The sequence below is a fragment of the Stegostoma tigrinum genome, chromosome 2 (assembly GCF_030684315.1).
Source record: "Stegostoma tigrinum isolate sSteTig4 chromosome 2, sSteTig4.hap1, whole genome shotgun sequence".
NCBI classification, from domain to species: Eukaryota; Metazoa; Chordata; class Chondrichthyes; order Orectolobiformes; family Stegostomatidae; genus Stegostoma; species Stegostoma tigrinum.
The window spans coordinates 140,063,318-140,331,689 of record NC_081355.1 but is presented as its reverse complement, the minus strand read 5'-3'; the positions used below and the strand labels follow the sequence as shown (position 1 = coordinate 140,331,689).

The window sequence follows — 268,372 nt, the reverse complement described above, 5'->3', positions numbered from 1 at the left end:
TTCTTATAATGCGGTGACCAGAACTGTACGCAATTCTCCAAGTGCGGCCACACCAGAGTTTTGTACAGCTGCAGCATAATCTCTTGATTCCGGAACTTGATCCCTCTATTAATAAAAGCTAAAACACTGTATGCCTTCTTAACAACCCTGTCAACCTGGGTGGCAACCTTCAAGGATCTGTGCACATGGACACCGAGATCTCTCTGCTCATCTACACTGCTAAGAATCTTGCCATTAGCCCAATACCTTGTATGCCGGTTACTCCTACCAAAGTGCATCACCTCACACTTGTCCGCATTAAACTCCATTTGCCACCTCTCAGCCCAGCTCTGCAGCTTATCTATGTCTCTCTGTAACCTACAACATCCTTCATCACTATCCACAACTCCACTGACCTTAGTGTCGTCTGCAAATTTACTAACCCATCCTTCTACGCCCTCATCCAGGTCGTTTATAAAAATGACAAACAACAGTGGACCCAACATCGACCCTTGCAGTACACCACTAGTAACTGGTCTCCCGGATGAACATTTCCCATCAACTACCACCCTCTGTCTTCTTTCAGCAAGCCAATTTCCGATCCAAACTGCTATATCTCCCACAATCCCATTCCTTCGCATTTTGTACAATAGCCTACTGTGGGGAATCTTATCGAACACTTTGCTGAAATCCATATACACTGTATCAACTGGTTTACTCTCATGTACCTGTTTGGTCACCTTCTCAAAGAACTCAGTAAGGTTTGAGAGGCACAACCTTCCCTTCACAAAACCGTGCTGACTATCCCTAATCAAATTATTCTTTTCTAAATGATTGTAAATCCTATCTCTTATAATCTTTTCCAACACTTTACCAACAACTGAAGTAAGGCTCACTGGTCTATAATTACCAGGGTTGTCTCTATTCCCCTTCTTGAACAGGGGAACCGCATTTGCTATCCTCCAGTCTACTGGTACTATTCCTGGAGACAATGACGAGTTAAAGATCAATGCCAAAGGCTTGGTAATCTCCTTCCTGGCTTCCCAGAGGATCCTACGATAAATCCCATCCAGCCCAGGGGACTTATCTATTTTCACACTGTGTAGGATTTCTAATACCTCTTCCTTGTGAACCTCAATCCCACCTAGTCTAGTAGCCTGTATCTCAGTATTCTCCTCGACAACATTGTCATTTTTTTAGAGTGAATACTGTCAAAAAATATTCATTTAGTGCTTCTCCTATCCCCTCTGACTCCACACACAGCTTCCTACTACTATCCTTGATTGGCCCTAATCTTACTCTCATCATTCTTTTATCCCTTAAATACCTACAGAAAGCCTTCTGAGCTCTCTCTTTAGGTCTTTCCTGGCTACCTTGTAGACCTCAAGCGCCCTAACTGAGCCTTCACATCTCATCCTATCATAAGCCGCCTTCTTCCTCTTGACCAGAGATTCCACTTCCTTTGTAAGCCACCGCTCCCACGCTCTACAGCTTTCTCCCTGCCTGACAGGTACATACTTATCTAGGAGACACAGCAGCTTTTCCTTGAATAAGCTCCACATTTCTAATGTTCCCATCCCCTGCAGTTTCCTTCCCCATCCTATGCTCCCTAAATCTTGCCTAATCTCAACGTAATTGCCTTTCCCCCAACTATAACTCTTGCCCAGTAGTATACACCTATCCCTTTCCATCACTAAAGTAAACATAACAGAATTGTGATCGCTATCACCAAAGTGCTCACCTACTTCCAAATCTAACACCTTGGCCAGGCTTATTACCCAGTACCAAATCTAATGTGGCTTCGCCCCTTGTTGGCCTGTCTACATACTGTGTCAGGAAGCCCTCCTGCACGCACTGGACAAAAGCTGACCCATCTATAGTACTCGAACTATAGTGTTCCCAGTCAATGTTTGGAAAGTTGAAGTCCCCCATGACAACTACCCTGTCTCTCTCACTCCTTTCAAGAATCATCTTTGCTATCTTTCCTCTACATATCTGAGACTATTCGGAGGCCTATAGAAAACTCCCAACAGCGTGAGCTCTCCTTTCCTGTTTCTAACCTCAGCCCATACTACCTCAGTTGACGAGTCGCCAAACATCCTTTCTGCAACTATAATACTGTCCTTGACCAACAATGCCACACCTCCACCCTTTTTGCCATCTTCTCTGTTCTTACTGAAACATCTAAATCCCGGAACCTGCAACAACCATTCCTGTCCCTGCTGTATCCATGTCTCCAAAATGGCCACAACATCGAAGTTCCAGGTACTAACCCATGCTGCAAGTTCACCCACCATATTCCGGACGCTCCTGGCGTTGAAGTAGACACACTTCAAACCAACTTCTTGCCTGCCGGTGCCATCTTGCGTCCCTGAAACTTTATTTCGGACCTCCCGACTCTCGACATTTTCTATCATCAAACTACAATTTTGGTTCCCATCCCCCTGCTGAATTAGCTTAAATCCACCCGAATAGCCTTAGCGAATTTCCTCCCCCCAGAATATTGGTACCCCTCTGGTTCAGGTGAAGACCATCCTGCTTGTAGAGGTCCCACCTACCCCAGAAAGAGCCCTTATTATCTAAGAATCCAAAACCCTCCCTCCTGCACCATTCCTGTAGCCACGTGTTCAACTCCTCTCTCTCCCTATTCCTCGCCTCACTACCATGTGGCACGGGCAACAAACCAGAGACAACAACTCTTCGTCCTAGCTCTTAGCTTTCATCCTAGCTCCCTGAATTTCTGCCTTAAATCCCCATCTCTCTTCGTTGGTGCCTATGTGGACCACGACTTGGGGCTGCTCCCCCTCCCCCTTAAGGATCCCAAAAACACGATCAGAGATATCACGAACACGGCACCTGGGAGGCAACACACCAACCGTGAGAGTCTCTCATCCCCACAGAACCTCCTATCTGTCCCCCTAACTATGGAGACCCTAAAGACTAATGCTCTGCTTCTCTTCCCCCTTCCCTTCTGAGCAGCAGGGACAGACTCTCTGCCAGAGACCTGTGCCCCACTGCTTTCCCCTGGTAAGTCATCCCCCACCAACAGTATCCAAAACAGTATACTTATTGTTGAGGGGAATGGCCACAGGGGATCCCTGCACTGCCTGCCGGTTCCCTTTCCCGCCCCTGACCGTAACCCACCTGCCTTTTTCTTGTACCTGAGGAGTGACTTGTATTTCCTCTTTGCTCCTCTCTGAGTTGTCAGATTGCTTGGGTCTTGGGTTTGTTGTAGTTGCCTCTATCTTATTAATGACACTGTCATTCCATGAATAAGTAACAGGATGTTAAGGAGACAGAAGCTGTAATCTAAACTCCAGCCAGAAAGTCCGTTGCTTTTGCATTGGTTCTGTCCCTGTTCCCAGTCATTACCTCAGATTGACTCCGAAGGTTTAAAACATCAGTGTCCTGTTCAGTTCCAAGCTGAGCTTTCAGTGCCCTAATCCCTCCAGTGCAAACACTGGTAATTTTGAAATGAGTAATATTGTCTACTTCAAGCATCATTTTGATCCATTTGCTGCTGAATCCTCATCTGTGCCATTGTCATTTAGGTTCCAGTATCCTCAGGATCATGGAAAAGCTCAGCTGGTCTGGCAGCATCTGTGATAAAAAGCCCTTCCTCAGAACCCAAAATGTTAATTTTAATTTTTTTTCCTCACGTATGCTGCCAGACCTGCTCTGCTTTTCCAGAAATTCCTGTTTTTGTTCCTGATTTACAGCAGCTGCAGTTCTTTCGGTTTTTATCAAAAATGTTGCTTTTCCACATTACCAATGACATCAAGAGAAATGGGAGAATTGTAAGATTGTGACTTCAAGAGCCAAATCAAGAACAAATACCTAATGAGCCAAATCTTTCTCAGTATTTTTAGGATAATTTAAGTTTACTAAGACACAACAGCCAGATATAAATGCCTCCCTGTTCACACATCACGTCAGCTCTGATGAAGAGTCATCCAGACTCAATGTTAGCTTGTTCTCTGTCCATGGTTGCTGCCTGAACCACTGTGACTTTCAGCACTTTTATTTTCAGTACCAATTTCAGCATCTGCAGTAATTTGCTTGTACAATAGTGAATCCATAATGCTTTAGTTGAGTAGACACAAATAGTATACAACTCACAACAGTTGAAGGTAGTCTACTGATATTAGATCGACTTAGGTTATCTGACTAAAGTGGGTGACCTCTTAACCATATTGTATTCCACCAACTTTGTTCTTAACAATCTGCTAAGGCTTGACCAAATTCCTTGGAAGCCTCTTTACATCATCTTGACAATTCATTGCTTCTTGCCTTTTTTTTTATAAACTAGCCTATATGTCCGTGTGCACGTCGGCAATTCTGAAAGATCTCACAATCAACAGCAAAAAGAAAAATTCAACAGTCATTTACAGTTCCTTCACTGGCATGCAAAGTATGACTCCAAATTCGTCGTAGTAGAGTTGACACTTGACTGTCTTTTGCAGGAAGCTCCGTATCAAAGGAATCGAACCAAATGGGCTGCTTGGCATCAAATTAAGCATTTCCATACTCACCCTTGATCATATGATCATATGCAACTTGGCTCTGAACTCGAGACTGAGTTACGTAGATTCTTAATTGAAATGGGACTTGCAAGCTTTACAGCATGAACACAAAAGAAGAGTTCCGATGTAATCAATTCGGCTATGATCGTACCAAATGGTAGAGCAGGCACAAGGGGCCAAATGGTGAAATTTGAGTTCAATAAAATCTGGAATTTGAAAACTAGCCTTTTTTAATCATTGATATTGTAAATAGTTGTTCACTGGTATCCATTATGAAAGGAAATCTGCCAGCCTTACCTGGTCTGCCGTCCACATGACTCCTTGGTCACAACAAAGTCATTGACTCTTAACTGCACTCTACAATAGGGTTATATCAAACGTGGGCAAGGAAACCTGGTGACACCATGTATCCACATATCCTCTCACCCTGACCCCTCCCTCTCCTCCCCTCCCCTCCTCCCAATGATCCTTTACTCAATACTGAATCTTACTGAATACAGAGAGGACATCAAGTGGTCTACTTTCACTCCGAATGCATAGTTGTATGTTTGTTTATCAGAGTCTAGGGAACATTTGAAAATAGTTAATAGTGAATCCACTACCTCTGTTACAACCACTTTTAGAACCACTTTTATGACCTTATAATGGAAACCATCAGGACTTAAATATTTCTCAGCTTTCTTTCTGATGCATAAATTCCTCCATTATGTTTTTATTTGCTGATATCAGTTTGATTCTTCAATTTAATTACCCCTTTTCTTTCTGGTATGTAACTTCTGTGTTCCAGAGTGGATAGTCATGCTAGTTATTGTCAAATAGAGAAACCACGTAGGAGAATATTAGATGGAGGAAGTAAGCATCATGGTCGCTCCAGCAAGGTGATGTGCAGTGGATCAAATGAATACCAGTAACAGGTACTCAGGCGAGGAGGAGATTAGAAAGTTACTCGTATTTATTCCATATTTTTTATTGCAAAGAAATTTACAGAAATAAGGGGGCATTTATCAGTTAGGACAGGGTTGGAAATCTGGTTCAACAATTTTCTTGCATTTTAAGTAATTTTGTAAGGGTCGTGGGAAGGCCTTTCCTGTCATCCTGGATAATTCCTGAGCCACAGAATCCCTTCAGTTAAGCAGTTTTGCAAGACTTGGTTTGAAAGGTACAGGAGAGGTTTTCTAAGAAGATACCGGAAATCAGAAGCTTTGGATAAGCAATCTTAGTCATTTGAGGATTTTTCCAACCGAATGAAACAAGAATTTATAGATCACGTGTATTCAAATTTGAGTGTTTTTATTTAAAACAATTTGGGAGAAGTAATCTTTCGAAGTATTGTTTGGACTGGCACCTACAGTTCAGATCAATGTTAAGGGAGCAAAGGAAGATGTACAAAGATGGTGTGGCAAGGGAAAAAGTTTATCAAGAGAATTTCGGTACAGATATGCTTTGATAGAAAACTGATGAAGGATAGTTCTAATCTCCAAATTGGAAAGAAGTAGTAGAGAAGACTGCACATAATATTCTTCGTTCCATGGCCAAAGTTGATAATATGAGAACAACACTACTTGTGAGATCGTCTCCAAGCTACACACAATTGTGACTTGGAAATATGTTACTGTTCCTGCAGTGTTGCTGGGTTAAATTCCTGGGACTGTCATAATGTGAGGGGTTTGGATAGAGAGGATTTTGTTATGTATGTACAAGAAAATATTCTGATTCAGTCGCTGGATGTACCTACTAGAGAAGGAGCAAGACTTGACCTACCCTTGGGAAATAAGGCAGGGGGTGCAAGTGACAGAGGTGTCAATGGGGGAGCACTTTGGGGCCAGTGACCATAATCCTATTAGTTTCAAAATAGTGATATAAAAGGATAGACTGGATCTAAAAACTAAAAGTTCTAAATTTGAGGAAGGCCAATTTTGACTGTATTAGGCAAGAACTTTCTGACACTGATTCGGGGCAGATATTTGCAGGTAAAGGGAAGGCTGGAAAATGTGAATTTTCAAAAATGTGGTAATGAGGGTTCAGAGACAATATGTACTTTTAGGGTGAAGGGCAAGGCTGGTAGGAAATATTGGATAACTAGTGAATTTCAGAGATAGTAAGAACTGCAGATGCTGGAGTTAGAGATAACACAGTAGAGCTGGAGGAACACAATAGATCAGGCAGCATCAGGAGCAGGAATGTTGACATTTTGGTTGGGACCCTTCTTCAGAAATGGGGAGGGGGAAGGGAGATCAGAAATAGATAGAGAGCATGGATGGGACTGGGGGAGGTAGGTAGGGAGTAGTGGGGATTGGTCAGTGAGGTGGAAGGGTGGATAGTTGGAAGAGAAGATGAACAGGTTGTGTCTGATTAAGGAGATGGGGGTGGGAGGGAAGATTGGTCATGGGATGAGTGAGAGGGAAGTTTGGTCATGGGACAAGCCACTGCCCGGGTGTAACACCTTCCAGATGCGAAATATTTCAACCCCTCTTCCCACTCCCTGGGTGTCATGTCCACCCTAGGCCTCCTCCAATGTCACAATCACACCACCTGGAAACTGGAGGAGCAGCACCTCATATCCCGCTACAGGAGCATACAGCCCAATGGGCTAAATGTAGATTTTACCAATTTCAAATCTCCCTGCCTCCGGCCTCATCCCATAGCCAATCTTCCTCCTCATCCTCACCTCCTTGACTTGACACAACCTGTCCATTTTCTCCCCCACCTATCCACCCCTCCCACTTCACTGACCAATCCCCACCACTCCATACCTGCACTCACCTATTACCATTCCACCTACCTTGCAAACACAAATTCACTTCACAGATTCACATATCTGTGTGTTGGGGGTGGGGAGGAGGGGAGTCTATGTCTGTGGGAGAGAGATTTTCCTGCAAATTATCCAGCCTTCAGGACAATATCGACCACAACACTATGCAACCCTGTCATGGCAATTTCTGACATGTCAGATCTTCGACATGGACACCACCCACCATATACGCAGCAGATACTCATGTGACTCAGCAAATGTTGTCTATCTCATATGCTGCAGCAAAGGAGGCCCTGAGGCTTGGTGTATTGGCGAGAACATGCTGGTGTTATGACCATGGATGAATGGGCACTATGCAACAATGGCCAGACAGGAGTGTTCTTGACATTCCCTCCCAGTCAGGAATGTTCCTTCTCAGTAGAAGAACACTTCAGTCAAGAGAATTCAGCCTCGGATCTTCAGGTAAATGTCCTCCAAGGCGGGTTTCAGGATACAAAATAATGCAGAGTCGCCGAGTAGAGGCTGATAGCCAAGTTCGGTACCCATGAGGATGGCTTGAACCAAGATCTTGGGTTCATGTCGCACTACAGGTGACCCCACCACATTATACACTTTCACATACACACACACACACACATAGATCCTCTTTCATACACACCATCTCTTATGCACACACACATTCATACACACACTCTCTTCTGCCCTCACACACAGACACTCACTCTCCCCCCTCTCTTTTTCTCGCTATCACACGCACATACATATGAATCTATAAGAGTGAATTTGTATTTGCAGTTACACACAATTTAAAGACAGTCTGCCAATGTGGCATTTAATAAATTCCTACTTTAGAAATAAAACCATTCTGACTCCAAACCAAAACGCAGACAGATTCTAAACAAGGCCTCACACCTAACATGAATTTTATGACCTAAAATGTCACCTCTTTAGAGTAATAAAACTTTTAGTTCTCACAGGCCAGTGAATTGAAAGGAATTCGGGGATTTAAATATACATATTAATCAATTACAACCTTCCAACTGATTAAAGATTTAACAACATCTTAGGTTTGTTTAGTACATCCTCATCAGTGGTATGGCCCTTTGATCTCTTACTTATAAATTCTGTGTCCGACACTACCTGTCTCAATAACACCTGAAGAAGGTGTTACCCTCGTGTTTTCAAATAAATCTGATGGACTTTACCCCAGGGTTGTGTGATTTCTGACCTTGTCCACCCCAGTCCAACACAGCATCTCCACATTATGGCTATACAGCAAATTGGTTAGGCTGCCTTTGGAATACTGCATGCACTTCTGGTCTTGCTGCTATGGGAAGGATGTTGTGAAACTTAAAAGAACTCAGAAAGGGTTTGCAAGGATATTGCCAGGGTTGGGGACTATGAGCTATGGGGAGATGCTTTATAGGCTGGGGCTATTTTCCTTGGACCGTCAGAGGCTGAGGGGCGACCTAATGGAGGTTTATAAAATCATGAGTGGTATGGATAGGGTAAATAGGCAAGGTCTTTTCCTTGGGGTGGGGGAGTCCAAAATTAGAGGGCACAAGTTCCAGTTGAGAGAGGAAAGATTTAAAAGGGACCTCAGGGGCAACTTTTCCATGCAGCGGGTGGTGCATGAATGGAATGAGCTGCAGAGGAAGTGTTGGAGGCTGGTACAATTACAACATTTAAAAGGAATCTGGATGGGTATATGAATAGGAAGGGTTTAGAAGGATATGAACACAAGCTGGCAAATGTGACTGGATTAATTTAGGATATCTGGCCAGCATAGACAAGTTGGATGGAAGGGTCTGTTTCCATGCTGTACATCTCTGTGACCCTATAACTCCCTCCCTAACTGTACTGTGCATTTACCTACAGCAAATGAACAGCAGTAGTTCAAGAAAGCCAATCACCACCACCTTCTCAAGTACAACTCATGCTGGGCAATAAATGCTGGCCCAGCCTAGAGCATCCTCATCCCATAAATGAATTATATGTATAGATACATAAGCTCTAGGGGTAGTGGAATGGAGGAGCTCGGTGATAAAAAGTGTGCAGAATAGGGTGCAGGCTGAGCTGAAATTAAGTAAGTTTGTGAGAAGACTGGTGGGGAGAGGATTGGAGAAGTTGAAAATGAAGTGACAAAACAGATATGAAAGTAAACAGTCTTGCTGAAAAACCAGATGTAGGGTTTTCTCTCAGCTTGGAGACAGCGGAGGGAACAGGAACATATTAATGGTGACAGTGGTTTGATGAGTAATCATAGAGGTTACCATTCAAGATGGATTCAAGTTGTTGACCTTTCAACTGTCCATCCTTCCATTTAAAAGAAGAGTCTGTCAACTTTCCTTTAAAAAGTTTGATTTTTTTTTTAGAAAAATGTGCTTTCCATATCCTAAAAACCCTCGGCATAAAACATCAAAACCTCTTCTTTTGCTCCTTTCATGATCATCTGAATTGTACCTGCTGGCATCTGTAAACGTTTGAACATTGTATGAAGTCAATACTGAGCTGGACTCCATTGGGCTGTCAGCCTCAGTGGTCAATGACTTTGTTAATATTCACTGTTTAAACTTAAACACAAAGAATCACTGGCAATTCACTAGAAGACTGCAAGTGAACCCCCAACGGGTATTATTGGGCAGGATGGAAAAGGAGAGAAAGAATAGAACACAACTTCTTCAGAGATAATGGGAACTACAGATGCTAGAGAATCTGAGAAAACAAGGTGTGGGGCTGGATGAACACAGCAGGCCAAGCAGTAGAGTACAAAAACTGATGTTTCAGGCCTAGACCCTTCATCAGAAAAGCCTTTTCTGTTGAAGCGTCCAGGCCCAAAACGTCAGCTTTGGTGCTCCTAAGACACTGCTTGGCCTGCTGTGTTCATCCAGCTCTATCTTTGTTATCTAGAACACAATGTCTTGTTGTCTGAAGTGGAGATCAGTGGTGAAGCTGGTTCAGTCTTAGTAAAGTAGTCATCATAGTCCCAGTGGACAATAGGCTGATTTCTCATTAGAGACAAACAACCAACGGTAGTTTAACCTGAGCATCAACACGCCTCAGACAAGGGTAGAAGTTGAGAAGGAGGGACCTTCAAGGTTATGGACCAAGTGTGGGGAAGTGGGACTAGTGTAGGTAGTAGTACATTTTTGACAGTACAAATTTAATGGGCTGAAGGTCCTCTTCTGTACTGTAAGCTTTTTTGATTCATGATAACCTTAGCCACTACAGATGGTTAGCTGGCCGGTCAGCTGGTTTGCAATGCAGAGTGATGCCAAAGTTCAGTCTTAATACATGCAACTGAATTCTGGATAGGATTCTTGAGGGACACTGTCTCTGAGACAGGAGGCCTGCATTCAAACCCCATCTGCTCCAAAGGTGTGTCATTACATCTCAACAGATTGTTTAAAAAGGTCCTGAAGATATATTGAATTTGCAAAGCATATTTAGGGACTGCTGGGGTATAGTGCTGGTGTCTTTACCTCGATGTCAGAAGGCATGGCCCAGAGGTATGTAATAACATCTCTGAACAGGATTGATTACAAGATATCGACAAGTAATGGAGATGGAGTCACTGGTAGACAGATAGTGAAGAAAGATTTGGTACACTTGCCTTTATTGGTCAGTACATTGAGTATAGGAGTTGGAAGGTCATGTTGTGACTGTACAGGTCATTGCTTAGGCCACTTTTGGAATATTATGTTCATCTCTCATCTCTTTGCTGGAGGAAAGAGGCTGTGAAACTTGAAAACATTCAGAAAAGATTTACAAGTATGTTGCCCAAGTTGGGGGGTTTGAGTTGTAGGGAGAGGCTGAATAGGCTGGGGCCAATTTCCCTGAAGCGTCGGAGGCTGAGGGGTGACCTTATCAAGGTTTATAAAATAATGAGGGGCATGGATGTGGTGAATAGACAAGGCCTTTTTCCTTGGGTAGGAGAGTCTGAAACTAGAGGGCATAGGTTTAAGGTGAGAGGGGAATGATTTAAAAGGGGCCTAAGAGGTAACTTTTTCACACAGAGATGGTGCACGCATGCAATGAGCTGCCAGAGGAGGTGGAGGAGGTGGGTACAGTTATAACATTTAAAAAGTATCTAGATGGGGACATGAATAGGAAAGGTTTGGAGGAATATGAGCCAAATGCTGGCAAATGGGACTAGATTAATCTAGGATATCTGGTTGGCTTGAATGAGGTGAACTGAAAGGTCTGTTTCTGTGCTGTACATTTCTATGACTCCATGCACTTAAACTAGCATGGTCAAATGTAATATTTGGTGGGTGATAATGTTTATCAGTGTTTCCATTAACTGATTTTAAAAGTTATAATATTGTGTGTGTGCGGGAGAGTGCTCACTTAAATTTTTAAATTAGCCTTATTTTAGATTGTAACCTGGAGCACATGCTCCCCCTTACCCCTCAAACATGTCTCACACGCTGACCTTTGCTGCAACCTCAGGTGAAAGGAAACTGCACAGATTCTCTGTGTCCTCTGCCCTTGTGTTGACTCTGCAGCACCTGCCACATCAATGCAGAGGCTGTTTCTTTCTCTCTTTCTCGCTGCTCATCTGGGAGAGGCTGAGAGATAACGCACACTGCCTTCCTTTTGTTGCGCACCAGCTGGGCAAACCTGGCCTGTAGTGGAATTAGGACCTAATCAATAACTGATAATGATAATCCCGGACCATTCTGTAATCACACAGATTGGTGTGAAACTTCCAAAGGACTTTATCTTTCGATGTATGCATCTTCCTCTCCAGGAGAACATCAGGACTATTGTCCTCTGAGCTCAGCAAATCAGTCCAGGATAGACCAGATGGCTGCTACGCTGTATCTTAAAACACTCCAGAAATTTGGGAGGGAGGTGGACTGACTTGTCAGGACGTGTGTAATAAATCATTCTGTCTTTTCATGAAGTTTCCCACTTCTCTCCCAATGAGATTTCCCTCTTGTATTCAGGGATGAGGGAGACCTTGTTACCTGCTCTCACATTTCACACCAGTCTGTGCGTGATTGTTAAAGAAAACTTCTTCGGAGCTTTCAGATAAGAGGAAGAGGTGGAGACAGGAACAAAACATGCTGGAAATACTCAGAATTAGGGGAGAGAGGGTTGTATGTTTAAAAACTGAAAGAACTGCAGATGCTGGAAACCCAAAACTAATGGGAAAAAACTCAGCAGGTCTGGAGAGAAATCAGAGTTAACATCTGAATAAAAAAACCAAAAGAATTGCGGATGCTGTAAATCAGGAGCTGAAACAGAAGTTGCTGGAAAAGCTCAGCAGGTCTGGCAGCATCTATGGTTAATAAAAGTATCCGAGTTAACATATCGGGTCAAGTGACCCTTCCTAATCCTGTTCATTGTCATCTTATTAGAAAATAAATGACCTGACCTATTTTCCTGATCAATTTGTTCAGAGAAGTTACTACACACCTCAGGAGTAGGTAGGATTTGAACCCAGGCTTCCCAATCCCAGGGAAGGGACACTACCTCTGTGCCACAATAAGATGTTAACTTTTTTAAAAACTTTTTTTATTTTTCAAAGCAGCCTGTTCAGAGATGTTATTACACACCTCTGGAGCAGGTGGGACTTGAACCTAAGCCTCCTGGACCAGGGGTAGGAACACTGGACTACAAGAGGGCGCCTATTGTTATACTTAGGTTTAGGGGATTAAATGCAGGTGTTGTGTGCACAGCAATTGTAGAAACACCTTGGTCTTCACCACTTTGATACCTCCAGGGGCCCTATCACTAACTCTCCTCCACAGCAACTCAATGTCTCTCCTGCATGAGGCAGAAGCAAGAGGACAGCATTGGGAATGTGGAGTCTTTCACCATGCAATAAGCTCATGGTTGAATTAGACTTCAACACCACTCCCCACAATCGTGATAAACTAAATCTAACTCAGCCTTAAACATTGTTAAGCATTCACAATCCACTGGGGTAGAAAACTTCACAAATTCACTGCCGTCTATGTAACTTCTCCTCAGCTTCAGTCCTGAATGACCAACCTCTTATTCTGAAACTGGCCCTTTGCGTTTTAATCTCCTTGAGCAGTAGAAACATTCTCCCAACGTATCCTAGCCATGGCTTTTCCTTCAATTAGACTTTTCAACACCTCACTTAGGAGGGAGATTCACACTTGTATCTTTTGTCTCTCATAAGACCTCTTACTTCCACCACCATGTCAGAAGTCACACAACATTTGGTTTTGTCCAACAGGTCTATTTGAAATCACAAGCTTTCGGAGCACTGCGCCTTCATCAGGTGAAGCAAAGAAAAGTACACAGTCACAGAATTTAAAGGCAGAGGGGTCAAAAGATCATACAGGTAGTGTGAGTGGAGTGGCAATGGACTGAATAACAAGTCTGTGAAGGTGATCAAAAGTATCAGACAGTGTGAGTAAATTGACAACAGCTGAATAACAAGGGATGACCCCTGGAGATAGTAGGAACAGCCAATGCTGGAGATTCTGAGATAACAAGGTGTAGAGCTGGATGAACACAGCTGGCCAAGCAGCATCAGAGGAGTTGATCAATTGAGGCAGAGAGATAATTACAAAAACTTAAAAAATAAAATTGTGCTGGAGACAAGCCAATTGGCTGGACTAACAGGGTAGGTGTAAGAGTCATGGACCAAGGGTCTAACCGAAGTAACAAGTAATCCAAAACTCTTAAGATTTTTGGCTTCTTTAACACTTTTAGGGTGGAAGCCAGAGAAGTGCAGCATCATGACGTTATCCTTGGGCTTGCAGTAGAGTGAGGCACTGAAGTATCTGTCCTTGATGGAAATGAGTGTGTCCAAAAATGAGATTGAATCTGAAGAGTAGTTCTAAGACCATAACATGGATTGATTCCATCCAAGATCTGCTGAAACACTCACAATGTCCTAACACCTTGAGTGCTATTTTGTTTGCTAGCCCAAAATTCCTTACCCTTCATAAGCTTCAGTCCTTCAAAAATCTGCTTTGTGTAGCTAATCCTGCAACCAACCATGGTCCTCTTGTCTGCTCACATTCCCTGCACACCATAAAATGTTAAATTTTCTTCCTCAGTTTAGCTATCACATTTTTCCTATTGTATTCTCTAAAGGTTGTATTCTATTAAGGTTGAAATGAAGGACAGGAAAGGAAATAGTTCATAAATAAAATAATTCATAGCCCAGAGAAGTGGGACTGTATGTGTAGTAATGGTTTGTTAGTGCCAGGCAGATTGATTGGCAATCAATGAGGAATCTGTATTTGCTAATGCAACCAGTCCCTGAACAAGTTTCCTCAACTTGTTATGGATCCAGGATAAGAAAGAATGAACTGACTCCCTCGCTTATTCACTCATCCCCTCAGTTGAACAAGTTTAACTAGAAAGGATATGCATCTCCTCATCAAATGAATTTATGCTTCAAAAGGACTGATTAACCCAGGTACACTCACACAAACACACACACACAGACACAACACACACACACACACACACACACACACACACACACGTATAGATTAGAAATGCAAGTGAGTCCAAAAATGATATAGATCAGTCTCTGGATTGCCTCTAAAGAGTAGATAGTGAAACATTGCTGCCATTATGTTCAGTGATTTTGGCAATGTTGGTGCTGGTATTTGGCAAGTTGATTTCATGGTACTTGGCCTTGAAAGTTAGTTGAGATTCTTTCTCTCAATGATGAGGAATGGCACCCTGACTGGGTGCTCTTCAGAGGATTGGTGCAGACTTGTTGGGCCGAAGGGCCTGTTTCCACACTCTAGGGATTCCATGATGATATGAAACCAACAGCCCTGGGCTCGATTCCTATTCCAGCTGAGGTAGATCTGGCTGGACCCTGACCCAGATTAAAGTTCATGATACTTTGTTGTGACTTGGTGAATTACCACCAAAACCTGTGTTCAGATGAAGAACTGAAGGAGAAGATTGACTACAAAGAAAGAGGAATAAAGCAGATCCAAACTTGGCAGAACGGGTTTGATGGATGAATGTTAATTTCTGATGAAGCTAATGGAGAAAAAGCTTTTTGAAAACTGCTGGGATTTATGACAGAGGTAGTAGGAACTGCAGATGCTGGAGAATCTGAGATAACAAGGTGTAGAGCTGGATGAACACAGCAGGCCAAGCAGCAGTAGAGGAGCAAGAAAGCTGACCTTTTTATAGAAAATCCCTCCTTTCTGAAAGAGGGATTTATGACAAGTAGTTTTAAACTGCTATCATAGTATAATGCCCCAGAGTAAGAAATGGATTTAGAGATAAGTGTGGTTTATTAATACTGTCTAACAGAATGCCACTCACACTCAGAAAACACATGACACATAGATGCTGATTTTTTTTTTCTCAACCAGTAAAATTTGAACATTTTGTTGGCTTAGGGCAAGAATATCCACACTGAGGAATGTGACGTGGCATGGAAATAAGTTTTAGCAAATACCTGGTCATACAACAGGAGCGACAGTGAAATTAATGATGGCTGACAAGAAAAAAGATTGGAACAGAAATCCTGTCAGAGAGGGGAGCAAAGCTTCTTCAAGGTGGACATTGCTAGAAGACAAGTGGCAATGAGTTAAATACTAAATAAAAACTGAAAGAACTGTGGATGCTGTAAATCAGAAACAAAAACAGAAATTGCTGGAAAAGCTCAGCCGGTCAGGCAGCACATGTGGCAAGAAATGAGAGTTAACATTTTGCGTGGAGTGACTCTTCCTCAGAACTGATGGGAACTAGGAAAATTTCTGTTACTATTACGTGTTATGTGGGGCAGGCAGGAAGGCGAGTTGACAGCACAAAGGATGAGTCATAAACTTATTGGGTGATGGCACAGGCTAGAAGGGGCCAAATGGCCTACTGCTGTTCCTGGTTCCTATTAGCCTGTGTTCTGGCCAGTATTTAGCCCTGAACCAAAAAGACTAAAACACCTCAAGTCATTAATTTGTGCAAAATTGTTATATTTACCATGTTTCATAACATGACAAGGACATTGCACTTCACTAGTATTTAATTGGGATGTGAAGTACTGTGAGGTATCCTTAGTCGGGCAAAGCATGATATAAATTCATGGTTGGTATTCATTCTTAACAAAGTATGTTCAGCATGGTTCGTGCAGGAAGTTTGTACACTGGGTGATGACAAGCTGAGGTTTCATCTTGTCCGGGCTGGTTTCGGTAGGAGGTAAAGAATATGCAAGTTGTCGCCACCTTCAGGAGATGACAGGCAACTGGCGGAGGGGAATGTTACCCGTCATTTAACACAACCCCAGAATTTGTTGACATCTTTTAACGCGATAGGAAGGACAGACCTTTAGAGATGTGCACACATCAACAGCAATACGCTGTAGGAGGTGAGTTCCCAGTCTAACCGGGGTTATTTTGGAGACATACTGCGAGCAATTCGACAATTTTGGACAGAAAATGAGAGAGACTTCGAAGTGTTATGACTCAAGCACAATGGTTCAAAATTGCTAACAGCGATACCAGTGTCGCTCCAGGCTTAGAGACTATATTATTTAAGCAGTTAATACGGTTCGTGGTACTGTTAGGCCTCGGGTTAGGGTTAAATTTAGATTTGGAGCCATGGTTAGGATTTTGGGGTAAAGTTAATGTTAGGGATAAGTACGAGAAAGTGTTGCCAATGCATTTGTGGCGGGAGAATTGCTTAAGAAATATTGGAAACTTTGTTGATCACGACAATATATGACTTACACATTCACGAAGCCAGAACATCTGAAGGACAAGTAACAATTTTGAACCTTCATTGAAACCGTAAGTATATTTATTTTAACGTAACTCCCTGAAACGTTAACCCTCCGCATAAACTACCAATCCAGCTGAGTATTTCTAGTATTACCTGTTTATATTTCAGATATCCAACATCCATACTATCTTGCCTCCCCACTAAATGCTCCGAGGCTCGCTTTCCTAATTGCACTCTGATATCATTTAAATAGGTGTAAACGCTCTGAGAGCCGGTGCAGACAGGACCGGCCGAATGGCTTCTTCCTGTACCTAGCAATTCGATGATTCTGTGACCCTCCCACAAACATTTCCAGAGCCACAGCTAATCTTTGACCCACATCAAATAACCACCTTGCTGTCGGCAGTTGTAAAATATTGCAGGCCAATATCACAGACTCGAAAACCGCTTTTGCAGTGGGGCGCTCAGAATTCGAGTATCTGTCTCTTTATCGGCTCATTCGGTAGATTAGAAATTGGATGAGCAAGGGGCTCCTAGAGTCAGACAGTTCTTTAGCACAAGACAAAAACAAAGCCTTTCGGCCGATCGCTTCCCGCACCGGTCAATTACAACTAGCTAACTATTCTCATCCTTTTTCTCAGCACTTGGCCCAGAGCCTTGCATGTACTGGCATAGCAAATGTACATTAAATATTACTTCTGCCTCCTGCTATCTTTACAGGCAAAGTTAGAAGTACATGAAACCAGATCCAACAGGTTTATCACAAGCTTTAAGAGTGCTGGAGACGTCACCTGACGAAGGAAAGGCTCTCCGAAAGCTTGTAATTTCGAATCAAACTGTTGGACTGTAACCTGATGCCATGTGACTTCTGACATTGTCCACCCCAGTCCAGCACAAGCATCCCCCCATCATCTTCACAGGCAGTGAGTTCATGATTCCCATCACCGTCTGCGACAAAACATTTTTCCTCACATCCCCTCTAAACCTTCTATCCTTAAATCTGCGCCCCCTGATCGTTCGCCCTCCCCCCCCCCCCCCCCCGCCATTCTGGAGGAAAATGTTCCTTTCTGTCTGTACTACCTATGGACCTCATAATCTTATGCATCTCCATCATGTCCCTCTCAATCTTCTCTGCCCCAAGAAGAATAACCCCAGTCGGAGCAATCTCTATTCACAACTGAAAGTCTCCAACCCAGGCAACATCCTGGTAAATCTCCCTTGCACCCTCTCCTGCGCATACCTTCTAAAATGTGGATTCCAGTGGTAGCGACTCTACCTCTGGATCAGGATAGGCTGGTTCATATCCCATCTGCTCCATACGGGTGTGAGACAGATCTCTGAACAGATTGATGAGGAAGTGTCTACTGGTCGATCGAGGACATTGTATTTAATTTGTTTCTTTCATTCCCAGCTCATAGCAGGGCCATTTCCAAAGGCCTAACGACCAGTGAACAATACATATTTGACTCGGAGCAAACATCAGACTCCGAGAAGTTGTAAGCCCTCACAAAGCTTCATGATCCTGGGAACTGTGAGGTTTGGGGTTTTAAAGGATTAGTTTTGTTGACAAACGCATAGCTGCAGTAGAATGTGAGTACAGAGTTCGGCATTGGGCTGCAAAGGTGTGAGTTTCTCCTAAATGGCAGCGTTGTATGGATCATTACCTGGAAGGGAATGAGCTCCCTTTTAGTACAATTACACATGGACTGGTATCAGTGCATTTACAAGGTTTATTGAGCGGGGCCTTTCATCTCTCTGAGAGTTGATTGCTGCCATAGAAAAATCATAGATCATTAACATAATCATTCCCAAATCACACCGTGGCTGACATCTGTTCAGGTGAGCTGTGGTTTTATTGCTGGAATGGTATCATCCTGTTGCTATAAAATATGATTGCCGAGCTAAATTTATAGGTGAACTAAAATAATAACTAGGTCACCTGAACAACAAAGCCTTTGGGCAGTGTTGACCGCTCAGTAATCCCACCAACTGTGAGCTCTTTCAATAGATCGGATCAACTAAATATGCCCACTCTCAAACCCTGGATATTCTTTGATATGGGAAGACTCTTAGAATCTCTACAGTGTGGAAGCAGGCCATTCGGCCCACCAAATCTACACCGACCCTCCGAAGAACTTTGGACCCAGACCCAGCAAGCCCCCCAACACCCTATCCCTGTAAGCCTGCATTTCACACCTGATCTGCACACTTTGAAGCTGTGGGAGGAAACCGGAGAACCCGGAGGAAAGCCACGCAGACACGGGGAAACGTGCAAAAACCACGCAGACAGTCACCCGAGGCTGGGATCGAACCCGTGTTCCTGGCGCTGTGAGGCAGCCCTGCCGGTCTCGGTGAAATTTCTGGGTCACCGGGTGGGGGCTTACGCTGAAGACTGTTGCTGGGTGTTGCGCAGCGCAGTTATCAGCACGCTTCCCCTCTGCGTTTGACGGTGAAGCCCGTCTCCAGCTGTTGAGCCCAAATATCAGCCCTTCACCTGCAGCAGACTACACTGAGACAGTGCTGCATTCAGGTTGAATGTTAAACTGAGGTTCTACTTAAAAGAGGGGAGAATTTGCCCTCCAGCTGTCCCTTGCTCAATATGACAAGGAAGTGGGTAATCTGGCCACGAACCCGCGTTGCTCTTTGTCGGGGTTTGATGTGTACGATTTTGTTGGTTCTTTCCCGAGGCTACAATATTAGTTACACTCCTCATTCTTTCGCCATCAGTATAAGAGTAGCCTGGAATCTTATTTTTAAAATTCACCTCTAGCATGTGGCTATCGCTGGCTGGCAACTTTTAATGCCCATCCCTATCTGCCCTAAAGAAGGTAGCAGTGAGCTGCTTTCTTGAACCACTGCAGGTCCATGGTCGCCAGTACATATATTGTGCCACTGGGGCGGTTCCAGGATTTTGGCCCGGCCACGCTAAGGGAATAGCTATATTGTTCCATATCAGGATGGTGAGCGGCCTGAAGGGGAACGTGGAGGCAGTTGTGTTCCTGTGTATCTGGTGCTCTTGTCCCTGCAGATGGCGGGGGGTTTGGAAAGTGCAATCCAAGAGCAAAGTTGGCTGAAAATTCGCCACACAAGATAGTAGCTCCCACTTGGCTCTTCAGTTCTCAATCACGTTCGCGCTAGTAAATTCGTGAATCATTTTAAAAATGTTTTTTTCTTGCTTCGGCTTATGTATTTCCTTCACTTCCATGAGCGTTGTAGGGGTTATCTGAAACACCGTTTCTTTCAAACGAAAGCATTGGCCGTGCACTTTTGACTGCCTCTGATTTGTTGGAAGTGTAATGAGACAACCTATTTTCATGAGCTTGTTTACTATCTATAATGTACCTACATGCATCCAGATGTAAGACTAGTGAAAATAAACAATAAAAATATTAATATATTTCTTAAAATAAAATGCCTTCCAAACAACTTTAGATCTAGTGGTGTCCTGTTTGCTCTCATGTATATCGCTGTCAGACCAGTTATAATTAGGCGCTGTAGCTAGGGAAAGCAGCACAAAATACCGATAAATTTACAAATAGTTGTAGTGGGAAAGCATTTTAAGCGACTTTACGACCAAAGCACGCTTGTTATTGAACACAATATCGAGGGGATATAACCCAATGCACGTACTCAGCCGTTAATACCGAAGGTGCATTATGAGTGGAGGTTTGACGTGAATAATTAAGTGTATCATTGCTGCTCCCCGTCAATACTCACGGCGTGCGGCGGTGACTGTGAGATGATAGGCAACAGGGCTTCAAGTTACTGAGTTTCATTTTTACCAACAATTGTCCGTGCATTCACCAATACCTACAACCGTGGAAGGAAGAAATGAAGGAAAAAACAAAAAAACTTCTCAATATATTATTTCAAATGAATTACTGATTGTCGAGTACTGCTAGTGATTATATTTAATGTTACTGTAATTGATTGCAGGATTAGTTGCAGTGACAATAATGAATTGGTCCTTAATTTATCGCTAAACTGTAACTGTCGAGTCCCCATTCATTACTCTTGTATGGATTCTGCTGATCTCGCTGTTTTCGTCAGGACAGAAAATGGACACACAAAGTGGGGTTGGTTAAAAATATTGTATATATAATACTTTTTACAAAAACTAAACGGGGCGATCAGAGATAGCAAGATCTGCAGATGCTATCAGGGCGTTCGATGCCGAATCTTCTTCAAAGGCGATAATTCTTCCATATGACACTAAGGATGTCAAACCAACTATCACCGTTCATATTAAACGCAAAAAGATATACAACGTGAGCATTTAATCCTGCAACACCGGTTAATTGCAATAGAAAGAGTTTGTTATTCCCGTGGCTGTGGCAGGAATTAATTTGGAGACGACCCTGTCTATTTAGAATTTTACCCAAATTGGTGCTTGCTGGGCATGTAGGTGCGGTGACTGGGCCTTACAGTATCAAATGTTTTGAGATGTGAATTTGTGAACTAAGTATTTTAGTTGAAGAAAAACAGGCGAAATGCTGGGAATACTCGAGAGTTCAGGCAGTAAATCTGTTTTTGTATTAACAAAGTATGAACTCCGTCTGGTTTATAGTTCTGACTACCATTACCCTGCAAGAGATGGAAGCCTCCTGTTGACTTTCTCGCCTCATATAAAATTGTTTCAACGTCTCCCAGGTTCTAGCTCCATGCCTTTAAAATTCGGGCATCGGGAGAAAGAAAGCAACGTATCCGAATGATTGGGGAATGTTTAGGGAGATATGCTTTGTGAGACAACAACAGCTTTCAGGTTTCAAGCTTAAAAATGTGTATGGCAATTTATGTTAATTACTTTGCAAAACTGTATATTCACCCCTTTCCTACTCACATAGCCACGTTAGAATGGAGTTGTCCATTCGTTTGTTATAAATCGTATTGCAACGCAGGCTGACAGAAATATTTAATGACACAGAGAAACATATATATATATATACACATATAATGTGTATCTGTGTGTGTGTGGGACACACACATATATATCCTGCATACAGGATGTTCGAACTGCAGATCTCGGTGTTTGTGTGTCCGGTAGTTGATGCTATTCAAGTTCTTTCAGGGGTATAAATTTACAGCGTGTGTTTGTGTTTTTTTTGTCTCTAACTGCTCTCACCGCAGCACCAGTACAATTATTGGTCAGGATATTCAATGAAGCGCTTCCTCCTGAGTTGCCCTTTTTCACCTCATTCTTTACCTCCTTCCTCTGGTACCCTTCGTGTTCCGGATTTACAGTGTGAAAACCGCAGGCACTGTCGTACAAGAACATCTAGCATAACACTATATATAGAACTAACAATGAGAAAGTTGCAATGTTCTGTTTGTATCGCACGGATTTTGTCTTTTTTTCGGGGGAGGAGGGAGCATGTTGATATTGGACAAAGGAACACGTAAATTGAACTTTCGGCTACTGACGTGCGTTCTCCAAATCCGTGTGTAGACTGGAAATGTCCCCCCGCTAAAATGCAGTAAATGGACTGAACAATATCCCTTTGACACCTCCCCCTCCCCTCGCCCCCGAACCATCACTGCTCATCTTCAGCCATTCTCCTCCTCCAAACGCGCATCGCAGAAACTGATGCGCTGCAATGTTACAGGAGAACGTTTTGTTCTCATCAGAGGAGAAACAATAAGGTGCGGCTACACAGATATTATTAAACATTTAAAAAAAACTTCTGTTCTTGTCCTCATGTTTACTGGCCGTGATGTGGAGGTTCGGGTGTTGGACTGGGGTGGACAAGGTCAGAAATCACACGACACCAGGTTATAGTCCAACTGGTTTATTTGGAAACACAAGCTTCTGGAGTGTAGCCCCTTCGTCTCGTGAAGTGAGCGCCACGCTACGCCCCTAAAGCTTATGTTTTCAAGTAAGCCTGGTGTCACTGAGAAGGTCACGGTAAACCGTATCAGATCCGAGACTGGAAGCTGAACTTTTGGCAAACAGTGAAATAAACGAAATCGTTATCAATTGTTGTTAAAATAAAAACTATCTGGTTCATTAATGCCCTTTAGGGAAGGAAACTGCGATCCTTACGTGGTCTGGCCTCCATGTGACTCCTGGCCCATAGCAATGTGGTTGACTCTTAACTCCTCTCTGGGCAATTAGAGGTGGGCTGTAAATGCTGCCTAGCCAGCGATGCCCTGATCCCGTAAATAAATATTTCTAAAAATCTTCAAATCTGGCGCTAAATTCACATTTACATTTCACAAGGCATGGAAATGAGTAAAGCGGCTGGATTAACATTCGGTGCCTTGGGTAGAGAGGGAGAAATAAGTTGAAATTTCAAACGCTAAATTCAACAGAGGTTTGAAATATAAATGGAATAAAGTTTCGTTGCTGAAATTAAAGAATAGCACAAAATAAAAATATTGTATCCACAACGGTGTCATTGATCAGGATTTGGAATAGGAATGCCAATATAAATGCGGTAATTGGTAACTGCGTGGTGTATAAAATACTCAACTCAAAGTGATGCTCGTTGCCTCATCATTTTTGTTGTAAATATTTGATAGTTAAAAGGAGGCATCTAAGAAGGGAGCGAGAATGAACAAACCGATGATGACTGTGGTTTGATGTGCCCAGTCACAAGGCAGGGCCAGGAGACCCTCTCTGTTCCTCTCACTGATTGATGGGGGCGACGTTTGCTGAAATAAAGCCATTTGCAGCCCTGCTGTGAAATGTTTCTGCAGTTTGCCTCGACCCCCTCATGTTTGCCGTTCGGCACATTTGCACAGATCCGACACACCATTAACAACAGCCAATATCTGAGCCCAGGGCGTGGGAGAAGCGCGGAGAGAGACCTCGCCGACAGAATGTACATTTTTAATGTACGTGAGGAATACAAGTGTGTGAGAATTTAGAGAGGTTGTGAAATAAAAAAGCTTTCGGTTTTAGTGGAGAGCTCCCTATTCCAAACCAGTACACGTCTGGGTACCGCTTTTGCTGTTTTATTCAGTGATGTCAATATACAAACTATAAATGTGATTTACCCTTAATGTTATCGGCAAATTATAAAACGCGTTGTATAATGCGGCCAGTGCATTCAACTCAGCCGCTTGTCGGGACAGTTTAGTGGTGACTCCAGCAATTGCCCGTTAAGAATGAATCAGCTCCTTGCTGTGTTTAATGTGGAACCTGACGGAGGAGCAGCGCTTCCAAAGCTTGTGTTTACAAACTGGACTACATCCTGGAGTTGTGTGACTCCTGACCCTAAAGTGGAATAAAACAATTCGCAACAGAGAGCTCCGTATAAAACATTTATTGTGTATTATATACAGTACGGTCTGGCACTATGTTGAGGGAGAAACCACACGTTGTAGCTAAACAATAACTTAGCATGCACAACTATAGGCGAATTCTTATAAATACAATATAAAAATAAAGACAATACAGTCTTGCAATTTCCCATTGTTGCGTTGAGAGATACACAAACAGTACTTTTTTTATATATGGCGACTGATCGGAGATCAGGGACATGGTCAACAGGGCAACCTGAGGTACAGGACACAAAGAGAATATCTGGCTTCAAAAGGAAAACATTCAAGCCGAACCACGGCTGTACAGGTCGTTTTGGGGCGACAAGTGGATTCCAGGATCTATTTGACGGTCACTGGCGGGCCCTGGTGTGTCTGTTTCAGCTCAGCTTCCTCGTCTGAGGAGCATTCCGACGAATGACACGTCAAACTGCCTCCGTCCTCGTCACTCTCTCTGAAGTCTCGCAACCGGGATTGTTTGCTCTGGTCGCTTTTAGTAAGGCCGGCCTTGCTCTGATAATCGTCCGATTTACTCTCTGTGCTCTTCGCTTTTTGTTTAACAGCCTCCTGCGCCGCCTGCTCCTTCGCTTTTTTACTCCGTTTCCACTTCATCCGTCTATTCTGAAACCAGATTTTAACCTTAAAAAAGCAGAGCCTGTTTTTAGATTGGTGTAAATTTAAAAAGGGCGGTGTGAGAAACATTGAACATGATTCAAATGCAAGTTACAAGGTAGACGTAGGATTTGGGGAGTGAAACAATAGAAATTGCTGCAAAAGCTCAGCAGGTCTGGCAGCATCTGTGGAGAGACAGCAGAGTTAACGTTTCGGCCCAGTGACCCTTCCTCAGATCTGATGGTAATTCAGCAACTTCTGTTTTTGTTTCTGATTTACAGTATCCGCAGTTCTTCGGGTTTTCATAGCATAAAGACCCCGCTTTCAAAAAACTCTTTATTAAGACTGGAAACTGAAATCAGCGTACGGTTTAAGAGCCCGAGGAGGCCACTCGGCCCATCGGACACTTACTCAGCTGATCCAGCTGTAAGCACAATCCCGCCGCTGACAAGTGGCCCGCTGCAGTTAGTAAAAGCGTGAAAATGTACGGCACTGGAAGGGCGGCTTCCTACCTGAGTCTCTGTCAGCATCAAAGATGTGGCCACTTCAAACCTTTTGGGACGGGAGAGGTATTTGTTCAGCTTGAACTGTTGTTCCAGCTCCAATAGCTGCTGACTGGTGAAAGCTGTTCGAGGCCGGCGGCATTTCCCCAACATGCTGCTCTGTGTTTGTACTGACGGGAGGTGTAAAACACAGCAGTGATAATACTACTCCTCAGCTGTTTACAGAGCACCGCGCAAATAAACGCTACGAATATTTTCATATCGTTCTTATCAACATATCCGTTTGCGGTCTTTATAGGCTGGACGGAGTGTTTACACGGTTTTGTTTCCCAAACTATCAAATTATGCTGCCGTCCCTTTCTTAAACAGTGATTGTTAAAGCCACGTTTTACAAACCTAGATAAGGAAGGAAGCAAATTGATCTACTAAATGCCAACGGCACACAATTTTAAACATCTGTTAATTACTGCATATAAATTAATCCAGTATTTCTATTTTAACGTGTTACTGTTCCGACTGTTACAGTATGTGCCACGTGGAATTGCAATGTAAATGCTGTTTGATTTTGTTTTTTGAAAGCTCATTTCCAATTTTCTAAATATGACGTTCGTCCAAATTCCCCTTTTGAAGGAGCAGCCACGGACTGTAAATAGACTGCCTAGTATTCCAGCGAACAGTGCCAAGTGAAAACATGGTTGTGTTGCAGGCTACGAAGCGTTTATTTAATTCAATTATCACTCAGTGCGCCACTTAAATTGACACAACTCTGCCCTGCTAGTGTATTAAAGGTATTCTAGTCACCAGTGATTTAAAATAATTCCTCTTCAAAGGACGAGTTGATTTCCCACAGGGCGAACATGTGCCAGACAATAAAATGTACAATGGGAGGGCGCCAAATTAGCTCAATCTCCCCAGGGAAAGTTAATTGTCTCTATTTAGTGAGAACGCCCACCGTTTACAGACCAAATAAACCAATCCTTTAATTAAAACATCAACACTGACTAAAACACAAGGATTGAGCATTCAAGCTGTACTGAATCTCGAAATTTGATAGCTGCAGTTTCACTGTAGAACTGGCAATGAGAATCCCATCAATAGTTTGTTGCCTATTTCACGTCAAAATTCGACTGCTCAATTAAAATCAAGGTACGCCGCTTAGCTGGTCGACTTATTCTTACTGAAAGAAATTCACCTGGACTGGTAAATCCTAATACGTCAAAGAATTGGTGTCTCTGCGTGTTATAATCAGAATAAAGGAGTCGTTTGCGAAGGCTAATAAATAAGGCACATGTTGGATTTGTCATCTCATTGTTGCTGGGTTTGCATAGAGCACCCCATTCACAGCGAAGGTTAGAAAGAAAAGGCACTATTTACTGCTCCATCTTGAACAAATCTGCGAAAAAGGCCCGAGACAAAAAGCCCAGTCACTCCTCTGCAAACAACAACAGTGCTGAAATTTTAGCACCACCGTGCCATTTTCCAATCGTCTATTATCCAGCCACTTCGCTTCCTTTCCCCTTATTTAATCGCCACCGAAACCTTGTTTGTAATTTACATTGTGAGGATTTTTCCCGGTTTCCTAATTAGTATTTTGTCTCTCTGGAATTTTCCACACACAAGACTGGACAACACTAGCAACTAAACAAAAAAGGGACGGTTCTTCTCACTGCAGATTTCAGCGTAGGCGTTTGAGATTCAGTTCATTGCAACATCTTACATCACTGCGACAGGATTTACATTTATTTAGAGACAGTACAGCTCATTGCATCTTACTCGGCATTTAGCTCCCGATAGACTAGAAAGTTAAGATTAACTGCCAACACAATCACAACCGAATTAAAACAAAATGAAACGGTCACTTTTTTGCACCCTATTTTTAAAATCATACCCCTGTCACAGAAAGACTCGGTGATAAAACCGAATTCTTGTGTTTCTTTTTATTTTTCCAGACGCATTGTGACTGCAAATGACAAGGTGTGGAGCTGGATGAACACAGCAGGCCAAGCAGCATCTCAGGAGCAGGGAGGCTGGCATATGCGGCACTTTGGGATAAATAGGAGTTATCTTCTCAGGGCAGTGTACAGTTGGCACGTTTTGTTGCTTGTTGCGTTTCCCTGATTTCTATCCAGAGTTCGATTCAGATCCGAAAAGCTGGAAGCTTGTTTACAAGCGGCCCAATGGCCGACATGCAACACAGGCCCACAAGTAACTGGACAATATCGAAAACATCGACAGAAATGGTCGGGAAAACTCATCTTTTGTGGAGCGATGCTGTCAGACCTACTGAGCTTTTCCAGCAATTTATGTTTTCGTTTCGGATTTACAGCATCCGCAGTTCTTTCGGTTTTTATTTCGAAAACATCATCTGTACTCGCCCAAATTGTCATTTTCTGGCAAAAATATTCCGTTAAACGAGAGCGAGTGGGAACAAATCGCCCAATTGTTACAACTGCCGCCGTTCAAAATTTCAAACGGGCACCTTTATGTGCTCCTGAGATGCTGCTTGGCCTGCTGTGTTCATCCAGCTCCACACTTTATCTCTGTCTTCTGACTCTAATCTCTATGTGCAGAATCTCTGCAATTCACTCAGGTTTTTTTTCTCTCTGTCTCTGTCAATGATTCAAGCGGACACTTACCGTTAAAATCAGGCATTTTGGGCAACATCATTCCCGCTGTCGACGCTCGGAGCCACTGGTCGATCTGGAAAGTGCCGGCTGTTACTTTGACGGGTTCCGAATGGTGACTGGCAGCAAGTTGCGGGTAGGAGTAGGGCAGGGCGTTTGACTGACCGGTCAGTGCCGAGTATGTGTAAACCGGGTGGCCGTAGAGAGCCGAGGCCGGGATGGCCCCGTGAGGGTGGAGGCCCGTCATCCCGGGATGCTGGTGCACACTCAGGAAGCCGGGCTTCGGCATCAGGTTGCCAAGGCTAAAGCGCGGAGGGCTCGGGCTGTCGGACCGCAGGCAGTCGGAGGTGACCGGATGCTGGTCGAGCTCTGGCGGGCTGGCTGTGGAAGAGGCAGGCGCGGTGACAAGAGGCGAGCAAGCCGGCAGTTTGGGAAGATCGACGGCCAGGAGTGCGTCGATTCGGAAGTTTTTGGATTTTTCCATCGGCTTTTTATTCCAAACGGGAGAGGGAGTGGAGTGGGGAAGGAAGGGGGAGAACTGGAGGAGGAAAGAAGGGAGAAGAGGAAAAAAAACGCAAGAAGGAAGATTTCTCCCTCCCTTTTTCTCCCCCCCTGAGCCTGGTGACCCGGGCTTGACTGTATTGACTGGACCAGATGCGAGCTAGCTCCACCTGGAGCCGAGAAATCCCACTTTGAGGAGTCCTAAGATCTCCCCATTGGTTCAGGGGCCTGTGTGTTGTTGTTTGGAGCGGGGTTGTCACTTGGTTGCGGCTCTGGTCTCTCTCTCTCAGTCGCTGGGACGTGGAAATCAGCAGCGCGCCACTTTCTTGGCCGGTTTCAGTGCCGCCCGCTGCCAATTGGTTACAATGGCAGGGGGAAACGCACAGTACGGCTCCTGATTGGCCGTTTTCTAGGCACCCTCCACGCCATTGGTTCCCTAACGAGCATCTCAATGCCAATTGGTCAAATCACCCCTTTGGATACATTGCACGCCCCCTCGCAGGCGCCACCCCGTTTCCCTGAGAGAAGCTTTCGTGTTTGTTATTGGAGAGGGATAATCTCCTCCATTAAAGCAATTAGAGGTGTGAATTCTTGTTTTCCTCCTTTTTGAGATTAAGGCGCAGTTTATTTTGCCGGTAATGAAATGCTTTGGAAATGTGCCTGCACAATAGAGTGCGGCAAGTTCTTGTTTTAATCTAAAAATCTGAAACAAACAAAAAACAAAAAAAAAATTCCAGGCGAAATTTAGCAGATCCGGCAGCATTTGTGAAGATAGAAACAACAGAAGCAGAGTTAACGTTTCGAGTCCTGTGACCCTTCGTCAGAAATTTTTACTTTAGTCTGTTAATCTAGGGAGTAATAACATAGTCTTTTTGAGGCTACATTTCTGGTTTGCTCGTGGTGTAATTTTTATCCTGAGCTTACATTCTGAAAGTTTAGGCTTTCAGTTCAGATGTAAGCAAATTAAGAGTCAACAAAATTTAAAATAATGGCAAAGCGAGTCCTTTCACTGAGGCTTGATTTCACTCGAACCTTTCAGATTTGATTCGCGGTCCCTTTATTTTCGTCAGCGGCCTGTCCACGGAGTAAGAGATTGTGCACCTGTGTTGACCGACGGTTCATCCAGCTCCACACTTTGTTATCTGGTATTGTTATGCTTACCTCTTTCCACACATACCCCAGACTACTACCCCTCTCCGCACCCCCACCCCCCACGACAATCACCACCACAACCGCCACCAATAAAAGGCTTGGAAAACGTGAGTAAACATCTACTGTGTTTCATTTACATGTAAAAATAAAGTCTTGTAGGCAGCTACAACGAAATCCTGCGGGTAACTAGGCTTTACTCACACTTTCGGGTCAAATGCAACGTGAAAAACTTCCTTTATATGTCTTGAATTTTCGGGGAGGAATTTAAAGATTGTTCGAGCTCGGGCGAAGAATAAAAGGAACATTTGACATGAAGTGTCATTTGACGTTAGAATAATCTGATTCAAATATATCCGCGCGATATAATGGTCATTAATCCTTTATTTGTGTTCCTACAATGTAGTCGCAATCGCAAACAATTGCAGCGCGCAAGGGTTGTCTTCAATCTTTTGAGGATGATACCATGTAAAAAGGGTCGTTTTAATGAGTATACATTGAGTATTCGCCGTGCTAAATTTTTGCTACAAAGTGAATGTCAGACTGAAGCTATCCGCCTCAAAATTGAACATTTTATTCTAAACTTTGGGGGAGAACAATATGGCGGTCAGTTTAACTGATTCAACATTGTACATATTCAAGAGGTCCGGAACTGAAGTGCATTTCCGAAGTGACTCCGAATTAAACACCGAATTAGTTTTCAAGAACAAGAACAGAAATAGCTGGGGGTTAAAAAAACGCATCAGATAGGCAGCGCCTGTGGAGAGATGCCAGAGTTAACATTTCGGGTCCGGTGATCACCCAGCCCCTGGCAAACTAACCCCAGGTTAACGTTCTGTGCGGAGAGCTCTCTATTTGAGACACTGATATTTTGGTGAGAGAGAATACCGAGCCAAAACTCCCAAAAGTAGTATCCTGGCAGCATCCTCATGTGCCAACAAATTTGCATTTCAAAAGCAATGTGCATCATTTGTATTAACGTGTTTATTAATTAATTGTCGTTGTTATTAATCACAGTATTATTTGCAATTGATTTCGGAGTTCGAGTGTGAGAAACAAAAGTTTATCGAAAATACAGACTCGGCCTGTCAGGATAAATAGACATTCACGTTTCACACCTTGCCTCGACGCCCATTTCACCCCTAATGCATAATCCAATTATTTTTGCATACACATTTGCAAATTCGGGAAATTGGGAACTGGTTTGTTATACGCAACAATTTTCCGTTTTAGCTCTGATTCATTGTGTAGAGACGGACGACCGATGTAGCCGTATCCCATGAGCTGACTTGTACCGTGGTAAATAAATGACATTTGTTAAAGGCGCTTTTGAGGAGCAGACGAACTCAAAGAGACTCAGCCAAACATATGATTCTTTATCTGTTGCGGGCAAGTGGGATTTGTGATGCAAACTGTGTCTAATACGCCGACACTAAAGTAACAAGATTGTGATATATGGAAACGGTGATAGATGACAATCCTTCTGTCTTACCCCGAGGAGCCAAGCTTACGTAGCCCAGTAATAATGGTAAGTTTATAGAAGCAATTTCTTTGCAGAGTGCACCGCAAGCCTCATCGGCCTAATCAGGCAGCTCCATTTAATGGATGAACGGGTCACGATCGGAATTATTGACACCCGGCTCTCCATAACCTGTTTCCCAATAACGCTGATTACATTTTGTCAATCCATCAGCTAACCACTCTCTCCCTGACTGCATCAAAGGCGTATTTGCTCAGGGGAAATCAACAAGGCACAGAACAAATGCATTTTCCTTGCCGAGGAATTCTAATGGTCAACTGTGGTCATTTCAGGTCCCTTCGTAGGGCTGACGATCGAATAGATTTCACCAACAGTTTTCCATCGGATCCAAAATCGGTCCTGTCTCTTAAAACTACTCTTCTTCCCCAAATTGCATCCTCCATTAACCGGTATTTTTTGTTATCGATTATGTCTAAGATTTTGTATTTAATACCTGACGCTCATGAGAAAAAGGGAACACAAGAAAGTAGGGTGGTATATACAATAAAAACAGAAAACGCAGCAAGTTTGACAGCATCTGTAGAGAGAGAAACGTTTCGACTCCAGGTGCTGGAGAATCCGACTCACTTCTTCGCTTTTACTTGAATGTTATTTGTGATCGCTTCCCGGCCCAGGTCTGGCCTTTTGAACAGTTGAGACTTAGCCACAGTGAAAGTTATGGAGCTAACGGGGGATTCTGTGGAGGACAGCCGTGAATGTGAACTCCTACGGAAAATCAGAGCATCGTCTCTTCGTGGATCAAATTTTAGCATAACACATAAAATAATCGGAAACAATATAGTCCCGAACGCATAATACACAAATCACGCGCCTATATTTGTCCGAAAGACATAGCAAATGTGCAATAAACAGTGTTCAGTCTTGTGAGAAACACCTGTGTTATAGAGATACTGGTTCTTGATTTAACAAAAAAAAACAAAAGAACTATATAATTCTCGACTTCCACAAACATTAGTGATTTTCACCGCCGGTCTCGCTCTCTCCCTCTCCCTGTTTGTACTACTTAATACAGTTTAATTAACAAGTTGAATCCGTCAGAACTCAAATATTAAAAGGAAACGAAAGAGAAAAATCTGTGTAGAGCTTCGCATCAATGCGGCTTTTGCAAGCAAGTATTCCCATTCTATTCAGCCACTGCGTATGTTTGCACCTACTTGAAGATATATCTTACAGGTTACAAGTCAATTCTGACGGCCCGCGAAGGGGTTGACAGCTGAAACCATCTGTGTCGTGTATCTCTGAATATTTCTTATGTAGGTTAGAATGTTCTGCTGCTAGAATTGATAGGAAAATTTTAAACTACGTTCGTTTTTTGTCCTCTGTGACCTCTGTGTCGCCGGTGGCTATAACAGTAACCAGAGGTCACTGCCAGTTATAATACGTGATCGATCACTTTATTTAGGGATTATCTATTTGCATAATTATAGGAGGTAGTTCATAAACTTTAATTCATTAACCCGCTGTATTAAAATTAAGAAAAAAGACATTATTTAATACAAATGTGTCATTGGTATGTGTAAATTGGTTGTACGTTTAAACTTCTAAATGTTTCGTCAAAAATAATGAAAGCCTGCGTTTTGTTTCTTCGCAGATGGGAGTGAACAGTAACCTTTCGAAGATCTGAATTTCTGACGTGCTGAGCATGACTGAATCCGAAAACATATCCCTGGGCCTTTAAGGAGACTGGTTACCAATGACCTCCCAATATCAGCCGCCACATTTTGATTTATACTCAACAGGATTTTCTTCAGGTGAGATTAGACACATCTTGACTCCCTCCACACTTCAATGAAACCGTTTTGGGACTCAAGTGAAAAGTTGGGAAATTCTTCCCTGCAGCGAAGCAGTTAAACTGTGAATTCTCGACAGGCTCCCTCCCTTAAACGCGGTATCTCCAGTGTGGACGGTTGGTTGAGTTTTGCCGCTCTGTGAATGCAGTCGTAATGACAGGGTATCGGAGGAGATGACCATTGCTGTGAACTGTTAATTGTACTCAAGCATCAGCCAATTCAATACAACCGGATATTTTAATAATGTGCATCCCATAGAACTTAGATGAACGAAGGCCTTGGATCTGTACCTAGTTTCTGCAAAGTGAGACATATTGCGTTTCTTTTACTTGCTTTCTTTCCCCGCTAATTTATATGTAATACACCCCCATGTAAACCTGTCTGGGCTATGCCCTTGTGCATGAGGCATATCACCGAGTTGGAGTTTTACTCTTCACTGCGGAATACAACCATTTTGGCTCAGGGTTATCGGCCCCAAACAGCAAGTTCAGGACAACGTTAAAATGTACAAAACCCAAAAGAACTACGAATGCCGTAAATCAGAAACACAAACAGAGCTGCTGAGCTTTTCCAGCAACTTCTGTTTTAGTTAAAATGTGACAGCCACTTAATTATTGGCACACAAGCCATGGTTAAAAACAAAATCAACACCCCCCCCCCCCCCCCCCACCTACGTGTACAATGGCATCAATTGCTATAAAGCATTCGGAGATCAGTGCATATTGAAAAGAGCGGCAGGGGCATGGAGTGAGGGCAGTGGACAGGTCAGTTCTGAGGAAGGGTCACCGGACCCGAAACGTTAACTGATTTTTTTTCTTCACAGATGCTGCCAGACATCCTGAGCTTTTCCAGCAACTTCTGTTTTTGTTCCGGATTTACATCATTCGCAGTTCTTTGGGTTTATATTTAGATCAGTTTTGCCATTTTATACCGCCCAGAATTCCAGTGCAGTTTTATCATTGTATACTGACCAGAATCCCAGCACAGTTTTGTCATTTTGTACTGTCCAGAATCCCAGTGCAGCTGTCTCGCCAGGTCAACTCCCAAAGTTAAAAACTCTTACCCGATTTCACATTACAAATGCAGTAAGCCTTTGGAAGAAGTGCATTTTTAAGATAACATTATCCGCTCGCAAAGTTACATGAACTGCCGCAGTATAGCTTTTTGTTACAAGTACATTCTGCAAAACAAATTAAATCAACCTGTTCAGACATGCTATGATGCACCTCCGGGCAGGTGGAACTTGAACGCCGATCTTCGGACTCTACCACAGCACCACAAGGTCCTTACACTTTGAGTACAATGACTAACGAATAGGGTAAAATATGATATGAACTGTATTCAGAAAAGAAACCCGCCATAAACTACTTATTAGTCGTTGAGTAGTAGAGTCTTAGTGTTGCTGAAACGGATACATTTTTATAATATTTTGTCCAGTAATTGTTGCTATTTGACAGATTTAAAATCACCTCTATTCTTCCTGGACGGAGGACAACAACTAAAAATGTTTATAAACTATAGACTGCAGATGTTGGCACGACCTGGAAAACACAACGGTGGACGCGTACAATGTGCTACAGAGATGTTACCCGGCTTTATTGTGGAATTAAAAACATGTAAATAATTAGGGGTCATTTGGACCTTTTCCGAGACTTTACTCCTTAGTTACATTTCATAATGTGTGCAACAGGTCCCCGACACCAAAGGTTTGGGCTTGAGGACCGGACTGAATAAAACAGAGAAAGCTTAACACCCAAACTGAGAGAGAGAGAGAGAGCACTGTCGGAATAGAGAATGCAAGGCGCAGCAGTTCTAAAAATATATGGCACATCTTTTGGGGGTTTTTTTTGCAGTTTTCCTTCAGCTTCTGCTGTCTCTTTCACATATAAAAAACCTCCCGCCCTTCAGGGGGCCTAACACCTTCTGTTCAGTTTAATTTCATTAACCAGCCTCTGATGATTCCTATTAAACCCAGTGATATATGAAGCCATTTAGCGCGGTCGCCGCCGCCACCCATCAGTCTGATTTATCGCTCGTGATTCTGCGGCTGGCCCAGATGAAAAGGCTGGCAGAAAATTAATTTCTGTGCAATTTGGCTTAAAGGAGAAGAGAGAGAGAACAGAGCGAGGAAAGGAAAAAGAAACAACCTGGACCCCTTCTCCGGATCTTGTATGCCTAATTACTTTCACAATTAACTGAAATACAAATCAAGCTGACAAATTGTCCAAGTTTATGCAATTGGCCACGATGAATTCCTACATTATAGAACGCGAGTGAGGGGGCGAAGACCTTATTCAGGCGCTCTCTTCGCCGCAATAAATTAGCCAGAGGAAACCAGAGCTCAAAACGCGCCTTTATTTTGTTATAAATCTCCGATATAATTATTTCTCAAAAATAAAGACATGATGAGGGAATCATAATATCATTACACGATTACTTTAAATGCATCCCAAAGACAAGGCTCAGCGCCGTGATTTAGTGGGACATCGATATCCCTTTTTCAATGATATCCGCTACTGATTCTCATCAAATGTTCGCCAGAATGGTCGCCGATACGCCTCCCTCCCGCCTTGTTTGGAGACCAACGCTACGTTAAATCGGGCATTTGAAAAATTGGACATTTTATTCCACACACCTCCTTTGGATTTTCACTCTGAACCGAATTGAAACAAGTCCCATAGCCTGAGTGAGGTATTACCGAGAAAGCCAGCAAGTTGTAGGTAATTGTAACACACATCCAGCTAAAAGAAAGTGTTTTCGTAAATGTATATAATTAGCGTAACAAGTAACGAATCTAACTGGTTCACAATTTTGCCCTGTTGAAATAAAAGGTGCGGGCTCCATATTTCAGGAATGGCTTGTCAGAGCTGATAAGGTAACTCAAATTTGTCCCAATTCACAAAAATCAGAATTCACAGAACGAGATCCAAGCGGTGCCTAAACACAAGGCAGCCGGATGGAAGTCAAAGCTACAGGATGATCCAAATTCGCCAGCTCAATGTAATTCCAAAGGTGAAATTCTATATTTGTATATACCTCACCCTTTCAACGATTGGGGTGTGATATTAAATCTCTTGATATGAATATGAAGCAAACCCACAAGACATTCAAATAATCACCTCTGCGCCTCGTTTCAATTAAGCTGAGCTTTGGTCTTCCCTTCATCCCTTCTGATACTGGTTCAGAATGCTTTTATACCCAGGTGGGGTTAGTGTAGAAAGGTGGACGCGAATTTTTGGGCCAGGGGACCTCCTCTGTGCAGTATAACTCTAACTCCTGCCTCGGCCCCGGTCTTACCGAGGTTTCAGTTTCTCGCCAGGCATCTTACTTATATTTAGTTCTTCAATTCTGGGAAGTTCACGCACACCCGCTACAAGACAAGGACATAGTTAATGTCTGCAAACATAAATCAACGGCACTTCGACAACGAAGATGTCAATTTGCCCCTACAAAAGGAATTCTTGTGGTTCTTACGTGTCGTCAATGCAGCAACAAGTTCTGTGCTGCCGTGAACTAGCCGCAAAAACACAAAAAACCAAATGTGTTCCAATTACCCGTGACCTCTCTCTTATATTTTCTCCCTAACCAAAATAAAATCACTTTATATCAACATTCTTAAACATAGCTTGAAAAGGAGGCATGTCGATTATACATTTGACACATACAAAGTTCGGAAAAAAGGGAACATTCGCTAAAATAAGGCTTTTAAAATACAGATTTTCCAAACACCTCGGTCGCTAGTTCTTCAAACAAAATGACCACAGTCACATCAGTCATATTCTATTGCGCCTGCGCCTTACGATATACATTAGACACCAGACTTCATGTGATGTTGTCGTAAATTCAATGACAAAAATAAAATGGATTTACCTTAAGTTAAGTGAATTCCACCGTGCAGCTGAATTGGCCAATATTTTCAGGAGTTTTCTCTCTTGAACCGACTGGTCTATTGATGTCCCAGCGTACAAAGTTCACAGGCGAAACGTCACATGTTCCTTCTTTGCATACTTGATATAGAATATTAAAATATATTCCAGACCAATAGCGCTTGCTTATTAGAGGGAGGTTCTGATTTGATTATTTCATTATTGACATGCATTTGATGTTTGCAGTGCAACATTCTGTTTTGAGTGTTAATTGTTTTCCACTGAAAGGAAAACAAGAATCAAGAACACAAGCTATACCAGAAGACAACAAATGAAAAGCAGGGGTAAAGGGAAGCAAGGCTTTGACGGTAATTTGTACCCAGTTTTAGGTAATAAATAAATTGAATCGAGAGCATGGGATTGAAATTCTTTTGGCTTGATTTTTCTCCAGAAGTTAGTGAACAATGGCTTTGGTATTGTATCTTGGAACACAGGAGCACATGGACATAGGACAGGAACATATAGACATCAGCCTTTCAGTCCTTCAAGTCGGTTGTACTATTCATTTAAGTCATGCTGATCTTTGCCCCATAGTTTCTAACACATTTGTATAACAAGGGGGATTTTTATGCCAATCAATGATTTACAGTAGCATTGCTGAAATGAGATTTTACATTCTAAATTTATTCAGTAACTCTGCAATGTAAAAGTTCATTTTAATAATGCTACTGTAAACCATTGATTGACATAAAATGCCGCTGGCTCACTAATGTCATTTGGGAATAAAACTGCTGTTCTTTGATGGTGTGGCCAGCATGTGACTCCAGACCCAGAGAAAAGTGCTTCATTGTTAACTGAAATGGCCCTGACAAGCCAGTGATAACTCAGTCAAATGGTAACTAAGGATAGGCAACAAATGTCAGACCTTTGAGTATAGGAGTTCGAATGTCATGTTGAAGTTGTGCATGTTGGTGAGGCCTCTTCTGAAGTACTGTATCCAGTTCTGGTTGCCCAGCTATAGGAAGGATAATATTAATCTGGAGGGCGTTCAGAAAAGCTCTTCAAGGATGTTGTCAGGAGTGGAGGGTTTGAGTTATAAGGAAAGGTTGGAGGGGCTGGGATGTTTTTGACTGGAGATTGAGATGCGACATTATAGAAGTTTATAAAATCATGAGGGGTACAGAAAAGGTGAATAGCAGGTGTCTTTTCCATAGGGTGGGAGATTTCAAGACTCAGCGGCATATTTTTAAGGTGAAGAAGAAAGATTTAAAAAAAGACATGGGGGAAATTTTTTACACACAGTGTGGTTCTGTGTGGAATGAACTCCCAGAGGAAATGGTGAATGGGGGTGCAGTTACAATGTTTCACAGACATTTGTATCAGTACATTTTAAGAAATGTTTGGATGGTTGTGGGCCAAGTGCAGGCAAGTGGGACTAGTTTAGTTTAGGATTATGGTCAACATGGACTGGGTAGGCCGAATTTCCCTGCTGTATGACTCTATGACTCTAAACAAAAATAATCAATCAAGTACAAAGATATGTTGATCAGATGGGCCAATGGGCCGTGAAGTGACAGATGAAGTTTAATTTAGATAAACGTGAGGTGTTGCATTTTGGTAACGCAAACCAGGGTAGAACTCACACAGTTAATGCTAGAGTCCTGGAGAGTGTTGGAGAACAGAAGGACATAGGAAAGGTGAGAGTGACATGGATCAGAAGCAGACAAACAGGACTAGTTAAATTTGGGATAACTGGTCAGCATGGATGAATTGAATGGAAGGATCTGTTTCAGTGCTATATAACTCCGTGAGATCCTATACAAATGTGACAAAGATAAACTTCCCTTTTCAATCCTTCTCAAACTGCCCGATACAGTTGACCACAAGTCATTCAGGTGGGTTAGTCTCTTCTCAGATGGTTCCATTCTTACTAATCTAATCATAGCCACGAAGTCACATGCAATGGATTCTCTTTTGTTTCTGCACTGTTACATCTTGCGGTCCTCATCCCAGGATCTATTTCTCCACCTTCATTTCTCACCAATATGCAGCTCCTTCAAGGCATCATCCAAAACCTCAGCATTAGTTTTCACAAGTCCATTGATAACACCATCACCTCTCTCTACTCATCTATAATCCCTTAAAATGGGCTTGCCAAACATATAGTACTGGATGAGAAAACATTTTATCCACTTAAATGTTGGGATGAGACTCCCTACAGACATGGCCTAAACTCCAGGGATATGCAATTCCTTTTCCTGGAACCAGTCACAACCTCAGTGTTGCATTTAATCTTGAGATGAATTTCCAACGTCATGTTTGCACAATTTCCAAATCCATTCCTTAACTTCACCTAAGGTCCCCCCTCCCCGTTTCAGCTGATCTGCCATTAAAATTCTTGTTTATGTCTTTGTTGTCTCTAGATTCATTGGCTCAAAAGGCAGTCCTATTTGATTTCCCACATTCATTCCTCTTCAAACTTGTAGTCATCCATGTTCTGATGTCTGTATCTTAACTTGAGGCAAATCCTGTTCCCCTTTCTCCACTGCGCTTGCTGACTTACTTTGGTGTAGAATCGAGCAACATATTGATTTTAATATTGTCTTATATTTTAGAATTCCTATATGGTGTCATGCCTTGTTATCTTCTTAATCTCCTCTAACTCCATGACCTACCAAAATATCTGGACTCTCGTGCATCCATGATTCTAATTGATTGTTGATGCTATGCCTTCAATAACCTAGGTCCCAAGCTTTGGAATACTTTTCCTATCACTCACTCTGCATCTCCAACTTACATTCCTGCTCTAACATATTGTTTAAAACCAACCTCTTTGCAAATGATTAGCATGCATTGTTTGTAATGTTCCTGTGAAACACTATGGATGTCCATTCAGTTATAATATAAATATAAATTATTGTTGTTGCTCTGATCTCTAGACATAGATCCCTCAATGAGTTGAAGTAGTTTGTTTTTTCTATCTAACTGATCCCTAAACTTCTATTAAATAACACCATATAAACCTTATAAATTGCATGATATACAAACCTAATTTGTGTAATCTTTCCTCATAATTCATTACTTGGCTTTTAGTAATTATTCTGGCAAACATTTACTGCACTGCCTCCAAGGCCAATATGTCCTACCTAAGAATAGCTTGTTGTATTCTCGGTGTGATCCAACTAGAGCTTTGTACAGCTGAAGCATGACCTCCACCCCCATTTATTCTATTCCTTTAGCTGTAAAAAAAGTCTCTTCAGACCATCACTGTTTCTAGCATATTTCCATTGAGGAAATAACCTTTTCTATCTTTTTAGAGCAAAGCTAAATGACTTCAAATTTGCATTGAAATCTATTTGCACAGATTTTCTCATTAAATATCTTTTGTAATATTATGCTTCTTTCTACACGGCTGACATTTTTGCTTATCTTTAGATGGTCATGAAATATGGGTATGCAACCTTCTACCCTGTCATCAATATGATTAACAAATAGATTAAATAATTGTGACCCAAATATAAATCCTCATGGGACAATCACTAGTCATGTCTTGCCAATTAGAGCTCATTATCCATGGGCTGTCTACTCCTTCTTAAGCAATTTCTCAGACAGGTCAAAAATTTGCCTTCAATTCCATGTGCTGCGACATTAGCAAGTAAACAATTTCTAATAAGTGACTTCATCAGATATTTTCTGAAAGTATGAATATCATCTACAGACATTCTCCTGTTGCCATTTCAGTTATTCCTTAAATGATTCTGTAATACTTATTTCAACCTCTTCCTGTTTCACATGTTCAATACTTTTTAGATAAAGATATTTCTTCGGAATTTCCTGCTAGATTTCTTCAGCTTATATTGATAGCATCTGGAAATGCTCTTGCCCACAAGAGGAAATATTCTTTCTGTGACCACATTATCAAAACCTTTCATAGGACAACAAGGATTTCAAAATCCTGAGGAAGCTCCTCTATTCACTTTAATTAAAAAAATAACCTCCCTGCAACCTGATCCCATTAAGCACACTTGGGAGAGGGACAACTTGGGGTTTAAATAAAAGTCTCTTTGGCTCTTGCAATGAAAGAAAAATAAAACAGCCCTTTGCCGATCTCTGTGAGGTCACCTGCAGCCTTTTTTCAAGAGAGTGAAAAAAGTCCCTTCTCAATCTTTTCAATCCAGCCTCTTAATCCTTTGCTGAAATACATACCCTCACATTTTTGGTCTGTTCCTTGTAAATTTTCTGTGTTCTTTTTCCAATGCTTCTATATTATATTAATGGTGACTGGAACTGGAGTTCTAGAGAACTGGAGGGTGGCTAATGTTGCTCCATTGTTTAAGAAAGGTAGCAAAGACAAGCTAAGGAACTACAGGCCACTGAGCCTGACATCAGTGGTAGGCAAGTTATTGGATAGGGACAGGATCAACCAATGTTTGGATATTTGAGGTCTGATTAGGGATAGTCAGCATGACTGTGTTTATGGGACACCATGTCTGACAAATCTTTAAGAGTTTTCAAAGAGGTAACCAAGAAGATAGATGACGGCAGGATAGTGGATACTGTCTATATGAACTTTTGACAAAGTCCTGCATGGCAGGCTAGTCATGGTTAGGTCACATGGTATCCAAGGAGAGCTAGCTAATTGGATTCAAAATTGGTTCAATGGTGGGAATCAGAGAGTGATGGTTGAAGATTGTTTCTCAGACTGGAGGCCTGTGACCACTGGTATGCCACAGGGGTCAGTGCTGGACCTCTGGTATTTGTCACTTACATAAATGAGCTGGATGTGAATGTACAAAGCATGATTAGTAAGTTTGTAGATGATACAAAATTAGGAGGTATTGTTGATGGCAAGGAACATTATCAAAAATTATAAAGGGATCTTGATCAGATGGGGAAGTGGGTGAGAAGTGGCAAATGCAATTCAGTACAGATAAGTGTGAGGTGTTGCATTTTGGAAAGTCAAACCAAGGTAGGATTTATACAGTAAATGATAAGGTCCTGAGGATTGTTGTGGAACAGAGGGACCTCGGAGTACAAGTGCACAACTAGTTGACGGCAGCATCAGGTGGACAGGGTGGTGAAGAAGACATTTAGTGTGCTGGCATTTGACAGGTGAGGCATTGAGTATAGGAGTTGGGATGTTCTGTTACAGTTGTATAAGTTGTTGGTGAGGCTGTACTTGGAGAATTGTGTACAGTTTTGGTTATCTGTTATAAGAAAGACATAGTTAAACTGGAAAGTATGCAAAGAAGATGTACAAAGATGTTGCCAGGACTAGTAGGCCTAAGTTATAGGGAGAGGTTGGCCAGGATAGGACTTTATTCCTTGGAATGTAGAAGAATGAGGCATGACCTTATTGAGGTGTATAAAATCATAAAGGGCATAGATAGGATGCATGAATACAGTCCTTTTCCCAGGGATGGGGAACTGAAAACTAGAGGTCATCGGTTTAAGATGAGAGGGGCAAGATTTAAGAAGGACCTGAGGGGCAAGTTCTTCATGTAGAGTGTGGTATATATATGGAATGGGGTGCCAGAGAAAGTAGTTGAGGCAGGTACAATAGCAACATTTAGAAAAATTTGGATAGGTACATGGATGGGAAGGGCTTAGAGGGATATGGACCAAATGCAGCCAATTAGAACTAACTGAGTTGGCACTTTAGTTAGCATGGACCAGTTTGGGCCGAAGGGCCTATTCCATGCTGTATTACTCTTATGACTCTATAACTGCATTTTGTAGTCTATGTGTGGTCTACCTAAGGCTTGATACAGATTTAGCGTAATGTCTTTCTTTTCAATTCTATCTTTTTAGAAATAACACAAAGTCCCTGGTTTGCTTTCATTCATGGCCTTATTCATTGTGGTATAACTTTTAGTGATTGTTGTATTTGTACTCCAAGATCCCTTTTCTCTTTTTCCATACCTAGATTAGCGATTTCAAGTGACAAATGGTTTCCCTGATCTTCCTCTCAAAATATATGCCTCACATTTGTGTGATGAACTTCATTTTCCAATTTATGTCCATTCCATTAGTTCAGTGATATTGTCCCATGATTTCTGGCAGTCCTCCTCAGTACCACCCTCACCTAATGCACAAATTTAGTGTAGTCCACAAATAACTGGCTTAATGGTCACTCCTATGATCTTTACATTTCAGACTTATTTAAATAATTAACTGAATTTAAATTCTTTGCTGTCCCTAGTTTTAACTCATGTCACTTGAAAATGAGGCCCCTAAATTTCTAGCCCAGTAATATTCCCACTATTCGATGGATTTTATGTAGAGAAATTACTGAACAATGGGTTTGGGATTGTTCAACTTTCTGCCACTGTTAATGAATTTGTGTGTGGGAGACAGATGAAGAGGCTGAACTGAAGAAGTAACAAGCTAAAGGATGAATGTGCATCATATAAAACCAATCTGAGGGGCTCTTGTGGCTCCTCTGAGTCAGGGTGCTCAGATTCAAGTCCTATCCTTTTCAAGAGATGTGTAATAGTATCGCTAATAGGTTGACAAGGAAAGTATCTATCAGCTGTCTAAATTTAAACTGCTGGAAAAAAAAAAGTACTTTTAAGAATGGTTCGAATGTCAAACGTGGAAGCACAGATTAAGAAGAAAATACAGTTTAATGTTGGGCCCAGCTGTAGGGCATCTCCCCTTGAAAAACCCTCATTGGTAAAATGACATCTTTATTTCATAGGTGACATTTTAAAGAAATATTCCACTCAAAAATCCTTTTCTGGCATTAAGTACCCAACTATTTAAAGTCGTGGATCTGAAATGATATAACTGAAATTTACAGTACTTGGGAAAAAACAGTCAGAATACTGAAGGGTCCCACACGAAATGTCAAGCTTTCCTGCTCCTCTGATGCTGCCTGGCCTGCTGTGTTCATCCAGCTTCACACTGTGTTATCTCAGAGACACTAAAATATTGGCAGGAGTTGCAAGGTTATCTTGATGATTCTCTATTTAAATTAAATCAATGGTCATGCCCACGTTTTCATAGAAGGCCCCTTTTGCTCATTGGACATATAGTCAATGTCTGTGTGCCTTATCGCACCAACCTCTTCATTTTGTTTATATAATTTCCATTACAGTGAAAAATAAGTCTCACTTTTAATAATGATGTCGCAACTCCCATTTGTGCAGTGACATTCATGACTTGTTAGTGTAGTTTTCCTCTTTTGGTTATTTTATACTGAAAGGAATTCTTTGCACATATTTTTGGTGCCAAATAAAAGTGTACCCTTGCATTCTATTGGAAGACCTCCTGCACCCTCAAGTGAATGTCAGACAGTCAGAGAAACTCAAGTTTCAGCCCTGGTGATGAATCTTAAAGTTGGAAATGCTACCCCCTACATCCAATTTTAAATGAGCTTTCTTGCCATTAACCAGGATATGTGCATACCAGAAATTATTTGTGATTCCATTTCTTCTCCCAAGAGGAATAAATCTTGCTTTTCAGAATTCTCTTGTTGGACAGTTGCAGACTTATGTGGTCTGTCTTTACCTTTTGGGTCCACTGATGGAAATCTCCTGCTATTACTGATGCAAAATATCATGCATTAAATTCAGCATTACTGGGGGAGATGGTGGAGGAATGGTAACATCACTGCACAAGCAATCCAGAGCCCCAGGCCAAAGGACTGGTGACATGGGTTTGAATCCCATGGCAGATCATAAAACTTACATTCAATGAAACTTGGAATTAAAATGCCATGGTTTTATGGCAACTGGGTAACCATTGTCATAAAAACGCATTTATTTCACAAATATTCTTTAGGGAAGGAAACCAGACCAGCAGTGACATGGTTGATTCTTAATGTTTTCTTTAGGGCAATTTAGGAATGGACAAATAAATGTGACACCCAAATCCTGTGACCAAATTTAAAAAGTTTCACACTGATGATATTTTCCTTCCATTACCTGAACGTAGAGCAGTGGCTTCAACTAAAACCTGTCTCTTTCTGGCTTGTTTTCCAGTGGGTATCCGAGAAGCCCCATGCTGTGTTATCCCCATATTGGATACTTCACAGGGTGGCATAGCCAAACCCACCTGTGTCGTACTCATATTATGTTGTAAATTAAAGTTGGAGTCAAATGCTTGAGTGAATTTTATTTTGCTTGCAGTCTATTTTTCAACTCCCTGGCGTGGTAACATATTATCAGTTCTGCTGCCAACTGTGTCCAGGACGAGAGTGACCTGCATTCAGTCTGATTTCTGGTGAGTCTGGTGGCAGTTTGGTGGTTGTTGATGCCAGTCTATCCAGTGTGAGGCTAGTTCAAGACTTCCCATGAAGTCTAGGGTGTTGTAAGAGGATAATGCTTTCTCTAAACATTGTGTATCTGTACTTGACAATTGTGAGACTCTTTGCAACTCATTGAGTGGCTTATTGCTACTGGCAAATCCTGAGATTTTTTTGAGTTCTTGCCATCTGCTTCTTTGCTTAACTATGTTTCCCATCATTCAGTGAAAGATTTTCAAAATAGTTTGCACATCACTGCCATTATCCCTCCACCACCAATGTTCAGTGTGTACTATCTACAGGATGCACTGCATAAATTCACCTAAGATCACTTGATAGCACCTTCCAGACCAACAACTACTTCCATCTGGAAGGACAATGTCAGTAAATACATGGGAACACCATCGCCTGCAAGTTCCATTCCACGCCACTCACCATCCTGACTTGAAAATATACTATCATTCCTTCACTGTTGCTGGGCAAAACCCTGGCATTCCAGCTCAAACAGCATTGTGGGTCAACCCACAGCATCTGGACTACAGCAATTCAAGAAAGCAGCTCACTACAACTTTCTCAAGAGCAACTAGGGATAGTTAATAAATACTGGCCAGCCAGCAACACCCACATCCCACTGGTGAATAACAAATAGTTGTAACATCAGAATTGTTGCTTGAAGGTTCTTGAGAGATGAGAGGCTGCACTGATGTTAGTAAAAACTAGCACCTTTGTTCACTATATACATTATGTACATGAAAGACTTAAGCAGGACATTGCCAGAGCGTTCCACACTCAGATTCCAGTTCCATGTAATTCGACATTATCTGTACCACTGATGATTCAGTCTAGCGATTAGCACATAGCTATTAATCCCACAAACTCAGCAACAAATGAGCCAAGACCAACTTACAAGTGGAAATAATTGAGGTGACAGCATGATATATTATACTTTAAATGTGAGCATAACAGAAAATAAAAGTAAAGGCTTGGATCTGCTGAAGAGGAGAGTGTTAAGAATTGAGGAAAGCATCCTGCACTTAAAGCAACATTGATATCCAAACTCTTAACTAAAAAATCTACCAGATGACATTATTCAGTAAATGACTCACTGCAGTTTCAGAAAAAAATGTCAGTCATTACTGATCAACTGGCCGATCCATTAAAGAAGATTTTAAAAAATGAAGAAATAAATGTAACAGATCAAATAGGTATTATGTCCAAAGGAGACAGTGAAGACCTGAGAGAATTGTGGAATTGATGCTGCAATACCTGAAGATGGAGAAAAGGCCTTTTTATTTCCGTTCAAGTAAGACTAAAGTACTGCTGATGCTGGATATCTGAAACAAAAGCAGAGTCTATTGGAGAAATTCAACAGATCTGGCAGCAACTGAGGAGAGAGAAAAATGGAGTTAATATTTCAAGTTCAGCATGACTCTTCTTACTGAAGGTCTTGCTGGACGACTCAAAACACTGATTTTGTTTCTCTCTCCACAGATGCTGCCAGATCTGCTGAGTTTCTCCAGCACTCTCTGCTTTTATTCCTTTTTATTCCTTAACATTTCTCTCATCTCTGTTGAAGATACTTCAAGATTTTGAAAGGTTAGAAGAGTGGACCTATACCTTTTGGAGTTCAGAAGACTAAGAGGAGGCTTTATTAAAATATTTAACTCCAGGATACTGCTTTGGGGATAAGAGTTTAAGACCCACACTGGCGTAAGGCGAAATTGAAATTCCACAAAGGGGTTTAAACGAATGCTGCCAGAAGATTAGCCTGGAGGTCTGAATTAATAGTCCAGTGACTTTATCACTATGCTACCAACTCCCTGTTGAATGACACATAGCAGTGTATGCCTCCTTTCCAAATCAAGGGAGCACCATGTCAATGGCGCTGCTGCTAATTAATTTAGTTTAAATCAACACAGATTGGAGTCTAAATCTGGGGAATCCAACCGGTGCAAAGTGTAAATGGCAGAACCGAGTGACAGAATTGCATCGTTACTTCAAAAAAACACATGGGGAACGGACAGACTTACATCTGTTAAATTCAGTTTCCCGAAACACAAAGTGAAAAAGACTTGTTGTAGTAGTAAGATTATATGTCAAGAAATTTAATTACTGAAATAATATTCTTAGTAAAAGTGCATTATTGCCTGGCAGGTGACTAAAGATGACTTTGGGATACAAGTTATCCCTCGCTGCAAAATTCAAGTGTGTTGACTAAATCTAACCAAACAATATTGGTCTCTGAATCCAGAGACTGCCATTGGATACCCTGAAACTAAGTTATGACTGAACTCAGAATATAAATCAGCAAATTTACTATAAAGACAAATAAAGACCAGTATATTAGTGCTGTCATGAAAACATTGGAAGTCCTACGGCACATTCAGCAACAAAACAACAATTTGTGGGGTTCCCCGCTTTTAATATGGTTTAATGTGTGATATCACACTTTACATCAACCTACCTGCTGCTTATAATTATATTCTAAAACTGTCTTAGCAAGAAAGAACAATTGCCGATCCCAAATGAACATCAAGGCGGTATAAAAGCAAGGTTAAAATTGTAAAATGAAAATGAAATATAGGATTTTTGATGCAGACTCAATGGACCAAAGAGTATCTTCTACACTGTATAACTCTATAACATTTTGGAAACTGAATTCTTGGAGAAGATTACTTTTCCATTATATAGTCTATCTGTATCTAAGTAAGCCCAAAGAAAATAAATAAACACAATAACAAGGGGTACAATCAAAATAATATGAGAAAGTAAACTATAAAATATATAGCAAAAGTAAACCGAAATTCTGTTGTTGTGTATGTGAATTAGCTTCATTTTGTATGTGTGTCTAGTTATCATGCAAATCTGTCAAATCCAAGGCCATCGTGTCATCTGTTTCTTTTCAAATTTAATTCATGTGGTTACTGTTGCACAAATGACTGTCATTTTTCATCAGTAACCTTCAATAATAAACCTCAACGAATACCTGATACTTGAAAGCCATCATAGATACTGATCCCATCACCAATTAATATCAAAATATAGATATCACTGGTCAACAATCATGAGTCTGGCTCTTGAAGATATCTCTCCTCTTGAAGAGTAAGTCACCAACAGTTTTCTTGCCATGGACACTTAAAGGAAACCACAGCTTTCTTATGATCAATAGTAGTAAACTGTTTGTCATCACTTACACAAAATAAATGAGAGAAAATTCATATGCATCTATCCAACAATTTCTGGAATTCAAATAGATTTAAAATTATTGTTATTGAGGTAACTCCATTTCCACCTTTCATTATTGAATCCTGGAGTACAATCCATTAAACTCTCCTCTAAGATGCTCCTTCAAACCTATGTCTTTGACTAAGTTTTTGGTTCCAATATTTTCTTATCTGACTTGGTGTCAAATTCTGTTTGATAAGGCTTTCAAAAGGCTTTGGAATATTCAATCAAATTGCAGTGTAAATGCATAGCTAATAGAATATGCAACAGCAAATCCCATTGCAATATTTTAAAATTTCTTTTGTAAGCAAAGCTGACAATATTTTTATTTCCCAACACTAGTTGCTCTGTGATGCAGTAGTAGTGTCCCTTCCCCTGGATTAGGAGGCCCAAATTCAAGTTCCACCTGCTACAGAGGTGTGTAATAACATCTCCGAACAGACTGATTGGAAAAATAGGTTGGCATGAACTAGTAATACCTAAAATAATTTCTTGTGATAGTGCTCTCCTTCTCTGATCAATCTTTAGTCACCTGTCTTAACATCACTATTTGTGGCTTGGATCAAATTTAGCTTGAGAATTGCTCTGGTGAGGCACACTGGGACATGCTGTATGAAGCTGAGGTTTATGCAGCCAGTGAACGTATAATTCCAGTCCTGATCTCTGTTTTGAAGTACCATGCTGGCAGTTTGGAGGTGCAGGCTCAGGTGTGTCGGATATTCTTGAAGTTTGCAATTAAAGGTAGGACAGTAAAACTCAGCAACTTATGCCTGATTGTGCGCTCTCTGATCAACATTTTATGTTTTTGTTCTAAGTTTAGTGCCTAATGGCTAAAAACACAGAAAATACGTGCAGGAGTAGACCATTCGGCCCTTCAGACCTACTGCACCTTTCATTAGGATCATGGCTGATCATGCAATTTCAGCATCCCATTCCCACTTTTTCTTCATACCCCTTGATCCCTTTAGCTGCAAGGGCTATGGCTAGCTCCCTCTTGAATATATCGAACGAACTGGCCCCACTGGCTTTCTGTAGTAGAGAATTCCACACACTCATAACTCTGTGAGTGAAGAACTTCTTTCTCATCTCACTCCTGAATGGCTTATCCATTATCCTTAGACCGTGTCCCTAGTTCTCGTCTTCCCGAGCATCAGGAACATTCTCCCTGTGTCTAGCCTGTCCAGTCTCATTAGGATTTTACTTGCTTCAATGAGATTCCCCTTCATTCTTCTAAATTCCAGGGAGTACAAGCCCAGTTGATCCAGTCTTTCTCCCTATGTCAGTCCTGCAATCCTGCGAATCAGTCTGGTGAACCTTCGCTGGACTTTGTCAACAGCAAGAATGTCTAGGACTAGGAGACCAAAACTGCATACAACACTCAAGGTGTGGCTTCACCAAGGCCCTGTACAACTGCACTAAAACATCCTTACTCTTCTACTCAGATCCTATCGCTATAAAGGCCAGCACATTATTAGCCTTCCTCACTGACTGCTGCACCTGCATGCCAACCTTCAGCAACTGTTCCACCATGACACCCAGGTTTCATTGCATCTCACCATTTCCTAAACCTCCAACATTCAGTTCATAATCTGCCTTCCTGCTTTTACCACAAAATTGGATACCACAATATCTCACATTTGTCCACGTTTGTACTGCATTTGCTAACTATTTGCCCACTCAACCAGCCTGTGCCATATCACCCTGTAGCCTCTTAACATCCTCCTCACAGCACACACTGCCACTCAGCTTAATGTCATCAGAAAATTTGGAGATCTTGCATTAAATTCCTTTGTCCGATTTGTTAATGTATATTGTGACCAGCTGGAATCCCAGCACTGAATCCTGTGGTACCCCAGTCGTCACTCCCTGTCAGTCTGAAAAGGACCCATTTATTCCAACTCTCCGCTTCCTGTCTGCCACTCAATTCTCTATTCACCTGAATATATCATCTCTGGCACCATGAGCTTTAATTTTGCTTACTAGTCTCTTGTGTGGGACCTTGTCAGAAGCCTTTTGAAAGTCAAGATACACAATATCCACTGATTCATCCTTGTCCACTCTACTGGACACATTCTCCAAAAAATTCCAGTAGATTTGTTAAGCATGATTTGCCTTTAGTGAATCCATGCTGACTAGGACCAATTCTGTCACCGCTTTCCAAAACGCTCAGTTATCATATCCTTCATTGTTAACTCCAGCTTTTTCCCGACCACTGAAGTGTTGCTAACCGGCCTGTAAATCATCATTTTCTCTCTCCCTCCATTTCTAAAAGGTGGGGTTACATTAGCTACCTCCAGTCCATTGAAACTCTTCTAGAGTTCGTAGGATGCCTGAAAATGATCACCAATGTGTCCACTATTTCTAGGGCACTTCCTTAAGTACTTTGGGATGCAGAGCATCAGGCCATGAGGACTTTTCAGGTTGTAATCTCATCAATTTCCCCAATACTGTTTCTTGACTAATAGAGATTTCCTTTAGTTCCTCCTACATGCATGACCCTCTGTCTCCTAGCATTTTCTGAAAGCTTTTTGTGTCTTTCTTAGTGAAGACAGATCCAAAGTATTTCTTCAACTGATCTGCCATTACTTTGTTGTCCTTTTATGAATTCATCTGCTTCTAACTGTAAAGGGACCCTCATTTGTGTTCAAGATAACATGGTGTGGAGCTGGATGAACATAGCAGGCCAAGCAGCATCTTAGGAGCACCTAAGCATCTGCAGCTCCAATTATCTCATTTGTGTCCACTAGCCTTTTTCTCTTTATATATTTATAGAAGCTTTTGCAGTCAGTTTTTATGTTGCCCCAATCTTACTCTCGTATTCTATTTTCCCCTTCTGAATTAAACCCTTTGCCCTCTTCTGCTGAATTTTAAATTTCTCCCAGTCATATTTATTCCTGACAAAACAGTGCACATATCTGGCCTTATATAATTAGTGAGTTCATGTGAATATTGTACCGTGTATTGTACAAAAGTATTGTAAGTTGTCCTGATTATTTCTTGATTCCTTACAGCCACAGAAGACAGTGTGGAAGAAGGTATCTTGTTCAGTGAAAGTGTGATCAATATTATCCTTTCAATAATGGCATCACGGCGCAAATGTGTGGAGCTCCAGCAAGTCATCTGCACCCTCCTCATGGTGCTGTCAGGAAGTGGTAGGTTTGCATACTGACAGATCAGGTTCATGTGTGGTGTAAGGAGTGGAACCATTGAGTCGAGAACATAGGAGACCATTTGTCCATCAAGTCCATGCCAGTTCTCTGCAGCTCAATCCAGTCTGACACGTTTCCGCCATCCCACCTTGTTAGCAGTACAAATTTATTACCTTCAAATGTCCATCCTTTCCCTTTTGAAATGATTCAACATTTCTACTTCCACCACCCTCAAAGGCAACAAGCTTGGAACCTAGAAGTACAAGTTGGCCATTCAGTCAGATCTTGGCTGGCCATTTAACTCAAACCCACTTAGTTGTGCTAGCTCCAAATTCCTTGATGTCATTAGTCTACCAGAAATCTATTGATTTCTGTCTTGAACCTGCTTAAAGAATGAGTGTCCACAGCCCTCTGTTGCAGAGAATTCAACAGATTTGCCACTCTGAGTGAAGAAATTCCTCATCTCCATCTTATTTTTTAACCATATTCCCATGGTTCCACACTCACTAGTCACGGGATATATCTTATCTACAAATACCCCGCCAATGAGTTCCAAGACATGACCATTAAAATCAGTTCTTCCGCACATCACCTATGCTTTTCTTGCCCACGACATAAGTCTGTGCCCCGATATCCAAATACCATCAAGTAACAGGAATAGTTTTTTTTGTCTACTTAACCTAAGTCTGTCATAATCTTGTAGATCTTGATCAAATCTTCTTTCAATCTCCTTTGCTGCAAGCCCGTAGCTTCTGCAACCTAACCTTTTAGGCTCCCTTTTATGTTAATTGGTACTGGGGCTGTGCTGGTTAGCTCACTTGGTTAATATGTGATAAAGAACAATACCAACTGCATGGAGTTGATTCACACTCTGATGTAGCATTGAGAGCCAGTTCTTTGCTCTAACCTTGAAGATGGAAGGCAATGGAAAACTCTGCCAAGAAAATGCATTGGAGGAAACATCATCAGAAAATGTGCTGAGCACAGAGGACATGACATTTATGATAACTGCCATTCTTTCTTATGTCATCTTTTTGTCAGTTTTACTGTCCTCTTCACCATGCTGTCAACATATTTCACTTAGTTCTCATTTAAAGAATTCACCTAACATATGTCATACGTTCTTTACACAGAATCGCAGAATTGTTACTGTACAGAAGGAGGTCATTCAGCTCGTTTTGCCTACAATGGCTTTTCAAATGACCATCATTATCTAGGGTCAATCTCCTGCTTCTTCCCTATATCTCTGCACACTATTTCTATCTAAATAATCAGACAATGCCCTCTTGAATATCTCATTTGAACCTGCCTCAACCACATTTCCAGGCATTGCATTCCAAATCTCAACTACTCATTGTGTGAAAGTTTTTTCTCACATCACCCATGTTTCTTTTGCACATCTCTTTGAATCTGTGCCTTCTCATTCTTGTTTCATTTAAAGTGGGAACAACTTCTGTGAACCTACTCTATCCAGCCCACTTATGATTTTGGAAACTTCAGTCAACTCTCCTATCAACCTTTTCTCTATGGAGAACAGTCAAATTTCTTAAGTTTGTCCTCTAAACTGAAATTTCTCATTCCTGGAACCATTCTTGTTCATCACTTCAAGACTGTCCCCAGTGCTTTTATGTCATTCATATAATGTGGCACCTACAACTACACACAGTTATTCAGCTGAGGTCTAACAAGTGTCTTATACAATTTCAAAATCACCTCCTTGCATTTGTGCTCTATGCACCTGTTAACAAAGTCAAGGACATTGTATGCTTTATTAACTGCTGTTTCCACCTGTTCTCCCACCTTCAATAATCTGTGTACATACACATCCAGGTCCCTCTGCTCCTGCACCTCCTTTAGAACCCTGTACTTTATATTGTCTTTCAATGCTGTTACGACCAAAGTGTGTGACCTCACATTTCTCTGCATTGAACCAAATCTGCCACCTACCTGCCCACTCTACCAATTTGTCAATGTCCTTTGAAAGTTCTACAACTGTTTTCCTCACAGTTTACAATTCTTCCAAGGTTTGTGTCATCGTTTAAGGAGCCCTTGAAGAAACCTTGATTCCGTGTGTGTGTGTGTGTGTGTGTGTGTGTGTGTGTGTGTGCGCGCGCGCTTCCCCAGAGAGCAGTGGAGTCAGGGTCATTCAATGTTTTTAACGAAGAGGTAGGTACATTCTCAATGGACCAGGGAGACAAGGGGTATCGGCAGGTGGCAGAAAGGTGGTTTTGAGGTCACGATCAGATCAACCAGTTTCTTGAAAAGACATAGGACATAGTAGTGGGGGTAGGCCATTCATCCCCCCAAGCTGTGATTAAAAATATTTTCAGAAGTAAGCAATCTTTCCCAATTTATCCCTCTTCTAGACCCAAGTTGACAGAAAGCGTGGACCAGGTTTCTGTACTTAACAAGGATATATATTTTTTATAAATTGATCCTAACTACCAATAAATAACAATGAATCCTCAACAAAAAAACTCTACTGGCTAAAACTCTGCACACAGACATAAACAAAAGAAATGGGTGTTATAGGTGGAGAGAAAGACTGGGAAGGCAGTCCAGTGGTCCCTGTTCACAGCATTTGTTGAGATGACCCTGTTGTTGATCCTTTTGCAACTTCTTGATCTTTATTCTCCAGGTACTTGTAGTTGTTTTCAGGAGGCACAGGGTGACTGGTTCCCAATTATAAAGACCTCTTTCTTCATTCATTCAGTAACAGTGAACAGCAGCTGATGAGGGGAAATAAACTAGTTATTTTCAGGCTTGAGATGCATTTTAACTGAAGAGCAAAAACACCTCCTCCTCTTCCACCTCCAAACTGTTCAGCTATGTAAAAGCAATTCACATAGTTGTTAGCAGGCAAGACGCCTACGTCATAATAACTGGTCACCAGTTCATATACCAATGAACTACTTGTTGCTGGTGAAATCTCCATCCTTACACATCACTTGCACCTGCTCATCTATAACTGATATAGTGGTAGTGTCCCTACCTCTGAATCAGGAGGCCCAGGTTCAAGATCCACTTGTGTATGTGTCTACTGACATCTCTGAATAAGTTGATTTCAAAACATCTGTAATACATCCTGTCCCTATAAAGATTGGCATATGGACAGGGTGGAGAGGCTTTATTGTGTATCTAACCCCACGTTGTATCTGTCCTGGCACTATTTGATGGGACACTGTAGAGGATCTTTACTCTGTATCTAACCCTGTGCTGTAAATTTTCTTCGTTAATTCTTAGGATGTTTGTGCTCCTAGCCATGCCAGTATTTATTGTCCACCCTTAATTGTTTCTGGGGAGATGATGGAGACTACTGTCTATCTGGTATATGTATGTCTACAGTGCTGCTAGGGCGAGAGTTGCAAGATCACTTTGGCAGCGCGCTGGAGTCATGATTTTAATGGCCTTGGGCTCAGTTCAGTTTATAATGTATGAAGGTTTTTATTCTCAGAAATTTTCAGACTTCTCTAATTTCCTTTCTAAAGAAGCAGCTAGGATTCTGATTGGGAAGGCCATGGGGATTCGGGAAATCATAACAACCCTGAGAATTTACATTGACAACAGTCACATCTGCATTCCCTGCTGCAGTGCTCTGTGGAGTCTCATAGTCACCGGTAAGTATCGGGCTATCCACCCAGTCACTAACTAATGCTTAAGATAGGAAGGAGAAGCTAGGTAAACTCTAGAAAGGAGTGCAAAACTATGCTGAAACTATGAAATGAAGTGGAGGAAAGCTAATATCAACCTGATGGATTAAACAGCCTGTTCCTTTGCTGAAAACTTTGTGGCATATGGTGCGTACAGCAGGCTTGGAAGCAACAAGTGACCATATTTCCAAAACTTTTTCAAGGAACAGGCCGTTCATACTGCCACTTAATTGGATCATGACTAATCTCTATCTCAGCTCCTGTCTATCTGCTGGAAGGAGATGATGTTGTTGTGGTAATGTCACTGGATTAATTACCCAGAGAGTCCGGCTAATCCTCTTAATAATAAATTAAAATCCCAATATGGGATCTGGAATTGAAATTAATTTCAGAAATAGCAACCAGGAAACTATCATTGATTGTCATATAAGGCAATCAAATTCACTAATACTTTTCAGGGAGTGAAATCTGCTGTCCATACCTGATGTAGTCCACATGTGACTCGAGACCTACAGTAATGTGGTTGACCTTAACTATCCACTGAAATGGCTGAGCAAGTCACTTAGTTCAAGGGCGATTAGAGATGGCATCAAGCCCGGATCCCAAAAAAGTAATTTTTAACTAACCTTTAAGACTCTTACAAAGATTGTTCAATCCCAGTTTTGAAATGTTCATTTCACTCTGATCCTCAGCAGCTTTATTTGTCTTATTTATCCTGACATTGTTCCTAAATTTTGTCTGCCTCTCATTTTAAGATTACATTCCATAGTTCCCCCCAACAATAAACAGAATAGTTTCCGTCCAATTTACTCAATCTTTGGATCATTTTGAAAATCTGTTAGAATATTAGGAACAGCAAGGGAGCAGTCACCTCGTTAGGGGTTTACTACAGGCCCCCCAATAGCAGCAGGGAGATTGAAGAAAGCATAGGTCGACAGATTTTGGAAAAGTGTGGTTGTAGTAGGGTTGTTGTAATGGGTGACTTTAACTTTCCTAATATTGATTGGAACCTCCTTCGAGCAGAAGATTTGAATGGAGCTGTATTTGTAAGGTGTGTTCAGGAGGGTTTCCTAACTCAGTACGTTGACAGGCCGACGAGGGGAGAGGCCATTCTAGACTTGGTGCTCGGAAACGAGCCGGGGCAGGTATCAGATCTTGTGGTGGGAGAGCATTTTGGTGATAGTGACCATAACTGCCTCACATTCTACACAGCTATGGAGAAGGAGAGGATTAGGCAAAATGGGAGGATATTTAATTGGGGAAGAGGAAACTATGACGCGATTAGACATGAGTTAGGAAGCATGGACTGGGAGCAATTGTTCCATGGTAAGGGAACTATAGACATGTGGAGACTGTTTAAGGAACAGTTGTTGCGAGTGATGAGTAAATATGTCCCTCTGAGACAGGCAAGAAGGGGTAAGATAAAGGAACCTTGGATGACGAGAGCAGTGGAGCTTCTTGTGAAAAGGAAGAAGGTAGCTTACATAAGGTGGAGGAAGCTAGGGTCAAGTTCAGCTAGAGAGGATTACTCGCAGGCAAGGAAGGAGCTCAAAAAAGGTCTGAGGAGAGCCAGGAGGGGGCATGAGAAAGGCTTGGCAGAACAGATTAGGGAAAACACCAAGGCATTTTACACTTATGTGAGGAATAAGAGAATGGTCAAAGAAAGAGTAGGGCCGATCAGGGATAGCATAGGGAACTTGTGTGTGGAGTCTGAGGAGGTAGGGGAAGCCCTTAATGAGTTTTTTGCTTCTGTCTTTATGAAAGAAATGAACTTTGTAGTGAATGAAACCTTTGAAGAGCAGGTGTGCATGCTGGAATGGATAGAGATAGAGGAAGCTGGTGTGCTGAAAATTTTGTCAAACATTAAGATTGACAAGTCGCCAGGCCCGGACCAGATTTGTCCTCGGCTGCTTTGGGAAGCGAGAAATGAAATTGCTTTGCCACTTGTGAAGATCTTTGCATCCTTGCTCTCCACTGGAGTCGTACCTGAGGACTGGAGAGAGGCAAATGTAATTCCTCTCTTCAAGAAAGGAAATAGGGAAATCCCCGCCAATTACAGACCAGTAAGTCTCACGTCTGTCGTCTGCAAGGTGTTAGAAAGGATTCTGAGGGATAGGATTTATGACCATCTGGAGGAGCATGGCTTGATCAAATACAGTCAACACGGCTTTGTGAGGGGTAGGTCATGCCTCACAAACCTTATCGAGTTTTTTGAGGATGTGACTAGAAAAGTTGATGAGGGTCGAGCTGTGGATGTGGTGTATATGGACTTCAGCAAGGCATTTGATAAGGTTCCCCATGGTAGGCTCATTCAGAAGGTCAGGAGGAATGGGATACAGGGGAACTTAGCTGCTTGGATACAGAATTGGCTGGCCAACAGAAGACAGCGAGTGGTAGTAGAAGGAAAATATTCTGCCTGGAAGTCAGTGGTGAGTGGGGTTCCACAGGGGTCTGTCCTTGGGCCTCTACTGTTTGTAATTTTTATTAATGACTTGGATGAGGGGATTGAAGGATGGGTCAGCAAGTTTGCAGACGACACCAAGGTTGGAGGTGTCGTTGACAGTATAGAGGGCTGTTGTAGGCTGCAGCGGGACATTGACAGGATGCAGAGATGGGCTGAGAGGTGGCAAATGGAGTTCAACCTGGATAAATGCGAGGTGATGCATTTTGGAAGGTCGAATTTGAAAGCTGAGTACAGGATTAAAGATAGGATTCTTGGCAGTGTGGAGGAACAGAGGGATCTTGGTGTGCAGATACATAGATCCCTTAAAATGGCCACCTAAGTGGACAGGGTTGTTAAGAAAGCATATGGTGTTTTGGCTTTCATTAACAGGGGGATTGAGTTTAAGAGTCGTGAGATCTTGTTGCAGCTCTATAAAGCTTTGGTTAGACCGCACTTGGAATACTGCGTCCAGTTCTGGTCGCCGTATTATAGGAAAGATGTGGATGCTTTGGAGAGGGTTCAGAGGACGTTTACCAGGATGCTGCCTGGACTGGAGGGCTTATCTTATGAAGAGAGGTTGACTGAGCTTGGTCCCTTTTCATTGGAGAAAAGGAGGAGAAGAGGGGACCTAATTGAGGTATACAAGATAATGAGAGGCATAGATAGAGTTGATAGCCAGAGACTATTTCCCAGGGCAGAAATGGCTAGCACGAGGGGTCATAGTTTTAAGCTGGTTGGTGGAAAGTATAGAGGGGATGTCAGAGGCAGGTTCTTTACACAGAGAGTTGTGAGAGCATGGAATGCGTTGCCAGCAGCAGTTGTGGAAGCAAGGTCATTGGGGTCATTTAAGAGACTGCTGGACATGCATATGGTCACAGAAATTTGAGGGTGCATACATGAGGATCAATGGTCGGCACAACATTGTGGGCTGAAGGGCCTGTTCTGTGCTGTACTGTTCTATGTTCTATGTATCAATGCTAAAGATGATGCTTTAAAAGCAGAGATAATGGGAACTGCAGATGCTGGAGAATTCAAGGTAACAAGCTGTGGAGCTGGATGAACACAGCAGGCCAAGCAGCATCTTAGGAGTACAAAAGCTGACGTTTCAGGCCTAGACCCTTCATCAGAAAAGGGGGATGGGGAGAGGAATCTGAAATAAATAGGGGAGAGGGGGAGGCAGACCGAAGATGGATAGAGGAGAAGATAGGTGGAGAGGAGAGAATGGGTGGGGAGGGGTTAGGTCAGTCTGGGGAGGATGGACAGGTCAAGGCGGCAGGATGAGGTTGGTAGGTAGGAAATGGAAGTGCAGCTTGAGGTGGGAGGAGGGGATAGGTGAGAGAAAAAACAGGTTAGGCAGGTGGGGATGAGCTGGGCTGGTTTTGGGATGCAGTGGAGGGAGGGGAGATTTTGAAGCTGGTGAAATCCACATTGATACCATTGGACTGCAGGGTTCCCAAGTGGAATATGAGTTGCTGTTCCTGCAACCTACGGGTGGCATCGTTATGGCACTGCAGGAGGCCCAGGATGGACATGTCTAAGGAATGGGTGGGGGAGTTGAAATGGTTCACGACTGGGAGGTGCAGTTGTAGTCTTTTTTAAAATTTATTCTTAGGATATGTATGCTGCTGCATTGGTCAACACTTACTGCTCACCCTGAGTTGCACTTGAGAAAGAGGTGGTAAGCTGCCATCTTGAAATGCTGCAGTCCATTTGCTTTAGGAAGAAACACGTGATGCTGTAAGGGGGAAGGGCGCAGGATTCTGAATCAACAACACTGAACGAACAACAATATATTTCCAAGTCAGAATGGTGAGTAGCTTGGAGAAAAATTTGCAGGTGATGGGCGTTCCCATGTATCTGGGACATAACAATCTTCGTTTGTGCCAGGCATGACTCCAAACTACAGACAGTTTTCCCTGATTCCCATTCACTCAAGTTTTGTTCGAGCTCCTTGATGCCAAACTCTGTCACAAATGGCCTTGAATTCAAGGGCAGCAACTCTAACCCCACCTTTGGAATTCAGCTGTTTTGTCTATGTTGGAACTAAGGCTGTATTGAGGTCAGGAGCTGAGTGGTCCTGGCAGAAACCAAATTGAGCATCAGTGAACAGGTTATTGCTAAGCAAGTGCTCCTTGTTAGCACCTTTGATGACAGCTTCCATTGACTGATTGAGCATGGACGATTGAGATTGAGAACAATGGGGCCAATATTGGCCAGGTTGGACTTGTCTTGCTTCTTGTGTACAGGACATTTGGACAATTTTCCAGATTGCAGGGTAGCTATGATTAATGTAGCTATACTGGAACTAGGAACATGGTTAGGGCCATGTCAAGTTCTGGATCACAGTCTTCTACGATTATGAAATACTGCATCAGGCCCATAACCTTTGCAATGTCTAATGTCTCCTACAGTTCCATGATATCATGTGGAATAAATTGAATTGGCTGAAGATATGCATCTGTATGTGGCCCAGATGGATCATCCACTTGACATTCCATTTGAAGATTATTGCAAATGCTTCATTTTGACTTTTGGACTAATGCTTAGTGCACCCTTTATAGCATCAGGACATGGTTAAATAATTAGCATGCCAGGCCATAATGTTCTAGATTATGTTGGAGAACAATTTTGCTGCTGGTCCACCATGCTTCATGGATGCCCAATATTAAGTTGCTGTATCTGTTTAAAGTTTATTCCATTTAGCATGACGATCGTGCCACAACACAATTGAGGGTATTCTCAACATGAAAATGGTTACATTTACTGATACTGTTGTGAACAGAGGCAAGTAGACTGGTGAAGATGAGGATAAGAATTTTTTTTTTCCCACATTAGTTCCCTCACCACCTGCTGCAAATCCAGTGTAGCAGCTATGTCCTTTGAACTTGACCAACCCAATCAGTAGTGATGATGCCAAGCCTCTGGAGGGCTATGAAGATCCCCACCCAGAGCAGATTCTGCAACCAGTGCCACCCTCAGTGATTCCTCAAAGTGGTGCTCAACATGGACAAATACTGGTTCATCAGCTGATGGGGTGGGGGTGGGGGTTGAATCTGTAGTCAGTATTGAAGATTCCTAGGGAAACTTCTTTCCAACTGCATCCACTATGTCACAACTTCAGTTTGATGTGTCTTGCAGTTGGTACAGGGCGTATTCAGAGATAGTAAACGTGTTGTCCGGGATATTGTGTGTAAGGTACGATTCTGTATGACTATGTCAGGCTGTTACTGGATTAATCTGTGAAATGGCTCTCCCAAGTTTGGCTCTAGCCCCCAGATATTAGTAAAGAAGACTTTGCAGGTTGGACATGGATGTATTTACTTGTACATTATTCAAATCTAGTCTACTGTATTCACAATATAGTCTCCTCTACACAAGGGAGTCAAAACACAGGCTGGGTAACTGCTTTGCAGAACACCTATGCTCTGTCTGCAAAATGATCACAAGCTTCCAGTTGCCTGCCACTTCAACATACTGTGTTCCATCGCCAAATTTTTTGTCACAGGTCTGTTGCAGTGTTCCAGTGAGCCTCAGAGTAAGCTCAAAGAACATCTCATTTTCTGCTTGGGTCCCTGCAGCCTTGACAATTCCTTATCAAGTTCAGTAACTTTAAAGTGATAATGGGAACTGCAAGTGCTGGAGAATCCAAGATAATAAAATGTGAGGCTGGATGAACACAGCAGGCCCAGCAGCATCTCAGGAGCACAAAAGCTGATGTTTCGGGCCTCGACCCTTCATCAGAGGGATAGGGTCTAGGCCCGAAACGTCAGCTTTTGTGCTCCTGAGATGCTGCTGGGCCTGCTGTGTTCGTCCTGCCTCACATTTTATTATCTCAGTAACTTTAAAGTCTCTTTGCATCCTTTCATGTATTTTACCCAGCCCACACCTGGTCCTATTATGACAAAGGTTGCTTTTAGCAGTCACCCATTCCCATATACTCTGAGGCCCATACCACATTATATCATAGTCATACAGCATGGAAACAGACCCTTTGAACCATCCAATCTATGTCGAACATAATCCTAAACTAATCTAGTCTCTGCTTATTGATTCAGAGATTGTGGGAACTGCTGATGCTGAAGAGTCTGAGATAACAAGATGAACATAGATGAACTGGATGAACATAGCAGGCCAAGCAGCAGAGGAGCAGGAAAGCTGACGTTTTGGGTCTGGACCCTTTTTCATTTCTGAAGAAGGTCCAGACCCGAAACGAAAGATTTCCTGTTCCTCGGATGCTGGTTGGCCTGCTGCGTTCATCCAGCTCTCCACCCTGTTACCTTCGTCTCTGTTTATTACCTGCTTTATGCCTATCCTGGAGCCTATTTCTGTGAAATATCAATAGATGCCGCTGATTGAATATACATGCAGAGTCCTGAGGTGGGTATGCATATGTAGAAAGATCCATTTACCTTGCAAGTAAACACTCTGCCCTGATTTTGAAAGTTTGGCTACAGAACTATCCCATGAAATAGAAGATGGGCTAGAAGATGCCCCAGCAATTTACCTCACTCTCCAAATCCAAAAACCAGAGACACTCAGCTGATAAATTTAACACCCTATTTGTTGTGACAAATGATTACTGTAACAATGTTTAGTTTGTTCTGTTAAACATTCTGTGATGCAGTAATGTAGTCATTGTTAAGAGGTCTGAGATGTTAGTATTTAAATATGCCACTAAAAGCCATGAGTTACAGAAAATATGCAAATAAAGCAGGCAATAAGGAAGGCAATGGAATTTTGGCATTTGTTGCTAACGGAAAAGAGTATAAAAAGAGAAGTGTTGCTGTAATTGCGTAAGGCATTAGTGAGACCTCATTATACTGTGTACAATTTTGATCCCATTATTTGAAGATGAATGTAATTGAATTGGTAGCAGTCAGATCAAACAATCACTAAATTGATTCCAGAGTTGAAGATTTGTCTTACAGAATCCCTACAGTGTGGAAACAGCCCTTCGGCCCAACAGGTCCACAATGACACACAGAGCATCCCACCCACATCCATCTCCCTATAAATCCACCTAATCTACACATCCCTGAATACCATGGGCAATTTAGCATCGCAAATTCACCTTTGGACGTGTGGGAGGAACACGGAGCACCCGGAGGAAACCCACGCAGACATAAGGAGAGTGCGCAAACTCCACACAGTGGCAGGAATTGAACCTGAGTCCCTGGCACTGTGAGGCTAACCACTGAGCTGCCCAGATTGAACAGATTAGGTCTGTACTCTAGCGTTTAGATATCCAATATATTCTATATAGAGAGGACATCTATTTGAGATATATAAGATGCTAAAGAGAATTTTCACAGTCGACATAAAAAGTGTCCTCATGCGGTGCAATCTAGAATGAAAGGTCATGGATTTAGGATAAGAGGCAGCAGATTTAAAAGAGTTGAGGAGAAATTACTCTAAAAGGGTTGTGAATCTGTGGAATTCATGACCTCAGAATGCAGCAGCTGTTGGGCCATGAAATATATTTATGGAGAAGATAAGACAGGTTTTGAATTAATAACGGGCTGAAGGGTTATGGAGAGCGGCCAGGTAAGTGGAGTTGAGATTGAAATGAGATTAGCCACGATTGTATTCAATGGCAGATCAGGCTCAAGAGCCCGAGTTCCCCACTACTACTCCTGGTTCTTGTATGAAATGGAAATAGAAGTATACCCTTTGGCACCATCAGCCTGCTCTACCATTCAATCTGATTATGACTGATCTGACAATCCTTATGCCCTGCCCTTTCTCTGTAACCCTGAACTTCCCTACTGATCAAAACCTATTTATTTCAGCCTTAAATACGTGCAAAGATTCTGTCCCCACAGCTCTCTGTGCAAGGAGTTCCAAAGATTCTCAACACTCGGAAAAAAGAAATTCCTCCTAATCTCAGTCTTAAATTGCTGCGTCTTATTGAAAAGGTGACAAAATATATTAATAAGAATAGTTGACGTGGTTTGCATGGACTTCAGTAAGGCCCTCTGATAAGTTCAAAGTGACGCATTTTGGGAGGTCTAATATTCTAATGCACACAATGAATGGTCTGTTCCCAGGGAGTCCTCAAAAACAAAGGGACTTTAGTGGACAAGTCCATAGTCTCTGAAGACAGGGTCGTGAAGAACGATGTTTGCCTTCATTAGCCAGGGCACAGAATACAAGAAAAGAAATCTTGTTACAACTTTATGAAACATTGGTTAGGCTACACATGGAATACTGTGTGCAGTTCTGGTTAACACACAATCAGAAGAGTGTGACTGCACTGAAGAGGGTGTGGAGGAGATTCACCAAGATGTTGCCTGGAATGAAAAGTCTCAAGCAGTGGAGAGAGAGCAACATTAACGTTTGGGTCCAGTGAACCTTCCTCAGAGCCGGCGCTGCTTTCTCTCCACAGAGGCTGCCAGACCTGCTGGGTTTGTTAGAGCAACGTCTGTTTCTATCTCTGATTTTCAGCATCGTAGTTCTTCGAAGATCGTAGGAACTGCCGATGCTGGAGAATTTGAGATTACAAGGCGTAAAGTTGTATGAACACAGCAGGCCAAGCAGCATCAAAGGAGCAGGAAGGCTGACGTTTCTGGTCCGGACTGATATTCTGAAGGGTCTACACCAGAAACATCCGCCTTCCTATTCCTCGGATGCTGCTTGTCCTGCTGTGTTCATCCAGCTCTACACCTTGTTATCTCGAGTTCGTTGGTTGCTTGAGAAGGGTCACTGGATGCGAAACGTTAACTGTACAATCTTTCCACAGATACTGCCAGACCTGCTAAAAGTTTTTTTTCCCCGGCAATCGAGGTTTTTGGTTACATCGGTCCCGGTGAAAAGGGCGGGGTCATACACTTCGGGTCAAAGGTTGCGAGGTTGATTTGCTCCTCCCCAGCTGGTCTCTGATGACGTCACACGGCGCTGACAACCCCTTCCATACAGGCCTGGGGGGGGGGGGGGGGCCAACAGTCGATATACGGACTACACCAAATCAACAGTAACTGAATTATGTACAAGTACACTGCGCGATATAACCTTCGAATAAAAGCCAGCATCTTGACACCTTTTCCCTGCAGAATGTCGAAAGTGGTTTATAAACAAAAGGTCGAGAGACGGTGACCAACTGACGAGACCAAATTCTCCCGACGCCGTTCGTCAGTGACGCACGCATGTGTGGCCCAGGCGCGAGGCAGAATCGAGGGGCGGTTGTCCGGGAAGTTGGGGGTGGGGTGGGGAAGGGAGGCTCGGACGAGTGATGTTAGCGTCCGAAACCGTGCTGCTCCAATTGGGTTTGTGGGGGAGAGGCCCGATGACGTCCCAGCGGTGGGGAGGCAGGATCTCCAGAGAGGAAACGGATATGGGTGGTTTTGGGAGGAGGGCTTGTTCTGAGCCGTTTGGAACGATGACAGCTTCCGGCGTGCGCTGTAGGTTTCAGTTACAGGCGGCAGCTGGTGCATCAGGTAAAGGAGCCGGCCTGGGGTCGAGGGTGGACGGGAGAGTAACGAGGAGAGGGAAAGACCAGAGGAGGAGATCCTCTCATCATTTGTCTTCCTCTCTTCCTCTGTCTTAAAGCGTTTCTGATTTTTATTTGTTTTATTAATAAATTCAACACATTTGGATGCTAGGCTCTTTTCTTCTTATCCTTAGCTGATGTTTCAGAGAAGCTCCCTTCTCTCAAATATAATCGGCGTTTGCGTCCTGCTGAGTCATAAAGAAAGAGAAGGCAAGAGCCCTAGTTGACAATCTACTCCACTGGCCAGGCCTCGGCATTCCGGTATTCTCACTCAGATAGAAAGAGGGCAGTTCTTCTTCCTGTTTAGTTACAAATCACTGCAGTAGTTTTTTTTAATATTCTCAATATCTTAACATCTTTTGCCTTCATTGTACACCGCTTCGTCCCCTCGTTTCCCCCTTCCTGAAAGCCTTACGAGTTTGTTTGCTGTTATAACAGGCTCCCAGCCCGAGATGTGACAAAACGATACTAGATGCAATTCATTCGGGTTTAAGAGATCTCAGAGCATCAACAATTCATAGCTTATATCTGAGCAATAGGTTATGTGTGCTGTATGTCCTGTGTTGATTGTGTACTTGCGTAGAATTATTCACGATTAGTGTTGAAAATTGCTTCGAGTTAACATCAGATCTGTTCACGTACCCAGAAAAGAAAATTAGTGCTGTTGTAATCTCATGTCATTCAGTGCTTTAGCATATAATTTATAATTAAAATAAAATGTGTTGTATATTTTCACTGCCATTTTAAACAAGTGACGATTTCCTTTACTGAATGGAGGTCAGCCTTTTATGATAGTGTTACCATTCGGTACTTACAGCTGAATAGCGAAGATGTTACGCTTTGTCAAAAAAAAGATGTTAAGTGTTATCTGTGTTTTAGAATATTATTTGTGACTAAATGCTTAATTGGAAATACAATTTCATACATAGGAGCTGTACTTCTACTAGATGGAATAACATACAGACATGTTCAGCTTTGAAGGGGATTTCAAAACGCGGCCCAAGGTATCTCTTGGTGGGGCAAGCAGAAAGGTTTGTAATCATACTATCCCAGTTTGTCATCACTTGCTATTTAATTCAAGTTTTAATGTGTACAATGAGCAATTTTTAACTTAATAACAAGGTAAATCTGAAGTTTTAAGAAAATGGTTTGTGGCAATTATGTAATCAAAGCTAAGATACATAAGGCATTTGCATTATTTAACCCCATTAAACATTTTCTGGAAATGATACCACTCCTGTAACATAGGAAACATGGCAGCCAATTTCCACACAGTAAGTTCTCATTTTAAAATGATCAGACAGTGTTTTATTGTTGATTTGAGGGATAACTGTTGACCAGCATAGGATATTGATGTCATAGTCATACCACATGGAAACAGACCTTTCAGGTGCTGCTGAACAAAGAGACTGTGGAGTGCAGTTCACAGTTACTTGAAGTGGAGTTGCATGTAGACAGGTTAGTGAAGAAGGTACACTTGCTTTTATTGGTTAGTGCAAGGGAGTTGGGCAGTCACGCAGTTCTACAGGACATTGGTTAGGCCACTTTAGGAATACTGTGTGCAATTCTGATCACTCTGCTTTCGGAGGGATGTTGTGCAACTTCAAAGGGTTCAAAAGATTTACAAAGCTGAATAGACTGGGGCTGTTTTTCCTGGAGCATTGCAGTCTGAGGGGTGACCTTTATAGAAGTTGATAAAATTGAGAGGCATGGATCGGTTGAATAGTCAAGGCCTTCCCCAGGGCAGGGGTGTCTAAAATTAGAGACCATAGGTTTAAGTTGAGAGGGGAGAGATTTAAAAGGGACCTAAAGGGCAATTTTTTCATGCAGCGGGTGGTGTGTAAGGAATGAACTGACAGGTAGTGGTGGAGGTTGGTACAATTACAGAATTTAAAAGGCATCTAGATGGGTATATGAAGAAGGAGGGTTTAGTTGGGAATGAGCCAAATGCTGGCAAATGAGATATATTAATTCAGGATATCTGCTTGACGTGGATGAGTTGGACCAAAGGGTCTATTTCTGTGCTGTACGCATTTCTTCTTCCTTCATTCATGGGATAACAGCATCGCCGGTTTGACAGCACTTGTGCCCATACCGAACTTCCCAGAGGACAATTCGGAGTCAACCACCTTGCTGTGGGTCTGGTGTCACATATAGGCCAGACCAAGTAAGAATAGCAGAGATAATAGGAACTGCAGATACTGAAAAATCTGAGATAACAAGGTGTAGAGCTGGATGAACACAGCAGGCCAAGCAGCATCAGAGGAGTAGGAAAGCTTTTTTCCTCCCAGAAGGACATTAATGAATCAGGTGGGCTTTTTCTGACAAACCACAATGGACTCATGGTCGTCATTAGATTCTTAATTCCAGATATTGTCTGTTGAATTCAAATTCCATCGTCTGGCCATGGTGGAATTCAAACTTGGGTCCCCAGCGCATTATCTGGGCCTCTGGATTAATGGTCCAGCAATAATACTACTCAGCGATTGCCTCCTCCTAAACCTATGTGACTCTATATGACCAGGTTTCCTGTATTGAATGATCCCCATTTTGCCAGCATTTGGCCCACGTTCCCGATAACCCCTCCTACCCTTTTCTGAAGAAGGTTCCAGACCTGAAACATAAGCCTTCCTGCTCCTCTGATGCTGCTTGGCCAGCTGTGTTCATCCAGCTCTGCACCTTGTTATCTCAGATTCTCCAACATCGGCAGTTCCTACTATCCCAGTATCTGTCCAAATGCCTTTTTAAATGTTGTAATTGTACCTGCCTCTACCACTTCTGGCAGCTCGTTCCGCATATACCACCGTCTATATGGAAAAAGTTACCCCTCAGGTCCCTTTTAATCTTTTCCCTCTCACCTTAACACCGTACCCTCTAGTCTTGGGCTTCCCTACCCTGGGAAAAAGACTGGCTATTCACCCTAACCATGCCTGTCATGATTTTGTAAACCTCTTAAAGGTCACTCTTCGGCCTATAACGCTCCGCGGAATTAAGTCCCAGCCTGTTCAGCCTCTCCTTAGAACTCAGTCTCCAGTCCTGGTGACATCTTTGTAAATCTTTTTTGCACCATTTCCAGTTTAATAACATTCTTCCTTTTGCAGGGTGCCCAGAGTTGTATGCAGCACTTGAAATGTGTCCTTATTCGTGTCTTGTAGAGCTGTAACATATCATACCAACTCCTGTATTCCATGCTCTGACTGATGAAGGCAAGCATGCCAAGCATCGTCATCACCAGCCTGTTCTACCTCTGACGCTACTTTTGAGAGAATATGTATCTGCACCCTGGGTGTCTGTTCGACAACACTACCCTGGACTCTACCATTAACTGTCTAAGTCCTGCCTTAGTTTCTTAGCAAAATGCAACATCTTGCATTTACCTGCATTAAACTCCATTTGCCATTTCTCAAGACACTGGCCCAGTTGACCAAGATCCTGTTGTACCCCTAGATAAACTTCTTCACTGTCCACTATATTCCCCATTTCGGTGTCATCTGCAAACTTACGAACCATGCCTCTTATCGAGCTATTTGAATAATTGTATATAAATGATGAAAAATAATGGTCCCAGCACTGATCCTTGCAGGACGTTGATGGTCACAAGCCCCGAGTATGAGCAACAACCCATTACTGCCATCCTCTGGCTCCTACTGTTAAGCCAATTTTGTATCTGATTGGCTAGCGTTCCCTGGGTCCTGTATGATCCAGCCTTACTAACCAGTCTACCCATTGGAAACTTGTCGAAGTCCAGATGGACAATGTCTGAGTTCTGCTTTCATCTGTCTTCTTGGTCACCTCTCTTGTTTAAAAAAAAAAGAAATTCAACCAAATTTCAAAGAGATAATTTCCCATGCACAAAGCCAAGCTGATTATCCTTAATCGGACCTTGCGTTTCCAAATGCTTGTAGATGTTTATACCTTTTGGTACAATTATATCATTAAAGATACTTGAATGTGATGGAGGCTTAACTTCATGTTTTATGGCAGTCTGCTGTAATAGCTGCAATAATGCAGCTTTGTGTGTATTATATTTTATAGTTTTTCTTCCTAATTTGAAGAATGTCCAGTTGAAACTGTGGTGAATATTGTACTATCCCAAACATTTTTACTGTTGTACCTACTTCGTAATGATTAAATAGTTCTGACTAATTTAACTGATCTTACCAAATGTATTCAAGTTATCCACTGATGCTTTGTGTTATTGTAGAAGTGTATTTAAATAATTTGAATAATATATGATGTGTTGATCTAAATAGGGGCAGTGTACATTATTGTGCAATGGAAATGGCTAGCTTTTGATATTTTATCCCTTTGACAAATGACAGTAATGCAATGTCGTGTTCCTGTTCTGAAAAAGGGCCACTGGACCCTAAAGGTTAACTTTGCTTTCTGCCCATAGATCCTGTCAGACCTGCTGAGTTTCTCCAATGATTCTATTCCTGTCACAAGAGTTTCCTTAGACTTGGACAATGTTATAATCGGTATTAGGCTTCAATACATAGAACCATAGACAATAGCAGGAGTGAGCCATTCAACCCTTTAAGCCTGTTCCACCATTCAGTGTAATCATGGCTGATCATCCAACTCAGCACCCTGTTCCTGCTTTCTCTCCTAAGAACTATATCTGCATCCTCCTTGAAGGTCTCCAATGGTTTGGCCTCAACAGTTGCCTGTGCCAGAGAATTCCACAGACTTGCCACACTCTGGTTGAAGAAGTTCCTCCTCATCTCTGTCCTGGAAGATCTGTCCCTTGTTCTTAAGCTGTCTCCTTGTCTTGGGCTCCCTGGTCATTGGGATCATCCTTCTTGCATTCAACTTGTCTAATCTTTTTAAAATTTTGTCGGTTTCTGACAAGACCCGCAGTCATTCTTCTGAACCCTATTGAATGTACTTGTAACCGACCTCGTCTCTCCCTGTATGTTCTGCCATCCCAGGAATCAATCTGGTAAAGCCTTCGTTGGACTCCCTTGATAGCAAAAACATCCTTCCTCAGCAGGAGACCCAAATTGCACACAATACCAGAAGTGTAGTCTTACCAAGGCACTGTACATTTTGCTGTGAAGGCCAACATGCTGTTTGCTTTCTTTACAGTCTGCTGCACCTGCACGCTTATCTTCAAATGGTGCATGAGGACATCCAGGTCTTCTTTTCTAAATTGGAAAAGGCTTGGAAGTCTGAAGCACAAAGCAAATAACATGGATAACCTCACATTTTTTGCATCATTATACTACATTTGCATTGTGTTTGCCCACTTCCTGACCCAAATCACACCAAAGCTTCTCTGCATCCTCACAGTATTACCTTCCACCCAGCTTTCTATCATCTAGAGTTGGAACTAGAGTTTATCTGGTTTCTTCTTGTGAATCATTTAGTATTGGTTGTGAATAGCTGGTGTTAGAACCAGACCAAATGCCCTCAAAATATATCAAGGAGATAGCCTAGATGCTAACTTTTTATTTTCATTTAAAGGCCAAGTTAAGGTACTGTATTCTGGGTATGACTTGGTTATTCAACTGCTAGGCTTTAAGCAAAACACATACTTTTTAAAAAAGAACACAAGTGAAGTATAGCACAGGAACAGGCCCTTTGGCACTCCAAGCCTGTGCCAATCATCATGCCCTGACTAAACTTAAAAAAAAACCTTCTGCCCTTATTCGGTCCGTATCCCACTATTTTCTCCCTGTTCATGTAACTATCCAGATGACTCTTAAATGTTGCCAATATGCCTGTGTCCACCACCACGTCTGGTAGTGCATTCCAGGCTCTTCCTCCTCTCCGTGAAAAACTTCCTTCGTGCATCTCCCTTAAACCTTTGCCCTCTGAACTTGAACCTGTGCCCCCTTGTCATTGAAGCTTTAACCCTGGGATAAAACCTCTGACTATCCACCCTGTCATTTCCTCTATAATTTGGTAGACCTCTATAGGTCTCCTCTCAGCCTCTGTCTTTCCAGGGAAAACAATCCTGGTTCTTTTTAAAACCTTTCCCCTTAGCCACTGCCCTTGAGATGGCTGTTGTTTTTACAACACAGTTAAAACGCTTAGGCAAAATGAATTGGCTTTGCATAATTGAAATACTTGATGTAGTATATTATTGAACTACTAATCATAAAGTGTTCCAATATAGTAACATCCTGTAGACACACCCTTGGCAAAGGCAAATTCATTAAAACAGATTTTCCTCGCGTGCTATTTCCTTTCCAGTGCTGGAGAAAGGAACACCGAAAGGTTCAAATCCTGCCACAGCAGATGGTGGAATTTGAATTCAATAAACATCTGGAATTAAGAATTTAATGATGACCTTGAATCCATTGTCAATTGTTCAGGGGAAAATTTGGTTCAGTAAAGCCCTTTAGGTAAGGAAAACGCCATCTTAGCCTGGTCTGGCCTACATGTGGCTCCAGACTTAATTTAGGGATAGGCAGTAAATGCGGGTCTATCCAGTGCCTCCCTTGTTCCCTGAATGAATTTTTAAAAATTACATTTCCACAGATAGCTATGAGTAAATGACCCTTCACTATAACTAAAGAAAGCTTGAGTGCTGTAGGTTTTCAGCAAGTGTGAGAAGCAGGAAGGAGGACGAGAGGGTACAGATTTATTGTAATTGGGAAGAGAAGCAAAAACCATAGGAAAAACGTTTACATGTAATGCTAAGGTTTGGAACGCATTGCCTGAGTTTGGTGGAGTCAAGATCAAAATGCCTCAGTTGAAAATATTTTGGTTATCTGAAAGGGAAGAATGTGTAAGTTTGCAACAGTTACACTAACTGAAATGCTAACCTGGAGAACTGGTGCAGTTACGATGGGCTGAGTTGCCTGTTTCTGCACTGGAATAACTACATGAACAAAAAGGTAGTCTGTGGTGCTGTTGAGGCACTAGAGTTCAAATGGGAGAAGGTTTCATTGTGTGAAATCTGAGGGCGTGGTAATGGGTCAAGTGAGGAAACAATGTGTAGAGAGGATGTGTGAATAGCAGAATAACCATTTTCCAAATGCTTGACAAGGGAAATAAGATAAACCACAGGAAAAATTAATTGAACTACAAACACAAACAGTGGTGGCTTGGGTTGTGGTCTAAAATTGTTGAACATTACATTGAGTCCAAAAAGTCTGTTGTGCTGAGTTGAAACTTGGTGTACGCTGTTCTTTAAGTTTGTGTTGATCTTATGGTGAGTACAATGGAGTGATCAAGTGGATTTCTTTCGCACTTTGTTTATAAATTGCTGTTTCAGTTCTGAAGAAGTGTTTGGGAGTTGCATGTCTCAGAAGGGAAATGACAGGTATTACTTCCATTTCCCCTGTCCTTGAATTGCAAGGTGCCAGAGGAAAGGGCAGGGATGTGAATCACAGAGGAGTAGACCACATTACCGCAGAAAGAATGATCTTTCAGAATATTGAGAGAGGTGGGAGGGAGTTGAGGATGCTCCCCTGCTGTACAGTGATCTTTTGACCACGTCCATTAATTTTCATGCGATATGCTGTGCCCTTCCTGATCAATGATAGACTTTGCATTGTCCTCATTACATGCTCCACCAGCCTCCATGTACAACTGATTATCGTTCACCATCCACTTCTGGTGTCATGCCATCACCAAACACGGTGGCGCAGTGGTTAGAACTGCAGCCTCATAGCACCAGGGACCTAGGTTCGATTCCAGCCTTGGGCAACTGTCTGTGTGGAGTTTGCATGTTCTCCCCGTGCCTGCGTGGGTTTTCTCCGGGTGCTCCGGTTTCCTCCCACCGCCCAAAGTTGTGCCGGCTAGGTGGATTGGCCATGCTAAATTGCCTGCAGTGTTCAGGGGTGTGTGGGTTGTAGGGGAATGGGTCTGGGTGGGATGCTTGAAGGGGCGATATGGACTTGTTGGGCCGAAGGGCCTGTTTCCACACTGTAGGGAATCTAATCTAATCTTAAAAAAAAACACTGTCCAAGGCTCTGTCTAAGGTTAATATGACTACTCTACTCGTGATTTTTGTATCTCTGTTACTGAGTTCTAATACTTTGTTCATACTTAAATATGAAAAACAGTGACACCAGCTGGTAAATATGTGTACCCAAAAGTCGTCACATGCTTTTTAACTCTTCCAAAGAATAAGCGACTTCTTTATGTTTTGCTGGAATGAATAACAGTCTTTTTTTTATAGCCCAATCTATTGTAGTATCATTCGATATCTAACTTGATGTGGAATCAAACCTGGGATCTTTTTATAAATTAGTGTTGCACAATGCAGTGCTTTTCACCTTTCTTACTTGGTATGGGTGCTGAGAATGGTGTTGTCTTCTTCATATAACGCATCTTGATAGGTCATTTGTTTAAAGACATTACAAAATATTTCTAATGCTAGTACGCATTAATTACATACACATAAGGCACATAGACTGGGAAAACCTCCACCAAGCCACTCACTGCTCTAATTTGGAAATCTATTGCTATTCCTTCAGTGTTGCTGACTCAAAATCCTGAATTCCTTCCTCAGTATTGTGGGTTTACCTACAGAATGTGGACTGCTGTGGTTCAAGAAGGCAGCATACTATTGCTTTAAGGGCAACAAGGACAGGCAATAAATGCTAGTCCAGCCAGCACTGACCACAATCCTAGAGTGTATTAAAAATAAATATTGAGTAACAGCCAGCTGGCAGAAGCAGCTGAATTTTATCATCGGCCTTTTGACTGTGCTAAAGATGACTTCTATTTGCATCCCTGAAGTTAATTCATTGGAGGAAGTTGATCAATCTCTTGCATCAATTTGAATAAAACCAAGGTTTGTTTGACTTGAGAATGATACAATCAGATTTTCCTAGTTAGATAAGCTAAAATGGGCCATGTGCATGACCAATGATTCTGTTTGTTTACTTTTTTGATGGCCTGGCCATGCTTCTAAGATGGTTTCAACCAAGATCTGTTTTGCAACTTTGATCAATTGATTGAGAGATTCAAGGCATGTAAGGATATGTCACCATTCATTATCAAGTCCTATACGAAAGCAATTCTCTTCTGCTACCTTTTCTATCTTTGTGCACACGTGCAATGCTTATTGTGCATGAAATACAAATGCACCAATGTGCAGAGTTTTAATCCTTTGCCTATTGTGCCTTTAACAAAATGTTATGTTTAATTTGTCTGTTTACAAGCATTTAGCGGTATAGTTATAGAGCTGTACAGCACGGAAGCAGACTGTTTGGCCCAACTCGTCCATGCCGACCAGCTATCCCAAATAAATTTAGTCATATTTGTCCTATATCCCTCTAAAACCTTCCTATTCATTTACCCATCCAGATGCCTTTTAAGTGTTGTAATCGTGCTAGCCTTCACTTCTGACAGCGCATTGCACATGTGCGCCACCCTCTGTTTGAAAAAGTTGCCCCTTAGGTCCCTTTTAAATCTTTCCCCTCTCTGCTGAAACCTATGCCCCCTAGTTTTGGACTCCCCCATCATGGGGGAAAGAGCTTGTCTCGTTACCCTATCCGTGCCCCTCATAATTTTACAAACCTGTAGAAGGTCACCCCTCAGCCTCCAACACTCCAGGGAAAATAGCCTCGGCCTATGTAGCTTATCCCTTTAGCTGAAACATTCTAACCCAGGCAACGTCCTTGTTAATCTTGGGTGAATTCTTTCAAGTTTCACAACATCCTTCTTTTGGCAGGGAGACCAGGATTGAACACAGTATTCCGAAAGTGGCCTAACTAATATCCTCTACAGCCACAACATGACTCCCAACTCTTGTACTCAGTGCAGTGATCAATAATACCCAAATTGGTTGATATGTGTTAAACCATCTTGGTTATTCAGTCTCAATTGCTACACTAGCTTTGTTTTGTAATCTGTCACCATCTTGAATTGTGAATGCTTTAGTGCTTCACTTGTTGTATTTGTGAGAGATAGTAGGAACTGGAGAATCTGAAATAACACTGTGGAGCTGTATGAACATAGCAGGCCAAGCAGCATCAGAGAAGAGTAAAGCTGATACTTCGGGTCGAGACCCTTCTTCAGAAATGGGGGAGGGGAAAGGGGATTCTGAAATAAATAGGGAGAGGGGGAGGCGAATGGAAGATGGGTAGAGGAGAAGAGGTGAGGTTGGAGCCAGTAAAGGTGAATGTGGGTGGGGGGGGGGGCGGGGGGGGGGGCGGGGGCGGCGACGGGGGGGGGGGGGGGGGGGGGCGGCGGCGGGGGGGGGTGTTAGGGAGGGGATAGGTTGGTCCAGGGAGGACAGACAGGTCAAAGAGGCAGGATGAGGTTCGTGGGTAGGAGATGGGGGTGGGGCTTGAGGTGGGAGGAATGGTTAAGGAGGTTGGGACGTGCAGGTTTTGGGATCCAGTCGGGGAGGGGAGATTTTGAAGCTTGTGAAGCCCACATTGATACCCTTGGGCTGCAGGGTTCCCAAGCGAAATATGAGATACTGTTCCTGGAGCTTTTGGGTGGCATCATTGTGGCACTGCAGGAGGCCCAGATGGACATGTCGTCCAAGAAGTGGGAGGGGGAGTTGAAATGGTTCACAACAGGGAGAGAGAGGGAGTTGTTGCTAACAGCGTTGTGTTTGAGAGTTTGCTTGAATGGTGCTTAGATTTTACAATAATGTACAGTCTGAATATGTAGTCATAAGCAACTAATGGTCTTGAGTGGAATTTGATTTATTTCCCTTTTAAAATAAATGTGGTTTTGCTTTATTTTGTGAATTATAGAAAAAGAAAATGCCTAGAAACACGTAGCTATGCCAATCTGATCTGCAAGGATGTGTATGAATTGTCTTGTCTAGTTTTCGACTGGTGTAGTTCAAAAATACTTAATCTTGTGACCAGTAAACAAGAAAATTATAAAGTGCAGAAGTATTGGAGAATGAGAACATTGTTCCAAACAAAACTAACATTGAATAAATCTTTTGAAGGAAGAAAAAGCTTCATTGCTGCATCGAACCCAGGAAGAAAGACGGAAGCGAGAGGTAAATTGGAGATTTTATTCACGTTAATTGAAAACATTGCAGACATTTTATTGCACTTTTGTGGAATTTTACTTGCTAATTTTTGAAGACCTTATTCTGTTACAGTGAGATTATCCTATGAACATGGAAATTGGAGTGTTTCTCAAATACAGTATGATTGCAGCTTGGGCAAATGATACTTTAGTGTTTACAGCAGAGGGCAAAAAATTTTTGCTGAATGAACATTTGTCTTGTTTTAATACAGGAACCAATAGCACAGCAGAAATTGTGCATAATGCAAAACAGCTTGGACTGAGAATAGATACTTTGAGATTCTTCCACTGAATAACCAAAAAACACTAACTTGCTGCTTATCAATGTAAAATCGTGTCACTGCTGGGCAACCATGCATTCCTTTTGATGTTTAATATACCATGGTATTACTCAGAACTCCCAGGTCGGATAGAGCTGTAGAATAGCTGAATACATAGTAAAGCACCTGGATTCCATTCTAGTAAAGTCTAAACTCAAACTCAAACTCAAGGATGCAACTAGCAAAGCAGTATTCTGTTTCACATCTACTTGCACCAGCTACTTTTATGCTTTCTTTAAACTCGAAATTATGAACTTCATTCTTTTGTGTTTGCTGTGGGCTCCCACCTTCTAAGAACTTTGAACTAACACTGGCTTCAACTACCTGTCTCATTTCTAAAGGATCTAGTGTGCTATCTAGATCTATGGACAAAAGGTACTTCGATGTTTATTCCTTCGCAAGCTTTCACCTTTGAGAGTGATTGCAATGATTGTCCACTGCCTTCTGTGACGCATTTTTCTTTGAATCTAAACTTGGAAAGTAACTGTCAGGGTTAGTAATCTAGTTGGCTAGATAGTTAGCAGCATTTTACTTCCGTCTCTTTAAATCGCTGGTATATTTTCTTCTGCTCTGGCTCACCCCCCATTTAGTTTCAGTTTTATGTGTGTGTGCATGTATATGCCGAGTGCTTGAGTCTTGCATCTCGTATTAAAATGTTGAGTTTAAAACCCAGACACACAAGCTTCCAATAAATGAATAGGTTAATGACTGTAGCCTTGAGTATCATAAAGTGCCATTTTATAGCACTATTAGTGTTTGTCCTTGGTTTACTGAAGTGACCTGTGGCTTGAACAAAGCAATAAACAGTTGCAATTTTCTGTAGTTGTTTTGATGTTGTAGAATTCTGTCCAGTTGAATAGATTAACAACATTTTCTTTGGTGTGTTTAACCCAAACTTCCAGTAGCTGAACCTGAGCATTATAGTGAGATGTATGCTAACACCAGTAAAGCTAACTAGCACTGACGAAGATGAAGTTTGCAATTGTGATTTTTACAAATTTAAAATATTTTGCTGCGTTTTCTTTTCCCCAATAAGTGCTGGTCATAATTTTAGTCAAATTTCAGTATGCATGCCTCTAATCTGGATGTTTTATACATGCCTTAACATTGATGAATGGGGCGACAGGTACACAATAGAAAGGCAGTTCTTCGTGAGTTTAAAAAGTGTTTTTGCAACAAGACGTCATAGAGCAGAAGTAGAACTTAATCATCATAGAATGCAGTGAAGGTGGTTTGAACAGTTTAGTTGAATTAGACTTTAAAAATCACAAATATTCCCAAATACCTTCCCTTGGTATTTGAGAATTATTCAGGGTAATTTTTAAAAATTTGCCTGGTCATTCTAATACACAAATACTTTCATGTATTATGCTTCATGTAGCCATTTATAGAACTAGGTATTTTTGTGATTATTCAACTCTGCTTTTCAATTGTGTATGCATGTGTGTACTAATATTCCAGTCTGTAATGTAAAAGTGCTGGAAAAATGAAAGGGTCTGTGAGCCAATTAATTACCTCAGCTTGGGAACCCTGCAGCCCCATGGCATTAATGTGGATTTCACCAGCTTCAAAATTCCCCCTTCCCACCCCACAGTATCCCAAAACCAGCCTAGCTCATCCCTGCCTCCTTAACCTGTTCTTCCTCTCACCTATCCCTTCCTCCCACCTCAAGCCACACCTCCATTTCTTATCTACCAACCTCATCCCGCCCCCTTGACCTGTCTGTCCTCTCCAGACTGACCTATCCTCTCCCTACCTCCCCACCCATACTCTCCTCGCCACCTATCTTCTCCTCTATCCATCTTCAGTTCACCTCCCCCTCTCTCCCTATTTATTTCAGAATCCTCTCCCCATCCCCCTTACCTGATGAAGGGTCGAGGCCTGAAACGTCAGCTTTTGTGCTCCTGAGATGCTGCTTGGCCTGCTGTGTTCATCCAGCTCCACACTTTGTTATCTCGAATTACCATTGCCTGATTGCTTGTATCTACTCCGATGTGGATGCATTGGTTGAGACTTCCAAAGCTGCTTATTTTTGGAATGCTGTCGGTGGATTGGTAGGTAGTAGAAGTAACACCCCTATCCAAGAAGGGAGAGAGAAAAACATGAAACTATGACTAAAAACCAAAAGAACTGCAGATACTGAAATTCAGAAACAAACACAATTGCTGGAAAAGTTCAGGTCTGGCAGCATCTGTGAAGTAAAAATCAGAGTTAGTGTTTTGGGTCCAGTGACTGACTAGTCTGACAGTGATAATGGGAACTGCAGATGCTGGAGAATCCAAGATAATGAAATGTGAGGCTGGATGAACACAGCAGGCCCAGCAGCATCTCAGGAGCACAAAAGCTGACGTTTGAAGGGTCGAGGCCCGAAACGTCAGCTTTTATGCTCCTGAGATGCTGCTGGGCCTGCTGTGTTCATCCAGCCTCACATTTCATTATCTTGGCTAGTCTGACATTTGCCTTTGCTAAAAATTCCACAATCTATTATTGAGGAAGTAGTACCAGAGTTAGAGAAAATCAGCATGTGATTAGGCAGAATTGATGTGTATTTCTAGCAAGGAAATTTTGGCAAACCAGTTACTTCTTGAGAAAGGATAAGCGAATGTCGTAGATTTGGAATTTCAGAACATTTAGTAAGGTGCTGCACAATGTTTTTGTCGAAGCCGATGATGTTGAGGGTTATATATCAGCATAAATTAAGGATTGGTTAAAAGACAGAAGACAAAAGTAGAAATAAAAGAGTAATTTTCATGTTGGTCAGCTGTTGCTCGTGGAATGTCACAAGAATTAGCACTGGGAATGCAACTATTTATCATCGATATCAAAACTTGAGCAAAGAGGCAGAAAAGTGTATCTAAATTAGCTATACAAAGCTAAGTCATGAAGTACATTGTGCTGAAGATACAGACTGAAAAGGCAGAAAGACAGCTTACATGGGTGACAAGAAGTCAGCAGATGGAGTATAATGTGGAACAATGAGGTTAATTAATTGCATAGGAAGAATAGATATAAGAATGTTATTTATGTGGTGGGAGGCTGTTAAGTGTTCAGAGGGATTTGGGTGCAGTGTTTCTTGAGATCTTTCTTGTTGCGTGGACCACAAAAGTCCGTGCTCGGCAGCAGCTCTTAGAAATGGAAGCTATACAGGCACGCATGCTGCTTCCCACTGGTTGTGTGGCTGTATGGCCTAGAGGATTCATTATTTGGGGCTCTTTGTACGTGAATCACAAAATTAACCTGCAGGTAGCAGGAAAATGGTATATTAGCCTTAACTATCAGAAGTTTGGACTAAACAAATTTGGGGAATTTTGTTTTAGCTTGTTTTTTTTTGAGTACATATCTGGAGTACTGTAAAAGTTTTGATCTTGCCACATCAGGCAAGGACCTACTGTATGTCCTAAAGTGGTATAGTGAAAGTTCAGCAGATTGATTGTGAGAATAAGAGGGCTGTCCTATGACTAGAGATTAAGTAGAATAGGCTTACAGTCAAGAATTTTGAAGAATGAAAGGTCATTGCCTTGAAATACATTAATTGAAATAGTTGCTGAGAGGCTGTTTTCCCCCTGGCTGCAGAGTCTAGAACTAGGAATTACATTGGGTGAGGTGTCAGCTATTTAGGATGGAGATGAGAAATTCCTTCATGCTGAAGATAATAAATATTTGGAATTTCAGAAATGCGTCCCCATCAGACCATTCACAATCTTTGTCATTGTGTCATCAATACTGAATGATAGATTATTGAATGGTAAAGGAATAAAAAGATAGCTGGAATAAGTGTACATTTTACCACTCTGATTTTCTTAGCTTCTCAAGCCAAAGGGTAACACTTCCCTCCATATGAAGGTCACAAATACGGATGTTCTTTGATAATTGTGCAATGTTCACCATTCACAAGTCTAAGATAATGAAGTGGTACATGTCCAAATGCATCAAGAAATTGGTAGCATTCAGGTTTGGACTAACAAGTGACAGGTAATATTTGTGCAATACAAGTGCCAGGTGTTGACCAACTCTGACAAGATTGAATATCCAGGGACAATGGATAGATTCTATGGTATTACCATTGCCGAATCAATGAAGAGTGCAGGAAGGCATGCCAGGGTCAGGTGTACCTAAAAATGGAGCATCAATCTGATGAAGCTACAGCAGAGAGCTACTTGCACATCAAACAGCATTAGCACCAATTGATAGAGCTAAGTGATTTCACAATCTGTAGATCAAATCTAAACTCCGCAGGCTTGCCACATTTAGTAGTAAATGGTGGTGAATAATGAAACGACTCACTGAATGAGGAAGTTCCATAAAATCTCCATCACTGATGGGGGAAGACCAGCATATCAGTTCAAAAAGTAACAGTGAAGCATTTGCAGTGATCTTCAGACAGAAGTTCTGAGTGGATGATCCATCTTGGCCTCATCCAAAGGTTCTCAATAGGATAGATATCAGTCTTCAGCAACGTCAATGTACTTGGGTGTGATATCAAGAAATAACTGGAGGCATTGGTAAAGGCTATGGGCCCCTGACAGCATTCTGGCAATTGTGAAGTCTTGTTCTCCAGAACTGGCTGCTCCCCTAGCCAAGTTGTTCCAGTACAGTGACAACACTGGCATCTTGGTGACAATGTAGAAAATTGTCCATTTTGGTCCTATTTGTAAAAAGTAGGACAAATCCAACTGGCCACTTGGTGCCACAGTGTATCCTTGATCATAAGTAAAGGCATGGAAGGTGTCATCGTCAGTGCAATCAAGTGGTACATGTTCAGTAATAACCTTCTCACTGATGCCCAGATGGGCTTCCACTAGAGCCACATGACTCCTGATCTTGTTTGTAGTCTTGGTTCAAACATGGACAAAAGACCTGCATTCCAGAGGTGAAGTGAGAATGACTGCCCTTGACGTCAAGGCCGTATTTGACAGTGTGTGGTGCCAAGGAGTCCGAGCAAAACTGGAATCAGTGAGAATTTGAGGATACTGTGTGTGTTGTTTCGAGTCATACCTGGCACATAAGAAAATAGTTGTTATTGTTAGAGGCCAATCAGTCAGCTCAGCTCTAGGGCATCTTTTGTAAGAGTTCCTCAGCGTAGTGTCTGAGACCCAACCATCTTTAACTGCTTCATCAATGACTTTCCCTCCATCATAAGGTCAAAATTGGGTATAGTCGCTGATTGCACGTGTTCAGTACCATGCACACCTCCTCATCCTGAAGTAATCCATATCCAAAAGCAGTAAGACTAGAACAGTACCCAGGCTTGGGCTGACTAGTGGCAAGTAACATTTGGGTAACGCATACTAGGCAAAGACCATCTTCAAGGGAGAATCAAACCATCATCCCATGACATTGCTTGACAATCCCTTACTATCACCTTCACTTGTTGCTTATGCAGTTTGGGGTGCAGTTAATCCTGTTTGATACCTCTGCCAGGTTGACACCAAGATGCTTCTAGTAGAATGCCCTCCTCCACCCTCCGTTGAACCAGAGTTGATCCCTGACTTGATAATGGTTGAAGGGGAATATGTCGAGCCATGAGGTTGCAGATTGTGTTGGAGTACAATTCGACTGTTGATGTCCTGCAGCACCCGATGGTTGCATAGTCTTGAGTTGCTAGATCTGTCTGTAGTCTTGTGCTCCACAATGTGGAGCATATTCCCATTGCGAAGGAGAGACTGTCTCCACGAGGACTATGCGATGGCCACTCTTAGGGTGAGGGACAAGTGCATCCATAGTAGGCAGATTGATAGGAATGAGGTCAAGTCTGTTTTTCCCTCTTGGTTACCTCACCACCTGCTGCAAACCTAATCTAGCAGCTGTTCCCTCTAGTACTCCAGTGGCTCAATCAGGAGTACTGTGGCTGAGCCACTTTGGCTGGACATTGAAATTCACATCCAGAGCACATTTTTCACCCTTGCTACCTTCGATGTTTCAAGTGTTGCTCAACACTAATTGTTGAATGCTGGTTTGTATCTGAGGAAAGATGGTACGTTGTAGTCAGGAACTTTCCTTGCCTCTGTTTAACCTGATGCTGGGAGACTTTGTGGAATCTGCAGTCACTGTTGAGGATTTTGAAGGTAGCTCTCTCCTGACTGGACACCACTATGCTGCCACCGCTGCTGGGTCTTATAGTGAATGAGATGGGTTTTCCCAACAATTGGCAATGGTTTCATGGTCATCAGTAAATAGATAATTCCAGATTTTTTTTATTGAGTTCTTGGGTTGTATCTTCCAAACTCATGACCACTACCATCTCATAGGACATGGGCAGCAGTTGGATGGGAATCGCTGTCTGCAATTTTACCTTCAAGCCACTCACCATCCTGAGTTGAATATGTATTGCCATTGTTTGTGTTACTGGGTCAAAATCCTGGAATTTTGTCCCATGACATTATGGGTCTACCTGTGGCAAATAGACCTCAGTCGTTCATGAAGGCAACTCATCACTGTTCTGAAAGGCAACCAATGTGCTAGCCCAGCCAGTGATGCCCAAATGCCATGAACGCACAAAAAAAACTTCAGTAAGAAAGACAGTAAACCCTCCTGCTCTTAAGAACAGTTCACACAGATTTGCATAATAAATATCACTAAAAACAACAGGGTTTCACGTTCCTGGCACCTCCTAGTGATGTGAATTTTAAAAATGTAATGTTTCATCTAAAAATTTTTTTTCAATGCTTCATTTGCCCAAATAATGTCCACCTTGGGAGTTTTCATAGCTGTTCTCTATTCTAGTGCTTCAGAAGTGCCATCTGACCTTGTTTGAGTGTCCATCCAATTCATCTGTCCAGTGAGACTTTGTCATTACTCCATTTCAGTTTTGGGAGCCACTATGTCTTTTTAAGAGACCGTACTTTGACTAATAGTAATGGGGCTAATATTTTCTAAGTTAGATAGCTGATGCGGACTCACACTTGAATCATTCCATTTGAATTCCAATCCAGTGTGCTTAAAAGCTGCAGAAGCCTGACTTCCAGTTTTAAATTCTGCTTTAATCCCATTTATGACAATGTTTTCAAATTCTTTGTTCCCACTCCACAAAAAAAATCAACATGCCTCATAAAGATGCATGAATGCTGCCTGTTACACTGCTAGGAGAAAATGTCAGGATCTGCAGTTTAGCTAAAATGATGTTAATGAGAAGTACAGAATTTGAGAGGCATAATTTAGGCCAGATACACATTTAAGTTTGTGTGTTTTCACTGCATTTAATGCCTCTTTGAAGAAGCCTTATTCTCTCATGCTGATTTCTCTGCAGAATTGTAATCTCACCATCAATTGATCCACATCCCAAACGTTTGTCGTGAATAGCAAAAATCAAAATTTTTTTTCCTGCTATTGGTTAATCTATCGTGATATGTTGAACCCCAGCTTTCCATCAAAACCTTGCTTTAGCCTATAAATCCCATTAGGAGACACCTTTTTCCGTGCGTATCCACCTATAATATAGGACTCATTACCTCTATATGGCATCTTTGTGGACTCTCCAGTTTTGTAGTTCTTGTTTGGCGTGTTTTGTTAACTTTTAACTTCTTCTCAGCCACTAAGTTTTCCTGATCACATGGGGTTTTGCTCCTGTTGATATCCTGATAGATTTCTTGTTGCTGCTAAACCAAACCCACTTTCTTGTTTTTTCTCCTACTTTGGGATTGTTACTGTTTGACTTTCCCTCCTATTAATAGGATTTCTTTTAACAGTTCATGATCTCGTTCAAGAGACCTGTTTATTGCTGTACCCGCTCACTGGTTGAACTTATTCTGTGTGCTTTTCGGATTTCCACCTTTCAACGTTTCTCAATCCATTGCCTTCACCCCCTACTTTTCATTGTGTACTTAATCCGGCTTATATATCTTCCAGTAGTCTTCACTGCTGTACTTAAATTTGTCACATTTCTCCATTGAATAGTGCCTTCTTATAAGTGTACTTTAGTGCTCGCTTTTGCTAGCTGTCCTTTTGAATTAATACCATAATATTGACCATAGGAACATCAGGACAGGTGGATAAAGTGGTTGAGAAGGCATATGGTACACTTGCCTTCATCAGCTGAGGCTTGGAGTTTAAAGCAGGGAGGTTATATGGGCAATTAATGTTTGTTAGGCCACAGCTGGAATCCAGATTTTAGGAAGGATGTGATAGCAGTAGAAAGGGTGGAGACGACACTTGCCAAGTTGTTGTCTGGGTTGGACAATTTCAGTTATGGAGAGAAATTGGACTGACTGGGATTGTTTTTCTTGGAGCAGAGGAGATTGAGAGGGGACATGTTCAAAATTGAGGGGTGTCGGATAGATAAGGCACATTTGCTCTTGATGGAGGGATCAATGACCATGAGCATAGATATGAAGGAAGGGTCAAAAGGGCCTTAGAGGCAGAAACCATCTTAGCATTAAGTATTTAGATGTGTAGTTGCTGTGCCAAGGCGCATAAGCCTATGCCCCAAATGCTGAAAAATAGGCTTAGAATAGTTAGGTGGTAGTTTGTGACTAATGTGGACACAGTGGGCTGAAGGCCCTTTCTCTGTGCTATAGATCTCCATGTCTCTAAGGTGATCAAGTGGTTTAAGAACAACCATAATTTTGATTGACAGAGCAGACTTCAGGGCCTAAATGGTATACTGCTCCTGGTTGTTCTTATATACGTTCTTATATATCAAGGACATGCTGTTTAATGGCCGTGGCTTGATGGAGGAGCTAGAATTAATGAACATCTGAAAACGGGAATGAGATGGAGTGGGCCTTTCAGATTTATGGCTTTAGCAGTTGAAGCATGATCACGCATGGTGAAATTTGAAAATTGAGATGCTCAAGAAGAAAGAATTAGCGGAGTTCGGATATCTCGGATGGTTGGTGGAGGAACTTGATGTGGAGGGGGTGAGGTCATTGAGCAATTTGAAATAACTGAAATGTTTTGAGGGTCATGAGTCATTGAGACTCTCTTCCTGGATAGATGGATATTATTAAAGTAGAGGTTTTGCAGATGACACCAAAATTGAAGCTGTAGTGGGCAGTGAAGAAGGTTACCTCAGAGTGCACCAGGATCTGGATCAGATGGGCCAATTGGCCAAGGAGTAGCAGATTTACTTCAGTCTCCAAAGTTCATTTTAAGATGCGACCCTGTCCCTGTCTGTCCATCCCACTCACCCAGGTTTCCCAGGATGTTTTTTGTAGATGTGCATCACTGTACGTTCCAAGTGACTTCCCATGGATGTGCTGCAGCGTTAGTCAGTGCAATTGAAAAGGACAGGTTTTGTTTTTCTTGAGCAGGAACTAGAATGGAAAACAACTGTAAAATTGGGTGTTTCTAAAGGATACAGAGCACAAGGTGTACTTATCCCCACACCGAAGAGCTGAAAGGAGGTGAATGGATATATGATGTTGTATTTTACACTTTTAAACTTGTGTGTCAATGTACATACATGTGCTGATAGATTTTCATTAATTCATTCCACAATGTTTGCTGGTTAATATGATAGTACTGCAGTGCTTTAATGGCAAGGTGTGGTCCCACTTACGTGGATGAAGCTAAATCTGTTGTTCAAGAATTGAGTACTGAGGAAATATAACGAAGCAAAATTTATAGGACATGCTTGTTAAACACTTATTTCTTCTCTTTAGGAAGAAAGACGACGGCAAAGGAACGCAGTTATTATTCAGTCCTTCCTAAGGGGATATAGGGACAGGAAACAACAAGTAGGTTACAGAAATTTATTAAAATTGCCAAGTGTTTGGATAGGACTGAAACTGAAGAAGGGCTCATTTGAGAGCATTGGATATTTTTAGCAGAGGTACTTCTATGCACTGAATGAGGGTGCTTATCAGGCAGGAAAAGAAAATGTTTGATTCAACTCTAATATTTCTTTTGAAACATTTCTACCATGAAATTATGCTGTTTAACACCCATGTGAATCACACAGTAGCAAAACTGGTTGCTGGATATCTGAAATAAAAGAAAATGCTAGATATGTTCGAGATGTCTGCAGCATCGACAGAGGAAATAGTTCAAGTTTTAGATCATTGGCCAACCACCAGAATTCAAGGTCATTGAATTTTGATTTAAAAATCTGTATGTCCTTTCTTTCCTTCCTTTTTTTCCTTCTTCCTTTCTGTCTTTTTTGTGCGCGTTCATTCTTGCACGTGCTGTATAGTTGCTATCAGACTTGTTGACTGTATCTAGCATTTTCTGTTATTGCTTTAATCACCTTGTTAGATTTATTTGCAATCAGCAGTCCTGTGACTATTGTGTTAAGCAGTCCTCTTTCAGGTTTGTTCAGTGTTTCTTGAAAAGAAACCTTTTAAAGTTTGTTAATTTTTTCAGTGGTTTTTAAAGATGTGGAAGCCCATTTTAAGGAAGGATTGTAACTCATTTGAAGGGATGATATTTGGATGTTGGAAAGAAGGAAATGTTTTGAATATTGATCAGATACACTGAGACTGATGCTAAAACAATACTGAGTAAACAGTAATGTCAAAAATTCAGTTTTGATTTGTTTTATTTCCTTTGCAGCATATGATTCAGCGAAGCGACTTCGATGATTATGTTTCCTTAACCCAACTAGGAGGAAATTTTTCTATCAGTGATGGGCATAACTTGACTGTTTTAATAAGAAAACTCCTATTTTTTTACAAACAAAATGAAGATTTGGACAGATTGGTAAGAAAAGTTTACCGTTGCAATCAATTCCTTATTAGCTCAAAAAAATGTTCAGAGCAGGCCTTGATTCCCAGTCAAAAATGCAAGTAATGCATCTGTTGTTTTAGATGGCTAGATCATCCTGCTTTCAGACTGTTCCAGTGAAACTTCATGGAATAACAGTATACCTGTGATAGTAGAATTTACTGCATCAAATACTCAGCATTCGCTTTTGAGTAGCTTTACTGTGTTTAAACTGTTCTAAACCAGAAACAATGGAGTACTTTTGGGTCACTAAATGTGTGGACTTTTTTGTAAATTAATATTCTCTTCTAGTTCATAAAAATCTTTTTCAAGGTGTTTTTTTTCCCCTTAAACAATTATCAATTGGGGGAACTATGCTGGCAATGGGAAGAGCATGAATTGATTTATGATATGGTTTCTGTACTTTGTTCAGCAGTCTCATTGGTATCCTTGTCTGTAGATGTGATGAACTCAATCATCTTTCTTTGCTCGTGTGAATGAACCTGAGCCTGATATTGTATTGGAAATTGTGTCAGGCATCACAGTAAGACTGGTATTTTATTTTCATTTCAAATCTCTGCAAGATCTAAATTAACTTGGGTTTTCCTTCTTTGTTTCAGACATGGATTTGTCAAAACTTGGTTAAACATAGTACTCAATATGTGCACCAGTTAGCTGATTCTAACAAACACATATGTTTATATCAAATAAAACGTTTATTGGGTTTATGTTGCAGGTAAGTTGTTTTTTATGGCAGACTCAAACTATGATGAGTGATCTGAATGCTATTACAATTAAGAACTTGAAAGAGCTGGCGTTCTTTATAACTGTGAGGTGCTTTTGTGGAAACAAGTCTAAATTCTCATCTCCACATATCTGGACTCCATTTTCTCCCCTTTGGTCCAGGAACTCCCCACCTCCGTCTGTGACACCACCCACGCCCTCCACCTCCTCCAGGACTTCCAATTCCCTGGCCCCCAACACCTCATCTTCACCATGGACGTCCAGTCCCTATACACCTGCATTCCGCATGCAGATGGCCTCAAGGCCCTCCGCTTCTTCCTGTCCCGCAGGCCCGAGCAGTCCCCCTCCACCGACATCCTCATCCGCCTAGCTGAACTCGTCCTCACCCTCGACAACTTCTCTTTTGACTCCTCCCACTTCCTACGGACTAAGGGGGTGGCCATGGGCACCCGCATGGGCCCCAGCTATGCCTGCCTCTTTGTAGGTTACGTGGAACAGTCCCTCTTCCGCACCTACACAGGCCCCAAACCCCACCTCTTCCTCCGTTACATTGATGACTGTATCGGCGCCGCCTCTTGCTCCCCAGAGGAGCTCGAACAGTTCATCCACTTCACCAACACCTTCCACCCCAACCTTCAGTTCACCTGGGCCATCCCCAGCACATTCCTCACCTTCCTGGACCTCTCAGTCTCCATCTCAGGCAACCAGCTTGTGAGTGATGTCCATTTCAAGCCCAACGACTCCTACAGCTACCTAGAATACACCTCCTCCCACCCACCCTCCTGCAAAAATTCCATCCCCTATTCCCAATTCCTCCGCCTCCGCCGCATCTGCTCCCACGATAAGGCATTCCACTCCCGCACATCCCAGATGTCCAAATTCTTCAACGACCGCAACTCCCCCCAACAGTGATCGAGAACACCCTTGACCGCGTCTCCCGTATTTCCCACAACACATCCCTCACACCCCGCCCCCGCCACAACCGCCCAAAGAGGATCCCCCTCGTTCTCTCACACCACCCCACCAACCTCCGAATACAACGCATCATCCTCCGACACTTCCGCCATTTACAATCCGATCCCACCACCCAAGACATTTTTCCATCCCCACCCTTGTCTGCTTTCCGGAGAGACCACTCTCTCCGTGACTCCCTTGTTTGCTCCACACTCCCCTCCAACCCCACCACACCCGGCACCTTCCCCTGCAACCGCAGGAAATGCTACACTTGCCCCCACACCACCTCCCTCACCCCTATCCCAGGCCCCAAGATGACATTCCACATTAAGCAGAGGTTCACCTGCACATCTGCCAATGTGGTATACTGCATCCACTGTACCCGGCGTGGCTTCCTCTACATTGGGGAAACCAAGCGGAGGCTTGGAGACCGCTTTGCAGAACACCTCCGCTCAGTTCGCAACAAACAACTGCACCTCCCAGTCGCAAACCATTTCCACTCCCCCTCCCATTCTTTAGATGACATGTCCATCATGGGCCTCCTGCAGTGCCACAATGATGCCACCCGAAGGTTGCAGGAACAGCAACTCATATTCCGCCTGGGAACCCTGCAGCCTAATGGTATCAATGTGGACTTCACCAGTTTCAAAATCTCCCCTTCCCCAACTGCATCCCTAAACCAGCCCAGTTCGTCCCCTCCCCCCACTGCATCACACAACCAGCCCAGCTCTTCCCCCCCCACCCACTGCATCCCAAAACCAGTCCAACCTGTCTCTGCCTCCCTAACCGATTCTTCCTCTCACCCATCCCTTCCTCCCACCCCAAGCCGCACCCCCATCTACCTACTAACCTCATCCCACTTCCTTGACCTGTCCGTCTTCCCTGGACTGACCTATCCCCTCCCTACCTCCCCACCTATACTCTCTCCACCTATCTTCTTTACTCTCCATCTTCGGTCTGCCTCCCCCTCTCTCCCTATTTATTCCAGTTCCCTCTCCCCATCCCCCTCTCTGATGAAGGGTCTAGGCCCGAAACGTCAGCTTTTGTGCTCCTGAGATGCTGCTTGGCCTACTGTGTTCATCCAGCCTGACATTTTATTATCTTGGAATTCTCCAGCATCTGCAGTTCCCATTATCTCTAAATTCTTAACTTTTCTTCTTATGTCACTTGCAACTTAAATAGAAATGTTACCGTTTAAAATGGCAGGCGAAGAGTTTTTATATGGACGTGTTAGGAAGTTTTATATCCATGTTGTTACAGCAGTGTCATGTTTTTGCTGTGCTGGCAAATTTGCATTCGTCATTGTTGCACTGATATGATGAGCACCCTTGGGCAAGGGAATCAATGAAGAACTAATTCAATGAGGGTGGGAACGTCATCATAGAATAATTGAATCATAGAACCCCTACAGTGTGGAAACAGGTCACTTGGCCCAAGAAGTCTAAACTGCCCCTCTGAAGAGCATGCCACTCAGACCCTTTCTCCTACCCCTTCAATTCCCTTGTCTAACCCACCTAACCTAAACATCCCTGGGCACTACGAGCAATTTAGCATGGCCAATCCACCTACTCTGCACATCTTTGGACTGTGGGAGGAAACTGGAGCACCCGGAGGAAACCCATGCGGACACTGGAAGAATGTGCAAACTCCACACAGACAGTTGCCAGAGGCTGGAATTGAACCTATGTCCTTGGCACTGTGAGGCAGTAATGCTAACCACTGAGCCAAAGTGCTGCTTGATGATGCAACACTTTGCTTCTTGTAGATGCTTCCCTGCAGTTTTAGTCAGCTATATATAGAACAAGTACAAGTTGCTGCGTTGCCTTAAACTTTGAAATTAAACAAACAAAATTATTGATCTACTTCTTTCGTTTTGGAGTGCCTCCCCTTACCATGTATTTTGTGGCTATCCAGAAAATTAAGGAATATAATATGGGAAAATTATAACATTATGTCCTTCAGGAAAAATAAGGAGAACAGAACAATATTTGAATGGTGAGTCACAAAAAGTTAGCATACAGGTTCAGCAGGTAACAGGGATGGTAGATGGAGTGTTCCCCTTCCATTCAAAGGGAATGAAGTATAAAAATAGGGGATTGCACAAGGTACTAGTTTGACCACAGCTGGAGTACTGTGAACAGTTTTGGTCCCCTTAATCTAAGAAGGATATACTGGTATTGGAAGCAGTCCATAGAAGTGTCACTAAGTTGAATCTGGGTATGTAAGGCACTCTTATGTCGACATATTGTGTAGGTTGGAGTTTAGCAATATGAGAGGAGACCTCCTTGAAAAGTACAAGATCCTTTGGTTGACATGGTAAACGCTAAGAGAAAGCCAGACCAGACAGCATACCTTCAAGAGTGTGAGGGGTTGTTAAGGTAGGTGATGAGAAATTTCTTCTTAGAGGGTAGTGAACCTGGAATCCTTTGCCCTTGAGGGTGTTCGAGACTGGGTCATTGTGTTTTCAAAACTGCGGTACATAGATTTTTTAATCCATAAGGGAATTGAAGATTATGGGAATAGGTTAGAAAAATGTAGGTCGGATTCATAATATCAGCCATAATCTCATTGGCACAGCGGACCTAGTGGGCTGAATCACTGCTTCTTTATTTTGTAACAATGACACATTATAAAGCTTTTGCTGATCCAACTGTGGAATGTTGTTCGGGATTGGATATAACAATCTTTGTTTGGGGTCATTTTTCCTTGTGTTTTAGGGCTTTTGTCACCTTTGTTTCTGTACTCTCAAATCAATAACCCACAGATCTTACAAGGTCTGCATTCTGATTACACTCAAAAGTTTGATTTTTGCCAATATTGGAGCAGTGCCATGTTGACCTATGTTATGGGGATTTCATTAGGACATGCTAAACCTGTCATCTCTACTACTTTGTAGGTCATCTCCCACCTTTTCCTTCTGCTATATCACAAAGACAGGGTTTGGCTGAGGGTGGGGATGTCATTGAAAGCTAGTGAAATAAGGATGCAGTACTTTGTTCCAGGTGGGTTAGTCTTGGAGACTGTGGAGTAGTTTAATTTGGGAAACTTTGTCAGCATGGTCATTTTGGACCAACTGGTCCATCTCGGCTGTATTGACTCTGACTCTGATATTAATGAGTGTTCTACGTTTCCAAGTTGCTTATTATGTTTTTTTTTGACCACAGTGGTGGTTATCACCTTTTGGACCACCTTGTCTCTCCTCCTCCAGCTAGAAGGAGAGGCATCCTAGTTTTAGAACACCTTTTTAGATTCATCCCCATTTGAGGTGAGCAGAGGGCATTTTGACAAGTACAGCTCATTCCAAGATGCTGCTGCCCAAAGACACAGGTGTCCAGTGCCCTTAATGCATCTGTTGCCTGTGTGTAGATTTAGGTCCACAGCTCTGCTGTTGCCAATCCTGTGTATCTACAAGACTTGACTGATGGACCCCAGTAGAAGATTGAGCCTATCTTGATTTCATATTTGGAAGCCCAAGTGGTTCTCATTGACTGCGCAATTTTGACAGGTTGATAGTCAGATTTCAATCATGTTTCAGTCACTGCAGTTCAACCACCTTATTAAAACTCTGTCATAGGGGATGGACATCACTGGCTGGCCAGCATTTATTGCCCATCCGTAGTTGCCCTTTGAAGGTGGTGGTGGTGAGCTGTCTTCATGATTCACTGCAATTCTTGTGCTGTTGGTTGTCCCATAATGCCCTTAGGCAGGGAGTTCTGCTGCCCTTGTCCTACTCGATGGAAATTGGTGTGGGTTTGGAAGGTCTTGTCTAAGGATCTTTGAATTTCTGCAGTGCATCTTGTAGATAGTAACTGTAATGAGTACTGAGCGTTAGTGGAGGGTGAGAATGTGACGCCATTCAAGCTGGCTCTATTGTCCTGGTTGGTGTCAAGCTGCTTGTGTTGTGGGAGCTGCATGCACCCACCCAGTTAGTGAGGACTGTTCCATTTTGACTTGTGCCTTGTAGATGGTGGACAGGCTTTGGCAAGTCAAGAGGTGAGTACTCTTAGACTCTGATCGACTCTTGTAGCCACTGTGCTTATGTGCCGAGTCCTGTTGAGTTTCTCGTCAATGCTAACCCCCAGGAGGAGGATGGTGGGGGATGCAGTAATTGTAATACCATTGAACGTCAAGGGGTGGTGGTGAAATTGTCATTGTGGGAGATGGTCACTGTCTGGTATTTATAACACATGTTACTTGCCACTTGTCAGCTCAAGCTTGGCTATTGACCAGATCTTGTTGTATTTGAATATGGGCTGCTTCAGTATCTGCTTCATGAATGTTGCTGATTATCGTGCAACCGTAGCCTTTCATCCCCATGTCTGCCCTTAAGATGGAAAGTAGGTCATTAACAAAGGGGTTAAAAATGGTTGGGCAAGGACACTACCCTGAGAAACTGTTGCAGAGATGTCCTGGTGCTGATGACTGACCTCAAACAACCAGAATCATCATCCTATGTGTTGGGTATGACTTAAAGCAGCGGACTGTTTGGACCCAATAGACATTGGTTCCAGTTTTGCTCGGGCTCCTTGATGCCACCTCGTTGCTGCAGTCATTGAAGTGCACTGCCTTTTTTTGTCTGTTTTACTATTGACAACTTTTTGGACCCTACTTTGTCTAGCCTCTTTCACTGAATTGCTGCCATTCATGGCTATACGAAGAAGCAGCAGCTTCCATTGGCATCATGGAAGGGACTGTTGGAATACACAAACGTCCACATTGGAACCCATGCAGAAGAACAAGAGCTACAGATATGTGGAGCACCACCACCTGCAATGTTTCTCTTAAAGTCATGCACCATCTTGTCTTTGGTCTGTACTCAGAGTTCAGAATGTTTAGGGGGAATCTGATTGAAACTTCCAGAACAGAGGGGCCTGGATAGAGTGGACGTGGAGAAGATGTTTCCACTAGTAGAAGAGACTAGGACCCAAGGGCACAGCCTCAGTGAAGGGATGACTCTTTAGAATTGAGATGAATGGAAAATTCTTCAGTGAGGGGTGGTGAGTCTGTGGAACTCATTGCTGCTGTGGAGGCCAAATCATTGAAGGTGTTCAAGACAGGGATAGGTTCTTGATTAGTAAAAGGATGAAGGGTTGCAGCAAGCAGGCAGGAGAAGAGACTTCTGAAATATATTAGCCTTAAGAGTGGAGCAGACCTGGTGGGCCACATTGCCTAATTCTGCTCCTACATCTTATGGTCTCAGTGGAACCAATTTATGCTTTTTCTCTGCTGGGTCAATATCCAGGAACTTCTTCCCTGTGAGTGTACTCCCGTTGTATCAATGATAGTGATTCAGGAAGGTGGCTCTCCATGACCTAGCAATACTGCTAAGGATTGAGTGTTGAAAAAAACATGATATATTTCCCGTTTAGCCTAGTTATCTCTTAGGAGTTGCTAATTACTGATACGACATCATGCTGTATAATTTTGTGTTCTTTTATTTTAGCTTCTCTGCCTCAATTCCTTGTTTTAAAAATGGGGATTAGAACTGTTCATAATTTTTGACCAGCAGAGTGATAGAGGATGTTGTTAACAATGCTATCAAGCAATGCATCCTTAGCAATGCCTCACTCACTTTATCCTCAGACTGGCTTCTGCCAGAACTACTCGGTTCCTTAACTCATTACAACCTGGATGCAAATGAGGACACAAAAGCAATACTCCGGAAGTGGTGAAAGTGACAAACCTTGACACCAAAGCAACATTTGGCTGAATGCAGTAACAAGGAGCCTGTGTAAATTTAGAATCAATGGGAATTGGAGCCAAGCTCTCTGGTGGTTGGTGCTGTATTTAATGCAAAAAAGATTGATGTATTTGTTGGAAGTCCATCATCTCAGCTGCAGGACATCACAAGAGTTCCTCAGCATCCATTTTCAGCCACTTCATTAATGATCATCCCTTCATTTCAAGTCAGAAGTGGGATGTTGGTTGAATTAAACAGGTGACATTCAGCAACATTTACGTACGTAATTAGTCTGTCTCCATATGCAGCCAGACCTTGACGACATTCATGCCACATGAGTACCGGGTTATTGTCATCACCAACAAGAGAGAAGTTAAGCTCCTGGACATTGGAACAGCATTAATGTCACTGAATCTCTCACTATCAACTTCATGAGATGTAATTGACCAGAAACTGAGCTGAACCAGCCATATGTGGCTTTAAGAGCAGATCAGAGACTGAGCATTCCATGGGAAATAGTTCCATTCCTGATCTCCAAAGCCTGTTCACCATCTACAAGGCACAAGTCAGAAGTGTAATGGAGTACTTCACACTTGCCTGGATGAGTGCAGCTCCAGCAGCACTCTGGAACATTGACACCATCTATGATGGAGTAGCCTACTTGATTGGCACCCTGTCCAATACCTTAAACATCGATTTGCAGTGGCAATAGTATATCGTATCTACTAATGCACAGAAGCAACTTAGCAAGACAGCATTGACCTCTATCACCTAGAAGGACAAGAGCTGCAGCTACGTGGGAACACCTGCACCTGCAAGTTTCCTTCTAAACCAAATGCTATCCTGCCATAGAGATAATAGGAACTGCAGATGCTGGAGAATCCAAGATAACAAGGTGCAGAGCTGGATGAACGCAGGAGGCCAAGCAGCTTCAGAGGAGCAGGAAAACTGACGTTTTGGGTCTGAGCAGCCCACTTATTCATTGTCATCCAGTTTCACACTTGAAATTTGATCCTTGGGTTGATGGATTGTTGGTGCCTTAAACTACTTTGAAGCTGCAAATCAATTCCCTTTGGAGAAAGCCATCACTTTTAATGGATTAACTGATCATTGTTTATTTCTTAGCTCCTAAAAGTCTTTTGATGGCAAAATGTAATAATGCTGAGGATAAATTATCATTCTTACAAGTTTTTATAATTAATGCCATTTAATAGGACATTAAAATAATAGAGAAGGGACAGATCTTTTTGGGCCAGATAGCTTGTTTTTCAGTCTCTTAATAGAAGTAGATGAGAACTTCTCAAATACTCTTAGTTGTCAGAGTTACCTTCAGTGGGGTCTGTTCCTTTCGGTCGGAAAATTAACCCTTGCTATTGAAGAAAGGTGAAGGAGAAAATTTCAGAAATTGGAGATAATTAAGCCTAATTTTTTTGGTAGGATATATTTCAGGAATCTGTAATTGAAGATTGGATGACTGAAAATGTTGAAATATTTAGCTGATCAGACAGAGCAAGCACAGATTTGTAAAAGACAGGTTATGCTTGACAACGTGTTGTGAACTTTCTGTAATTCTGTACCACAGGACTTTGTGTAAGCTCAATCTTTTTGGCATGTTTAAGGTGGCAAGTTTCTGGTTAGCAGTAACATACAGGGTTATGGGGATAGGGTACACAGAAGGCACTTGATCATATTGAATAGCAAGGCAACCATAACAGGCCAAGTGACCTACTGCTTTGCCTTTTTTATCTCCCCCCCCCCCCCCCCCCCCCCCCCTCAGCTTCCCATACTTTTAGAATGGTTGTCACTTGTAGGTGTCAGTCACCTGTTACGTAGTGCCATCATGAAAGCATTTCCTTTGTCCCGTTGCGGAAATTAATGGGTTTCCACTAAGATAACGTGGGGCCTGTAATATGCAATAGCTCTTGAAGTTTCCTTATCCACTTCTCTGAGATAAGAGCCATATGCTGTTGGGTGCCATTGATTATTTTGAAACTGGTCACCCGCATTGTGTGTTATGTAGGTACTAAAATTCCATAGTATTGTTATCAAAATGCATATTGGTTGAGTTGAAAGACCTGATCACGAGTTTGAAGGGACTTGCCAATGCTTGGTCATAGTCATACAGGATGGAAACAGGCCCTTCAGCTCAACTTGTCCATGCTGACTGGGTCTCCTGAACTGAACTAGTCCCATTTGCCTGCGTTTGGCCTGTATCCCCCTCAACCTTTTCTAGCCATCTCCCTGTCCAAATGTCTTTTAAATGATGTAATTGCACCTGCTTCTGTCACTTGCTCTGGCACCTCATTCCATGCATTTAGTATGATTTAACTAAAAATGAACAGTTAAAAGAGTGCAGTGGGACTTTATCCAGTATGAAAATAAGTATAGAAATTACAAAACTAGTTCATACCTGAAACCTTCTCAGAATGCTGTGAGACCACGTGCATAGAAACAACTGTTTTGTGAAGCAGGGCTGTCAAAATACAGCAGGATGTACTCTTTATATGCTCATAGGTAATGAGCAAAAGGAAAAACATGACCTAACTCAAACTAATTGTAGATTTTAATTCATGAGCTTAGAGCAGAAGGGAAATATTGAACTTTTATACAATTTAATTTTGATGAAAAGTAGCTCCTTTTTAAAAGATGACTCACTTATTAACAATTAAGTACCAGATTAAAAGAAGTTGCTTCACAACAACAATTTTATCACAGAGACAGTGTTGACTTTGTCATGAATTCTGTATATCAGTACAGCTGATACATTTGAATTGCTAATTGTTTTCAGACACTCTTCTAGCCACCAGACCATTCAATCATGACTATCTTCATGGCAAAGTTCTATAATTGAAATGCAGACCCCTTTAGTTTTGCATGTAGTTCAATGTGGCAATGTGCACCTTTCAAATTAAAATGCAGCTACATTATCACAGACAAAAATGGGAAGTGTCTAATTCTGCAACAAAATGGAATTTGACATTGGGGAGCAATTAGTCAAAGCATGAACGTTGTTGAAAAGATCTAGTTAGATGACCTCAAGTGTTGTGATCTGTATTGGCGAATATGACTGTGATTTATCGGCCTTGGGGGAATGCAGGGTACAGCTGAGTTGTTTTGCATTGCAGGTTAACATTAACAGAGTGGGTTCAATTCTGCATCCAGCTGAGATCACCTTGAAGGTGTCCTACCTTTTCAACCTTACCTGATATAAAAGTGACCCTCCGCTTAAACAACCACCAATCGCATCTTTCTAATTCTAGTAGTTCTATTGTCTGGTAGGACAATGGTGAATTGAGGGTAAACTTTATACCAAGAATGGTTTAGATTAGATTTGATTCCCTACAGTGTGGAAACAGGCCCTTCGGCCCAACAAGTCCACACTGCCCCTTGATATATCCCACCCAGACCCATCCCCCTATAACCCATACACCCCTGAATACTATGGGCAATTTAGCAAGGCCAATCCACCTAACCTGCACATTTTTGGACTGTGGGAGGAAACCGGAGCACCCGGAGGAAACCCATGCAAACATGGGGAGAATGTGCAAACTCCACACAGGCAGTCGCCCAAGGATGGATTCAAACCCAGGTCCCTGGCACTGTGAGACTGCAGTGCTAACCACTGAGCCACCTTGCCACCCCAATGAGCTGCAGGAAGAGGTTACACAAATTAGTGTTGAATTTCCTAAAATTGAAAAGAGTAAGGATCTGATCTTGGCTTGTTGGGTATTGAGGGGAAATTAATAAGGTGCTGCAAGACTATTGGTATTGTTTCAAAACCGAGGACTAGAAGGCATTGTCTGTAAGTTAAAGCTTTCAGGAGTGATGATAGAAAATACTTTGAAATGCAGTTGGTAGTTTAGAAGTTCATACCTCTGACAAGTTGGAGTTGATGGATTTATAACTTGAGAATCTGAGTGATAGGTTCCTGTCAACCAAAGGTATTATTGGATGTTGAATGAAGGTGGGTATATGGAATGAGGATGCAGAGCAGTTGTGACCTCAAAGGAGAAAACAAGTCCAGTGGCCGACTCCTGTTGCTGGGTCAAAACACAGACTTTAAAAATAATTCTGATTACTTTAAATTTCTCAAGTAACTGACTTATTTTTATTTCATAGGTTACTGAAGAGCTGTGACAGTGAAAGTTTGAATGTTACTGTGCCTTTGAGGATGATTGAGACCTTTTCCTCAGAAAAAACATATATGCCCATTGTACAGGATGCCAATATTGTAGCATCGTTGATTGAACAAATATTGCACTACATGGTTCAGAAAGGTTAGTGACTTCTAATAACATGATTGAAATCTTTTCATAATGTGTTTTAAAGATGTCTAAAATTGGTATCCTCTTGCTTAAGTAATTAGTTTCTATGATAAAAAGAACTTTGGTAACTCAATCTTGCTGTACGGTTTTGGTTTTCAACATTTAACCATAGAATACAGAGTTATCTACATTACGGCAGCAAAACATGCCAGTATTATCATTTATATTTAATCTGTGGTATCTATCATGTTTATAATTTGCTTTTATACTGACCTGCATATTTGGAGTTGTATCTTGTACATTATTAATATGCCATTTTTTCTTTTTTAAAAAAGAATCGCAATTATGCTAGATTTGATCTATAAATGTGCTCTTCTAAATAAGATTTCAATTGCACAAATTAGGCTACATTTATTCTTGAACGTTAGAACCCAGATATTTACGAAGGTGAATATTCTAAGTTGCTTTCCATACATACTGAGCAAAATCATACTGCAAATGTTCATGTCTTTTAAATGATCATATTTTTGGAAAGTTATTATTGACACGATAACAGTAATTTCTATTGGTAGCATTATTGTGAAGCTTTTAAACCATTGATTATTTTCCACTCTGTGCTTTCCAGATTATGTACGAATTATCTTGAAGTAGATATTTGAAATTGACAGGGACTGCTCATCAGGGCACATTGTATATTTTATGAAAACGAGCATTTGGTGTGCAGTTTAACATCCATTTTTGGATAGGCACCAACTAATTTTAATGGATTTGATATGCCTACCTTTGTGTTCAAATTCCCAGTGTGTTTCTTGGTGAGCAAACTTTCAATAATTGGAGCTCAATTTTGTAACAGTTACATTTTAGTTCTTTATTTTGATTCTTCATTCTTAACCCAGTCTACTGAAGCCTTTATCTAATCTGTGCATTTATTTTCTTGTTGTAATTGTCAAACCATATTTATAATAGCAATCAGAATTGGCCAGCCCTAACGAGAAGAGTCGTCATGATTCTCTTGAAACATTTTAGGCTCCTAGGAGCAAGATTAGATTTTTGAACTAGTTATAATTGAGGTTGCACATGGGTACCTTTTAAGGAGCTAAATTTAAAATTGCTCAGTTATAATGGACTATATTTTCCAAGTGTATGTCTCAATATGAAACAATCAATTTGCCATCATGTGTAATGTTGTTTCATTTTTGTGAATTGCATTTATTGTACTGAGTCCTAAATTACATTTTGTTCCAGTCGGAAATAAACCTGGATTTGGAAAAATGGAGCTTTAAGTATCATGACTAAACCGTTTCATTAGAAAACGTTAGGGCTGAATTGTACCTCATCTCTATTGGCAATATATTAACAACTGCCCATTTAATTTCTTGTAAGTGTGCTGAGTATGCTGGAAGGATTAGAACTTTGGTAAGAGTTTTAATGGCTAGTGACACAGAACCTGACGTCAACATAATACATGTATTGTTATTTATTGTTGACAGTAACAGATTTCTTGGGAAATCCAGTATTTAGTACCTATTAACAAATTAAAGAGAGTTGTGCAATATCTTTTTTACCCCCAGACCTGTTAATGCATCTTTTATTTATTTGCAGGTTACTACAAATCACTTTACATGTTAATTAATCATAGGCTTCCATCAAGTTTAGAATATTCTGATGTTTCACGAATTTCACATGTTCCACTTGCAATTACACTGTTGGAGAATTTCCTGAAACCACTGCACTTTCAATATGCCTCCTGCCCAGAAGGTTCAAGGTAAGAACAAGTTCAAATGTGAAAATTTCAAGTAAAGAATCAACTTGATGGCCATTTGAGTCAAGTTGGAATCACAAATTTTGAGGATGTTGCTAGAGAGCAGCACATTGGAGTGTAATGCTCTACAGAGTAGACAACTCTGTAAATTTAAAATTGCTCAGTTATAATGGACTATATTTTCCAAGTGTATGTCTCAATATGACACAATCAATTTGCCATCATGTGTAATGTTGTTTCATTTTTGTGAATTGCATTTAAATTTAAATTTACAGAGTTGTCTACTGGTGGCTTTTATTTCCCATTATGCTGTGCATTTAATTTCACAACTGTTAATCGCTGGAATGCTTTCCATTGAGGTAATTATTAATAAGTTTGTTTTCGTCTATTTTACCTGTAACAACAAGCAATGCATTAACTTCATTAGCATCAGTTTATCCTGTAAGACAGTAAATTTTTAAAAATTCTTTCATTACATCGTTGGAAAGACCAGCATTTTTTTAACCCCTCAACTGACTTTGTGAAGGTGGTGATCCAGTTGCCTTCCTGAACCACTGCAGTCCATACGTTGTGGATGCATTGACAATGTTGCTAAAATGGACAGTCCAGGATTTTGTCCCAATGATAGAATGGTGATTGAGTCACGGATCACTCTGCCTTGCAACTATAAGGAAAACTTGCACCTGGTGTGTTTTCATGTATCTGCTGCCCTTGATCTTCCAGGGGGTAAAAGTCATTGGTTTGAAAAGAGCCTTGGTGAGTTGCTGCAGTGGATTTTCTAGTTGCTGCACACTGCTGCTACAATGTTACACTGGAGTGAATGAATGTTCAGTGGTAGATGGGATGCAAGCCAAGCACACTTAACAGACCTTGGAGGTCTACACAAAAGAAGAACGGGGGAAAGCACGGGTCACTCTTTAGAGATAAGGGCGGCCCACATAAAAAATAGACGTAGTAATTTTCTCAGAGGGTTGAGTGCCTTTGGAACACTGCTCAAAAGGAAATGGAACCAGAGTCTTTGAATATTTTTAAGGCAAAGATCAACAGATTTGCAATAAGTAATGGATGAAAGGTTATTGGGAGTAGGTGGGATTGTGGACTGGTCAGATCAGTCTTGATACTTCTGAATAGTGAAACAGGCCCCAGGGGTCAACTGCCTTCTCATACTTCTTATTCATACATTCCGGTATATTTTATACTTCCCTGGATGGGTGTCACTCCAGTAACACTCAAAAATTAAAGACTTTGGTTCCATTTCCTTTTTGAGGAGAGTTCCAAAGGCACTCGACCCTCTGAGAAAATTACTACGTCTCTATTTTATGTGGGCCGCCCTTATCTTTAAAGAGTGACCTGTGCTTTCCCCCTGTTCTTCTTTTGTGTAGACCTCCAAGGTCTGTGCAGCAGTAGCTTCTGGAACCAGAGATCAATGAGTTGACATGCTAACTGGCATGTGTGGAACCTCCGAGCAGCTGTGCAATTTAGAGGAGATGTTGATATTGACTCCAGGTTCTGGATTCTCCCACCAAACAACATCCTTTCCACATCCTTCCTGTCAAGATGGCTCCAGTTCTTGCATAGCTCAATAAAGTTGCCTCTTGCTTCTCTAAACTCCAGATATCAGCTTAGTCTGTCCAACTTCCTCCCACAAGATAATGTACCCATTTTGGGTATGAGTGTAGTAAGTATTCCCTAATCCGCTTCCAATGCATTTACGTATGTCTTTAATCTTTAAGATCAGCGATGTGAAAACCATTCTAGGTATGGTCTCAGCCATTGCACCATGTAACTGAAACATAATCTCCCTAATTTTGTACTCAACTTCTTTTGCAGTAAATACTGTCTGTTAGCCTTTCTGATTACTAACTGTACTTGTGCATTAAACTATATGATTCATTTTCTCGGGCACCCAGATCTGTCTGTGCCTGAGCCCTGCAATCTCTCACCATGGTAATAATAGGCTTCTTTTTTAATCATCTTAACACAGTGGAGAATTTTAGCTTCTCACATTATACTTCATTTGTCAGATCTTGCCCACCTACTGAAGGTTTCACAGGCATGTAGATAAGTTAATATGTCCTCTGCACAAATTAGTTTCCTACCTGTCTTTCAGTCATCAGAATAATCAACAAAGGGAAAGTCATGCCTGACAAATTTATTACAGTTCTTTTGAGGAAGTATAAGCAGGACAGAGAAAGGTGAACCAGCAGATGCAATATATTTTGATTTCCAATAGAATTTTGATAACGTACCACAGGTAAGGCTACTTAATAAAATTAGAGTCCATGCTGTTGGAGGTAGTACGTTAGTATCAAAATAATAGGAACTGCAGATGCTGGACAATCCGAGATAACAAGGTATAGAGCTGGATGAACACAGCAGGCTAAGCAGCATCTTAGGAGCAGAAAAACTGATGTTTCAGGTATCAAAACAGGATTGCATGACAGAGATCAGAGTTGGGGTGAACAGGGTGTCTTCAGCATGGCAGTCTGTGGCAAGTAGAATAGTGCAGGGATCAGTGCTGGAGCCATGTTATTTATAATCTAAATAACTTGGATGACAGAAATGAATATACTATCACTAAGTTTATATATGACAAAAATAGGTGGGAGGGCAAGCATTGAGGATGATGCAAGGAAACCAGAGCGTTTTAGACAGGTTAGGTGCAAAACTTGGCAGTTGGAATACAATGTGGAAAAATGTGAGGTTATGCACTTTGGCAAGAAGAAGAAATGTTGAATATTACTTAAATTACTGAATTGTGGAATAATTAGGCTGCAGAAGGTGGTGTATCTGTGCATTGTGCCTGCACCGGTTCTACTACCAAATGTCAATCTTTCTTGCATCTAAATTCATAAGTTCATAAGAAATAGGGACAGAATTAGGCCATTCTGCTCCATCATTCAATCATGGCTGATGTGCTTCTCTACCCATAACTCTTCAAACCAATTAAAAATCTGTCTAACTCCTCCTTAAATTTACTCACTGTCCCAGCATCCACTGCACTTTGGGATAGTCAGTTCCACAGATTTACCACCCTTTGGGAGAAATAGTTTCTCAATTCTGTTTTAGATTTGTCACCCCTTATCCTAAGACTATGACCTCCGTCCTAGAATGCCCCAGAAGAGGGAGCATCAGCGCTGTGCCTCTTTTATCATTTTGAATACCTCAATTTGATCTCTCCTTATTCTTCTAAATTCTAGAGAGTATAGACCTAAACTGTTCAATCTCTCTTCATATGACAAACCCTTCATCTCTGGGATCAATCTAGTGAACCTCCACTGCACTGCCTTCAGTGCCACCATATCCTTCCTCAAATCAGCTAACCAAAACTCTGCACAATACTATAGGTGCGATCTCCCCAATGCCTTGTATAGTTGCAATAATACTTCCTTACCTTTTTATATTCTATTCCTTTAGCTAGGAAAGTCAACATTCCATCTGCTTTCCTTTATTATCTGCTGTACCTGCATGCTAGTTTTCTGTGACTCATGAACCAGGACACCTAGATCCATCTGTACCAGAGTATCCTGAAGTGTCTTCCCATTTAGATAGCAGATCGCTTTTCCTGTTTGCTAACCAAAATGCATGACCTCATGCTTATCCATGTTAAACTCCATCTGTCAAATTTTGGCCCATGTTCCTAACTTAATCTGATCCATTTGTAAGGCTCTTATTTCCTCATTGCTATTTACTGTCCTGCCTATTTTTGTCATGTGCAAATTTGACTAGAGTCTTCAGTTGCTGTATCCAAGTCGTTAATGTAGATTGTAAATAGGTGTCCCAGGACCAAACCCTGTGGCACCCCACTTGTTACTACTTGCCACCCAGAAAAAAAATTTACACTGTCTTCTGTGTACATCAGCCAGCCACCAATCCAAGCTAATAAATTACCCCAATCCCACATGATCCAACTTTGTGAATAAATCGTTTGTGCGGTGCCTTCCGGAAGTCCAGATATATTATATCCACAGGATCCCCGTTATTCACTTTGCTTGTTAGATGTTCGAAGAAGTCTAGGAAATTAGTCAAACGTGATTTGTCTTTGATAAAGCCGTGCTGATTCTGATGGATAGCATCTTGACTTTCCAAGTGTCCTGGTTTGCTTCCTTGCAAATTTATTCTAACACCTCCCCAACAACAGATGTTAAGCTAACTGGCCTGTAATTTCCCACGTGTTGCCTCCCTTTTTGAATAGGGGTATTAAATTAGCATTTTTCCAATCCACTGGAACCTAACCCATGTCCAGGGAATTTTGGAATATTGTAACCAATGGATCCACCATCTCCGTCGCCACTTCCTTTTAGACTGTAGGATGTAGGCCATCAGTCTGGCCTCAGTCCTGTTAGTCTGCTGAGTACCTTTACCCCATCCATGTTTGTTCTGAATTCTACCCTTTGTATTACCTCAGTCATGTCAGTTCTAATAGGAATGGTACTACTGTCCTCCACCATGAAAACTGAGGCCAAGTATTGATTTAGCATCTCTACCATTTCAGTGGTCCCCACTATTAACACTCTGGTCCCATCATCTAAGGGGCCACATTTACCTTCGTGACTCTTCCGTTTTATTTACCTATAGAAGGTTTTGCTATTCTTTTTGATATTTTAGGCTAGTTTCTTCCGTAGTTTATCTTGGCTTTCTTTTTAGTATCACTTTATGTTTGAAAGTTTCTCAATCTTCTAGCCTGTCACTGGCCTTTGAAATATGGTATGCCTTAGTTTTTGACTTTATATTGTCCTTGAACTTGTTTAGCCGTCGATGTTTTTTAGCCCCCTTGCCATCTTTCTTCCTCACTGGGATATATTTTAGTTGAGAGGAATTGAGCAGCTCATTAAACAACTGTCACTGTTTATCTCCGAGATAGTAGGAACTGCAGATGCTGGAGAATCAGATAACGAGTGTAGAACTGGATGAACACAGCAGGTCAAGCAGCATCAGAGGAGCAGGAAGGCTGTCATTTCGGGCCTAGACCCTCCTTCAGAATTTTCTGAAGAAAGGTCTAGGCCCAAAATGTCAGCCTTCCTGCTCCTCTGATCCTGCTTGACCTGCTGTGTTCATCCAGCTCCATACCTTGTTATCTCTGTCTCTGCTTGACAGGTGTCTTACCTTTTTTAGCCTTGCTGCTCAATCGATCCAGCCCAAATCTGACCTCATGCCTATATAATTCCATTTTGTTTTATTCCAGAACACTGCTAAGGGACTCCACTTTCTCACCACACACACACCCCCCCCCCCCCCCCCCACCTCCCAAATGGTGTTTTTGAATTCTATCGTATGATGGTCACCACTCCCTAGAGGGTCCTTAACCATGATGTCATGAATTAATGCCTTCTCATTACCCAATACCAAATCCAGAGTAGCCTGCTCCCTGGTTGGTTCCAAGAAACAATCAAATACATTCCATGAACTCTTCCTCCAGGCTACCCTTGCCAGCGTGATTGTTCTGATCTATGTGTGTTAAAATCACACATGATTATTGCTGTGATCAAGGGTCTAGGCCCGAAACGTCAGCTTTTGTGCTCCTGAAATGCTGCTTGGCCTGCTGTGTTCATCCAGCCTCACATTTTATTATCTTGATTATTGCTGTACCTTTCTTGCAAGTTTCAAATATTTCCTAGTTTATAGTGTGCCCCTCTGTGGAATGACTGTTGGAAACATATAGATTACTCCCCATCATGTACTTCTCCCCTTTGCTGTTTGTTATTTCTTCCCAGCCTGACCCTACATCTTGATCTCCTGTGCTTATGTCATTTCTCATTGCAGCACTGATCCCTTCTTTCACCAGCAAAGCTACACTACCACCTTTTTCTTTCTTTCTGAAATGCTGATTACACTTGGATTCAATTCCTAGACCTGGTCTCCTTGTAACAATGTCACAGTAATCACAACCAAATCATACCCTTTTGTTTCCGTTTGTGCCATTAACTCATTAATTTTGTGATGCTTTGTGCATTTAGATACAAAGCTTTTAAATTTATTCTACTGGTAAATTTCCCTACTCTTTGTCTTTATGCACTGAGGAATTATCAATCATCTGTTTAGCCCCTCCCCTTTGATCGTCTGGTAACCATCCACCACATTGCTAACCTGCAGTCTTACCTCCTCCTTTAATTTGGGTTTTCTAATTTCCCCTATGAATAAACCCCACCCCACTTAGTTTAAAGCCTTGTTTATACCCCTAGGTATGTGATTCGCTAGGACTCTGGTGCGAGCATGATCCAGATGAAGACCATCCCATTGGAACAGTGCCCTTCTTCCCCGGTACTGGTGCCAATGTCCTATGAATTCAGACTAATTTTTCCCACACCAATCTTGAAACCACACGTTGACCTGCTTAATCTTATTGATGCTGCCAATTAGCTCGAGGCTCAGGTCGTAACCTAGAGATTATTACCTTTTTTGATTCTGCTTTTAAATTTATCTCCTAGCTCTTCATAATCCCTTAGCAGAACCTCTGTCCTAGTTTTATCTATGTCATTGGTCCCTTTTTGGACCACGACAGTTGGATCTTTTCCCTCCCATTGCAGGTTCCATTGCAGCCCAGGTGAGAGATCTTGAACCTGAGCATCAGGTAGACAACACAATTGTTGGGACTTTCGATGCTAGTCACTGAGAACAGTGTCTATGCCCCTAACTATACCATCCCCAATTACAATTGCCTTTCTCCTGTCTCCCTGCACCCAGCTCATCCTCCCTTCAGTCCCCATTCCTGTCCACACAAGGAGCAAGACTCTTGAACCTGTTGGACAAGGACAAGGACAGGGGCTGAGGCTCCTGCAACTCTGTCGCCTGGATCCTTCTATCTGTCTCACTCACAGCCACACCCTCCTGTCCCTGACTACTGGCTGAATTCATGTTAGTTAGTCAAAGGGGTGTGACTGTCTCCTGAAACACAGCATCCAGGTAACTCTTTTTCCCCCTTCCTCATGTGTGGCAACGTCCAAAGCTCCAAGCCCACCTCATCAATTCTGAGTTCCTCGAGCAACCTCCCTAATATTTAGTACAGATGTGGTCACCGGAAAGCACGCCGGGGTTCAGCAGATCCCACATCATTCAGGAACGGCACATCACCTGACCCTCCTATTCTTAGTTTAGTTTTAAATTTAGTTTATTTAAATTTTTGAACTTTTTTTTACATCTCTCCTTATTATCTCAACCTGAATGCAGGTTATGACCGAGGATTTAACAAGATTCAATTTAATGCAGATTCAAATTTAGCAGATTGCCTATTAGCTAAACAAATCACAGCCTTCCTCCTTCGGTTCCACCCCACTCCCCGTCAGAATCAGAAGCTCTTAGCTTCTCGGTCTGCTCCCGCTCAGCTGTGCTGGAGAGTGGAAAAAGACCGCAGACTGTATTTCTGCCTAAATCATAAAAAGCTAGCATTGAGTTCAATAGGTAATCAGGAAGGCAAATAGACTTTGTTTTGATATGCCAATCCAGCTAAAATAGAGGTCTGGCTAAAACTAGACAAGGCAAAAATCAAACCACAGCTAGAATAACTCGGAATAGTTTTGGGCTGCTTAACTAAGGAAAGATATTCTAGTATTGGAGACAGTCAAAAGAATGTACATGGGGCTGATCCCAGGTTTAGAGGAGGCCTTATGTTGAGGTGTTGAATAGTTTGGGCTTATGCACATTTGTGTTTAGATGAATAAGGGACAACTTCATTGAAACACAAGATTTTTGAGAGACTTGACAGGGTTGTGGGGAAAGGCTGTTTCCCCTGTGAGAGAGTAGAGGACCAGAGATGAAAACCTCAAGTGTTTGACCATCTGAGGCAGAGGTAAGGAAGAACTTCTGACAATCATGAATCCATGGCGTTGTTTAGCATAGAGATCTGTCAAGTCTGGGCCGTTGAGTAAATTCAGTGCTGAGGTAACAAAGTGGAGTTGACAGTGATCAGATCAGCCGTGATCTCATTGGTGAAACAGACCAAATGGCCTACTTCTGTGACATTTCATGGACTTCTGGTCTTAAATTTAGCTATTTTATCTTTGGTCATTATCTATATGTAAAGGTTAAGTCCTTGCATTGATTGCTGTTGGATACTACTTGTTACACCTTGACATCTAGAAAAAGACCCGTTTATTCTTACTGTTTCCTGCCAGCTAGCTGATAATATAGCATTTGACTTCGTCACTGCCTGCTGCACTGCATGTTTACTTTCAGTTACTGGTGTAGAGGGCACCCAGGCCTGGTTGCACCTCTCCCTTTCCAAATCTATCACCAGTCTGCCTTCCTGTTATACCCACATACTGTTATTACTGTGCATTTGCCCAATCACCCAACTTGTCCAAATCACATTGAAGTATCTTTGTGATAGTTCACCCTCGCCCAGGTTGTATCATCTGCAAACTTGATGATATTGCATTTAGTTCCCTTCTGTAAACCATTAATGGGGCTTCGCAGTAGCTCAGTGGTTAACATTGCTGCCTGTCAGCTCCAGGGACCTGGGGTCGATTCCAGCCTTGGGCAACTTGTGGAGTTTGGAAGTTCTCCCCAAGTCTATGGTTTCCTCTGGGTGCTCCAGTTTTCTCCCACGGACCAAACATGTGCAGGTTAGATGGATTGGCCGTTGTAAATGAGTAATTATGGAGAAGGGGTGGGGATTTGGGTCTTTTTGGGATCCTCTTTGGAGGGTCGGTGCAGACTGAATGGACAGAATAGCTTCTTTGCGCACTGTGTAGGGATTTTGGTATATCCTGATTAGCTTGGGTTCAAGCACTGGTCCCTGTGATACTCCACTGCCTGCCACTCAAAAGAGCCAAGAACATTACAGCACTGGAACAGCTCTTCGATCCTCCAAGCCTGCGCCGATTTGAGATCCTCTGTCTAAACCTGCCATCTATTTTCTAAGGGTCTGTATCCCTTTGCTCCCTGCCCATCCATGTACCTGTCCAGATACATCTTAAAAGACACTATTGTGTCTGCATATACCACCTCCGCTGGCAAAGCGCTCCAGACACCCACCACCCTCTGCGTAAAGAACTTACCATGCACAACTCCCTTAAACATTCCTTCTCTCACTTTGAACTCTTGAACCGTAATAATTGAGTCCCCCACTCTCTGTGGCGGAGGGGGGTGGGGAAAATAGCTTCTTGCTATCCTCCTTGTCTATACCCCTCATGATTTTGTCGACCTCAATCTCCGTCTTTCTAATGAAAATAATCCTAATCTTCTCAACCTTTCTTCATGACTAGCGCCACCAGGCAACATCCTGGTGAACCTCGTATGCACCCTTTCCAAAGCATCCACATCCTTTTGGTAATGTGGCAACCAGGACTATATGCAGTACTCTAAATGTGGCCGAACCAAAGTCTTATACAACTGTAACATGACCTGCCAACTCTTGCCTTCAATATCCCGTCCGATGAAGGAAAGCATGCTGTATGCCTTTGTTGACCACTCTATTGACCTGTGTTGCCACCTTCAGGAAACAATGGACCTGAACACCCAGATCGCTCTGAACATCAATTTTCCCCAGGACTTTTCCATTTACTGTATCGTTCACTCTTGAAATAAATCTTCCAAAATGCATCACCTCATGTTTGCCCGGATTGAACTCCATCTGCCATTTATCTGCCCAACTCTCCAGTCTATCTATATTCTGCTGTAATCTCTGACAGTCCCCTTCACTATCTGCTACTCTACCAATCTACGTGCCCTCTGCAAACTTGTTTAGCAGACCACCTATACCTTCCTCCAAATCATTTACGTATATTACAAACAACATTTCCTTCCTGAACATTTTACGTTGTTTGATGGTCAGCCATTCCCTTTCTGTCTGTGTAATACTTGCGGTCTGACCACCTGCTGAACATGCTATCCATGATATTCCCGGCATTGCTGATGCTCCGCAGTGAGTTGACCTGCAACTCCAGCTCTGAAAAGCAGTGAGCCAGTAGCTGTAGCTGGATACACTTCTTGCACATGTCAGTGTCACTGGAAGTGTTCCTTCTTTCTCAGATTGTACAAGAGGAGCACACCGTGGGTCTGAGGTCTCCCCAACATGAATTCTCTCTAGATTAGGCAGAAATTTCTCAGCGTATTACTTGGGTACATGAAAATCTGTTACAATCTGGGCCCAGCAGCCTTTCTAACCCAGTTTGTTTAGGTACAAATTGAGTTTCTTCGCTGAACTACTTAGGTCAGGAGGATAAAAATCTGAGTTTTTTTTAATTGTAATTTTAAAATGGGTGGATCTTTTAGAACATGTCACCCTTGTTTCCCATCAATGTGGTGTTTCTATTATCTGCCAAACTTAATTTTACTGTAGTTTCTAAAACTTGAATGTATGTATCTATACAGGCATCAGGTTTTTGCTGCATTGGCGAAAGAGTTTTTCACTGCGCCCTTCACAGACCAGATCTACAACTTCCTTGTTCCAGCGCTGTCTGCAAGAGCTTCCTTTCCGTATGTGTCTTTCTTGAGTGCGTTGTTAACACCAAACATGACCTCTTCCATAGGACTCACTTTTACCAAGGACATGGCACCTTGGCTTCTGTACTTTGTTCTTGCTGTTGGAGAATCGCAAATAGGTATGATATTTTTCCTTCAACTTGTATAATTGTTGAAGAAGCACTTTGCAAGCATTTTATGCTGTGCTTGCCTAGAGTGATCTAGTGATTTGATTTTTTTTATGTTCCAAGTGCAATATATCCTGTTGGCTGAGACTTTGTTGTCTTTAGATTGCAATAGTTTGGACCAGTACATTATCCAAGTGACATTGCTGCGTCCTTCTGTGTATGGGTAGTTTCATGTGGCTGAGTTGATGTATTTGATCACTAAAGCATGTTACAACCAATTTTCAGAAATTTGGTTGGGTCTAACAGCCAAATTGCTCTTGATCAAAAGACGTTTTTTCCATTGGAAATTTCCATTACATGTGGCAGTAACCTTTACTATGTTTTTTCATTCTAAATTTAGGGGTTCTGTCTGAGGATGGAATGCTTGTGTACTTAAGGATGGTGCAGATTCTTTTACCACAGTTACCTGTTTCACTGACTGGGTCAAACAGCAGAGAAATTGGTAGTGACTCTGAAAATGAAGAGGAAGAAGATCGTAAAATGATATTGAGTAATGTAAGGAAAATCCAGAATTGTTGTGATACATGATGGATATTGCTGTGCTAGTCAATTATTACATAAATTGTATATGAGCCTGATCCTGTGCTTATCTAATATCTGTATGGACTTGCTTTATAATAGATTATTGTATAATAGTCGGGCATTGTACCTATTAAGCTAGTTGCGGCCAAGTCTTCTGCAACATCTGAATTGAAACCACGCTTGAGGTTTGCTAATTCAGCAGACACAAGGGATTACATTGGTTTTTTACTACTGTTTGATGATATACTCTGTCTAGGTGAATAGGAGAGATATCTGTAAAATGGAATTAAACTGCTTAAGTGTGCAATTTAATTTGGTTTGAAATAGTAAATTATGTTTAAGCTTGTTTCTTCAAATCTAAGCATGCTGAGAGCTACTGGGAGAAAATGATAAAGCATGATAAAACATTAAGATTGACAAGTCGCCAGGCCCGGATCAGATTTGTCCTCGGCTGCTTTGGGAAGCGAGAAATGCAATTGCTTCGCCACTTGCGAAGATCTTTGCATCCTCGCTCTCCACTGGAGTCGTACCTGAGGACTGGAGAGAGGCAAATGTAATTCCTCTCTTCAAGAAAGGAAATAGGGAAATCCCCGGCAATTATAGACCGGTAAGTCTCACGTCTGTCGTCTGCAAGGTGTTAGAAAGGATTCTGAGGGATAAGATTTATGACCATCTGGAAGAGCGTGGCTTGATCAAATACAGTCAACACGGCTTTGTGAGGGGTAGGTCATGCCTTACAAACCTTATCGAGTTTTTTGAGGATGTGACTAGAAAAGTTGATGAGGGTTGAGCTGTGGATGTGGTGTATATGGACTTCAGTAAGGCATTTGATAAGGTTCCCCATGGTAGGCTCATTCAGAAGGTCAGGAGGAATGGGATACAGGGGAACTTAGCTGCTTGGATACAGAATTGGCTGGCCAACAGAAGACAGCGAGTGGTAGTAGAAGGAAAATATTCTGCCTGGAAGTCAGTGGTGAGTGGAGTTCCACAGGGCTCTGTCCTTGGGCCTCTACTGTTTGTAATTTTTATTAATGACTTGGACGAGGGAATTGAAGGATGGGTCAGCAAGTTTGCAGACGACACAAAGGTCGGAGGTGTCGTTGACAGTGTAGAGGGCTGTTGTAGGCTGCAGCGGGACATTGACAGGATGCAGAGATGGGCTGAGAGGTGGCAGATGGAGTTCAACCTGGATAAATGCGAGGTGATGCATTTTGGAAGGTCGAATTTGAAAGCTGAGTACAGGATTAAGAATAGGATTCTTGGCAGCGTGGAGGAACAGAGGGATCTTGGTGTGCAGATACATAGATCCCTTAAAATGGCCACCCAAGTGGACAGGGTTGTTAAGAAAGCATATGGTGTTTTGGCTTTCATTAACAGGGGGATTGAGTTTGAGAGTCGTGAGATCTTGTTGCAGCTCTATAAAACTTTGGTTAGACCGCACTTGGAATACTGCGTCCAGTTCTGGGCGCCCTATTATAGGAAAGATGTGGATGCTTTGGAGAGGGTTCAGAGGAGGTTTACCAGGATGCTGCCTGGACTGGAGGGCTTATCTTATGAAGAGAGGTTGAATGAGCTCGGTCTCTTTTCATTGGAGAAAAGGAGGAGGAGAGGGGACCTAATTGAGGTATACAAGATAATGAGAGGCATAGATAGAGTTGATAGCCAGAGACTATTTCCCAGGGCAGAAATGGCTAGCACGAGGGGTCATAGTTTTAAGCTGGTTGGTAGAAAGTATAGAGGGGATGTCAGAGGCAGGTTCTTTACGCAGAGAGTTGTGAGAGCATGGAATGCGTTGCCAGCAGCAGTTGTGGAAGCAAGGTCATTGGGGTCATTTAAGAGACTGCTGGACATGTATATGGTTACAGAAATTTGAGGGTGCATAGATGAGGATCAATGGTCGGCACAACATTGTGGGCTGAAGGGCCTGTTCTGTGCTGTACTGTTCTATGTTCTATGTTCTAAACCAAATGGTTCATCTGGGGAAATGTAGAACCATAGAAAATAGGTGCAGGAGTCGGCCATTTGGCTCTTTTGAGCCTGCACAGCCATTCAATATGATGATGGCTGATTGCTCTTGATCCCTTCAGCTGCTAGGGCCAAGTCCACCTCCTGCTTGAATATAATTAATCAACTGACCCCAACAACTTCCTGTGGGACAGGATTCTGCAGATTCACAATTGAGTGAAGAAGTTCTTCCTGATGTCACTTCTACATTTACTCCTTAAACCTCTAACTCCTTGATCTGGACTTGCTGAACATCAGGAATATTCTTCCCATTAGAACATTAGAAATAGCTTGGCTTTGTGAGGGGCAGGTCATGCCTCAAGCCTTATCGAATTCTTTGAGGATGTGACATAACACATCAATGGAGGTAGAGCAGTGGATGTGGTGTATATGAATTTTAGCAAGGCATTTGATTAGGTTCCACATGGTCGGCTCATTCAGAAAGTTAAGGAGGCGTGGGATTCGGAAATTTGGCTGTCTGGATATGATACTGGCTGTCCAATAGAAGACAGAGGGTGGTAGTAGATGGAAAGTATTCAGCCTGGAGCTCGGTGACCAACGGTGTTCTGCAGGGATCTGTTCTGGGACCTCTGCTCTTTGTGATCTTTATAAATGACTTGGATGAGGAAGTGGAAGGGAGGGTTAGTAAGTTTGCCAATCACATGGAGATTGGTGGAGTTGTGGACAGCTGTTGTAGGTTGCCATGGGATGCTAACAGGATGCAGAGCTGGGCAAAGAAGTGGCAGATGGAATTCAACCCAGAAAAGTGTGAAGTGATTCATTTTGGAATGTTGAATTTGAATGCAGAATACAGGGTTAATCGCAGGATTCTTAGCAGTTTGGAGGAACAGAGGGATCTTGGGGTCCATGTCCTTAGATTCCTCAAAGTTGCCACCCAAGTTGATAGGGTTTAAAGAAGGCATATGGTGTGTTGGCTTTCGTTGGCAGGGGAATTGAGTTTAAGAGCTGCGAGGTTATGCTGCAGCTCATTAAAACTATAGTTCGCACACTTGGAATAGAACATAGAACATAGAAAAGTACAGCACGGTACAGGCCCCTTGGCCCATGATGTTGTGCCGTGGAATAATCCTAAAGCAAAATTAAAATAATCTAACCTAAATTCCCCTCAATTCACTGTTGTCCGTGTGCATGTTCAGCAGTCGCTTAAATGTCACTAATGACTCTGCTTCCACGACTACCACTGGCAAAGTATTCCATGTGCTCACAACTCTCTGGGTGAAGATCCTCCCTCTGACTTCTCCTCTATACCTTCCTCCTAACACCTTAAAACTGTGACCCCTCGTGGCAGTCAATCCTGCCCTGGGGAAAAGCCTCTGGCTATCGACTGTATCCATGCCCCTCATTACCTTGTACACCTCAATCAGGTCACCTCTCTTCCTCCTCCTCCTCCCCAGAGAGAAAAGTCCGAGCTCCGTCATCCTCGCCTCGACAGACAAGCCCTCCAGTCCAGGCAGCATCTTGGTAAACCTCCTTTGCACCCTCTCCAAAGCCTCCACATAATATTGTTCAGTTCTGGTTACTTCATTATAGGGAAGATGTGGAAGCTTTAGAGAGGGTGCAGAGTAGATTTACCAGGCTGGAAAGGTGAGGGAGCTAGGACTTTTTTCATTGGAGCAAAGAAGGATGAGAGGTGACTTGATAGAGGTGTACAAGATGATGAGACGCATAGGTAGAGTGGACAGTCGGAGCCTTTTTGCCAGGGCGGAAATGACTATTACGAGAGGGCATAATTTTAAGGTGATTAAAGGAAGCGATAGGGGAGATGTCAGAGGTAGGTTCTTCACACAGAGTGGGTGGTGTGTGGAATGCTCTGTCGGCAGTGCTAGTGGGGTCAGGTACTTTTAGAGACTTTTAAGCATCTCTTAAGGATAGGCACATGGAGGATAGTAAAATGTAGGGTATGCAGGTTAGACTGATCTCAGTAGGATAATAGGTTGGCACAATGCTGTGGGCTGAAGGGCATGTACTGTGATATACTGTTCTATGTTCTGTGTTCTTCCTGCATCTAGCCTGTCCAGTCCCATCAGGATTTTATATGTTACTATCAGACCCCCCTCCCCTGTCTTGTGTACAGTTGATTTTATGTTTAATAATCATTACCCTGAGATTTATTCCAGTGCCTGGTATTTACCTGCCTACACTTTTCCCACTTCAGTTACTTTGGCAACAATTTCAACTTCAACGTTTTTTTCCCATGCTGAGGAGATGCTGGTGTTGGACTGGGGTGGGGGCTAGATCAAAAATCACATGATACCAGGTTATAGTCCAACAGGTTTATTTGAAAATGCAAGCTTTGGGAGCTCAGTTCACTGTTCCTCATTGTTCTGCACTTTACTAACTGCTTTATCATGAGCAAAATATGCAACACTGGCATGTTGAAAATAAATGTAGTATGTTATGAGTTTTGAACAAATTTAGCAATTTTTTTGAAGAATGTAAGTAAGCCTGTTCTAGTGTTTATGGTATAGTGTTTTAATGTAGAATTAAAATAATTTGTTCCTTTCATTTAAATATATGCTGAAATATCTTGTTTGGTTCTGTTTCAAGGATGATGGTAGAATTTCAATAAGTTTAATTACTGCAGAGTGTCTCAAAAAGTTGGACACTAAACAGCAGACGAATGCCCTGCTCAATCTGGTATGGAAGGAATCTGTGAGTGAAGATGTTTTCACAATGATGGCGTCTATCTGTCATACTCTGATGGTACAGCACAGAATGATGGTTCCAAAAATCAGGTAAAGCAGGTTATCTTGGGAGATTAGATTTATTTGTGAATTATACCAGAACAATTAAAGTTGGGACCAACTCTAATGCACATTAATCTCTCAATAGGATTCAATATTCTGATCTTAAAACAGTCCTTTATCTATTTTAGGCCGCAATCAAAATATCTAAAATTTTCTTTGCATTTGTAACTGGTAGAATTGTCTAACAATAATAGATCAGACCTAGTCTCTTTAATATTCCTTGTAGGTCAAGTTAGTCCATCAGGGCCTTGAGATTGGCAGACTAATTAAGGTGCTTCATAAAACTGGCAATAGCCATTGAACATGATTGCATGTGTTCTGCATAGCTTGATTTTTTGTTTTCTGGAACTGATGGATAACCAGAAGCAAGAGGGATGCCATTCTGCATCAAGCGTGGCTGACCAGGGAGGATTTATGGTTGACTCCTTGTCCATCAGGCTGCCAATGTGAACACTGCTTCCGTTACTATTACCATCTTCATAACCAGGTGATTTTCTCCTACATGGCCTGAAGGTTTTCTGTGCTTTCAATATCTATGGTAGAGATAGGGGAGCACTTACACCCATCTCCATTGGTATGAATATTTTGATGACAAGTCAATTTAATGTAAGAGTTTTTGTCTTGTGTGTCATATTAGTCAGTCAAATGTGAGAAATACCTTCAGTTTGTATAATATTGAATTACATTTTGACTTTCAGGATCCTTTCCAAAAACTGAAGTCTCCGTGTTGTACTTAAAACTGTGGAAGAATGTGTGGGTTATAATGTTTAGTTTACTACTGTTTGAATCCTTGTTGATGATAACACTAGGCAAGTCAGATGCCAGTGTGAAACCTGACTTGATAGACATTGTTTTATTTTTGCTATTTGGTTACAATGGTGGTTGGTAACTGAACATATTCACAAAGGGTTGCCAATGTACTTTTATGCAAGAATATCAAACATTACCACCTACAGGAGAGAGACTGCTTTACACCACTCAATAACTAGTTAAAATTGTGTTATTGCAAGTATTGGAAATAGACCAACCTGCTTACCCTCCACAGAAACCTTGCAAATACTTGAATCTCCAATTTCCTGCCTTATCCCCATAACCCTTGATTTGCTTACAGAATAAAAATCTGTCTATTTCAACCTTGAATATACTAATATCCTTGACAAGCCTCTGTCATTAAGAATTCTACAGATTTGATGACCTGAGACTTGAGAATTTCCTGTCATAGCGTGGTTCAGGTGTGAACTGTTGCAGAGATACAGATTCCACATTTCCCAGTCTTGGTGCCATGCTGTCTCTGCATCAAATAGCTATTGTGAATCAAATTCCCAGATATAGTCACTTGGTTGCTGTCTTATTCAGGTCGAGTCTCCCTCTCACTGACCATTCTCCTGATCTGCTATGATTAAATCAAATCAAACATTGAGCCATACTTGGCTCTGCCCAACTTGGAACTTGGATTTCCAAATAATTGATTATGATGTTATGCCTTATTAGGGTAGAGCGCTGGAAATTCTATTCCTGGAGTTGTCATAAAATTTCAAATGTTAAAAGGCATTTTTATCCAATTCAGGATCAATTATTCAGAGATAATGGGAACTGCAGATGCTGGAGAATCCACGGTAACAAAGTGTGAAGCTGGATGAACACAGCAGGCCAAGCAGGATCTCGGGAGCACAAAAGCTGATGTTTCGGGCCTAGACCCTTCATCAGATCTAGGGTCTAGGCCCGAAACGTCAGCTTTTGTGCTCCCGAGATGCTGCTTGGCCTGCTGTGTTCATCCAACTTCACACTTTGTTATCCAGGATCAATTATTCTTCTCTTGTTCTTTACTCAAAGTTCATAGCTTTAATTCCCTTTATCTCTTATTTTGATGAACTGTCGCATGCTCTAACTCTTCGGCTTGCCACATTTTCATCTCCTTCCCAAAATTACAAGCTGCCTATTCAGACTCATTGAAATGCTCAGGTCCCTTCATTGGTTGCACCACCAGAGGTCAAAAATGAAACTTGGGGCCATTGATTCCTATAATTTCATGTTTGGAGCAGGGATTAAGGTTATCTTGATGGAAAAGGGCCAGGGCTGACTAGCGAGCCGATAGTCCAGTTCGCCAGGGCAAAGTGTTTCATTGGAATGTGGGAGGAGGGATTTCTTAGGCATAACTTTCCCTTGGGGTATTAAATAAACAGTGCAACTTCTGTGACAGAGCAAATGGAATGTAGTTGATGTAAGGATCTTGATAAACTAGGGAGCAAGTTTTCATTGTACAGATCTTTTGGCTCTGAGTAATTTTGATACATTGACCAGAAATACAATACCACAGTTTTCAAGCTTCGAAGTGAATGTCTTGCATAATTAATGTAATAAGTATCACTATTGAATATTTCTAATTAGTGACTAAATCTGCTATTTTGCTATTGCAGAGTCAACACTCTTAAATTCAACTACTCATTTCCTGTAAGTTGTAGGATCTACAGAACAAACTCTGGTTAAGGGTTGGGTGCTCAAGATGTCAAATGGAGTATTTTTTGAAAATGCATTGGCAGAATCTTGCTGATACTGACATGGGAGTAATGGCTTTAAAAAAAAATTGTTTCCTTTGGAGACAAATCAAGAATTCCTAGAAGCACATGCTGGTTTTTTTTTTAATATAGCTTACATTCTGTGCAGTTTTGGTTACATAACTTCTAACATGACTAAAGTGCAGCAGTTAGATCTTCAGTTAGCATTCTCACAAAGCAGAAGCCACTGCACCAAATCTGTTTTGTGTATATGCGGTGTATCTGATTGTTTAGCTATTTCAACAAGATTGCCTTAATTCAACTGGTAGCATTCATATCCAAATCAGATTTCAGAACATAATTTGATTTCAAGTCAATAGTGGGGGGAAAAAAATCACTCCATTATTTAAGCGTTGTAAAATGTTTATTTAGGAATTCAAAAAAAAGTAGAACGTAGTATTCGGGTTAAATTCCCCCCCTCCCACACACGCACCCTGTGCCTGTTCTTGCCCACTCTTGGCCCCCTGCTTGCTTTGGCAGTTTCATTGTGCTGCTGTGCAAGTGGTGGAGTTGAAAATTTAAAGATGCCAGTTAAGTGGGTTACTTTGACCTAGATGGTATTAAGTTTCATGAGAGTTGTTGTAGCTGTTTACAACCACACGATGGAAAACATTTTATCTCAGTGATATTCCTTTGTTATTGGGAGTCAGATCAGTTAATTACTAAGCATTTCGAGCCTCTGGGAATTTGTGCTTGAATCCCATCACGGCAGATGGTGAAATCTGAATTCCACAAAAGTCTGCAATTAAACAAAACTAAACAAAAAGGATTATGATGTAACCACTGTTGATTGTCATAAAAACCCACCTGGTTCAGTAATGCCCTTTTGCGAAGGACATTTGCTGGGCTCTCTTGATCGGCTTACGTGCTATTCCAGATCCATAGCAAAACAGCCGATGCTTAACTGCCTTCTGAAATGGCCTAGCAAGCCCCACAATTCCAGGGCATTTAGCAATGGGCAATAAATGCTGGTTTAGCCAGCGGCATCAATATTCCATGAAAGAATGAAAATGTCCTTTTTATGGTGATTATATTGGAAACATTTATACCTATTTGTGCCACTAGTTAGTGTTTCGTATTGTAGATGCTCCAAACATTCAGGTCAAGTGACAAATTATTTTTCTACTGCTATCTGAGACCCTACTCTCTGATGCACTATCACCAAACAAATTTATCTCTTCCTGCCCCACTCAGCTTATTGTTACTTATATTGATGTACTTTTCTAAACCTATGTAGATGCAAATGAAAAAAAAATGTCATTTGCTGATCGGGAAATTCTACTAGTAAAGACATTTAAATCCTTTTTCAGTTCAACACCAAATTTGGTACTGGATCCAAATTCCATTTCCTCCCTTTGTACTGAATGTACAATAAAAATGATTTTGTACATAATACATTTTTAGCACTGAGGCTCTAGAAAGCAACAGTTAGAACACTACCATGTAACATTGAAGAGTAAAGTTTTAAATTGCTGTTTGCACAGCTAGTTATGATAGCACGAGCAAGTGGCTCTTGTGACAAAACTTCAACTTTAGGCTTGATCACTTATTACAGAACTTGTCAAAACCACCTCACACTCAATTACTGTGGCATAAACAGCCAAGTCACGACAATGCAAAATATTCAAAATCAGTTCGAAATTATCAAGCAAATGTACAAACGTCTACACGTGCAAGCATTCTTCCCCATTTCACATCTTGCTCCAATTCAACCCATGACTTAACTTCTGAGATCAACTGCAACTTAAATAAATTAAACTAAATTCAAAATGTACAGTACACCCAAATACCAAAAGCGAGCATCGTGAAGCAATAGGATGTAGGTTGAATTCCGTTCATACTCGAGTGAGAAGACAATGATTTTGACTACTTGCAACTCATGGCAGCCAAAACAGCTCATCTTTTAAGAAATAAAGACAGAAAATGATGGTAATATTCAGCATGTCAGGCAACACCTATTGAGGACAAAGCAGTGTTAAATGGCTCACCTTTTGTCAGTGCCAGGTGAAGTTAGAAATTAAAAGTTTACAGCTTTTTAAAAATTCAAATCCTTCCATCATGATTTGACTCTATTGTTTGATCATTACAACTGCCCTCTCTTCCATTATACACAAGTACCACTGTTTCAGAATAAGAAGCACCGTTTCTGAGTTTACTTGCGTTCTCACAAATTCTTCCATTTTGTTGCTTGTTAATTACCATACTTACGTGGCTTCAAGCTCTGAAGAACTGAAATATTAACTTGATTCTTCTCTGTTTAGTAACTCACAGGCTGTTTATTTCCAATACTTGCTATTTTTAGACCAGAGGGGTTTTGGACTGCACTCTTGACATCAATCCCTGTCTATTGATTCATTTCATATTGACTTAGTGATTGCCAATCATGGGGACATGTGCCTTAAAGGACAAGAAACACTTAACGATAGAGGCACAGGATGCTCATCAAGGGTCTCTTGAAATTCACAACTAGGACCTTCAGTATAATTAAACATCCTCAGGTGCTTTTAAAAGTAATTGAAATAAAGTAGGACACCAAACCATATAAGGAGATCAGAGATTAGAAACCGAAATTGTTTTGATACAAATATCTACATCCTTAAATAACCAAAATCAATACTAATAAAGCTGAAAGATCTAATGAACAAAATCAAAATACTTCTGTAAAATAACATTTTGATATATAAAAAGCAGGAAAAGGACATGGGTGAAAAATGTAGTTACTCGTGGCCAATTAATTGAAGACTATAAATAAGTTTATAATGAATGATTTCGGGCCATTCCACTGTGCTGATTCAGAGCTAGGCATTCCACAGGAAATGGCAGCTGTGCTCATACAATTACAGCCATCGTCCTGCTTTCTCCACTTCAGTAAACACCTTTACAAAGTGTTCACTAGTAAACACTAGTAGTGTGATGATGCATTTAAAATCAGTGTTTATTACCCAGGGAGGCAGATTATTTGCAGCAATAAATGCATACATCCCAATTCAGCAGCAGCAATGTTCTTGAAGCCTCACATCCTGTCCTTGTGTAATTAGTCCACAAAAAGCTAATTATCTTAATCAAGCATTGACAGTTGCACTGATAGCTGCCAGAGGAAGTAAGCTATAAACACTTCTAAACTAAGGCAGCAGCTAATAAGCTTTCAGTACATTATTTACATTGCTGTTTTGCAATAACATCATTGAGGACAACACAGGCTTGGCAGAAGTATTTATATCTCTTTTATTGCAAACATTTGCTCTTTAGAATGTTCCCCCCCCCACCCAAGGCTGCGGCTATTCAAAACTAGAGAACATATTTTGAAGGTGAGCGGAGAAAGATTTAAAAGGGATCAGAGGGCAACATTTTTCACAGAGGATGCTGTATTTGTGGAATGAAGTGCCAGAGGAAGTGGCAGTTGTAGGTACAGTTGCAACTTTTAAAAAAGACATTTGGACAGATACATGAATAGGAAAGGTTCTTAGGGATATGGGCCAAACACAAGCTAGTGGAACTAATTTAGCCTGGGAAACTTGGGTCAGCGTGGATGATTTGGACTGAAAGGTCTGTTTCCATACTTCATATCCATGTTCCAAACTTTCTCACTGCAAAAAGAAAATCTGTATTTGTTGCTGCATGTGCCTCTCTGGACTTCAGGGTGGAGTGAAAATATTTCAAGTTTTAATACAAATTACTTTATGGAAGGATAATAAACAGAATAACAACTGCAAATCTTCAATGTTTGGGTTCACGAAAATTTTGAATTTAGCAGTTTTCTGGAACTACCAAGTTTTTTTCTGGATCAGCATTTTAAATTTGTGTCAAGACCTCACACGCATCCTAACTCTGACTTCCGCCAGATCCACTTCCCTAATATCCACGCACCTCAATTCTAGTTGTCTGCTCCACCAGCAGTAACTGCTGTTTCTGCTATTATGGCATTGGTCTCAGATTCCTTTCTCTTGCTTGAGATCTCCAAACCCACTTTCAAAAGATCGTGGCTTTGTGTTGATTGCGGCCAATCACCCCAGCCCTAGAATGTCTCTACATGAGTTCTACACAGTAGTGTCCTTTGACTAGCCATCTTCAGTTGTATCTTAACATTTTGTCCATCAGAAAGGTCATGCACGAGACTGATTACGCTGTCTGCAGTTCCATGAGCAACTTTTCAGGTAACAGCAGTCCACACCTATTTGCAACAAGTCATGAACAGCAAACAAACCCAAACTGAAATAGCATGTTATATCTCTGCCTGACAATAGCCATGTCCAGCAAGTGAAGCTAACCAACACCTTGAAACTGAATGCTATTACCATGGCTGAATCCACTGTCCTTAACATCCTGAGGATCACCATTGACCAAAAAACTGAATTGACCCAGCTACATAAACAAAGGGGCAACAAAACCAAATTAACCAAAAGTACGTCAATATAAGTCACAATAAGCTGAGTGGGGCAGGAAGAGATAAATTTGTTTGGTGATAGTGCATCAGAGAGTAGGGTCTCAGATAGCAGTAGAAAAGTAATTTGTCACTTGACCTGAATGTTTGGAGCATCTACAATACGAAACACTAACTAGTGGCACAAATCGGTATAAATGTTTCCGATATAATCACCATAAAAAGGACATTTTCATTCTTCCATGGAATATTGATGCCGCTGGCTAAACCAGCATTTATTGCCCATTGCTAAATGCCCTGGAATTGTGTGCCTTGCTAGGCCATTTCAGAAGGCAGTTAAGCATTGGCTGTTTTGCTATGGATCTGGAATAGCACGTAAGCTGATCAAGAGAGCCCAGCAAATGTCCTTCGCAAAAGGGCATTACTGAACCAGGTGGGTTTTTATGACAATCAACAGTGGTTACATCATAATCCTTTTTGTTTAGTTTTGTTTAATTGCAGACTTTTGTGGAATTCAGATTTCACCATCTGCTGTGATGGGATTCAAGCAAATTCCCACAGGATGAGAACATGGAGTTTTGAATTTCAAGTCCAGTGAGGTTATGACTGCCACTGCCTCCCCACAGACAAGTAAACAAATTTGGAAATAAATATTCCAGTGTACATAACATTTTGAGAAGAGAAGATAAGAATGGAAAATGAGGACGGACAGTGATAAGTAATGATATGTAAGGACTTTAGTGAATAGGCATCTTGGCCCTGAAAATCAGGAGGTAGAACCAGTATGGGTAGAAATTGGAAATAGCAAGGGACAGAAAAGGTTGAAGGGAATTGTTTATAGGACACCTTACAGTAGTTCTGCTGTTCAGCGCAGTAACAAGAAATTATTGGAGGTTCTAACTGGGACATTACATTTGCGGGGAATTTTAAAACCTGGTAGAGTGTGTGGAAAATGAAATTGGTAAATGCAAGCTGAAAGCTAAGTTGTAGAAAGCGTTTATGACAGTTGCCTGAAACAATATGTTGTGGAACCAAGTGTGAATAAAACTATTTAGATCTAATATTGTGCAAAGTGGTAAAGTTAATAATATCATTGGGGGAAAGAATCCACTAGGAAATAGTGATCATAATATTGTTTAATGTCATGTCACAAATGTAAGGCGTTGTGTTTCAGATGCCATCCGATTGGTCAAACTACCAGTTGTGAAGCAAAACTCACTTTTTTTTCTTAAACTACAGTTAAAATACAAACAGCACAATGAAGAATTGGAGTGACTTAACTCTACTGGAAAACTTCATGATAAATTATTTAATACTAAACAACAACTGTTCCAATATAGTAACATCCCATAAACATGCCCTTGGCAAAGGCAAATTTAGTAAAATAGATTGTCTCCCATGTAATTCCCCATCCAGGTGCAAAGAATATCAAACTAAAGTTTTTTTTGTTGCATGGGGAGATGTGTACCAGCCTCCAAATCCCAACAGCTACTCAGAGCTAAGCTAAAATCCTGTTTCTCCGTGAGCTTGACCCCACTTCTTCTTGTTCCTTCTATTTTCCAAATTTAAAAGAGAGCCCCAGGCCTCGGTGTTTACTTTATTCGCTTCGAACTGACCGCTCACCACCTCTGTCTCAACTTCTCTCCTTCTTTTAAAAAAAAGGCTAAGTACACCTCCCCAAATCACAGTGATGTCACAGTCACATTTGATAACAACATACTTGAATCACAAAACAGATCTTAGTCAGTTACCGAGGTATGAGGTAGGCTCAGTCGGTTTGGCTAAACCACCTAAAAAGTATGAAGTTAAATAAGCAGTGAGAAACATTTTAAGAAATAATTCAAAATAGTTCGACCAAAATACATTTCATTGAAAAACCAAAACATAGTGAGAAATAACCATCTCTAGTCTCCTTTTGAAGCCAAAGAACACAATAGTTAGAAAGAAAAGGCTTCTAATGTTGCAAAGGTTAATAAGACGGGGTACTTGGAGCATTTTAGAAATCAGCAAAGGATTCCCAATAACTTGATAAGAGGAGAAAAATGTGTAAACTAACCAGGAATTTAAAAACACATTGTAAGACCTTGCATTAGTGTATTAGGAGGAAGGCAGACATAAAACAGTTACAAATAAGTTGTTGTGGGAAATTGGCAGATGTTGAACAAATATTTTGGCAGTTGGGACAGTAGAAGACATACTAGGGACCAGAAATAGAGGTGAATACAAGCAAATTAAGGCAAGTAATGTCTGCAGAGAAAAATGCTAGGCAAGCTTACATAACTGAAGTCTTTTACAAGTCGTGTGCTCGCATCTTGAGGTTCAAAAGAGAGCAGCTGCAATTGTGAGAGCTCTGGCAATAATTTACATAACTCAATTCTGGAATGATCCCAGAAGATTGGAAGTTGGCAGAAGTAACATTAGTGTTTTGGTACAAGCTGAGTGGCACAAATAGGTTTCTGAATAAAAGGCAATTGACTTACACTTATTACAATAACTCAGAAGAATACCAATGTGAAAGGAAAGGACACTTATATCCTGCAAAAGAAAGATGCTAACTGGTTGGAAAGTGGACTCTGGTGGAAGTGCTGCCATAGAAAATTTACCAGTTAGCTTATGACTGGTAGTTAATAACCAAGTTTTGTTTAAATTTGAAATGAGGTAGGTTGACTGATTTTGTTGAGGCGTTGTCTTGAGCAATGAGCCAGAGATAGTGTCACCTATTTTTAGTGAGTTTAAACAAGTGCAGTGTGTGTACATGTTCATTTTGTCAGTAAGGATTAGAGCTCTGTATATGAATGTCACTTCCAGAAAGTGCAAGTGTGCGACACTGAGAGCCCTACTTAATCCTAAATTGTCTTTTGTGAGCAATACTGCAATATAATGATGGTTTTTAAGAAAGGAGGAAGAAAGAAAAATATGAACTATAGGCCATTTTACCTGATACATTTCCTCAAATCTATTTTAGGTAAGTCATAACAATCCTTTTTAAGAAAAACACAGAACATTAAGGAAGGGCAATTCTATTTGGTGTACATGTTAACTTGATTGAGAATGTAACTGATAGGGTGGTTAATGGGGAACCTGGAAACGGAGTGGACTTGCATTTCGAAAAGAGATTTGAAAACTGCCTCACGAGATGAACAAACAAAATATGGACTCATGGAATGTTTCATGAGATATTTGCATGGACAGAGGATTAGTTAATAGGATGCAAAGAATAGAGAAAACAGTTCATTGTTAGCATGCTGTGATGAGTGAATAATGCAAGGATTTAGGGATGGACCTTGCCTATTTACAATCTCTATTAATGACTTAGAGTCATGTATGACAGTTGGCTAACAATCCAAACTCTGGAAATGCAAGCATTGAGGAGGACACAGAAGCTGAAAAGTGATCGTGATGGATTAAGTAAGTAGGCCAAAATGACAGATTCAGTATATATAAGTCGATTATACTTGGACCTCCAAAGAATGGGAGGTGATCTCTTTCAAACATTCAGGATCATGAAGTGGCTTGCCAGGATTGATACTTGGTTTCTCCCAGCTGGAAAATTTAGAGCAAGAGGGCACAGTTTCTGGATAAGTCGTAATGAAATTTCTTCACTCAGTGCTCTGGATCTTCTGGAGTTCTCTACATGAGAAAATTGTGGATGTGCTGTCATTGAATGCATTTCTGACTCTGGTGCATATTTTCAACTCCCAGGATCATCATCAGGATCATGATCAAAATCATGGACAGCAGGAGGGAAAGTGGGGATGAAGCCCAGATCAGCAGAGGAGATTGACTAGGTTGATTCCAGAGGTGAGGGGATTGGCTTATGAGGAGAGGCTGAATAGACTGGGATTGTATTCATTGGAATTTAGAAGATTAAAGGGGCATCATATAGAAAGACGTAAAATTATGAAGGGAATAGATAAAATAGAAGCAGGGAGGTTGTTTTCACTGGCCGGTGAAACTAGAACCAGAGGGCATAGCCTCAAAATTAGGGGGACCAGATTTAGGACTGAATTGAGAATGAACTTCTTCACCCAGAGGGTTCTGACTTCCCTGCCCGGTGAAGTAGTTGAGTCTTCCTCATTTCGTGTTTTTAAAGCTAAGACAGATAATTTTTTGGAACAGTAAAGGAATTGGGGTTATGGTGAGAGGGTGGGTAAGTGGAACTGAGGCCATGAAAAGATTAGCCATGGTCTTATTGAATGGAAGCGCAGGCTCAGAGTGCCAGATGGCCTATGCCTGTGCCTGGTTCTTGTGTTCTTATGCTCACTGCTTAGTTCCAACAAGTTTATTCTGATGTTTGCTGGAATATTTTTCTGAAATTATTGCGGACGTATTGTCGACAATAATTGTGTTTCCCCTATATTGCTTGAGACAGATTTGAGACTTCATGCATTTAATGTGAAGCCAAAGTCTTAAAGCCTTTTTTTGTTTGCCAATATATACTTTAGGCATGAAATAGCTAAAACTGGATTCAAAATCACTCCAAGTTTAGACATTCTGGAAAAAGCAAAATACAGTTTCTTTCCATTGAGCTTGTTGCACTCTTGGGTGCCTCAGTTCATTTCCAATACGTGACATATACCAGATATGTTCAAGAACAAGCATATAGCCTGAAGTGATGTACAAGTTTCCAGCCCCTCGGTAAACCCAGGTTGAAAGGTTTTAGAGAGTGGCATTTCTCACTGCATTTTTTTTTGGCTTTAATGTGTTGTTTAGAATCGGTGACCTCCTTTTCCCATAGACCTGAGAGGGCATTAAATGGTCAAAAGTGTTTTCTCAAGGCAAACCTTTGGATGAAAGTCAGATAATACAGCAAGGTCCAACTGTTGAGCAGCAGTAGGAGCAGATGTGACCTCAACACAAGCTCAACAGGGATGACTGTCCTAAACAATGGAGGCCCTGTGCATACACTGTCACCATCTTCTGCTCTGATTGTTGTTGCTCCATAGACACAGGAGCGACTGTTTGAATTGGTTTTGGAATCCAAGGTAAACAGAGGCAAGAACAAAATTCTGTTCTTCAGGAGCAGGGCCAACCAATCCTTGGCCTCTTCATTGGATGAATTATTTGGAAGTGCTGGGAATATGGTTTGAAGCTTGTGGTAAAAATTTGGAGGAGCGTGTTGCCAAGGTAAGGCAGAACTTGGCATATGGGAGCATTGTTGCCTCTCCATTATGGGTAAGAACCTGGAGTCCTCAGGTGTGAGGTGTCTTGGTGTTGGTATACAAGGTGTAAGTCTGGTCTGTTCCCTGATCTTGGGCTTGAATGGTCATGTGAGCCACTTTCTATTTTACCTGGAGGTCAAAAATGATAACATCTGCAGGGTCACCATGTACAAAACTCCAAATGAAGGAAGGGGGGAAAAAACATACCCAGCATTGTCTTCAACTTGATGGCTACCTTTATGTATGGCTGCATAAATTGTGTGTATGCAAACACCAAGTTACATGGAAAACTTTTTTTGATGATCCTTTTCACGTTCAAAGATGTGCCGTTTTGGTGATTGCTAAACTGAGATGTTGCGGACCTTTTGTTTTGGAATGATATGCTTCTGTTTGAAAGAAAAGTGTGCACTCAATGACCTGATGCATTCTGCCTTTCTAAAAGGAAACTTATTTCTGTTTTTCTTTGTCATGGATCGCCTTGTAGCTAGGCAACAGCCCAATTTTTTTTTCTTTTCTACACTTGTTTGTGAAAGCACTGAACTCTTCACCTGACGGTCTTTTATAAAGGCCTGACTTAAGTACATGTAGATAAATTTCCAGGCAACACATTGCTAATCAGTGCTAATCAGTGAGATAATCAAGAATGAAACTAAAACATTTCATATCCCTCGACTCCCGATATAGAAACAAACTTAAAACTCTACGTGGTTCTGTTCCCTTTTTAGAACCCAAGTTTCCAAATAGTAAAATATCTTTAACCTTCACAAGTTTTTCTACATCAGTCATGAAACCTTAAACTTTTCTTTCCCTTCACCCAATGAATTCTTTTAAATGCTACAAAGCCAGTTATATTCCTTTGCACTTGCTATTTGATAGATGTACATGTTAGAACCAAGTGTAAACTATGAATTTTCCAAGAAATTGAGCAGGAAAATGTATTGTCGTTTACTGATCAAAGCAGAGGGAGATGAAGGAAATAAGGAATTGCTAAAATTTGGAACAAAAATGGATATTGCTGGAGAAATCCAGCAGGTCTGACAGCATCTATGACGTGAAGGCAGAGTTAATGTTTTGGGTCCAGTGAACCTTGCTTAGAACTGACCTGAAACATTAATTCTGCTTTCTCCACGCAGATAATACCAGACATGCTGAGTTTCTCCAGCAATTTTGTTTCTCTTTCAGATTCCAGCACCTGCAGTTTTTTGGTTTTTGTTTGGTTTTAAAAAGTAAACTTTTATTTGAACCAAGTCATGCATTTCAATGCAAGTAACAATGTGCAAATGACGCACTAGCAAAATTACATCTTGGGAAGCATTTTATTTTCTAGTTAAGGAAGTAAACGTGGCTTTAAAAATGCCATTACTGCCCTCAAATATATTGAGGAGCTTCACAGATGTTGAATTATTGAAAGCTGTTTTTCATACCCCTTGTGATGGTCCAAAATTTTAAATTTTCATGAAAGAAATACTTGTCAACTTTTTAACTTGCGTCTTTTCGATATATTGCAAAAGGTGTTTTTGAATATTGTACTCCATGCTTTTTTTGGAAAAACAATGATTTGCTATTGCAAGCTGTCATGTATAGTGGATGATTATGTTGATGGTGCACTGAACAAAAGTTCTAACTTCAGAAATTTAGGAATAGCATACTGTCTTAATCTGGGCATGTTTCTTAAAACTTTTTTTATGGTTGCTTCCAGACTTCTGTATAGTTTGGCTTTCAACGCAAGATTCATGCGGCATCTTTGGAATTTGATCACCTCTGTAACAACAAAAATGATCACTGGGTAAGAGTATAGATTTGCATGTCTCGCAGTCTTCACTGTTGAGCATCTTTTGAACAGAGCATTATTTAATGTTACCAGTTATGCTGACGAGCACTTATGTCACATGTGATGAGTAGTTATTTCTTAATTAAAAGATTGGATGAGTTATTAGACTAGAGGCACAGTGGTAGATTAGTAGTAGGAAATATAAAAGAAAGTTTTCAATAAACAACTCAAGAATTTACTCTGGAAGTTAGTTAGCATTGAATTAAAAGATGCTGTTAACGTTGTAAAAACTATTTTCAAGCAGGAAGAATAAGTTTTGTTGCGTTCCTTGGTTTTGATATCAGGACAGTTGTTCTTGCTGATAAATGTTAGTGATTAGTTTGCAGATGACCCTTAACCTAGAGGAATTGTAAACAGTGAGGAGGATAGTGTGGAACCCCAAAAGGACAATGAGCAATTGGAGGGGTGGGCACATAGGTGACAGATGAGCTGATATGTCTTGATTGGAAGAATATTGAAACAATAATTTGGGATGCTTTCTAAAGGGACTAGAGGAACAGAGACTTGAGTGTAAATGTGCTCAGATGGGAGGGCCACTTGAGAGAGCAATTCTTACAGCATTCTAAAATATCCTAGCTTTTATTGATAGAGGCATAGAGCATAAGAGCAAGGAGATGATGTTCAACTTGTTTAAGACACTTTGTTAGCCATCAGTTGGAGTATTGTGTACAGTTTGGGAAGGATGGGAACACGCTGGGGAAAGTGCAGAAGAGATTTCGATGAGTGGTTCCAGAGAGACTTCACTCATGAGGATAGATTGAAGTTGCAACTTTTTTCTTTTGAGAAATTCTCTTAAGAGGCTAAGACATCTGATAAAGGATTTCAAACTCGATTGGGCTGGATACATGCAACATACAGGAGGCCTATTCTGAACTTTTGTTACTTTTCCTGTTACAGTGAATTCACCTTACTATTTCCTACACTTGTGCTATCTGTTTCCTCCAATAGTCCTCTGTGGTAGTATCATCTTATTCCTGCATCCCTGCTTAGTTCATTGAAACCCTGCCCAAAAGCATTAGAACATTAGCAAGTTATCTCATGAGATAATTGGACCCAGCTCTGTTTAGGTGCAATCTATCTGGACTGTACAAGTCCTGTCTCCTCAAAAGTGATATTCTAAAACCTGAAACCTTCCCTTGTGTACTTTTTCTACCCATATGCTCATCTTTATTGCCCTCTTTCTAAACTCAAGCAGAATACTGAGAGTTATCTGGAGATGTCTATCATTGAGCTCATGCTTGCTAATTTCTTACCTAACATTCTTTTTGCTATTTGGTACCAATATGAGCAATGACTGCTGACTGCTCCTCTTTGGTACTCTGCAATCATTCCGTGACCTTGGCACCAAGGAGGTAAATAGCATCTTGGATTCCTGTCTGACTACAGAAATGCCTGACAGTTTCCTAGCTGTCCTATCGTGGTTGCTCTTGCCGTCTTTGTCATGTCTCTCTTTACAGCTAAGCTAACTGTGGTGCCATGGACCTGACACTTGCTGTACTCCCCACATGAATACCACTTTGATCAGTATTCAGAACTGAAAATTGGTTCAAGATGGGATGCACTTGGAGGACTTCTATCCCACCTGACTGTGCCTTATTGACTGTCTGGTGACCACCTATTTTCCCCTCCTCACATTGTCTTAGACAAGCATTACCATGTCTGTAGATGCACAAAGACCTCAACCTCATAAATGTGTTACACCAATGCCAGCAGGTGCTGAAGCTCTGAAACAGTGAACTTCAACAACTGCTGCAGCTAATTTCTGTGTAAGCAGTTTCCTATGAAAATAGTTATCTGGGATGCAAATCTGCTCCCACTTGGAGCAAAATTTCCACTCCAGGGACTGGAACTGCTCTGCTATTGTGCTATCTCTTTAGTAATACTTGCTACTTAATAATTAAACTCACTTCTTAAAAGCCACTTACTTATAGGGAGATAAACTGAAATATTTTACCTAACCTAAGACTGGGAAACACTTGGATAAAAAGTATATGGGAATTTGGCAGGTGTAATCATGCTGTCTAAGAAAAGATAGCAAGAAAACAGGAAGCATTAGGTAATGACTAGTGTTCATAAGGAGGTAGAAACAACGCACTTAGAAAATCATAGTTTGGTTAGTCAAAATACTTTCACATATTTGTGTTTGACGATTTTAAGCTTTTTGAGGGTGTAACCAGTATGGTACATAGAGAGCAACCAGAAAATGTATCTCTGCAAATGCAAAAGGCATTTGGGAAAGATGACAAAAATGGATATGCAAGATGAGGGCTCAAGAAATTTGCATTAATAGCTTGGGTGGAGGAGTGTTTTCAAGTTGGTACGCATGCAAGCTGGCATGCCTTGATTAGTGGATTGCTACAAGAATCAATGTGGCACCGCAACTCTTTGGAATCCATTTCTGATTTGGATGAAGGCATATGATATAATGTTTCAAGCTGAAGATTCCAATCAAATGTAAGCTGAGGAAGACATAAACAAGGCTGCATTGAGACCTAGATAGGTTAAGTGAGTGGGCAATGAGCTGGCAGATTGGTTTCAATGTGTGGAAGTGAGAGGTTATTAACTTTGGCAGCCAGAGCAGAAAAGCAGTATATTTTAAAATGAATGAAATTTGTAACTGTTGATCTTCAGAGTTTCTTTTATGTACTTCTACAATGAACACTCAGCAGACAGGTACAGCAAGCAACTAGGAAGGCAAATGTTGTGTTGGCCTGAAGTGCAAAGGAATTGTTGGTACCAACGTAAGGTCCTGTTAGTTTATATCTGACTTTACTGGGATCTTATCTGGAAAACTAAAGATGCTTAATTTTCCATACTTGAGACAGGATATACTTGCCTTGGAGGCAGCACAGTGATGGTTTGTTTGTTGAATTCTGAAAGTAGACGTTTGAATTGTGATAAGAGGCTGAGTAAATTGGTTTGACATAATCTGGAATTTAGAGAAAAAGATGAGAAGTGATCTTTTTGAAACCCGCAGGATTCTGAAGAGGTTTGAGAGGTAGACATTGAGAAATTCTTTCTCCTGGCTGGGGAATCTAGAAAATAAGGGACAAAAATTCATGATGAGGGCTTGATTTCTTCAGAGTAAGAGGTGAAATTTCTTTACTTTGATTTAGATATGCTCTGCAACAGTGTATTCACATTCCAGGAGTAATTTTTCTTGCCTGGAGGAATTAAAGAAAATGGGTAGTGGGAGGAAAAGTATATTTGAGCCAGAAAATCTGCTATGGTCATGTTGAATAGCAGGGCCTGGTCAAGAGGTTGTGTGGTTTATACCAGGCTTCTATTTCCTTTTTTATTTACACTTGTGACATGTCAACCTTTAAGGAGTATTGGTAAACGAAAATTTGACAAGCATCAGGGAAATATTAGGATAGGTATACAAGGAGCTTCTCAAAGGAGAAAATGGTAGTAGGTAGGGGCAGAGAGGTTTAGGCAAGAAAGGACAGTTGCCAGTAGTGGGGCAGTAGCAATTGGTGGTATGCAAGACCAGAATTGTGATGTTGTCAAGAGATAAACACAAATCGTCAAACACAAATATGTGAAAGTATTTTGACTAACCAAACTATGATTTTCTAGACATGAGTTAGGAAGCATGGACTAGGAGCAGTTGTTCCATGGTAAGGGAACTATAGACATGTGGGGACGGTTTAAGGAACAGTTGTTGGGAGTGATGAGTAAATATGTCCCTCTGAGACAGGCAAGAAGGGGTAAGATTAAGGAACCTTGGATGACGAGAGCGGTGGAGCTTCTAGTGAAAAGGAAGAAGGTAGCTTACATAAGGTGGAGGAAGCTAGGGTCAAGTTCAGCTAGAGAGGATTACATGCAGGCAAGGAAGGAGCTCAAAAATGGTCTGAGGAGAGCCAGGAGGGGGCACGAGAAAGGCTTGGCAGAAGGAATCCGGGAAAACACAAAGGCATTTTACACTTACGTGAGGAATAAGAGAATGGTCAAAGAAAGAGTAGGGCCGATCAGGGATGGCATAGGGAACTTGTGTGTGGAGCCTGAGGAGGTAGGGGAAGCCCTAAATGAGTTTTTTGCTTCTGTCTTTACGAAAGAAACGAACTTTGTAGTGAATGAAACCTTTGAAGAGCAGGTGTGCATGCTGGAATGGATAGAGATAGACGAAGCTGATGTGCTGAAAATTTTGTCAAACATTTAAGATTGACAAGTCGCCAGGCCCGGATCAGATTTGTCCTCGGCTGCTTTGGGAAGCGAGAAATGCAATTGCTTCGCCACTTGCTAAGATCTTTGCATCCTCGCTCTCCACTGGAGTCGTACCTGAGGACTGGAGAGAGGCAAATGTAATTCCTCTCTTCAAGAAAGGAAATAGGGAAATCCCCGGCAATTATAGACCGGTAAGTCTCACGTCTGTCGTCTGCAAGGTGTTAGAAAGGATTCTGAGGGATAAGATTTATGACCATCTGGAAGAGCATGGCTTGATCAAATACAGTCAACACGGCTTTGTGAGGGGTAGGTCATGCCTTACAAACCTTATCGAGTTTTTTGAGGATGTGACTAGAAAGGTTGATGAGGGTCGAGCTGTGGATGTGGTGTATATGGACTTCAGTAAGGCATTTGATAAGGTTCCCCATGGTAGGCTCATTCAGAAGGTCAGGAGGAATGGGATACAGGGGAACTTAGCTGCTTGGATACAGAATTGGCTGGCCAACAGAAGACAGCGAGTGGTAGTAGAAGGAAAATATTCTGCCTGGAAGTCAGTGGTGAGTGGAGTTCCACAGGGCTCTGTCCTTGGGCCTCTACTGTTTGTAATTTTTATTAATGACTTGGACGAGGGAATTGAAGGATGGGTCAGCAAGTTTGCAGACGACACAAAGGTCGGAGGTGTCGTTGACAGTGTAGAGGGCTGTTGTAGGCTGCAGCGGGACATTGACAGGATGCAGAGATGGGCTGAGAGGTGGCAGATGGAGTTCAACCTGGATAAATGCGAGGTGATGCATTTTGGAAGGTCGAATTTGAAAGCTGAGTACAGGATTAAGGATAGGATTCTTGGCAGCGTGGAGGAACAGAGGGATCTTGGTGTGCAGATACATAGATCCCTTAAAATGGCCACCCAAGTGGACAGGGTTGTTAAGAAAGCATATGGTGTTTTGGCTTTCATTAACAGGGGGATTGAGTTTGAGAGTCGTGAGATCTTGTTGCAGCTCTATAAAACTTTGGTTAGACCGCACTTGGAATACTGCGTCCAGTTCTGGGCGCCCTATTATAGGAAAGATGTGGATGCTTTGGAGAGGGTTCAGAAGAGGTTTACCAGGATGCTGCCTGGACTGGAGGGCTTATCTTATGAAGAGAGGTTGACTGAGCTCGGTCTCTTTTCATTGGAGAAAAGGAGGAGGAGAGGGGACCTAATTGAGGTATACAAGATAATGAGAGGCATAGATAGAGTTGATAGCCAGAGACTATTTCCCAGGGCAGAAATGGCTAGCACGAGGGGTCATAGTTTTAAGCTGGTTGGTGGAAAGTATAGAGGGGATGTCAGAGGCAGGTTCTTTACGCAGAGAGTTGTGAGAGCATGGAATGCGTTGCCAGCAGCAGTTGTGGAAGCAAGGTCATTGGGGTCATTTAAGAGACTGCTGGACATGTATATGGTCACAGAAATTTGAGGGTGCATAGATGAGGATCAATGGTCGGCACAACATTGTGGGCTGAAGGGCCTGTTCTGTGCTGTACTGTTCTATGTTCTCTGTTCTATAATGGGAACTGCAGATGCTGGAGAATCCAAGATAATAAAGTGTGATGCTGGATGAACACAGCAGGCCGAGCAGCATCTCGGAGCACAAAAGCTGACGTTTCGGGCTTAAACCCTCCTTCAGAGCTCTATTGAAGGGTCTAGGCCCGAAACGTCAGCTTTTGTGCTCCTGAGATGCTGCTTGGCCTGCTGTGTTCATCCAGCCTCACATTTTATTATCTTGTGATGTTGTCAAGATCAGTTGCATGACAATTGATCAGTTGGAAGTTGCGCATGTGTGGAGAAGTAGGGCCATGACTCGTGTTGACTTGACCCCTTGTCTTGTTATTATTTATTGCAGTTTAAAAGCCCAACTGATCTCTTTTTTTGTTCTGTGTTCGACAGAATTGACCCCCCTCAAGCTTAAGTGAAATAAGTACAATGACTAGCAATTAATGCACGCCAGTGAGGTATTCGATGGCTAAAATTGATATCTAAGAGAGAAAATTTATTTGCATCACAAACCTCATCTTGGACTCGCACCATTTATTGACTTTGTTCATTATCATCAGTGGCTCAAACATAAATATTAGCCATCATTATTGTACGTTTGCACACTGTATGACACAGGTTTCTTTCTTCCACTGGTCACCTGGTTTCCACAACACAGTTTCAAGCATTGTGACCATTTGTTGCTTTCCTTAAGAAAGGCCAGACTTTGAGCTCCTAAATGCTATGATCACAGTGTCACCCCAAACTTGAATTCAAGTTCAATAAAATTTATGACATTACCATTGTTGTGAGGCACAAAAGTTATAGAAACCAGAATAGTATGCCTAATACTCTTCAGAGTTTTGGTTTGGCTTTTAATCTATCTTGATTTGATTGGACAAAATATTTGAATTTAATGTTCTCGCTGCTCAGACTTGGGAATGGGAAGAAGAATGACTCTCTGAAAGGCTAAATTATTACCAGCCATTTAAGGGAATCTCATTAAGTCATCCACTCATTGCCCTGGCATGCTCCCAGATTACCACATCCATTCTTAAAGGGAGCTGTGCCCTATTAATTAACATGTAATTTTATTCATTAAAAAATTCTCTGTCAAATGTTCTGAATCATATGACGCCATGAATAAATTTAACTTGTAACCATTCTTTTTGATTGCTATACATTCTATAAAAAGAGGTGTCAGTAACCAGATCTGTGTTTCATTTTTGTCAAGTTTAGTAAGAGCGAGACAAAAAATGGAAGAGAGCGTTCTCGAAGGGTCCTCACAAGCTATTGGCATAACTATTGCTTTCTGTATCAGAGGAAATGTGGACTTTTTATTTAAATACTTCCATACCATTTAATGGGATTTTTATACTGGGAGTATTTTCTTAAAGGGCAGTTGTCTGAACAATAATGCATTGCCTACTTTGTTTCTGTCGTGGAATAATTTGAGTTGGATTTCTTGGAAAAATGACTTGAAGCCACATGAGCAAATCTTTCAGTTCAGGAGAGGCAAAGATCACATGGCACACCTTTTTAGCAGGCTACCCAGAAGGGTCCTGACCCGAAACGTCAACTTAACTGCACCTCTGATGCTGCTGACCTGCTGTGCTCCTCTAGCTCCACAATGTTATTTCCATCTCGAGCATCAGCAGTTCTTGCTATCTCTATGCATGTATTGCTTTCTTTTCTCTATTTGTATTTTCTTCCATGCAAATGAGCGAGGTAATTGTACACTATTTCAATAAATATTATAGAAAAGATATTTTCTTGATAAAAATATTTTTGTGCCTCACTTTGATCTGTGTATATAGCTAAGTGAAGAGAAATTGATATCTGAATTATCATCCATAGTTAACTTCATTCAGATTTGCATTTTATGTAGCTATGTAAATTTTGAAAACACGTTTGATTATTTTCTGAAGTTAGTTTAGTAATGCTATATTTCTTTGTGTCTAAGGTCAATGGTCTCATTACTTCAACTGATCTCTCGAGGATCTCCAATGTCACTTGAGGACTCTCATCGGATCATACCTCTCTTCTACCTCTTCAGCTCCCTCTTTAGCCATTCCCTTATTTCGGTACATGACAATGAATTCTTTGGAGAGCAGACTCAAGGAGGTAACATTAGCAAGCAGATCCTTGTTGCTCAAAGTAGATACGTTGTGTTGGCTTTCCACCACTTTGGTGCTAAAATGCTCTAAAATATTTCTACATGTCCATTGCTATGAAAGAGTTTTATTCAGTGACATTATGCAATATTTGGGTGAGCTGACTGCAATGCCATTATGTTATCTGGGGAGTTATAAACCAGTTCTTGCCTCTGTCTCTTCTCCTGCCCTGCCCCCACCCCCAAAAAAAACCTCAATTTATTGGATGACTTTGAAGGAACAGGTGAGGATGACTGGGCCTAAGACACTAACCTGAGGGGCCCTTGTGCATTTGTGGAGTCCCTGTCTCTGATCCAGGAGGCTCAGGTTTGAATACCCCCACTCCAAATGTGTATTATGACGTCCCTTGATGGTGTGATTTTAAAAGTACATTAAAAATAAATACCCTAAGGAACAGACAGTTGATGCCCTGGGCCTGCGTAATTGGTTTTTGACTGCCATAACCATCTTTCTTTTGTGTTAGGCATACTCCAACCAGTGCAAAGTTTAGCCAGTTGTCCTTGATTTCAGTTTTCTAAAGTTTGCTGCCTTGATGTCGAACGCAGTCACTTTTACCTCCTCTGTTAAATTCTGGCTCACCCTAAATTTAGTACCATTAAATAAGTCATTACAGTGAAAGTCGTGCTTCAGGAAATGCTCTCCGCATTCTCAAAGACTCATTTGAAAACATTTTTCCTCCTGTCATTTCTTGTGCCAATCATTATACATCTTTGCTTGAAGCTTCAGTCATTGGAAGCATTTTCCCTACAAAACAGTTCATGATTTTAAGCACTTCTATCACTTTGGCTTAGGGTCATCTCCACTCCAAGGAGAGCCACGTTGCAGGAAATTGGTTCAACAAATTATGTTGAATAATTCTGTAAAGAATAAAAATGAAAAATGTCCACATGCATGCAAAAAAAATTAACTTTTAAGGACAATGTGGGATTTTTTTGCTGAAAGTAAAAACAAAGGGTCTGCATCACCATAATGTTGCATTTCTGGTTTCTTAGGTGTGGGTCAGCAGCCACCGACAATGATGCCATTCACTTTAAGCGAGTTAGTGACATTATCCCGGTGTCTTCGGGATGCTTGTCTTGGAATAATTCATCTGGCATATCCAGAAACAAAGCCAGAGGTTCGGGAGGAGTACATGGTGGCATTTAAGAGCATTGGTGTGCGGACCAATACTGAAATGCAACAGCGCATTGAAGCAGAGAGAAAAAGATGGATTCAGCTTTTTAAGGTGTGTGTTAGAGAGGAGTAAGTTATAAAGAATACTTCCTTATATGTTTATATCACAACTTCTAATTTGTTCTCAGTCATATCTTAAAACTAACAAATAATTTTAAAGATAGTGGGAACTGCCGATTCTGGAAAATCTGAGGTAATGAGGTGTAGAGCTGGATGAATACAGCAAGTCGAGCAGCAAAGCTGCCATTTTGGGTCTGGACCCTTATTCAGAAATGCCTGAAGAAGGGTCCAGACCCGAAACATCTGCTTTCCTGCTCCTCTGATGCAGCTTGGCCTGCTGTGTTCATCCAGCTCTACACCTTGTCGTAAATAATTTTAAATTAATGTTAAAATGTTTCATTCTGTGTCATAACGGATTCATTAAGCATATGACAAAGTTCCTCACTGTAGACAGGTTGGCAAGGTTAAATCATGTGGAATACAGGAAGCACTCTCCATTTGGATACAGAACTGGCTTGAAGGTAGAAGAGCGGGTAGTGGTGGCTTTTCAGACCGGAGGTCTGTGACCAGCAGTGTGCCGCAACAGTTGGTGCTGGGTCCACTGCCTTTCATCATTTATATAAATGATTTAGATGTGAAAATGGGAGGTATAGTTACTAAGTTTACAGATGACACTAAAATTGGAGGTGTAGTGGATAGCAAAGGAGGTTACCTCCGAGTACAATGGGATCTTGATCAGATGGGCCGATGGGGCCAGGAGTAGCAGATGGAGTTCAATTTAGATAGATGTGAGAGGCTGCATTTCGAAAAGCAAATCTGGATAGGAATTATAGACTTAATGGTAAGGTCCTTGCGGGTTGTTGCTGAACAGGGAGACCTTGGAGTGCAGGTTCCAGTTCCTTGCAAGTGGAGTCGCAGGTAGATAGGAAGTGAAGAAGACGTTTGGCATGCTTTTTTAATTGGTCAGTGCATTGAGTATAGGAGTTGGGATGCCATGTTGCAGGACGTTGGTTCGGCCACTTTTTTGGAATACTGCGTGAATTTCTGGTCTCCCTGCTGTCGGAAGGATGTTGTGAAAGTTGAAAGGGTTCCGAAAAGATTTACAAGCATGTTGCCAGGACTGGGGGTAGAGGCTGAATACGCCAGCACGGTTTTCCCTGGAGCGTCTGAGGCTGTGAGGGTTGACCTTACAGAAATTTATTAAATCACAAGGAGCACGGGTAGGGTGAGTAGACAGGTCTTGTCCCGGGGTGGGCAAGCCCAAAACCAGAAGGCATAGGTTTAAGGTGAGAGGGGAAACATTTAAAACAGATCCAACGGCCAGCTTTTTCATACAGAGGGAGGTGTGTGTATGGAGTGAGCTGCCGGAGGAAGTGGTAAGGCTGGTGCAGTTAGAACGTTTAAAAGGCATCTGGATGGAAGGGTTTAGGTGGATATGGGCCAAATGCTTGCAATTGGACTAGATCTATTTAGGATGTTTGATCAGCATGGATGAGTTGGACCGAAGGGTCTGTTTCCATGCTGTGCGTCTCAGTGACTCTTTTAAAATTATATACTGAGGCTGTATTGATTTATTTAAACTTCCTGAGAGTATTTCTCAGAGTTATGTTTGCTCAGTTCAAGCCAACCAATTCCTCAAATGCATATTTTTGTGTTTGGAAAATTTAGACAGTCATCCCACAGGAAAAGAAGCTACCTGAGTTTGTTACCTTCCCCCAAATAGTCAGTTTAGTTTTAATAAGCCTTAGCTATGCCATAAATAACGCCACATATTTTAAAGATGAGGTATTTTTCACCTCAGAATATACTATCTAAAGTGTAATACCCGAAAGATATTAGGGTTTATTACAATTACAGTTTACTGTTTATTAATTTTATGAACAGAAATTAACAATAAATACACTGGATGTGTATAATTGTATTCCAGGCTATCAAAAGTGCAACATGAAATCTAAAATAATCCAGTTTGATGTCATGTATATGAAAATCATGAAAATCTATGAACATCAATAAATGTTTGATATAATGTCCAACAATATCTATGAATAGAATATCTGTCAACATCTGAACAAGTTAATTTATCTAAGACTGACAGGAGAAATACATTTTGAGAATTTCTAGATGAGTGTCCCCAGTAATGCTGAAATTCCAATGAACAGGTTTTATTTTTGTTGCTCGGACTGCTGGATGGTAGTCCTCTGTGTAGGTTCCTCCCACTTTAATGTGGTGCTGAATCAGTTAAGATTATTTCTTAATTATTCATTGAAGGTTCCTTTGTGAAATTTAGCTTTTATCCAGTCATTTGTTTTGTTTTGTTTGTATGTTGGCATTCCTTCAACCTCTCTCTTTTATTTTTTCAATCTATAACCTTTAACAAAGGACTTTTTTAGTAAAGGTTTTTTTTTAAAATCTGAATGTTCCTTTCAATTCTTTCATATCCTTTCAATCTGAAAATAATCCTTTGTTAAAGGATGTTTAATTTCTTTACTTTCTCTTAGTTTCAGATGGTTTTCCCGTGACAATGATCATTGCCAGTCTTATCAGTTGTATGGTTCCAATATTCCTCCTGTGAATAAATATTTTGTTTTCATTCCCAGATGTGATATTAGTATGTGTCTTTCCAGGCCTCCATTACAGTGGTTAAACTATCATTTAGACATTTTTTATCAGTTGTATCTTAATAGAAGGAATAACATTTGTGTCTTATCTAATTAATTACTTATTTCTCAATCAGGCTTACATTTCTAACCAGATATTGGTACAGTCAAAATGCCAAAATGCTGAACTGTAAAATGCCTGATTCCTTACTGTTTCTGACCTGTTGATTTATGCAACTGCAAGGTACTTTCCTTTTGAAAAGGGCAAACAGGAGGGTAATCTGGTCGTTATCTCTGGATGTCTTATATTAACTACTTCAGGATTGGCTGAAGTTGGGAAGTCCCTAATTAAGAAGCAAAATGCATTCATGTGAAAAGTGCATAATTCAGTTTAGGTACAAGAGCTGATTGTTTGCCCATTCTGCCATTTTGAATAGAACGTAACTCCACTTACCCCCTTTGATTCTGTAATGAAATTTAAATGTTCTTTAAAAGATTTATCAGTATCACTGCAATTGATAGTCAAGTGACAGCATCTGCAATCTATACGCAAATATTATTTACTCAACTTGTGGTCATAGAACATCACCTCTGAAGCATATTTTATATGGAAGAACTTGTGTTCTAAAGGGTAAATTTCTGGTCATTTTATCCTCCTGTCAAGATATGATTATCATTCAAGTAACTCCTATTTTGCTAAGGCATGATAGAATCTGGTCTGAGCTATAACCTGTGTAAAATTCAATGAATACTAATCTGTGCACATCCTTTATATGACCACATCGATGAGCATTTGCAAAGTGCTGTAATTTTCACACAGCATTATGAAGGTCTGTAAAATATTTTTTAAAAAAGTATTGAATCAAGAAATTTGTTGCTTCTTTGCAGTGTTATTTCTCTAATTACTAACAATTTATGCAAAGTTAATTTTTTAATGGATGATGAGTTTGCATTATGTCAATTGTGTTCAATTTCTTTTCCATGAAAATATCACAACACTTTGTCTCAACCACTAACTCTCTAAAGGGTATATTTTTGTCAAATTTTATTGCTGCAAACTCAAATCCATTAAGATTTATGTTCTAACCTCTTAAATCAGAACATGATGGAATATTTAAATACTCATTATGGTTAAATTGTTTTTGCAGTAAATTGATGAATTCACCTGTAGTTATGAAGTTGTAGATACTTGTAAAGCATTCTGTTCAGATGTTTATGACACGTCGAAGGAGGTGGGATTTGAACCCAGATCTTCGGGCCTAGAGTCAAAGGCAATACCCCTGCAACATGAGCCCTAGTTATAAAAATATGTACCAAATACAATCTGAGCAGAAAGTCTACATGGTTCTTTATCCACAGTCACTAAATCATAGTTTTCTTGGAGATGCTAAGATGTATTCAATGTGGTAAACTTCACATTGCTATTTTATCGGGAAAAGACTTTGATTAAATTTTGTTAATTTGCTCTATTTTCTGTCATTCCTATAATAATTTTTTATACTAAGGAATAAATCTTCATGATGCAAAGAAGTTAGTAACTGTAAGGTTACATAGAAACTATATGTAAAACATTTTAAAATTAAGATTTGAACATAAAGATTTCTGTTCACTTCATAAGCATCGGTACCACTGTATAGCTGGCATCATTCTGGATCATTTGAAGTAATAATTAAAGAAGTTGTTTTGTGAACAGTCTTGCCTCAAAGCAATGAATGCTTAAATAACTACTTTTATGATTATTGAGGCAGAGGTAATTGCTAAAATATCAGGGAGAATCCCTGAGCTGTTTTGTTTCATAGTTTCCATGATTTTTTTTTGATAAAATGCACTCCTAAGCAAAATACAGTTGAAACAAAAGCTTGTAAATTTAGAAAAAATACTATTAGATAAATGGTATCTGTGCTGGAAGAGTACTTGAAGGTTACAATTTATCAAATTCACTTCGGTTAGGTTTGCCAATGCATGGCATCAGCTAATGTATCAGTATTATCTGGGAAAAATGCCTTCGAAACTATGGCCTTGAGAATGTAGCAGTTTGCTGTGGATATTTTTGTGTGATGTGATCGTGGCATAGCCTGTTTTACACAGAATCCAGTTGAAACTTTGTTTTGATGAATTGCTAGTCCCAGATAGCAGACTACATGCTTCACTGATGCAATTTTCTTTATTTCCTCTGAAAACACGAGTATTGAAGGTTTAAAGTCATACCTCTCTGGTGCTCGGGTTGCCGTCAGCTGACTTTGCACAGATTAGGGAACACTTCTGCCACCACCACCTCTTCTCCCTCCCCCCCAACCCCCATGCTTGAACAATTCTAACTTGTTTACCCACATGTTCAGTATATTATTGCATCACTGCATCAGAAAAAAAGAGTCCCGACCTAAAACGTCAAGCTTTCCTGCTCCTCTGCTGCTTGGCCGTGTGTGTTCATCCAGCTTCACACCGTGTTATCTCAAATTCTCCAGCACCGGCAGTTCCTACTATCTCTGTGACTATTTCTCCTTCCACCGTTGCTGCCAGACTTGCTCGGTTTTTCCAGCATTCTGTGTTTTTTCCAAAGCACACTTCATTTGGAGGATAATCAGCAATTGAGATCAAACGAATTTGAGACAGGAGTAAAAGAAATGAAATTGAGTCAGTTTGCAATTGGGCCACCTTATTGTTGGATTCTATGCTAAGTCAGTTTTAGAAATGTATGACTTTTTATTGGAAAACACATTGTACATTACGTGGAGCAGGAAATGATAGTCACCTGAAGCAGCTCACTTAACGTAAGCATAAAGGAAACGCATTTCCCAAATTGAATATTAGATTTATAGTTTTATTTCTCAATGACCCATAACACACTAATGTTCAGTGCAAGTCATCAACTGCCTCTGTTAGTCCTTTATCACCACCTTTTCTCGGATCAGAACAAAGCTATCTATTTAATTGAAAGAAGTTAATTGAATGAAAATGATCAACTAAGCTTGTATTAATATTGCTAATGGAAGATTCTGCTTGGCCATGTTTGGAAAGAGATGTCATGCTGGAGTTTTGCAAGCGCTTGTTAATGCCTGCACTTAACCTGATGGGCTAATTAAGGAATGCTTATTCATTCTACAAGTCAGGGATAGCTGCTATTCAAACCAATCAGCTTTTTCTTTATAATGTATTGCACTTAAAGCAAGCTGTTAGTGCTGGCAGGGATAGTAACTGATGATGTTTTGATTGAGATGAATACAGTGTTAATATATTAGTAAATTTAAAGTTATAATTGGGGAGACTGTTGAATCATTGGTAGAATAACTTCTTGTTTTTGACTAATTTTAGTCAATTTATTTGAACTAATTAAGTCAGAGTTCAATTTGATTTACAGCTGGTTCCTAACTTAATGCTGCTTTCTGCTTGGGTACAGACTGTTCTTTTAAGTTTTACAGTTATCATTTAAATCAACCGAGAAATCACTTGGACATGATCCTGTTATTTGATGTAAATGTGGAACTGTGCGCTCTGCATGTGCAGAGATGCTGCAAGTTGCTTGCTAATTGACATTGTATCTCAATGCCTGATGTCATGATCTGTCATTTAACTGACAAGATAATATCCAAATCAGAATGAGGTGGAATATTAGTTTGATATTACTTATTTCTTTCAGATAGAAGCACTTAGGTTTCAAATACGGTTGAACCACAAGTCTTTCCTAGTATGTATGCTGCTTGAGTCGACCTGCAAAGTCTCGATTAATCCAGTGATTTATGCTTAACCAAAAAGTGTTCAGAATTTTGAATCCTGGTGTACAACTGGATGAACACAGCAGGCCAAGCAGCATCAGAGCATCAGGAGGAAAGCTGACGTTTCAGGTTGATACCCTTCCCAAAACATCAGCTTCCCTGCTTCTTGAGTGCTGCTTGGCCTGCTGTGTTCATCCAGTTCTACACTGTTATCTCAGATTCTCCAGCATTGGCAGTTCCTACTATCTCTAAGAATTTGAATCCTCTTCATTTTCTAATTTTCAAACTAGTCACAAGTTGTCATTTTTCTGGTGGAATATAGAGTTGAAACAAACATTATCTTATACCAGTTTTGGAAGGTGTACGTGCTTTATTTTTGGCAATCTTATGAACTGTTTGGTTTTGGTGTTTTAAGTTTTACTTTGATTAAATGTAATTTTTTTTCACTTTTAAATAGATGTTTCTTAGAGTATGGATATTAATCTTGAGACAGTCATAAGGAATGAGTTTGGTACTGTATTTCAAATTCTGCTTTGTGAAATGACTGACCTTTCTGGAGAAAGAAGACACGCACTGAGATGTATTTTTAGTTCGTTATGTAGACAATTGACGCATACTTTGGCTGATGAATGCCATCTGAATTACTGAAGCTCATTCAGCATAATGCTCGCCAATTACTCTCCGCCAAGCTACGCACTATTTTTCCTACAGAAGATTATTATTAAAATAATATGCTACAGTGTTTTATCTGTATCAATATTATGGAGAAGTATTTTTCTTAATTTGGAAGTGAATGTAGTCCTAAATGTAAGATATATAGTCTTTCAATTGAATCAGAGGATTGAATTAATTTTTTGTAAATAGTACGTTTCTGCTAATTGTGCACAGGCAAGCCCTGTGTTACAAAAATTCTCCCTTAACTAGGCTGAGGCTTTATGGTAAACAAAAGACACCATCTGTCAAACAAAACTGCAAATGCAGGAGATCTGAAACAAAAATAGAAATTGCTGGAGAAACTCAGTAGGCCTGGCAGCATCTGTGAGAAGCAAGAGTTTCTCCAGCAATTTGTTTTTGTTGCAGATCCTGTGAAATATTAAACTTAATGTGCAAGTTTTAGATGACTTTTGTTTTCCCTGCAGTAATGTGTAAAGTGGTGCAAGTCTACTCCAGGTTTTTAACTAGCATCACTAATTCCAATTAGACCCCACCACCTGGAACATCTTCCATTCCCCATCCCTCCATGCCTTCCACAAGGACCATTCCCTTCAGCACTCCTTAGTTCACGCCACTCCTTAGTTTGTGCTACACTCCCCACCAATCACTCCAACCTCCCCCCACACCAACTTAGTACTTCGCCCCCGTAACCGTAAAAGATGTAACACCTGCCCACACACCGCCTCCCTTGCCTCCCACCTAGGGCCCTAAACAGCCCTTCCAAGTGAGACAGAGCACCACCTGCATCTCCTCCAACCTAGTCTATTGCATCCGGTTCTCCCGATGTGATCTTCTCTCTGTCGGTGAGAGCAAACATAGACTAGGTGACTGTGTTTTGCTGAGCATCTTTGCCTAGCCCATAATGGCAAACCTAACCTCCCTGTCACCATCCATTTCAACACCCCACTCTTCCCCTCTTCCGCCCACACCCCACCCTCCGACACATCCGTCCTCAGTCTCCTCCAGTGTTGCAGTGACTCTCAAGGTTAATTTGAAGAACAACACCTTAACTTTCACCTGGGCACCCTTAATGAGGACTCAACATTGAGTTCTCCAATTTCAAATAAACTTCCCACCCATCCCCTGTCTCCCCTTGCAGTTCCCAGCCACCCCCCCTCCATTCCATCCCAACATCTGATCTATATGTTAGATTACTGATTGAGAATAGAATTATATTTAATGGACCTCTACTTCTCGTATGCAACACCATTTGCAATATCATGCTACAGTTTACATTGTGACATGACATATTAAATATGCTGTGGGAGTTTATATTTGATATAGGATAGACACGTTTGCATACAAAGATCCATTTTGAAAATTCATTTTTTGGTTTGATACTCAGCAGTGCATCCCAGGTTTGATTTCTCGTTTGTACAAAATGATCATCTAAGCCACAGGATGTGCTACAATTAGCTGCAATGTTCGTTAACTGGAATAACAAGGTGTAGAGCTGGATGAACACAACAGGCCAAGCAGCATCAGGGAGCAGGAAAGCTGATGTTTCAGTGGACCCTTCTTAAGACAGCACTTAACTGGAGATGTGTTGACCACTTTGGGCTGCTGGAAGGGATAATTTTGAATATTTAGAGATTAGCTTTGCTTATGTTCTCTTGAGGGCTGTTTGCAACTGCTCTTCATAGACGTTTTCTAGTTAACTTGTTCAGAGATGTTGTTATTACAGACCGTTTGGGACTTGAGGCCAGGCCTCCTGGCTGAGAAGTTGCTGGTGAATGCTGAGGCATTTTCCAGCAAATATTTTATATTATTGAGAGAAAAGCAAATGTGTTAAGGAAAGATACCATGAAGTGATACTGTGTACCATGTAATCTTGGAGGCAGTAGCATTCATAAGCTGTTCTAATCAGTGCTCTGCTGTTATCTTGCTCTCACCTCTTCACTTTCTTCCACGTCATCCGATTTATGTCCTTCATGATGTAAATATTCTATATTTCTTGAGTAATGAGAACAATATAACTGAAGTAATCTGTGTATAACAGTGGTATTGTATAAGTCACTTATTTATGTTCCTTCCACATAGGTGATCTCTAATTTAGTGAAAATGCTAAAATCAAGGGACACAAGAAGGCAATTCTGTCCTCCTGATCACTGGCTTTCTGATCAAGTTAATATCCGAGCAGATAAGGTACTATTTATCATTCTGATGTGCAGGAAATGAAGTAACTTTCTGAAATGTAATTTCGGGGATCTATTATTAGTCAGTTCTTTCCTAGACTTGAAAAGCTTTTCAAAAAAAATCATAACAATGTAACTGCAACATGATCAGCCTGATGCTTGAATGTTTGAGAGAATTGGAACATGAAGGGCTTCACAAGAATACCAGACCTGCTGAGTTTCTTCAACACTTTTTGCGTTTGCTGCAGAACACTCATTGATTGCTCACTGTACTTCACTAATGGAAATTACTTCTGTTCCTGAGGGCTCCAAATCTGCCCACTCTACTCCAGCCAACCTTGAAAATCAATGCTTTAATGGGCTGTTTGGTCTTAGCTGCACATTCAGTTCGCTGAAGACTGGTTCAAACTCCTGTCACCAGTCTTAATTTCACTCCTGCAAGGTCAGGCTCTAATTCTTACACTGTGTCCCCAGTCTTAAATTCTTCTCCAACCAGTAGAAACAGAGTCTCTCTGTAGACCTCACCTATTCTTAATGTCTTGAAATCTTTTATCTGTCATCCACTGACCTTCTAAATTCCTGTAATACACAAACCTATGGAGGGAAGGATCAATCAGCTGTGCTTAACAGAATAAGTAACATTTTGCATTAAATAACAAGTGTTAGAATGTAGAACAGTGCAGTACAGCGGTCGGCCCTTTTGCCTATCATGCCTGTGCCAACTGATGCTGTTCTAAACTAATTCCATTTGCTTGCTCGTGATCCATATCCCTGTATTCCCTACCTATTCATGTTCTGTCTAAGTGCCTCTTAAACTTGGCTTATGGCCTGTCTTCCCCTCTGCCAGCTCCAGTCTGTTCTTTCAAGTCTGGCAGTTAGACACACCATTGTTCTGCTATTCTCACTTCATCTGAGCTATTAACATCTTTCCTCTCCTACCATGCTACACCCCATCACCTCCCACCAGCTTTTGCATAAATGTTGCCCCCTCCACACTTCACTTCGCTTCAGCTCTGAAGAGTCATCTAAACTTGAAACGTTAGCTTGTTTTCTCTCCATGGATAAAAAAATGAAAGAACGACAGATGCTGTAAATTGGGAACAAAAACAAATTGGTTTGAAAAGCTCAGCAGGTCTGGCAGCATCTGTGAAGGGCTCTCCTCTGAGGAAGTGTCACTGGACCAGAAACATTAACTCTGTTTTTTCCTTCACAGATGCTGCCAGACCTGCTGAGCTTTTGCAGCAACTAGATTTTTGTCTCTCTCCATGTGTACTGTCTAACCAGCTGTGAACTCCAATATTTGTTTTCACTATATCCTAAACGTGGCCTAAGTCAAGTTTTATATGCAACATGACTCACCACCTTGATTTTTATACTCTCTGCCCCAATGATGAAGGCAAACGTGCTGTATGCTGCCATTACACAATATCCACTTGTGTTGTCACTTTCAGGGAGCTACGGACTTGACCCCCAAGATCCCTCTGTACATCAAATCTCCTATGGGCTTGTCATTTACCACATGCTTCCTTCTTTCATTTGACCTCCAGTCGACATGCGACTGGATTAAACCCCATCCATCATTTCTCTGCTTAAGTTTACAGCTGATCTTTATCATATCGTTTGACAATCTTTTTCACTATGCCTAACTCCATCAGTTTTCATGTCATCTGCAAACTTAGTAATCAGACCACCTACATTATCATCCCAATCATTCATATAAATTACAAACAACAGAGGACCTAGCACTGATCCTTGTGGCACATCACTGGGCACAGACTTCCAGTCAGCAAAAAACACCCCTCCCACAACTACTCTCTATTACCAAGCCAGTTTTGTATTCAACTTATCAATTCACCTGGGATGCCATACGATTTAATCTTCTCAATCAGCTATGTTAAATGCTTCAGTAAATTCCATGTAAACACTATCCACTGCCCTACCATCATCAGTTTCTCCAAAAACCTCATTCAAGTTTGAGCGACAAGTCCTCCCCAGCACAAAGCCATTCCTGACAGTTCGTAATAAGTTCATTCTTTTCCAAATGCAAGTCAATTCTCTCTAAGTCTCTTCTGGGACCTCACCTTTGGCTAAAGAGGATGGAAAGGTCTCCATCAAGGTTCCCAGCATCTCCTCCCTTGCCTTCCTCACTGTGTTACGATAGATCCCACCAGGCCCTGAGAATTTATCTGCCTTCATGTTCTTTTAAAGGACTCAATAGAACCACCACCTCAATATCAGCATGGTCTTGAATATGAATATACCCCTCCCTAATCTTCTAATCATCCATGTTCTTCTCCTTGGGAATACTGATGCCAATTTTCTGCCACTTCCTGTGGATCAAAACCCTTTCCCTAATTATCCTCTCTCTCCTAATCTCCATATAAAATGGTTGGAGAGTTTCCTTAATCCTACTTGCCAAGGATATTTCATGGCTCATTTTAGCCCTCCTCATTAATCGTTTTAAGTTAATTCCTGCTTCCTTTATATTCTTCAAGGGTAGTGTTTGGTTTCAATTTCCTAAACTTTACATATGCTTCCTTTTTCTGACTAAAGTGGCTTATAAGAAAAAGTGTGAAGTATGATACTTGCGACCAATTTAGAACCCAGTGAAGGAAGAAGTAAGAAACTCTTTCAGAAAGGAAAAGAAGATTGCTTTTATCTTGTTCAGCAGTTTATATACAATGTTAAAAGCTTCCTTAGATTTGTGAAAAGGAAAAGATTAGCAAGAACAAATGTGAACCCCACTGTAGGTGGGCAAAGGACAATTTATAGTGGAGAACCATTACCTTGTCAACATGGAAGAAGATGCAGAAAATCTCCCAGAATTACCAGATAAAGAGAGGACTTATGAAACTGAGGAACTTGAAAAACAAAATAGCCAAAAAGTCATACTTGGAAAAAGTCTCTTAATCTCCTGGACCCGTGGAGCATCATCTTGGCCTTGAAGGATATGGTTCGATAGAGGATGCATTTTTGATTATCTTTCAAAATTATATGGACTTTGGAAAAGTTTGTCCAGACTTGACAACCATAAATGTCACTCCCATTTAAGAAAGGAGAAAGAAGGGGAATTATCAGGTCAAATGAGATGTGTTGATTATTGCTTTCACTAGGTCAATGTCTTAGTCATTCAGAGTTGATTTGCCAATCCACTGGGTATCCTTTTTTCCCCTGTAGTTGTGATCATTTGAAATTGGGCATTCTTGTATTTTTCCCTGATTTAATTCAAATTGGAACTAAATTAACTGCCTGTAATTGCTTTAATTAGTTCTTGACTTCCTTTTGAAAATGAGTACCACAGTTTAATCTATTCTGTAGTTCTTTTGCACATGTCCAAATGTTGATACCTTAAATACAATTTCATGAGCCTTGATCATTTCCTTGGATCAGGATTTATCCTGTTTGGCCCTGATGGTTTGTTTCCATGCTTGTCAGATGTTCAGCTGACAAAAAAAATGTGACTTGGTGAGATTGTGCTGTACAATATAGGTAGAGGTTAAGCAAACTGGAAAATTCTTAAAATGCACTCAAATTAAGCACTACTTATCTTAATTGCTTTCATTTTGCAGTCACTTTAGTTGTCAATACTGAATTGATTATTTGAAGTGCCACTTCTCCTTTGTAGACAACCTGAATTTCTTGCAATTCCAGGAGACATTAAAATGTATCAGTTGTGAGGTTATTGTTTTCAAAATCCAAAGTTGGAAGACTAATGGCCCCTTATTATCAAATGTTTTACCAGGTCACTCAGCTGTATGTGCCCTCAGCTAGACATGTCTGGAGGATGCGCCGAATGGGAAGGATAGGGCCATTGCAATCTACACTAGATGGTAATTGCCTTCCTTTTACTCAAGATAATTTATTGTCAGTATCTCTTTAAATGAAGAATTTTATTGCAAAATTCACTGTTTATTCAATGCTAGTCTGCAGCCAAGGCTCATTGTTTTTATCGCAAGGAAATGGTAGAGTGAACACACTGTTAAAAATAGCACAACATTGAAACATTGTAGAAACTACAATATTTTCCGGTATGATATCTCTGCTATCACCTGATCATCAAGAATGCTGAAATAACTAGGGAAAGGCTAAAAATTTAGACATTCAGGCAGAATATTTGGCATTCTGATATCATGAAAAAAATCTGGGAAATAAGACAGGGCAAGTGACTGAGGTGTCAATGGGGAGTGCTTTGGGCTAAGTTATCATAATTCTATTATTTTTTTAAATAGTTATGGAAAAGGACAGAACAGATCAAAAGCTTAGTTATAAAGTTGGGTAAGGCCAATTTTGATGGTGTTAGAGTGGAACTTTCAAAAGTTGGTTGGGGGAGGTTATTTGCAGATTAAGATTGGGAGGCTTTTCAGAATAAGATAACAAGAGCCCAGAGACAATATGTTCCCATTAGTGTGAAGGGCAGGGCTGGAGGGTGTAAGTAATGCTGGATTACTAGAGAAATTGACGTTTTGGTCGGGAAAAAAGGCATATGTCAGGTACAGACAGCTGGGATTGAGTGAATCCGTAGAGAAGTATAAGGGCAGTCGAACTATAATCAAGAAGGAAATCGGGAGGGTAAAGAGTGGATAGCTTTAGGAGAATCCCAAGAGGTTCAATTAAATACATTAAGTGCAATAGATAAACTATGGAGAGGATAGGACTCTTCAAAGATAGGTACATTTAAGTCGTCATTGGATAAGCATATGGACGTACATGGAATAGTGTAGGTTAGATGGGCTTGAGATCAGATGACAGGTCGGCACAACATCGAGGGCCGAAGGGCCTGTACTGTGCCGTTATGTTCTATGTTCTATCAATGTTGCTGACTTTGGAACCACAGGAGATTGAGATACTAAATGAATATTTTGCATCAGTATTTACTGTGGAGGAGGAGTTGGAAACAAGGGAACTTGAGAAAATAAATATTGATGTCATGAAAAGTGTTCATATTGCAGAAGAGATGGTGTTGGAGGTCTTAAAATACATAAGGGTGGATAAATCCCCAGGATCTGATCAGATCTTTCCCAGATCTTTGTTTGAAGGGATTGCTGTGCACCTTGCTGAGATATTTGATTATCCATAGCTACACATGAGGTGCTAGAAGGCTGGAGATTGGCTCATGTGGTATTAAGAGAGGCTGTAAGGAAGATCCAGGGATCTACATATCAGTGGAGGGCAAGTTGTTGGAGGGGATTCTGAGGGACAGGGTTTATATAGATGGATTAAAGATAGTTAACAAGGCTTTGTGGTGGGAAATCGTGTCTCATAAACTTAATTGAGTATTTTGAGGATGATTTGATGAAGGCAGAGCGGTAGATATCTGTATCGACTTCAGCAAAGCATTTGACAAGGTTTTGCATCTTAGACTGGCTACGGAAGTTAGGTCACGTAGGATCTAGAGTGAGCTAGCCACTTGGATACAAAATTGGCTTGATGGTAGAAGACAGGGTTGCTTTCAGACTGGAGGCCTGTGACCAATGTATGTATATTTAGACAAATGTGTAGTTGCATTTTGGTAAGGCAGACTTGAGCAGAATGTATAGAATTAATGCCAGGGCCCATGGTAACATCGCCGAACAAACGGACCTTGGGGTGCAGGTGCATAGTTCTTTGAAAGTGGATTTGCAGGGTGGGCAGGATGGTGAAGGAGGCGTTTCTCATGGATCCTGTGGTCAGACCATTGAGTATAGGAGTTGGGACATCCTGTTGTGGCTGTACACGACATTCGTGAGGCCACTTTTGAACACTGTACAATTCTGGTCTCTCCAAGAGGAAAAATGTTAAACTGGAGATGGTGCAGAAAATATTTACAAGGATGTTTCTGGGACTGGAGGGTTTGAGCAAAAGGGAGAGGCTGAATAGGTGGGGCTTTTTTCCCTGGAGCGTCAGAGACTGAGGGGTGACATTGTAAAGGTTTATGTTTAAAAAAAACACCAGAGGAGCGCATAGATAGGGTGAATAGCCAAGGTCGTCCTCCTGAGGGTGGGGGAGTCCAAAACTAGAGGGCTTAGGTTTAAGGTGAGTGGGGAAAGATTTTAAAAAGCATCTAAGGGACAACATTTTCAGACGGTGGTGCGTGTGTGGAGCAAACTGCCAGAGGATGTGGTGGAGGCTAGTACAGTTAGAATACTTAAAAGGCATCTGAATGCATACATGAATAGGAAGGGTTTAGACGGAGAGGGGCCAAATGCTGGCAACTGGGATTACGTCAAATGGGGATGTCTAGTCAAAATGGCTGAAGTGAGAAAATCATGGCTGTAGGAGCTGCTGCACCTGATTTTTTTCTTGAGGTTTTTTAGTGCTGGAGCTCAATCTCTCGATTTCTCAAGCAGTAGTTACTGTTTGAGAAGCTTTTGCTTTGTTTGGAGATTGGAGAAAAGAAATCAATGCAACGATACTTTCAAATGCGAGTAAAGGGAGAGAGCAGTCGACCACCTGGGAGGTTGTTTTGAAAATTTCTGCAGAGTTCAGAACAAGGGAGCAGTGAGCCTTCACAGTTAACTGGCTGTGAAGTTACAAGCATCTGTGGACGTCAGATTTCAGGACAAGATAAACAAACAAGCAGTTGAAATTCCTATGAATAGGAAAGGTTTAGAGGGATATGGACCAAATATGGGACTAGATTAATTTAGGATGTCTGGTCCGCATGGACGAGTTGGACTGAAGGATCTGTTTCTGTGCTGTCTCACTCTGTGACTATGACTGTATAGCTGATGGCAATGAGTTGGACCAACGGGTCTGTTCCCATGCTGTATGACTCTTTCTCAACCATCTATCCGAAATGAAGTATGTAGAAAGTTGTGTTTAACTTGTGTACTGCTTTGATCGGATTACAATGTATCCAGCTCAGACTGCTGTGACTGACTCACGCAAAGCCATGGGGCTGATCCCTATTCATAGGAGCGAATTAGGATTTGCAAAATGGTGTGTTTCATACTATTCAGTGTGTAGCTAAGACGGGAAAGCATGGATTTCTGAGAGGCCCCAAGTGGTTTCCAGATTGGCTAATAGGAAGGTAAGGGCTCATGCGAAGATAGCCAAAGACAAATCAAGAAATCTGGTCAGAGATAATGGGAACTGCAGATGCTGGAGAATCCGAGATAACAAAGTGTGGAGCTGGATGAACACAGCGGGCCAAGTAGCATCTCAGGAGCACAAAAGCTGATGTTTCGGACCTGGACCCCCTCTTCCTATTTATTTCAGAACGCTCTCCCTATCCCCCTTTTCTCATGAAGGGTCTAGGCCCGAAACGTCAGCTTTTGTGCTCCTAAGATGCTGCTTGGCCTGCTGTGTTCACCCAGCCCCACACTTTATCAAGAAATCTAGTGCTGAGCTAATCATTACCCTTATTGATCTGTACTTCTTCTTAAAACTCGTTTTGTAAAGTATTCTTAAAATTCGCTTGTCTATTCTTGCTTGATTTGAAGTGTTTCGCAACTAATGTCTGTGTTTAAAAACTCTAAATACAGGCTGTTCTTTACATGGAAAGTGATCAGCAAATGGAATGGGCATGTTTGTCAAAGTAAAATTGTTAACATTGCTTGAGAATTAATTTGCTGTAACAGTTGAGCTACAAATATTTCCTGAATGGATAGATTATAACGGGCCAACTGGATTTCCTCTCCTAAATTGATCTTTGATCTTATGAAGAAAAAGTACAGTTTTAATGGCAGTTTATGATTAAGTTCCTTTCGATTAGTCTGATTTTGAAGATTTTTTTCCCTTTCATTTAAAGATACTGTATTAGTGAAATGTCAGTAAACTAGTTTATTCAATTGAACTTTTTTTACAATGGACAAACAAATGCAGCTATTAATATTGTAGCATGGGTCTAATTTGATCAGTAGGAAAGAGAGCACAGCTTCTTCCATAATGCTAATCATGCATCAAAGTTATTAGAAAAATTTATAGAATTAAAATTTACTGAAAATGGAGTGTAGTTTCACTTCATTGGTCTGGGTAAATTTGACTGTCTTCAAAGTTCTGGAACTCTTCCCTTATTAGATGACTTGAATTTTGAATCTAGTTCAACCAACAGTACAGTGTGAAGCAAGCAGATAACAATGTGTGTATGATTTGTTTAATGCCACTTGACTCCATATGGAATAAACCCAATTAGTGTGAAAGTACTGTTGAAGCACATATGGCTGTGTTTGTTTGGCCTTTTTCATTTACTTAAATGGCAGTAACTAGAATGATAAATAGACTACATTGACCAGTAGAGAACATATTTCTCGTAAAAGATAGAAACTTGATGGAGAAATGCAGATAAAATTGACTAATTGACCAGAATAATTGAGCCCTAGTAGTACGATAGTGGTTTAGCTTTGCTGTACAGGCAATTTTTGTTTAAATGCCTTTAACCCTTTGTGAAAGAATAACCAAAATAGATTTAAGAAAAAATATCTAACTGGGATGTCTTTTGACTACAATATTTTGCAAAATGTTGATAGCCTGATTGCATCTTTATTCTTTCAAATGTAACTTTTAACTTGCATTGAATGTTATTTGCTACAAATTAAAAACAAAATAGAAAAGAGGAAGTTGGAACAGAAACAACAATGCTAAGCTTAAATAAGGGTAATTACCTTTGACAGGGTGGGTTGTTGGCCTTGGGAGAATCTAGGATCAGAACGCCTCATTTCAGTATAAGACATTGAAATTGAACATAGGTCTTGGCCCTTAAGCTAAGGCAACTGAAGTGCAGATCTAAATACTGCTTAAATGTTACAAGAACTCAACCACTCTATTGGGCAGAGAGTTCAAGATTCCCATCACACCTCAGCTGAAAAAATTCTCTCCTACTAGTCTCTTAGCCTTCGGCCTGTTACTTTAAATTTATGCCATTTGTTCAATGACCCCTATCCTAATGAAAAAAAGTGCCTTCCTATTCATCTTAACCTATGTCTCTCATGATTTTATACACTTGCTATATGGTCCCCTTCTCAATTTTATCCCTCCTGAGGAAAGTAGTCCTCGCCTATCCAATATTTCTTCATAGCTAAGACCCACATTATCAGGTAGCACCCTGGTAAATCTCCTCTGCTCCCTCTCTGGAGCAAACACACCCTTCCTTTAATGTGGTGACCAGATCTACCCAGTTGATGTTCCAAAAAGTGATCCATGCCGTTCAGCATGCATCAGATATAAAGGCAAGTACCCCTAAGTCGTCATAACCATCTCATCTTAACTGCCCTGCTACCTTCAGGGGTCAGTGGATACACACCAATCTTCCTCCGTCCTATTCATAGTGCTTTGTAACCTGCTGTGTATCATCTCTCACTTAGCCTCCGGCAGTTTATGGCTACCCTTATTACCTTTTAATACCATAAGACCATAAGACATAGGAGTGGAAGTAAGGCCATTCAGCCCATCGAGTCCACTCTGCCATTTAATCATGGCTGATGGGCGTTTCAACTCCACTTGCCTGCACTCTCCTCGTAGCCCGTAATTCCTTGCGAGATCAAGAATTTATCGATCTCCGTCTTGAAGACATGTAACGTCCTGGCCTCCACTGCGCTCGTGGCAATGAATTCCACAGGCCCACCACTCCCTGGCTGAAGAAATGTCTCATTTCCGTTTTAAATTTACCCCCTCTAATTCTAAGGCTGTGCCCACGGGTCCTAGTCTTCCCGCCTAATGGAAACAACTTACCAACGTCCACCCTTTCTAAGCCATACATTTATCTTGTAAGTTTCTATTAGATCTCCTCTCAACTTTCTAAACTCTAATGAATACAATCCCAGGATCCTCAGCTGTTCATCATTCATTAAAACTACCATTCTGGGGATCATCCGTGTGAATCCCCCCTGGACACACTCCAGCGCCAGTATGTATTTCCTGAGGTGTCGGGCCCAAAATTGCAAACAGGTAAGTATGTAACTAAAACTGAAAGATGTAAGGTCACTGTTGTAGGCTGGAAAAATGCAGCAGCCAATTTACAAACAGCAAGGAGAAACAATCATTTTTAGTGAGGTTGATCAAGTTTTAAAAGTTAGGCAGGAGATCAGAATTAGCTCCTTTTTTCAGGAACTGTGCATGGGATCCTTTATATTCAGTCAACAACTCAGATGGAACCTTGATTCAATGTCTTTTTTCAAAATATCCCTGAATTTCATATTCTACCTGAAGAATGAACTCTGAAGAAAGTCTCTGTAATGTGGCTTGTACCTGGGAGTTTGACTCAAATCTGAAAATGTTGCCACTGAATCAGATATGATAACACTTTTAAGTTAGTACACAGGTACATAATAATGTCATCCCAGTAAACCCGCAAAGCAAATGAAAATACATAGTCAGAAATATAATGTATATTTTCAACAAGATCACCCAAATCTGAAAAGTACAATTTAGAGAAAAAAAAATCAATACTGACTTCTGCAATATTGCCAGTGGTCAAAATAGGATTTTATACAGAGTTACCCACATCACTGTCCAAAAGCAAAATCCTACAGAAGCTAACTATCCTAAGTAAAACATAAAATACTAGAAACGTTCATCAGGTCTGACAGTGTCTACCACCTGCATGGATGGAACAGAACAGACCTGAGATTAGGATCTGAAATCAGTGGATTCAATTGTTAGTTGCATCCAGAAGACTAAGAAGCCTAACTGATATAGATACAGGTGCTCTTCCTTGAGCTTCAGACACAGTGGTAGGCTAAGGACTGGTGTTAGCATAAATGCCAGGTGTGTGAGGGATAAAGGAGGCACCACCAGAAGCTCCATCATTCTTGTAGACTGCTTTGTGAAATGCCTCAACTCAAAGCAGTCACCTTGAGAGTCTGAAACTTGGGTACAGCCTAGGCTAGGATATGGAGGCTCATTGTTATCAGCCACAAACCTCTTTATCATACCCCCAGTGTTTAAATTCGAATCCTTAAGATACACCCCCAAGCGTCAAGCTACATGGAACCTCCCTGAAACCAGGCTTCCAGTTCTCAGAAACTTCCCCGCACCATCATCCTCAGCTTAGTGCCTTGTCAATTTAGATTCAGTATGCATATTTACCTTGAATACCATCAGCTATTGTTCGACCAGTGTGCCATTTAGGACCTTAACAGAAGACTTGAGTCTATATAGACCATGTGAAATACACTGCCATCATCATCACTCCCAGTCACCCCACAAAAAATTTGATCAAACGTGGCCTTCCCGGAGGACATCCATGCCGACTGCTGCTGTCCGTCAGGTTGCTTTTGAATGACGTTCCTATCGCTCAGGTTCGACTGATAATTTCTTGGTCAATCCCTCCATTTTTTTTTAAATACTGGGACAATGTCTTCTAATCCTCTGGCATCTTACCCGTGTTCAAAGAGGAATGGAAAATTACTCACCAACCCCCTTCCTTCCCCTAATCTCAGCTCCATAAACTGTCTCATCTCGTCTGAGCCTGTAGGTTTATCCAATGTGTGATTGTTAAATCTTCTAATTTGTTCTAATATTTCACAGATTACCCACGGTATTGTGGATATCTGTGTTGTCCTTTACCATTTTGAAGACAGGCATAAATTATTCAAGGAGATTATGCCCATGTCTTCCAGGCCCCCCACACAGATAGTTCTTGCTAACTGCTATAAGCGTTACTTGTCTAACCTTCACCTTTATGACCCACGACACTTGTGCTTCTCTGCTGTTGGTCCTACTGTCTTTATGGAACACTCTCAAAATTCTCCCTCAATTTCTTTCTTGAAAGTGTCCCAAATCTGACAGTTTTATCTGCATGGCAGCTCCCAGTCCACTTGGGGAAAATCATTTTATAGCTTAGTAAAATAAATCTCTCCCCAATTTAGAACTTCTATTCCTAGCTTTCCCGTAACTATAATAATTTTAACTTAATTATGGTTACTATCTCCCAAATACTTCCCTATTGCTTCTTATGCCATGTGTGAGATTCTTGAGATGCTGGTATTGCACTTGGTTGGACAAAGTTAGAAGTCACATCACACCATCTTACAGTCCAACAGGTTGATTTGAAATCTCAAGCTTTCAGAGCACAGCCCCTTCAGATGCAGTGATAGAGGAGAACACAGACACAGTTTATAGGCAGAGAGATCAAAAGGTTGTACACCTGGTGTGAGTGAAGTCTTAGGTGATAAGTCTCTGTAGGTCACCAAGATCTTTGGACAGTGAGTAAAGCAATGTCAATGTTAGTGTTGTGCTGTCATGACAATCAGGCAGTGTGTCAGGAATATACACAAGGTGACACTGAATTGTAGGTGTGAGGCCTTGCTCAGAAGCTGTCTGAGGTTTAACCTGGAATCAGGCTGGTTTTATTCTGAAAGCAGGAATTTATAAGATGCCACACTGTCTGTCACTACAAATTGTGTTTTTTAAATCAAAATAACATTTTTCTGCAAATAAACAAAAATCTTGGATAAAATGGTTCACCCCAGAGGTAGATGGTTGGTGTGATAGGGGGTGAATTCAAAACTGTTCCAACTAAGTTAGAGTGATCATTGCAATTAATCAAGATGATGCTGTTGAAACAGCAGTGTCCAAGTTTTTATAGATACAGAACAGTGTGACAGGGTCACCCTGTAGCGCGACAAGGTCACAGTTGAGGCGGTCTTCATGGGTACAGAACTTGGCTGTTGGTCTCTGCTCAGTGATTCTGTATTGCGTATCTTGGAATCCACTTTGAAGGGTGCTTACCCGAAGATCAGAGGCTGAATGCCCTTGACTGCTGAAGTTTTCCCTGATTGGGAGGGAACATTCCTTTCTGGCGATTGTTGCCCAGCGTCCATTATTGTAGCATTTGCATGGCCTTGCCAATATGCCATGCCTTGGGGCATCCTTGCCTATACTGTATGAAGTAAACAATGTCAGCTGAGCCATATGAGTATCTGCCATGTACGTGGTGGTGCTCCCACATGGGGTAGTAGTATCCAGGATGAGCTGGCATGTCTTGCATCAATTGCCATGGCAGAGTTGTGTGGTGTTGTGGTCGATTTATTGTTCTGAAGGTAATTTGCTGCGCAGTATGGTCTGTTTAAGATTTGGCTATTGTTTGAAGGCAAGAAATGGAGGTTTAGGGAAGATCTTGATGAGATACTGATTGTCATCGATGATGTGTTGAAGGCTGCCAAGAACATGGTGTAGTTTCTCTGCTCCATGGAAGTACTGGACGATGAAGCGTACTGTATTGGCTGTATCCGGTGTCTGTCTCCTGAGAAGGTTGTTGTGGGTTTTAGCTGTGGCCTGTTGGAACTGGCAGTCCATGAGTTGAGTGTCGTATCCTGCTCTTATGACAGCATCTTTTTAAAACCTTCAGGTGTCCATTATGTGCCTTTTCATCTAAACAGATCCTGTGTATGTGTAGGGGATGGCTTCTTTTAATACGTTTAGGTTGGAAACTAGAGAAGCGCAGCATCTTGAGATTATCTGTGGGCATGTGGTCGAGTGAGGTGCTAAGGTGTCCGGCCTTTACGAAGATGTGGATGTCCAAGAATGAGACTGATTCTGAGGAGTAATCCATGGTAAGTCTGATGGGATGAAATTTGTTAGTATTACTGTGTAGTTATTTCAGTGACTCCTAGCCATGAGTCCAAAGGAAGAAAGCGAAGTCAGTGTATCTGGTGTTTAATGTTGGTCAGAGGTCCTGTGCAAAGAAATTTCGCTTGAACTTGCACCTCAATATGCCAACATTTTCATGCACAAGTTTGGTCCCCGTGGGTGTTGCATGTGTCTGGATGAAAAACTGGTTGTCGAAGGTGAAGTCATTGTGGTAGAGAATGGAGCAGATGAGTTGTAGGATGTTGTCTGGAAATTGGCAGTTGGTATTGAGTACTGAGGCTGTTGCGGCAATACCATCATCATGGGGGTTGCTGGTGTAGAGTACTGAAGTGTCCATTGTGATGAGGAATGTTCCTGGTTAGACTGGTCTGTGGGTGCTGTGATCTGTAAGAAATCTGTAGTGTCACAATAGAAGCTGGGGGTTCCTTGTGCACTGCAGCCTCACAGCACCAGGGACCCGGGTTTGATTTCAGCCTCGGGCAACTGTCTGTGTGGAGTTTGTACGTTCTCCCTGTGTCTGTGTGGGTTTCCTCCCACAATCCAAAGATGTGCAGGCTAGTTGGATTGGCCATGTTAAATTACCCGTAGTGTCAGGGGGTGGGTTGGGTGGGATGCTGCGATGTTCGGTGTGGACTTGTTGGACTGAAGGGCCTGTTTTCACAATGTAGGGATTCTTAAATAATTTTGATCAGTCTACTGAGTTGATGGGTGTGTTCTTTGGTTGGATTGGCAGGTAGTTGTCTGTGGTTTCCTGGTTGTTCAGTTGTCAGAATACTTTGCAGTAGTCTGTTCTAGTCTTTGATGATGGCTCCTCCTTTGTTTGCTGGTTTGACAATGTTGCGATTGGTCTTGAGAGGACGGATGGCTTTGTGTTGTGAATGGGTGACATTCTGCGCTGCCTTGAGTATAGCTGATAAATCTGGCATTAACACCATCTCCTGATGGTTTTGAGCATACAAGACATTCCAGAGGAATCCAATTCGAAGACTCCTTTGGTTGCTGCTCCACGGATCTTTCTGTTAACTGTTCCAGTTTGTTGGTTGTCTCGTCGAGCTCACTGCTGACATCTTGGGGTTTGTAATAGAATTCCTGGAGCCTCACTCGCCTGATGAATTCCTCTGTATCTGCAGCAAGACCAGTGGAGCAGAAATTAAGTCCTCGGCTGAGAACTTTGGTTTTCATTTGGTTGAAGGATGTGGTAAGAAATTGACGGGTGGATTTTGCTGTGGTGGTACTAGGGGAGGCTTGTTTACTGCTGGTGGTGATGCCAAGGTTCTCCAGTTTCTTGTTCTTAGTGTAGTTGTGTTGCTTCGTCTGCTTGACAGTGTTTCAACTGTACTGCTGTATCTTGAGCACAAGCTGATAATATGGATTCTATCACTATCTCGAGGTTATGGTGCCTGCTGTAGAGTTGGCGTATGAGATGTGTGAGTTTGTGAAAGGTCTGACAGCGGAGTCTCTGTGTCATCTGAATTGTAGGTCGCCTTGAGTGGGTTCACGATCTGTCGTCCTTTTTGGGATCTTCTGTGCTTTCTTGCATTTCTGCAGAAACTTGATGTCTGTGTTGATATGTGCGATCTTCATCTATACACTTTGAGCCAGCAGTTAGATGCGTCAATTGTAGTCATGATATGGGGATGTTTGTGTTGGATTGGGGTGGACAAAGTCAGAAGTCACCTGACCCCAGGTTTGAGTCCGTGATAATGGGAACTGCAGATGCTGGAGCATCCAAGATAATAAAATGTGAGGCTGGATGAACACAGCAGGCCCAGCAGCATCTCAGGAGCACAAAAGCTGACGTTTCGAGCCTAGACCCTTCATCAGAGAGCTAGGCCCGAAACGTCAGCTTTTGTGCTCCTGAGATGCTGCTGGGCCTGCTGTGTTCATCCAGCCTCACATTTTATTACCCAGGTTTGAGTCCAGCAGGTTTATCTGAAATCTCAACTTTCAGAGCACAGCCCTTTTTCAGGTGCAGTGAGGCAGGAAAGCACACAGACACCTGCACAACTCATTTCCGAGTATTGGGTCCAGAACTGCCCTTGTCGGCCTTTCAGCATTGAGTCTAAAAAGCTTTCCTTAAGAATGTGGATCCCTGTCTACCTTGTACATTAAAACTGTTCATGTTAATATTTGGAAAGAAAAAACTGCCTGTTTGGTGCTTTATTGTTCTTGTACTTTACTGAAATTTCATTACATATTTACCAGAATGTTTCCAGATGTGAGAAACATCAGTTATGAGGATTGATTGATGAAATTGGGACTTTTCTCTCTGGAGAAAAGAAAGCTGCCTGACATCTGATTAAGGTTTTGGACATAGTAGATAGGTGAAGCTGTTACTGCTTGTAAAAGAAACAGAAACAGAAGTAATAGAATGATCTGAGAAAAGTTTTTTCATACAGTGAATGGTAAGGAATGTACTGCCTGCAAATGTGTGAAGGCAGGTTCAAGTCAGGCCTTCAAGAGGACAGCAAATGTTTTTTTTAGATCGTAATAATGTGCAGGGATATGAGGAAAAGGCTGAGATTGGCATCAGATAATAGAACTCATACAGGCACAAATGGACTGAATGACGTCTTTGTATGTGGTAATAATTCTGCGATTTTGCAATTCATTTTCAGTTCTTTAAAAATTCAATTGATTTCCTTAAGGATATGCTTTCCTTTTAGAAATCTGTGCTGACAACTCTTCATGAGGTTTCAGGTTCTTTTTATAGGGCAGTGGTTGACTCTTAACTTTGATTGGACAGTTAGGGATGGGCAGTAAATTATGGTCTCATTCTATGAGATAAGGGTTCCATTATCTTTCAAGCCACCAATATTAAGTTAATTATTCAATAGTTTCAGAAACTGGCTTGAAGCTCAATTTTACATAAAAGAGTAGCATTAGCTCTTCCCTTTTGAATAATTTCTTTATATACAATAATGCCTCTTATGTCGTGCTAAGTTTCTGACATATGAAGGCTAACATAGGCAGCGGGATGCAATCCCTTCTTAGCTGAAGCTGCTGCTATTCTGTTTGATTTTATAAATGATCACACTCTCATCCCACCATCTAGTATTCTAAATGTCTTCAACTCATTTTCTGACCTATCCCTTTAGTGATGTTCCCATCATGTTAGTCTCTCTGCCAGATAATGTCACACAACAGTTATTAGATACTTCTGTTGTTTTGCTGACATTACATTCGATTTTCGTGTGCACATCCTGATGGTTGTTTTGGTCTTTGTGTTTGTTTGCAACTGGTCGATTTAATTTCAATTTTGTCATTTCTCACCATTGAATACTTTGTTCTTGTTTCTTGTATTCTTCCTGGACGCATTCTTCACTGTTTCAAATGTTTCTGACTGTGCATCTATTCTTTTGTTTCAGTACATGCTGCCAAAGTTTTTTATCTGTTTCCCTTCTGATCCCTTTTTTAAAATCATCTCTTGGCCCTGTTTAACTATCAGTTAAGACTCTGCATGTAGCATTCACTGCTGAACCATGAAGTTGTCGATTCAAGTCCCACTCCTGGATTTGAGCATGAAAATCAAAGCTGACACTTCTGTGCAGAACTGAAATACTGTCTCGAATGAGATAAGACTCTACCCAAGAAGAGTGACGAAGACCTCAGCATGTTTTTGGCAAAAAGCAGGAAAATTCACTCTGGTATCCTGGCTGATATTTATTCCGCAGTCATCAATGAAAAAACAGAATGTACCCATTATCACATTCAGCCCTTTGATCACCTTTCTCCATTTAACATGATCATGGCTGACCGCATCCTGGTCTCAACTCCACTTTACTGCCTGCTTCCTAAAGACCTTTATCCCACTTTTTATCAAAACATATCTATTTCTTTCTTGAATCTCTTGATTGATTCAGCCTCCATTGCACCCTGGCACAGTGAGATCCACAGATTCACAATCCCCTGACAAGTAGTTTCTTTCATCTCAATTTTTGAACCTACCTCCCCTTGCTCTTTATCTATGACCACTTGTTTAAGATGTTCCCACAATGGGGAGCATCTGTTCAATGTCCACCTTATCAATCCCTTCAGGATTTTATATACCTCCATCAGATTCTGCCCCACCCCCTCATTTTTTTTTTCACAAACTCAGGCGAGTACAAGCACTAGCTATTCAACTGCTCTTCGTACGACAGCCCTTTCATCCCTTGAATCAATATAATGAATCTCCTCTGAACCACCTCCAGTGCCGTCACCACATCCTTCCTCAAGTAAGAACACCAAATTTGGATGCAGTACTCCAGGTGTGGTTTCACAGATGCCTTATATAGTTATAACAACACTTCTTTTCTTTTATAATTTCAATCCTTTTGTAATGCATGTCATGATTCCATTTAGCTTATTATATGCAGCATCTGCATACATCTTTTCTGTGATGCATACACAAAGACAGACCAACCCCTCTGTACTGATGCACTTTGAATCTGCTTCCCATTTAAATAATAACTTATCCATTTTACTTGGGAAATTAAAAGGGTAACTTCACATTTATCCACATTAAACTCCATCTGCCACGTTCTGGCTCATTCTCTTAGCCTACCTGCTCATCACTGCCTGTTTTCCCATCTGTTTTAATATCATCTGCAAATTTTGCTATGTTACACGATGTCCTTGCTTACAGAATATTTTTACAGGCAGTTCTCCTGTAACGTGATAGTTGTGTCCTTGTGTGACCTCGCTCCATAAAAAAATCCCTTTACATGTACAGCGCAAGGTTTGTGTTATCCAAACAGCGTCCACAATTTATCAGAGATAACAAAGTGTGGAGCTGAATGAACACAGCAGGCCAAGCAGCATCTTAGGAGCCCAAAAGCTGACGTTTTGGGCCTAGACCCAGGGTCTAGGCCTGAAACGTCAGCTTTTGTGCTTCTAAGATACTGTTGGCCTGCTGTGTTCATCCAGCTCCACACTTTGTTATCTTGGATTTTTCAACATCTGCAGTTCCCATTATCTCTCTCCACTATTTATCAAATGCATTACAGCCAATTCGCGTTAATGAAACCAGTGTTAGAGCAGAAATACCTGAATGTAGATTGTAAATAGTTGAGGTTTGAGAACTGAACCCTGTGGCACCCCAGTAGTTGTAGTTTACTTTCCAGAGAAGGACCCATTTATTCTGACCCTGTGCTTTTTGTTAGTCACCTAATCCTTTATCCAAGCTAATATTCTACCATAAACCCAATCCAACTTTCTGGATCAGTCTTTTATGCGGCACTTGGTCAGATATTTTCTGGCACTCTACATATACCGTATCACTGGATCTCCAGTATCCATCTTGTTAGTTAAATCCTCAAAGAAGTCCAAGTTTGTCAAGCACTACTTGCCCTTCCAAAACCATGCTTTTTTTCTTCTTTATTCATTCATGGGATGGGTGTGTCACTGGTTAGGCAGCATTTATTGCCCATCCCTAACTGTTCAGAGGGAAGTTAAGTCAACCACGTTGCTGTGGGTTTGGAGTCACATGTAGGCCAGATCAGGTAAGGATGGCAGTTTCTTTCCCTAAAGGACATTAGTGAACCAGATGGGTTTTTCTGACAATTGACAATGTCATCATTAGATTGTGTTAATTCCAGATATTTATTGAATTCAGATCCCACTGAATATTATCTGAGTTGCTGGATTAATGGTCCAGCGATAATATCACAAGGCCATCGTCTCCCCTGTGCTGACCTATGCTGACACTGGCATAGGTTTAAGGTGAGAGGGAAGATTTAACGAGGACCTAAGAGGCAACTTTTTCACGCAGAGAGTGTTGCCAGAGGAAATGGTGGAGGCTGGTACAGTTAGAACATTTAAAAGGCATCAAGATGGATACATCAAAAGGAAGGGTTTAGAGGGATATGGGCCAAATCCTGGCAAATTGGACTAGATTAATTTAGGATATCTGGTTGGCATGGGTAAGTTGGACCGGAGGGACTGTTTCCATGCTGTACAAATCTATGACACTAAGGTAAATTGAGTTTGATTTTCCAAGTGTTCTGTTATCTCCTCCTTTACTGACTCCAGCAAATTTCCCACTATAGAGTTCAAACTAACTGGTCTATGATTTCCCACTTTTTGCCTGTCTTGTTTTTTGAATAAATGTGTCACATTAGCATGTTTCCGATCCACTGGTACCATTCCAGAATCTAGACAGTTTTGAAATATCTTAACTAATTCATCCATGGTCTCTGTAATTTCCTTTAGTACCTTGGATGCAAGCCATTGGGCCCTGGGGATTTACCCCCTTTAATCCCATCAGTTTACTTAATACCTTCTCCTTAGCTACAGTGACTTCACCAAGTCCCTCTGTAGTCACTGCAGTGATTGGGAAGAAATTATCTTCCACTGTGAAAACAGATACAAAATATTAGTTTAATGATTCTGCAATTTGAGTTTCCCATTATTATCTTGCCATTTTTGCCTTCTAAGGGGTCAACATTTACTTTCAGTATTCTCTTCCTTGTGTGCAAAGGTCATGCTACAATTCCTGCATTGCAACAGTGATATTTCAAAATGCACTCCACTGGTTGCAAAATGCTTTTACCACCTGTGAGTTTTCTCTTTAATTATTACTTTGGTTGTAGTCTTGTCCTTTTCCAATCTTTATTTCAAACTTTTCCAGCTTGATTTTTGTTCTTTCCTTTTAATTTCAGTTTGGGTTAATACTAGATTTAACTGGTCTAGTCCAAATCTTTTATTCTGGATAGGAAAGATGCAGCCCAGCTGTGTTGTACACCAAGCTCAGCCACCTATTGAGTGCACCAACGTTATCTGATGAAAACCATAGACTTGAAGTGTAAACTCTGCTTTATGCTCATAGATGATGCTTGATCTGCTGCATATTTCTTTGTTTTAATTTCAAACTTCCAGTATCAGCAATATTTTGCTTTTGAGTTGTTTGGAGGCTTGTATATGCAGCGTTCTTACAGTGTGCAGGTGTTGAAAATTCCTTGTCTCAGAAAAATGACAGAGTATGAACTCGGACATGCATCTACATTGTGCAGAGAACTATGTCAGGAATATCGAAAGACTAGTACTAACAATGAAGCACTCTTGAAGACAAGTAGTTCAGTGGTTGGCACCACTGCCTCATAGCACCCAGGTTCAATTCCAGCCTCTGATGACTGTGTGGAGTTTGCACATTCTCCGCATGACTGCTTGGGTTTCTGCCTGGTACTGTAGTATCCTCCTGCAGTCCAAAAATGTGCAGGTTAGGTGGATTGGCCGTGCTAAACGTGACCAGGGATGTGTAGGTTAGGTGGATTAGAGATGGGAAATGCAGGGTTACTGGGATAGGGTAGGGTGCTGAGTCCAGGGGGGATACTCTTCGGAGAGGTATGTGTAGACTTGTTGGGTCAAATGGCTGGTTTAGACACTGTAGGAATTCTGTAATTCTCTGGTTTGAAATGCAAGACAGCTAGGGTGTGTATTTGTATTAGGGTAATTATGTTTGCAGCAAGTGAACATTTCTGCCTATCAAGTAGTCTGTCAGATTTCACTGTTGGATATGTTTGAATTTATTAATGAAACTTTGTCTATTGCTTCTCTTTTTTTTTCCCGGTTATATTTTCTCAGTTGGGCAGGAGCCTGCTCAGTTATCGGTATCTGAAGAACGTCATCTTGCCATTTTAACAGAACTACCTTTTGTAGTTCCGTTTGAAGAGCGAGTTAAGGTAAATACTATTCTCCTCTGAACTTGATCCTGAAAAACGTCTTATGTGTTTGTATTATTTTACAGCCTACTGTTTCTAAATGCACAGGATGCTTACCTGGCAGAGAAAATAATTTGGCTTATTTATTTGTTTTAACAAAGCTTAGTACATGTTAAGATTTCTGTTATAAAATGATCAAAACAAAATTTAGCAGTTAAAGTTAAATGTCACATGCGTGAATTTTTCTGGCGTAGGGAGTGTACAATTCTGAGTGTGTTGCAGTGTATGTCATTTGTGTAAGGAAATTAAATGACCAACTAAATAGATTAGCTATAACTTGCTACATGTAAATTGTACTAATATAATAAATACAAAAATGAATATGCCAATATTGGTGTCAATTTCTTTATTTTACTAATGATGATTTCTTTTTAAGATCTTTCAAAGATTGATCTTTGCTGACAAACAAGATGTGCAAGGAGAGGGGCCATTCTTAGATGGAATTAATGTGACAATTCGACGCAATTATATCTATGAAGACGCATATGACAAGCTGTCACCAGAAAATGGTAGGTGAGATGGAAAACAGCTTTTTTTCACTTCCATTTCTCTGGAAAATATTTTCCAATGTGTATTTAAATTGAATGACTTTCTTGATTGGAGTTGATCACGTGATTCTGAAATAAACTGCCAAATGGCGGAAGTGTCGGAGGATGATGCGTTGTATCCAGAGGTTGGTGGGGTGGTATGTGCGGACGAGGGGGATCCTCTTAGCGCATTAGTATGTTTATAAATAGATGTAACTTGTTTACCCAGTAATTTTATACAGATGCTGGCAGCATATTTAAGTTACAAGTGAGCTGATTATGTTAGGTTTTCCACTGTTTTCTACTGATTGTTAAAGTACAAATCCTTGTGGGGGGAGGGTTTAAAAAAGAACCAAAGAAATCACAAGCAAAAACAGAAATTGCTTGAAAAACTCAGCAAGTTTGGTAGTGTGTGTGGAGAGAAAGCAGAGTTAACATTTCGGGTCCAATTCCAGAAAAGACATTAAAACCAAGGAGAAGGCCCTGACTGATGATGAGGTCAGGGATGAGTGTGTAAATACACTAGAGAATACCAGTATATTAAAGGAGAAGGTTTTGGATATCGCATTAAAGTCCCCAGAGCCAGATAGGAAAGAAACAGCTGGGGCATTAGCAGTTATCTTCACATCATCTTTGACCACAGCTGAGGTTCCAGAGGACTGGAGATTAGCCAATGTTATTCCCTTGCTTAAGAAAGGAAGCAGGGATAGTCCTGGAAATTATAGGCTGGTGAGTCTGACATCTGTGTGGAACCTGTTGGAGAAGATACTGAGGGGCAGGATATATGCACATTTGGAAGAAAACGGACAAGTTAATGATAGGCAGCATGGTTTCGTACGGAGAAGGTCATGTCTCACCAACCTGACTCAATTTTTTTTGAAGAGGTGAAAAAGATAATTGAGGGAAGAGCTGTGGATATTGTTTACATCGACTTTACTAAGGCATTTGATAAAGTCCCACGTGGCAGATTGGTACAAAAACTAAAATCACATTGGATTCGGGGTGGGCTGGCTAGATAGAAAACTGGCTTGGTCGCAGACAGAAGGTAGTATTGGAAATGTGTTTTTCAGAATGGAGACTGGTAACTAGTGGTGTTCCACAGGGATCAATCTTAAGTCCTCTGTTTTTGTAGTATCTATAAATGATCTGGAGAAAAATGTGGTCTGATTAATAGGTTTGCAGATGACATGAACATTGGAGTTGCTAATCGTGCCAATGATTGTGATAGGATGCAACAGGGTATAGATGGGTGACTTGAGCACAGAAATGGCAGATGGAGTTTAATCCATACCATTGCAAAGTGGTGTATTTTGGAGGATCAAATTTATTAGCGAATTATACTATAAATGTCAGAAACCTTAGGAATGATGAATCTGGGTATGTTGGTCTACAGTTCCCTGAAATTGGCAACACAGATGGCCAAAGTGGTTAAGAATGCATATGGTATGCTTTTCTTCATCGGCCAGGGCATGAATACAAGGGTTGGCAAAACATATTGCAGCTGTATGAAACCCTTATTAGGCTGTATTTGGAGTATTGTGTGCACTTTTGTCGCCACATTACCAAAGGACATGGAAACTTTGGAGAGAGTGCAGAAAAGGCTTCACCCAGATATTGCCTGATCGTGAAGGCATTGGCTGTGAGGAATAAACTGGATTGTTTTACCAGAAAGTTGGTGACTGAGAGGAGACCTGATACAGGTCTACGAATGTAAGGCATAGATTGGTTGGACAGTCTGAAGCATTTTCCCAGGGTTGAAGTTACAGTTAGAAGAGGGCATAGGTTCAAGTTTAGAGGGCAAAATTTTACGGGCGATGTGCAAGGATAGCTTATCACGCAGAGGGTAGTAAGAACCTGGAATGCACTGCCAGAGGAGGTGGGTGGAAGCAGGCACATTGGCAACATTGAAGAGGCATCTGGATGGTTACATGAACAGGGAAGGAATAGATGGATACAGACTGAATAAGGGCAGAAGGTTTGTTTGTTTTTTTGTTTAGTCAGGCCATGATTGACACAGGCTTGGAGGGCCTGTTCCTGTGCTGTGCTTCTCTTTTGTTCTTTATCAGCTCTTCTTTCTCTTTAGGGAGAATTCTCTCCAGCAATTTCTGTTTTAATCTAAATCCTGTGAGCTGTTTAAGGTTAGAATTTCAAAATTAAGTAAATTAGGATGAAAGAGAATTGTGGGTGCTTGAGAAATTCAGCCGGTCCAGCAGCATGTGGAGGGGACAAAATAGAATTTACTTTTGATGAAGTCCAGTGTTGCTCATTGAGAGCTGAAGGTAAAAGTAGAGTTGTTTCATCTTGCATGGAGTTCACAATTAGGAATCTCTAATATAAGATGCTCATCAGTAAATCCAACAAGTAATTAAGGAGGAACTTGTCACCTATGAATGTGGCACTAACTACCACATTGATACTTGAGGCCATTAACAGATGCACCCAAAGACAGGCATGTTAGGAGATACATGGATAGAAGAAGAAATGACATGTTAATAGGGTGAGATGAAGTGTGATGGCAGGAGGCTTTTGCAGAGCATAAATGTAGGCCTAAACTTAATTCAATTGTAAATGCTGAGCAGATTAGGCAACATGTATGGGAGAGAAGTTCCTGTCATTGCATCAAAGTCAGGGAAGAGTAGAAAATTCATAGGTTTTAAGCATTGTCTGGGATTGGGGAGGGTGAGAGTGGGTAACAGGGTAAAGCCAGGGAGTGTGGGGTGGGGTGTGGGGGTGCGGGAGTGGGCTGGTCAGCGATGGGATGGAAAACAAGAGAAAATAAATGAGCAGTTAATTGATGAAAGGCGATGGCCGTGAGAGATGATAATGACAAAAGCTGTCTCCATTGATGTTCTGATTGGAAGTACATCAATGTTCCTTCACAATCCCCCGATCAAAATCCTGTAACTTTCCAATAGCGCTCTGGGTGTCCCTGCAGCCCAAGTACTGCAGTAGTTCAAGAAGGCAGTTCACCATCATTTTCTTGAGGGCAGTTAAGGATTGACACAAGATGGTGGCCTTACCGGTGATCCCCAGAATCCACGAAAGAATTTTTTTTAAAAAGTGACTGGCAGAAGAACTTGCATTCAAAAGTCAAAATAAAAAGTAAGAACGGGAGGAAATGACTAGGGCCCATTAAAAAAAAATGGAGGCAATTGTTGAATCTTGAAAGTGGAACATTCCAAGAGATAAGTCCAATTGAAAGTAAGGTGGTGATTCAAAATTGCAGGCACCAGAAGCTCAGGATCATGTTTTCTGTTTTTCTGTCACCAGATGCTACAGACCTGCTTTTCATTTTCTCATTTTCTGTTCCTATTTCAAATGTTTAGCATTTGCTGTATTTTGCAATTGTACATAGACCTGTTGTGGCCACTTTCTGTGTTGTATTTTCAATGCAGTTCCACTGGTTCAAGGTTCTTCCAGGAGACTGCATACAGTAGGAAATCATTAAAATCATCAGCTGTAGTGCTCATCTTGTATTTGTGTTCAACGCAGTTGCATTCTACAGAGATGAGTAGTATAAATTGCATTGTTAATAAGGGAGCTTAAAATTAGTCCATTTCAACACTTCCTGTTGCAGTTTATTGCATTGATTTGTCATAATGTTTTGGGGAAGTAAAGTTCTATAATTCTTAGATTTCAACCCAAGGTCTAATGATATTGCTTCTTCCTAGTTGGTCATGAATAATGGTCATCTTTTAGAAGACACATGATTTGTGGAGAGTGATTTTTATTGCTGAGATTCATTCAGAATGTAATGTTTTTGTTCCCTTGAGACCTTTTTATGCAAAACTGTCCTCTGGCAGCAAATCAAGCTGCCTGCACTAAGTAGAAATTCATAGGGTGTGTAGCGGAAAGAGTTATACGCAAAAAAAAATCATTTGCTGCTGCCGTAAATGAAACCTGATGGTCAGCATAGTGTAATTTGAATGCAATCTGCTTCTTAAAGCAAATAGTCAAAATAAAAACCAAGCAAATATCCATTAGCCAATCCACTTTGCTCCTTCCAGAGCCTGTATATAATTATTCCAGTGACTCCTGCATCATGTGCCTTTTTTAATCCTTTATTTAGAAACACTAATTGTAATTAGTGATCGCAGAAGAGGAACATTATTTTAGACATGTAACCACACATTCTTTGGAAAAAATCTGCCTGGTTGTCTCGGCAAAGACCAGATTGAGCCATACTTAATGTTAAAAGCTGAACTTGACTCACGGCAATCTTGACATCAGCAAAGTGACTGAAGAATGTGTGTTAATTCAACATCTTACAGCCAGTTGAATTTTTAAAAAATTGCAAGAGCCTTTCATCAATCCCTTTCTTGGACAGTGAAGCAACTGATCTCTAAAGGTGTCATTTTAAATGAGATGCATTAAATATGTATTCATGACCGTATAAGACATTAACCTGGATTTTTTTCTTTGTCAGCAGTAATAATACAGAAAGCTTCCATGAAAATGTGATGTGCAGTGTGGCAGGGACTTTGGTCATGATATGGGCTTTGTCTGTTGCTATTGGTAGGATACAGGAACATGGAAATCCTCAAACAGCCTAGACACCAATGTGTGTTTAACTGCATATGCAGACAAGAGGTTGCTGTCAGTTTTACGCAGTGATTGCTGAAACCGCTGCCATCTTTCTGGCTGTGATTTGTAGAAGTATCAATTTAGTCCAATACTTGTTCAGGAGCAACTTTTGTTACTCCCATTGTTTTTCAGAATCTGACCTGAGAAAACGAATACGTGTTCACTTGTTAAACGCACATGGTTTAGATGAAGCTGGAATTGATGGTGGCGGAATATTCAGAGAATTTCTTAATGAACTACTCAAGACTGGGTTTAACCCAAACCAGGGATTTTTTAAAACAACAAATGAAGGGCTTCTGTATCCAAATCCTGCAGCAAAAATGTTGGTTGGCGATCTCTTCACCAGACATTACTACTTTCTAGGAAGAATGTTGGGAAAGGTAAGAATTCAATCTTTTATTATCAAATGCCTTGCCAAAACAAGTGTTCTATTGGAAAATAACTGAAAGATGGTATTAAAACGTTTCATTAGTCGAGCTAACCTGAAGAAATTATTTTCTCACCACACAGCCCATTCAGTCTGGAAATCCACATGCCTTGCATGTTTACTTTGAGAAAGCACCTATACTGGAAAACTGTAGTTAAAAACAATTTCTGCTAATTTTCTGTTTTTGCAAAACTGAAGCAAAAAAACCACTGAAGAATAAGACCATAAGAAATAGGAGTCGAAGTACGCTGTTGAGATCCTTGAGCCTGCTCTGCCATTCAATAGAGTCATGACTGATCTGACAGACATACCTCACACCCACTTTCCTGCCCTTTCCCTGTAACCCTGGTTTCTCCCATTGATCAAGAATTTATCTATCTCGGCCTTAAATAAACATAAGGACACTGTCCCCCACAGCTCTCTGAGGCAAACAGTTCCAAAGACATTCAACCCTTTGAGTGAGAAAATTCCTCCTCATCTCAGTCTTAAATTGGTACCACTTTATTCTGAGGCAGTGCCCTCTGGTCCTAGGCTCTGGGCATTTACTCTTTCAAGCTCCTTAAGAATCCTATATGTTTTAAAGAGATCCCCTCTCAATCTTCTAAACTTCAATGAGTAGAATCCCAACCTATTTAACCTTTGTTATTTAAACTCTTCATACTGGGAATCAATTTAGTGAACCTTCACTGAACTGCCTCTAGTGAAATGATAGCTTCAGTAAGGGGACCAAACTGCTCGGAGTATCCCAGGTGTGGCTGCACCAGCACCTTGTACAGTAGCAGTAAGACTGCCCCACTACTCCAACCTCCTTGAAATAAGGACCAACATTCTATTAATCATCTTAGTTATCTGTGACTTTTGTTGTGTACAATACCCCAACTGTGTTGCAGTTTCCAAAATGAACAGCTTTGTATTTTTGTATATTACATTCCATTTTCCAACTTTTTGCCCAGTGGCTTGACCTGCCATAGAGTCATACAACATGAAACAGATCCTTCAGTCCAACTCATTCAGGCTGACCAAGTTTCCCCAAACGGAACTAATTCCACCTGTCTGTGTTTGCCTCCATATCCCTCCAAACCTTTCCTATTCACATACCATCCAAATTTCTCTTAAAAGTTGTAACTGTACCTAAATCTACCGCTTGTTTCCTGAGGAACCTTAGGGACTCGCCAGCTTTAAGGGCATTTAAATGGTCATAGGATAAACATATGGATGATAATGGAATAGAGTAGGTTAGATGGGCTTCGGATTGGTTTCACAGGTCAGTGCAACATTGAGGGCCAAAGGGTCTGTACTGTGCTGTAATGTTCTGTGTTCTATGTACACTCAAGTTAAAAGAAGATAGAATGGTGAAAATTTGATAGAAGGGAAATTGCACCATTGTGTAAAATTTCAGATTAATCTTCTCACAATTTCCCTTTTTGTTTTTCAATCCCTAGGTTTCTCTATAACCTTGTCTAAGAAATCCTCATGACTGTTGAGATACCATTGGACAAAAAACTCTCCACTTGGTTCTCAGTGCGATGTATTTTAGCTGCCTTAATTGTGTCACATTTTTAACAAATTCATCAATTCAATTTGATTTCCAACCTGGACAATATCCAGGTTTAGGTTGACAAATAGCAGGTAACATTTATGTCAGTCAATTATTATCTGCAAGGGAGAACCTAACCATTGACCCTTGACATTCAACAGCATAACAATTACTCATTATTCCACTGTCAATATGCTGGGGATTACCATTAACCAAAGCTATGTGAATACTGTGGCTGTGTGAGCCAAGCAGATACATGGGAACACGACCATCTGCAAGTTCTCCTCCAGACTAATTATTGAGTTGGAAATGTATCACCATTTTCACTGTTGTGTTGAAATCCTAGAAACCCCCTTCCTGCTGGTATTATTGGTCTCGCACCACTTTCTTGAGAGCAACTTGCAACAGAAATGGCCAGCAAAGCTGACATTCCATTAGTCTTTTTTTCTAAAAAAAGTCTCAATTTCTTCTGATAATATAGTGCTTCTCATCTTATAAAATGCAACAAGCACTTTGCAGAAGCATTATAAGACAAAATATGACACTGAACTAAATGGAAGAAATGGTTTTAAGGAGCCTTTTCAGGGGGAAAGGAATGTGAGAGGCAGACAAGTTTAAGGGGAGAATTCCAGAGCTTGGACTCTAGGCAGTGGTAATGTGGCAGTCAGTGGTGGGACAATCTAAATTGGGGATGAAGAGGTCAGAATTAGAGAAGCACAGATGCCTCTGAAGGTTGTAGGGTCGGAGGAGGTTCCAGAGGTAGTGAGGAGAGGAGTATGAAAGGCTTTAAAAAGTGTCATGAGAATTTTAAAATCCAGATATTGCTCAATGTTTGCAAAATCTTGCAGAACAGGATAGTGAATAGGGCGAAATTGATTTCCCCTTGTGAAAAGACCAAGAGGGCATAGATTTAAAGTGATTTGCAAAATCAGTAAGGGTTACGTAAGATAGAATGTTTTCATACAATGAGTATTAAGATTTGGATGCAGAACCTGGGTGTGTAATGGAGACAGTAATAAGGTGAAGTTAACCCGATATTTCCCCTTGGACCAGTTGAGACTCACGTTCCTCGGTTTAAATGTATAATCATGCATGCTTAGAAGGTATACACAGACTGCCAGGGAATACGGCTTAGAGCGAGGACTGAAAACAGTCTTCACAGTATTTAACCCAAGGCAATGTTGCTCATCCACTTGATACCTGATGAATAGTCTGATTATGAAAGCACGTTGTATGAGAAATCTGCACGTGTCTCAGTCAAGCTGAATGATAAGAAAATTATACCTTTGGCTTGCAAGCTGCATTTGTCACAAAATACTATTTACATGTCAGCGCAACCTGGGGATTTTTTTTCCCCCAGGGAGAGAGACAGAAACAGCAAAGATGTGAGGGGAGATTGACACAAAGAATTGATCAGACTTGACCTGAGGATGGTGGGACAATGTGAGTCATAATGCCAAGAGGGTAGCTGTGAATACAGGTTAGGCAGTTGTGTGTTCTTCAATTACATTGCTAGTTTTAGTAGAGTAATTTTAGATGCAGACCCGAGATCTCAATCGTAAGGTTACTGTTAGTGTTTATTTGCAGGTGGAGTACAACCAATAAAGCGAGGGTTCAGTTTAGCCATCATTCTGGTTAAATCATGCGTCATATAAAGTATTTTTGTGGGTGTTCAGTGACCTGGATTTTAATAAAGCCTCTGTAGTTCCCATGTTTTTAATTTTGTTTTCGTTGAAAACAACCAAAGTCTGGGCCAAATGTATGTACATACATACAAGTGTACATGGAATGGAATGATCACTGACCAAAATCTTTGAAAAGGACAGTAGATTTGTAAGTTAGGTTATTTTTAAATTCAGTTTTGCACCAAGAAATTACATTTTGGGCTTTTTAGGAAGTGAGGGTCTCACTGGAGCTGAAACTGGGGCTTGAAGCCAGTATATATTTTGAGTATTAGGAAATGTAGCTTTTTATATTCTCGTGACTAATGTCGCCAAGCTTCATCATGGAATTCTTCTAATATATAACGAGATCAGGGCATCTTTAATGACAATGGAAACAAGATATTTGGGGTGGGAAGGGGAAGGAAGAATATTTTCTGTAAAGTTCAGCAAGAGTACTGAGTGCAGCAATTTGAGGTCAGAAAGTAACAATGGACTTGAACCACGCCCATTTTAAAGAAATGTAATAAATTTATTTTCCATCTAAATATTGTCAAAAAACCCAATCAACATGTTTAATTACAGGACAAAAGCTATCTTACACATTCTTCCCTTTTTTACTATTTTCAAATGCAGTTTGAAAAATAAGTTAGAAAGCTCGGAACAGAGAAGATGGCATTAAAGGCCTTGTAGTTTGACAGTCCTGACGTGCACTACTTGGCTTTAGATAACAACTAGGACCAGGCAGCTGAACATATTCCTCCGCCTAATCAAGTCCGAGCTACTTACGTGAGGGCACCTGTGGTGCTGTGGGTATGTCCCTACCTCTGAGCTCGGAGGCCTGGGATCAAGTCCCACTTGTTCCAGAGGTGCGTAATAAGATCCATGAATTAGTTAATTAGAATAAATATCTAATGTGACTTCGGAAAATGAAACAGCAGCTCTGAAGAGTAGCTCCCTTCGGTGATAAATATTCTGCTACATAGGCTGAGTGGCATGCTCAAGCTGGTGTATTCTATGAATACTTCTAGACCTAGTTATAAGCATCTTATGAGGCTGGGCGTGTATACTTCAGGACACATCTAATCTCTTTGAAAATGTTTTATTAAATTCTTATGTTAAGGTAGCTAATGCAGTCTTCAAATGATTTGTGCAAAATGTGCTTTAGAAGATAAAAACGAAATGTGATGCAGACAGGATTCAGTCAGCAAAGAATGATTTATTCTTTACTTGCAAGTATTTACTCAACTGGTTACTTTAAATCTGACAGGCAGCAAGTTGCAAAGTCATCTATAATAGAAGTAATTGTATTTTGATTACAATTGTAAACAGGATGTGGCTGGTAAATACTGTACTGTTCTTTTAAGGTCTATGAACAAAATATGCCTTTTAGAGAGTATTGATTGCTATCTATATTTATTGAGGCATAATTAATTCAAATTTTCTTTAATGCCTGTTTAGTGTGATTCAGTGCACTAAGGTCTTTATAGCCAACTTAACTGAAGGGATTGCTTCATGTTGCTGGTCACTCTTCAATTAAACTTTCCATTAGGAGATGATTCTTGATTCTGTTTGTGTAGTGATTGCATTTTGTTGGCTTTAAATCAAGCAGAGAGACGGAGCATAAATAAGCAGTCAAAATATGTGGTAATGGCATTTTGATTTGTTTCACAGTTAGAAAGACCTTAAAGGTTATCTTGGTTGATTTATCTCATAATATTTATTAAGGTAAACTCTACTTTTCATGCGGTTCACCTTTGTAATGCCAAGTCAGCTGGTTTGAGTGCAATTTTGCAGTCTCTTATTCTCTAATGAGTGTGCATTTGTATTCATCGACCTGTATTGGAGTATGCAGCATCGACCAAAGGACTTGCATTTATCTAGTGCTGTTCATCACCTCTGGACATTGTCCAAAGTCGTTTGCAGCCAATGAAATACTTTGAAAACATAATCATTTTTGTAATATAACATCAGTCAGAGAACTGCATGGTGTTCTAACTTACAGGTAAGAAAATAACAGTTGCTTAGTTTCTGGAAACTGCGTAATCTAGAGGGGAGAAAGAGTTTTGCACTTCACTCTTTCTTTATAGAGGTTGGAATAGGTGAACTTTTAGTCCAACATTTTTGAGGCAAACCGGGATCCACAAACTACTTGCTAGAATGCTGTGTGATCCTGTTTTTGAGATTTGAGTCTGCTACCTCATCACCTGGTGTCATCTCTGCTCCTCCAATCTCTTGTCATTCTGTAATTGTCATCAATCTGACCAGTGTCCATTCTCCAACTTCTCTCGCTGCAACTGAGCAATGTTCATGTTTTGCCGTGATTTTCCACGACTGGCTTAGTAAGAGAGCACTGCAAGAAAAATGCTGTTGTCGAAGATTGTTGGAGGAAAAGTAAAAGCGCTATGCCCAGCAAGACAATGGGGGAGAAAAACCTGACAGCAGTTGAGTTGATGACTGAAGAAAAGTAGTTGAAACACTGGGACAAGATAGGACAAAACCCAAGTGCAGCAGATATGATGATCAAGTAGCAGAGCAACAAAGAATAAACCCTCAGTGTGGATATGTACTGAAGGGGAAGAATAACAAGAAGCAAGTTACTGATCCTGAGAGACTGAATTAAAAGAACTAACACTGACTATGGTGCAGCTGGTGAGGGGGACTGGATTATAACTTTTAGGTTTAGGCTGATGTCACAAACCTTTTGACTTGACAGCGAATGTTATTCAACACTCGTGTTGAATAGATGTAACAAACATTCCACACCTTTTAAAGGCTTTGCAGTCTGGAGTGCTTATGTGCTTCATAACATCACCATCAAGATTCAATCATTCAATTTTGCAAGTCCAGCATTTGTTATCAAAAATCTCCTGACCTCTGTTCAAATCAGAGTTCTTTTGCAGTAAACACCTGAAAGACTCTTGATAGCTTTGAGACAAAGACCTTTTTAGACTTCTTATGATGACAGATCTAACTTGCACAACCACAATATACTCCATTGTGTAATGTGGTGCAGCTATACTGTGGTGCAAGACAGATGATAGTCAAATTTGGCAAGCTAAAACTAGGTAGTCCTGAAGCACAATGGGTCGGTCATGAGCAGTCCAGTTGTATTCTCATGATTGATGCTTTGTTTGCTGCTGCTACTGCTGCTCCTTCGCCAGCAAGCCAGGTCAGTGGACAATATACTAAGGTGTGGTAAGCATAATTTGGAAAGAAGTCCCAACCTTGTGAAGCTGCTATGGGCCCATCAGTCAGCTCAGCACCAAAAGCACGAGCTTTAAACTGATCTCGGCACACCTGTGATTAACCAATAACACCAAGCTCTGTTGTTCTGCTCTGCTCAGTTTTTATTTACTTTGATCTTCCTACGTTTTTATAACTGAGGAATTCCACAACATCAAGAAAACCTTCATGGTTTTATGTTTTCGTGTTTTTCGCAATTACAGGAAACACATTGGAACTGGTTGTGGGGGAGGTAGGACCTGTACAAATTGGATGGGTTGCACCTGGGTAGGTCTGGGACTGATGCCCCAGCGGAATGTTTTCTAGAGAGGTTGGCGAGGGATAAAATTAATATGCCGGGGACGAATCAGGAGGGAGCAAGGACAAAAGTGAAAGGTAGAAAAAGGAATAAGAAAAGTGATAGGCAGAGAAACCGAGGACACAATTTAGGACTATTGAGAAAAGTAAGAGCGAGACGTTATAAAGACAAGCTTAAAGGCTTCGTGTCTTAATGCGCAGAGCATCTGCAATAAAGTGGATGAACTAATGGTGCAGATAGATGTAAACGGTGACGATACAGTTGGAATTACAGAGACTTGACTCAGGGTTATCAGAGATGGGAAGTGAATGTCCCAGGGTGTTCAGTATTTAGTAAGGATAGGCAAAAAGGAAAAGGTGGTGGAATGGCACTGCTGGTTAAAGAGGAAATTAACAATAGTGAGAAAGGATATTAGCTGGGGCAATGTGGAGTCTGTATGGGTAGAGTTGAGAAATACCAGGGGGCAAAGCATAATTGTGCATGTCATATATAGATCCCACAATTGCAGTGATGTTGGGAATGGCACCAAATAAAAACTGGAGATGAGTGTGCTGAGGGAATATTGGTGCTCATGGGTGATTTTCATCTGCACATAGACTGGGCAAATCAAATTAGCCACAATACCATAGAGGAATTCTTGGAGTGGAAATGGAACGGTTTTCTTGATCAGTAAGTTGAGGAACCGACTAGAGGCCATCTTAGACTGGGTGCTGTGGCAATGATTCCCTTTTCATTACAATCTAGCTGTGCAAGACCCCTTGAGGAGAGTGACCATGACACAATTTTTTTTATCAAGATGGAGAGTGAGGTAGTTGACTTGGAGACTAAGGTGCTGAATATTAATCAAGGAAACTGAAGATATGAGGCTTGAGTTGGTGATGATAGATTGGGGAGAGTTATTTAAAGGGATGACAGTGGATAAGCAATGGAAAACATTCAAGGAAAGCCCGGGGGACCTGCAACAACAGTTTATTCCTGTCTGGCACAAAAGCAAAATAGCTAAGAGGGACCAATCCTTGGCTTGTGAAAAAAAAAATTGGAGCGAGTATTTGATCCAAGGAAGAAAAATATGTTCAAGGATTGCAAGCAGTTTAGAATGTAGCAAAGAAGGACAAGGGATTGATTACGAAGGGGAAAATGGAGTACAAAAGTAAGCTTGCAGGGAACGTAAAGACTGATGCTGAGTTTCTGTTGGTACATGAAGATAAAAAGATGGTTGAAGTCAAATGTAGGTACCCTATAGACAAATGGGGGAAATGTATAACACGGGACAAAGCAATGGCTGAACAACTAGATATACACTTTGGTCCTGCTTTCACAAAGCAGAACACTAATCAGCTACCAGAAATGTTGGAGAATGCAAGAAGTAGTAAAAGAGAAGAGCTGAGGAAGATCAATATTAGTAGAGAAGTGGTGCTGGGAAAATTGGGATTGAAGGTGGATAAATCCCCACGGCCTGATAATCTACTTCCCAAAGTACTTGAAGTGATTGTAGAAATAGTGGATGCATTGGTGGTCATCTTCCAGGATTCGACAGACTCTGCAAATTGGAGGGTAGCTAATGTGACTCCAGTATTCCAAAAGGGAGGTAGAGAGCAAACAGGGAATTATACACCAGTGAGCCTAACATTTGGTATTGGGGAAAATTCTCGAATCCATTATCAAGGAATTTATAACAGAGCATTTAGAAAGTAGTGTTTCAGAGATAATAGGAACTGCAGATGCTGGAGAATCTGAGATAACAAAGTGTGGAGCTGGATGAACGCAGCAGGCCAAGCAGCATCAGAGGAGCAGGTAAGCTGATGTTTTAGGCCTAGATCCTTCATCAGAAAAGGGATGGGGAGAGGGTTCTGAAGTAAATAGGGAGAGAAGGGGAGGCGGATCGAAGATGGATTAAAGTGTCCTTTTTGAATTGGCTGGCAGTAACAGGTAGGGTGCCACAGAAATCAGTACTGGGACCTCAGCCATTCACAATATGTATTTATGATTTGGATGAGGGAACAAAATGTAACATCTCCAAGTTTTCAGATGATACCAAGTTGAGTGGGAGGGTGAACTGTGACAAGGATGCAGAGATCTGCCAGCATGATCATGATTTTGACAGAGATAATGGGAACTGCAGATGCTGGAGAATCCGAGATAACAAAGTGTGGGGCTGGATGAACGCAGCAGGCCAAGTAGCATCTTAGGAGCACAAAAGCTGATGTTTCGGGCCTAGATGAAGGGTCAGCTTTTGTGCTCCTAAGATGCTGCTTGGCCTGCTGTGTTCATCCAGCTCCACACTTCTGTTACCTCATGATTTTGACAGTTGGGCGAGTGGACAAATGAATAGCATATGCAGTATAATTTGGATAAATGTGAGGTTATTCACTTTGGAAGCAAAAAAAAGTAGGTCGATTACTACCTGAATGGCTGTAAATTGGACAAAGAGGGGTGTGCAACGGGAACTGGGCATCCTTGTACACCAGTCGCTGAAGGTCGGCAGCAGATGCGGCAGGCGGTGAAGAAGGCAAATGGTATGTTGGCCTTCATTGCAAGAGGTTGACTACAGGAGCAGGGATGTGCTGTTGCTGTTGCAGTCGCACAGGACCTTGGTGAACCCACACCTGAAATATTGTGTGTAATTCTGCTATCCTTTTCTGAGGAAGGATGCTCTTGCTCTCGAGGGAGTGCAGCAAGGGTTTAGTAGGTTGATTCCAGGGATTGAGGGACTGACTAGGTTAGGATTGTTTCCCTGGAATTGAGACGAATGAGGGAGGATCTCATCGAGATAAAATTGTAGGACAAGACAGGGTAGATGCAGGGAGAATGTTCCTGATGGTGGGTGTTTCTAGAACCAGGGGTCACAGTCTGAGGATTTGGGGTAGACAGAGTGTGGTGAGCCAGTGTAACTCATTACAACAGAAAGAAGTTGATGCCAAAACAATTGAATGTATTCAAGAGGTGACTAGACATAGCACTTGGGTTGATTGGGATCAAAGGTTATGGGGAGACTGCAGGATTAGGCTATTGAGATGGATGATCAGCCATGATTGTTATGAATCAAGGGGAGGCAATAGCCTAGTGGTATTTTTGTTGGACTGTTAATCCAGAGACCCAGGTTTGAATCTCACCTCAGCAGATGGTGGATTCTGAATTCAATAAAAATATCTGGAATTAAGAATCTAAAGATGACCATGCACCCTTTGTCATTTGTTGCAAAAACTTGTTTCATTCACTGATGTCCTTTTTGAGAAGGAAGCTTTCATCTTTAACTGGTCTGGCCTCCATTTGATTCCAGTCCCACAGCAATGTAGTTGACTCTTAAACTGCCCTCTGGGAAATTAGGGATGGGCAATGAACGTTGCCTGGTCCCGTGAATAAATGAAGAGAATGGTGGAGAAGGCTCGAGGGGCTGAATGTCCACCACCTGCTCGAATCTTCTATGTTTCTGTGATAATAGATCATGACCGTTTTCATTTGTATAACTATTTTGTCTTTGATCTATTTACATTTAGAAAAATATGATGTTCTTTACCATACTGATTATGTCTGAGAACGGGATTATCAATTAATATGACATACTTGAGAGAAATCTGTTGAGGATTCGCGCATTCTTCAACTGGCTTATGACCATTGCAATGCATCCAATTCTCCAGATTCTCTCGCACTTTGAGCCTGATCGAAAAATGGACAATGCCAAGTGATGATGAACTGAAGAGAAAACAGGTTTGGATGGTTGGGTATGAGAAATTCTGAACTTCAAAATAGTTCATCGGATGTAATCTGTCAACATCGCATCGACACTAGGTGGAATTGTGTTTAAAATGGTATATTAGCCTGAATTTCATCTCTTGTCCAAAAGATGGCATCTCTTAGAAGGCAGCACTCCTTCAACGCTGCACTGAAGTGCTGGCATGTGCTGTGACTGAACTAAGCTGACACAATACAAATGATGGATTGAAGAATAAATTCTCCAGTGTGACTCTGCTAATTGTTGTTTAACTGATTCAATCATTAAGTTTCCCACTGGTATAATTTTGAACATTTTCAAACATAACTGGCTGCAAAGTGAATCTATAGATATTCTGAAGTAACTGGTGTATGTGTTGTTGTATGATGTAACAGGTTTCAAAATGGATTGGCGGTAAATTACAGCTTATAATTTGCAATATTGATTTATTTCTTAAAAATTAAAATTTCCAGCCATAAAGGTTAAAAGCATTTGCATATATTGATGTTAAAAGTCATAATGGAAATCAAATGTCCAAACGATGAAAGGTTGAAAATGGTAATCAGTGATGAAGTAATACATCTAAGGCTTTTTATCACAGACACTTCATTTATAAATATCTCTCAAATTCAGAATCCATGTACTGTATATCAGAAGTACTTCCAGTAAGGATTATTGATATATAGCATTTATTATTGTACCTTGAATTCTCTTGTCTTCAGCCTGGAAATCCTGTTTCTAGAAGAGTATAGTATGTCTTGTTGATGCAAATTGCTATTTCTAATCCCACGTTTGACTGTGATGAACTATAAATCAATGGGTTTCTAGGCCTACCTATAGGAAGTACCAACAAAGGATGAAGTTTGTCGCCAGTGTCTTAAAAATACTTCGTACACTGAATAATCCATTAGAAAACACTGTTGTCTAGGCCAGTGGCTCAGTAGTGAGATGATGTTGTGGGACTGAACTAAACCCACAGGTTGTAAGTTCTAGCTCCACAACAAGTAAATCTGGTCTGGCATTGCATTTTCCTTGAGATAAGGATTCACACCACTACTACTTGATTGGATCTGCATTGTAGTTGACTTCAAATCCCCTCTGAAGTGACCTGGATAATTAGTGAAAGGGAGCAGGATGACCAATAGATGTGACATTATACAGATTTTATGCAGGAACATCAAAAACAGCTGGATGGCCCAGTGCTGTTTGAACTGGGGAGAGCGTTCCAAGCATTGATAGCAGCTTGGTGTTGGCAGTCAGGAATTGCAAGAGGTTCTGGGGGGCGCTGAGAAAGTAGGAAAGTTGCTGGCTCTGTGTTGGGGAAAGCTAAGGTGCTCTAAAGAAGCAATGCATCACTGCTTTTTTTGAGAGTGAGTTTCAAGAGCAGATGGGCAGAAGTGAAGAATTCTGATTCTTGGTGAAGTTTAATGAGATCTGGTGATTTCTCTGGGATGTAAATGCCTGAAGTTGCTGAGAGATCTTTCCTGATTGAATTTTCTATTTTATTTGTGCAGTGATGTGTTCAGTCATAGTCTCTTTTCCACATGGATTGCACATTAATTCTGGGTGTTAAAATATAAATTGTGCACATCGTGTAGGTTGTATTACTGTTCTAACGTTGTATAATAAAGTATGTTCAAAGCAGTGGCATTTTGCACTTTATTCTCTCAGAAGTCTCCTGGGTATCTGTCTACTTAAAACAAAATGCGACTGGTCCCTTGCCAGATGATAACATAAATTTGGTTTGGTCTAATTCATTTCAGATCTGTTACACATCTGGTCATTGGAATGATCATGCAGTTGGTAGTAATGTGAGAGATGGTTTCTACATTCAACTCCAGAGATGTGTGTGCATAACGTCAGGTGGTTTCTTCATTATATAGGAATTGAAATTTCTGGTTAACGGAAAATGTGAACTTGCTGCACTCATGGTTTCAGAAATTTTGGGATCAAAGGTGTACTTGTCATGATTTTAAGTGGTCACCAATTGCAGAGAAACTGGGCTGATGTCCTTGTAATCAATCACTGGACTTTTTTTTGTGACAATAATTTCCTCTCCATTCTGTACTTTAAAGGCAAAGTTTGTACATATTAGAGCAACTTCAATTAAGGATTCTGATTTTCGTATTCCAGACAGGTTTTTAATAACTTATGCATGTGTAGTATTGCATTGTGTATGGCATTCTAATTTTTTAAAGTACCAACTTTTTGATGCATGTATTTTTTTCCCCTAAGGTTATGTCAGTTTTTTCCTTTTACTTTGAAACCTGTATTTGACTTTGAGAACAATTTATAGTGTCCTGCACAAATGGGTTACCCAATAACTCCTGTTTAAGTAAAAATATTCATTTGGCAGCGATATTCTATTTTATGGCATCTGTTTATTGTGAAGGTGAATGTTTATGTACAGTATTGTTCCGATTAACGACCAAAGAAAAGTAGGCATTTTGTTTCTTTATTGATTCTTCATGCCATAAGTTATTAAGTCTATTTGGCAGCTTTTGATATTGTTCACATTTATTTTCCAGGTTGCACCACCATTTGCATTAATTTCACAGCACTTAGTTGTATTAAAAAGGTTTCCTGCATAATTAATCAATTTTAGCTCAATAATTTTGGCAGAATTTTGGGCTGTAAATATAACCATAAAAACATTAGATCCTTTGAATTGTCTCATAGCTTTCCTTGATATTGTTGAAGCTTCATAACTGGAATATTAATAGAACTTAATCAAAGAACTTAAATGTTCAAAAAGTCAGTCTGCATGTTACGAAGTCAATCAGTTCACATTTCTTTAAATTTCTGCTGATCTTGAAATATGAAGTTTTGTGGCTAATCTGAAGTGCATTTTAATTTGCATTTAAATACATGTTCACATCTGGGTCTGCACTTGCATTATTTGTCATGTAACCAGAGGCAAAAACAATGCTGCAAAGATGACGATCCTGAGATGAGAAGTAATATTTATAATATTTCTTAATCACTTCAGCTATCTGCCTGTCTTTGTCTTAATTTATTTTGTCTTGGTGTTACATTTTAACTTGTTAGTTTAACGTGCTTTAAACTTTAAAGTGCTGACTGAACAACCATTTAAGTGGGAATTACAGGAAACATAACACTTTAAAGTTACAGGGAAACTTTGTTAATACCTTGAACCACTGTTTCATGTCAAATTTCTACCATAAAATTGAAGGTCTGGATTTGTTTTTAATCATAAACTAACATTGTCAGATAAAGCTTTAGCTTTAATTTTGGTTTAAGACTTTTTGGTAAATGTAGTGCAGTGTACATGCCATCGCAACAGAAGGGTGGTTATTCAACAGAAGACTGGAATCTGGCTATTTTTTTTGTCATGCTGCACCTAAAAATAGAAGCAATTGCTCATTTGTTGCTTATTTCTCTTGTTCTGATTATTTGCAGGCCCTTTATGAAAACATGTTGGTTGAACTTCCTTTTGCCAGTTTCTTTTTGTCCAAGCTTCTGGGCACGAGTGCAGATGTTGACATTCATCATCTTGCGTCATTGGATCCCGAAATGTACAAAAACCTGCTTTTCTTAAAGAGCTATGAGGGTGATGTGGAGGAACTTGGACTCAATTTCACAGTGGTGAACAATGAGCTTGGAGAAGCACAGGTTGGTTCTTATTGAATTGCAGTTAATAATTAATTTATCTGATTGGAAGACAGATTAAAGATATAGCACACTTGTGGCAGTAATCTTAGTTCAACTCTTTGTCGGGGATGAAGTTTTATTGATTATTTCAGTTGTGAGGTGTAAATGAAGGTGTTGTATGTCTGACCTGGTGTAACTGTGTACAAAACATGACAATTAGGTTTTTCTGTCTTTTTGTGGAATTTATTAGTGGCTTTTTCCACTGTCATAAAGCTGGTCATTTCAATCTCAAGCTTGTTATTTAAATGTCGGTTTGTGTTTCCTTTGAATAGTTGTAACCTGTTTATTGCCATACCTGTTTGCTTAGCTTTAACTTATGTTATTAACCTCTCTTTACACACGTTTTTTTTTTGAAGTAATTTTAACATTTTAAAAAAAATTTGATTACATGCCAAATAATAGTTGTGTAGTTTTAGGATATTACAGGCTAGCATATAACAATTTAAGTAACCCAGATACTTTTTTAATACAAGAATAAAACAAATGACCTGTAATAGTGACTTTTGGTCTTACTTTCATTCGCTTTAGGCAAAATCATTGTTTCCTTGGTCCAGTCCCAACTGTAGTAGATTCAGCTAAACTTTCAACTAGTTTCCATAGACAGTGTTTTACACAACAATATAAGGCTTTACTGTTTAAAGAGATCTGTAATTACTATGGCACTGACCTTTTGACATTTGCAATTTACGATTCACAATGCACGACTGAAATGTGTTGAGCAAAGGATATTGTTATTGTCAGAGATTTTCTGCAAGATTGCTATGTAAACATGCCTGCTGAATTGAATTGTGAGGGAAAACTGAAACAAACTTAGTTAATGTAGATTTTAAGTTGAAATTTGATGAGTACTTTAAGGAGTTTAAAAGATCGGTGTGTATGGTATGGTTCTTGTTATGTATAGTAAGGCATTTTAAATTTTTACTTTAATGTGTGAAACTTATCCTCCCTTGTGATTTTTTTTTGCAATAGCTGTCAACTAACCAGACAAATAACATTCTAACAAAATACAAATCTTTCCTAACTTCTACACTACACAGTAGAAAATCACCTGAAAACAATAGGTTGTGTGTTTTAGGCTAGTTAAGTCATTTCTGCACCATCAGAATATTTGTATACACAAGCCTGGATACTTTAAATTTAGTACATCTGTATGTCTGTTTTCAATGTAAGCCGTTTCTGATCATGTGGTGCTGCATTGGTCACTCTTACACAAAAGTTTACCTGGTTTTAATATAATTCACAGGAGGTCAGCACCATTTTCCTGTGACCTTGGCAAACCTTGCTGTGAGCCCATGTTGCTGAATTACTCCTTGCACTAAATACAATTTATTTTGAATTTTGTCTGATGAGAAGAAATTGGCAGGACTACAAGGAAAAGACGTGGGAGTGAGACTAAGTAACTTTTATGGGAATGGAAGGATTTTGTGTTGAGGAAAGGTTGAGTAGATTGGGCTTTACTAATTACAGCTTTGGAGATCAAGTGAGCACCTTATTGAAACAGGTAAGGTTCTTAGGGGACGTGACAGGGTAGGTGCTGAAAGGTTGTTTCCCCTTATGGCAGAATCTGGGACTGGAGAGAATAATTTCAGAATAATTAGTTGTCCATTTAAGACAGACATGAAGAATTGTTTCTTTGACGGTGGTATTGACTCTGGAATTCTTCACTGCAGATGGGGTTACAGGTAAATGATGAAAAGCAGTGCACCGGCACTGATCTTTGTCGTAGACTGTTGGTCACAGGCCTCCAGTCCCAAAAGCAACCCTCTACCACCACACTCTTCCTCCTACCTTCAAGCCAATTTTGTATGTAGTTGGCTCCCCTGGATCCTACATGCTGTTTTGAAAGTTCCTGTCTAATGCTGTCAAAATTGGCTTTACTCCAATTTAGAGCTTTAAGTTTTTTTGAACAAATCAAAAGTATTTTAAAACTAATAGAATTCTAATCGCTTGCCCCAAAGTGCTCCCCCACTGACACCACAGTTACTTGCCTGCCTTATTTTCCAACAAAAGATCAAATGTTGTTCCTTCTCTAATAGGCACAGAGTCATACAGCATGGAATCACACCTTACAATCCAATTTGTGTTGCTGGCAAGATTTCCCAAAGTAACCTACCCTCGTTTTCCTGTGTTTGGCCCATATCCCTCTCAACCTTTTCCATTTCTTGTTCAAATGTTGTTTAAATGTTGCATCTACCGTGTAGCTGCATCTACCTCTTGCTTGGCAGTTAATTTTATCATCTTCACAGTTTTATTTCTTAACTCCACCTATATGGATTCTACATCTTCCAATCCAAGATCATGTCTTGCTGTTGTACTTATTCTATCCTGTAGCAACAGTATAACGCCGACATCCATTCCTTCCTGAAAAGTCACATACCCATGAGTATTTGGTTCCCAGCTTTAATCTCTTTGTAACCATGTCTGTATAAGGGCTATGGGATTATTTGTAATAGTGCTGTTTGTCCCAAATAGTGTGTTAATTGAAGTGAGGACTTTTTGGTTGCATTTTTACCATTTCTTTCCCTCCCCTTTGACTCCTAATCATTTCTGTTTTTGTGTATAGCTGGGAAGGTTAGATCACCGATTGGAAAATTGGCAGGTTTAAGAGAATTGAGTGATATTAGAGCATGTGTTAAAATGAGTAGCGACTTCAGGTGATGACACTGAGAACTGAAGCTATCCATGTCCGTGACAGCTATCATTAATACCACCCAAGTGCCAGGCCATGATCATCTCCAACAAATGAGAATCTAACTATTGCTGCTTGATGCCCAAATGCATTACCATTGCTGCATCATCAGTAACCAATATCCTGGTATTATGTTCAACTGGAAACCCAAATGGACCAGCCACACAGATGGTAATAGAAAATGCTGGAGAAATTCTGGAGGTCTGCAAGTAACTGCAGAGAGAGAAAAACAATGTTAAAATTTTGAGTCAGGTATTAATTTTCAGAATAGAAGAAGTCATGTTGGACTTGCAGTTAACTGATTCTCTCTCCATTGACATTGAATTTTTCAAGCGTTTTCTTTTCATATGTCAGAGATTTCCAGCATCCAGTATTTTGCTTTTATTATAGCCATGTAAATTCTCTGGCTTCAGCAGCAGGTGAGAGTTAGGAATCCTGCAGTGAGTAGCTCACCACCTGTCTGCCCAGTGTCTGTCCACTGTCTACAAGTCAGAAGTGCAAAGGAATACTGTCCACTTGTCTGGATGCAGCTCCAACAACATTCAAGGAGCTTGACACCATTCAGGACACAGCCGCCTGCTTGTCTGGCACCACACCCACAAACATTCACTTTGTCCTCCACTGACGCTGAATAGCAATAGCATAAATCATCTGCAAGATGCATTGCACAAATTCACTACAGCTGCTTTGACAGCACCTTCCAAACCCACGATCACTACCATCTGGAAGGATATGGAAAACAAATTCATGGGAACACCACTGAGAAATTCTCTTTCAACGCACCATTCCTTCGCTGTTGCTGGAATTGTAGATATTCTGAGACGAAATGGCCTGTAGCAGTTCAAGAAAGCAGTTCATCACCACTTTCTGCAGGTCAATTAGGAATGAGCAGTAAAGACACATCCAGCCAGTGAAGCCACAACTCCCCAACGAATAAGAATGAAATTGAGAGATAATTGGCTGCAAGTGATAGATCTTTGGGGCAAGCACCAGAGTTAATAGGAGTGGCAGTGGGTAGAGAGGCCACTACATTTGATTCTCCAGCCTTTACTAAATTGACAAGAATGTAAATAGAAGAATCTAGCTGAATGACAGTGAAGAGGTGTCAGCGAACGCTGTTGAGGTCAGGCTGAAGGCTGCATGTGGGTTGAGAAGGACCAGATGGGTAAGTTTACCATTTTAGATGCACATAAGATGTCATCTGTGACTTTACTAAGAGCTATTTCAATTTTGTAGTAGAGTGGAAACCTGACTGCAGCATTTCCTTCATGAAAGTAGAAAAGATTGAGAAAGTGATCAACTTAAAATATAATCTAACATTAATGTTAGTTTCTGCAGCTGTATGTTCCTAACATGTTTTGTTGAATCAATTAATATATTAATTGCAGAATTCTAATGAAAAATCTTTTATATGTTAGGTGGTTGAACTGAAGCTGGGTGGCAAGGATATTCCCGTAACCAGTGCTAACAGAATAGCTTACATCCATCTTGTTGCGGACTATAGGCTCAACAAACAGATCCGACCACACTGTCTTGCATTCCGACAGGGGGTTGCTAATGTTGTGAACCTAGAATGGCTGAGGATGTTTGACCAACAAGAGCTTCAGGTAAACCACGTGAGCTTTTTGTAGCTATGTAACTTTGTCTTCCTTTTTTTACCCACTTGGGTGGGGTGGTGGCGGCGTCAAGTCAAGGGAGGGAGCAAGCGGGGTGCTAGGATTATTTGAACAGCTCAACCAATAACCTGCCACTGGAACAGTACATTAAATTATTTCCACAACAGTAGATTAAAATCAAACACAATTTGTAGGAGAAGAAAAGTTCAGACTTAGATTTTGAGATATAATACTATTTGGCAAGTTAGATATTATGCTTATTGACAGAGCCACATTGGAAACCGAAGGTGACCCTTTAGATGTTTTTTTTTAAAAAGTCTAAGTAATACTTAGAGATCCAGAGGCCAACCCATTGCAAGAGTGTAACCTTCTTAATTCTCTGGAATGTGTTTACTCTCGTATGGTTATATAAACCAAGACTTGCACATTTTCACCTTGTTCTTCTAGACTGCAGTTGCAAAGTTTATTCATAGTTAAGAAATTTTTTTTCTAGTACAGAATAAATTCAGGTGCCTTATAACCATTAAAAATTGCAACAATATTCTTGAGCACTGTAATTTACCCTTTTACAGCTTGCATACTGTAAAAATTGGTATTACAGAAATAGAGAATAATAACAAAAAGTAGAGTATTTAGTTGGTGAATTAAATTTAGAATTGGGACCAAGGCAGTGAGAGGTCAGGGAGTGCTGAGTTTCAAAAAGTAAAAGATAATTAATGGCATCGCAAGATCATACATGATAAGTAACTACTCTTGTTAATATGTAACTTAATACACTGCTCTGGGGGAGGAGTGAGGTTCTTTAAATGTTGGAAAGTTAGAAAAATGCTTTAAAAAAATCTTGTTACTACATTCTAACTGAGAAAGCGGCAGAAAGAATGCCATGGCTATGACCAAAAGTTGGTAGGTTCCCGGACCTGGTGATCTGTATTCCAGGGAATTTGAAAGAGATTGGCTGTAGACATGAAGGAGAAATTGTTGATCCTCTTCCAGAAATCTGTAGATTCTGAAATGGTTCCTATACACCAGGAGGTAGAAAATACAAGTCCACTGTTTAAGAAAGGAGAAAATGGGAAACTGCAGTCCAATGAGTCTGACATTAGTAGTAGGGAAAATGTTAGACTGTTATAAAGGATGTGATAAATGGACATGTGGAAAATTATGTTAGGCCAGTGTGGAATTATGAAAGGGATATCAAACTTGTTGGAATTTTCTAAGGATGTAACTAGGAGAATAAATGAGTGATGGAGGCCTATTTGGATATTAAGCAAGCTTCTGATGATGTTGGACACAGCAGGCTAGTAAACAAAGCAAAAAAAATGACATGGGGGTAATGTCCTGAGTAGACTGCAATTTGGTTAACAGAAAACCAAGTGGGAATAAACAAGTATTGATGAATGGATGTCTCCCTGGCTGGAATTTGAAAAGCCAAAGGGGGCAGGATAAAGGATTGGCCATTCATGAGATGAGGGACTTCTTGTCACTGGCTAGTAGGTTTGGAATTCTGTACCCTGGAGGGCTGTAGAGCCCCAGTCCATTGATTTATGTTCAGGACCTTGATCAATAGATTTGTAGATATTAAAAATATCAAGTGCTATAGGAACAATGCATTGGAAAATGACATTGAGATAGAAGATCAGTCATTTGTAGATGAATGGTGCATTCGCTTGGGGGTATAAATGGCTTGATCCAGCTGTTTTCTATGTTACTATATTTTGCTTTGTTCTGGAATCCATGCTATAGGATGTGATTGCACTATAGAGGGTGCAGAGGACCTTTACTAGAATTTTGTCTGGGTTGGTGAGTTTGTTTTGAAGAGTGTGTGGATATGCTGAGGTTATTTTTTATGGAACTGAAGGAGCATTGTGATGTATAAAATTATAAGGGACATAGGGCATACTGGAGGGAACTCTTTCCCCTTGATGGAGTGATCAATGACTAGGTGACCTATATTTAGGCAAAAGGGCACAGTTTTAGAGGGTATGTGAGGAAGAGTTTTCTTTCACCTGTAGGGTCATAGGGTTCTGGAACTCGCTGCTTGTGGTTGAGGCAAAAACCCACATGTTAACAAGTATTCAGATATCCACTTGGGATGCAAGGCAGACAAGGCTGTGGGCCAAGTGCTGGAAAGTGAGATCAGAATGCTTAGGTACTTGTTTTTGACCACAGCAGACTTGATGGGCTTAAGGGCCTTTTTCTATCCGATATGAAGTCTGCTTCTCTGAAGATCTACTGTGCAGAAAGCTGTCATTTGGCCACAGTGTCAATGCTGGTTAAAAATGAGCTCCCCTGTCTAATCCCACCTACAGCTCCATAGGCTAGGTGTTGAGGTTATGCCATTTCATATATATACTGAAGTGTTTTTGAGATATGATGAGTTAAAGAATTTCTTCTGGAAAAAAATAGCAAGGAAACGAAGAGCTAATTGTCAATTCCAAAACTGTTTAAATTTTCTTAATCTCTTTTCTTCTTCCCCCCCCCCTGTTGTCAGGTTTTAATATCTGGAGCACAAATACCAATAGATCTGGAGGATCTGAAAAACTTCACAAACTATTCAGGTATAAATATTTTTCTGAGGGCAAGGGTGTCTTTTGATTTCACATGTCATCAATGCTAGTGAACCAGTCAAACACAAAAGTTACATACTGGCTTTAAGCAGTGTTACAAGTGTTGTGCCTAGAGGTAATGTATTTGTTAATTTGAGGAAAAACTTGTTCACGCAGAGAGTGGTGGACATATGGAATGCTCTGCCCCAGAAGGCAGTGGAGGCCACGTCTCTCGATAGTTTCAAGAAAGAGATAGATAGAGCTCTTAAAGATAGTGGAATCAAGGGTTATGGGGATAAGGCAGGAACAGGATACTGATGGTGGATGATCAGCCACGATCATATTGAATGGTGGTGCTGGCTTGAAGGGCCGAATGGCCTGCTCCTGCACCTATTGTCTATTGTCTCTTAGGGGATGTCAGCATCTTTGTTGTGACAGCATTTACTGTGCAACCTTAAGTACACTTGAGAAGGTAGTGGTGAGCTGCCTTCCATGTACCTGATGTAGGTACAGCCAGAGTGCTGTACGGAAGGGAGTTCAAGAATTTAGACCCAGCAAGAAGTGGATGCTTGTAGACGTAGTGCCAATCAAGCAGGCTGCTTTGCCCTGGATGGTGTCAAGCTTCTTGAGTGTTGTTGGGGCAGTACTCATCCAGGCAAGTGGGGACTATTCCATTACACCCCTGACTGCTGTGTCCAGGACCATAAGAAACGAGAGAGAGTGGTTGTGTAGCCTAAACCATCACAGAAGCCAGCCTTCTATCCATGGACTCTATTTACGCAACTCACTGCTGTGGAAAGGCTGCCAAATTCATCAAAGACCCATCACATCCTGGTAATGATCTCCTACAACCGCTTCCATCAGTTAATGAGCTTTGTCCCCCTACAACCACACATCAACGAATACTAGTCACGTTTGGACATAGAGCAGTTTTTCCGCTGCCTTCGCCTCCACGCTTACTTCTTTAACTGGGAACCTAACCCTCCCTCCTGACCCCTTCATCCGCTTCCAACACCAGTCGTCCTCCTGGACACCACCCCCAGGCGTCCTACCCTCCCTCGACCTCTTCATCTCCAACTGCCGTCAAGACATTAACAGCCTCAACCTCTCCACCCCTCTCACCCACTCCAACCCCTCCCCGCAGAACGGGCTACCCTCCGCTCCCTCCCCATCAAACCCGCAGACACGGGTGGCGCAGTGGTAGTATGGTGCACTGACCTCTACATCGCCAAGGCCAAACGCCAACTCTCCGACACCACCTCCTACCTCCCCCTCGATCATGACCCCACCCCCGAGCACCAAACCATCATCTCCAACACTATTCATGACCTCATCACCTCAGGGGACCTCCCACCCACAGCCTCCAACCTTATTATTCCCCAACCCCGCACTGCCCGTTTCCATCTCCTTCCCAAAATCCACAAACCTGCCTGTCCTGGTCGACCCATTGTCTCAGCCTATTCCTGCCCCACCGAACTCATCTCCAGCTATCTGGACTCCATTTTCTCCCCTTTGGTCCAGGAACTCCCTACCTACATCCGTGACACCACCCACGCCCTCTACCACCTCCAGAACTTCCAATTCCCTGGCCCCCAACACCTCATTTTCACCATGGACGTCCAGTCCCTATACCTGTATCCCGCAGGCAGATGACATCAAGGCCCTCTGCTTCTTCCTGTCCTGCAGGCCCGACCAGTCCCCCTTCACTGACACCCTCATCCGCCTAGCCGAACTCGTCCTCACCCTCAACAACTTCTCTTTCGATTCCTCCCACTTCCTACAGACAAACAGGGTGGCCATGGGCACAGCTATGCCTGTCTCTTTGTAGGTTACGTGGAACAGTCCCTCTTCCGCACCTACACAGGCCCCAAACCCCACCTCTTCCTCCGTTACATTGATGACTGTATCAGCGCTGCCTCTTGCGCCCCAGAGGAGCTCGAACAGTCCATCCACTTCACCAATGCCTTCCACCCCAGCCTCGAGCTCACCTGGGCCATCTCCAACACATCCCTCACCTTCCTGGACTTCTCAGTCTCCATCTCAGGCAACCAGCTTCTAACTGATGTCCATTTCAAGCCCACCTTCTCCCACAGTTACCGAGAATACACCTCCTCCCACCGACCCTCCTGCATAAATTCTATCCCCTATTCCCAATTCCTCCGCCTCCACTGCATCTGCTCCCAGGATGAGGCATTCCACTCCCGCACATCCCAGATGTCCAAGTTCTTCAAGGACCGCAACTTCCCCCCACAGTGGTCGAGAACGCCCTTGACCGCGTCTCCCGTATTTCCCGCAACACATCCCTCACACCCTGCCCCCGCCACAACCGCCTAAAGAGGATCCCCTCGTTCTCACACACCACCCCACCAACCTCCAGATACAACGCATCATCCTCCGACACTTCTGCCATCTACAATCCGACCCCACCGCCCAAGACATTTTTCCATCCCCACCCTTGTCTGCTTTCCGGGGTGACCACTCTCTTCGTGACTCCCTTGTTTGCTCCACACTGCCCTCCAACCCCACCACACCCGGCACCTTCCCCTGCAACCGCAGGAAGTGCTCCACTTGCCCCCACACCACCTCCCTCACTCCCATCCCAGGCCCCAAGATGACTTTCCATTTTAAGTAATGGTTCACCTGCACATCTGCCAATGTGGTATACTGTATCCATTGTACCCGGTGTGGCTTCCTCTATGTTGGAGAAACCAAGCGGAGGCTCGGGGACCGCTTTGCAGAACACCTCCGCTCGGTTCACAATAAACAACTGCACCTCCCAGTTGAGAACCATTTCAACTCCCCCTCCTGTTCTTTTAGATGATATGCCCATTATGGGCTTCCTGCAGTGCCGGAATGATGCCACCCGAAGGTTGCAGGAACAGCAACTCATATTCCGCTTGGGAACCCTGCAGCCCAATGGTATCAATGTGGACTTCACCAGCTTCAAAATCTCTCCTTCCTCCACTGCATCCCAAAACCAGCCCAGCCTGTCTCTGCCTCCCTAACCTGTTCTTCCTCTCACCCATCCCTTCCTCCCACCCCAAGCCGCACCTCCATTTCCCACCTACTAACCTCATCCCACCTCCTTGACCTGTCCGTCTTCCCTGGACTGACCTATCCCCTCCCTACCTCCCCACCTATACTCTCCTCTCCACCTATCTTCTTTTCTCTCCATCTTCGGTCCGCCTCCCCCTCTCTCCCTATTTATTCCAGAACCCTCACCCCATCCCCCTCTCTGATGAAGGGTCTAGGCCCGAAACGTCAGCTTTTGTGCTCCTGAGATGCTGCTTGGCCTGCTGTGTTTCATCCAGCTTCACACTGTATTATCTTGACCTCACCTGTGCAGTGTAACTTGTATGCCTCTGTCTAAATCGTTTGATCTTTACATGCTTGCTTACTTACTATGATCTGCCTGCACTGTTTGTAAACAAAGATTTTTACTGTACTCTGGTATGTGTTGCAATAAATCTATCAGGCACTGCACAACTAGAGGGCATAGGTTTAAGATGAGAGGGGAAAGATATAAAACCGACCTAGGGGGCACCTTTTCATGCAGAGGGTGGTGCAGAAGTAGTGGAGGCTGGTACAATTACATTTAAAAGGCATCTGTGTGGGTATATGAATAGGAAGGATTTAAAGGGATGTGGGCCAAAAGTTGGCAAGTGGAACTAAATTTATATAGTGTCTGTTCAGCATGGATGAGTTGGACCGAAGAGTCTGTTTCTCTGTTGTATATCGCTGACTCTACTTGCATTACTGCAGATGCTGTAGCATTTCACATTCGAGTGCAACAAAATTTGGACAATATCCAGGGTTGGGCTGGCAAGGGGCAAGTAACAGTTATGCCATGACAAATGCCAGGCAATGACTATCTCCGATGAGAATGAATTTCAAAGGAGTAATTTGATTCTATGATGTTGCCAGCACTGAATCCCCATTAATGAAGGTCCTTGGGAATATCACTGACCAGAAGCTCAACTCTATTAGCCCCACAGTGGCTGCAAGAGCAGGTCAGGGGTTAGGAATATCATGCCGAGTAACTGGGCTCCTGGCTTCCCAAAGCCTGTCCACCATCTACAAGGCACAAGTCAGATGTGATGGAATACTCCCCGCTTGCCTGGATGAGTGCAACTCCAACAACACTCGAAGTTGACACCATCCAGGACAAAGCAGCCGCTCGATTGGCACCACATCCACAAGCATCCACTCTCCGCTATTTACACGATGTACTTCAGAAATTCACCAAAGATCCTTAGATAGCAAAAATCCCGCAGTTCCCTCCCTAATGGCATTTTGGGTAAAGTTAGAGCGTGTGGATTGCACTGGTTTAAAACAGCTGATGACCACCTTCCCAAAGGCAGTTAGGGAACGGCAATAAATGATGGTCCAGCCAGCTGTACCTACATCAGACAAGTAAATTAAAAAGGCTTGAGGCATCAAATGGCCTACTTCTGCTCCAGTCTTCGTTATTTTTATGTTAAGGCAATGTATGGGATGCCATTCAAGTGAGCTGTTTTATCTTGTGATCCAAACCTCTTTTGAAGTCACATTCGTTCAGGCAAATAGAAAGTATATTGTCACATCCTGACTTGTACCTTGTCAATGCTGAGCAGATTTTGAGGAGTCAGTGAATTTCTCACTGCAAAGTTCTTAGCTCCTCACTTGGTTTTGTAGCCACAGAATTTATATGGCCAGTCTGGTTCAATTTTTTTGCTCCAATGTTATTAATGTTGATGTACTAACGGGTGTAGCACACATTTATGCACTGAGCATTTAAATCTGTGGTGATGAAATGTTCCAGGATCATTGCTGAGAAAAAAGTGCAGTAAGAATGCCAACTAACTATTAGTACTTCCCCACCGAAACATCTTTTCCTTTACAAAACTGTGATTCAAAGTGTGCTTCCAGTGCCTCCTGCAGTATTTCAAATGATTGATTTTATTCACCCTGCCTAGGTTCTTTGGCTCAGCATCCACTTTGCCCCAATTTATGATTTTGCGATCACCTGGAGGATGTTGTTCTACATCAAACATGTCATATAAATACAAGGCATTAGAATTTTGAAGTAATGATTTTTCATGCTTCTTTTCCAATCTCTCCCTGGTTCTTACTCAATAGTTTTAGACTTTTTAATAGCTAACCTGGAAAATTTGCAAATTATTGAAAATGAATATTGGAAAGAGGTAGTGGGAGTAGCAGAGGTCAAGTTTGATGTTGGGAAATTTAGCTATGTCTTCACTTGAAGTTGCCAAGGAGAAATAGATGATGAATATAAGGAGCACGTAGGATAGATCTTTGCGGTCTAAAGAAGTAACAGGGCTTGGAGACAAACAGGTGTTTTGGAAAGGTTCTGAGGGTAGCATCAGTAATGCACGTATTTCTATATTAAAAGATATATCTTACCTTTGCACAATTTGGAAATGTAACCAGTGGAAGACTTTCACTCCAAAGAAGGCATAGAGGTGATTGAATATTTGGAAGACTCTCAATACAGTACATGTCTTTGGATGACACTGCTGAATTACAGCAACAATGGGACAGAGAGAGGCAGTGTCTCCAGAGGTAATGATATGTGGGGCATTTTGCCTTCAGTAAGAGTTGAACCAGGGCACTGAAGGAAAGGATTTGGAAAAGATTCATGACCATCTCAAAGGGTCCAGAGGGGCTGAGAAGGAAGTGTGCCTCTGAAAAAAATGTAATTTTTGACCTTGATTAGGGAAGTTTCAATGATTCAGGTGGTTCAAAAACATTGCTTGGAGAAATTCAGGCAAAGGCTTGGGGGAGTTCCGGGCTTAGATTTGGGAGGTATCGGCACATTTAAAGGCTTTGGAGGGGTATAGCAATTGTAGGTAGTTCAGTTTGTAAGGGTAAATGTTCTGTTTGAAAGCTTGGAGAGGGAAATGATGGTGATGATACGGTAGACAGGAGAATACTTGAGGAGAGGGCGTGATTTACATGGTCCCAAGCATTGATGACAGGAACGAAAGATGAATGTAGCAATTTAGGAGAATTGGTGCCAGAGCATAGAAGATGTCTTATGCCCTACTATGGATGTTACCAAGGAGCAATATGTAGATGAGGAAATGGAGTTGCCCAAGTACAGTCTATTATCTTAAAGACCTGGATCATTCATTTGAAAAGGACCATGTATCTTCACAGAAATGTGGGAGGGGTTGGCAGTACATATTATTAGTATTTCAAGACAAAAAACAGGCAGAAGTGCAATAAATCCTGTTGAAGTACATTAGATCTTGAGCATAACTTCAGAATTATTGTCACCCTACAATACACTGAATGACAGACACTGACAAAAATGCCGATAAGCATTCCATTTTCAACCAACTTTGCAAATAGGTGATGTGGACCCATCTGCATTTGCGCTTTGCAACAAAACCAAACTAGAATGAATTTTGAAAAACTTATTCAGCAAGTTAAACAGTCTTAATAGAACATTTCAAGTTAATGGCTTTCAATGAGAGCTCAACATTCAGCACTTGACAGGTTTTAAGCATGTACATAGGCAGGGACATTTTTTATTCAGTGGGATGTGGATGTTGCTGGCTGGCCAACATTTATTGCTTTTTTTTTTACCCTGCTTGAGGTTGAGAAGGTGGTGAGCTGCCTCCTCGAACTGCTGCGGTCCACGGGCTGTCGGTAGACCCTCCATTAGGGAGGGAATTCGGGAATTTTGACCCAGGTCAGTGACGGAATGGCGATATATTTCCATGTCAGGATGGTGAGTGGCTTGGAGGGGAACTTGCATGTGCGAGAGTTCCCATGTATCTGCTACCCTTGACCACCTAGCTGGAAGTGGTCCATTTGGAAGGTGCTGACTAAGGATTTTTGGTGAATTTCTGCAGTGCATCTTGCAGATATCAGCAGTGTGTACTGCTCAGCATCGGTGGTGAATGGAGTGGATAAAGTGCCAGTCAAGCAGGCAGCTTTGTCCTGGATGGTGTCAAGCTTCGAGTGTTGTTGGAGCTGCACCCATCCAGGCATGTGGGGATTTCCATCACACTCCTGACTGTGCCTTGTTGATGGTGGACAGGCCTTGGAGGAATCAGGAGATAAGTTATTTGCTGGAGTATTTCTAGCCTCAGATCTGCTGTTGTAGCCACTGTGTTTACATGATGAAACCTGTTGAGTTTCTAGTCAATAGTATTCCCTGGAATGTTGATAGTGGGGGAGGGAAAAGAGGATTAAGAAGAGAAATGCTTTACAAACTTAAAGCTTTAGATGAGGTTTCTGAAATAAGATAAAATGAAAGATATTTGTCAACAGATTAAATGCCTCTGGTGTGACTGATTAGTTTGTGGCCCATTATTATTTGGGATGTAGCTGAACCTTCTTGACACACAAGCTTTGCCAATAGCTTGCTCTGGCCTAACAGCCAACATTGCTGTTTTTAGTTGAAACAAAGCAATAGCCTTTGTGCTTAAATTTGGTAGAATAATCAACAACTAGGTCTTGCTATTTAATTTGTAATTTAAAACAGTTTTAAATTAGTTGGCAGTTAATTGTCGTAATTTGTGATGAAGAACATTTTACTATGTTGTGCTGAGGTCTAATTTTATTGTAGATTTTAAAAGAAATTTGTTTTAGTTTTACTATTGCCTTCATGTTTGTTCAAGTCATCGTTGAAGAATAAGAAACCTTCAAGTGATTTATATCCATGGATTAAATGTCAGGGTTAAAATAACTGCGCCAACCATTTTGAAATCCTTTTTTATGGCAAGTCTGAGGAGGTTTATTCATTGGTCAGCTGTAGATTTGAATCTGTCTTGTTTACAAGAGTGTTTTGTTATCATTAATCTGTAAAGAACTGCTACCCTTGTGTGTAGTCTTGATGCATTAAAAAAAATAGAAAAGTGTATGGGGGCAGCGAGAGTAAGCTGTTGCATCATTCAGTAAACAAGATTGAAGCTCCTATGTAACATGCCTTTATTTTTAATTATGAAATCAGAAATTTTCCAGAGAAAGCATTTTACTCAAAAGTTCAATGGCATGTTGTTGTAAAATTCTAATACCTAGCTGCACTTTTCTCTTTTGGTTGAGACACAGATGTTACACTTCCTGGTAGTAAATGTTACTAATCATCTCGTTTAAAATTTCAATCCCAGGTGATAAGAAAAATTGTAATTAATATTAAAACATGTTTATCGTCTGCATGAATCATACTTATAATAAAACTTCCTTCAGATCTCCATAAATTCACATGACCTTTAGCGTTTGATCATAACACACCTGTCCTCCTAATTTGCAGGACTCCAGAAATTAACTCTGGAATTTTGCATGCCAAATTAAAAATTAAACAAGGTTTTGATGTTTCATAGCAATATTCAGGGTTTATTTGTATTCACCAAAATGCAATCATGACGCATACAATGTTTTGTCAATTTTCCACCATGCATAACATTAGAGTCCTTTATCATATGTACTTGCCTTTTTACTAAAGTAATGTTGTTGTTGTTGTAGTAGTTTTATAGAATTCCTAGAGTGTGCAAGAAAGCCATTTGGCCCATTGAGTCAATACAGAGTTTCCTGCAGAACATCCTACCCACCTTCCCCCTTCCAACCACCACCACCACCACCACCCCCCCCCCCCCCCCCCACCACCACAATCCCTGTAATATTGCAAGATAATAAAATGTGAGGCTGGATGAACACAGCAGGCCCAGGAGCACAAAAGCTGACGTTTCGGGCCTAGACCCTTCATCAGAGAGGGGGATGGGGTGAGGGTTCTGGAATAAATAGGGAAAGAGGGGGAGGCGGACCGAAGATGGAGAGGACAAGAGTTGCAATGGGAGAGAGATTCCCTGAGGTTGGATTCTCCAGCGTCTGCAGTTCCCATTATCACTGATACAATTTTAACCTCAGGGATGCCTAACCTGAAGAAGTTACCCTCCTCCCTCCAGACCAACCTCAGGGAATCTCTCTCCCGTTGCAACTCTCTTGTCCTCTCCACCTATCATCTTTTCTCTCCATCTTCGGTCTGCCTCCCCCCTCTCTCCCTATTTATTCCGGAACCCTCACCCCATCCCCCTCTCTGAAGAGTCTAGGCCCGAAACGTCAGCTTTTGTGCTCCTGAGATGCTGCTGGGCCTGCTGTGTTCATCCAGCCTCACATTTTATTATCTTGGATTCTCCAGCATGTGCAGTTCCCATTATCCCTGTAATATTGCATTTCCCATAGCACCAACCAGCAAGTGCTGTTTGGTATGACATGATGCTTTGTGCCTGTCAGCTTGCTAAAATACTGATGTTTTAACATTAATTTAAGAATCCAAATCACCTGCGAAATGATTTTCCTGAATGACAGCTACTGTTTAATTAATACAGTTGAAGAACAGAACATGTTAAAGTTCTGCTTGTTATATTTCTGTGAAGTGTGCAAAGATGTACTTCTACACTAAAAGTTATGTATTACTGTTGCCACCCACAGGATCTTTTTCAAAAATACTGTCTGTTTCTCCCCAGCCGCCATTACTCTTGAGTTTCCTAAAGATCAATCCTGTGTGCTCCTTATATTCAACATCTGTTTTCCCCATGGCAACTTCATGTGGCTATGTGGGGCAAGTTTCCATGATACTTACATTTCTTGTAGTTTAGCAAACAATTTAAATTCATCTAGCTGTCTTGGTTTGTGGCTTGTGCAGTCTTCAGGTTTTTGTTAGTTTGTTTGAGTGGATAGGCATCTTTGTAAGGTACCTAACTAAAACACTTAAGTTATTGCGATGCAGCCCAATTTTAATTGCTTCAGCTGATTTCTGTTGCAATTTAGATGCATTTCTGTGATTTCATTTCAATCTCTTGTAGATTATTTGTACTCATTGCTGTGATATAATTGCATTAGATTTAATCACAGTCAATCACTGGTTTAAAAAGTATTTACATTTTTGTTATTATAGTCATTCATAACCTTTGGGGAGCAATTCCTCACATTAAATGCATATTGACATGAAAATTGCTCAACTATGTCCTGTGCATAAAAAGCAGGATAAATCCAACCCAACCAGTTTCCATCTCCAGTCTACTCTCAATCATCAGCTTTTGCTCAGCAAAAACTGCTCACTGAGTTTTGAGTTCTACCCATAACTCTGCACTGTTGATCCCATTACAGCCTTGGTCCAAATATGGAACCAGGAGCTGAATTCCACAGGTGAGATGAGTGGCTGTATTTGAATCTAGCACCACCACCATGCCCCACCCCTCACCCCCACCCCAGTGTCTGCATGGATTTCCTCTGGTTGCTCCAGTTACCTTCTACAGTCTAAAGATGTGCAGGTTAGGTGGATTGGCCATGCTAAATTGCTTATAGTATCCAGGGATGTGCACGTCAGATGGATTACTCATGGGGCTTGCAGGGTTACAGGGACAGGATAAGGGGATAGGATCTGGTGGGTCCTGTTTGGAGGTTTGTTGAGGACTTGATGGGCTAAGTGGCTTGTTTCCACACTGTAGGGATTCCAGGATTCTATGAAATATGACAATTGCCTCTTGATTTTTCAATTGCTTTTCCACCGATGAATTTGGAACTTGCACCATTTTGCGGCAGCGGGGTCACCACAAACCAGAAAAGGAACTGAACTAGCCATATAAAATGGCACAAGATTTTAAAGTAAATCTACTACTAGAGGCTAAAACATGTACAGTTAGTAACTTTCCTCTGCACATCATCCAGAGAAAAAACAACCTGCTTGATTGGCACCACTTTCAGCATTCAGTCCCTTCAATGCAGTGTCCAATGCAATAATGTGTACTGTCTACAAGATACACTACAATAATTCAACAAGGGTCCTTTGACAAGAACCTTAAAACCATAACTTTTATCATCCATAAGGACCCTGCACCTGCAATTTCCCTGACAAACGTCTGTGTCTTGACTTGGAAATATCAGTGTTCTTTCTGTGGTGCTGGATCAAAATCTTGGAGCTCCCTTTTTAATAACGCTATGTACTCCACCTCCTCCCACTCCCCAACCCCAAGTCTCCCCATATCCACCAGTTCAAGAGGCTAGCTCATGACCATCTCAGATGGGCATTATGTACTGGCTGAACTAGTGATTTTCATATCTGTGAACAATTTTTTTCTTAAACTCAGCGTCAACTAATTCGACTATTTATTTAGGTACAGAGGACGCAACTATCCAGAAACCTGTATCGGGTATAAGGTTTTTCCACTTCAATGCAACTTAAGTAAAATTATGTGTCGATTGAAAAAAACATGAGACTGAACAAGAGGTCACAGGATAAATAAAAATGATAAAAATTGAATTCAAGTCAGTTTTTGCATTTGCTTCAATTATAGCTGTCAAACTTGTATAATTAGTGCATACTCAGATTTGAGTACTGGAGATCATGGGCAATTTTGTGGTAGGCTGTTATTGTATGGACAAGCCTAAAAGGCGAAGATTTTTGTGTTGTCGTTACTGTGAATCTGTTATACCACATAATTCAGTTGTATCAATGCATAAATGCAGACGAAACTAAACGACATTATGTTTTGCATTGTATCGTGCTTTGTAAGCAGCACATGTTCTTAGCATGACCAAGTGCCGTCAGGATGATTTTGACTGCTTCAAGAAAATGATCCTGCCTTGGCATTTTTGCAAACAATATTCAAATTCATGAACTCTTGTGATAAATCATACTTTAAGAAGTATCCCTGAAGATTGTTTGTGCTTTTCCTTCCTTTTTTAGGTGGCTATTCGGCAGACCATGCAGTCATTAAAATATTCTGGATTGTAGTGCAGAGTTTCACGAATGACGAAAAGCGCAAGCTGCTGAAGTTTGTCACCAGTTGCTCTCGACCACCTCTGCTGGGATTTAAGGTACAGAATTAGAACTTTTAGGAATATTTTGCATGTTCTGATTTCTGAACACTTAGATGGGATTCAAATTCTGTATTTTTAAATGTTTATAGCAGCATGATGCGAGATTAAAAACATGACTTTTTCCACACAAGTCCATGAATAACCTGTGACTTAAAGTGCAACTTTAAGGATTTGATTTCCTGCTACACTGTTTTCAGCAGCAAAAAAATAATTGTTACAATGTGCCTATTAATGTATACAAGACTAGAAAAGCATTAATTCAATTATATAATCTGTAGCACGATTATGTAATCTCTCAATGTTCCTTGGCTTCTATTGCCTTTTAGCAGAGGTGTGGACATTGAAACTGGGAGCATTTTTCCTTTCATATTTTGAGAGTTGTGCATGAGACTGGCAAGGCACTGCCAGCATTTGTTGCGTATCCCTAATTACCCTTGAACTGATTGGCTCTTTAGGCCATTTCATAGCCCTAGAATATTAGGCTGCGTTTCTGGATTACACATCCAATGACATTACCTAAGGCCATAGAGACACCAAGTGGTGGTATAAAACTAAGCTTGAGACCAGACAGCCACACGGAGACTTGTCATTTGTGGCCATGCTTACATGACATAACAAGCTACAAAGCTAAGTCGAACAGAATTGTGGGCAACATAACATCCCTACTCAATTAGCTCAATGTATTCTATAATAAAAACTGAAAGAACTGTGGATGCTGTGAATTAGGAACAGAAACAAAGTTGCTTGAAAAGTTCAGCAGTTCTGCGGAAGGGTCACCGGACCTGAAACATTAACTTCGTGTTCTCTTTCACAGATACTGCCAGACCTGCTGAGCTTTTCCAGCAACTTTGATTCTGGTCAATGTATTCTATGCTTGCTTTGAACAGAAGGTTAGTGAAACAATGTCACCGATCCCACCAGCCTCAGGTGCATCAGTACCCGCTGTCACCACCGCAGATATAAGATTGATCTTCTTGGAATCCACGGCAAGTGACTGGCCCAGATGTAGTCCCCAGCCATGCACTTAGAACTTGTGTTGACCAGCTAGCAGGAGTATTCACAGACATCTTTAACCTCTCCTTAGTACGATCTGAAGTCTCCAGTGCTTCAACATGATCCTGGTGTCAAATTAAAATCATGCAGTGTGCCTTGATGACTTCTGCCCGGTGGCTTTGACCCCCATAATTATGAAGTGCTTCGAGAGGTTAGCCAGAGCTCACATTGACTCCAGTCTACCTAATTGCCTTGATCCTTTGCAATTTGCCAATCAGCGCAATGAATCCACAGCAGACACCATCTTCCTGGCCCTACACTCATCCCTGGACCATCTGGATAACAGGGATACCTAAGTCAGGCTCCTAGTTAAGCTCTGCCTTCACCATAATTCCAAGCAAACTCATCTCTAAACTCCAAGACCTAGGTCTCGGCTCTCCTCTCTGTAACTGGATCCTGGATTTCCTGACCCATAGACTACAATCAGTAAGAATGAGTGGCAGCACCTCCTTCACAAACAACAAGTGCACCGCAAGGCTGCATGCTCAGCTCCCTGGTATACTCCTTACATACTTTCAACTGTGTGGCCAAATTCCGCTCCAACTCCTGCGTACAAGTTTCCCGACAACACCATTGTAAGGCAGATCTCAAACAGCAAGACAGAATGCAGGAAAGAGAGAGAGTACTTAGCAGCATGTTGTAAAGACAACAATCTCTCCATCAAGCTGGTCACTGACTTCATGCCCCTGTCAATATCAATGATGTTGAGTTGAAGGTAGTTGGCAGCATCATGTTCCTGGGAGTAATAATCACCAACAATTTGTCCTGGTCCAGCCAGTTTGATGCAATGGTCAAAAAAGGACAACAACATCTATACTTCCTTCAGAACCCTAGAATCCCTAAAGTGTAGAAACAGGCCATTCAGCCTATTGAGTCCACACTGCCCGTCTGAACAGCATTCTACCCAGACCCATCCCGTTATCCTTTCTCTGCATCCCTGCATTTACATGTACACTGTGGGCAATTCAACCCCCACATCTTTGGGCTGTGGGAGGAAACCAGAGCACTCTGAGGCAACCCACACAGATACAGGGAGAATTTGCAAACTCCACAGTCGCTTGAGGGTGGAATCAAACTGAGAGTGTCGGGTGCTGTGAACCACTGTGCCACGTGTATTGATGTGATCTCTCTCTTTTTGTATTTCACTATGACAGCAATGATCATTTTGACTGTAGCACAGGCCTAGTGACAATCGATCCCTGTCTCCTAATTGAGAGGATCTTTTGTTGTCTTCTGCTAAGTGTGATGAATAATAAACAGATCTCTTCACTCGTAACTGAGCATCCATGATGTGTTGTGGGCCATTAGGTGCAATAATGGTTTATCCCACCAAACTGAAAAATGGAGGCTAAGGAAATTCAGCATGGCCAAAAGGGGAAAAACCAATTTATATAGATGCAACGTAGAAAGCATTCTATCTGGTTGTATCACAGCATGGCTTGGCAACTGCACTGCCCAGGACCATAAGAAAATGCAAAGTCATGGACACAGCTTGGTCCATCACGTAAACAGGCCTTCCATCCAAAGACTCTGTCTACACATCCCACTGTCTTGGAAAAGCTACCAATATATCCAAGATGCCTCCCACCCCAGTTATACTCTCTCCCACCCTCTTCCATCAGGCAGAAGATATAAAAGTTTGTAAATACATACAAATAGATTCAAAAACAGCTTTGTCCCCACTGTTATCAGACTTCTGAAATGACTGCTCAAATTTTAAATTTAATGTTGATATCGTTCATTGTCCATCTCCTCTGCAGCTGTAACATTGTATTCTTCACTCTGTTCTATTACCCTCATGCACCTCGTATGGTATGATCTGCCTGTACTGCATGTAAAAAAAACTCTTCACTGTACCCCAGAGGTCAGTACACCTCTGTCGTCCTCTGTGCCTCAAGGGTAGTTAGGGATGGGCATCAATGGCATTGCCAGTGATGTCACATTGCAAGAGATTTTTTTAAGAACTGGATGGTTTACTAGGCCATTTCAGAGCACAGTTAAGAGTTACCTACATTGCTGTTCACCATTGTCTGACCTCTCAGGAGAGCAACACCAGCTTCAATCTATATTTTTAGCTGAAGAGTTTCATCCTTCAAATGTTTCTTGTAAATCTTTTCTGCACCTTCTGTAGTTGTCATATCATTGGACAAAATACCTCTGTTGAGGGCAAAATAGTATTTTACAAAAGGTTCACCAGAATTTTGTAGCGAGACCTGCAGTTAATGCTTCAAATACAGTGACCCTTTGTCTGATGAGGGGTCACAGGGCTCAAGATTAAGTCTGCCTAATAGATACTGCCAGACCTCCTGAGTTCCTCCAGTGCTTTGTGTTTCAGATTTCCAGCGTCTGTAGTTTTTTAAATTCATAATTTCTTGCTTTTCTACTCCTTGCCATAATTTTATAAAGCTCAGAACCCATAAGGCCCTTTCCACCTACCTTAACCTTCAACTTCTGTAGATATACCCACCATCAGACCGGTGTTATAGAAACCCCTATTATTGCCCACCGAAGAATAACCCTTTTTTAGTTTATGTTGCTTCTTTATTCTTCCTACCAATGTACTGGGCACTTCGTTAAATTTATCAGCCATGTGTCTCCTTTTCTACCAATGTGCCTTTATCCTCTTGAAGTCTTTCACTATGCTCCTTGCAATTCACTGTTTTGTGCCAACTTGAAATCTTATTTATAGTCGGTTTAAAATTTATGTATGAACAAACATAAAGCAGGGGTAGGAATTTGGCCCCTTGGGCTTACTCTACTGTTCAATGAGATCATGTTTGATCTGGTTGTTTCCTCAAGTCTATGTCTGATACTCTTGAGTCCCCTATTAGTGAAGAGTCTATCTACATCCATCTTCAAAATATTCAATGGCTCTACTGAAAGTACTGTCTGGGGAAGGATTCCAAAGCACTCAGTTCTCGGAGTGAAAAATAACACACTTTGGCTCCATCTTCAAAATGAAAGTCCCTTATTTTTAAACTGTGCACCCTAGTGCATTTTTCTGTACGAAGACAACTTTTTCCAGAGTGCTTATTTCTGTATCTAGACTCTTCAAGTATGTGGTGTCAATACAAGTCTTGGTAAAGGAATCTCACTGCTGCATTTTGTGCAGTAAAATTAACATCAAGATCAATGTGAACTGATCAAAGCTCGGCAGTTCCAGTTTAGCCTCTTCATATTTGTTTTCCTATTTTTGAATGTAGTTGGTATGTCATTATCAAGTGTCTTTCAATTATCTCTGATATCCAGCATGATTTGACCAGGTCATGAATCATTTGATAACATTAGTTGCAGAAGCAGCATTCCACTGCATTATTATAATCTTTTGATGATGTCAATGGACATTCATTTTAACTGTCAGTGGTATTAATAAGGGATAATGTTCCATTAGGGCTGAGTGCTTTGAATATGAAGCACTTGGGTGTGCCATGTGGTGAATTCTTCTCACTTGGCTAAACAAAATGTGGGGTGGTGCACAGTAAACTGTATTGTTCAAATACTTGCTAAATCAGTGCTTTTACTGAGACTTGGATGCACTATATCATTCACTCATCACTACTCAAAGCTGCCACCCCCAGATAGGATTGTAGTAAAGATTAATAGCTGGTATATAATAAATTTATATTAAATCCACTTGAATGGTGGAAAATCCACAACAACACAACCTTTCATTTGCTCTTACCGACTTGACTTGTGAGCTGTACAGCACCTGGGACGTTGCTGGCTTGTCACTGAAAATAGTGGAGCAATCTCTGATATTAATTTTAAACAGTAATGCAGCATTTAAATTGAGCTGTCTTGAACATAATATTTCTTATACTGCGTTGCTAAAAACTGCAAGAAAATTGCTAGAAACAAAGCTGCTGATGTTGGACTGAGATATCTGTGCAGGTGCTATGATTGGTTGCTACAGGCTGTCAAAACTTGTAGTTTTATTAGTACAGTTTCTGATGCTTAACAACACATTTAAATGCTCTAAGCCAAAAATGATTGCTGTTTGTTAGTGCCAGATACTGATAAAGAATGATCAAACTTAGCTTGTTTACATGTCCATTCAGCATGTAGCATCCAGTTTACAGTAAGGTACGTGTGGATAATGCTACAATGTGAGTCACTTCATGTATCATAATTTGTCAGTTTTCATGCAGATTTCTACATCTCTTGTTGGGGGTAGAAAAGAGGTCTTGGGAAAATGTGGAGTTATCTGAACACAGTAGGATAGTCCTTGTGAAAAGGATAGAGAGGGCAAGAGCTCCTAGAATGGTTTGAGGAGAATATTTGACAACAGTCTGTTTCCAGTCCAACAAGAAAAAAGGCATTCCTGTACCTGGTTCATTGCCTGAGCAGGGCAAAGTGGATCAGATGTCAGAAAGGTAGTGATCATTGTAAGGTTTAGGTTGGCTATTGGAAAGAATCCAGAGTAAGAAAAATAAGCTGGACAAAGGCAATGTTATGGGGTACAAATGGATCTCATTAAGTAAAATTGGAATCACAGATTAACAGAACAATGGACTACCATTAAAGAAGAGAGACTTCAAATACAGGCAAGATATATCTCTAGAAGGGCAAACAAGGGCATATGAATCTAGAGATTCCTTGATGACAAAAGGATAGAGATTAAGATGAAGTGGATAAGGTGTGTTTATGACAGCTGTCAGGGGATAATATCATTGAGAACCAGAAAGAATATAGAGGGTTCAAACAGAAATTGAAAAATTAAGATAAGACTTAATAGAAGAGACAGGTAACTAATGTGTAAATGTTAAATGTGTTTAAAGAGCAGTGGGGTAGATTAGGAACCATGAATTGGGCTTGCACTTTGTGACGATGGGCATGGCTGAAGTATTAAATGAATACTTTGCAACTATCTTTTCAAAAATTATTCAGCTGCACCAGTCATGGTGAAAGAGGTTGTAGTTCAGATACTTGAAGGGCTTGAAATTGATAAGGAAATGATATTAGAGAATGTCTGTTCTTACAGGTAGGTCACCAGAACCATATTACAATACATCCGAGGATACTGAAGTAAGAGAGAATGGAAATTGTGGAAATACTGACTATATTTTCCCAATCTTCCTTAGAGTCTAGGGTGGCATCAGAGAACTGGAGAGTACAAAAGTACTTGCTTGTTCAAAGTATTTGTGAGGATAAATCCCAGTCAGATGTTGAGGAAGCTTTTAGAAACAATAATTTGATCATTCAACTTAGTACCCAGTTCTGTTCACCTCAGTCCTAAAAGATCTACCCTCGATGTTTAGATATGACCTTTGGTTCTGGACTCCATGGTCATCTGGAAGATCCTTCATATATTTACCCTGTCCAGTCCTGTTTGAACTTAGAAGCTTCTACAAGATTCCTCCTTATTCTTCAAAACTCCAGTTAATATGGTCCTACCAGTCAAGTTTCTCTTTGTGTCAGTCCTGCTGTCCCAGGTATCAGTCTGGTACACCTTTTTGCACTCCCTCCATAGCCTGAACCACCTCCCCAGATAAGGAATGAGGAACCTATGTTATGCAGATCTGGGTACTTCAATAACACGATAGTTGCATTCTTGAGACCTTGTGCTATAGAAAATAGTGTTAGAGGGAAATCACTATATCTGTACAGCAGAAAGTTTGTGTTCTCCAAACAGTGCCCATTATTCATCAATTGTGTTCCAGCTAACTTGTGTTAACGAAACACTCATTATAACAGAGCTACCTGTCGATTGAAGAAATTGGGACTGTTCTCTTGCAAGAAGAGTGGATTCAAGATGTGATTTGATCAAGTTTTAAAAAATTGAGGTGTAGTCTGAGAGGATAAGGTGAAGGTGTTCCCATTGTTTGCAGTATCAAGAACTAGAGGATGCAGATTTAAAGTAATTAGCAAAAAAAAAACACACGTGAAAAAAAACCTTTTCGGTGCAGCAAGCAGTTAGGTTGATTCTGGAATGCACTGTCTAAGGATAGAAACATAGATAATAGCAGCAGGAATCGGCCGTTCAGCTCTTCAAGCAGCTGCTTTACCGATGTTATGATCATGGCTGATCATTTAACTCAATAGCCTGTCCTGCTGTTCGTGTATATCCTTTGATTCCTTTAGCCCCAAGTTCGATGTCCAACTCCTTCTTAAATCTTGCAATGTTTTAGTCTCAACTGCTTTCTATGCTATCTCCATTCTCTTGGTGAAGAAATTTCTCCTTATCTCAGTCCTAAATGGTTGCCCTGTATCCTTAGACTGTGGTGGAGGGAGTCATTTTAGTCTTTACAATAAAAATTGAGATCTTTCATTATCTGAGAACCAACCATTTGTATGTCGATGGAAAAAGACAAATTAGTGGCATTGGATGAATTGCTGTTTTTGAAAGATAGCATCGAAACAGACCAAATTAGTCACCACCTCTGCTGTAACTGTTCAATAATTTTGTGCATAAATTAACGAAGCTTCTACTCCTTGTCAACCGCCTTATTAACCTGTTCAATATAGCACAATTAAACCATTCAACCCTTTGAGCTTCAAAGATTTGTGCACAAACATCCATGGTCTTTTTCTTGCATCATGCCCTGTCCAGTTCTTGTAATTTACAAATTCTGATAGTAAACCGCAGTATCTTCCATCACAATTTTTAGGTCAGGGACTACGTCCACTATGGAATGCGTTAAACACTTGTTTTGGATTTGTACCACTTTGCATGAATGTAGTATTTGTGAAATAAATTGTTTGACAGGTCGGTGCTAACTTGTTCTGCAGAATATCTAGGGGTAGTTTGAAATGCATGTTATAAATTGTCTGGAGCTTTTATGTCTTTACAATGCAGTGTTGAGCATATATTTTGCTATTTGTCTGGAACATGATGACATAAGAATCGAGCTGTAAAAGGTTTCCTCACTGTGGTGCTAATGTTGTAGGCCTTCTAATTAATACCCACTGATCAATAAAACAATGAATTTACCAGGTAGTAATCACTTAAAGCAAGAAGAATAAATAACTGTCATTGAGAAGTATCTGGCTAATCACCTCCAAATAACTACCAGATAAAAATACCCAAGTTGTCCTTATCTAATGTGTGCATTCTGCTGACTGATCCTTGTTAACTTCTGAGATTTTTGACCTAATATAATATATTTCGATTAGAGACTTGGTTCATATGTCCTTCCAGCGTATTATGTTTTCCAGCAGTTTTGGTTGAATATTTAAGAAAACCAGAGATGGAAATAATTTTTCATATTACTATGCATGGTTACAGTCTATGTGCATGTTACATCTAAGGCTGTGCTTGAATTCAGTTATTGTAATTGGAAAACTTTTTACTATCTGTCCCCTGTAATATAAAGATAGTTTGTTGCAGTTAGCTTATTGATGACATACATACAAGTTTGAAGGTTGTTTGAAATTCCATGTAAACCTGAGAGGAGAAATTTCTTCACCCTGAGCTTGTGAAATTCTGTCGCAGAAAGATGATGAGGCCAAAAAATTGAATGTTTTCAAGAAGGAATTAAATATAGTTCTTGGGGCTGAAGGGACCATAGGATATAGTGGGAAAGTAGGAACAGAATATTGTGTTAGATGATCACCCATAACGATAGTGAATAGCAGAGCAAGCTCAAAGGGCTGAATGGCTTAATCGTGCTCCCGTTTGCTATGTTTCTATCTGGAAGTGGGGACAAGGGAGAATTCTTTCAATGTGCTATATAATGGAGCTTTTAAAGGTGAAGTTAAAATCATCTAATGGAAAGGGAAGAATACATCAAACCTCTGCAATCAAGTTTTTTTTTCTAGTATTATTATCCCCTGCTGTAGTTAGTTAATTAAATAAGCTGCAACTTCTTCAACTTATAGTTCACTTGGTAGTTTCGATTTTGGTGTTTTGTAGTTGAGATCATGTCAATACAAATATAAAGGTAAGGGTACCGATTTCATCAATATGAGCACAAATTTCCTATTGTCTGAATGACGGGTGTCAAATGTTTAAGTGTCTTGCCTCAAACCTGTTGAGCCATGAATGGACCTTATTTATGCTTTTCTTTTGTCACAGTAACGTTCCACAACCTTAAATCTGAAGTGAATTAACAGAAGCATTTTCAGGATGAGTTAACAGACTCTCTCTAATACAGAGAAAGTACAGGGAGATGGACATGTGTAATCCAAGTAGACAGATTTATGTATCCACTGAGAAGACTGAAGTGCCCAGTGTAATGTAATGTGAATCAGAACACAATCTGCCAAGCGTATAAAGCTTCTTAGCCATCCATTTTCAGCTGTTACTACTTTGCATTTATTTTCACCAGCAGTTTCATTGCTTGATAAGCATTCTGTTCAGAGGCTGCACTTTGACTTTGCCCTGTACTAATGCTGCCTTATCTTTAATTAAGTGCAATAAATGTCCAAAAATTCATTAGAAAAGAAATAGCACTGTCAACGCTAATCCATTTTAGAAGATGATTGAAATCTTTTTCAGAAAATCATCTATTCCAGAATATCACATCCTGCAGGCAATGATGGTTTAATAAGTTAATAGGCAGAAAAATGGATTGTTGTTGGGGGGGGGGCAGTTCAGGGGGGCATTTCACCACAACTTTAAATTGCTAAATCTCTGTTGTAAATTTAGGATCACTGAATATATTGACAACACCCTTGCCAACTGCAATTTTTTGTAAAATATCATTTAATTTTACATGAGTCTTATGATCCTTTTACAAGAATTATTAAGCAGAAGTCATGACTGTTTCTAAATGCTTGAAGAGCTGAGGGATATTAAGGGAAATCCAGAGTGCCTAATCATGCAGTTTGCATAAACTGTACCTAGAGATATTGTTTATTTTCAATCTTTGCTTGGCCAATTCTGTTGTATTGAAGGAATGTAGCTATTTTGCTGTAGGATTACAGTAACGCTTAACTGTAAATGTTCCCTTTTCCAATTTAATGTTCAAAATAGTTTTCCTGAGTTTGATCAATTAATATACCAGTCTTTCACATTCAGGATATTAGTTTTCCACCAAATGAAATTTGGCTTCAGCAGCCATTTCTTCATCGAGAGACTGGTGAGCCTATGGAATTCTCTGCAACATAAAAGGTTGAGGCCCAAATGTTTGAATGTTTCAAGGAGTTGGTTATAATTCTTTAGAGCTAAATGGATCCAAGGGTACAGGGAGAAAGTGGGAACGCGATTGGATGATCAGCTGTGATCATATTGAATAATGGTACAGGCTCAAGGGGCTGCATAGATTATTCCTGCTCCTATTTTCTGTGAGGAACCAGTAACATGGATTTGTAGAAACCCTATCTTTCCAAACAGGTATTTGGTGAGAAATTCACTACATAGTTAGAGAAACCATTTGAGAAAAAGTGATAATGTCTTGGTTAATAATTGGAACCAGTTTCGGTCAGCATTTAACTGTGTATAAATATACCTGCTCTTTCCAGATATTTGAGTCATGCCCATTCTGATCAGTGAGACATTCAGGCTTTAGTAACAATTCAGAGAACAATGATGTAGTTAATACCCAGCATCTGAGATCCCAACAAGTTATCCCAAATCCGACATTAACACCTCCCTCCCCACTGATAGTGCCAGATATGCTGAGTTTTCCACCATTTCTGTTTTTTTAAGTTACGATGGAAGTTTAGGAACTTTTAGGATGGATAAACTGGAATGGGCCAAATGCTATTGAATGTCAGGATAGGACCAAACTTGATCTTTATAAATAGTTGCTTCCTTGACAACTGAAGCTGAAATGTATTTAATTTATTTAAACTATCTCAAACTTTCCTTGGCTATACAACTTCTGTAAACATTTGCTTATGTTCTATAAATATGTAATGACCTTTTGAAATTTATTTTTGAATCTTAAATAGTCTGTTTGCTTTACTTCTACCTCACAGAATAATCTTGACTAATTTTAATTTATAATCTTGATTCCTATTCTTATTCTTTCTGGATGTGGCAAGAGATTTTGTTTTTAAGATTTGCCAAGAAGGGCTACCTGGGATTGCTCTTTGTAAAAATGAGAACTGTTATAATTGTTTATTTGTCGGGGACAGCATTGTCTTTGTCTATTTTATTGTCAAGATAGTCTAATTTTTAATTTGTTTTCAGGAGCTGTACCCAGCGTTTTGTATACACAATGGAGGAACTGACCTGGAGCGATTACCCACAGCCAGTACTTGCATGAACCTCCTGAAACTTCCAGAATTTTATGATGAAAATCTTATGAGGAGTAAATTACTTTATGCAATTGAATCAGCAGCAGGCTTTGAGCTAAGCTGAAGTAAAAATTCGATTGTTGACAGCTGAGAGAATGATGGATAGTACATAATATTATGTACCAACAATCAAAGTTCTCAAAATGGACTTAAACTGAAATTGTGTAGAATCAAAAAGAAGTTTTAATGAAGTGCACTGCAAAGACAAGGCTCCTTTAAACCATCATATGTTTGTAGCTCAGATGGAAAAATAATCAATTGGGTACAAGTTGGGAGATTTTACTGCTAAAAGTGGAGACTAAACATTGGGCAGGAGGCCACTCGGTTGTGATGATCAATTTATTACTATACATCAACAGAAAAGTAAGCCTGTGTTAGGTGACATTAACCAAAGATTCAACAAATGTGATGTGTTGGTCAAAACAGGCAATAAAGCAAGCCATAATAATGGAAGATATTTGCATTTAAAATAGGCTTTCCTCATCAGAAGCCGATCTTTTATAAGGCAAAATGTGGCTTTTTTTTTAAAAAAAACTTCATACTGGTTTCTTGCATTTAACATCATGGTTAGGTGGAAGCACATAGACCATGTAATACTGCTGGATTTTACGTTTCTTTTTAAAAGTTGCACATTTCTTAAATCTTTGTTTTAAATCACAATTATGTCCCAGCATGGAACTCAGTAAAACATAGTTGCAATTTAAAGCCTAGATTAAAATTGTATGGTGTGACATTATGTGCTAATGATTATATGGCCCTTCTGCATAACTGGTGTGAATTCTGAATAAGAAGCGTTGAGTGGATGAAATATTACGTGGACAAGAGATTACTTTTCTTGATCTTGATAGGTTTCAGCTTGCTCATAAAAATTGCTTCATTAGGCCATGGTAAATGTTTTTGAGACCGGGATTTAGTCAGCAGTTTCTGTAAACAGAGATGTTAATAAGTATATGTTTTCTCTGCATCTGTGAATACTATGTTTTTGTTCTGTAATCTGTACAGTTTTTCCTTGTGCATTAATCTTCTGTGGTATCAGAATGGTCCTTACTGTTAAATAAGCTAAGTTTAACAGCTATTAAACAAAACTTGAATAATGCAACTGGTGTGTATTAAATTTGCATAATTTATATTCAGCAATAAAAGAATGGCAGATCGCATATTAAAAATAGCAGCTGCTTGGCCTGCTGTGTTCATCCAGCTCCACACGTTGTTACCGTGCTCCTCTTGGATATTGGTTTCCTTTTGTGAAGAAACTTGTTTACTGCTAACAGTATTTTAACACTAATTATGGTTAATTACCAAATATCTTTATAAGTTTGATTTTTCTTTTAATCAATAAAAACATTTTATGGGGTAAAAGTTATGAAGAAGCATAGGGTATGGTCTTTATTTTCAATAGTCCAGAGATGAGGAATGCACTCAGATTATGTGCTATTCCTCATTTATAATTTGCCTAAGCTGGAAATGATTTTATCACTTTCGGCTGGTCCTTTTCATGACCAAGAAGTCCAGTGAATGAGCCATGGATGTCTATTGGACTAGCAGTTCATGTCACTGGAACTTTAAACTTCCACAGCAGTGTCTCTTCTGTTCTTTCTGTGGGCATATGAAATGCTATCAATGATCCTTAAAATGATGAGCACATGACTGGGCAGAGCCAACAAGGTTTTCTTAAAGAAACTTTGAGTTAATTAGCAAAGTGAAATTCTTCATGGATCGTGGGAACCAGTTGATGTGGTGCCCATGGACTCCCAAAAGACGCATGCCAAAGTGCCACATCAAACATTGCACGAGTTAAATGTATGGATTAAAGGATACTTTTGCACAGATAACGGATTGGTTAGCTAACAGAAAGCAGACTGTGGGGTTAGATGAGCCTTTCTCGGGTTGATACGCTGTAACCCTTGGGGCAGCACGGTGGCTCAGTGGTTAGCAGTGCAGCCTCACAGCGCCAGGGACCTGGGTTCGATTCCAGCCTCTGTTTGGAGTTTGCACATTCTCCCCATGTCTGTGGACTGCGGGAGGAAACCCACAAAGATGTGCAGGCTAGGTGGATCGGCCATGCTAAATCACCCGTACAATTCAGGGGTGTGTGGGTTATAGGGGGATGGGGCTGGGTGGGAAGCTTCAAGGGACGGTGTGGACATGTTGGGCCAAAGGGCCTGTTTCCACACTGTAGGTAATCTAATCTAACTAGTGGAGTGCCTCTGATCAGGTCACAAACTTGACTATTTACAATCTAAATCAAAGATTTGATAGGGGTTCTACATATATAGTAGCTAAATTTGCTGACACCAAGCTAGGTAGAGAAGTTAATTGAGGAGGTAGAGAGTTTGCAAAGGGATGTAAACTGATTTAACATGGTTAGGTGGAAGCACATAGATGGAGATTGTGCAAACATTTGGCAGATAGAGTATAATGTGGATAAATGTGAACATTTCCATTTTTGCAGGAAGAATGGAAAAGTAGTGTGCTATTGAAATGGAGAGAGATTGTTAGAATCTGGTACAAGAATCACAATATTAGCATACAGATAGATTTGGAAGGCAAATAGAATGGTTTTGTTCATTCTAAGGATGATGGAACATAGGAGTTGAGTTTTACTGCAGCGGTGCAAAGCATTGTTGAGATCACGTCTAGAGTTCTGTGTTTGTGTTTGGTTGTCTTATTTGGGGAAAGAAACGTAATTGCTTCAGAAGAAGTTCCAAGAAAGTTCACTCAACTTGTTCCTGGGATGCTTGGTATAGCTTAGGAGAAAAGGGTGGAAGGTGTTCAGCTGATATCCATTAGACCTTAGATGACTTTATTGCAACACACAAAATCCTGAGGGGTTTGTGAGGGATACCTGAAGGAAGTTTTCCTGATGAGGGAAACAAAAACTGGAGGGCATAGTTTAAGAATAGGGGGGTCTCTCTTTAAGACAAATGAGCAATGTTTTCTTTTGAGAGTTGTTTAGGTGCAGAAGGAGGCTATTTGACCCACCATTCCTGTTTGTTTGTTACCGAGTGGTAATCTTTTGTCTTTACCCCCCAGTCACATGCACAATTTCTAACCAAATAATCAACATCCTTTTGAACGCTGCAAACGGAACTGCCTCCACTACTCTTCGAGGCATTCAATATTGAAACTACTGTGTGAAAAAGATGGTTTTTTTTTGCCTCTCTCTCCACCTTTGTCTCATCTGCGCGTTATTTTAAAATCTGGTTTCTTTTATAACAGGATTAGTTTCTCTCAATCTATGGTATCTGGTCCAGTAATTTTGAAAAGCGCTCTCTCATAACTTTTCTCAACTTTCTTCTCTCGAAGAAGAACAGTCCCAACTTAGATGCATAGATTCATGCACAAAAAGGCATCATGCCCCATCAAGTCTGCACTGAAATAATTACCACTAAAGGTGCATTAATTCCAATTTCTTGCACTTGTCCATCTCAGAATGTTATGATATCTCACTACTCATCCAAATATTTTTTAAACTAGTTGTAAGGTTTCTAGCTTCCCAGGTAGTGCATTCCAGATTCCCACCATCCGTGGCATAAAAATGTTTTTCCCAAATTTCCTCTTGAATCTTCTGCCCCTAGCCCTAAAACAGTGCCCTGTAGTAAGGGACCTCAGCCAAGGGAAACGGCAGCTCTCTATCCACCCTGTCCGTACCCCTCAATCTTGTAGCCCTCAATCATGTTTCCCCCTTATTCATCTCTAATCTAATGAAAACAATCCAAGCTTGTCTAGTCTCTCCTTGTACCTCAATTTCTCCATCCCAGGCAACGTCCTGGTGAACCTCCTCTGTACCCCTCTCAGGCTAACACCTCCTTCCTGTAGTGAGGTGACCAGAACTGTGCACAATTTTTCCAGCTGTGGCCTGACCAACACTCTACAACTCCAACATTACCTCCTTGCAGAACCAGAGGAGACATTTAAAAATAAGGGGTAGGCCATTTAGAACAGAGTTGAGGAAAAACTTCTTCACCCAGAGAGTGGTGGATACATGGAATGCTCTGCCCCAGAAGGCAGTGGAGGCCAACTCTCTGGATATTTTCAAGAAAGAGATAGATACAGTTCTTAAAGATAGTGGAATCAAGGGTTATGGGGATAATCAGCCATGATCACAATGAATGGTGGTGCTGTCTCGAAGGGCCGAATGGCCTACTCCAGCACCTATTGTCTATTGCTCTTGTACTCTGTGCCACAACTGATGAAGTGTCCCATATGCTGCCTAAGTATCCTATTCATGTGCTCTGCTGATTTCAGGGATCTGTAAATAATTACATGAAGATCACTCTGTCCCTCTAAGCTAACCAGTGCCCCGCCATTCATTAAATACTCCCTCATCTCGCTTCTACTTAAAGTGTATCATCTCCCTCACTTATCAGGGTTAAATAGCATCTGCCATTGGTCTGCTCATCTGACCAACCTGTCTGTATCTCCCTACTACCGTCTTTGATATCACCGTCTTTGATATCAACCACTCTACTAGTCTTGGTGTCATTTGCAAATTTACTTAATATTTCTCCCACATGTTCATCTATATAATTTATGTATATAACAAATAATAAGGGTCCCAGTACTGATCCTTGTAGTACACTGCTGGACACCAGCTTCTAGTCTCTCAAACAGCCTTCTCCTGCTACCCTTTGTGTTCCAAGTCTGTTTTTGATCCATCTCACCAAGTTTCCCTCCATTCCATGTGTTTTAACCTTCTGAATTAGTCTCCAATGTGGAATTTTGGTAAAACTTTTGCCAAGATCTGTATAAACTACATAAACCAAAATTCTCTCATTCACACGTGGTCACATTTTCAAAAAAGTCTAACAGATTTGTTAGGCATAACCTCCCTCTGACAAAGCCTTGCTGTAAATCCATAATTGAGCACACCTTCCCAACTGGGAATTAATAAAATTAATTTACTGAGTATTAATTTACTACTAGTGAATTTTCTCCAACAGTTTCCCTACTATTGATATAAGACTCATTCATCTGTAATTTCCTGTTTCATCTGTACCATCTTTGAAAAGTGGAACCACGTGATCAGTTCTCGGCTCTTCCCCATTTGCTAGAGATGAATTCAAAATTCGTATCAGAGCCCCTGTAACTTACTGCCTCATCTTGCGCAGCAGCCTGACATGCAATTCATCTGAGCCAAGGGATTAATCTGTTTGTAAGCCCAGCAGAGTCTCCAACACCATCTATTTCCAATGTCAAAATGTGCAAGTTCCTCACAATCCCTTATCCTGAATTCTGTACCTACATTCTCATTTTCCAGACTGAAGACCAAAGAGAATTGTACATTTAGCAATATCCCGCGGCTTCACTTAGAACATAGAACATTACAGCACAGTACAGGCCCTTCGGCCCTCTATGTTGTGCCAACCTATCATACCGATCTCAAGCCCAGCTAACCTATACTTCTTCAATCTGTCCTCATAACTGAACTTTCTCAATCCTTATAAATTATTTCTATACTCCAATGCATTCACATAGTCATACAGGAAACAAGCTCTTCAGTTCAACTCATTGCCACCCAGGTTGACAGGGTTGTTAAGAAGGTAGACAGTGTTTTAGCTTTTATTAATAGAGGGATCGAGTTCCGGAACCAAGAGGTTATGGTGAAGCTGTACAAAACTCTGGTGCGGCCGCACTTGGAGTATTGCGTACAGTTCTGGTCACCGCATTATAAGAAGGATGTGGAAGCTTTGGAAAGGGTGCAGAGGAGATTTACTAGGATGTTGCCTGGTATGGAGCTTGGCGAGCGGGAGCTTGGAGCAGGAGCCTGTCGGGAAGCCGGTGAGTCACTATTTTTGAATCTTTAAAAAGTTTACCTTGTGAATAGGCGGAGGTACGCTGAGCAGGAGCCAACACGGGACTGGTGAGTGAGTGAGGTAATATATTTGTGTGGTTGCGTTACCCGAAACACTACCCGGGTGGTGTCGCCCACCCATCCTCCTCTAACCAAAAAAAAGGTTCTGTGTGCCTGATTGGTAAGGTAACAAGTTTATTTTTTTATTCTTTATTTTTTAAGTCTTGGGAATTTAGAATAATGGGAACGGAGGTCAGGGCAGTTGAATGTTCCTCCTGCAGAATGTGGGAGGTAAGGGTCACCACTAGTGTCCCTGCTGACTACATCTGCGGGAAGTGCACCCAACTCCAGCTCCTTGAAAACCACGTTAGGGAACTGGAGCTGGAGCTGGATGAACTTCGGATCATTCGGGAGGCAGAGGGGGTTATTGAGAGGAGTTACAGGGAGGTAGTTACCCCTCAAGTACAGGAAAAAGGCAGATGGATTACGGTCAGGGGACAGAAAGGGAACCGGCAGGCAGTGCAGGGATCCCCTGTGGCCATTCCCCTCAACAATAAGTATACCGTTTTGGATACTATTGAGCGGGGGGGGGGGGACTTACTAGGGGAAAGCAGTGGGACACAGGTCTCTGGCACAGAGTCTGTTCCTGCTGCTCAGAAGGGAAGGGGGAAGAGGAGCAGAGCATTAGTCATTGGGGACTCCATAGTTAGGGGGTAAGATAGGAGGTTCTGTGGGGACGAGAGAAACTCACGGTTGGTGTGTTGCCTCACCGGTGCCAGGGTGCGTAATGTCTCTGATCGTGTTTTTGGGATCCTTAAGGGGGAGGGGGAGCAGCCCCAAGTCGTGGTCCACATTGACACCAATGACATAGGTAGGAAGAGAGATGGGGATTTAAGGCAGAAATTCAGGGAGCTAGGATGAAAGCTGAGAGCTAGGGCGAACAGAGTTGTTGTCTCTGGTTTGTTGCCTGTGCCACATGCTAGTGAGGCGAGGAATAGGGAGAGAGAGGAGTTGAACACGTGGCTACAGGATGGTGCAGGAGGGAGGGTTTTGGATTCTTGGATAATTGGGGCTCTTTCTGGGGTAGGTGGGACCTCTACAAGCAAGATGGTCTTCACCTGAACCAGAGGGGTACCGATATCCTGGGGGGGAAATTTGCTACGGCTATTCGGGTGGGTTTAAACTAATTCAGCAGGGGGATGGGCACCAAAATTGTAGTTCGACTATAGAAAAGGTTGGAGTAGGGTGGTCCAAAATAAAGTTTCAGGGAAGCAAGATGGCACCGGCAAGCAAGAAGTTGGTTTGAAGTGTGTCTACTTCAATGCCGGGAGCGTCCGGAATAAGGTGGGTGAACTTGCAGCATGGGTTAGTACCTGGGACTTCGAAGTTGTGGCCATTTCGGAGACATGGATAGAGCAGGGACAGGAATGGTTGTTGCAGGTTCCGGAATTTAGATGTTTCAGTAAGAACAGAGAAGATGGCAAAAGGGGCGGAGGTGTGGCATTGTTGGTCAAGGACAGTATTATAATTGCAGAAAGGATGTTTGGGGACTTGCCAACTGAGGTAGTATGGGCTGAGGTTAGAAACAGGAAAGGAGAGGTCACCCTGTTGGGAGTTTTCTATAGGCCTCCGAATAGTTCCAGAGATGTAGAGGAAAGGATAGCAAAGATGATTCTCGATAGGAGTGAGAGAGACAGGGTAGTTGTCATGGAGGACTTCAACTTTCCAAATATTGACTGGGAACACTATGGTTCGAGTACTATAGATGGGTCAGTTTTTGTCCAGTGTGTGCAGGAGGGCTTCCTGACACAGTACGTAGACAGGCCAACAAGGGGCGAAGCCACATTAGATTTGGTACTGGGTAATAACAAGGTGTTAGATTTGGAAGTAGGTGAGCACTTTGGTGATAGCGATCACAGTTCTGTCATGTTTACTTTAGTGATGGAAAGGGATAGGTGTATGCCACTGGGCAAGAGTTATAGCTGGGGGAAAGGCAATTACGATGAGATTAGGCAAGATTTAGGGAGCATAGGATGGGGAAGGAAACTGCAGGGAATGGACACAGTAGAAATGTGGAGCTTATTCAAGGAAAAGCTCCTGTGTGTCCTAGATAAGTATGTACCTGTCAGGCAGGGAGGAAGCTGTAGAGTGTGGGAGCCGTGGTTTACGAAGGAGGTGGAATCTCTGGTCAAGAGGAAGAAGAAGGCTTATGTTAGGATGAGATGTGAAGGCTCAGTTAGGGCACTTGAGGGCTACGAGGTAGCCAGGAAAGACCTAAAGAGAGAGCTCAGAAGAGCCAGGAGGAGACATGAGAAGTTGTTGGTGGATAGGATCAGGGTAAACCCTAAGGCTTTCTATAGGTATTTAAGGAATAAAGGAATGACGAAAGTAAGATTAGGCCCAATCCAAGGATAGTAGTGGTAAGTTGTGTCTGGAGTCAGATGAGATAGGGGAAGCGCTAAATGAATATTTTTCAACAGTATTCACTCTAGAAAACGACAATGTTGTTGAGGAGAATACTGAGATACAGGCTGCTAGACGAGGTGGGATTGAGGTTCACAAGGGAGAAGTATTAGAAATCCTACAGAGGGTGAAGATAGATAAGTTCCCTGGGCCAGACGGGATTTATCCTCGGATCCTCTGGGAAGCCAGGGAGGAGATTGCCGAGCCTTTGGCATTGATCTTTAGTTCGTCATTGTCTACAGGAATAGTGCCAGATGACTGGAGGATAGTGCATGTGGTTCCCCTGTTCAAGAAGGGGAGTAGAGACAACCCTGGTAATTGTCGACCAGTGAGCCTTACCTCAGTTGTTGGTAAAGTGTTGGAAAAGGTTATAAGGGATAGGATTTATAATCATCTAGAAAAGAATAAATTGATTAGGGATAGTCAGCACGGTTTTGTGAAGGGAAGGTTGTGCCTCACAAACCTTATTGAGTTCTTTGGGAAGGTGACCAAACAGGTAGATGAGAGTAAACCGGGTGATGTGGTGTATATGAATTTCAGCAAGGCATTCGATAAGGTTCCCCACAATAGGCTATTGTACAAAATGCAGAGGAATGGAATTGTGGGAGATATAGCAGTTTGGATTGGAAATTGGCTTGCGGAAAGAAGATAGAGGGTGGTAGTTGATGGGAAATGTTCATCCTGGAGACCAGTTACTAGTGGTGTACCGCAAGGGTCAGTGTTGGGTCCACTGCTGTTTGTCATTTTTATAAATGATCCGGATGAGGGCGTAGAAGGATGGGTTAGTAAATTTGCAGACTACACTAAAGTCGGTGGAGTTGTGGATAGTGACGAAGGATGCTGTAGGTTGCAGAGAGACATAGATAAGCTGCAGAGCTGGGCTGAGAAGTGGCAAATGGAGTTTAATGCAGACGAGTGTGAGGTGATGCACTTTGGTAGGAGTAACCAGAAGGCAAAGTACAGGGTTAATGGTAAGATTCTTAGTAGTGTAGATGAGCGGAGAGATCTCGGTGTCCATGTACACAGATCCTTGAAAGTTGCCACCCAGGTTGACAGGGCTGTTAAGGAGGCATACAGTGTTTTAGCTTTTATTAATAGAGAGATCGAGTTGGTATTGTGTACAGTTCTGGTCACCGCATTGAAAGAAGGATGTGGAAGCTTTGGAAAGGGTGCAGAGGAGATTTACTAGGATGTTGCCTGGTATGGAGGGAAGGTCTTACGAGGAAAGGCTGAGAGACTTGAGGCTGTTTTCGTTAGAGAGAAGAAGGTTGAGAGCTGACTTAATTGAAACATATAAAATAATCAGAGGGTTAGATAGGGTGGATAGGGAGAGCCTTTTTCCTCAGATGGTGATGGCGAGCACGAGGGGGCAGAGCTTTAAATTGAGGGGTAAAAGATATAGGACAGATGTCAGAGGTGGTTTCTTTACTCAGAGTAGTAAGGGAATGGAATGCTTTGCCTGCAATGGTAGTAGATTCGCCAACTTCAGGTACATTTAAGTCGTCATTGGATAAGCATATGGATGTACATGGAATAGTGTAGGTTAGATTGGCTTGAGATCGGTATGATAGGTCAGCACAACATCGAGGGCCGAAGGGCCTGTACTGTGCTGTAATGTTCTATGTTCTATGTTCATTCGCCAAACTGACATCCCAAGCTGACCTAGTCCCAATTGCCAGCATTTGGCCCATATCCCACTAAACCCTTCTGTTCATGTACCCATCCAGCTGCCTTTTAAGTATTATAGATATATATGCACCACCCTCTGAAAAAGTTACCCCTGAAGTCTTCGTTAAATCTTTCTCCTCTCAGCTTAAATCTATGATCTTTCATCAGTGCGGGCTTGCAGGACCAAAGGGCCTGTTCCTGTGCTGTAATGTACTTTGTTCTAGTTTGTATCTCCCGACCCTAAGAAAAAGACCTCGGCTATTCACCATATCCGTGTCCTCATGATCTCATAAACCTCTAAACAGTCACCCCTCAGTCTCCGACACTCAAGGAAAAAAAAGCTCCAGCCTACTCAGCCTCTCCCTACAGCTCAAACCCTACAGTCCTGGCAACATTCTTGTAGATTTTTTTTAATCTCAAGTTTAACAACATCCTTCCTGTAGAGGGGTGACCAGAATCCAAAACTGACCTCACTACTGTCCTGTACAACTGTAACACACCGACTGTAGCACTTCCTGTGGTTGCAGGGAAAGTTGCCAGGGGTGGTGGGGCTCGTGGGGAATGTGGCGCGGACAAAGGAGTCACAGAGACAGCTGTCTCCATGAAAGGCAGAAAGGGGTGGGAAATGTATCTTTGGTTGTGCATCCTATCTTTTGATTAGGCACTTTATAGCGTTCTGGTTACAGTTTAGAGTTCAATAAGTTTAGTTTGTGACCACAGCACTTTTTAAGAAAATTTTCTTCTTTGTTTTCATTCCCTATTTCTTCACTTTTCTTTCAGGTATTTATTTGGGATCCAGCTATTCCCATATTTAGACACATCTTTTTTGCCTTTTTAGCCGTGGGCCACAGAACTTTTGTCATTTAATTTTCCTGTCCTCCACCCTATCACACATTCACTTAGGTTATTTATCTCTCTTCTCCAGAACACTCCACCCTGTCAACTCCCTCTTTACTTTCCTGGAGTGTGAGCGGCATTCATCATTTATTACCTGACCTTAGTTCTCTTGTGTACAGGTAGTTCATTGCCTTGAACCTCTGCAATTCAATGTGATGTTGGCATATTTGTTTCGCTGATGAAATTACATGTCTTGCTATACCATTTCAGAGGGCAGTTACAAGTCAATCATGTTGCTATGTTTCTGGTCTCAAGTAGGCTGGATTGGGTAAAGTTGGTAGGTTTTTTCCCATGGAGAACATTAATGAACCAGATTATTTTCCACAATTTGACAGTTTCATGATCATTATCAATCTCACTAGCATTTTATTCCATGTTTAGTAACAAAATTCCCCAGACTGCCTCAGTTGATTTGAAACTTGTGTCCCTGGAGCATTGGTCTGGGCCTCCCAATTGCAAGTGCAGTAACATTAATATATCTTGTCCCTTGAAAACCTCGCTCTGATGTAAGGTCTTTTGCTGTTTCTCTCCCCACAGGTGCTGACAGACCTGAACATTCCCAGCATGTTCAGGTTTTATTCCATTTCCAGCATCCATAGCATTTTGCTTGTGTACCTCTAAGTTTATTTGGCAAGATGCAAGGTTATGAAAGCATGTCACCCTCTGCACTAATTGATTTTACTATCTGTCACATGGACATTGCCAGAGGTGCATCAGGTATTCAGTGAGAAGATACCACAGTCCCAAGAGGAAGTGGTGTTCTGAGGAAAGAATGTGATACAACCCATATGTACCTTCTAGTGGTGCAAATCTACTCAAGTTGGTGGGTATGCACAGACAGCACAGTTGGTTCAAGGTGACTCAGATAATGTTTATTACCACAAGGACATTTTATGCCACTACCATGTGAGTCTCATGGCTTTCATCTGTAAGCTTTGCATGATCAGGAAGGAGAAAGGCACAGCCTGAGTGAGGGCTAGACAATACGTTGTACCTGCATGACATGAGAGCTGGTGGACTCCACTGTGGTTCATTAAAAAAAAGGATCCGATCTGTAGCAAGTGTTGGTTGCTTGAGGAACTCCAACTCAAGTTGATGAGCTGAAGGGGGAGAGTTACCTGGACATTTTTTAAGAACTCAGTCACACTCCTTACATTAACTATCTTGACTTGGTTCAGTGATAAGGTATAGGAGGGTGTAATTGTGAGGGAGGCACCAGAGGGATCCAGGAGGTAGTGATGAAGGAGCCTTGGCCTTATCTAACAGGTTTAAGGTTCTTGCTTGCTGTGTGGACAAGAACGGGATTGTAGGGAAGATGATAAAATAAAACTGATTAGCACCATGGTACAGGGAGCCATTCAAGATGGGGAAGGAAAGAAAAATGTAGTTGTAGGACACACTGCGGAAAAGGTCAGAAATCTAACTTTAGACACAGCAGATAAGAAGACAACTAGGAGAAAAGGGTGGTCAAAAAGGACTGAGGGTTTTATAGTTAAATACACATATATGAAACAAGGTAAATGACCTTGTAGTGCAGGTTGAAATTGGTGGGTACAATGTTGTGGGCATCACAGAGTCATGGCTATAAGGAGATCAAGATTGGGAACTAAATATCCAAGGATATGTATCCTATGGAAAGGACAGGCAGATGGGTACAGGGGTAAGGATTGCCCTGTTAGTAAGAATTAGAATTAAATCGATAGCAAGCAATGTAGGGTCAGAAGGTGTAGAACCTATATGGGTAGAATTGAAGAGCTCCAAATAAAAAAAGTACTCTCCTGGGAGTTATGTACAGACCACCTAGCAGTACTCAGGATGTGGGGCAAAAAATAGGAGATTGAAAAGGCATGTAAGAAAGCTGTTATTACAATAATCATGAAGGGCTGCAATCGGCAAGTAGGCTGGAAAAATCAGGTTGGAATCAGATCCCAAAAAAATTTGTGGAATGTCTACAATAAATTTTTAAAGCAGTTTATGGTAAAGCCAACTAGGGACCAGGCAATTCCGAGGAAGGCTTGATTAGGGATGTTGCGGTGAAGGAACCCCTAACAGACAGTGACTGAAATATGATAGAATTTCCCCTACAGTCTGAGGGGGATAAGCTGAAATCAGATGTAATGGTATTAGAATTGAGTAAAGGTACCTACAAAGACATGAGGGAGGAGCTAGCCAGAGTTGAGTTGTAGGGAAGCCAGCAGGGAAGACCAGGAGAAGCAGCAATGGCATGGGTTTCTGGGCTAATTCAGGAAGCACAGCAGAAATTCATCCCAAAGAAGAAACATACAATGGTGGACATGGTAACCATGGCTAATAAGGGAAGACAGGGACAGCATAAAAGCAAAACAAAAAAAACATACAACGTGGTGAAGATTAGTGGGAAGCCAGAGAATTTGGATGCCTTTAAAAGCCAACAGAGGACGACTAAAAATGCAATGGGGGAAGCGGGGTGAAAATGAAATATAAAGGGATATCTAGCTAGTAATATAAAAAGGTGATTGCAAGGTAATATAAGTAATATAAAAGGTGAGAGCTTTTTTAGATATATAAAAGGTAAGACAAAGGCAAGTGTGGACATTGGACTCTGAAAAATGATGCTGGGGAGGTAGTAATGGGGGACAAAGAAATGGTGAAGGAACTGAATAGGTACTTTGTTTCAGTCTTCACTGTTGAAGACACTAGTAACATACCAGAACTTCAAGTGAGTCAGTGAGCATAGGTGAGTGTAGTGGCCATCACTAAAGAGAAGGCACTGGGAAAGCTGAAAGATTTAATGATGGATAGATCACCCAGATGGGATGGACTACAACTCAGGGTTCTGAAGGAGATAGTTAAGGAGACTGTAGAAGCATTGGTGGTGATAATTCAGGAATTACTGAAGTCGGAGGGGATCTGGAAAATGGCTAATGTAACATCTCTGTTTAAGAAGGGAGGGTGGAAAAAGACTGCAAGTTGTAGGCCAATTAGCCTAACCTTGATCATTGGTAAGATTTTCGAGTTCACTCTTAAGGAGGAGATTGCAGGTTCTTGGAAGTGCACAGTAAAATAGGGCTGACTCAGCATGGCTTTGTCAAGGGGAGGTCATTCCTGATGAATCTGTTAGAATTCTTTGAGATAAACAAATTGGATAAAGGACAGCCAGTGATCATGATCTGTTTCAATTTTCAGAAGGCCTTTGACAAGATGGCGCACAGGAGACTGCAAAATAAGAGCCCATGGTTTTAGGAGCAAGGTGTTGGCATGGATACAGGATTGGCTGACTGGCAGAATGCAGAGAGTGGGGATAAAGGAGTCTTTTTCAGGATGGCAGCATTTGACAAGTGAAATTCCACAGGAATCAATGTTGAGACCATAATTATTCACGTTATATATTAACAATCTGGACGAAGGAACTGAGAGCATTGTTGTTAAGTTTGCAGATGATTCAAAGATAGTTGGAGGGACGGGTAGTGTTGAGAAAGTATTGAGGCTGCAGAAAGACTTGGACAGGCTAGGAGACCGGGCAACATACTGGCAAACAGAAGACAATATGTTGAAGTGTGAGGTATGCATTTTGGTAGGAAGAGTAGAGGTATAGACTTTTTCTAACCTGGGAAAGGCTTCAGAAATCTGAGACACAAACAGGCTTAGTGGTTCTAGTTCAAGGTCAATGTGCAGGTTGTTGGCAGTTAGGAACGCAAATGGAATGATGGCATTCATTTTGAAAGGACTAGAATATATTAGCAGAGATTGTATGAGGCTCTGGTCAGACCACATTTGGAATATTGTGAGCAATTTTGGGTCCCATATCTAAGGAAGGATATGCTACTATCGGAGGAGTCCAGAGGATATTTACAAGAATGAAGAGGTGATCATGTGAGGTATCATTGAGGACTCTGGGTCTGTATTCAATAGTTTAGAAGAATGACGAGGGATCTCATTGAAAATTACAGAATACCGAGAGGCCTAGACAGAGTGAAGAAGAGAGCAGGACTCAAGGCCACAGTCTCAGAGTGAAGGGATGACCCTTTAGAAGGAGGAATTTCTTCAGCCAGAGGATGGTGAATCTGTGGAACCCATTGCCACAGAACGATGTAGAGGCCAAGTCAGCAAGTGTATTTAGTATGGAAATAGTTTCTTGATTTGTAAAGGGATGAAAGGTGGTAGGGAGAAGGCAGGAAAATGGGACTGAGAAAAATATCAGCCATGATCAAATAGCAGAGCAGACTCAATGGGCCAATTCACCTAATTTCTTATGGTCATTATGGTCTGCGTTTCAGTGTTAAACAAACATTGGGTGACTAATGTAAATTAACATCATGGCTCTCAATGTGTATGTTTGTGCCTCTATAGGGAACCAGTACATGTGGCTGCTAGGGAAATTGGACACATATTGGCCAAAATTGCAGTGTGGTATACGCTGCTCTCAGGTGAAGCAAATCTGTCACGCATCTATGGGATCAGAGCACAGTGTTGAACAGGTTGACAAAAAAAAGGCCATTCAGCCCATTCAGTCCTTGCCAGTCAAAAACAACCACCTAACTATTCTAACTCCATTTTCTCACACTTGGCCCATAGCCTTTTATACCCTGGCATCACAAGTGCACATCTAAATACTTCTTATGAGAGTTTCTGCCTCTGCCACCCTTACAGACACTAAGTTCCAAATTCTCACCACCCTCTGAGTGAAAGAAAATTTTTTCACGTTCACCCGAAACCTTCATCTCCTTATTTTAAATCAATGTCTCTTGGCCATTGATCCTTCCACCAAGGAGAAAAGTTCCTTCCTAACTATTCTGTTTATGCTCCTCATAATTTTATGCATCTCAGTCATGTCCTCATTTTGTCTCCTCTGCTCCAAGGAAAACAGCTCCAGTCTATCCAATCTCTCTTCTTAACTAATATTCTCAGGTTTTAGCCCAGGCAACATCCTGGTAAATCTCCTCTGTACACTCTCCAGTGCTATCACATCCCTCCTATAAATGTAGATTCCAGAAATGCACACAATACTCTCGCTATGGTGTGACCAATTTTTTTATAATCACCCTGCTATTAAAATCTGTGCTTCTTCTAAATAAAGGCAAGTATCCCATATGCTTTTTGAACCACTTTATCTACTTGTCCAGTTACCTTAAGGGATCGGCACACACACACACACACACACACACACACACACAGGGTCATATCGTTCATCATCAGTTTTATTAACTTTTTCACGTGATCATCTGTGTATGCCGCACCAACTGACTGGGACAAACATATTGTGTTTTTGAACAAAATAGAATGTATTTGCATATAGGCAAACATCTTGGATAAAATAGTTCACCCCATAGATTTTGTGTGTGTGTGTGTGCGCGTGTGTGTTTGTGTGTGAGAGAGAGATACAGAGAGGGAGTGTGAGTGAGTATATGTGTGGGGGTCTGTGAGAGTTTGAGTGTGTGTGAGAGTATGTATGAGAGAGACGGTGTATGTGTGTGAGTTTGAGAGAATATATGCGTGAGTATGAGACTGTGTGTCTGTATGTGTGTGAAAGAGTATGTACGTGTGTTCATGAGAGAGAGTGAATGTATGTGTATATATGTGTGAGATGGAGAGAGAGAGAGAGATATTGCATGTGTCTGGTGTGTGTATCTGTTCTTGAGAGAGTGTGTGTGAGAAATTATATGTGTCCTTTATTCCTTTATTGTGATACAATAGGCTGCATTTATTGTCTATCCCTAATTGTCCAGAGGGAGGTTAAGAGTCAGCCACATTGCTGTAGATCTGGAGTCACATGTAGGCAGTTTCCTTCCCTAAAGGAAATTAGTGAACCAGATGGGTCTTTCCTGATAATTGACAATGGATTAATGGTCATAACTAGATTCTTAATTCCACATATTTTATTGAATTCAAATTCCTCCATCTGCCGTGAAAGGATTCAAACACGGATCCCCCAGAACATTATCTGTGTCTCTGGACTAACAGTCCAGCAATGATACCACTAGGCCATCACCTCGCTTGTGTGTGAGAAAGTGTACAGTGAGTGAGTATGATAAGTATTTTCAAAACTGTCAGACATCATCCTACAATTCGTCAGCTTCATCCTCGACCACAACAACTTCACTTTTGACAACCAGTTCTTCATCCAGACACATGGAATACCTCTGGGGACCAAACTTGCACTCCAATACTCCAACATTTTCATGCATAAGTTCAAGCAAAACCTTTTTGCTGCACAGGATCTCTGATGACATTTTCTTCCTTTGGACTTGTGGCTAGGAATCAGTGAAACAACTACCTAGCGATATCATTAAGTTTCATCCCACTTACCGTGGACTACTCTTCAGAATCAGTCTCATTCTCGGAAAAATGCAGCCCATCAAGGACGGACAATTCAATACCTCACTCTACTGCTAGCTCAGGATGACCTCACGATGCTGCACTGCTCCAGTCTCAATTTTAAACATATTAAAGAAGCCACCCACTATGGACAGGCACTGCACACACACAGAATCTGTTTCAGATGAAAGTTTTGAAAGATGCCCTCAGAAGGATGGGATACGATGCTCAACTCGTCACACACCACTTCGGACGTGCCACAGAGAAAACCTGCGACAATCTCCTCAGAAGACAGACCCAGGATGCGACTGATAGGGCATCCTTTGTCATCCAGTACTTCCCTGGAGCAGAGAAACGATGTCATTTCTTCGCAGCCTTCAATGTGTCATTGATGACGATGAGCATCTCACCAAGATCTTCCCTATGCCTCCACTTGTCGCCTTCAAACAACTGCCAAACCTTAAACAGACCACTGTTCGCAGCAAACTACCCAGCCTTCAGGACAACACTGACTGTAGCACCACATGACCCTGGCAATGGCAACCTCTGCAAGACATGTCAGATCACTGAATTATATACAACCACCACATGTGGGAACAACACCCACCACACACACATGGCAGATGTGACTCAGCCAATGTTGTCTATCCCATGTGCTGCAGGCAAGGATATCCTGAGGCATGGTATATTGGCGAGAGCATGAAGACACTTATACTACGGATGACTGGGTACCATGCAGCAATCACCAGACAGAAATGTTCCCTCCCAGTCCAGGAACACTTCAGAGGTCAAGGGTGTTCAGCCTCCAATCTTTGGGTAAGCATCCTCCAAGGCGGACTCCGAGATACACATCAATGCAGAATCACTGAGCAGCGCTGGCCAAGTTCTGTACTGCTGCAGGTGGCCTCAACTGTGAACTTGGGTTCATATCATGCACCACACTGTTCTGTATCTGTAAAATCTTCCTTACTTTCCTGTTTTCACAGTATCCCCTTAATAGACATAGAACATAGAACATAGAACATAGAACAGTACAGCACAGAACAGGCCCTTCAGCCCACAATGTTGTGCCGACCATTGATCCTCATGGATGCACCCTCAAATTTCTGTGACCATATGCATGTCCAGCAGTCTCTTAAATGACCCCAATGACCTTGCTTCCACAACTGCTGCTGGCAACGCATTCCATGCTCTCACAACTCTCTGCGTAAAGAACCTGCCTCTGACATCCCCTCTATACTTTCCACCAACCAGCTTAAAACTATGACCCCTCGTGCTAGCCATTTCTGCCCTGGGAAATAGTCTCTGGCTATCGACTCTATCTATGCCTCTCATTATCTTGTATACCTCAATTAGGTCCCCTCTCCTCCTCCTTTTCTCCAATGAAAAGAGACCGAGCTCAGTCAACCTCTCTTCATAAGATAAGCCCTCCAGTCCAGGCAGCATCCTGGTAAACCTCCTCTGAACCCTCTCCAAAGCATCCACATCTTTCCTATAATAGGGCGCCCAGAACTGGACGCAGTATTCCAAGTGCGGTCTAACCAAAGTTTTATAGAGCTGCAACAAGATCTCACAACTCTTAAACTCAATCCCCCTGTTAATGAAAGCCAAAACACCATATGCTTTCTTAACAACCCTGTCCACTTGGGTGGCCATTTTAAGGGATCTATGTATCTGCACACCAAGATCCCTCTGTTCCTCCACGCTGCCAAGAATCCTATCCTTAATCCTGTACTCAGTTTTCAAATTCGACCTTCCAAAATGCATCACCTCGCATTTATCCAGGTTGAACTCCATCTGCCACCTCTCAGCCCATCTCTGCATCCTGTCAATGTCCCGCTGCAGCCTACAACAGCCCTCTACACTGTCAACGACACCTCCGACCTTTGTGTCGTCTGCAAACTTGCTGACCCATCCTTCAATTCCCTCGTCCAAGTCATTAATAAAAATTACAAACAGTAGAGGCCCAAGGACAGAGCCCTGTGGAACTCCACTCACCACTGACTTCCAGGCAGAATATTTTCCTTCTACTACCACTCGCTGTCTTCTGTTGGCCAGCCAATTCTGTATCCAAGCAGCTAAGTTCCCCTGTATCCCATTCCTCCTGACCTTCTGAATGAGCCTTCCATGGGGAACCTTATCAAATGCCTTACTGAAGTCCATATACACCACATCCACAGCTTGACCCTCATCAACCTTACTAGTCACATCCTCAAAAAACTCGATAAGGTTTGTAAGGCATGACCTACCCCTCACAAAGCCGTGTTGACTGTATTTGATCAAGCCATGCTCTTCCAGATGGTCATAAATCTTATCCCTCAGAATCCTTTCTAACACCTTGCAGACGACAGACGTGAGACTTACCGGTCTATAATTGCCGGGGATTTCCCTATTTCCTTTCTTGAAGAGAGGAATTACATTTGCCTCTCTCCAGTCCTCAGGTACGACTCCAGTGGAGAGCGAGGATGCAAAGATCTTCGCAAGTGGCGAAGCAATTGCATTTCTCGCTTCCCAAAGCAGCCGAGGACAAATCTGATCCGGGCCTGGCGACTTGTCAATCTTAATGTTTGACAAAATTTTCAGTACATCAGCTTCCTCTATCTCTATCCATTCCAGCATGCACACCTGCTCTTCAAAGGTTTCATTCACTACACAGGTCGTTTCTTTCGTAAAGACAGAAGCAAAAAACTCATTTAGGGCTTCCCCTACCTCCTCAGGCTCCACACACAAGTTCCCTATGCTATCCCTGATCGGCCCTACTCTTTCTTTGACCATTCTCTTATTCCTCACGTAAGTGTAAAATGCCTTTGTGTTTTCCCGGATTCCTTCTGCCAAGCCTTTCTCGTGCCCCCTCCTGGCTCTCCTCAGACCATTTTTGAGCTCCTTCCTTGCCTGCATGTAATCCTCTCTAGCTGAACTTGACCCTAGCTTCCTCCACCTTATGTAAGCTACCTTCTTCCTTTTCACTAGAAGCTCCACCGCTCTCGTCATCCAAGGTTCCTTTATCTTACCCCGTCTTGCCTGTCTCAGAGGGACATATTTACTCATCACTCCCAACAACTGTTCCTTAAACCATCTCCACATGTCTATAGTTCCCTTACCATGGAACAACTGCTCCCAGTCCATGCTTCCTAACTCGTGTCTAATCGCATCATAGTTTCCTCTTCCCCAATTAAATATCCTCCCATTCTGCCTAATCCTCTCCTTCTCCATAGCTATGTAGAATGAGAGAGTGTTATGGTCACTATCACCAAAATGCTCTCCCACCACAAGATCTGATACCTGCCCCGGCTCGTTTCCGAGCACCAAGTCTAGAATGGCCTCTCCCCTCGTCGGCCTGTCAACGTACTGCGTTAGGAAACCCTCCTGAACACACCTTACAAAAACAGCTCCATTCAAATCTTCTGCTCGAAGGAGGTTCCAATCAATATTAGGAAAGTTAAAGTCACAATAAATTGTTATGATCTCTGTACCTTAAATAGTTGGTACAATTTTGAATTACTTATTATTACACTCTCTCTCTCTCACACACACACATTCTTTCTTACACACATGCTCTCTCAAGCGTGTGCAATGTACACATACTTTCTCCCCTTCTCTGTCTCTCTCTGTCTCTCTCTCTCTCACACACACACACACACACACACACACACACACAAATCTATGGAGCGAATCATTTCATCCAAGGTATTTATTTGCAGATACATTCTACTTTGTTCAACAAACACACAATTTGTAGTCACAGTCAATCAGTGTGGCATCTTATAAATTGCTGCTTTTGGAATAAAACCAGCCTGGTTCCAGATTAAAACTGAGACAGGATCTGAACGAGGCCTCACACCTACAATTCAGTGTCTGACGGGAGATGTCACCTTTTGTAGATTCCTATCACTCTGCCTGATTGTCATGACAGCATAGCACTGACATTGACTTTATAAACACTTTACTCGCCGTCTAACACTCTCGGTCACCTGTGGACACTTATCACCTGACACTCCACTCACACCAGTTGTATGATAGTTTGACCTCTCTGCCCATGATCTCTCTGCCAATAAGCTCTATGTCTGTGTGCTGTCCTCACTGCACCTGACGAATGGGTAGTGCTTTGAAAACTTGCGTGATTTCAAATAAATCTGTTGGACTATAATCTGGTGTCATGTGACTTCTGACTTTGTCCAATGCAGTCCAACACTGGCATCTCCATGCCAGAAATCTAAGGCCCTCCAACCTGTGTTATCTCTCCAGTCACACATTCATCTGGGCTAACCTCTTATTTCTCTGCTCATTAGCACGAGACACCAAAGTAATCTCGAGTTACCATATTTTGAGTTGTGTTCTTTAAATCTACTTTGTAGCTCTTTAAATTCTGTGTGCAGGACCTCATCATCCCTTTTTGAACCTCTGTCACTGGTAACAATATGTACAATAATCTCTATCTGTTTGTCCTCCCCTTCAGAATGCTCTACTGCCACTCACTGACATCCCTGACTCTGGCGTCAGAGAGGGAACTTACCACCCTGGAGGGTCTTTTGCGGCCGCAGAAGCGTCTGTCTGTTCCCCTTACAACCATATCCCCATGCCATTCTTCTTCCTCCCCTCGTGTGTCACAGACCCACCCACAGTGCCATGAATTTGGTTTCTCTTGCAGGGTCAGTGCCCCAGCAGTATCTAAAATGACGTATGTTAGAAAAGGGAGTGGCCACAGGGGACTCCTGCACTACCTGCACTTCTATTGTCTGCCTGGTGGTGAGCTATGCCCTTTCTGCCCATTTAATGTTCACCTGTGATGTGATCTCAATGAATGTGCTCACCATGACTTGTTCAGCATCATGGATGCTCCACAATGACTTCACCTACAGCTCCAGCTCCAGCTCCAAAGTATGTTGTCACTGGAACCTCTACTCCAGCATGTTTCTATTGATGCAGGTCATATTCTTCCTCCGAAGACAAGGTGTGCCTATCATCATCAACTCCACTCTGTGCTGAATCCGTAAAATTGTGTAGACAGCAGAACCCTACATTGATGTCAGAAGCTCTTGATGGTCCACTTTGGAGGGTGTCCCCAACCATTCAAGGTACTGGAATTCCACTGTGGGCAAGCCAACAGCCCCTATATGGTCTGCCAGTAATTAGATAGCAAAAATTGTTTCAACTGTCAGCATCCCTGCATTAGGATTCTGGACTGTTTTAACTGGATACCTCTCATCACCCAGTGGCTGCTGGCTGGGGTTGCCTGGAGAGCTTGAATCATCTGACACTGCCTCAGTATAAAAAAATGGCAGCCACATAGGACCATGGTACACATTACACAATTCTTTTGCAATGGTTGCACATCACCTCCATTGAATGAGCAAAATTGCTTTCTGTTGGTAAATTTAGCTGGCTGCTGTGACAGAAACTTGTTCACTATATTTTACAGTCTATCATTCCTTGTGCCTAAGGGAATCTTGCTAAGGAGGTGAATCTGATGGCCCTCTCTCCTTTATTGGCTCATCCATCTCGAATCTATACTGTCTGATGCTTTTGCATGCAAGGCACTTGTCTGATGAAATTATGAGCTGCAGATTGTGAAATCCTACACAAGCAATTCTGTGGAATAGTCTGGGAGCAAAAGGATTAAATGCCATACTCGCTTTGACTACCATTGGCAAGGGATGGCTACCTATTCCTACCAGCTTCACATCTCCATTCAAAATGTCTGTGACAAACTGTCGCAAAAGCAAAGCCAAAAGATACGTTGTCGCTCAGAGAGGTCCAGAAATTTGACTATTAGCTTCTCTGCTCTGTGGCTATCCCCTCTGCTGTACTGCGTGATGCAACTGGTACTACTCTTATAGTTGATGGTCCTCCCCCTGTGGCTGCAGTGGCTCACGATGCTCTAACTCCACAGAGGTCCACTTGTTTCAGAATTGGTAGGTGTCTTATCCCTCGTGCAGCTCACACAAATGTCAGCTTCCCCACTGAGTTGAGAAGGTTTTCCAAGGAAAGAAGACATTCAGCGGCTTACACTATCCAAAATATGAAATACCAGCCTGATAATTGTTGCTCATCTCAAGCTTGTCGCTGTGAACCTTTATAATGTGAAGGTCCAGTCTGGCCCTCAAAAAACAACCTCTGTTCCCTTCCCGATCCCCCATTTCTGAGGAAGCTTCCTGACCCAAAACATCAACATTCCTGCTCCTCTGATGCTGCATGGCTGGCTGAGCTCCCCAGCTAGACAGTGTGTTATCTCTTTTCACTAGCCTCTGTTAAATTAAGGAATTATATGCATTGCATATGACCTGTTACTTGAAAAGCCATCGCACACTAAGTGCCTTTTAAATGGATGATTAAGCACATTAACTGAATGCCTATCTTAGTCATAGGAAATTGTGAGTTCTCTCCCAATACATCCGTGGCAAATTCAGAAGGAGGTGAGATACTAGGTTGGTGTTGTTTTCCAAGTTTTCCAAGCCTCCTACCTTTACTGGCCTGTGAAAACTCTGCATTTTTTCTACAATAGTCTGTAAAATTTTAAACACCGGTTGCCTTGAAATTCTCACAAATTTAAAATTTAAAAGTTTCATGTGGTAGAAATTTTATATACATCACTTCACAAAAAAATGAAATTTTCTTTCGAGCAAATAAACTCCATATTTACTTTCTTGCATGATAGCCTATAAGCTATCTGGACTCTGTGCTAAAATACAATGCAAACATTTAATGCCACAGTAAATATGATATGAAACAATTCATCTGTTAATCATTGAATCTGAAGTTTTATCTCATCGTGGGTTCTCTAAATCGAGTGATTAGGGCCAAGTGTTTGACATGCCAGGGTGTGTTATTTATATTATCACTTATTTGCTCTTTAACTTGCAATGAGGAATCTATGACAACAGCTGCATCAGCCAACTGAATTTAAATCTTTAAAAGGAGCAGTAGCATATAAAATGACTGGACATTAATAGCTGAAAGACAAAAATAACTCTAACACTGAAGGGACGTTTTGTTACAGCAGCTATAGCTATGACCATCACCAATAAGAGACAATCTAATCACTGCCCCTTGACTTTCAATGGTGTAGCCATCACTAAATTTCCCATCAATATTGTGGAGGTTATCATTGATCAGAAACTGCAAAAAGCAGGTCAGAGGCTAGGAACACTGCAATTCTGATTCCTCAAAATGTGTCAATCATCTACAAAGCACAAGTCAGGCGTGTGATGGAATACTCTCCACTTGCATGGATGGGTGCAGATCCAACAACACTCAAGAAGCTCAAAACCATTCAGGACAAAGCAGCTGGCTTGATTGGAACTGTATCCACAAGCAAGCAGTCTCTTCATCAATGATGCTCAACAGCAGTAGTGTGAACTATCTACAAGACACACTGCAAAAATTCACCAAAGAACCTCAGACAGCACTTTCCAGATTCATGACCACTTACATGCAGAAGGACAACAGCAGCATTACATGGGAACATCACCCCTTTCAACCTCTCATCCAAACCACTCACCAGCATGATTAGGAAATATATATTACTGTTCCTTTACTGTTGCTGGGTCAAAATCCTGGAATTCCCTCCCTAATGGCATTGGTTTTTAAAACCCAAGTCTGGCATTACCTAATTATTATTTCCTCATTCACATTTTTTAACCTCTGGTGACATTTTGCACTGCAAGTTTTCAATCGCACAATAATAGAAAACCGGCAAGAGCAATTCCAGATTTTTTTTAAAAAAACTATTGTTTCATCCAGCTGGTACTTGGAAGTATATTGCACACTGTTCTTTAAATCAATGCTATTGAATCTTTTCAGTCCTTAGTAAACCATATAAAAAAGTTTTCTATTGTACCATCACAACTTGGCAGGTAGATATTTAGCACTTACCCAATCAGTAACATTCTCCTTTATCTCTCCGCTAATACTAAATCAGATGTAGCACTCACCCTACTTTTTAATTGAAGCTGGTGGCAAAATTAACAATAGCATCATGCGAGATGATGTTAATTCTACTGTTTGCTATTACGCTAACTGATAGAAAACAAATCTGCTTTAACACATAATATTTACTACCATCTCTAGTTCATGACCTTTACTACGAAACACCTCTATAATTACTGGAAACTTCGCTGAAAGGACATGCCTATGTTATTTAAGTAAACTGTGGCTGCCCTCTTGTGGACTCACGTGTATTCCATGATATGAAGAGTGATGCCAAAAAGGTAGAAGTGAAGGTCTCGCAAAAAGTCGGAAGGGAACGCATTTCACCAATTATCTGTTTGACAGCTGTTTAGAATTTGTAGATCATACGTTAGGATCTTCAGCTTAAAAATAAAAAAAAAGCAATAAAAATGCCACAAGTTCTGTTATCAACACCCAGGTCTCGAAAGTGCTCTTTACAGTAACAAAGTACGTTTTGAAGTGCAGTCAATATTGCTACATAAGTTGCTAACACAGTAAATTTATGTACAGCAAGTATCAACAATCTCAAATGAATGCGAGAGTTTCTGCACAGTCGGTTTGGTGTTCAGCGGGACAGTGGAAGAACATGCATTTTCGGATTTTCAATTGCATAGCAACCGGGTCATTATGAATAGCAAGATAATAAACTGTGAAGCTGGATGAACACAGCAAGCCAAGCAGCATCTCAGGAGCACAAAAGCTGACGTTTCGGGCCTCGACCCTTCATCAGAAAAGGGGGATGGGGAGAGGGAACTGGAATAAATAGGGAGAGAGGGGGGAGGCGGACTGAAGATGGAGAGAAAAGAAGATAGGTGGAGAGGAGAGTACGGTGGGGAGGTAGGGAGAGGATAGGTCACTCCAGGGAAGACGGACAGGTCAGGGAGGCAGAGACAGGCTGGGTTGGTTTTGGGATGCAGTGGGGGGAGGGGATGGGCTGGGCTGATTGTGTGGTGTTGGGGGGGAGGGGATGCGATGGGGGAAGGGGAGATTTTGAAGCTGGTGAAGTCCACATTGATACCATTGGGCTGCAGGGTTCCCAAGCGGAATATGAGTTGCTGTTCCTGCAACCTTCGGGTGGCATCATTATGGCACTGCAGGAGGCCCATTAAGGACATGTCGTCTAAAGAATGGGAAGGGGAGTTAAAATGGTTCGCGACTGGGAGGTGCAGTTGTTTACTGCGAACTGAGTGGGTGTTCTGCAAAGCGATCCCCAAGCCTCCGCTTAGTTCCCCAATGTAGAGGAAGCCACACCGGGTACAATGGATACAGTATACCATATTGGCAGATGTGCAGGTGAACCTAAACTTAATATGGAAAGTCATCTTGGGGCCTGGGATGGGGGTGAGGGAGGTGGTGTGGGGGCAAGTGTAGCACTTCCTGTGGTTGCAGGGGAAAGTGTCGGGTGTGGTGGGGTTGGAGGGGAGTGTGGAGCGAACAAGGGAGTCACGGAGAGAGTGGTCTCTCCAGAAGGCAGACAAGGGTAGGGTTGGAAAAATGTCTTGGGTGGTGGGGTCGGATTGTAGATGGCGGAAGTGTCGGAGGATGATGTGTTGTATCCAGAAGTTGGTGGGGTGGTGTGTGAGAACAAGGGGGATCCTCTTTGGGCGGTTGTGGCGGGGGCGGGGTGTGAGGAATGTGTTGCGGGAGATGCGGTCAAGGGCGTTCTCAACCACTGTGGGGGGAAAGTTGTGATCGTTGAAGAACTTGGACATCTGGGATGTGTGGGAGTGGAACGCCTCATCCCGAGAGCAGATGCGGCGGAGGCAGAGGAATTGGGAATGGGGATGGAATCTTTGTAGGAGGGTGGGTGGGAGAAGGTGTATTCTAAGTAGCTGTGGGAGTTGGTTGGCTTGAAATGGACATCAGTTTCTAGCTGGTTACTTGAGACCATGGACGTCCAGTCCCTATACACCTGTATTCCTCATGCAGATAACCTCAAGGCACTCCGCTTCTTCCTGTCCCGCAGGCCTGACTAGTCCCCCTCCACCGACACCCTTATCTGCCTAGCCGAACTCGTCCTCACCCTCAACAACTTCTCTTTCGATTCCTCCCACTTCCTACAGACAAAGGGGGTGGCCATGGGCACCTGCATGGGCCCAAGCTATTCCTGCCTCTTTGTAGGTTACATGGAACAGTCCCCCTTCCGCACCTACACAGGCCCCAAACCCCACCTCTTCCTCCGTTACATTGATGACTGAATCGGTGCCGCCTCTTGCTCCCAGGAGGAGCTCGAACAGTTCATCCACTTCACCAACACCTTCCACGCCAACCTCAAATTCACCTGGGCCATCTCTAACACATCCCTCGCCTTCCTGGACCTCTCAGTCTCATCTCAGGTAACCAGCTAGAAACTGATATCCATTTCAAGCCCACCGACTCCCACAGCTATCTAGAATACACCTCCTCCCACCCATGCTCTTACAAAAATTCTATCCCCTATTCCCAATTCCTCCGCCTCATCTGCTCCCAGGATGAGGCATTCCACTCCCGCACATCCCAGATGTCCTCGTTCTTCAAGGACCACAACTTTCCCCCCGCAGTGGTCGAGAACGCCCTTGACCTCGTCTCCCGCATTTCCGTCTTCCCTGGACTGAACTATCCCCTCCCTACCTCCCCACCTATACTCTCCTCTCCACCTATCTTCCTTTCGCTCCATCTTCGGTCCGCCTCCCCCTCTCTCCCTATTTATTCCAGAACCCTCTCCCCATCCCCCTTTCTGATGAAGGGTCTAGGCCCGAAACGTCAGCTTTTGTGCTCCTGAGAGGCTGCTTGGCCTGCTGTGTTCATCCAGCTTCATACTTATTATGTTGGATTCTCCAGCATCTGCAGTTCCCATTATCTCTCATAATGAATAGCAGAAACACCTTGAAAGGATGACTGGGCTAATTTTAGTATTATTTCTTGTGTTTTTATTATTCTATATATTAAATTCACCTCTGCGTGGACCGTAACCAATGTCTTATATGAAAGACAACACCTTTGATAATGAAGCAGTAACTCATTGCTGGATTCAATTGTCAGGCCAGATTATCGACTGAACCACACAGTGGCATCATACAGCAGAGGGGACTATTTGGCTCATTGTTACTGAGCCGATTGTCTCAAAGAGACACACATAATTAGTTTCATTCCTTAACTCTTGCCCAATTTCATGCAAATTTACTATTCATAGTGAAAGAAATATTTGAAAGTTGTGGACAATGTTGGCAAGGTCTGATCCCTGAATACATTGCGAAGTGCTATATATTATTGAGCTGGACTGAATACATAAAAACATCTTAAATGACACCATTAAGCCTCATCAATTATATTCCTGGAAGTGGGAAGAGTCTCTGGGAAATTTCTTTCTGACTAAGGCAATCAGGAAAACATGAAGGCTCATAACTTTGAAGAATCATAACCAGTTGCATCACAACATAACACTTATAACTGTAATATCCGCTCCTCTCAGAAACTTGTTCAATTCACTGTTGTAGCACATCTTTCACTGCATATCAATAATGTATTCCAGGACCATTGCCTCCCCATGAAGATAAACACTTCTAGACATCTAACGTCTTTGACCAAGAAATTTTGTAGGCATGGATTCTACTACTTCTACTGTCCATAACCATCTGTGTCTCTTTTTAAGGGTCACTTAAAGATGTGAAAGGTTAGCTTGTTAAAGGATAGCCATTACTCCTAGAATGGATCCATGGAATTTGGTGGTGACATGAAAAGCTGAACCTCAGCTGGTTCTCTCAACAGCAGAATGTTAAAAGTATCATGGCGCTAGCAAGGATACTGAGTGTACATTTCATAAAACTCCTGTTGGATTCAAAAACCTGCTGAATGTTGACCATTCCTTGGATCCTTATGGTTACATGGGTGCAACCTATGATGTTCCCAGAAGGCCCATCTTTGAGAAATTTGAGAGCACTGCCAAGTTCTCACAAATGGGACACTAAAAACCTGCAATGGTATGTTGTTGCTTGCAAAACATTATGAAGGGCCAGTACTGGCCTTTGGAATAAGTCTGAGTTAAAATGCCCAGGGTCCAAGTAAATACTGTGCAAGCTAACAGCAATGTAAAGGCTGAAGATTTCCACTAGGATAGGAACCTCAGTTAACATTTGTCCTGATAGTTGCAATATCCTGCGTATTGATATTTTTAACTTTTCCAGGAAACCTCTTCTTGGCAGAATATTCGATGCAAAGGATATGGCATTTTTTTTTGGTTATTCTGTCCCTTATTCCTCTTTTCTGTGTCTCTCATAACTGAGTCCCTGTGTTTGGTCCTCTGGACGTAGATCCTCATTGTGTGATCCCTATCTCCATGCCTTAACCCTAGGTCAAGATTTTGCCTTGCTTTCAGTCAAGTGTGCCCATAATACTTACAGTATTTCCCTTCTGACTTTCCTGTTGCAACCACTGCCACCCCCCCACCCACTGTATAAAAGCGTTCCTAGAGGTCAGACTCCGTCACTGGCCATGCATGTTCATCACGAGCACTGCTGACTCAGCCTACTTGTCAAATGCATGGCAACAGCTGAATAACCATCCCAGTTGTGCAGCCTTTTCTGAGTGGTCCTAATTAAATGGCACAGTCAAGACTGGTTCTCACTGCATTGATACGTCTTTCTACTTCAGATCCATCATATAAGCCTTGTCTCATAAAAATCTCAAACTCATCCTTGATGACCAGATACAATTATAGACAAGATTAAATCACTCATGTCCAGAATTGAACAAGTTGCTATGGCCTGCTTTACCCCTCCTGAGTATAACTGACAGAATTATGACACCAAATCAGCATGATGGGCTACAGTGAAAAGTGCAGATAACTTCGCCACCATTTCTATCAACACATCAGGGTGAAAATTCTGCCCTTGCATCCTGTTAACAAGCACAGTTTAGTTATAGGTTTAAGTGAGCCAAAATAAATGTTTTGCCTTTGCAAGTATTTTCATTTTAATTTCCAGGTTGGGAATACATTTTTATAAAATCATTTTAATACTTCATTAAACTGGCTGCATAGACATATCTGGCTGTCACTGCACAAAAGGGACACCTCCTTGAAAGCTGAATCATTTCATAATCTCCTGTCTCAGTAAATTAAAAAATCTGTCATTTCTCAGTTAGTTAAAATAAATAGTTTTCTGGGGTGCACATTTTATTGTCAATCATTGCAATGTTATGCAGCATTTTTAAAAATAACCAATCAGCAGTCTGGCAGGACAAAAAATAGAAACAAGAAACAAAGAATCCATATGGGTGGAAGTAAGAAATAAAAAGGGGAAAGAAGACACTTAGAAGAGCGAATAGATCAGGAGATAATGAGGGTATGTAAAAGAGGCTGGACATTAATCATGGGTGTCTTAAATCTGCATATAGATTGGGAATGATTGCAGAAGTAGTTATGAGGAAGAATTCAATAAAGCTTCCTGAAACAACAGTTGCGGAACCAACTAAGTATCAGGCTATTTTGGAGATAATGGGAACTGCAGATGCTGGAGAATTCCAAGATAATAAAATGTGAGGCTGGATGAACACAGCAGGCCAAGCAGCATCTCAGGAGCACAATTGCTGCTTGGCCTGCTGTGTTCATCCAGCCTCACATTTTATTATCAGGCTATTTTGGCTCTGGTAGTGTATAATGAGGCAGATTAAATGAATGCCCTGAATAAAAGATCCCTGCGGAAAAAGTGGCCAGAAAATGAGAGAATTTAGCATTCAGATTGAAATTGAGAAACTTAGGGTAGAAACAACAGTGGTAAATTTAAAGAAGGATAATTACAATGGGATGTGAGTAGAGTTGGCTGGAGTAGACAGAGAACAGAATTCAGCAGGAAAGATGGTTAGGGAACAATGGCTGATATTTAAGAAAATAGATCATGACTCACAGCAAAGATATGTGCCAGTGTGTAAGTAGGATTCTAAGAAAGGGATAAATTAACTATTGTTAATCAGGGAAGTTAAGGAAGGTAACAAATTGAGAGTAAAAAAAATGCAATGTAGCGGAGATTATTGGTAACTCATGGGATTGAGAAAGATTTAGAAGCAAAGAAAAGATGGCCAATAAAATGAGGAACTAAACTATGTAGGAAAACTAGAAAGCAACACAAAGAAAGTTGGTAAGAGCAGGCATGAGTCTTCATTGTGAAGGACACTGATACTATTCCAAAAATACCAAATAATTAAAGAGCTAAAGGAGAGAAAGGAAATAAACACAACAACTACCATAACAGAAAAAGTACGAAGGAAGCTAAGGGGGCTAAATACTGATTCCTCCCCTGGACATGATGGGTTGCATCCTATGAATTTAAAAGAAAGTAGCTGCAGAGATATTGAATGCACTGGCATAATTTTCTAAGCATCCTTAGAAAAATCCCAGAGGACTAGAAAATTGCTGATGTATCATCCTTATTCAAAAAGGGAGGAAGACAAAAAACAGATAATTTTTGGTCAGTTACCTTAACATCTGTCATAGAGTCGTGAAGTCATGCAACATGGAAACAGACCCTTTGGTCCAACATGTCCATGCCAACAAAGTTTCACAAACTAAACTCGTCCCACTTGCTTGCATATGGCTCACATCCATCTAAACCTTTCCTATCCATGTACCTGTCCAAATGTCTTTTAAATGTTGCAACTGTACTTGCATCTACCACTTCCTCTGACAGTTCATTCCACATACAAACCACCCTCTGTGTCAAAAAGTTGCCCTTCAGGCCCGTATTAAGTCTTTCTCTTCACGACTTAAGAATATTCCAAATGGTTTTGAACTCCCCTACCCTGGGGGAAAGATCTTTGCTATTCACCCTATATATGCCCCTCATGATTTTATAAGCCTTTGTAAAGTCACCTCTCAACCTCCTATAGCTCTCTTTCTCTGACAACGAGTGGAGGTTAAACCTAAGGGTCACCACACCTCAGGTAAGAGATTGAGAAGGAATATTCCCCCGTGGCAACCTCAGCCAGTGTGGAAACTGAACAGTTGGTGTCACTGTGCATCACAAATCAGCTCTCCCTGAAACGTCAGCCTTCCTGCTCCTATGATACTGCTTGGCCTGCTGTGTTCATCCAGCTCCACACCTTGTTATCTTCAGCCAACTGCAGGGTTAACTAAGCTACATAAAAGGGCCATAAACCATTGAACAATGTAACAAAACACCCATTTGTCAGGTTCAGTATAGTCTCCAAGGCATTTGCACAGAATTTTGAGCTCATTTGACAATGAGTTCAAGCAATGATGTAAACATCACAGTACTGACGTTCAATAGTTAAGCTATTCAAGGCAGGCAATTCCCTTTAAAAATGCCTAATCCTACATGTTGGGAAAATGTTAGAGTCAATTATGAAGAATTTAATTGTAGGCTATTTAGAAACACAATATAAGTAAACAGATTCAGCATGGATTCATGGAAGCAAAATGACAGATTTATTTCAGATCTTTGAAGAAACAACAAGCAGGATAAATAAAACTGAAGCAGTTGGTGTAATATATTTAGATTTCCAAAAGGCATTTGTGAAGTACTACACACAAGGTTACTTAATAAAATAAGAGTGTGTTTTGGGGTTGTATATTTAGCATGGACAGAGGATTTGCAAATGACAGAAGACAAAGAGTTGAGATAAAGGGACATTTTTTGGATGGCAGCCTGTAAATGGTGGAGTGCCCCAGGGATCAGTACTGACCCTACAGTTATTTGCAATATATGTTAATGATTTGTATGATGGAAATAAATGTATAAATACTAAGTTTGCAGATGTCAAAAATAAGATGGAAAAGCAAGTTGTGAGGATGACATAAGGTGTCTAACAAAGGGATGTGGACTGGTTAAGTCAGTGGGCAAAAACTTGGCAGATATAATATGTGAAAATATAGGGTCATCAACGTTAGCGGGAAAAATAAAACAGCTAAACATAGTTTAAATGGGGAAAGACTGCAAAAAGCTGCAGCACGTAAGGATTTGAGGATACTAGTGCATGAATCACAGAAAGCTGGCATAAAAGTTCAGCAGATAATAGGGAAGGCAAATAGAATGCGAGCCTAATATTACAAATTCTGAATTACAACAGTAACTACCTCAACATCCTCAAACAGAGCTCTGTCAAGACTCTGTTTAAATGAGCGATAACCCCAGAGCTATGCAAAAACAAAGAGGAACGCCAATACAAAGTCTTTGCAAACAATAGATATCCTATCAGCTTCATGCACTGATGCCTGGCAAGTAAACAACACCAAGAAGACACTATACGCCCCAACACACTGGCCACCCTACCCTATATTAGAAACATATCGGAATGGACTACAAGACTCCTTTGACCTCTTAGAATAATGATAGCACACAAACCAAAAGCCACACTTCGCCAGCTACTCTCAAAAGACAAAAGACCCCATAACCCCATAATGATCAGGACAAATGTAATATACAAAATACCATGCAGCAACTGTGAGAAGCAATACATAGGACAGATAGGCAAGAAACTCGCCATCCTCATGTAGGATACATGAACACCAACTTGCTGCAAAACTGCATGACCAACTCTCCCTTGTTTCTATGCACTTCCACAAAGAAGGACATCAGTTTATCTGGGACAATATTACAGTACTAGGACAAACAAACCAAAAACCAGCACAAGAATTCCTGGAACCCTGGTTTTCAACCATTGGTACCATAAATAAACATGTTGAAATAGACCCCACCTACATACCACTACGGAGCAAAACCGAAAACAGAACTACCCATCATAACAGACTGGACCATGTAAGTTCAGAATGGAACAGAACAACAGCGCTTCAACAGAGGCTAAACAGCACTGAAGATGTCACCAAGAAGGTGGACTAAGTATTTGCACAAAAACCGGTCAGCTCAGCGAAACAACTGACAAGTCTGGAATGTTTGCCATTATTTCAAAAGGACTGGGATATAAAAATAGGAAGGTCTTGCTAAAACTACACAAGGCACTAATCAGATGAGTGTGAGAGTACTGTAATCAGTTTTGATTCTCTTATCCAACAAACAATGTGCTGTCATTGGATGGAGCCCTGAGAGGTTCCAGGTTGATTCCAGGTGTGAGAAGAGGTTTAATAGGATGAGTCATTCAGAGCTTAGAAGACAGAGAGGCAATCTTATTGAGACATACAAGATTTTTAGCCTGTTGCTTAAACCATACAAGCAACCTTGTCAGAATAGATGCAGAAAAGTTGCTTCCTCTTGTGGGATCGTTTTGGGCTCGAGGGCATTATCTTCGACAAAGGGGATGCTCATTTATGGCAGGGATGAGAAGGATATTTTCCTCTCAGATGGATGTGAATCTGTGGAATTCTGCACTGCAGAGAGCTGTCATAGCTGCACTATTAAGGATATTCAAGGCTGAGATAGATAGATTTCTAATTAGTAAGGAAATTGATGGTTATGGGGATAAGGCAGGAAAGTGGAGTTTAAGATTATGGTCTTAAAACTGGAGATGAAATAAATCAATATGCGATATGATTGGGATCTATATTGTTTCAACTGAGTTGTTCAAAACAATTGTATCTCAAAACATTACGTACATGCACACACATGCTACTAATAAACCATTATTTTTGTCAACTAATCACACCATAATATTGGTTATCATATACAAGTTGTAACATTTTATCAATAAAGATAAAAGCAAAACACATTTTTGTTTTATATTAATTTATTAGTCTTAAATAAAGTATTGATACACTACCACAGCTGAGCATGATTTTACTTTCCCAACACCCTAATACACATTTCGGATGGGGTGAACTACTAAATAATTATATAATGTTGAAATCTGTTTTTTCCCCTTGATAGCTCTCTAGGGCTAAATCAAACTTAGGAGAAATGCATCAGCTGAGACTAAATAGCTTACCATAAACTAGACGTCAAGTTGCGATCTTGACTCAGTAAGCCATTATTGTTGCTTGAGAAGATTAACAATAAATTGAATAATAATAAAGAACATTCTTATGGTGTCTGCCCGCAGGCAATTACATAATGAATGTTGAAACAGTGGATTTTTTAGTAAACGAATTATTTTTTCACAATATTCTTGATAAAATTATAAACTTTCTAATCAATGTTCTCAAGTTACAATAAAAACTCTACATGTGGTTCTGTACATTTTCATACAATTGTAATTGAAGGACTTGATTCATTTTACAACCAGACCAACTGACAAAAATTAATTGGTGCAGTTATACACAGCTCACTGTGAAAAGTAATCAGAAAAAACCCTTTCAGATAAGTGGAAATACCAACCAGCTATCCAAACCAAAAAACATCTGTCATGACATTTTAAAGATCAACTGACAAGTTTCCCTCTGAGGTGGTAGATGTGTTTCCTGCAAACACTGTAGAATGTGACAAAAAGCTACAAAACTTATGGATTCTTTCAACTTCACCATAGCTCGATTTCAATCAAGGAACCCTGCTGGGGGTGTTTTTGGTATGGGTCACATTAAATTACCTTACTGCACCCTAACCCTAACTGCTACTGATAATACAGAGAGTAAGGTGCAAGTTTGTCTGCACATCCTTGAACCTACTGAGGCCCTTAGGCCAATTAATGGCCTCTTAAAGACTTCAATCCACCTCCACTGCCATAATACAGTGTTTGGCAGTGAACACTTGTGCTGAAAATTGCATAGTGTTCAGTTCCATTTGAATACCTCAGGTAATATTCATGCCTCTACGCAGCAAGAGCTAAACAGCACTCAGCCTTGTATTGATAAATGGCAATTACATTTGAGCCACTTAAATGTCAGATAATGACCATCACCAAAAGCATATAAATACTTTCATGATATTAAGTGAGGTTGACATCACTGAGGCCAACATCAAAAATATCCCAGAAGTCACCACTGACCAGAAACCTAACTGGACCAGCCATATAAATTTTGTAGCTACATATGCAGGTCAGAGATTGAGAATTCTACGGCAAGTAACCCAGTCCTGAGTGGTAATCAACTTTAAAATGCAAGTCAGTGGTGTAATAGAATTCTCTTTACTAGCTTGGATGAGTTCAACCTTTAAAACACTTGATAAACTCAGTATCATCCAGGATAAAGCACCCTGCTGATTTGGAACCCCATTCATTATCATGGACATTTACTCTGTTTACCGCTGGTGCACATCGGCAGCTGTATGTACAAGATGCACTGCAGCAACTCACCAAAGGCTTCTTCAACAGCACTCTTCCAGCAAACAAGCTTTATAATCTAGAACAACAAAGGTTACCGGTGCATAGGAATACCAGCACCTGCATCATGCTGCACATGAAATTCAAAATAAATTGCTACTCCTTCATCACATGTTGATGTTCTTGGACTCCTCAATAAAACTATGCATATATTTTCATCTACTGACTACAGGGGACTAAGAAGGAGATTAGGACCTGGCAGCTCCTGGGAGTTTTTTTTATTTATTAGCTGGGCAGCCAAACAACCTTCTGTTACTGTAAAAAATCATGGCGAAGTTTTGCTTCAATTCAGCAGAGGACATCTCATGGAGTGTGCCATCTATCTCCTTGAATCAAACTCCTCGAAGCACTGCAATTGCATCCACAAGAGTAAAGAGCCTTTGTGTGGACAGGTCACCTAACACCTTGCTTCCCTGTGAAGATGTAGCAAAACTTGATGCTAAATCCAAAAACTCACACTTTGAAAAAAAATATTTTCAGACACTTTGCAACAGAAGGATTTCTCCAAGTTCATCATTGCCACAACTTATAGCTGAGCCTTTAATAATGGTAATGCTACAGCAGTTTTGGCAGCTATACGCTTGATCTTTGCTAAGCATTCGTTAAAAAAATCTACCTTGTCAGAAATAAAGTAATGTTGCATCATCAAATGGGATAACACAGGTTCAGCTGATTCGGGTGCAATTGGAGAATGGTGCATTTCTTGCATCGGGTCGTGTTCTGGAAATGGTTAGCAGCACAACACACACATCCCAGAAAGGTGGCCTGCTTCTGTGGACCCACAACAGGTATCAGTTTTGTACCCAAGCACTGAAGGGTACAATGTCTAATTATCTGTACATATCTGTTGTTTGGTTCAGGAATTTTTAAACTAGAAGATGCTTGCCAAGTCCCAGATATATTTTGTGTAAATGCATCATGATGTCCAGAGGTTCTTGAACAAAATTCCACACCATTCATCCATTTCCTGCCACGCCTCCATTCAATTCCATCTGTCTGCCTTCCACAGGAAGACAATTGCTTCCTGTTCTTTGCAACAGCAAATGAATAAACTACTGGTGCTGTGATTCAGACCTGCATAACTGTGTACAAAACTATATTGGTTTATCGTGCAGAGATAGCAAGAACTGTGGATGCTGGAGTCAGAAATAACAGAGTATGGAGTTGGAGGACAGGCAACATCAGAAGAGCAGTTTCGGATCGGGACCCTTCTTCAGAAATGGGGAGGGGGAAGGGAGCTGGGAAATAATTAGAAAGAGGAGGGATGGGGCTGGGTAAGGTAGGTAGGATGGTGATAGGTGAGTGCAGGTAGGGAGTGGTGGAGAATGGTCAATTGGATTGGAGGGGCGGATAAATGGGAAAGAAGATGGACAGAGATAATGGGAACTGCAGATGCTGGAGAATTCCAAGATAATAAAATGTGAGGCTGGATGAAGACAGCAGGCCAAGCAGCATCTCAGGAGCACAAGAGGATGGACAGGTTGTGTCAGGTCAAGGAGGTAGAGACGAGAAGGAGGGCTGATCATGGGATGAGGCCGGGGTGGGAAGATTTTAAAACTGATGAATTCCATGTTTAGGCCATTCCATGTAGGCTTCCCAGGCAGAATTTGCATTGTGATGAGTTGTATCTCAGATTACTAGGGAACCGCCCTGACCCAGATTTCTAATTCCTCTCTGGCCACAGGAGAGGAGCCAGATGACTGGCGGACAGTTGATGTGATTTTACTTTTCAAGGTCAATCACATTGCCGTGGGTCTGCAATCACATGTAGGCCAGAGCAGGGATAAAGTTGACAGATTTCTTTTCCTAAAGGGCATTCATAAACCAGATGTTTTCATCAACAATCATTAGACCCTTAATTCCACATTCTTTATTGAATCCAAATTCCACCATCTGCCATGGCAAGGTTCAAACTCAGGTCCCCAGAATATTATCTGGGTTTCTGGATTAATAATCCATCACCCAAGCCATCAACTCCCATCACCTCTCCATTTAACCATTTTTGAGTTATCCCCTTCCTAGAATCCTTCTTCCTAGAATCCTTCTTCCTCACTGGAGTATGTCTTTGCTGTGTGCCATTAACCATTTTATTAAATATACACCACTGTTCTTCAACTGCCAACTCTGCCTCTGCTACGGGCTACGTATAATGCCAAGTAGCTCGCCTCTCACACACGGAGCATCTTGGAATAAATTCGCTCTCCTCTTCAGGTGGCAAAGGCATCAAGGCGGTGACATCTGCCCTGTCCACCTCAGATTCCAAGGTATTTTCAATGCTTGACCAAAAGAGAGAACAGTTCTGGAACAGTTGAAAAGGCAATTAAGGAGCGAGGCAAGTTTTGCTCCTGCACCATTTACAAGTTTGCAGCTTCCATATGGTCCATGTGCTTGTTTAGGACTGTGACACCTACATGAATTTTCTTTGTCACTGGACCTGATCTGGCATTGACCATGCCTCTTACCCACGCAGGGCCATTCCCGTGGTTCCTACACCAAACTTTGTTCCCCAAGGTAAACTGTTTCTCTTGCTTAGCGGAGTCTTGGTAGTCTTATATTTGGTACTGGTGCTCCTGACACCATTTCACGTCCAACCTCACCGGAGATCCAGAAAGATCAGATTTAACCTGGTGCAGAGTCTTCTCCTCATTAGCAATGCTGCTGGAGCTATCTGTGTAGTTGCATGAGAGGTTGTCCTATAATCAAATAGGAACCAGAACAGTTTAGTATCTAGTCAAGATTTAAACTGTTTCTTTAAAAAAAAGAGACATGTTCTGAGGAAGGGTCAGTGGATCCAAAACATTAACTCTGATTTCTCTCCACAGATGCTGCTAGACCTGCTAAGCATATAAAGCATCTGCAGTTTTTTTGCCTGTTTCTTTAAGCCTGCCTTCAAAGTTTGTATTGCTCTTTCTGCTGGACCGTTGGATGATGGATAGTATGGTGCTGTCCTTACACAATGAATATCATTCAACTTTAGGAAATACTCAAATTCATTGCAGGTAAACAATGGCCCATTATCTGTGACCAACATTTCTGGGAGTCTGTGTATTGTAAAAGATAGGCAGTTTTTCTGTCATCATTCCCATGTTTGATGAATGAACTCTATGTTGTCTAACCACACTGGATGTGTGTCCACACTGACTAAGAACATTGAACTCAAGAAAGAACCTGCACTATCAACACATAACTGAGTCTAGGGTTTACCTGGCCATTCCCACAAATTTAGGGCAGCTGCTGCTGGTAATATTTATTCTTGTGCGCACTCTGGCACTGCCCCACCAACACAGCAATGTCTGCATTCAATCCTGGCCACTAGACATTACATCCTGCCAAAATCTTCATTTGGAAACCCCTGGATGATCCTGGTGGAGTTGAGCAAGTATCTGATGGTGACCTTTGCTCGGGACAATCACTTTTGCTCTCCATAATAGTATGCCATTCTCTACTGTGATCTGGTCTCTGTGTGTTGAAAATGGTGTCATTTCTGGTTGTAACAGCCCTTTGGCTGTTATTTCAGATTTTCCAGGACCAGATCTTCCTGTGTCCAAAGTCTGATATTTAGATTAGATTCCCTACAGTGTGGAAACAGGCCCTTCGGCCCAACCAGTACACACTGCCCCTTGAAGCATCCCACCCAGACCCATCTCCCCATAACCCACACACCCCTGAACACTACAGGCAATTTAGTATGGCCAATCCACCTAGCCTGCACATCTTTGGACTGTGGGAGGAAACCGGAGCACCCGGAGGAAACCCACGCAGATACGGGGAGAATGTGCAAACTCCACACAGACAGTCGCCCGAGGCAGGAATCGAACCCGGGTCCCTGGCACTGTGAGGCTGCAGTGTTAACCACTGCGCCACCGTGCCGCTTTATTGTCAGCTGTGACTGAAAGGGTGTCCAGAAAATTTAAAACCATTATGGAGTCTGACAATGAAAATACCACCAGCAGTGTAACTGTTAGTGTGAGGCAGCTCAATGCATTGCATTTGCTATTTAACCTCTCAGATCATGTTCCAACTTGTAATTATCCGGAAGCTATGGGCGGCACTGCCTTGTCCTCTAAGTAAACCTAGCAGGGATTTGTGGTCCATTATCAACACAAATTCACACTCGTAAAGATATTGGTGGAACTTCCCGACTCCAAAAATGACTGTCAAACCTTCCTTCTCTATCTGGGCATATTTAGGGGCATAGAGCCAAGGTCCTGAATGCATATTCTATTGGGAGTTCCGCTCTATCGAGCCACCTTTGAGCTAATACTACCTTGACGCTGTATGGGGAGACGCTGCTTGTCAATTCCAGATCTTGTTTGAGATCACAGTGTACCAACACCACCTTAGAAGATGAATGCTGTATCTTCTCTTCCCTGAAAGCTACGGCTTGGCTATGTCACAATTTCCAAGGCCGTCCCTTTTTTAAGAGTTGATGGAAAGGTGCCAGGATAGAGTCCAAATTATGTGTGAACTTTCTGTAAGAATACCAGCCCAAGGAAAGACCTAAGCTCCGCTATAGACATGGGAGCTAGGGCATCTTTGATCACCCTCACGATATTTTTCAACAAGTGGAACCTAGTTTTGTCAATTTTGCAACGCGGGTAAGTCACTTGGGGTGCCTGGAACACATATTTTTCTCTTCTAGGGTGTATGTCCAACTTCTCTAAGTGCTCCTTATTGGTCTTCCTTGTGATTAGCATGTCATCTAGTTAAAGGGTGACCTGGGGTAGACCATGTAAAATGTTCTCCATTGTCCACTGCAAAAGTGTGGAGGCTGATGATATCCCAAATGGCAGTCTTGTATATTGTATACAAACCCTGGAGTCCTCATCTAATCACAATTGTAAGTACACATGGCTCATGTCCAGCTTTGTGAAGGTCAGCACCATTGCCAGCTTTGCATATAAATCCTTTGTGTGAGGGTTTGGACATTTATCCAAAACTGAAGTGGTACCCTTGATTTGTAAAGGTTCCCCTGTATAGGGTGTCATTATAGCGAAGGCATTGCACAAACTTAAGGGTTAGAGTCCAGAGTAAATTATGTCAAAGACTGGTTCTGCTATCACTGAAACAGTCATGTCAGTATCAACCTCTGTTAGAGATAATGGGAACTGCAGATGCTGGAGAATCCAAGATAACAAAGTGTGAATCTGGATGAACACAGCAGGCCAAGCAGCATCTCAGGAGCACAAAAGCTGACGTTTCAGGCCTAGACACTTCATCAGGGAGGGGAATGGGGAGCAGGTTCTGAAATAATTAAGGAGAGAGGGGGAGGTGGACCGAAGATGGATAGACGATAAGATAGGTAGAGCGAAGAGTATAGTTGGGGAGTTGGGGAGGGGATAGGTCAGTCCGGAGAGGACGGACAGGTCAAGGAGGCGGGATGAGGTTGGTAGGTGGGAAATGGAGGTGCGGTTTGAGATGGGAGGAGTGGATAGGTGAGACAAAGGACAGGTTAGGGAGGCGGGGACAAGCTGGGCTGGTTTTGGGATGAAGTGGGGGAGGGGGAGATTTTGAAGCTTGTGAAGTCCACATTGATACCACTGGGCTGCAGGGTTTCCAAGCGGAATATGAGTTGCTGTTCCGGCAACCTTCGGGTGGCATCATTGTGGCATTGCAGGAGGCCCGGGATGGACATGTCCTCTAAGGAATGGGAGGGGGAGTTAAAATGATTCGTGACTGGGAAGTGCAGTTGTTTATTGCGAACCGAGCGGAGGTGTTCTGCAAAGCGGTCCCCAAGCCTCCACTTGGTTTCCCCAATGTAGAGGAAGCCACACCGGCTACAGTGGATACAGTATACTACATTGGCAGATGTGCAGGTGAATATCTGCTTAAAATGGAAAGTCATCTAGGGGCCTGGGATGGGGGTGAGGGAGAGATGTGGGGGCAAGTGTAGCACTTCCTGCAGTTGCAGGGGAAGGTGCCGGGTGTGGCGGGGTTGGAGGGGAGCATGGAGCGGACAAGGGAGTCACAGAGGGAGTGGTCTCTCCGGAAGGCAGACGAGGGTGGGGATGGAAAAATGTCTTGGGTGTGGGGTCGGATTGTAGATGGCGGAAATGTCGGAGAATGATGGGTTGTATCTGGAGGTTGGTGGGGTGGGATGTGAGGACGAGGGGGCGGGGTGTGAGGGATGTGTTGCGGGAAATGCGGGAGACATGGTCAAGGGCGTTCTCGACCACTGCGGGGGGGAAGTTGCGGTCCTTGAAGAACGCAGACATCTGGGACGTGTGGGAGTGGAATATCTCATCCTGGGAGCAGGTGCGGTGGAGGTGAATGACTTGGGAATAGGGGATAGAATTTTTGTAGGGTGGTGGGTGGGAGGAGGTGTATTCTAGGTAGCTGTGGGAGTCAGTGGGCTTGAGGTGGACATCAGTTTCTAGCTGGTTGCCTGAGATGGAGACAGAGGTGACCAGGAAGGTGAGAGATGTGTTGATGCACCTCCCAGTCACGAAGCATTTTAACTCCCCCTCCCATTCCTTAGATGACATGTCCATCATGGGTCTCCTGCAGTGCCACAATGATGCCACCCGAAGGTTGCAGGAAGAGCAACTCATATTCCGCTTGGGAACCTGTAGCCCAATGGTATCAATGTGGACTTCACAAGCTTCAAAATCTCCCCCCCAACCAACTTCATCCCAAAACCAGCCCAGCTTGTCCCCTCTCCCCACTGCATCACAATACCAGCCCAGCTCGTCCCCGCCTCCCTAACCTGTCCTTCGTCTCACCTATCCCCTCCTCCCACCTCAAGCCACACCTCCATTTCCCACCTACCAACCTCATCGCGCCTCCTTGACCTGTCCATCCTCCCCGGACTGACCTATCCCCTCCCCACCTATCTTCTTTTCTCTCCATCTTCAGTCCGCCTCCCCCTCTCTCCCTATTTATTTCAGAACCCTCTCCCCATTCCCCTCTCTGATGAAGGGTCTAGGCCCGAAATGTCAGCTTTTGTGCTCCTGAGATGCTGCTTGGCCTGCTGTGTTCGTCCAGCTTCATACTTTGTTATCTTCGACCTCCGTTAGAACTGGGTGACCATTTAACCAGATTTTATTTTGATTGGTTCTGATTTTGATTTTGCTAAGCAATTTAACTGCTCCAAACCATGTGTCCGTGGACTCTCCAGCATGTGCACTCGCTTGGATACTGCCTAATGAGTTCTCTTATTCCTTTTTGATCCAATGGGACTCTTTTGCTGTCTTGAGTCTGCATACCGGCAATAACTACAATGGCTTGTCAGCCCAGATCCCGAAGAAAATTTTTCACCATTTGGCTGAGGCTTGGCTTTGTTTTAGTGTTTTGCTGTGGACTGACCTCGCGTTCCTCTGTTCAGGATAAGTCCTGAGTGATGCACTGCAACTGTGTTTACTCAAGTGGAGTTCCTCACACTCACTTGGACCGGCAAGGGTGTCCACGTCTATTGGAATACCCTGTAACTCCCACGCTCCACTTGTCACATTTTCCATTGATAAAGCCAGTTGTAGTGCCTATTTGAAGTCCAGTTTGGTTTCAGTTGGTAGGTGCTTTTGAATGGTTACATCATTAATCCCACATGAGCTGGGCTTGTTTTGGGATGCAATGGGGGGAGGGGGGCGAGCTGGGCTGGTTTTGGGATGAAGTCGGGGAGGGGGAGATTTTGAAGTTTGTGAAGTCCACACTGATACCATTGGGCTGCTGGGTTCCCAAGCGGAATATGAGTTGCTGTTCCTGCAACTTTCAGGTGGTATCATTCTGGCATTGCAGGAGGCCCATGATGGACATGTCCTCTAAGGAATGGGAGGGGGAGTTAAAATGGTTCACGTCTGGGAGGTGCAGTAGTTTATTGCGAACCGAGCGGAGGCGTTCAGCAAAGCAGTCCCCAAGCCTCCGCTTGGTTTCCCCAATGTAGAGAAAGCCTCACCGGGTACAGTGGATACAGTATACTATATCGGCACATATGCAAGTGAACATCTGCTTAATATGGAAAGTCATCTTGGGGCCTGGGATGGGGGTGAGGGAGGAGGTGTGGGGACAAGTGTAGCACTTCCTGCAGTTGCTGGGGAAGGTGCTGGGTGTGGTGGGGTTGGAGGGGAGTGTGGAGCGGACAAGGGAGTCACGGAGAGAGTGGTCTCTCCAGAAGGCAGACAAGGGTGGGGATGGAAAAATGTCTTGGGTGGTGGGGGCGGATTGTAGATGGTGGAAGTGTCGGAGGATAACGCGTTATATCAGGAGGTTGGTGGGGTGGTATGTGAGGACGAGGGGGATCCTCTTAGGGCGGTTATGGCAGGGGTGGGGTGTGAGGGATGTAAGCTGCAGGAAATGCGGGAGACACGGTCAAGGGCGTTCTCAACCACTGCGGGGCGGAAGTGGCGGTCCTTGAAGAACTTGGCCATCTGGGATGTGCGGGAGTGGAATGCCTCATCCTGGGAGCAGATGTGGCGGAGACGAAGGAATTGGGAATAGGGTATGGGGATTGATGGAGTAGCTTGGCATATCCGGACAAAGGACAAAGCTAAGGTACTTGCATCCATCTTCCACCAGAAGCACCAAATAAATTATATATCTTAGCCTTCTCCTTAGGTACCCGATGTCACATATTCAGTTTTTCGACAATTTGACTGACAACATGTTAACAAGAAACATCTGAACGTGCTGGATACTACAAATGCAATGATCCCTGATGCTGCCCTCTTATGGTGCAGTGGTAGTGTTCCTATGCCTGGACTGAGGGGCCTGGATTCAAGTTTCACCTGCTCCAGAGGTGTAATAACATCTCTGAACTGTTTGATTAGAAAAATAGGTTTTAAAAAAGAGCCCTCACAACATTCCAGCAATAACACTAAAGTTTGGGTGTAGAAATAGTCATGTTCCTAACCAAGCTGCTTCAGAACATCTACAAAACTGAGACCTACCCAACAGGATAGCTGTGGTTCTTGAAGGTCAGTTATGTCATTCTCAGGACACTACTGCAGGAGTTCTTTATCAATTGCTTTATCAATGACTTTCTCTCCTGTATAAGGTAAGAAGTGGAGATGGTTGCTGACGATTGCGCAATATTGAATACCATTTGCAACTCCTCAGATACTGAAGCAGTCGATGCTCATACGCAGAAATACCTGGGCATTATCCAGATTTTGGCTGATAGGTGACAGTTAACATCCACAGGCAATGGCCATCTCTAATGAGAGAATCTAACTAGTGCCTCTTGACATTCGGTGGGATTACTATCAATAAATTCTCCGATATCAACATCCTGTGAGATATCATTGACCAGAAACTGAACTGAACTAGTTACATTTATACTCTGGCTACAAAAATACGTCAGAGTCTTAGAATTCTGTGGCAAGTAACTCACGTCCTAAGTTCCCAAATCTAATCTATCTTCTACAAGACACAAATAAGGAGTGTGATGAAATACTCCCAATTGCCGGGATGAGTACAGCTCCACAACACTCAAGAAGCTTAACACCACCCAGGGCAAAGTAGTCTACTGGAATGATACTAATCCACCACCTCAAACATTCAGTCCCTACACCACCTCCACACAGCGGCAGCAACATGTGCCATCTCGAAGAAGTGCAGCAGTAACTTACCAAAAGATAGTAAGTACTGCAGATGCTCGAGTCAGAGACAACACAGTTTGAAGTTGGAAAGTTGGTTTTTCGGGGCAGGACACTTCTTCAGCCCAGTCCTGAAGAAGGGTCCTAACCCGAAACATCAACTTTCCTGCTTCTCTGATGCTGCCTAACCTGCTGTGTTTCTCCAGCTCCACACTGAGTTGTCAGTAACTCACCAAGACTCCCTCAACAGCACCTTCCAAACCAGTGGTCTCCAACATCTAGAAGGACAAGGCAACAGATACACAGGAGTGCAACCACTCACATATTTCGTTCAAAGTTACACACCATCATGACTTGGAACTATAATTGCTATTCCTTTACTGCCACTAGATTAAAATTTGGGGAACGGTGTCCTGCTAGTACTGGAGGTATTTTTGCTATCTTAAGGTCAACATCAGTTAATGAAAGGGGCTTACCACCATCTTCTCAAACCAGGACAATAAAATGCTGGTCTAGTTAACAAGACCCACATCATATGACTGACCCAGATCAACTATGAAAAGAACGCACTCCAAAAAGAATATATTTCCCTCTTTGAAAGAATAAGATGGATTAAAATTAATACAGTCATTTTCAGAAAAAGGATGAAACATAGTGTAGATAAGTGAGACATGAGAAATCTACTGCGGAGTTGTAGAATAATTACTGCACAGAAGGAACTTGTTTAGCTTGTCGTGTTTGCACCAACTCTTTTCAGGAGCAATTCACCAAGTGCCACTCCTTAGTCCTCAAGCTGTGGCACTGCACAACTTTCCTTTTCAAATAGTACCCCAACTGATTTTTGAATGCCACTAGCAAACTCACAGGGAGTACATTCCAGATTCTAACTATTTGTTGCATGAACATTTCCCATGTTCATCACTTTTTCTTCTAGAACATAGAACAGTACAGCACAGTACAGACTCTTTGGCTACACTGTTGTGCCAACCTATTATCCTATTAAGATCAAGCTACCCTGCATACCCTACATTTTATTATCAACCATGTGCCTATCCAAGAGACACTTAAAAGTCTGTAAAGTATCTGACTCCACTACTACTGCTGGCAGTGCATTCCATGTGCCCACCACTCTCTGTGTAAAGAACCTACTTCTGACATCTCCCCTGTACCTTCCTCCTATCACCTTAAAATTATGCCCTCTTGGACTAGTCATTTCTGCCCTGGGAAAATGTCTCTGGCTATCCAGTCCATCTATGCCTCATGATCTTGTACACTTTCCTCAAATACCTTTAAAATTCATGCCTTCATAGGCTTGCTTCTTCCTCTCTACTGTGTTAAGCTGCACTTGATCTTGAATATCTGTACCAAATCAAGAAAAAAGAGTTACCTGGTTGAACAGAACTTGATATAGTTGAAACAGGCATTTTGACAGAGCTAATGGGAACTGCAGATGCTGGAGAATCCAAGATAACAAAGTGTAGAACTGGATGAACACAGCAGGCCAAGCAGCATCTTAGGAGCACAAAAGCTGACGTTTCGGGCCTAGACCCTTCATCAGAAAAGGGGGATGGGGAGACGATTCTGAAATAAATAGGGAGAGAAGGGGAGGTGGATAGAGGAGAAGATAGGTGGAGAGGAGAGTATGGGTGGGGAGGTAGGGAATGGTTTGGTCAGCCCGGGGAGGATGGACAGGTCAAGGGGCGATTAGTAGGTAGGAAATGGAGGTGCGGCTTGAGGTGGGAGGAGGGGATAGATGTGAGGAAGAACAGGTTAGGCAGGCTGGGACGAGCTGGGCTGGTTTTGGGATGAAGTGGGGGAGGGGAGATTTTGAAGCTAGTGAAATCCACATTGATACTAATGGGCTGCAGGGTTCCCAAGCGGAATATGAGTTGCTGTTCCTGCAACCTACAGGTGGCATCATTATGGCACTGCAGGAGGCCCATGACGGACATGTCATCTGAAGAATGGGAAGGGGAATTGAAATGGTTCGCGACTGGGAGGTGCAGTTGTTTATTGCGAACCGAGCAGAGGTATTCTGCAAAGCGATCCCCAAGCCTCCGCTTAGTTTCCCCAATGTAGAGGAAGCCACACCGGGTACAATGGATACAGTATACCACATTGGCGGATGTGCAGGTGAACCTCTGCTTAATATGGAAAGTCATCTTGGGGCCTGGGATTGGGGTGAGGGAGGAGGCGTGGGGGCAAGTGTAGCACTTCCTGCGGTTGCAGGGGAAAGTGTCGGGTATGGTGGGGTTGGAGGGGAGTGTGGAGCGGACAAGGGAGTCGCGGAGAGAGTGGTCTCTCCGGAAGGCAGGCAAGGGTGGGGATGGAAAAATGTTTTTGGTGGTGGGGTTATTGTTTTGTCCAATTTCAGCAATACTCAAATCAAGAACACAAGAACAATGAGTAGGCCATTTGGACACTTCAGCATGTTTTGCTGTTCAGTAAGATCAAGTTGATGTGACTGCAGTTTTCAACTCCACTCTCCTGAGTGCCCTATTCCCGCTAACTATTTCCTCCCACTTATCAAATATCCACCCAACTGCATCTTGAACCAATTCAACCACTGGATCCAGAGGAAGTAGACTCCAAGCGTATTATCTCAGTCTTAAATGGATCACCTGCTATTTTGAAACCATGCTCTGCACTGTTCCATCCGCTTAGCATCCATCGTGTCAAGTAACCTTAAGATCTAAAGTCACTAGGAGACAGTAGTAACCAAAGATGCTGGAGTCAGTGTCAATACAGTGTGGAACTGGAGGATCACAGCAGGTAATGCAGTTTCAGAGTTACAGGAATGTCGATGTTTCAGGTTTACGCCATTCCTCTAGACTGTCTCCCTGATGCTGCCTGATCTGCTGTGTTCCTCCAGCTCCACACTTAACCTCAAGATCTTATAAGTCTCATTCTTCTTCACTCTATTAAGTACTTGCTGAACATTTCCTCATCCCTAAAAAAGGTGGGATTATTGTGAACAAATAAGGCTGATGCCTGCGTGTTTGGCTATGCATAAAGAGGATCGCACAATGTAATGTCCAACCACTGGGCAACAGAGCCCAGGTGGAAATTCCAACAGTGTCAAAGGTGTGTTCTAGCCTGTACTATCATAAAAACTTAAGAATTAGGAACGGGAGTAACCTCAAGCGTGTTCCACCATTCAATAAATCATGGCTTATCAGACATTCCTCACATCCACTTTCCTGCCTTATCACTATAACCCTTTATTTCCCTACTGATTAAGATCCTATATTAGCCATAAACGCACACAAGAACTCTTGGTTCTTTGTGGCAAACAGTCCACAACCCTGTGAGAGAAGAAATTCCTCCTCATATCAGTCCTAAATTGGGGCCAACAACAAAAACAGAAGTTGCAGGAAAAGCTCAGCTGGTCTGTTATCATCAGTGAAGAAGAAAAAATGTGTACTGAGCAAGGGGTCACTGGTCCCGAAACGTTAAACTCTTGAGTTTTTTTCTTCACGGATGCTGCC

The 268,372-nt window shown here is 41.6% G+C and overlaps 2 protein-coding genes across 5 annotated transcripts; one reads left to right on the top strand and one right to left on the bottom strand.

The window, feature by feature from the left end:
- Positions 1 to 24,229: 24,229 nt before the first annotated feature.
- On the bottom strand, positions 24,230 to 28,715 carry mnx1 (motor neuron and pancreas homeobox 1). The gene is made up of 3 exons (XM_048521029.2): positions 27,947 to 28,715; positions 25,320 to 25,480; positions 24,230 to 24,834 (listed from the first exon to the last, which is right to left on the bottom strand). Exons 1-3 carry the CDS (start codon positions 28,416 to 28,418, stop codon positions 24,538 to 24,540), a joined length of 930 nt encoding a protein of 309 aa, XP_048376986.1. The 5' UTR covers positions 28,419 to 28,715; the 3' UTR covers positions 24,230 to 24,537.
- Positions 28,716 to 64,446: 35,731 nt separating this feature from the next.
- ube3c (ubiquitin protein ligase E3C) lies at positions 64,447 to 220,191 on the top strand. 4 transcript variants are annotated; one of them, XM_059639642.1, is made up of 24 exons: positions 64,447 to 64,465; positions 65,911 to 66,012; positions 75,855 to 75,908; positions 85,860 to 85,934; positions 86,749 to 86,895; positions 87,519 to 87,634; positions 98,396 to 98,553; positions 100,144 to 100,306; positions 110,615 to 110,844; positions 111,233 to 111,387; positions 115,987 to 116,174; positions 129,984 to 130,070; positions 137,759 to 137,919; positions 138,962 to 139,194; positions 148,207 to 148,311; positions 152,044 to 152,131; positions 169,374 to 169,471; positions 169,887 to 170,019; positions 174,754 to 175,001; positions 188,923 to 189,135; positions 193,282 to 193,470; positions 195,971 to 196,037; positions 207,724 to 207,854; positions 218,986 to 220,191. In XM_059639642.1, the coding sequence occupies exons 2-24, from the start codon at positions 65,947 to 65,949 to the stop codon at positions 219,154 to 219,156; spliced, it is 3,276 nt and encodes a 1,091-aa protein (XP_059495625.1). In that variant the 5' UTR covers positions 64,447 to 64,465; positions 65,911 to 65,946; the 3' UTR covers positions 219,157 to 220,191. The 4 variants fall into 4 exon arrangements, with proteins under 4 accessions (XP_059495625.1, XP_048419828.1, XP_048419834.1 ...); XM_048563871.2 differs by lacking the exon at positions 64,447 to 64,465 and adding an exon at positions 64,802 to 64,928; XM_048563877.2 differs by lacking the exon at positions 64,447 to 64,465 and adding an exon at positions 64,966 to 65,191.
- The last annotated feature ends 48,181 nt before the right edge of the window (positions 220,192 to 268,372 follow it).

Bases quoted from the DNA above. Each gene is read 5' to 3' on its own strand.
- mnx1 (XM_048521029.2), bottom strand. From the start codon at position 28,418: ATGGAAAAATCCAAAAACTTCCGAATCGACGCACTCCTGGCCGTCGAT. The intron at 25,481-27,946 runs GTAAGTGTCCGC...ACCTCCCGTCAG, and splicing joins CAAAATGCCTGATTTTAACG to TACAAACACAGAGCAGCATG. The intron at 24,835-25,319 runs GTAGGAAGCCGC...TGCTTTTTTAAG, and splicing joins TGATGCTGACAGAGACTCAG to GTTAAAATCTGGTTTCAGAA.
- ube3c (XM_059639642.1), top strand. From the start codon at position 65,947: ATGTTCAGCTTTGAAGGGGATTTCAAAACGCGGCCCAAGGTATCTCTT. The intron at 98,554-100,143 runs GTTAGTGACTTC...ATTTATTTGCAG, and splicing joins GCACTACATGGTTCAGAAAG to GTTACTACAAATCACTTTAC. The intron at 100,307-110,614 runs GTAAGAACAAGT...GTATCTATACAG, and splicing joins TCCTGCCCAGAAGGTTCAAG to GCATCAGGTTTTTGCTGCAT.